The sequence below is a fragment of the Rhinoderma darwinii genome, chromosome 5 (assembly GCF_050947455.1).
Source record: "Rhinoderma darwinii isolate aRhiDar2 chromosome 5, aRhiDar2.hap1, whole genome shotgun sequence".
Classification (NCBI taxonomy): Eukaryota; Metazoa; Chordata; class Amphibia; order Anura; family Rhinodermatidae; genus Rhinoderma; species Rhinoderma darwinii.
The window spans coordinates 163,233,346-163,521,703 of record NC_134691.1 but is presented as its reverse complement, the minus strand read 5'-3'; the positions used below and the strand labels follow the sequence as shown (position 1 = coordinate 163,521,703).

The window sequence follows — 288,358 nt, the reverse complement described above, 5'->3', positions numbered from 1 at the left end:
CGGTGAATGGATTGTTCAGGACTGAACCGCTGAGACTTCAAGTCGGAATCCTTCATGCGGAACAAATTGTCCTCTTTGTCCTGCCTAAAGCCGTCAATCCTATTTTGCTGGGCCTGCCTTGGCATCATTTACATGCTCCGGTTTTCGGCTGGAGTTCTGGAGAGGTCATCCAATGGGGCTCCAAGTGTCTCCACCGCTGCTTACCACAGGTTCGTCCTATCCAGTCTTCTCTGCCTCAATCACTCTCTGGACTACCTTCACATTATGCTGAATTCACGAATGTCTTTAGCAAAAAAGAAGTTCTTCCCACTCACCGATCCTATGATTGCCCAATAGAACTGCTTCCAGACGCCTCACCTTCTCGTGGACAGGTATATCCTCTCTCCTTGCCAGAGACCCAGGCCATGTCGGCTTATATCAAGGAGAACGTTGAGAGGGGGTTTATTCGGAAGTCTACTTCTCTGGCCGGAGCCTGGTTGTTTTTTGTAAAGAAAAAAGACTGATCTTTGACCCTGTATCGATTACCGTGGTCTTAACCAGATCACAGTCAAGAACAAGTATCCCTTGCCGCTAATCTCAGAGCGCTGTGATCGCATAGGTGAAGCCGAGATTTTTACTAAACTGGTCTTACGTCGGGCTTGCAACCTGGTCCGGATTAGTCAGGGTGATGAGTGGAAGACCGCATGAAGAGGAATGATGATAGGCGAAGAAGAGAACCTCCTCAGTTTACCCCTGGAACTTCTGGTTATCTTCTAAAAACACCCGTTTAAAAATTCCTTGTTACAAATTTGCTCCCAGGTTCCTCTGACCTTTTGAATTCTTGCAACAAATAAACCCGGTGTCCTATAAACTTCGGCTGCCTCCTGCCCTCAGAATCCCCAACTCATTTTATGTATCACACCTGAAAGCCATGGTTCCGAGCTGCTACAGTCTTCCCATTCTGCAGTTGCTCCCAGCGGTTCTTCTAACATCTTGGAGGTGAAAGAGATTCTGGACTACAAGAGGGTAGCAGGAAAAACATTCTATCCGGTGGACTGCAAAGGGTTTGGTCCTGGGGAGAGGTCCTGGGAGCCGGAGGAGAACATCAATGCCCCAGCTCTCATCCAAAAGTTCCTCTTACGATCTGCACCTAAGAAGAGGGGGCGCAAGAGGGGGGGGGGGGTACTGTTACGCCCACGGTCGCTGACCATCGGCGTATATTCATATCAGCATCTCCCTCAGACGCCGACACACACGGCTGTAGTGCTCGTGTCCTGTAGGGTTCACGCGCTCACTCCCGGCCTTAAATGGTCAGTGCACACACCTGTCTAAAGTTTCCCAACCAACCCAGTGACACCCTGGACTTTAAAAAGAGCTCTGCCCTTCCTCTCCTTGCCGGAGCGTTGTTAGTCTTCCTGTGTTTGTCTATGCAAATAGTCTCTTAGTTGTATCCTGCTCCCAGTTTTCCCGTTTCCTGCATCCCGTAGCCTGTTGCTGTGTTTCGTTCCTGCTCCTAAGGCTATTGTTGAAGTCGTGTGTGCCTCATCTGCCATGTCTGGTATCATCTACCCCACCAAGCATCACCTCCCAGGTACTCTTGTCCGAGAGACCATCATTGACGGAGCTGCTTCTCCGCTGAGATGGAGCGGTCCACTTACCCCACAGTCGTCACAGTGAGTGACCAATACAAGTTTTAAGGTGCCATAGAATCATAACACTATGGCTGACCATCGGTCTCTCCAGTCTTTCAGTAAATTCCACATCAAGGTTGCAGACTACACTCTTCTTGCTGCAAAAAAATAACAGGAGAAAGAAAATAGGAAGGGTAATATGAAGAAAGCCATAGCAACAATATACACTCCTCAACATTGAAATTGCAACACCTAGAAGAGCAAGCCGTAAGGTCAGGGGCGTAACTAGGAAAGACTCGGCCCCATAGCAAACTTTTGACTGGGCCCCACCCGTCCCCTGGGTGCCACACAAACACCCTTCGTAGATAGTGTCTCCCTGTAGATTCTGCTACACAGTGCCCCCCGTAGACAGCACCATGCAGCCCCCTCTCTGTCAAGGGCGTAGCTAAAGGCTCATAGGCCCTCGATACAAAAGTCCTTCTTGGACCCCCCCAACTTCTCATGACCACCGGCCTGCAGCTTTCAGCTGCGTCGCTTAGACTCCTAAGTGACCCAACGATGCAGCACTAGCAGCCAGGTGCGTCACTAAGGTCTAAAACGTCAGGGGCATTAGCCCCAATACATATACCCAAAAAATGTGTGTGCGTGTATGTACGTGTGTATATATATATATATATATATATATATATATATATATATATATATATATATATAGTGGGCCATTTATATGGATACACCTAAATAAAATGGGAATGGTTGGTGATATTAACTGTGGCACATTAGTATATGGGAGGGGGGAAACTTTTCAAGCTGGGTGTTGATCATGGTGGCCATTTTGATGTCGGCCATTTTGTATCCAACTTTAGTTTTTTCAATGGGAAGAGGGTCATGTGACGCATCAAACTTATTGAGAATTTCACAAGAAAAACAATGGTGGCCTTGGTTTTAACGTTACTTTATTCTTTCATGAGTTATTTACAAGTTTCTGACCACTTATAAAATGTGTTCAAAGTGCTGCCCATTGTGTTGGATTCTCAATGCAACCCTCTTCTCCCACTCTTCACACACTGATAGCAACACCGCAGAAGAAATGCTAGCACAGGCTTCCAGTATCCGTAGTTTCAGTTGCTGCACATCTCGTATCTTCACAGCATAGACAATTGCCTTCAGATGACCCCAAAGATAAAAGTCTAAGGGGGTCAGATCGGGAGACCTAGGGGGCCATTCAACTGGCCCACGACGACCAATCCACTTTCCAGGAAACTGTTCATCTAGGAATGCTCGGACCTGACACCCATAATGTGGTGGTGCACCATCTTGCTGAAAAAACTCAGGGAACGTGCCAGCTTCAGTGCATAAAGAGGGAAACACATCATCATGTAGCAATTTCAGATATCCCGTGTCCTTGAGGTTTCCATTGATGAAGAATGGCCCCACTATCTTTGTACCCCATAAACAACACCATGCCATCAATTTTTGTGTTCCAACAGTCTTGGAGGGATCTATCCAATGTGGGTTAATGTCAGACCAATAGCGGTGGTTTTGTTTGTTAACTTCACCATTCACATAAAAGTTTGCCTCATCACTGAACAAAATATTCTGTGTAAACTGAGGGTCCTGTTCCAATTTTTGTTTTGCCCATTCTGCAAATTCAGTGTGCTGATCTGGGTCATCTTCGTTGAGATGCTGCAGCAGCTGGAGTTTGTAAGGGTGCCATTTGTGAGTAGCTAATATCCGCCAAAGGGATGTTCGACTGATGCCACTCTCCAGTGACATGCGGCGAGTGCTACGCTGTGGGCTCTTGCTGAATGAAGCTAGGACAGCCACTGATGTTTCTTCATTAGTGACAGTTTTCATGCGTCCACATTTGGGCAAATCCAACACTGAACGGAACCAGTTTCAAGAAATTTGGCAAGCAGTTTGCAAACTGTAGCATGGGAGATGGGTGGTCTCGTAGGGTGTCTTGCATTGAAATCTGCTGCAATGACCCGGGTACTGCGTTCACCAGACATCAACACAATTTCTATCCGCTCCTCACGTGTTAACCTCTGCGACATGTCAATGGCTGTAAACAAAGAGAAACTTGTAAATAACTCATGAAAGAATATAGTAACATTAAAACCAAGCACACCATTGTTTTTCTTGTGAAATTCTCGATAAGTTTGATGTGTCACATGACCCTCTTCACATTGAAAAAACTAAAGTTGGATACAAAATGGTAAAATTCAAAATGGCCGCCATGGTCAACACCCAGCTTGAAAAGTTTCCCCCCTCCCATATACTAATGTGCCACAAACAGGAAGTTAATATCACCAACCATTCCCATTTTATTTAGGTGTATCCATATAAACACTGTGTGTATATATATATATATATATATATATATATATATATATATATATATATATATAGGAGAGCGAATATCTATAGCACTACGACCCTATAGCTATGGATAGGATTAGATACAATGGCTCAGCAGACAGTATCACACATGATAGGATTAGACATAGGACTCCGCTCACTGACATTGCGTCTCCAGCGCTAGACCAGAAAATTTAAGATAATAATTGCTCTGCTTTTTAATGTGTTACTAATTTTTTTTGCCTTTTTTTTTTTACAGGTTCGGTTGTTGGACTACTTCAGATTCAAGTACTACGTCAATGACAGAGTGTTTTTTATTCTCAATAAAATGGTTAACAAGGGTTGCGTGGTGTTTTTTTTTATTTCAATAAAATATATTTTCTATGTACTTGTATTTTTTTAAACTTTATTACTACCACCTTACTAATGGCCGCTGGCTGCTTGACAACCTCCATTACTAAGGCAGGGCTTAATGTTAGCTGATGCAGAGGCTAACACTAACCCCCATTATCACCCATAACATTAGTAACACATGTGGTAGGCTTAGATACAGGGCCCCAGCAGACAGTAATGTTTTACTTACCCTTCTCTTCGGCACTGGGCGCAGCAAAGGTCCTGACTCCATCCAGCGCCGGGACGTTGTGCGCGGTGCACAGCGCACAACGACGTCAATATGCGAAAAAGATGTCAGGACCTAAGCTGCGCTTGGGAACGAGGAGGGTAAGTATATTGTTACTATACTAATAGGGGCCTGTGTTTATTACATAGGCCCCGGTTACTATAGTAATTTATAATAGACATGGCGCGATGGGCCACGGGCCCCCTGGCTTCGGGGCCAGGTCACAATTGCGACCCCTATAGCTACGACACAGTGCTGTATTATACAGCCGACACCTGCTGAGTATGGGGGGGAGCTCAGCCCGTTCCATACTTCCCCATGATGGCTGCTATACGTACATGTACGTGGCATGTCATTAGGGTGTTAAAGGGGTCCTCTGGACATTTCTTATCGATGGTCTATCTTTAGGATAGGTTATCAATATTAGATTGGTGGGGGTCCAACTCCCGGCACACCCGCCGATCAGCTTTTTTGAAGGGGCCGAAGTATTCGTCGCCTTGGCCTTTTCAGTGTTTACCAGGCACAACGCCGTACACATTGGTAGCAGCTGTGCCTGGGATTGCAGCTCAGTCCCGTTCACTTGAATGCAATCCCAGGCACAGTCGCCTCGTGTGTGTGTGCATGGTTTTGTGCTTGTTAACTGGGAAAAGTCCATGGTGACTAACACTACGGTCCCATCAATCACGGACCCCCACTGATCTGATATTGATGGTCTATCCTAAGGATGGGCCATCAATATAAAATGCCCAGAGGACCCCTTTAATGTAATATGTGTGAAGTTTAAAGTTATATAACGTGGCAGAGGGCAGGGCCAGGCAGGCTTTAGTATATGTGTTAGGCCTTATTCACACGAACGTGTGCGTTTTGTGCGTGCAAAAAATGCAGCGTTTTGCGCGTGTTGCAGTTCCGTGTGTCATCAGTGAATGGTGCGTGGCTGCGTGATTTTCACGCATATGCCATCCTTATGACACGCGGTTTTGAGGTTTAGAAAAAGAAATGAAGGAAGTGCTTTTTTTTTTCTTTCCTTCATTTCTTTATCTACAGTTGCGCGAATCACGCGTGACACACGGAAGTGATTCCGTGTGCCGTGCGTGATTTTCACGCACCCATTGACTTCAATGGGTGCGTGATGCACGAAAAACGGACAAGTATAGGATATGTCGTGAGTTTTACGCAGCGGACATACGCTGCGTGAAAATCACGGACTGTCTGAACGGCCCCATTGACTAACATGGGTCTGTGCACCGCGCATGATTTTCACGTGCGTATCACGGACGTTAAACTCGTTGGTGTGAATAAGGCCATAGGGTTTTTTGGCACGCTTTTTGACGCGGAAACCATGTCGGAAAATGAGTCAAAAAACAGACGAAAACGCCTGCTATTGCTTTCAATGGGAGGCGGAGGCATTTTTTTTTCCAGTGAGCGGTAAAAAACGCTCACGGAAAGAAGCGACTTGGGAGTTTACATCTCTGACCTCCCATTGACAATAGGAGGCAGAGAAATTTGCCCGCGGCGCTCCATGGCTGCGGACGAAAAACGCAGCAAAAAACACGGCAAACGGCAGGTGAAAATCTACCTCAAAATTCCAGACAGAATTTTGAGACAGATTTTTCCGCCTGCAAAAAAACTGTGTGAACAGGGCCTAAGACTTCAGTATATTCCTCAGGCAACCATTAATAACCTCATTGATAGCATGCCAAGGCGTGTAAGTGCGAGTATGTCTGCGGATGGCGCTCATACTCGATACTGAATAAATCAAGATGTTTGGAATATTTTGTTTTCATTTTTGTAATAATTTGCATATCATTAACATGTCTATTGATCCTGTGATTTCCACAATTCCAAAACTATTCCTTCTTGGTGTTGCAATTTCAATATTGAGGAGTGTATATTGCAAGAGATATGCTATACCTAAGAGTTAAGCCCCAATATATTTTACAGTCGACATAAGCTATTTAAAATAGCTGACATTAAGAAAAGACTAATATAAAGAGGTGAAAGTAAAGACAATTCAACAAACGTCAATATCCTTTTGTCAGCACTTTACAGTTTTCTAACATTAATTTACCTTTCAGCTTATGATTTAGCAGTCATGAGCAAATGTACATAGAGCGAATAGTAAGGAGTCTTCATTCTAGAGGTGAAATGCAGAAAACAAAAAATGTCCAAGGCTTTTATTGCATTTAACATCTTTTTTAAAGATTTGCCCTTTGCACATTTCGGTTTATCACACATAATAGGTAATTGTGCTGTTGTCCAAGATGCTTTCTGTATTTGTTCATTAAAAGACAGGGAAGAGGATTTCCACTTCTGTAACTAGCGATGTGAGAATGCAGGAGAGCTAGCTCCCGATCCACAGCCATTAATGTAATTATAGGAGATTGACCTGCGAGCCTGTGTCACACATTAAGCCTGCTGGATTGGGAGTTGGTACCTTCTCTGAAGCAGGAAGCTAAAAAGCTGGGAATGCCGCACACCTTTTTACAGCGGCTGCGGCCTTTCGGATATGGCACCTTCACAGACCTCACCTCTTCTCCACTCACTCGCGGGCCCGAGAGATTCCATACGCCTTCTCCAATTGCGGTTTCAATGCAGCTGAGCTGCTTCTGACTTCCCGCCTCTCTGAGTGCTGGCCTCTCCTTGTCCCTTTGCTGCAGCACCACGTGACAGGGCTGTGCAAACCGCCACCATTGCAGTCTAGTTGGAAAGAAAAGATGTCTCAATCCTGTGCCAGTCACTTCCTCCTCTCATAGCAAGGCATCGTAGGATCTGGGAGCTTCTGGCAAAGCTGGGGTGAGCGAGTCCTCTACATTCTCACAAATTGTACAACTTTATATAATGCAGATCACTGCTATTAGTAGTGACCTTCTGGCCTAATAAGGACTTACCTGAAAACCCTAAATTACAATAAGCGTTTCTGTTAGCACATGGATCGCAATCTTCTCGTAGACAAAAATCTGAAATGCAGCACGCTCTAAGTTACCCCAAGGGCTGTTCTGACCTAGAAATGGTGTCCCTCCCCACAGGAATCTCCATCAAACGAGATAACAGTCAAGGCCCTAGTGCACACTTCAATGTCGACAGCAGAACATAAAACATTTAACCCTTTGCTGGATTACAACCTACTGCCAATTGAACTGCCAAGCAGATCGCGCCAGATATCCAGAAAATTCTAGATAATACTATTCAAGTCCCACGGACGTGCATTTAAACAGAGCTACCACAAAACTGTCTGGAGATTTAAGGACAACGTGTATCATTGTTAGAAGATGAAAATGAAATGCAGACTCATTTGAGAAACGTTGCTTGGGAGAGAGGCATTCGTCCAAACGCAACAACCTGCACTTGGTGAGCCTGAGGAAATCCGTGGCAGCTGAAGAACTCCAGAGACTGTGCAAGAAAAAAAAAAGAAGACTTCCAGCAGCCTTATGTCTAAATTACGCTTGCAGAGTAGAAAGGGGCGCACCGTATAGGACCTGATCTAGGCCTCCGTGGCTTAACACAAGACAACAGAAATTTGAAACCTAGACAGACGATCATGACATTTCTTAACTCCAATGACAAGGTGGCTATACTAAAAGTGTACAGGAAGAAATCCCCTAAACCTCAAAGGGGCAAATGATCTTCTGTTTAAAAAGTACTCTGCAGAAGCTGCCAGAAAAAGTCAAACCTTCATTAAAGTCTGTACAGTGTTGTAACAAGCCAAACAGTGATTTAACCCGTTAGTGACTCCCAATATGCCTTTTCACGGTGGCCACTAACGGGCTTTATTATGATACATACGGCTTTTTACGGTGCTCGAGCGGGCGGATGGAAATCTGCCCGTTTAAGTCCTTTGATGCGGCGCTCAATAGCAAGTGCCGCATCTAAGTATTTTTTGAGGGGGAGGGGGCTCCCCCTCTCACCCCACTGGCACCCTGCATGCGATAGTTGGGTGTCGGTGCTTTCTATGGCAGCCGGGGGGCCTTAAAATGGTCCCTAGGTTTGCCTCTAGTTAATGCCTGCTAGGCCATGCCAGAGGCTGAACTGACGGATAGAGGTTTCAGCGTACTATACAGCTGCTGTGTATCCAGGATACAAAGCAGCTGTATCTGAAAAAGTAAAAATTATTTTTAATAAAAAGTAATTACACCAAATACACTGATGCACGGTTTTATTTAAAAAATAAAATAAAAATCCGCCGCAGCCCTTTTTCAGATTTTTATTTTCGTTTTTTCCTCCCCACCTTCCAAAAGCCATAACGTCTTTATTTTTCCGTCAATATAGTAAAATGAGGGCTTGATTTTTGCGGGGCGAGTTGTAGTTTTTCGTAGCACCATTTATTTTGCCATATAATGTACTAGGAGACGGGAAAAAAATTATTTGTGGGGTAGAAAATGAAAAAAACAGTGATTCCTCCATGGTTTTTTGCGCGCCGTTTTTACAGAATCCACTGCGCAATTAAAACAACATGTTAACTTTATTCTCTGGGTCAATACGACTACGGCGATACCAAATATATAAAGTTTTTTCGATATTTTACTACTTTTACAAGTAAAAACCTAAGTGTATAAAAGAAAATTTATTTTGTGTCGCCAAATTACGAGAGCCACAACTTTTTTATTTTTCCGTCGATTAAGTGGTATGAGGGCTTATTTTTTGCGGGATAATAATACCATTTTGGTGTAAATGCGACGGTTTGATCACTTTTTATTTCATTTTTTGTGGGAGATTAGGTGAAAATAACGCATGACACACGGACGCTCCTGCGTTGCATGCGCGAAAATCACGCAAGAGCTGTTATGTCCATGAAAAAGAGTCTATAAAGCTGGACAAAGCAAACCAAAACCAGGAAGTGCCTGCGTTTCCACTGCGAGGGGGCAAGCCTAGTGAGTGCCTGGAGACTGTGTGAAGGGATCTTCCTCTTGTGTGATTCATCTTCTGCCATGCCGCGCAGGATGGACGTAGAGCGCCTCATCCTCCTTGTCCAGGAACATCCTGCGATCTGGGACACGCGCTCGGAGGTGTACCACAACAGGACGGTCAAGGAGGACGCCTGGGAGGTGGTCGCCCAAAACCTTTTCGAGCAGGAGTGGGAGAGTGGCCGAACCCGGGACGGCAGTCGGTTGGGTGAGTACCAGGCATTTTCTGTCAATGCCTGTGATCCCTATAGAAGACCTGGGGCCCTGTATGTGTCTTCTGCGCATTAGCATGAGGAACTTTGCTGGAGCAGGTGCATCACCGTGTCCCACGTCATTGGCACTGCAGGGCCCATCATTTAGAAGTGAGAGGTGATAGTTCTGATGGCGTGTTATGTGTTTTTTTTAATCCAACAGTCCAAGATATCAAAACACGGTGGCGGAGCTGCCGTGACCAATTTCGTAGAGAAATGGGTGAAAGGGGACGCAGCGGGGATGGCGCATCTCGCAAGCGACCCTATATCTATACCAAGCAGCTGATGTTCTTGAAGGACATCATGGAGATGCGCATGTAAGAGTTTATGCCTTTGCATGTGTCTAATGTGTGTTTGCCCATGTCCTGTTTGCCAACGTGTTGGTGTGGGCATTGTTCAATATTCTGTTCTAACGTTATTTTCTCCTTCTAGAACCACCGACAATTTGGAGGACACCGCAGAGGAGACAGACGCCGGCGAGTCTCTGCCAGAACCTCCTGCTGCCAATGTCCTGCCGCCCAGCCCAGAGCCGACACCCCAGGAGCCCGCACCTGGCCAGTCTGCAGGGGCCGTCGCCTCTCCAGCAGAGGAGCGCCCCGTGCGTGCCCGCACTCGCCGTGCCCGTGCTCCACAGCCCTCCACAGCTGCCCAGGTAGATACTCGTGTCCTGGAGTATCTAAGGCGAGCCGCTGAAGAGGACGGGAACGACGCGTTTGGCCGAAGCATTTTTCCCCTCCTACGGCTGGTTCCCATGGACCGTATGGGCCGTCTGCAGGCGTCGATTGTAACATTGATCGACGCTTCCAGACCGCCCCACAATCCGAACGTGTGCTTCACGGCCATAGAACAGTGGCGCAGTTCAGCCATGCCGGCCACCACGCCCCAGGTGCCTGGGCCATTCCACCCAGCCCCCCAGATGCCACGCCCGCATCCGTACATGCGCCCTATGGCTCCCCACTTCCCTGGGCCAACATACCACCCCCAACATCAGCACCACTATGCTGGCGAGGAACAACCTACATCTCCAGGTCCAGCATAGTGGTGCTGAAATGCAGGTGTATTCCTCCCCGGGCCACCAGTACCAACACCTATGAGTGTGTTGGTGGCATGATTTTTGGACGCCACAGTTGTGTGTGGTGCAGGCCTGCCAACTTGCCGTTCTTTATAGTTTGTGGGATGTGTATTAATATACACCATGTTGGTGTTTTTGTTTTGATGCAAAATCTTTGTGTTGTGGCCAAACACAGTAGTAAAAAATTTCATGTTTAATGGTTGGATTTCGTTTTGTTATTCATTGATACCACACAACACAAGGTTTGGGACACATTTCCTTTGCCTAGACTCTCACACACTTCTGCCCTTTTGGTCCAATGCATACACACGTGATATGAGGTTTTAGTTAATCTCTCGGGGTTTGACATGGATTGCAAGAGGTGCGAACGTTTAGGTGCTGGCATGGGCCCCGAAGCAAACTAAGTACACTTGCAATTGGACTTTCATAACTTTATGCCGCACAACATTATATCTCCAGAAAGAAAGTTGCCAACTGTCAAAAGTCCTGCTCAAACCCCGACAGATGTAAGCTCGCAACCCGCGTCAAGGGTCCTCATGTTTTGCGAGTCCCTAACCCAACACGAACCCCCCCAAAAAAAAGAAAATTTTTTAAACGCAACAACGCTGCGTATACGCAGTGCATACGCAATACCAACGCGCGCAAAACGCACACGCTCGTGTAAATGAGGCCTAAAAGTACTAAAACATAAAAAAATCCATACAAATTTGGTATCGTTGCAATCGTAAGAACCCGCTGAATAAAGTTAGTGTTATTTATACCACACGGTAAACGGCGTAGATTTAGGACGCAAAAAAAGAGTGGCGAAATTTCTGTTTTTTATGTATTCCCCCCCAAAAAAAGTTAATAAAAGTTAATCAATAAATAATATGTACCCCAAAATGGTGCTATTAAAAAATACAACTTGTCCCGCAAAAAACAAGACCTTATACAGCTATGTTGACGCAAAAATTAAAAAGTTATAGCTCTTGGAATGCCACGATGGAAAAACTTAAAAAATACCTTGGTCATTAAGGTTTAAAATAGGCTGGTCATTAAGGGGTTAAGACACTTGAAACGCTTATGTCCAGATAAAGTGCTCTTAAAAGAGACTTATATAACTACTGTAGTGACTCCCGGCGTCCACTTACCTCCGGTCGGAGTCCTCCTTCTGCCCCACGCCGCTCCTCTGCTTCTATTTTAGAGTCTGTCAGCCGCATATGCCGGCGCTTTATGCCTTGTCCTAGTGCGTGCGCTCACTCTTGCTTTATTAAATGACCAGTGCACACCAACATTTTTGTCCCAGCTGTCCCTGGACTTTAAAAGACCTTCTCTCTCTGGAACTTATGACCAGAGCAATATGGTTCCCTAGTGTATCTTATCTCGTTGTTGGATTCCCCTGTATGGAGCTCTACTTTTTTTATTGACCATCTGTGCCTGCTGTCTGCCCTGACCATTTTCTACGTTACCCGTGACAAAACCACTGCCGCTTGGCATGACCATTTGCTATTTTTTCCGTGATGAACCTCCGCAGCCTTCCCTAACCTTTTGCTCACCAAACCACGCTACACCTGTATGTCAGCTGTCACCAGGGGAGACTACTATTGGTACAGCAACCTGTTGTTTCCCTGCAGCAAAGTCCAGATCCCTTAACAGGGGTTAAAGGGTGAAGACCAAGGGTTCCCTTAGCCTCCACTCCCCAGAGAAGCACCTAGTCAAATTAGAGACAAAGTGGGTTCACACCACCCCCTGCTGGCGTTCTAATTTTGATCTACATATTCTATGCCTTTAAGCTGATCTCAGAGTCAAACGATAATGAGGATAGACGCTTAAATGTTCCCAATGAACATGAAGCGGTGCAGATCAGCATCTATAATGTGCATGCACCTAATAGGGAAAAAAATGAATTTTTCCAAAACGTGTGGGATATAATTCATGAACACATTCTTATCACCAGGGGAGAATAGGAAGAGCGGTGTCCAAAAGGGATGCAGCCCAAGGGTTGGGACAGTGTTCTGCCATGTTCTTCAGAAATTACAGGGTTAGCAGATGCATGATATTTAACAAACCCTGATAGCCATAAATATTCACATTTCTCTTATGGCCATCAAGCTTTGTCCTCCATTGATTATTTAACAGTTGACATAGCGGGTCAGGGACTTCACAATCCATGATCTAGTGGTGTTGAAACACACACGCATCTCGGTTGACCTTCAGGCCTCATACCCTAAAGCGGTCAACTGGCAGACCGCGGACACTAGTTGTCCGGACCAGTGGTGACGCCAGGTGGATCCTCGGGCGACTGCCACATTCAATTGTATCTGCGTCCTCAGGACACAGATACAATTGAATACTATGGCGGAGCATGGAGCTATCAGCTCCCTGCTTCGCCATTTACTAGGCTACAGGCCACGTTAGGCCTGAAACCTATAATGACCAGCACATTTCTGACATAGTTCCAGGGATGGTAGATAGTGCGCAAGTGAATCATAAATGAGCGATGGAGAGATACGTACTTAAAACTGATGTACTCTTTATAGGATTTCAGCATTCTGCCTTTGCCAAACTTCGCTGATAGGATCCCAGTTTGTTCAAAAAGTCATACGCCTCTCACGAATCTGTGGCATGGTGTTCGGGACTGCAACTACCCCAGAAGGTTTTGGCAACGAATATCTAGCTATATAGGAACACACTGGCATCTCAAAATACTGCTAACCCCACAATCCATGCTTTTTCACCGATTTAGGCCCCCTGATTGCGAGACGTTAGGGAAAGCAAAGGTTTCACAAATGATCCATATAATTCTGGTGTTAGCCCATAGATGCCCGTTTGCTCAATGGTTAAACCAAGAAACTCCAGATGTAGAAATTATTATTTCCAAACTAAAGTTTTTATTGTGGCTAAAGCACATAAATAATGAGACGCCAGAAAAACCTCTCAACCAAGTTTTTCGAAGAAGGGAGAGTTTTTATTAAAGTTCATTATTTCAGTAAGAAAATAGAAGATCTGGTGAAACCAGACACAAAATGGAACAGGAGGGATAGGAGGTAATTTATTGAATTCGCAAATTCTGCTGTAAACAATGTTTTTTGTAACGGATAAAACATGTTACTGCCCCGCAAATCTCTAGGATTTCCAGCTAGAGAGATTACTATGTGCTGAAGATTTGGGTTGCTGATTCTCCTTACACATCTATGTACTTTCTAATATGTGGTGGAAAGGAAAAAAGGAAAATATAAAATCTTAAGAAAAAACAAAAACAGAGTATGTCCTATATCATGTGAAGTTTAACAGATGTATATTTTGCATGTTCTTGAGACATTCCATGGAAAATTTGCTCCTGATTTTCGGTTTTCTTTATTATTTATGTATTTGAAAAATCTAATAAAAATATGTTATAAGATATGTTATAAGAACAAAGGAAAAACCATTTAAATAAACAACAGCTATATGCAAAGTATAAGTAAAGTCTTTGGAGACATAATTACATGTGTTGAGGGTAAGCAATTTCCCCCAAATAATAAACGCAGACTGCGTGATCTGTACCACAACTAAATTCAGGTCATGCAGTATTGCTAGGCCATGCATATTACTAGGATATGCCATCCGACTGGAGGGATCAACAATTTAAAAGAACACAACTCATCTACACGACGGTCATTCATCAGCATGACAATGCCTGGCTCCCGCGGGCAAAATTAGCTGCAGTGGTTCTGTTCTGAAAGGGAATGTCTCAGGGGTGTAACTAGACAGTGCTAGGCCCCATACCAAGCTTTTAAATAGGCCCCCCCCCAAAGTAGTTCCACAAACATGGTCTGCAGGTTGTCATCGCTGCAGACCGTACAAGTGAATGCAATACTGAACTAACACTTAGGCAAAGTAGAATCATTAGTGATAATTCTGTATTCCAAAAACAAGCCTATGAGTTAGGTAGAAAACTCAAATTACAGGGTTACCCTGAGAATAGGATTAGGAATGCAATGGCTAAAGCAAGTAATGAAAACCGCATAGTCCTTTTAGGTAACAAAAGTAAAAATAAGCAAAATTAAGAAGAAATGGTTTGCATCATCATTCCAACTATAGCCCCATGAGTAATGTTACACGGTCAAGTATTAGGAAAAATTGGCACTTTATTGAAAATAATCCACCACTGTCAGGAATTGCATTAAGGAACGATAGTATCTTTCATAATACTGATTAAAGGACGATTTACATACACATAAAGCAAATTGGTGCAGTGTATTCATTTCAGACGTGGTCAATGCAGATTTTGAGAATACCTGACTTCCTTAACTCATTCCAGATGAACGATGTGATAATTTGTAAGACACAACTCATGGTATATGTTGTTACCTGCACTTGTGGTCACTTAAACATGGCAAAAATAGTTTTCCCAAAATAGAAGAGGTTTGGAGAACATGTGCATTCTCTGACCATGGGAAAATGCTGCCCGCGTATGATGCAACATATGCAGCATAAACATGATAACAGTCCTCGGAGCATGCGATATGAATGCATTCCCCAATGTAAAACAACCGATTTCTGGGGGGGGGGGGGGGATAGACATAGGGTGCTGCTCCAAAAAGAGACTGAATTGACTCTTAAAACAGAAACAATTAGTAAGGTGTGGGCACCCACCACTGGTATTACATACCCCTTACTGTGGCGCTACTTACTTCCAGCATCATATAGCCCCCTTATCCAGCGGCAATAGAATTTGTTAAAGGCCGTGTGTTTAGGCAGAATTATTGATATATTTATATTAATATATAATTAAGGATTATGCTACCTAAATATACTACTAGCAGTGGTGTAACTACCGCTGTAGCAACCGTAGTGGCTGCTAAGGGGCCCGCAGCATGAGGGGGGCTGTGCCGGCCGCCGACACGGCCCCCCCATGCCCGATGGCACCGCTAGCAGCTGTTATGGCTGCTACAGCGGTAGCGTTGCCACTACGGGGCCCACGCCGCCCGGCCCCTAATATTTATGGGCCCCCTCATGCCCGGTGGCGTCACTAGCACCGGAGAGGACCCCTGGTGCTAGCGACAGCCACATTCACTTGTATCTGCGTCCTCAGGACGCAGATACAATTGATCACTATAGTATACAGGCCACGTTAGGCCCGCAGCCTATAAGGCGTTGGGAAGGCTCCATGCACAGGCCGGCGTGATGACATCACTGCATCAGGCTGGCCTGCGCAAGGCTGTGCAGCGCTCCATCCATCGCGGGAACGGGGCAAGGTAAGTACAATAAATTTTAGTTGGGGGCGCAGGGTGGCACTATATACAAGGGAGGGGGGCTGTGTGGCACTATATACAAGGGGAGGGCTGTGTGGCACTATATACAAGGGGGAGCTGTGTGGCACTACTAAAGGGGGGGCTGGATGGCACAATCTACTAGGGGGGCTGTATGGCACTATTTACAAGGGGGGCAGGCTTTGTGGTGCAATCTACAAGGGGCTGTGTGGCGCTATCTATTAAGGGGGCTGTGTGGCACTATCAAGGGGGCTGTGTGGCACTATATACAAGGGAGGGGGCTGTGTTGCACAATATTCAAGGGAGGGAGGGCTGTGGGGCACTATATACAAGAGAGGACTGTGTGACACTATATACAGGGGGAGCTGTATGGCGCTATCTACAGGGGGGCTGTATGGCATTATCTATAAGGAGGAGGTGGGGCGTTATTTACAAGTGGGGTGTGACACGGTCTACAGGGGGGGCTGTATATCACCGTCCACAGGGGGGGCTGTATGGCACAATCTACAGGGCGCACTAGGGGAGGTGGGCTCCCATCAAAAGTTTGCTGTAGGGCCCAATCTTTCCTGGTTACGCCCCAGACTACTAGTTAATTGGTATTTGTTCCTTTTCATCAGCTTAGTGCCATTTTTCCTCTTATAGGTACCTCTATTTGTGGAAAATTTCTAGAGGTTTTTGTTGATCTTGGTTTTTTATTCCACGTGCCTATTGCCATACGAGCTACAGCCTTGACGACATAGTCACTCGATTATGCTGCACCTTCTACTCTGATTGTTCACTAGAACTGCTTTGAGAGGCATGGGACTTTTTGTGACCTGTGTTGAATTGTACATTTATACTTGTGATGACATTGTTTGCTTATTATGGCATTGCTTAACATAACTTCATGGTATTTGAGAGGTATCCGGGAATCTACCAAGCGTAATGCGGTTTTTCAATTTAACACTCCAACCTTCTATATTCTGTGTTTACACGAATCTCATTTGACCCCTCGAGTAGTTGGGCTGGACGCAAAGGGCGTGGATCTCTCACTCATATCACTCTGATTTATTCTTCTGATAGAGGAGTATCTATACTTGTGTAAAGATCCATTTCTTTTATCCTATATAACTCATACATTAATTCGGATGGTTAATTTATTGACTGCTAGTTGCAAACGTTACACTGTGTGTTGGTATCCCTGTACATACCCCCTCCCTTTTTACAAAATGTGTATTTTAGTGACCTCTTTAACGAGGACATTATGCATTGTTGGGGATCTTAACTGCAGTTTCAAGGGGTTATCTGGGTTGTTAAAAATTTTTACTAATGGATGCAAATGTCCGTGACTAAGAAAAAAAAACAATCATTACTGACCATTTCCTTTCCCATGGTGGTTCACCATTGATGCTCTGGCAGCCCTCCCGGTGATTGTTTACACTGCTCAGCAGTGACTAATCGTATTTCTCGCATTATGCCAGGAATACAACACATGACCGCTATGCTGCCTGCATGTAAACAATCCCCAGGAGGGCAGCTGAAGCGTCAGCACTGGATCACCGGAGGATAGGCGAGTACTGGTTGTTTTTCTTTAATTTTATTTCAGGACGTTTGCAGCCATTAGTAAAACAACTCTAATACCCATTTAAACCCGATTGGATAGATTCCCGGATGCCTCTCAGGGGATACCGCAAACTGAATACTTTGTAAGGCAATGGTTGACAACTTGCATAAGTTGATTTTGAGGGCATGGAATCCGTTAACACTGGAATATGTTGTTTCTCTAAATTACATTAGTTCCTGTCCCGCATTGACTTAGCGGTAGCAAAAAAAATCCTTGGTGTGCACCATGTGATGAAAGGGTTATCTGATCACTCACTTCTGGTTGTTACCTTAGAGTTGGGTCCAGTCAAGCAGAGGAGGCTGTAGGAGCTGAACCCCTTTTTGTTACCCCTTTTCCCTTCTCACCTAGATATGGTGACTTAATTTCAGGAATTTTTTTTATTTGAATGGGTGCTCCATTTCTACATCTGTATTTTGGGCCATTGATAAAGCCTTTATTAGAGGGTTATGCATATGGGAACCTTCTTATAGGCTGATATAATTTGCCCTGGATAATGGTATTTTGGGTAATCTCGAGAGGGGTTCCTTCTTAAAAGTCTATTGATCTAATCGTGCCCGACATGGAGCTATGGCAATCTTGTAGATTACCCAAAAAATTAGGGTACCCACAGGCAACATACGCACTATTTTGGTGCACGTAACACAGTAGGATTAATGCTGTGCGACCTCAACAATAGATGTAGACTTATTATACAGCTCCCCACAACAAGAAAAAGTTAAATAAAAAAATAAAGAAAGGTTTAATGTTAATTAGCATCAAACCTTATTTGGCCGATTTAACTTTTTTAATGTTGTGGGGTGCTGTGCAATCAAAGTCTACATGAAGGTTACCCCACTTTGGCATAACCTGCAGGGGTGTGAGATAATGCAGGTATTACCAAAGCTCACTCAGTTTTTAAAGATTATACTTTCAGAACCTTTGACTATCTGATGAGTTTTTCCATGTATAATAGACAATTCTATTAATATTTACAAGTTAAGCATGCTACTATGAAGCAAATGAAAAAGTCCTGTTTATTTCGGTCTGTGCCTCCCTTATTTGATTTTTTTTCTTAATCCAGTCGGACAACAAGCTTTGTTTATCACATTTATATGAGCGTTTACTTTTACAACATCTTAAAGGGAATGTGTTGCCAGCAAAACATGTTTTGTTTTTTTTAGTTAAACAATTAGTGTGTAGGTGATTAAACATTGTTCTAATTTTATTTTATTTTTTTCACGAGTCAGAAAATATTATAAATTGGATTCAATTGGTTTCTAATTTATAATATTTTCCATTGCTGGTCACTAGATGGAGCCATTCCCAAAATTGCAGCATTGCATGTGGTAAAGCAACCACATTGCTTTATGCTGCAAAATTGGGTAAAAATCCCTCGCTCTAGTGAGCTCTGAGAATCCCCCCCTCCTTTATCCTGGCTAGTGCCGGGATAAACGAGGGGATTGAACGGTCTAACCTCCTACACTGTGTGTCGCCATTTTTTGAGCTAACACACAGTGTAGTAGGTTAACATACAGTAGTAAACACACACTGAAACACAAACATACATAGAAATCCCTTACCTGCTCCAGTCGCCGCCGCTCCCTCCGGTCCATCCGCTCCGTCTGCTGCCGCTGCTCCATGTGCACAAGTCCGGAAGCCGCGACCGGAAGTAGTAATATTACTGTCCGGCCGCGACTTCCGGTCCACAGGAAAATGGCGCCGGACGGCGCGCATTTCAAATTGAACTGTGTGGGAGCGGTGCATGCGCCGTTCCCACACAGCGGCGTACATGATAGTGGATGGAACGGGCCCCGTTCGCAGTCCCTATGGGACTGGAGCTGCCGTATTCCATGTCTATATGTGTCGTTAATCGACACATACAGAAATAGAAAAAAAAATGGCAGCCCCCATAGGGAAGAAAAAGTGTAAAAATAAAAAAAAGTAACACACAAACACACAAATTAATCCAAACGTTTTTAATAAAGCACTAACATCTTTAACATATTAAAAAAAAAATTGTGGTGACACTGTTCCTTTAAGCGATGATCTTGGAGACATTATTGATACAGAATGGAATGCTACTCTACAAGCAGTGACTGGGGTGCCTTTTTAAATTCGAGCTTCTGTGGGCTCGATGGTTGGATATGCCAGGCTCTGGAGATCTTTTGCTAGCTTAGCAAAGAGTGTTGGGGCAGTTGACTATGCTTACGAAATATAATACAAGTCCAGGCTGGCCCAAAGTGGTTCTGGGCAAAAGAAGTTAGCATCAAAGTGTGTGTGTGGGGGGGGGGGGGGGTGCCATAATGAATAAGCAACTGGTCATCAAGCAACGGATCTCCTAAAGTGTATTGAAGAGGATCTAGCCAGTTATATGTTTTAAGTGTTTGCTATCAAAAATCATGTGGAGAAATAATTGGTACTGTAGTTTTAGATAAAATAACGTAAATGAAAGCAATTGCATAAGCTCCAAATGATCCGTGTAGTGTTATCATTAGTTGTGTAATTTACTTTTGCTCTTTGCTCAGAAAGAATTTGTGATTTGTGTATTTGACAATTTTGTAGGAGATTTGACCATCAACATTAACCGAATAATTTTATTTGGAATAATTCATTATTTGTTTTTATTCGGCAAACATTGTCATTTAACGCCAGGTTTTAGAAGAATTTGTAATATTTCTGGAGTCACATTTTTTACTCCTACTAGACTCAGGTTTTCACCTAGTCCATCATAAAACCTGTACTCACTGAATTTGGGGAATTCCTATTTTGGCAGTCTGAGAATAGTAGCCTAAAGTCAATTAACGCTTTGAAAACACGTTATACAAATTTGTAAAAAAAAGTGTCCATCTACCAACTTTGATGCCAGCTCTTGTGTGTGTTGGCAGTGTGAGATTAGTTGCCCAAAGATATTTTACCCTTTGAAAACACTGGTTACTTATTCAAAATCACCTTGGGTCTGGACTTGACTGAATTTAATGAGGAGCATCCTTATCTTTGTGTTTGTTGTGTAAGCTCAGTCACCTAAAGGTATTTTACCCTTTAAATTACTCTTGATTCCCACTTTAATGCCCATTTCTGTGCCAATTATTTCTGTTTTGAGGCTGCTTTAAACATTATTCTCCTCAAGAAACCTCAGTCAATGTAATTTATTCTTAAAAGAAGTTCTCCAAAGTTCTCAAATACAAAAATACATTCCTTGTAAATCTGGACGAATAAGAAACCAACTACAGCATTAATTCAATGGATACTTTGTTTTGCTTCTTTTCCCCTATGGTGATGCTGCAAGATTAACAAAACTCTTACTGAAGTAGGACACCTACAATCTGTTTATCAGCAGTAATCCAACAAAGTAATCTGGCATCCTTAAAAAAAACCACAAAAACAAAACACCAATTTCTATTTAGAAACTACATACTTAGGGTATGTTCACACGGCCTATTTTCGGGCCAAAAATGCCCGAAAAACGGCCGAAAAATCGTTTTTCGCTGTTTTTATTTACGCGTAAGAAAACGGCCGCGAAAAAGAAGAAGTGCAGGACACTTCATGGGATGTTTTTGGAACCGTTTTCCATAGACTATTGAAAAAACCTCCAAAAACGGCCGTGAAAAACGCAGCGAAAATCGCGAGTTGCACAAAAAAACATCTGAAAATCAGGAGCTGTTTTCTCTTGAAAACAGTTCCGTATTTTGAGACGTTTTTGACTCTGCGTGTGAACATACCCTTAGACAAGCAAGGAGGAATTTCAGGACTATGTCAGCTAATATATAAATCTCTCTCTCTCTGTATATCTCGTATGTATGTCTGTATACATATATAATAGAAATATATATATATGTGTACATTTTACACTTCCTGATCGTCCTACGGCAGCACACTTAAGGGACTTAAAAAGCAATGAGAATATGGGGGGGGGGGTTAAGCTTTGGATGCCCCTTCTAGTATTTTTTTGCCAAAGGCAGAACTTTCAGAAGAAAATAAGTCGAGCCTATAATGTTTAATGAAGGTCGAGGAAGAAGACCAAGCGACTGCTTTGCAGACTTGGTCTAAGGGGACATGGCATCTTTCTGCCCACGATGTAGATGTGGATCTGGTTGAGTGTGCCCGAATATCTCTGGGGGACTCTAGGCCTTCCAAGGAGTAGCAGTCCCGGATGATTTCTTTGAGCCATCTAGCTAGTGAAGCTTTGCTGGCTTTTTTCTCCTTATTTGGCCCCTGGAATTGGAGAAACAACCCTTCGGATTGTCTAAAAGGGGCCGTTATTTCCAGATACGCAAGTAGGGACCTCCATACGTCTAAGCATTGTAAATTAGTCGGGGCATTAGAGGCAGAGTCTAATGGTAAGACTGGCAAAACGATCACTTGATTCAAGTTGGAGCTGGATGGTACTTTTGGTAAGAACCCTGGCATTGTTCTAAGGATAACATACTTGGGTAAGATCCTAACATAAGGCTCTTTACAGGACAGAGCTTGCAACTCGCCAATCCGTCTTGCGGAGGTAATTGCTATCAAGCATAGGGTTTTATATGAGAGAAGCTTAAGGCTTATACTGTGAAGTGGTTCAAACGGGGCACGGCTGACGTGTTTCAAAACAATGGGCAACTCCCAAGAGGGCAGAGGATTGTGATAGTGTGGCTTTAATTTTTTAACCGCTTTCAAGAATCTGGTTAATCAGTGGATGGTTGGAGAACCTCCCCTCTGAATTGGCATTAAAGGCCGTCAAATGCACTTTTAACATATTGGGCTTGAGGCCTTTCTGGTATCCTTCCTGTAGAAACTGCAATACTGCGGACACTATCTGGTAACCTGTCATTGTCCTGACACCATTTAGAAAAAATAAGCTATATTCGAGAATATATTTTCATTGTTCTGGTTTTCCTGGAGGCTAATAAAGGTATTGACTACCTCATCGGAGAAGCTATTTTTTCCAGAGACTGTCATTCAGTTTCCATGCCGTTAACTGTAACCTGTCTAACGTGGGATAAAACCAACCCTCCTGTAGTAGGAGATCTGGATGTAATGGAAGTTTACAGAAGTTGCCGTTCGAGAGATTCAACATGAGCGGAAACCATGCCCTTCTGGGCCAATGAGGAATGCCATGGCCTTCACTTTCTCGACCCTTATTTTCCTCAATACCCGAGGAATGAGTGGAATGGGGGGAGAGACATAAATGAAGGTCTTTTCCCAACTCAATGATAGACTGTCCAAGGCATATGGGTGATCCAACCTGTTGAGGGAGCAGAACTTCCTTAATTTGGTATTGTTTGTGGTCGCCATGACGTCTAAAGATGGTTTGCCCATCTTCCTGGTGATTTGAAGGAAGACCTCCGGATTCAAGCTCCACTTTGCTGGGGGAATCAGATTCCCGCTCAGCCAATCCGCTTTCAGACTCAACACTCCTCGAATGTGGACTGCGGAGATCGATCTCAGATTGTGTTCTGCCCACCGCATGATCTGACTGCATTCCTTTTTGAGGGAATTGCTTCTGGTGCCCCCGTTTCTTTACATAAAAAACTGCGGGGCTCCTTTCACAGCGTTCTCAACAACTCCCCTCCTTCTGTGGGGCCTGGGAGAGAGAATTACATACTACATTTACTGACGCACAATGGAAGAGGTGTTTCTCCCTCTCACAAAAAGCCTCTATAGCCATTAGGGCCCAGGAAACTAGCTACAAAATTGTATCTAGATGGTATAGGGTCCCGGCTGCGCTTCACAAATGGTATCCGTCTGTGCCTGACAAATGTTGGCGCTGTGGTGCTGCGGGAGGATCCATGTCACATGTCTGGTGGAGTTGTCCCTTGTTGAGGAGTTTTTGGGATGCGGTACTTAAATTAATAGTGGAGGTTACTGGAGTATGTGTCCCCAACTCTCCGGAAGCAGCTCTTTTATTCATGTTCCCGATGCCAATACACGTTTATAAAAGCTCCCTAACTAGACATCTTCTTCAGGCGGCAAAATCAGTGATCCCGCGCAGGTGGAAAACGGCCATACCCCCAACATTAGATGAGTGGTTTCGGGAAGTTGCCTTGATACAGCGAATGGAACACTTGGTGGCTCACTCCCCGGCGGCTGTGGTAAAATACACGTCTACATGGTCTCCCTGGATAGTCTTTCTTTCTTCTCCTTCCTATCTCACGGCTGTCACCTGAGTCGGCTTATACCCCTGTGAAATGTACTATGGCTTTTGCTCGCTGCTGATTTTCATTCATAAAACGCCGGAACTGGAGTCCAGGATCCCCTTGTTCTCTCCCCTCCCTCCCTCCTATCCCTCCCTCTCTTGGGGCCTTTCTCTATACTTTCTCTTCCCCTGTCTAGGGTAATGTGCCTCTTCTTCTCTGTTTGAATTAAGTGGTCTAGTTGTACCTCCTGTTATGCCTCTAGGATTACTCATGCTACTGTTGTACACCGACCATTCTTTTGCATGTTGAGATGTGATGCACATTAGTGATTTTCCCTTTGGTGTTTTGTTTGTTTTTGCTTTGGTCCACTGACCTTGTTTGTTTTTTATTTAAGGTGTGGAGGTCTCCCCTCCACTATGTTTTGTAGCTTTTGTGTTCTGAAACTCAATAAAAATTTTGAATAAGAAAAAAAACTGCGGGGAGGCTGTCTGACTGAATTTGGACATCGTGACGATGGAGTATAGTCTAAAAGTGTAATAGGGCTAGTTTGATCGCCCTGAGTTCTTTCATGTTGGATAAAAGGCAGCTGTCCTGTTAGGGCCATTTATTTTGCACCCATGATGTTCCCACATGTGCACCCCAGCCTGAAGCATCCGTAGTGAGGAGCATCCAACGAACTGGTCTCAGAGACCTGCCTTGATCGAGATGGTAGGGTACCAGCCACCACTGGAGGTCTGGTCTCACATCCAAAGACATTGACATTAGGGTGTCGAGAGACACTATTTTCTTGTCCCAACTTTTCAGTATGTTGGATTGTAACATGCGCAGTTGGGCCCTTGCCCAGGGTACCGCCTCGATACCCGATGTTAGAAGGCCTAACACTCCTCGCCTGACGGATGGAGCAGTGACTCGGTGATATTAGTCGTTGAACTCCTTGACAGATAGAATATATCCGGTCGCTGGACAAGGTCAGCGACATTTCTTGTGTGTCTACCATGAAGCCCAAGTACTTCAAACTGGAGGTTTATGACGTGCGAGATGAGCATGTCTGGAGTGACTTTTAGGTGCTTTGTAGTGATGTCTTCTGACGGGGCTCTCACCAGCCAAGGACATACGAAGACCCCTTTCATGCGTAGTACTGCAGACAGTACCACCGCTACCTTCGTAAACACTCGGGGCGCTGATGTTATCCCAAAGGGCAGGCAGGTGAACTGAAGATGTAAAACTTGATGATGAAGAACTACTACCCGTAGAAATTTCCTGTTTTTCTTCAGGACCAGGATATGAAGGTATGCATCTTGCAGATCGATAGTGGCTAGAAAATATCCTTCTTGGATAATATTTATGACATTGTATAGATTCCATTTTGAACTTTTTCTTTACAAAGAATTTGTTCAGGTATGTCAAATATATCACTAAACCGCCACTTGTCTTCATTTTTTGGAACGGCAAAAGATAGGCGAGTACACACCCTGACCCCGCTGATGATACGGGACTTCTTCCAATGCTCCCTTCCTTATGAAGTCTTGAATGAGACTGAGAACCACCGGATTTCTTCCTCTGTTTATACAGAATTTGTTTTTTGGAATGGTGTTTAGTTCCAACGAGCAGCCATTCTGGATGGTGGATCTGACCCAGGCATCTGTGGACGTTTTTAGCCATAGGTGAACAAACTTTCCTAGCCTTCCACCTACTGGACACTTATTTCTCTTGGCGTCATAAGTTAAGATTTCTCTGAAAGGGGGATTTCTTCCTGAAAGGGGGGGGGGTTGTTACCCTCTTGCTTGCTTTTGAACCTACGCTGCCTGTCAAATATTTTTGACCTTTAGGGGACCTTTTGGAATGGGTTTGAAAGGTTTTGAATGGCGGCCTCTTTGGAGGGCGTGGGAAGGAAATCCCTCTTTCATCATTTATCAACTTAAGGATGTCTTCCAGCTGAGGTCCGAAGAGAGAAGAGGGATGAAATGGTAGGGAACAGAAATGATTCTTGGATGGCACGTCCCCTGTCTATTGCTTTATCCCAAGGGTTCTACGCGCCACATTAGAGAGAGCTAGGGATCTAAAAGAAAACATCAAGACATCCAGCGGTTCGTCACATAAACTCTGCAGCCGCTTTCATGAGAGGGATATTATGTAAGATCTTTTCTGTCGGTACGCCGTATTCTAGATCTTGTGAGAGCTGACTAAGCCATGTACGAAGGGCCCTGGCAACTGGTATGGAGGCTGACGCCACTTTACACGCCGCTACTGACGATGAGTAGGCATTTTTAGTATCAAATCCGCTCCGCAATCCATTGGATCCTTTAAGAGTGAGGATTCTTCTGAAGGAAACACAGATTTCTTTGATAATCTGGCGACAGCCAGACCAACCTTGGGCGGAACATCCCAGTTAGAACTAAACTAGGGATCCATTTTGTATGTGTGTTTAAACCTCGCCCCTTGAGCGATACGTTTCTCCGGCTTATCCCAATCTTTCTGGAACCAATCCGTGATAACAGGATGGGAGGGAAGGACTCGGTCTTTGTTGACCGGAAAATAATAAAGTTGTTCCTTTTTAGGTTTATGAGACATCTTTATCTGTCTCGACGGTCAATTTAACTGCTTTCAGCAAGTGCGGGACCTTGTCTTTGTCGAACAAATAAATATTATCTAAAGGTTCCCCATCAGAGTCCTCTGAATCTAGATCATCCTCCGATATATCATATTCGGAAGGGGAATGCGGAGAGGGCGTCGGCTTTCTACCTTTCGATTTTTTCGGCATAGGAGCCGACTTCATCTCCTAAAAGGGGTCCGTAAGCTGATCCTTCAACCAGGACAGAAACCCATTGGCTTCAGTATGGAGGAAATGTTGAGGAGGTCTGCAAGAGGAGCAGAAACTCTGGTCCCAATCCCCTGGCAACGGTTGTTGACAACCTTTACACATATTGTACTTGGATTTCCTCTTGCGTTTCCCTTGAGATGCAGAACTTGTCGTCATCTGGGGAAAGAGGCATGCAATTTATAATTTAACCTGTAAGTGGCCTCAAGGAAGAAAACCCCTCTAACATTAACACAATGAAAGTTAGGTACCTTAATTCTCCAGGGTCAAGCTGCTTAACCAGTGCCGTAGCCCTAGATTCGTGGTCCTTTCTTGAACTGCCGGGATCCCACGAGACTTCCATTCTCACGCATGCGCAGTACGCACCAAGACGGGAGAGCGTACGGCGCATGCGCCAGTGTACACCTTACTTTAACAGCCATCTTGGTACACCCGTCCGAAGGTGTATGGGATACACATCTAGGAGCCGAGGGACAGGTAAACCTGTATGCCGCTCCAGAATTGAAGCGTGGCTTCTATCCCAGGCAAGACTTAGAAGCCAGGCCGAGGGGCTGAGGAAACCCCCAGTATACAGCCCCCATGTCCTCATGGGTCGCAGCTTAGGGACAGAGAGAACCCCTGTATAAAACTGTCAGCATAGATGTCTTCACTATCCAGATAAAGTACCTTAACCCTTAAGTGTGCTCCTGTAGGGCGATCAGGAGATATATATATATGAATTTCTGTTTGTTGTTTGATGTCTGTTGCATGTTCTTTATCCACGGCCAAACGACTGAACCAATCTGCACCAAATTTGGCATATAAGTAAATAACGCGCTTCCAAAGGTTTAGACCGGGTTTCAGTTCTCTAGGACCTACCGTTCTCGACATATTCAGAAATATGACACCACTGGCTTCCACATCAAGGACCTTCATATCACATCAGATGACCTGTATTAGCCAATAGAAGCTCGCAGGTACTTCTCAGCAAACTCAGGCTCTCAGCAATAGATCAGACAGGTGGCTCTCAGAATCGCAGAGACACCTGCCCGAGCCCAGGCCAGTCAGCAAGCTGATAGAGCACATCATCATGTTCAGCATGCTAATGAGTGGCTTTCATGCACTTGAGGGTGTAGCTTTCAAAATGGGGTCACTTTTGGGGAGTTTCCACTGTTTTCGCACCACAAGACCTTTTCAGAACTCTGACATGGTGCCTAAAATATAATCTAAAAAAAAGCAGACCCCAAAATCCACTAGGTGCTTCTTTGCTTCTGAGGACTGTGTTTCAGTCCATTAGCACACTAGAGCCACATGTGGGATATTTCTAAAAACTGCAGAATCTGGGCAATAAATATTGAGTTGCGTTTCTCTGGTAAAACCTTCTGCGTTACAGAATTATTTTATTACATATGAATTTCGGCAAAAAATTTCCCCTCTACTTTGCTTTATTTCCTGTGAAACACAAAGGGTTAAGAAACTTTCTGAATGCTATTTTGAATACTTTGAGGGGTGCAGTTTTTAAAATGGGGTGATTTATTGGGGGATTCGAATATATAAAGCACTCAAAACCACTTCACAACTAAACTGGTAGCTGTAAAAATAGCCTTTTGAAATTTTCTTTAACCCCTTCCCACTCCTGGACGTACTATTAGGTCATGATAGCTGTATCGTTCGCGCTCCATGACCTAATAGTACGTCGCGGGAATAACGGCCATTTCGGCCGTCTTCCCGACACATGCAGGAGCTGTGACAGATGCTGTCTCGTACAGCAGTTGCCGCAGCTCCTATCGCTGTGTCCCCGCTGATTAACTCCTTAAAAGCCGCATTCAATACCGATCGCGGCTTTTTAGGGGTTAAGCTACCATCGCCGGCCTGCTACACGATAGCGGCCGGCGATGGTGACTATGGCAACCGGACACCTAACAATGGCGTCGGGCTATGCCATCGACTGAAGCCTAGTGGGTCCTGACTAAGTCAGCACCCACTATGCTTGCTGTCAGTGAGTAGCTGACAGCTCCAATACACTGCACTACGCATGTAGTGCAGTGTATTAGAATTGCGATCAGGACCTCCTGCCCTCAAGTCCCCTAGTGGGACAAAGTAATAAAGTAAAAAAAAAGATGTGTAAAAATAAGAAAATAAAAGTTTTAAAAGTGATAAGGGAAAAAGGGGGATTTTTACTTTTATCAGTCCTTTATTATTAATAAAAATATACAAACAAATAAACGATACATAATTGGTATCGCTGCGTCCGTAACGGCCTAAACTATAAAATTATTTCGTTATTTATCCCGCGCGGTGAACGCCGTAAAAGAAAATAAACCGTACCAGAATCACAATTGTTTGGTCACTTCACCTCCCAAACAATGGAATAAAAAGAGATCAAAAAGTCGCATGTACCTAAAAATGATAATGATCGAACCTACAGTTCGTTACGCAAAAAATAAGTCCTCGCACGGCTTTCTTGATGGAAAAATAAAAAAGTTCTGGCTCTTAGAATATGGTAACACAAAAAGTAAATGATTTTTTACAAAACGTATTTTATTGTGCAGACGCCATAAGACATAAAAAAACTATAAACATATGGTATCGCCGTAATCGAATCGCCCAGCAGAATAAAAGTGAATGTCATCTATAGCGCACAGTGAATGCTGTAAAAAAAAAAAAATAGAATAAAAAAACAATAGTAGAGTTTTTTAGTCACCACGCCACCTAAAAATAGAATAAAAACTGATCAAAGAGCCGCATGCACCCCATGAAAACTACGATGAATTCCTCAAGGGGTCTAGTTTCCAAAATGGGGTCACTTTTGGGGGTTTCCACTGTTTTGGCACCACAAGACCTCTTCAAACCGGACATGGTGCCTAATAAAAAGTTGGCCTCAAAATCCACTAGGTGCTCCTTTGCTTCGGAGGCCGGTGCTTCAGTCCCTTACCGCACTAGGGCCACATGTGGGATATTTCTCAAAACTGCAGAATCTGGGCAATAAGTATGGAGTTGCGTTTCTCTGATAAAACCTTTTGTGTTATAGAAAAAAATGGTATAAAAACGATTTTCTGACAAAAAAAAATTATGTAAATTTCACCTCTACTTTGCTCTAAATTCCCGTAAAACACCTAAAGGGTTCATACACTTTATAAATGCTGTTGTGAATACTTTGAGGGGTCTAGTTTCTAAAATGGGGTGTTTGATAGGGGTTTCTAATATATAGGTCCCTCAAAGCCAGAACTTCAGAACTGAACTGGAACCTAAAATAAATAAATAAATTAGGCAATACTTAGCTTCTTACATTATACTGATAATGAGCAGCGCCCACCCCTAGATGACCCCAGTTTTGACCGTTTGTATAAACGGAGACCCCTATTAGACCATTTCAGTGCCCGGTTTTCCCAAGCATACACCCCCGAGAAGTGTATTTCTGTTGAGTCCTTGGTAGATTTTAAAGGGAGGCTTCAATTCCGCCAGTACCTGCCGAGTAAGAGGGCAAGGTATGGCGTAAAGATGTATAAGCTGTGCGAGTGCATCAGGGTATACCTACAAATTTAGGATATATAAAGGGAAGGACACCAGTATTCAGCACCCAGAATGCCCCCCCTTACTGGGAGTTAATGCAAAAATTGTGTGGGATTTGGTGCACCCACTGCTGGACCATGGTTACCACCTCTACCTGGATAATTTTTATACCAGCGTCCCACTCTTCAAGTGCCTCGCTTCCAGAAGTCCTGCAGCACTGCTAGAAGAAATCTGAGAGGCCTCCCTAAGACTCTGCTTGGGCAAACACTCAGAAGGGGTGAGAGCAGGGCACAATCTAGCAGCAATATATTGTGTGTCAAGAACAAGAGAGATGTTACACCAGTACCCATGTACCTGTACGAGGTACCAGTACAGAAACCCCCAAACCAGGCTGCATCCTGGACTACAATAGGTACATGGGAGGGGTGGACTTGTCAGATCAAGTCCTGAAGCCCTACATCGCCATGCGGTGTGGTATAAGAAGCTGGCCGTGCACATCATTATCAAGAACCTAATCTTTAGGGACCAAGAAGGGGGCACCCAGTACTTCTGGAAGCGAGGCCACACGCATTGTACCAGGGCAACACTTTCCAGAAGAAGATCCCCGAACTGGCAAGAAGGGAAAAAGTCAAAAGAGGTGCAAAGTCTGCTATAAGAGGGGAATAAGGGAGGACACAATATATCAATGTGACACGTGTCCCGAGAAACCAGGGCTCTGTATGAAAGGGTTTTAAAATTTACCATACATCCCTTAGATTTTTAATCTACCCTGACGCACAGCTTATCCCCCTCATCTTTCCCTTCTGAGCCCTGCTGTGTGCCCAGGCAGCTGATAACAGCCACATGTAGGGTATTGCCGTACCCGGGAGAACCCACATTACAGTTTATCGGGTGTATGTCTCCAGTGGCACATGCTGGGCACAATATATTGGACACTGAAATGGCATAGATATATAGAAAATGGCAAATCTCACACTGCACCATCTGCTGCACATTACCTTTTACACAATACCTGTGGGGTCAAAATGCTCACTACACCTTTAGATGAATGTCTTAAGGGGTGTAGTTTTTTAAATGGGGTCACTTCTCGGGGGTTTCAATTGTACTGGTACCTCAGGGGCTTCTGCATACATGACTTAGCACCAGAAAAGCTCAAGTAGGCCAAATGGTGGTCCTTTCCTCCTGAGCTCTGCCATGGGCCCAAACGGCAGTTTATCACCACAAATTGGGTATTGCCGCACTTAGGACAAATTGGGCAACAAAATGGGGTATTTTGTTCCCTGTGAAAATAAGAAATTTGGATCAAAAATGACATCTTATTGGAAAAAATGACATTTTTTTTAAATTTCACAGCCCAATTCAAATACGTGCTGTGAAAAAACTGTGCGGTCAAAATGGTAACAACCACCATAAATCAATTCCTGGAGGGGTGTAGTTTCCAAAATGGGGTCACTTCTGGTGGGTTTCCATTGCTTTGATACCTCTGGGGCTCTGCAAATGAGACATGGCACCCGAAAACCAATCCAGCAAAATCTGGACTCCCAACAAACACATAGCGCTCCTTTCCTTCTGAGCCCTCTCATGGGCCCAAACGGCAGTTTATCACCACAAATGGGGTATTGCCGCACTTAGGACAAACTGGGCAACAAAATTGGGTATTTTATATCTTGTAAAAATAAGAAATTTTATCAAAAATGACATCTTATTGGAAAAAATGGCATTTTTTAAATTTCACAGCCCAATTCAAATACGTGCTGTGAAAAAACGGTGTGGTCAAAATGGTAACAACCATTATACATGAATTCCTTGAGGGGTGTAGTTTTCAAAATAGGGTCACTTTTGGGGGATTCCTACTTTTTTGGCACCTCAACACCTCTTCAAACCTGGCATGCTGCCTAAAATATATTCTAATAAAAAAAAAAAAGAGGCCCCAAAATGCACTAGGTGCTTCTTTGATTCTGGGGCTTGTGCTTTAGTCCACGAGCACACTAGAGCCACATGTGGGACATTTCTAAAAACTGCAGAATCTGGACAATGCCTATTTAGTAGTGTTTCCCTGGTAAAACCTTCTGTGTTACAGAAAAAAATGGAATAAAATTGAAATTCATTGAATTTGCAAATTTCACCTCCACTTTGCTTTAATTCCTGTGAAATTCCTAAAGGGTTAAAAATCTTTCTAAATGCGGTTTTGAATACTTTGAGGGGTCTAGTTTTTAAAATGGGGTGTTTTTGGGGGTTTTTAATACATAGGCCCCTCAAAGCCACTTCAGAAATGAACAGGTACCTTAAAAAAAAAAGGCTTTTTACATTTTCTTAAAAATATGAGAAATTGCTGGTTATGTTCTAAGTCTTGTAACGTCCAAGAATTTTATTTTTTTTTTAAAAACTATGCTAATCTAAAGTAGACATATGGGAAATGTGAACTAGTAACTATTTTGGGGGGTATAACCATCTGTTTTACAAGCAGATGCATTTAAATTCAGAAAAATGCTATTATTTCAAAATTTTCTCTAAATTTTGCAGTTTTTCACAAATAAACACTGAATATATCGAACACATTTTATCACTAACATAAAGCCCAATGTGTCACGAGAAAACAATCTCAGAATCGCTTGGATTGGTTTAAGCATTTCGAAGTTATTACCACATAAAATGAAATATGTCAGATTTAAAAAATGGGCTCTGAGCCTTAAGGCCAAAACAAGGCTGCGTCCTTAAGGGGTTAAAATGTGAGAAATTGCTGCTAAAGTTCTAAGCCTTGTAACGTCCTAGAAAAATAAAAGGACGTTCAAAAAACGATGCAAACATAAAGTACACATATGGGAAATGTTAACTAGTGATTATTTTGTGTGGTATTACTATCTGTTTTACAAGCAGATACATTTAAATTTAGAAAAATGCTAATTTTTGCAAATTTTCACTAAATTTTGGTGTTTTTCACTAATTATTAAATTTATTGACCAAATTTTTCCACTATTATAAAGTACAATATGTCACGAGAAAATCTCAGAATCCCTTGGATAGGTAAAAGCATTCCCAAGTTATTACCACATAAAGTGCCACGTCAGATTTGAAAAAATCGGCTGTGCCACAAGGCCAAAACAGGCTGCGTCCTAAAGGGGTTAATTAACAGGCTCGGTCACAATCTTATGACTCCATTTCCTACCAGTTTAGCGGTTAGGTATTTAGGAAGTTAAAATTGAAACACTGTGTAACTGCTGAGGTATATAGGGCTACTAGCGATTTCCCCGTAAACCAAGAAAATACGAGGGCATGGTTTTGCCTCCTGGGCACCCTTGGAATGAATCCAGTGGACACACAAACAGACAGACCGACAGGTTATACCCGGGCAGTGGCGAGTACTTTTTCTAGTACTACATATAAATCACGAAGCATAAGTCCATCATTCAACATAATTTTACAGTTTTGATTGATGCTATGTGTAAAGATGAGGAACTTTGTAAATATATTAGATCTTACCAGTAATTCAGTTTTTAGGAATCCTCCATTAAAGCACCACAGGGGGTTAACCCCATTTCTTAATAGAGACAGGAATCAGAGCAGTTAAAAGCCCCTCAGCATTCTAATTCCACCATTGTTTTTCCATCCCTATGGGGCATATCCGAGAAGTTACTGGTGAGGTCCTATGGCCGGTAATGAGGGTCTTGCCTTAATATTGTTTTTTATCCTTACCGGGCAACAGAGGTCAATCAGATCTTCCCTTCCTCCACTTTTTGCTGCTCCATTCATTGTCTTGCGCCTCTCAAAAGGGCTACGTTGGGTGGACTGCTAGGTGTGCCCCTGTCCTCCTTAGGGTCCCAGCTGCCTTCCCTGATGCGTGCCTGGCATCCAGTCTCCTCCTGTACTTACATGGGCTGTGTATGTCTGATGCTCTGCGGCCTATTTCCGGTGCACCGGCATCCACAGGCTGTGTCCGACGCGACAGAGGTTCTTGGTGTATACTTCCAATGTGCCGGGGTCTCCATTATACAATAGTACACACACACACACACACACACACACACACACACACACACACACACAATATACATTAGTACTATACCGACAACTTTGTGTCATCTGAAAAACAACAACCTATAGTGCTATTAATCCTATACTCTGCATCAAATAAGGGGTTATCCGGGTTTTTAAAATTGATGACCTAGCTTTAGGATAGGCCATCAATATAAGATCGGTGGGGGTAAGACTCTCGGCGCCGATCAGCTGTTTGAATAAAACAGTGATGCAGTGATTGCATGGCTGCCACAAACTTAACGGTGCTTGCATGTACAAACCAGGAGAAGAACCATGTAAACAATGAAGAAGCTGCGGCGCTCATACAAGCGCTGCGGCCCCTTCGAACAGTTAATGGGCAGGGGTCCTAAGAGTCAAACAACAAAAATGTGCAAAAGCATAAGAATGAAAAGTTAATGCACACAGACTGGACAGAATTAATAGTGGGCTATCTTGATGCCAAGTAAAAAAAATGCAACATTACTAATGCATATGCAAGGTACATACGGAAAAGTATCAATGTAAAAGCACTAACATACATGTATAAAGGGAACACATCCCTACAAGGAAGTAAATGGCAGTGATATACAGAAAGGTCTCATAAGTACAAAAGACACGACCCCCAGCTTGCAAGTGCAACAATATGCAATGGAGCATGTACAAATGGTAGAGGAAGCCTAGACAGTGTAAAAGGAGGACCCACCACACTAGACGAGAATGCTTCGTCTGGGGGTGCCAAAGCCCAAAAAAGCACATACATTTAGGCAAAACTGGACCACCGGTAAAGCAAGAAACACACTTTGCATATATGGAATAGTGAGCAAAGAGGTGGGAGGTAGACCCGGCGCCACACGTAGTCATGTGGATAGAATGGCCAATGGCGACACCCAAGTCGTATGTGTCCGGGTGTGCACATTGGCGCAAACCCTAGGACAGCACCACATATGCTTGTGACTTGATTCCTGAACACCGCCCCTTACAAGTGTTAAGTGTTTGTTTTTTGTGCTCACTGTTACCAAGGCTTTCACGAACAGTGAGGTTTCTAACAAGCTCTGCATAGTTAGAAATTACCAGAACAGAGAATCACTTACTGTTGGGTCTTCGACTAACAGGCCCATAAAGTTATACTGCAACAAGTTGAAGACTTTTCTCCCCTTTGCAACTGAAGCAGAGCCATCACATTATCACTACGATACCAGCCTGCGCTGCGCGCTCAATATATTTATGCAGCTGACCTTCCATCTCCTCAGTGATGTTGCAGAGTCTATAGATTACACCAAAATATGTTTTTTTACAGTGTTTATCTTCCATTATAATTCCAACCGCAAAGTTTGAACATCCTCATAATCTTCACCCACTATTGCCTCGTTCACACTCACCAATACCACTAAAAAAGCTCTATGGCTTAAAATGTGGTTGAGGGAATACGATCTCAAATACATTTGAAGGCAAATATGTGTTCAGACCTGCATTGGACAAGATACTTGAGAAAGTTTCAGACAAAGTATTGCCTACCTGAAATAAGGCCACTTAGTAGAGTTCCCTCCGTACTTTTTATTTTCAACTTTACAAGAATCCAGAAGGGCAAAGCAGGAAAAGGGTGTTATCCAAATGTAAGCAAGAGACGTGTCCAAATCAAGACATACCAGAACACCAAGGAGGGAGGAAAGTTCTCGAAATTTTACAAGGAATGATCAAAAATTACATCAGACTCTTGGATCGTGAAAACATAGGATACAAAATATAACTATTCCTACCCTCCAAGAATTCTAGCCACAGACCCTCAATCTCCTACTCTAACGAAGGAGCTGGAAATGGGTTATCAAAGCTCTAAATGTAAGTGATCGCCCGGTTCCCTTCGCAGAAAAGAGCTTAGGTCATTATTCTCACCTGCTTGAAGTAAAAAAAATAAAAATAAAAGGGCCTTTCAGGACTGTAATAAATGTAATACCCCTAAACAGGTTTATTACTTACCATCGATTCAAGATGGAGTCTTTCAAAACGACTATTCCATTGATAGTAAAGAATCATATGATGGCAACTATCGATCTACATGATGCATATTACCATGTCCCTATTCATTCACAAACATTTCTCAGAATTGCCATCAGCAGAGATCTAGAAATTCATTTTCAATTAATCTCGCTTCCCTTTGGAATCGCATTTCCACCCAGGATCCTTGCAAAACATGGCAGAAATAATAGCTTCTCTCAGGAAGAGATCAGCATAGTACCGTACTTGGAGAATTTGCTATTAGTGGCTCAGTTCGCATCTCTTCTGACTTTCCACCTGAAAAGAAGCCAATCCCTTGAAAGTCTGGGCTGGAGACTAAATCCTGAGAAATCGGACTATTATCCTTATATGCACAAGAATCTTCCAGACTCCCGGAAACCATCTTTTTTCTCTTCAGCTGGGATTCAGCTCTTTAGAAAAAATATATTCCTTTCAAAGACGAATGGATTGCCATATTGGTCCTAGGGGACGTGACTGCATGAATACAGGCAGTATTCTTGAGTCAGGCCCACACGAGATTTTTTTCAGTCTCTAATGCGATCAAGCGGAGATAGAAACGGTCTCTCCCAGATTATGCATATCAGAAATAGTCTCTAACAGGTCAAGTTATCCCTCTTCTAGTGGCTAAGTGGAAAGAATCTAAAGTAGGGAGTTCTTTGGCAACCGTTTCCAGGAATCTCGATCACCACTGATGCCAGAAAAAGAGGAAGAGAAGCCTGTGCTCCACAACAGTCCTTTCAGGGCTCCAACAATAGCACACTATCCCTCTAATTATCAGGAACGAAGCACTGTCTGGGAGGCCTTGAAATCACCAAGTCATCTCATTGCTGTGTCTCATGTTCGATTTTACTAAAACAACTTGAAAACTCAGGCCCATCTTTGACACCAGGGGGGCACAAGACAGAAAAATCTTTAGTTGCGGTCAACAAATATCTCTTTCTGGATAGAAATCCACCTTCTGTACATCTCTGCCATCTATCTAAAAGGGTCTTACAACCTACAAGCCAAGTACCGGAGCAGAATTTGTTTCGTGCTGGCTCCCATAGGAATGCATTGGGAGTCTGAGTTCCGGTTTTCTCAATTACACAGTGATTCCAGATGCTCAGAATGCGATCACGTGGGCGGAGCTGGACCCGAAAACGACGTGATGCACGGATCTGTAAGTATTTCTGCATACAGCATCCCACTGAAACACCAGTGTACAAATGGAGGGGGAAATAAAAAAAAGAGTGGAGTGCTTAAATAGCATTGTTGATGTAAACAATCCTCTGGCGCAGGTCCTGGAGAAGGTGGTGTCAATTAATGAATTCAATAACCCGTGCACAAACTATTACACGGTCTTCATTCTATTGAGAAATTAAGATGTCTCTCCACACACAGCTCTGATTAATACGTGTCTCTTGGCTGCAAGCGTATTCAGTGTGATATTCCTCATAAAAGACTATTTCAGGTCCAAATCACAAAGCATTCAAAATAAATAAACCCAATGTGGATGTATTAAATGGGGTTGTCAGCATTTTACAATTCCTTTTAGTTACAAGGGTTCCCTGAGAATAAGCAGATCACTGGGTGACCTGCTGTTGGGACCCCCAGTGATCAGCTATAATTTGTATGGTGCCCTGACAACAAGAGTTCAGTTTTTCTGCAGCACCACCTCAGAGAAAATAAAGCATTATCATATCCAAAAGTATGACCTCCAGAGAGAAACTCACTGTAGCCACTCTCCACTCCAACTAATTGACAGAGATCCCAAAGAAGGATCTCATCTGTATTAATTTCAGAATGCCCAAATAGGGTATTTACAAAAGGGTTTTCCCAAACTAGACAACCCCTTTAACCCCTTAAGGACACAGCCTAGTTTTGACCTTAAAGGAACAGTGTCATCACAAATTTTTTTTTCATATGTTCAAGATGTTAGTGCTTTATTAAAAACGTTTATATTTATTTGTGTGTTTGTGTTTTACTTTTTCTTATTTTTACACTTTTTCTTCCCTATGGGGGCTGCCATTTTTTGTTCCATTTCTGTGTGTGTCGATTAACGACACATACAGACATGGAATACGGCAGCCACAGTCCCATAGGGACTGCGAACGGCTCCCGTCCCATTCACTTGTGTGTACGGCGTCTGTGTGGGAACTGCGCATGCGCCGCTCCCACACAGTCCAATTTGAAATTGGCGCCGTCCGGCGCCATTTTCCTGTGGACCGGAAGTCGCGGCCGGACAGTAATATTACTACTTCCGGTCGCGGCTTCCGGACTTGTGCACTTGGACCAGCGGCAGCAGACGGAGCGGACGGGCCGGAGGGAGCCGCGGCGGCAGGAGCAGGTAAGAGATTTCAATGTATGTTCGTGTTTGTGTGTGTTTACTACTGTATGTAAACCTACTACACTGTGTGTTAGCTCAAAAAATGGCGACACACAGTGTAGGAGGTTACACCGTTCAAACCCCTCGTTTATCCCGGCACTAGCCAGGATAAAGGAGGGGGGGATGCTGAGAGCTCACTAGAGCGAGGGCTTTTTACCCAATTTTGCAGCAGAAAAGCTATGTGGTTGCTTTACCACATGCTTTTGGGAATGGCTCCATCTAGTGACCAGAAATGGTAAATACTATAAATTTGAATCCAATTGAATCCAATTTATAATATTTCCTGACTCGTGAAAAAAATAAAAAAAATTTGAACAATGTTTAATCACCCACACACTAAATGTTTAATTTAAAAAAAAACAACATGTTTTTCTGGCAACACATTGCCTTTAAGGCTCAGAGCCCATTTTTCAAATCTGACATATTTCAGTTTATGTGGTAATAACGTCGGAATGCTTAAACCTACCCAAGCGATTCTGAGACTGTTTTCTCGTGACACATTGGGCTTCATGTTCGTGGTAAAATTTGGTTGATATATTCAGTGTTTATTGGTGAAAAATTGAGAAAATGTTGAAAAAATTGCATTTTTCAGAATAGAAATGCATCTTCTTGTAAAACAGACGGCTATACCACCCAAAATAGTTACTAGTTCACATTTCCCATATGTCTACTTTAGATTGGCATCGTTTTTTGAACATTATTTTATTTTTCTTGGACGTTACAAGGCTTAAAACATAAACAGCAATTTCTCATATTTTTAAGAAAATTTCAATAGCCTTTCTTTTTAAGGTACCTCTTGAGTTCTGAAGTGGCTTTGTGGGGCCTATGTATTAGAAACCCTGATAAAACACCCCATTTTAAAAACTAGACCCCTCAAAGTGTTCAAAACAGCATTTAGAAAGTTATTTAACCCTTCAGGCATTTCACAGGAATTAAAGCAAAGTGGAGGTGAAATTTGCAAATTTCATTTTTCTTGCTGAATTTCAATTTTATTCATTTTTTTTTCTGTAACAAAGAAGGTTTTACCAGAGAAACACTACTAAATATGTATTGTCCAGATTCTGCAGTTTTTAGAAATGTCCCACATGTGGCCCTACTGCGCTCGTGGACTAAAACACAAGCCCTAAAAGCAAAGAAGCACCTAGTGCATTTTGAGGCCTCTTTTTTATTAGAATATATTTTAGGCAGCATGCCAGGTTTGAAGAGGTGTTGAGGTGCCAAAACAGTAGGAATCCCCCAATAGTGACCCCATTTTGGAAACGACACCCCTCAAGGAATTCATTTATGGTTGTTGTTACCATTTTGACCGCACAGTTTTTTCACAGCACATATTTGAATTGGGCTGTGAAATGAAAAAAATTTCATTTTTTCCAATAAAATGTCATTTGTGATCAAAATTTCTTATTTTCACAGGGAACAAAATACCCCATTTTGTTGCCCAATTTCTCCTGAGTGCAGCAATACCCCATTAGTGGCAATAAACTGCCGTTTGGGCCCATGGGAGGGCTCAGAAGGAAAGGAGCGCTGTGTGTTCTTTGGAGTCCAGATTTTGCTGGATTGGTTTTCGGGTGCCATGTCGCATTTGCAGAGCCCCAGAGGTATCAAAGCAATAGAAACCAACCACAAATGACCCCATTTTGGAAACTACACCCCTCAAGGAATTCATTTATGGGTGTTGTGACCATTTTGACCCCATAGTTTTTTCACAGAACTTATTTGAATTGGGCTGGGAATGAAAACAAAATTATTTTTTTCAAATAATATGTAGTTTTGGCTGAAAATTTCTTATTTTCACAAGAAACAAAATACCCCATTCTGTTGCGCAATTTGTTCTGAGTGCCGCAATACCCCATTTGTTGTGATAAACTGGCATTTGGGCCCATGGGAGGGCTCAGAAGGAAAGGACCACCATTTGACCTACTGGGGATTTTCTAGTGCGAAGTCATGTATGCAGAAGCACCTGAGGTACCAGTACAGTTGAAACCCGCAAGAAGTGACACCGTTTTAATAACTACACCCTTAAGGCATTCATCTAGAGGTGTAGTGAGCATTTTGACCAGAGACCTACACCCCATAAACTGTAATGTGGGTTCTCCCAGGTATGGCAATACCCTACATGTGGCTGTTATCAGCTGCCTGGACACACAGCAGGGCTCAGAGGGGCAAAACTAGGGGGGATAAGCTGTGCGGAGTGCATCAGGGTAAGTAAAATTGGGGTAAATTATAAACCAAGGGATGTATGATAAATTTTAAAACTGACTTTCATACAGAGCTCTGGTTATTCGGGACACATTGATCTATTGTGTCATCCCTTATCGCCCTCTTATAGCAGACTTTGGCCCTTCTTGCCAGTTTGGGGAACTTCTCCTGGAAAGTGTTGCCGCATTGGTACGATGCGTGTGGCCCCGCTTCCAGAAGTACTGGGTGCCCCCCCCTTCTTGGTCCCTAAAGATTAGGTTTTTGATAATCACCTCTTGAAATTCCAGGAAAGTTCCCGTCTGGCCTGCACATCGACGTAGCACGTATGCATTGTACAATGCCATCTGTATGATGTGCCCGGCCAGCTTCTTATACCACACCGCATGGCGCTGTAGGGCTTCAGGATTTGATCTTACAAGTCCATCCCTCCCATGTACCTATTGTAGTCCAGGATGCAGTCTGGTTTGGGGGTGGCCTTCCCTTTATATAGCCTAAACCTGTAGGTATACCCGGATGCACTCTCACATAGCTTATACATCTTCACGCCATACCTTGCCCTCTTACCCGGCAGGTACTCGCGGAATTGAACCCTCCCTTTAAAATGTACCAGGGACTCATCAATAGAAATACACTTCTCGGGAGTGAATGCTTGGGAAAACCGGGCACTGGAACGGTCTAATAGGGGTCTCCGTTTATACAAACGGTCAAAACTGGGGTCATCTCGGGGTGGGCACGGCTCATTATCAGTATAATGTAAGAAGCGAAGTACTGCCTCATTTATTTATTTTTTTAGGTTCTAGTTCAGTTCTAAAGTTGCTTTGAGGGGCCCATATATTAGAAACCCCTATCAAATACCCCATTTTAGAAACTAGACCCCTCAAAGTATTCACAACAGCATTTAGAACGTTTATGAACCCTTTAGGTGTCTCACAGAAATTTAGAGCAAAGTAGAGGTGAAATTTACATTTTTTTTTTGTCAGAAAATCCTCTTTATTCCATTTTTTTTTATAACACAAAAGGATTTATCAGAGAAACGCAACTTAATACGTATTGCCCAGATTCTGCAGTTTTGAGAAATATCCTACATGTGGCCCTAGTGCGGTAATGGACTGAAGCACCGGCCTCCGAAGCAAAGGAGCGCCTAGTGGATTTTGAGACCTTTTTTTTTATTAGGCACCATGTCCGGTTTGAAGAGGTCTTGTGGTGCCAAAACAGTAGAAACCCCCCCAAAAGTGACCCCATTTTGGAAACTAGACCCCTTGAGGAATCCATTGTAGTTTTCTTGGGGTGCATGCGGCTTTTTGATCAGTTTTTATTCTATTTTTAGGTGGCGTGGTGACTAATAAACAGCAATTCTACTATTGTTTTTTTATTCTTTTTTTTTTTACTGCGTGCACCATGCGCTATAAATGACATATTCACTTTATTCTGCGGGGCGATAAGATTACGTCGATACCAGATGTTTATAGTTTTTTTTTATGTCTTATGGCGTTTGCACAATAAAATACGTTTTGTAAACAATCATTTACTTTTTGTGTTGCCTTATTCTAAGAGCCATAACGCTTTTATTTTTCAATCAATAAAGCCGTGCGAGGACTTATTTTTTGCGTAACGAACTGTGGTTTCAATCAGTACAATTTTTCGGTACATGCAACTTTTTGATCTCTTTTTATTCCATTTTTTGGGAGGTGAAGTGACCAAACAATTGTGATTGTGGTTCGGTTAATTATTATTTTCTTTTACGGCGTTCACCGTGTGGGATAAATAACGAAATAATTTTGTAGTTCAGGGCGATACGGACGCGGCGATACCAATTATGTATAGTTTGTTTGTTTATATATTTTTATTAATAAGAAATGACTGATAAGGGAAAAAGGGGGATTTTTACTTTTAAAACTTTTATTTTCTTATTTTTACACATCTTTTTCCACTAGGGGACTTGAGGGCAGGAGGCCCTGATCGCAATTCTAATACACTGCACTACATGCGTAGTGCAGTGTATTAGAACTGTCAGCTACTCACTGACAGTAAGCATAGTGGGTCCTGACGTTGTCAGGACCCACTAGGCTTCCGTCTATGGCATAGCCGGACGCCATTGTTTGGTATCCGGTTGCCATAGTCACCATCGCCGGCCGCTATCGCGTAGCAGGCCGGCGATGGCAGCTTAACCCCTAAAAAGCCGCGATCTCTATAGAACGCGGCTTTTAAGGGGTTAATAAGCGGGGACACAGCGATCGGTCCCCGCTGTAGGAGCTGTGACAGCTGCTGAACAAGACAGTAGCTGTCACAGCTCCTGTATGTGTCGGGAGGACGGCCGAAACGGCCGTTACTCCCGAGACGTACTATTAGGCCATGGAGCGCGAACGATACAGCTGCCATGACCTAATAGTACGTCCAGGAGCGGGAAGGGGTTAAGGACGCAGCCTAGTTTTGGCCTTAAGGCTCAGAGCCCATTTTTCAAATCTGACATTTCAATTTATGTGGTAATAACGTCAGAATGCTTAAACCTATCCAAGCGATTTTGAGACTGTTTTCTCGTGACACATTGGGCTTCATGTTTGTGGTAAAATTTGGTCGATATATTCAGTGTTTATTGGTGAAAAATTGCAAAATTGAGAAAATTTTGAAAAAATAGCATTTTTCAGAATTTAAATGCATCTGCTTGTAAAACAGATGGTTATACCACCCAAAATAGTTACTAGTTCACATTTCCCATATGTCTACTTTAGATTGGCATCGTTTTTTGAACATTCTTTTATTTTTTTTGGACGTTACAAGGATTAGAACATAAACAGCAATTTCTCATATTTTTAAGAAAATGTCAAGCCTTTTTTTTAAGGTACCTGTTCAGTACTGAAGTGGATTTGAGGGGCCTATGTATTAGAAACCCCCATAAAACACCCCATTTTAAAAACTAGACCCCTCAACGTGTTCAAAACAGCATTTAGAAAGTTTTTTTTAACCCTTCAGGCATTTCACAGGAATTAAAACAAAATGGAGGTGAAATTTGCAAATTTCATTTTTCTTGCTGAATTTCAATTTTATTTCTGTAACACAGAAGGTTTTACCAGAGAAACACTACTAAATATGTATTGTCCAGATTCTGCAGTTTTTAGAAATGTCCCACATGTGGCTCTAGTGTGCTCGTGGACTAAAACAGAAGCCTCAGAAGCAAAAAAGCACCTAGTGCATTTTGAGGCCTCTTTTTTTATTATAATATATTTTAGGCACCATGGCAGGTTTGAAGAGGTGTTGAGGTGCCAAAACAGTAGGAATCCCCCAATAGTGACAGCATTTTGGAAAATACACCCCTCAAGGAATTCATTTATGGTTGTTGTTATCATTTTGACCGCACAGTTTTTTCACAGCACCTATTTGAATTGGGCGGTGAAATTAAAAAAAATGAAATTTTTTCCAATAAGATGTAATTTTTTATCAAAATGTCTTATTTTCACAGGGAACAAAATACCCCATTTTGTTGCCCAATTTCTCCTGAGTGCAGCAATACCCCATTTGTGGCGATAAACTGCCGTTTGGGCCCATGGGAGGCCTCAGAAGGGAAGGAGCGCTGTGTGTTCTTTGGAGTGCAGATTTTGCTGGTTTGGTTTTCGGGTGCCATGTCGCATTTGCAGAGCCCCAGAGGTATCAAAGCAATGGAAACCCACCAGAAGTGACCCCATTTTGGAAACTACACCCCTCAAGGAATTCATTTATGGGTAATGTGACCATTTAGACCCGATAGTTTCTTCACAGAACTTATTTGAATTGGGCTGGGAATTAAAAAATATATATATTTTTCCAATAATATGTAGTTATGGCTGAAAATTTCTTATTTTCACAAGAAATAAAATACCCCATTCTGTTGCCCAATTTGTCCCGAGTGCGGAAATACCACATTTGTGGTGATAAACTGCCGTTTGGGCCCATGGGAGGGCTCAGAAGGAAAGGACCACCACTTGGCCTACTGGGGATTTTCTGATGCGGTCATGTATGCAGAAGCCCCTGAGGTACCAGTACAGTTGAAACCCGCAAGAAGTGACCAGAAGTGACCCCGTTTTAAAAACGACACCCATAAGGCATTCATCTAGAGGCGTATTGGGCATTTTGACAGGAGACATACACCCCATAAACTGTAATGTGGGTTCTCACGGGTATGGCAATACCCTCAATGTGGCTGTTATCAGCTGCCTGGGCACACAGCAGGGCTCAGAAGGGAAAGACGAGGGGGGATAAGCTGTGCGGAGTGCATCAGGGTAAGTAAAACTTGGGTAAATGAAAAACCAAGGGATGTATGATAAATTTTAAAACACTCTTTCATACAGAGCTCTGGTTTTTCGGGACACGTCACATTGATATATTGTGTCCTTCCTTATCCCCCTCTTATAGCAGACATTGCACCTCTTTTGACTTTTTCCCTTCTTGCCAGTTTGGGGAACTTCTCCTGCCGTTGTGTGGCCTTGCTTCCAGAAGTACTGGGTGTCTCCCTTCTTGGTCCCTAAAGATTAGGTTCTTGATAATCACCTCTTGAAATTCCAGGAAAGTTCCCCGCTGGCCTGCACATCGACGTAGCACATACGCATTGTACAATGCCATCTGTATGATGTGCACGTCCAGCTTCTTATACCACACCGCATGGCACTGTAGGGCTTCAGGACTTGATCTGACAAGTCCACCCCTCCCATGTACCTATTGTAGTCCAGGATGCAGTCTAGTTTGGGGGTCTCTGTACTGGTACCTCGTACAGGTACATGGGTACTGGTGTAACATTTCTCTTGTTCTTGACACACAATATGTTGCTGCTAGATTGTGCCCTGCTCTCACCCCTTCTGAGTGTTTGCCCAAGCAGAGACTTAGGGAGGCCTCTCAGATTTCTTCTAGCAGTGCCGCACGACTTCTGGAAGCGAGGCACTTGAAAAGTGGGACGCTGGTATAAAAATAATCCAGGTAGAGGTGGTAACCCTGGTCCAGCAGTGGGTGCACCAAATCCCAAACAATTTTTGCATTAACTCCCAGTAAGGGGGTGGGGGCATTCTGGGGGCTGAATACTGGTGTCCTTCCCTTCATATATCCTAAATTTGTAGGTATACACTGATGCACTCTCGCAGAGCTTATACATCTTCACACCACACCTTGCCCTCTTACTCGGCAGGTACTGGCAGAATTGAAGCCTCCCTTTAAAATGTACCAAGGACTCATAAATAGAAATACACTTCTCGGGGGTGTATGCTTGGGAAAACCGGGCACTGAAATGGTCTAGTAGGGTCTCCGTTTATACAAACTGTCAAAACTGGGGTCATCTCGGGTATAATGTAAGAAGCTAAGTATTGCCTAATTTATTCAGTTTTTTAGGTTCCAGTTCAGATCTGAAGTTGCTTTGAGGGACCTATATATTAGTCACCCCTATGAAACACCCCATTCTAGAAACTAGACCCCCTCAAAGTATTCACAACAGCGTATAGAAAGTTTATGAACCCTTTAGGTGTTTCACAGGAATTTAGAGCAAAGTAGAGGTGAAATTGAAATTTATTTTTTTCAGAAAATCCTTTTTATACCATTTTTTTTTATAACACAAAAGGATTTATCAGAGAAACGCAACTTAATACTTATTGGCCAGATTCTGCAGTTTTCAGAAATATCCCACATGTGGCCCTCGGGCGGTAATGGCCTGAAGCACCGGCCTCCGAAGCAAACGAGCACCAAGAGGATTTTGAGGCCTCCTTTTTATTAGGCACCATATCTGGTTTGAAGAGGTCTTGTGGTGCCAAAACAGTAGAAACCCCCCCAAAAGTGACACCATTTTGGAAACTAGACCCTTCAGGAATTCATTGCAGTTTTCATGGGGTGCATGCGGCTTTTTGATCCGTTTTTATTCTATTTTTAGATGGCGTGGTGACTAAAAAAACAGCAATTCTACTATTGTTTATTGCATTTTTTTTACAGCGTTCACCGTGCGCTATAAATGACATATTCACTTTATTCTGCGGGGCGATACGATTACGGCGATACTAGATGTTTATAGTTTTTTTATGTCTTATGGCGTTTGCACAATAAAATACTTTTTGTAAAAAATCATTTACTTTTTGTGTTGCCTTATTCTAATCGCCAGAACTTTTTTATTTTTCCATCAAGAAAGCCGTGCGAGGACTTATTTTTTGTGTAACGAACTGCAGTTTAGATCAGTAAAATTTTTAGGTACATGCGACTTTTTGATCTCTTTTTATTCCATTTTTTGGGAGGTGAAGTGACCAAACAATTGTGATTCTAGTACGATTTATTATTATTTTCTTTTACGGCGTTCACCGTGCGGGATAAATAACAAAATAATTTTGTAGTTCAGGCCGTTACGGACGCGGCGATACCAATTATGTATAGTTTGTTTGTTTATATATTTTTATTAATAATAAAGGACTGATAAGGGAAAAAGGGGGATTTTTACTATTATTACTTTTATAAGTTTTATTTTCTTATTTTTACACATCTTTTTTGAACTTTTTTTTTTACTTTATTACTTTGTCCCACTAGGGGACCTGAGGGCAGGAGGCCCTGATCGCTATTCTAATACACTGCACTACATGCGTAGTGCAGTGTATTAGAGCTGTCAGCTACTCACTGACAGCAAGCGTAGTGGGTCCTGACTTTGTCAGGACCCACTAGGCTTCCGTCGATTGCATAGCCGGACGTCATTGTTAGGTGTCCGGTTGCCATAGTCACCATCGCCGGCCGCTATCGTGTAGCAGGCCGGCGATGGTAGCTTAACCCCTAAAAAGCAGCGATCTCTATTGAACGCGGCTTTTAAGGGGTTAATCAGTGGGGACACAGCGATCGGTCCCCGCTGTAGGAGCTGTGACAGCTGCTATACGAGACAGCAGCTGTCACAGCTCCTGCATGTGTCGGGAAGACGGCCGAAATGGCCGTTACTCCCGCGACGTACTATTTCGTCGCTGAGCGCGAACGTGTTGGTCAGCGTGATGGAATAGTACGTCGCTGGGCGCTAAGGGGTTAAACGGACGTTCCCAATTGGATTAACATATATTACAAAGTTGGTAGATTTAGTCAGTAGAATTAGTAATTAACTTTCTCTTACTGCTTACACTCACTTTCAGTGCAGAGTAGAAAATATTGCCACCTGGAAAATGACATAAAAGGCAGCTTGTTGACAATTTACAAATGAACACTTAAAGGGTATGTTCTCACACCGCAGATTGGTTGCAAAAATTTCTGCAAATGAAAAACCCATCCAATACCTCTGTGGGTATTTATGCAGTATGTGCATGGATTTCTGCAAGCCCCCATTCAGATGAATGGGATAGTCACAAAATATCTGCAGTAAGTAAATGTACCCTAATACATGCACTAGGTATTCATTTGTAATGAGCAAGTCCCAAGGGGTCTTTGGCCTCTGTGGACATGTCCATAGAAAGAAATAATTTCCAATAGATGCAGCACCTAGAATACCAGGAGATACAGGGGTAGTCACACAGACACGGACAAATGCAGAAGTGCAGTTGGTAACAAGAATAATGAGCTAGGCTTAGTTTTATTAAACTTATTTTATTATTTTTTTAAATATACAAAAATAGACTTTTATATCATATCCTGGATACAAATTAAAACTGAATGACATCTGGTAGTAGAGTGTTGTATTGTTAGCAAAAGGTATCACACAACTACAATTCGTGTCTCTTTGGACAGCTGGGTAGATTACAGATGCAAGATTTCCAGACAGTAAGCCTGAGGAAGAGACAAAAGCGGCCTTGAAAGCTCAACTCAGCCTTTACTCCGCTAACCAATAAAAACAAAATTGTTTCACAACAATATCGATTTGCTGGTAGACCGATTGGCAGCCAGACTAATTTGAGGGGCCTAGGCCAGGGGTCCTCAACTAGCGGATCACAGACGCCAGTGGTCTGACCTGTGGCTCTGCTAGCACCGGGCATCCGGGGCAAACTTCCTGGATTTTTCGCCCAGTGCTCCAGATCCCAGAGCGACTGTCCCATTCAACTGTACCGACGTCATAGGATGCCGATAGGCCTGCAACCGGTAAGACGCTGCGTCAGGCTCCAAGCGCAGGCCTGGCGTGATGCTGTCAGTGCACCCCGCTGGCCTACACAAGGGTCCCGTCTCGGCATCTCATAAGCTGCAGGCCTAACGTGGCTGAAGATGCATGCAGAGCAGTTCCGTTCGTCGTGGGAACAGAGTCAGGTGAGTAAAACTTTTTTTAATTTATTTTGGGGGCACTATCTACAAGAGGGGGCCTGGCGAACAATTAAACAAGACAGATATTGTGATATAAACATAGGGTTTTTTACCTCTAATCTATGAACCCAAACTCCATCTGTTCTCAAGTGGTCAGGGAATATTTGTGGAAATATAAAAAATACCCAGTTATAAACCGTTCAAGAATTTTATCTACACCACGTTCAGAAAGTGCACAAAAGGACAACATGCGTTATTTGTAAAGTTTGATGTTTATTATACCAAAAATTATGACATTTTCATTTGTGCATTCAGCATTGATATAACTCTTGGTAGGCTGAATCTAAGTGAGCTTTGTACAATCATGCTAGATTGTGGTTGCAGCAATACCGAACACAGTCTTGAAGAGGAGGGGTAACATGGTCCAGCGGATATTGTTTATTTTTCCTATAAAAATCACATTATTTGGAATCACAGCTACTAAAATGAACTGTGGGCTTGATTGATATAAAAAAAACACCTTCGATTTGTAGCAATTTTATGCTGGTTGTGTCTTCTCAAAGCTAAAAAATATATTAAATTTCCCCAGTAATGCACACATCAGCTGAGAAAGATACTCCTGGTGCGGATATCTAGCAAAAACAACCTTCTGATGGCTGCAGCACCACATGGTGTATCATACTGAATACTATACAATGCATATGCTATATACACTGACCCTTCAACTGCTAGGAGAAGCTGCCTTGTTTTACCCGACAGATTTTTCCAGCAGTGAAAGTCATAATTTCCTAATCAACTGTTCTCTCAGAGAAAATTAGTGAAACTCCGTGATTTAAGGTCACCGGAAAGAGTAAGCAACTCCTAAGAGTTAAAGTCATATTGATCTACAAATATCTAGCACTTCCCACAGTCCCTCTCATCCCCAACAGCAGTCCGTTCACATCCTCGCGTCATAAAAGGAATTTTGTGTTACAAGTCTTTACCGCCGCCTCACACGGTCTCGTTTTTGAAATAAACAAAACTACTTCTTTTATTAAAAAATATTACAAATCTGTATTTGTTTCTCTGCAATATATTAAACTTTTTTCATCAAAATCTTCTTCAAACTTTATTTCCTTAAGCACGATATGTTATGGAAAATGGTGATTAAAAGGATTGTTGTTAAAGCATTGGTAGAGAAAAGTTGGCGATTAGTTAATGAAAAAGTGTGTGCTGGAAGTAAGTGATGAAATAGTATAAGAGAAGTTCGTATTATTTAAAGAGAAGTAGAGCACAGATGTGTGGAGGAAAACAATTACCTAATATTCTGCTTTTCCCAGATCACCGGGAGAGCAAGGGAAGCTCAGGGAGTTCTATTAAAATGTATTCAATGAGGAATGAAAGTGTCATAGTGGCGTGTCATAGTAGTCTGGTAACTGGTCCATTTGATATTGCCTGTGCTGCTGAAGCTGCAGCTGTTGTTGTTGCTCCTGATGTTGCTTCATAATCTCCTTTACTTCCTCCTCAAGTTCAGGCGGTATAATAAACTGATCATCTGGATCTGGCTGGGCAGGTGCCGCAAAATAACCACCTGCTTTCCGCAATGGTGCATCTGCAGCAATTTCTATCAAGTTGTGACTCTTTTCAGAAGGCGCCACTGATCCATTTGCTCTTCTCTGACGAGTAAGAGTATTGGAGGAAAAGTCCTGCCTCTTACTTAACGTAGCAAGGTCATCTTCATTGGCGCTTATAACAATGCCCTCATCACTAGGTTCTTGCACAGGTATAGATGCAATCATTCCGCCATTCTTGGACTGTAAGCAGTGAATGTCCACTTCCACTTCAACTCTACTGCCATTAGAAAACACACCTTCAATGGGTTCCTCATCTTCACTGTCAAGACCATTGTCTGAGAAGGCACTGGAGAAAGTGGCACTGGACAGCTGACGTTGGAAGGAACTTGACAGGCAAACCGGATGCAGTGTACATCGCTGCTCACTGGAGCATCCTACAGTGCCCACTCCATTCTCATGAAGAGAAACGGCAGGAGGTTCATCTGAGGCTGTAGACCCAACTTCACTGCTCATTTCCGAGGTGGAGATCTCACTGCTAATTTCAGAGGCTAGGCCACTGCTAGAAGATGGCATGCCTAAACTTTCTGGAGCTCGGTCCTTAATTACAACATTGACAGAAGGTGTAAAGATGCCAGGACTGGGAGGAGGAATTCCACCATTAAGTTCACAACAGCAGAAGCAATCTTCAGTCACATTCAGTTGTACAACTACTGCGCACAAGCTCCCGCTGTATCCATAACTTTGAGCTAGACTACACAATTTCTTAGAAGCTGCTAGGGCATCTGGCACATTCCGCACTGTCTCAACAGCCTCTTCCTCTGAAATGCTATCCCATAAACCTTTGCTTCCAAGAATGAAGAATTCATCTTGAGGTGTTAGGGCTACAGAGTGTACATGCGGCCTCGGAGTAACACTAGGATGGAGAAAAGTATATCCCAAGATCCGTGTGCAGTCAGTCACCCCATTCACTTTTCCATCCTGCAAAAAAAAAAAAAAAAATGAAAAATACAATTATAGCATATTGCTTTCTTCGGCTATGTGCAGATCTGCGTTTGCACTTTGCATCAGGCATACATCGCTATTCTAGCCATAAGAAGTCCATGCTTTTTGTTGTATGACGTACCCAGCATTGGATCAGGGCTTTCATTAAAAATAGAAGCCATAGCACCGAGCCTAAGACAATGTGTACCAGCTCAGACTTCTGCCAGCTCTGAAATATCTGATCAATACTGCCATACATTTCCCATGTTAAACAGACATGCACTAGGTGGAAAGAGTTTCACCTTAAAATCCCTATAAACTGTATCAATACATTTCCCCGATTTCAGCACATCAAGTTTTTTTCTTTTTATTTCTTGAATATCTCTACATTTTTGAGATCACTAATCCTATTGAACGCAAGACAGCATAGGAAATGAAATGATATCCAGTGGTTTTCTCTACATTAGTCATTTCACCGGGCTCTGGCATGAAACGTCTTCAGCAATGTAAGGGTTAAAAGCCAGCATTAAAGCAAGTACTGGATGCCATTTTAGAAAGCGGCTTTATCCAGCCATCTGCAGTTCAGGGTTATTTATGCTCCAATTACTTTTTGCAAGGGACCGAGGGGGGAGATCTTTTTTTTTCACGATGGCAAGAGAGAGAGAGAGAAGAAAATAGCTTGACAAAGAGGGAATGAATGAGAAGAGTTCTGTGATGCTGGGACATGAGCACAGGATGAGCCACTTATTCACATAGTGCTCAATATCTCAGATCCCAGGCCTGCGACAACAAATCCCTACAGCTTTGACATTTCATTTACATCTCATGAAAACCTTCCTATTTCAAGGGTCATAGAAATGTCAGCGGAGCTCTCAGCTTACACCGCACACCGTGCTGGCAAATAACTGGGAAACGGTGTATTCTGCAGAGGAATAGAATGCAAAATGACATTTAAAAGAGAAGAGGTACAAATGGTTATTATGTAATGAGCCCTGAAACAAGCAAATACCGTACTTCAATGGTAATTTAGCAAATGTATAGGTTTGTCTATTCTAGGGGATTAATGGGTGTGGATTGTGTCTGTGAGAACACACACTAGATCAGAAAGTGCTTTTTTCCATGCACCTATGTTACGAATAGACATCCTAATGTCCGAGGGTTCATTATGAGTACATTGGGATAATTAAAAAGGTCATTCTACTGGGTTTCAGCTCTGTAATGTATATGTGTAAGCATTTAGATAGAGACGAACTTTAAACAGATTAACAATGTGGAAATTCTTGAACTAGTTTTAAATGGGACACTGTACAAGGTGAGTTCATGAGAGGGTACAAGTATGAATAAGTAAAAAAGTCTGGGTTAAAGGGATGTGTAATGCAATTTCCACAACTTGTTTATTTTATAGGGGCAGAATTTGCTTGATAAATAAAATAGAAAAACACTCCTGAAATATTAAAAAATCCAGTAAGGCTGTGTTCACATCAGCGTTGACTTTCCGTTGAGGGGTTCCATCTGAGATTTCCGTCGGGGGAACCCCTGAATAGAAAGGCAAACTGAAACCTTAGCTTGCTAATGGTTTCCGTTTATCACCGTTGTAACAGGGTTCCGTTGTTTGACGGAATCAATAGCGCAGTCGACTGCACTATTGATTCCGCCAAAAACGACGGAACCGTTGCATCACCATTGAGATCAATGGTGATGCAAACGGAGGCGAAGGTTTCCGTTGAGGGGTCCCCCCTACAGAAACCTCAGACGGAACCCCTCAACGGAAAGTCAACGCTGATGTGAACAGGCCCTAAGCCTCAATTTATGATAGGACATCATTATTGTATAGAATACATACTGCCAGAATTTTGGCCATGTACACAGATAGTGGAAAAAGTTTGTTGCGCAAATAGCCTTTAACTCATTTAAATTTCAAATGAATGTTCTTGTTAGCCTGGAAATCCAAGATGGAGGATGTCAGTAACTTGACTACCTTTGAACGGCATTGTTGGCTCCCTAGAACTAGGCGTAAGATATCTACTATTTATTCCGATCTGGTTACTCCTGTGGGTAAACTTCCTTACATGACCCGTTGGGAGAGGGATTTGGTTTCTGAGATTGACCTGGAACAGTGGAGAGAGATGGCGTGTCTGACATCGAAATTATCGATTAATACATCCTTGGTTGGGGCGGGATATAAGGTTTTGAGGAGATGGTATATGGTTCCGACTCGTATAGCTCGATTCTATTCTTCTGCTGATTCCCATTGCTTCTGGCAGTGTGGTTCCGAAGGCACTATGCTGCATATTCTATGGGAATGTCCAATAGTCGTCAATTTTTGGCGTCCGGTATACCAGCTTATTCTAAATGTTATCCAGGTTGGACCTCCCAATAATGTTACTACGGCACTGTTATGTGGCCCCATCCCATCAGTTTGAGCATACACGCGTAAATTTATCCATTATGTATTTTTGGCAGCTAAAATTACCATTGCTAGGGCTTGGCGCTCATCTGCATTGTCTATGGAGATATTGATCTCTAAGATCTCGTGAATAATGGTCAATGACCGCCTATCACATATATGATCTGGTACTTTGGACAAATTTGACAGCGTATGGAATCCCTGGAGGAACCGTGCGCTTCCGTGAATACATAGAGATGGTGATTACCCCATTCTACCCTATACCTTTCCTCCCTCCCACCTCTTTGTTATTGTGTGTTTTTCCTTTCTACTGAGGGCAGTTAGTGCTCCTTTATTAGACAGGTGATGTCAACAATAGTTACCCATGTTTGATATGATTGAATATACAGGTTTTATATTTTGCAGGATATTTGAGATCATTGATCTCATGTAATGTGAGTTTGAATAAGGGCTATGTTGGCCTAACTCCTTATATACCTGTACTGTTGAATTTCAATCTATGAGACTCTGTGAGTCAGTATTATTGTTACTTTATCAAACAACAAAAAAAGAAATTTAAACAAAAATGTTAAATAAAGATCTATTGACACTAAATTTCAAATGAATGACAGATAGAGCATGCTGTGGTTTAGAAAATCTGCAGATACTGAACAGATACTGCAGGGGATTTCTCCATAAACATGCTCTGCTTGACAATGCGAGTATCAGGAAATTGTATAATGACTATTTTATAAGAATTATTTCGGGTAGAAGGCTATTTTAAGGTCATGGATCTCATAATGAGATTTGCTTACCTCTGTGATAATTGCCTTATGCTGCTTCACGCGCTTCAGTTCTTCATCACAGCTAACAGTGTAAACCTTGGACAGGTTGAGTGGCTTCCCATCTCTGCAAAGCACGGTTTGGCATTTGCCCACATTGGCAGAGGTTAGTATAAAACAACCGCCTGGGTCCATAGGATCATGCTTTATGTGGCATAGAACAGCAGAGCCGCCAAGCTTTTGACCAGCAGTACCCAGCTTCCTACAATAAAATGTTAAGGGTACACTTTTACACATTGTATAAGTAGTAAGAATGCTATTCCTAAGCAGGAGTAAAACATTGTGGACGGACCCTGAGAATATATACACTATGAACATTATACTAGAAAGAACAAAATAAAACATACAGATAAGGCCCAGTTCACACAGTTTTTTGGTGTGGATTTTGATGCGCAAACGCTGTCAGAATCGGTGCCAAAAAACATCCGAAACCGGCTCCCATTGATTTCAATGGGAGACTGAAGCGTTCTTTTCCCGAGCGGCTTTTAGCTGCTCAAAGGGAAAAAAAAAAAAAAAGCGGCATGTACTCCTGGTTCCATTTCTGACCTCCCATTGAAATCAATGGGAGGCAGAAAAAGCGTTTTTCATGGCGTTTTTTGCCTGCTGCGCTTAATGGCCGTGGGCTAAAAACTTGGCAAATAAGGGCAGTCAGGTCAAATTCCTGAAGGACTTTTGAGGCAGATTTTTTTCTGCCGGCAAAACACTCTGTGTGAACAGGACCTAAAGAAGGACTGCGAAATACAACACACATAATTTTGCTAAACAGAACATATAGACAGACACAAACTTCATACACCTATATTAATAGGGACATTAGATATTGCTTTGAAAAAAGATTCAAAGCTTGACAAACATTAGACAGCGATAAGCAGAGCTTTATTTAATCAATAACAGACCCCAAAATTCTCTAATAAGCTATAGATTCAGCTAAGCCAAACACGTTATTTAAAGAGGTCCTGACGTCTCTACGGACGTGTCTGTTTTAGTAAATACTTGTAATCCCCATGTCATAACCATTCTGGAGCATCTTTCCTAAGAACTGCGTTTTATGAAGTTCCTCGGTTATTCCTCCTAGAAATGGATAAATAATTTGACAACTGGGTGTTACCAGTATGGGTTGTGTCACATGCTTTTAATATGGCAAATGGTAACAACCATTTGTCATTTTATTCATAAATTTCTAGTAGGACAAACAGAGGAACGGCACAATGCAGAGGTCTAAGAAAAGATAGCACAAAATTATCATTTCATGAGGTAGACAAGTATTTACTAAAACAGACACGTCAGGAGAGCTGAAAGGTCCGCTTTAAAACAGGGAAATAGGAAAAATCTGCTATCCGATACACCTGGCAGTGCTTATCTCTGGGGGACAACAAAGTATGCAGTAGGTAAAAATCCAACACGTTGGATCCCTTCTAGCAGTCTCCATATATATTGGATTGTCTGTGGATCCTGATGAATCTAGACTGAAAATGAAAGTCTATGGCTATCATGGCACCGATCCGACTAGCATTCCAATATTTTTTGCTATCGCTGCATAAACACGAGTGGGTGTTTGAACATATAACCAACTTACTATGGTAGATTAGGATGTATAAACAGATAATTGTCCAAGCAAAGGGGACGATTATTTTGTTAAATTTGGTTTATTCAAATATGAATTATTGTAAGAACGATAAAAATAAAAGAAAAATGACAATTACGTATTGAAGCACTTACATTTATGGTTATATTTCTATTAAATTTACCTTTGCATTACAAGGAAGGTGTTCCCCATGTATTCCTCCTCACTCTTGGCTTTTTGCAACTCATCGGCTAAGATATCACACATGGTGCACTGAAGCAAACTGGGCACTTCTACATTGCGTTCCCCATCGAAAACACCATATACCGCTTCACGGTTATCACAGAAGTTATTGACCAGGAGGGAAGCTACACACAGCCTGGAAAACAGGGAAGATAATGCGAATACATTTTATGTCTTGGCATAGATCTAGTATAACCAATTAAAGAGGGAGGCTGGCTTATGCTAAAGCCATATCCTTCTAGAGAATGTATTCACTTTAAATGAAGGAGAAATGATAAGAGTTTTTTAAAAGTTGCATGCTTCTTTAAAAAGTTGCATCGATGGGTCCTGTGGGAAAAGAACGGTGTCAAAGTCTTAAGCAGGTGGCAGACAAGCAGTTAACATTCCTCATAGATGACATCAGTCTAAGCAGACACTTGAAAGCAAAACCTTTCAGCCACCAATGAATGCAGATGAGACGTGGGACTCTACTTGCAGAAGTTGTGTTCAATGCTCGGCTGTTAAGGCGACCTGCATCACTTACAGAGGTCTCATAGCAACCACAAACAACAAAGGCGAAGGGTAAAGGACAGGATTCAGTGTGACGTGGCGGCCGGGTCTGCTTTTAAAGTCCTCAACTCAAGTTTCACATGAGAAACTATTTCTGACATTCACAGTGAATGACCAAGTTTCTCATTTCACTTAACAAGCGAAATCTCCCCCCAGACTCCATGTGATAGACACATCTATCTACGTTTATTTTAATAAATCTAGGACATACTTATTCTTCATTCCGGAGGCCTCTGTGTATCCATGACTCCATACAGCAGGTGCTCCCGAGGCTTCACTGGCAGAGAATCCACACGATGGCTGGTCCACTTTAAAACATCGTATGTTACTGCTAAAAGAAAAAAAACATAATTGAGATTGTTATGACATTTTTTACATTCTGCTCAAAGCCTTACCGACGGGTTTACAGAACAAGAATCACTCCTTTGCTTGGATTAATACTGCAGTAACACGGTTACTCAAACTTACATACAATATGGAGGCACAAAGTACCCCGATTTGCATAAAGCATTTTAAGTATGTGTTGGTTACAGGTTTTCTTGGATTCGCCTCCCGCTACTCTCCCTGTGAGAAATGAACACGGTCGCAGGAATAGGGTCTGGGGCTATGGAAAAGCGATGCCTGCTGTCGCATATTAAGATATCTCAAGACTTATTATAAGGGCATGTTCAGAGATGACAGATTTGTTAATGCAGTACAAAGCTTTAGAATAGGAATTTACAAAACCCCATTTACATATTGCGGTAAATAAAAAATTGTATTATATTTACATCTGAAAATGTCATAAGGGTGTGTTCACACGTAGCGGAGTTTCCTGCAAATCCATGACAAAATCTGTATGTGTTATATGCGACGTTTCAGCGGATTTCCCTTATGCAATTCATAGGGTGAAATCCGCTCTGAAAATCCATGGCATTTCCGCAAACAAATAAGCCTGCTGCAGATTGTAACCCTTTCCCGCAAATGGGCATTACTGTACGTCCTTTTTAGTGGTGCATTCCCACAGGAGCTGTGAGTGCTTAATCTTCAGCGGGTGTCGGTTGTAATATATAGCGGACATCCCACTGCAACGGCGGCGATCACAGTTATCTCCGATCGCCGCTGTTTAACCACTTAAATGCTGCGGTCAATAGCGACAGCGGCATTTAAGTGATTGACACAGAGGGAGGGGGCTCCCTCTGTACCCCGTTGGCCCCCAGTGAAAAATCGGGTGCTGATGGTTGCTATGGCAAACAGGAGGCCTGGCAATGGCTTTCTGGTTGCCAGGTAGGGAAGCCTATTAGGTCCTGCCCAAGGCAGGACGTAATCGGCCTGTCAGTTGTAAAATGACAGTTACAATACACTGCACTACATAAGTACATACATAAGTCGTGAAGTGTATTGTACAGGGGATCAGAAGATCAGGTCCTCAAGTCCCCTAGTATGTGTAAAATAAAAAATAAAAAAGTTAAAAACGTTTTACATAAATAAATGTTTTACGTAATAAAAACAATAATCGCCTTGTTTCCCTGGTAAAGATCTTTTTTTTTTTAATTATAAACATGGAAAAATATAAAAGACTATGCATAATAGGTATTGCCACGTTCGTATCGGCCTGACCTAGAAAAATATATTATTTATTCCACACGGTGAACACCATAAAAAAATAAAATAAAAACCAACGGCAGACTTTCCTTTGGAATAAAAAGTGATCAAATGGTCGCAAGTACCCCAAAATGGTACCAACAAAAACTAGTTTGTCATGCAAAAAACAAGCCCCAACACTGCTCCGTCGACAATAAAAATCAAAAAGTTATGGCTCTCAGAATATGGCGACATTTTAAAATTATTTTATTTAGAAAAAATGGTTTTTATTGTGTAAAAGTAGTAAAACATAAAAACTATATAAATTTGGTATTGCCATAACCGTATCGAGCCGCAGAATAAAGTAAACATGTGGTTTATACTGCACAGAGAACACAGTTAAAAATGTATAAAAAAAAAAGTCTGAGAATTTCTGTTTCTTGGTCTCCACTCCCAAAAATTGAATAAAACTGATCAAAAACAAAAATCGCTTGTACCCCAAAATTATACTAATAAAAACTACAGCTCGTCCCATGAAAATCAAGCACTCACAAAGCAAGTCAACGGAAAGATAAAAAGTTATGACTCTTGGAACACAACAATGCAAAACGACGGCCCAGATTAATTTACATGTGCAGCGATTCTTTACCTAAAACCCCACGTCATCGTTTGCAGCCCCCACTGGTAGACCATGTAACTGCAGCGGAAACTATGACATTTTGGGGATTGTGCTACATATGGGGCTAGTGAAGAAGTCAAAGATTAGGCAATACTGGAGTGCGGATGTTTTGCACAATGCCACGGACACCCTTTAGAAGTGCGACTCCTGCACCCAAAAATCTGGCCTGTGCATAAAGGATTGGTTCAAAGCGTACGTCACTATTCATGGATAATGAACTTTATTATTCATTCACCCCATTACTACATCACCGTATTATGCCCTGATGCACTCGGCCCTGCTGACATATACCCTGATGTACTCCACACAGCTTACATATACCCTGATGTACACCGCACAGCTTACATACAGTGAAGGAAATAAGTATTTGATCCCTTGCTGATTTTGTAAGTTTGCCCACTGTCAAAGACATGAACAGTCTAGAATTTTTAGGCTAGGTTAATTTTACCAGTGAGCGTTAGATTTTATATATAAAAAAAAAAAAAAAAAAAAGAAAATCACATAGTCAAAATTATATATATTTATTTGCATTGTGCACAGAGAAATAAGGATTTGATCCCCTACCAACCATTAAGCGTTCAGCCTCCTCCAGACCAGTTACACGCTCCAAATCAACGTGGTGCCTGCATTAAAGACAGCTGTCTTAAATGGTCACCTGTATAAAAGACTCCTGTCCACAGACTCAATTAATCAGTCTGACTCTAACCTCTACAACATGGGCAAGACCAAAGAGCTTTCTAAGGATGTCAGGGACAAGATCATAGACCTGCACAAGGCTGGAATGGGCTACAAAACCATAAGTAAGACGCTGGGTGAGAAGGAGACAACTGTTGGTGCAATAGTAAGAAAATAGAAGACATACAAAATGACTGTCAATCGACATCGATCCGGTGCTCCATGCAAAATCTCACCTCGTGGGGTATCCTTGATCCTGAGGAAGGTGAGAGCTCAGCCAAAAACTACATGGGCGGAACTTGTTAATGATCTCAAGGCAGCTGGGACCACAGTCACCAAGAAAACCATTGGTAACACATTACGCCGTAATGGATTAAAATCCTGCAGTGCCCGCAAGGTCCCCCTGCTCAAGAAGGCACATGTACAGGCCCGTCTGAAGTTTGCAAATGAACATCTGGATGATTCTGAGAGTGATTGGGAGAAGGTGCTGTGGTGAGATGAGACTAAAATTGAGCTCTTTGGCATTAACTCAACTCGCCGTGTTTGGAGGAAGAGAAATGCTGCCTATGACCCAAAGAACACCGTCCTCACTGTCAAGCATGGAGGTGGAAACATTATGTTTTGGGGGTGTTTCTCTGCTAAGGGCACAGGACTACTTCACCGCATCAATGGGAGAATGGATGGAGCCATGTACTGTCAAATCCTGAGTGACAACCTTCTTCCCTCCACCAGGACATTAAAAATGACTCGTGGCTGGGTCTTCCAGCACGACAATGACCCGAAACATACAGCCAAGGCAACAAAGGAGTGGCTCAAAAAGAAGCACATTAAGGTCATGGAGTGGCAAAGCCAGTCTACAGACCTTAATCCCATCGAAAACTTATGGAGGGAGCTGAAGATCCGAGTTGCCAAGGGACAGCCTCGAAATCTTAATGATTTACAGATGATCTGCAAAGAGGAGTGGGCCAAAATTCCATCTAACATGTGTGCAAACCTCATCATCAACTACAAAAAACGTCTGACTGCTGTGCTTGCCAACAAGGGTTTTGCCACCAAGTATTAAGTATTGTTTGCCAAAGGGATCAAATACTTATTTCTCTGTGCACAATGCAAATAAATATATATAAATTTTGACAATGTGATTGTTTTTTTTTTATATATATATATATATATATATATATATATATATATATATATATATATATATATAATCTCTCACTGGTAAAATTAACCTAGCCTAAAAATTCTAGACTGTTCATGTCTTTGACAGTGGGCAAACTTACAAAATCAACAAGGGATCAAATACTTATTTCCTTCACTGTATATATATTTATTTTTTTAATTTATTTAAACGATGATATCTTTGAAACCGCTTTGATTAACACAACTATTTTTACTTTATTTTTAACTTATGAGGCTTTCATTTTCTAGATTAGTTTATTAGTAAATTATGCTGTTTTCTAAAATACACTTATTAGAAATTCTTACCTTTTTTTATAGTGTATGAGGCCCGTTACAGTAGAATGGTATAGTCCACAGATTAGTCCTGTGTAATACATCCACAGGCTACTAAGAATGACTAAACATGGCATCAGTCATGTGACGACCACCACACACACAATGTGTCACCTAACATTAAGTTAGCAATAGAGTTACATGAAATACATGTGTGGAGGAAACACAGGACACATCCATTGGCTAAGTGAATAGGACTAATGGAATAATGATGAACAACTGTCTCACTGTGCGTGTATTTACTAGAGCAAAACTTACTATTCAAAATGCACCAGAATTCTGGTGAACACATTTATTAATGGTTTTAGACACTTTTGGACACACTCAGCAAGGGGGCAGGGTTTAGTAACTAGTATAAGGGTGTGGCTTAAGATGCGAAAACCTTGCGCCAAAAAATGTGCCAAAATTTTGGCACAAAAAAACTGGCGTAAACTGAGCCAAACTAGTAGTTGGTATAAGGAAAATAAAAATGTCTAGTTAGAGGAGGCAAACTTACTATACAGCATGAACTACTTTGCCTACTGTCTAACAGTATTATAAATCTGCCCCATTGTCTCTGGATGATTAATAAAATGGTCGCATAGGAGATGTTGTTTAAAAAAAAAGTCTGTTGAAAAAATACCCCCCCCCCCCCAAAAAAAGAAAAAAACTACACACACACACACACACACACACACACACACACACACACACACACACACACACACACACACACACACACACACACACACACACACACGAGAAAGGGAGAAGAATATAACAGCTGCTCATACACAGTGACTGACAGACATGACGTTATAAAGTAAAAATACTTCTGCTGCTCAATAACCTATTAAATACCTGCTGGGTACTTAATGCCAGGGGTCACATGATATGTGGGTGGTGGGTCACATGACTAATGCGTTCAGTTATCCTATGGATGCATTAATATGGACTAATCTTTGGGCTATACCATTTTTTTTTTTTTTATTAGACAGAGGCAACTGCACCGATATAAAAAAAGTATGCGAGCAGCATTTCTATTACATGTATAGTCCTGGCCAAAAGTTAAGACTAACGCAAATTTTGGTTTTTATACACACCTTTTTTGCTATTTTAGAATTTTTATTCATAAAGTTTGAAAATAATAGTAAAAAAATAAGCTATTTTATGTTTCAGCTATTATCTTTTGGTAAGAACATAGTTTTACCCTAAAATAGACCTTTTATTTGTGATCGTCATTGTCTACCGTAATTTTAATATATTACATGTCTATATTAGGGTGATTGGATCAGCGCTAGAACAAGGATTGGCGGGGGGGGGGGGAACATTTTTTTTGGGCGTGGGTATTTTATGTGTATTTATTATTTAATTTTTTTTTTTGCACTTTACTATTTTTTTATTACTATGGTCTGTTCCTCAAAGGTCAAAAAAGACCTTTGGGGAACTTTATATATTTTTTTTCTTTCTTTTACACCATGTTTTTCCACTGTAACTGTAGCTGCACAGCAGCCCCAGTTACAGGGGAAATAAGCCCTCTCATAGTGACGCCGCTGCTGCTGTCTCTATTCCTATACACAGCGTTCATTAAACGCTGTGTAAAAAGACATCGGAGAAGACAGAAGCAGCGAAAGCTGCTTCTATCCTCTCCTCAGGATCCCCGGCAGTCACTGACAGCCGGAGACCCGACATTAAGCTAAAACCCGAGCCGTAAAAAGTCTATGGCTCGGGTTTTAAGGACCTTGACCGCTGGCCGTAAAAATACAGCCAGTGGTCGGGAACCAGTTAAAAAGGGAGATGGTGCTTGAAATGATTGTCTTCTTCTGTTAACCATGGTTACTTTCAAGGAAACATGTGCCATCATCGTTGCTTTGCACCAAAAGGTCTTTGCAGGCAAGGACATTGCTGCTTGTAAGATTACCCCTAAACCAACCATTTATCAGACCATCAAGAATTTCAAGGAGAGAGGTTCAATTGCTGTGAAGAAGGCTTCAGGGTGCCCAAAAAAGTCCAGCAAGTGCCAGGACCATCTCCTAAAGAGGAATCAGCTACGGGATTGGTTCAATACCAGTGCAGAGCTTGCTCAAAAATGGCAACAGACAGGTGTCCGTGCATCTGCACACGCAGGGAGGCGAAGACTTTTGGAGGTTGGCCTGGGGTCAAGAAGGGCAGCAAAAAAGCCACTTCTCTCCAAGAAAAACATCAAGGACAGACGGCCAATCTGCAGGAAGTACAGGGATTGGACTGCGGTAAAGTTATTTTCTCTGATGAAGCCCCCTTCAGACTGAGACATCTGGAAGAATGATTGTCCGGAGAAGAAAAAGTGAGCGCTACCACGAGTCTTGTGTCATGCCAGCAGTAAAGCATCCTGAGACCACTCGTGTGGGGTTGTTTTTCATCCAAGGGAGTGGGGCTCACTAACAATTTTGCCTAAGAACACTTCCATGAATAAGGAATGGTATTTAAACATCCTTCAAGAGCAACTTCTCCCAACAATCCAGGAGCAATTTGGTGATGAACAAGGCTTTTTTCAGCATGATGGAGCACCATGTCACAAGGCAAAAGTGCTAACTAAGAGGCTCGGTGAACAAAACATTGACATTTTGGGTCCATGGTCAGGAAACTCCCCAAATCTCAATCCTATTTAGAACCTGTGGTCCATCCTCAAAGAGCAGGTGGACAAAACAAAAACACAGAAATTGTGATAAACTCCAAGGACTGATTAGGCAAGAATGCGTTGCCATCAGTCGGAATTTGGCCCAGAAGCTGATATCCAGCATGCCAGGGCGAATTGCAGAAGACATAAAAAAAAGAAGGGTCAACACTGTAGATATTAAGTCTTTGCATAAACTTGATTTGTCAATAAAAGTTTAAAAACTTATGAAATGCTTATAATTGTACTTCAGTATACCACAGAAACATCTGACTAGAAGATCTAGAAACGGAAGCAGCAAACTTTAAAATTTGTGTCAGTCTCAAAACTTTTGGCTAGGACTGAAAATTAGAAAATTGCATGATTTCCTATTCTATAAATAAATTCATTAAAAAAAAAAGTGGACAACCCACTCAAATACTATGACCGATAATTCCTGTGACAGTGTACATTCCATAAAGCTGACCTTTAATGTTTCCAAAGCATCTTGCTATAAGCTAGTGTGTGCCTGGCTGCTGCAGCACTTATATTATCATACATGTTATCACCATTTCGCAACACTTTCACATATGAAAAAGCTAAAAACAGGAAAATCACCAAAAACAAGTAAACTGGAAAATTCTCCACACAAGGCCTCTCAACCAAGAGATCACCTCAGCTTTGGCATACTGTTTTTAAATAGGCTCTGTCACCACATTATAAGGGCCATATCTCCTACATAAGGAGATCGGCGCTATAATGAGGTGACAGTGATGCTTTTTATTTAGAAAAACGATCTAATTTTAAACCACTTTATTAGCGATTTTTAGCTTTATGCTAATGAGTTTCTCAATGCCCAAGTGGGCGTGTTTTTACTTTCGACCAAGTGGGCGTTGTACAGAGGAGTGTATGATGCTGACCAATCAGCACCATGCACTCCTCTCCATTCATTTTCATTAACACAGCAGCATCACATACACAGACATTAACGTTAATCAGGTGTCCTGATAATGAATATACATTACTTCCAGCCTGGACGTCATGTGTATTCAGAATCCTGAAACGTCTGAATCTTTTCTGTGAGATTCCAGCAAGCTACGCGTAATCTCGCGAGATTACGATGTAAACGAGATTTCGTTTCCCTTGCTGGAAATCTCACAGAAAAGATTCAGAAGTGTCAGGATTCTGAATACACATGACGTCCAGGCTGGAGGTCATGTATATTCATTATCAGGACACTTGATTAACGTCAATGTGTGTGTATGTGGCTGCACATCGTGTTCTAGTAAGAACGCAATGCTGCTGTGTAAATGAATGGAGAGGAGTGTATGACGCTGGCTGGTCACTGATTGGTCAGCGTCATACACTCCTCTGTACAACGCCCACTTGGTCGAAAGTAAAAAAACACGCCCAGTAGGGCATTAAGAAACTCATTAGCATAAAGCTAAAAATCGCTCATAAAGTGGTTTAAAATAGATAGTTTTCTAAATAAAAAGCACTGCTGTCACCTACATTATAGCGCCGATCTCCTTATATAGGAGATAGGGCACTTATAATGTGGTGACAGAGCCTCTTTAATTAAAAATAACATTGTAGGTTACAGTTAAGGTCAGTTCACAAGGCGGATTTTGCTTGGCGGGTCCCGCTGCAAAATCTGCTGCGGAATTATTCCTGCCGTCGGCAGGAAGATTCCTCCTCCCAATGACTTCAATTGGAGGCGCGGGCACAATACCGCTGAAGATCAGGCAGGACGCTTCTTTTTCCCACTAGCTGGAAAAATCACGTGATGTGAATGGTGACCATCTCTGTACAGCGCTGTGGAATATGTTTGCGCTCCATAAGTAACAGGAAGTAAAATGTTAAAACCTCATGATTCTTCACATAGCTGTACTTTCATTTCTCAGCTATCACTGCTTCTGTATAGTGTTAAAGACAGGCTGGTGATGTAGAAGATGCATGCCTTTAGGTGCACTGTACTTGGATCGTGACCCATTTTACATGAAATCAGATCAACAGCTCGCCTGTAAAGTAAGGTGCTCCATCTACATGATACATTAATTGCTACTCTGGCGCAATATCAAGTGAAAAATCACATGACACTCACTTGAGTAGTTCCAGGGTTTTGTGGTCCAGCAGTAGCCGTGCGTTGCCAGTCAGGTCCAGTTCTTGCAACTTTGGAGGGAGATTCTCAGGTAAAGTAATTTCATTCAGTTCATTGCAACTCAAGTCTACACACTGTGGGAAGAGAGGAGATGACTAAAGTGAAACATGTTACAACATAAAACTTGTAGCATTGTCAGGGCTTTATGGAATCATGTGATTTGGGAGTTCGTTCTTCAATAGCAGAAACGCCTTGGTCCTAAACTATGCAATTTAAGTAGTCTACCAAATTATCTGATAGTCTGGGCAAGTGACCAATTTCTCATCATACACCCAGTAATTTAGTACAATAATATTCTGGATATATGAAGATATGCAAGGACCCAAATTAATGGGTTAACTAAAATCACAATTCAGCATTTGAATTACATTTAACGTCTACTTTCAATACTGAGGATTCACTGGTGTAATATATGAGTAAAATATAACATTTATTTATAACTCTCTAAAAACAGGGGTACAATCACCACTGTGAAAAAGCCCCACCGTGTGTATAAAAACGTATTAAATAATAAACTCTGAGTTCTAATTCAATTGTGAACCTCCTATAGCTCAGTGTTCAACAAGAATATCAATACGGAATCAGCATTTGAAAAATGGGCATAACAATAGTCTTGACCCTAATTCACACTAGAGTCCGTGATAACCGCACCGGAAGCTCCTAGTGTTGAGGTATACAAACAATGCTAGTGTTCCCAATGCTAAAAAATTCCTATTCACAACCGACCCTACGCGTTTCAATACTCATCATCAGGGGTCTGTAGCTTGGTCACTCTGGCCGGGATGCCAGCGATATTTAGTTCAGCAGCAGGTATTCTGCTGTACTCCACGGAAGCATGCTCGCATAGACATCTGGCATCGGTTGTGAATAGGAATTTTTTAGCATTGGGAACACTAGCATTGTTTGTATACCTCAACACTAGGAGCTTCCGGTGCGGTTATCACGGACTCTAGTGTGAATTAGGGTCAAGACTATTGTTATGCCCATTTTTCAAATGCTGATTCCGTATTGATATTCTTGTTGAACACTGAGCTATAGTAGGTTCACAATTGAATTAGAACTCAGTGTTTATTATTTTATACGTTTTTATACACACGGTGGGGCTTTTTCACAGTGGTGATTGTACCCCTGTTTTTAGAGCGTTATAAATAAATGTTATATTTTACTCATATATTACACCAGTGAATCCTTTAAAATTGTTATGTTGTGGGAGCACAATTGAATACATCTTTGAAATACAGTGAATTCTACTTTCAATACTGACCAACTAATTGACTACTGACTAAGGCCCCATGCAGACGACCGTGCCCGTAATCACGGTCCGTAATTACAGGCACGGCCGGCCGCGAACAGTCGTCCGCATTTGCGGGCCGTTCTCCCGTTATATAAAGCATGGGAGCACGGTTCGTAAAAAGCAAAAGATAGGACATGCCCTATCTTTTGCGGAAGGTCTCTACGGCACGGACACCTTCCCGTAAATATGTTGGCGTAATTACGGTCCAAAATTACAAACGATTTTTACGATCGTGTGAATGGGGCCTAACTAATATTAAAGCGATCCTCCAGTACAAATGATATAGGTCACTATATATTGCAAATGTATAGTCAACATATTTGGTGCCCTCCTCCTGAATGATCCTGCATCTGTTCTGGTCCCCAATTTTCCTCTCTCCAAAATGACCATCAGTGTCTCAGATTTCCCTATGAAAACCGTTCTTTGGATGTCAGAGACACTCCCCAGCCCCCTCCACTGGCCTCTGACACCATCAGCACTGGTCCAAAGCAGGGCAGTGGAGGGGTGGACTGGAGGGTCGCTTTAACTAACTTTGCAAATACTTTCTTTTAGGTATCTTGTACTGAGTTTGAGTGGCATTGTGTTTTTCTCTTCAGTCTTGTCTGAAGTAAAGTTCTGCTGGTTTCCGGTTACTAGAGAGCAGTGCATTGTGGGAACTCAGACAAGAGTTATATCGCTTGAGCCAAGCTGTTAGTAAACATATCTAACAGTGGAGTAGAGATTACAGTAGTCCGTTTCCAAGGGAAACCAGCAGAAATTTGAAAGTGACGGAAATAGTGAACACAGGAAAAAAATACTTTGTAAAATATTAGTATTTGCAAAGCTACTTACTTTTGTATAAATAATTCTGCATAGCTATATTCCCTAATGCAGTTATGGATGACCCTGTATAAAATGCTGCATCCTGGGAAGACTAACCTGTTAAATGTTTTGCGGTATCGGTAAACTTCTAATTCCTCTGTTTTCTGGTTATTTTGACAATGGATGGATCTGAGAAAAGTGGAGTTGTATTTTTGCCTAATTCAAAACTTTGGGGAAATGGCAGAGCCAGAATAATAAAATATTTAACAGGATAAAGCTTTTTATCTTCAATTTTCTAGCTGTTTTTGGTTTTCAACTTCAACCAAGAAAATCCACCCACATTAGAGAAATATAAAAAGAGCTTTATTTCGACATAATGTAAAAGTCCATAAGACACAGGTTGTTCGAAACGCGTTAGCGGTAACACATCCCACCTGTGTCTTATAGACTTTTACATTATGTCGAAATAAAGCTCTCTTTTTATGTTTTTCTAATGTGGATGTGCTGAGGTTTTTTTTCTACATTTCTTCATTCCACTGGATCCTTGCCTGCCTGCAAGCCCCCTTTTCCGACTGCACTCCAATTGAGGAACTACAGATCCCAGGACAGTCCATTGGCTGAGCACACCTGCAGCTTCCTTAGCTGCCATTCCTTTTTTGTTCGCAAGAAAATCCATATTTGGTTTCTTTTAAATCTACCATTCCTCAATTTGATAGATTCACTGCGGCTCTCTATACCCAGCTAGAAAAGGAAATGTGACTCCAACCTTGTAAATAATTATGCCCACCCTTGGTACACACAAGAATAGCAATTATATTTTTTACGTAAAACAGTGGTGAATTTTCAGGCTGATACAGGAGCGACGACTCTTTACAAAACCCCTGCAGGTTTCCTATTTGGCAAAAATGAGACTTAACAGAAGTCCCTTTTCTTCTAAGTAGAAGCAGCAAATGGGCACATTAAAGTCTGCTGTTCAGAATTATAACTGCAGAGACCTTTAGCCTGCAGCTGTTGCTTACATTATGTGAAAGGAAACAACCATGAGGAAAGCAGCTTTGATGACGGACCTTGGTCAAAATAAAAGCGTACTGGTCTCAGGTAGGTTGTGTTCACATCTGCGTTGGAGGCTCCATTAGGAACCTTTAACCCCTTCCCGTCATGCGCCGTACATGTACGGCGCTGTCGGGAGGTGCTTCCCGCAAAGCGCCGTATATGTACGGCGCAGTGATGGTGCGGGCTCAGAAGCAGAGCCGGCACCATCACCGCGGGGTGACAGCTGTATTATACAGCTGGCACCCTCCTGTAACTGTCAGGACCGGAGCTACTCTCCGATCCGGCAGATTAACCCCTCAGATGCTGCGCTCAATAGCAATCGCTGGGTTGCTGTGGCAATCGGACGCCAGAAAATGGCGTCCGAGTCTGCCTTGTACAGGAGCCCATGAGGACCCGCCTGCGGCGTGTCCACATAGGCTTGCTGTCAGTGAATAACTGACAGCGCTAATACACTGCACTACGTATGTAGTGCAGTGTATTAGAGTAGCGATCGGGGCATCAGGCCCTCATGTCCCCCTAGTGGGACAAGTCAGAAAAGATAATAAAAATGTGGTAAAACAATAAAAAACACACACATTTCAAATAAAAATAAAGCTAAACTGACTTTTTTCCCATAGTAAGTCTTTTATTATGGGAAAACCGTAAAAATTAAAAAAAAACTATACATAATTGGTATCGCCTCGTCCATAACGACCCAAACTACAAAACTATTATGTCATTTATCCCGCACGGTGAACGCCGTAAAAAAAAAAAAACATGAAAAACAACGCCAGAATCTTTGTTTTTAGGTCACATCTCATTCCAAAAAATGCTATAAAAAGTGATCAAAAAGTCACATTTACGCCAAAATAGTACTAATAAAAAACGACAATCCGTGCCGCAAAAAATAATCCCTGACACCGCTTTGTGCATGCAAAAATAATAAAGTTATGGGTCTTACAATATGTCGACACAGAAAACAAATGATTTTATAAAAAAAGTGATTTTATTGTGCAAAAGCTGCAATACATAAAAAAAAAAACTATATAAATTTGGTATCGCCGTAATCGTATCGACCCGCAGAATAAAGCTAACATGTAATTTAGGGCGCACTGTGGATGCCGATAAAAAAAACCAATAAAAAACTATTCCAGAATTGCTTGTTTTTGGTAATTTCCTTTACCAAAAAATGAATTAAAAAGTGATCAAAAAGTCGTATGTGTTCTAAAATGGTACCAATAAAAATCTACAGCCCGTCTCGCAAAAAACAAGCCCGCACACCACTCAATCAAGTGAAAAACAAAAAAGTTACGGCACTAGTAATGCGGTGATGAAAAACATCTCAATGCGCAGGCCGGAGGGGAACATTCCTTCAGTTTCAGGGCCCTAGTATTTAGGAACTAGGAAAGGGAATGGACATAGCACATCCGCTGGAAGCGAGGGCGCCCGTATTATACCAGCGCAAAACTTTCCCAGTAATATTTCCCAAACTACGAAGGAGAAAAAGTCCCCAAAAGGTGCAGAGCGTTACAGAAGGGGAGTGAGAAAGAAATCCGTTTATCAGTGTGACACCGGCCTGTGCATAACGGGTCGCTTCACAGCGTAACACACATCTATGGAGAATTGTATTATTTACCCCATTAGTATACCCTCTTATTATGCCCTGATGTACTCCGCACAGATTACATATGCCACCACATTATAAACGGAAATACCAGCAAAACTCAAACAAAACTACCAAGCAAAACCCATGCTCAAAATGGCGGTCTATTCCTTCTTAGCCCTACAGTGTGCCCAAACAGCAATTTAAGCCACAAGTAAGGCATTACCATAACCAGGAGAACCCGCTTAACAATTTATGGGGTAAGATTCTCTAGGGGCACAACATATTGTGCGATGAATAGGCAGATCAGTGGAAAAATTGCAATTTTCACTTTGCACAATCCACTGCGTATTCATTTCTGAAAAACACCTGTGGAGTCTAAATTCTCACTACACCCCTTGATAAATGCCTTTAGGGGTGTAGTTTCTAAAACGGGGTCACTTTTGTTTGGTACATAAGGGGTTTTGCAAATGCAACATGGCGTCCGCAAACCATTCCAGCAAAATCTACGCTCCAAAAGATAAATACCGCTCCTTTTCTTCTGAATGCTCCCATATACGTAAACAGCTGATTATAACCACATATGGGGTGTTACCGTACTCGGGAGAAATTACTTTACAAATGTTGGGGTGCTTTTTCTTCTCTATTCCTTGTAAAAATGAAAAATGTTGATCTAAAACTACATCTTGTTGGGAAAAAAAATAATTATTTCATTTTCATGGCTTAATTCTAATTAATTCAGCAAAAAACATTTGGGATCAAAATTTTCACTAAACCCCTAGATGATTCCTCAGGGGGTGCAGTTTCCCAAATGCAGTCAATTTTGGGGTGTTTCCACTGTACTAGTACTACAGGGGCTCAACAAATGTGACATGGCGCCCAGAAACCATTCCAAAATCCAAATGTTGCTAGTTCCATTCTGAGCCCTACCGTGTGTCCAAACAGATGTTTGTGACCACATGTGGGGTATTGTTTTACTCGGGAGAAGTTGCTTTACTAATTTTATGGTGCTTTTTCTCCTTTAGTCCTTGTGGAAATGAAAAAAAAATACCTAAACCTACATTTTATTTGAAAAAATGTAGATTTTCATTTTTACGGCCTATTTCCAATAAGTTCTGTAAAACACCTGTGGGGTCAAACTGCTCACTGTACCCCTAGATAATTTCCTCATGGGGTGTAGTTTCCAAAATGGGGTCACTTGTTGGGGGTTTACACTGTTTTGTCCCCTCAGGAGCTTTGCAAATGCGACATGGCCTCCGCAAACCATTCCTGCTAAATTTGAGTTCCAAAAGCCAAAACGGCGCTCTTTCCCTTCTCAGCCTCGCCGTGTCTCCAAACAGCCGTTTATTACTACATGTGGGGTATTGTTTTACTCGGGAGAAATTTCTTTACAACTTTTATGGCGCTTTTTCTCCTTTAGAAATGAAAAAAAATTAGCTAAACCTACATTTTATTTGAAAAAATGTAGATTTTCATTTTTATGGCCTAGTTCCAAAAATGTTTGCAAAAAAACTGGCCGGTCAAAATGCTTGCTACACCCCTAGATAAATTCCTCGAGGGGTATAGTTTCCAAAATGGGGTCACTTGTTGGGGGTTTCCACTGTTTTGTCCCCTAGGGGGCTTTGCAAATGCGACATGGCCTCCGCAAACCATTCCTGCTAAATTTGAGCTCCAAGAGCCAAATGGCGCTCTTTCCATTCTAAGCCCTGCCGTGTGTCCAAATAACCGTTTATTACCACATGTGGGGTATTGTTTTACTCGGGAGAAATTGCTCTACAAATGTTGTGGTGCTTTTTCTACTTTAGTTCTTTTGGAAATGAAAAAAAATTAGCTAAACCTACATTTTATTTGAAAAAATGTAGATTTTCATTTTCATGGCCTAGTTCCAAAAATTTTTGCAAAAAAACTGGCCGGTCAAAATGCTTGCTACACCCCTAGATAAATTCCTCGAGGGGTGTAGTTTCCCAAATGGGGTCCTTTTTGGGCAGTTTCCACTGTTTTAGTTCCACAAGACCTGTTTAAAGCCGACAAGGTGCCTAAAATATATTCTAATAAAAAGGAGACCCAAAATCCACTAGGTGCTCCTTTGCTTCGGAGGCCGGTGCTTCAGTCCAGTAGCGCACTAGAGCCACATGTGGGATATTTCCTAAAACTGCAGAACCTGGGCAATAAATATTGAGTTGCATTTCTTGGTTAAAACTTTCTGTGGTACAAAAAAAAATGGATTCAAAATGAATTTCTGGGAAAAAATAATGAACTTTGTAAATTTCACCTCTACTTTGCCTTAATTCCTGCGCAATGTCTAAAGGGTTAAGAAACTTTCTAAATGCTGTTTTGAATACTTTGAGGGGTACAGTTTTTAAAATGGGGTGACTTATTGGGGGTTTCTAATATCTAAGGACCTCAAAGCCACTTCACAACTGAACTGGCCCCTGTAAAAATAGCATTTTGAAATTTTCTTGAAAATGTGAGAAATTGCTGCTAAAGTTCTAAGCCTTGTTACGTCCTAGAAAAATAAAATGATGTTCAAAAAACGATGCCAATCTAAAGTAGACATATGGGTGATGTTAATTAGCCACAATTTTGTGTGGTATAACTGCCTGTCTTACAAGCAGATACATTTAAATTGAGAAAAATGCTAATTTTTGCAATTTTTCGCTAAATTTTGGTGTTTTTCACAATTAAATACTGAATGTATCGGGCAAATTTTGCCAGTAACAAAGTCCAATGTGTCACGAGAAAACAATCTCAGAATCACTTGGATAGGTAAAAGCATTCCAGAGTTATTACCACATAAAGTGAAACATGTCAGATTTGAAAAATGAGGCTCTGTCAGGAAGGTCAAAAGCGGCCAAAGAGGGAAGGGGTTAAAGGCAGATTCCCACAAAAATGGCAGACAAAATAGTGCAGCATTGGTAAACCCTAGGCTAATAACCAGCACAGAAAATTCTAAGCCCATATTTCTCAGCAGATCCATTAGTTGACTACAGATTGCAATTTAAAACAGAGCATGCGTTTGCCGTGCAGTTGCCTTCACAGACCAAGCAAATTGGGCGAGAGGCACTGGATGACAACATCTAGGACTCCTTAGACACAAACTCTTTGCATGTGGTCACATGGTGCATCCCAGACTAACTTACAGAGTGTAAGCTTTAACTCTTTCATGATTCGGGGTGTTTTGAAAGAGTAAAATGTCACCTTTAGGAATGCTATGACGAATTAAATATTTTTTGTGTCTACCTCTAAATTTGTTTCTTTTATTGTTTCAGGACACATAGGTCTTTCTTATAATTTCAAATTAATCAATTGTTTTTTTTCTTTTTAGGGAAAAATGGTCAGAAATAGGGAAAAAATAAATAAATACAGTTTTCCTTATTTTTTTTCATGCTGTTTTAAAGTGTAGCTAAACGTTCGACAAACTTCTGACATGTCACAGTGACCTGTTAGAAGTTTGGATTGGTGGGGGTCCGAGCAATGAGACCCCCACCAATCACTAGAACGAAGCAGCTGAAGTGCTCGTGTGAGTGCTTAGCCGCTTCGTGTCTGTTTGGCTTTTTCAAGAAATAAATGTATCGGTGTACAGACTCATTAGAAAGTCTTTGAGCCCGTACTCCGATACATCGGCTTTCCGGAAAAAGCTGAAAAGACACGAAGCGGCTGAGCGCTCGCATGAGCACTTCAGCTGCTTCGTTCTAGTGATTGGTGGGGGTCTCAGTACTGAGACCCCCACCAATCCAAACTTCTGACATGTCACTATGACATGTCAGAAGCTTGTCAAACGTTTAGCTACACTTTAAAGGTAGTTTCCTCTAATTTTTCTCCACATAGCGATGTCAAATATTGCTACATTGTATAACACATGACATGGCTATAGTACAGAGAAGAAAACCCCTTTAAATGTATCTCCTTCCCTTAGCTTTAGACACAACCTCCGTGCATAGATTATAATCTAAGTACAGACATTTTTTTAGTAAAGGCGCAAAAGTAGATAGGGCGAAGGTAGAAGACTAAAATCGGTAGCTAGGAATAATTGTTTTATGTTTAACGTCATTTATATTCTGCCTGACAGGAAATTGTTAGTGTGAGCACCTGACGTTCATACGAAACAGGCTTGTGTTGCGCAGAATGTCTAAAATTGGTCCGTGTGTATTAATTATAGTAATTTCGCTTTACAAAAAGGGGCACAGGTGAGAAGGTAACACATTATCTATGTGTTCTCTGCTGTCCCCATATGCAGATCACTGATAACAGGGATATAATGGTAAAAGCCCATTAGATCATGGTTAGCCATGATCTGTATAGACAAACATGCAGAGAAGACCAAGATTGCATCTTCTCTACATTTCTCCAAGACTCCTCTGCACAGGGAATCCCACTAACGTCATTACGGACGGCTTGGTGTTCCCTAGCAACTGCCCGAATGCAGAAGCAGCGGCTTCTGCATTCGGGAACACAACGCTCAATACATGAATTTTTATTGGTGATGAGGAATGGATTATTTCAGATCCCTGTCACAGTATGCAGGAGCGTGCAGTGCCATCAAATTTAGAATATCAATCAACGGGCTGAGGGCACAAGGACCAGTCCTTTACACCGATAATTTACATGGTGTGGGTGGAAAGGGGGTTAAACAGACGGCCTAAACAAATGTCCAGGTATTAGATCACTAGTAAAAAAATAACGGTGCGTGTTGTATGAATGCTGTGAACAGCACACCTAGAAAAGCGAAGTCATCAAGTACCAACTTGGTAATGCATTCACAAACATCACTGACCTTGATCTCCGAGAGTTGCATAACTTCAGGGAAGACTTCCAAGCAATTGGAGTGGGCAATGACAGTATGCATACGTCGGCAGTTCATGATTGTGGTTGGTATGGCTTTCAGCTTGTTCCCACTGATATCTATCTCTTCCAGCTCCTCCAGTTTGGCCATTTTACTGTACAATAATAATAGTAAATACATGACACAGAAACCCGGATCTAATTTGTAACCAGCTACAGTAAAACAGAAAACTGTTTTTTTTAGTGATGCTGCCTAACTGATGTGGTTTTTAATGCGAATATTTTGGCCAAGTATAATATCTGGAATCAAATCTTTATCTACCACCATCATTTAAAAAATAAAAAAAATGTCTCCCAAAACAGGAAAAAAAAACTAAACATAACAAAAACTATAATAGACAAAAAGTTTGCAAACCCAAAAGTAATAGACAGCACAAAGGTGCAGCATTGTATTTAAAAACTAGCAAGAAAAAACCCAAAAACGTTTAGTACTATAATGCTCAATACATAAAAATCAGCATTGCGGCCCATTTTATAACGGAGCAGAAAAGAAGAACTTCAATTAATGTACACAATAACATGTTTGGTCTTTGGCAACACTAGTAGTCCAGTTGTTGTCAATGCAGTGAGCACCGATCCGAGTCATGAGCTGTACGTAGACCAACAAATATAGAGTTTTTGATCAAATGTGCTAGGTTTCACTAGTGGGACACATACCTTGCTGGGAAGGTCTGTAGATGATTGAAGGCCATGTGCAGTATCTTCAGGTGGGGATGTCCCGTTAACAGAGGCACACATTTATCAGTAAGGTTATTATGGGTCACGTATAACTCTTGCAGCGAGCTCTGTGATTCCTCAGACAGACAAGCAGCGGGAAGCACTTCAAGATTGTTGGCCGAAGCATTCAGGCATCGTAAACTGCTCAAGGAGCATAAAAATGTTGAATGTTAAGGACATAGCTTTGAGCTAAGGAAGAGACAAAGAAATATTTAAATAACTACTATTACAAAACAGGCGATAACAGCTTGACTGAGAATAGGAAGGCCGCCATTGTTATGCATGTTGGTAAAAAGTGAGAAACAGACAGTGGAAGCAGTAACTGTTCAGTTAGTAGAAGAATGTAGAACACCCAGAGATCTACGGCACCTTTTAGAAGTGTAGCTACTGTATTTTTTTAAAGCACATTAATGAAAAATGCATTGGCGTCGTGGGTAAGCTATTCCGCAAAGAAAGAGTTAAAGATGTAAAGCAATTATTTTTCAGCAGGACTTCTCGGCAGCTTGTTGGAACTTGCCGTATACAATAAGAATCACGTGGGGCTCTGCACAGCGAAGTCAATGAGTGCACTGAGAGCAGATAACTAGGCTGGCCAGTTTGCACAAGCAAGTACTGGAGTTTTCCAAAAGAGGAGGACTGGTGCCAAGCAATTATGGTTAACTGCAGCTATCGTGAAGGGGGGTGAGCGAGCTGAAGCCAGGTTGTATGTCCCTCAATGGTCTGTACAGGAATAACCTCAATACCAGAACCTGAACTCCTGCACACAGGAACATCTAATTATCAAATCTACAAAGTAACACTGTTCCTTTACCCTGTTTGAGGCAATTAAATGTTCAGAGTGTCCTGAAGGCTTAAAATGTGAGTGTATGCAAAAAAAAAAAAAGAAAGAAAAACCCATACAAAAAAAAACAACGGACATCCCCATACCCAATACTAAACGCAATAGGACTTCAAGATAAAATTAATTATTTGTCAAAAACTTAATTTGCAGTGCAGCACCATAGTACAAAGTTAGGCCTGGACTATGCCACTACAAATTTCTAGGATGGTGCATACCAATGCTGGAGCTTTTGTGCACTAGGGAGGAAAAGTACTTCGTATGACATGGTCAGATGTCAATAATGATATGATCCGGGTAGACAGCACCTTAGAGCAATCACAACATAGGGGCTATGTTACAAACACAAGATCTAAAGACTATTTTTCTAGCAAAAAAGCAACAGAATGTGAAACCCAACAGAAAGTATAGAAAATATTTTTTAAAGTTTTTCCATTGTTGCATTCAAAGATCTAGAACTTTTTTATTTTTGTATCGACATAGCTGTATAAGGTCTTGTTTTTTGCGGGACAAGTTGTATTTTTTAATAGCACCATTTTGAGGTACATATTATTTATTGATTAACTTTTATTAACTTCTTTTTGGGGGGCGGGGAGGGGGGGGGGGGGGAATAGAAAAAAACCCTGAAATTTCGCCACTCTTTTTCACATCCTAAATCTACGGCGTTTACTGTGTGGTATAAATAACACAATAACTTTATTCAGCGGGTTGTTGCGTTTGCAACGATACCAAATTTGTATAGTTTTTGTATGTTTTACTACTATTGCACAGTGAAAACGCATTTTTTCAAAAATTTTTGTTTTTGTGTCTCCATATTTGAAGAGCCATAACTTTTTTATTGTTCTGCCGATGCAGTTGTATGAGGGCTTTTTATTTGCGGGACGCCTTGTAGTTTTTATTGGTACCAGTTTGGAGTAGGTTCGACTTTTTGATCACTTTTTTTTAAAGTCAGGATTTACAGAAAACAGCAATTTTTCCATCGTTTTTTTATTTAATTTTGTACGGCGTTCACTGTGCGGGTTAAATAATTTAATAGATTTATAGTCGGGGTTGTTACGGACGCGGCGATACCAAATATGCGTTACTTTTTTACTTTATTTTGGTTTATTAACAATAAAGCATTTTGTAAAGGAAAAAAGTGGGGTTTTAATTTTTTTCCAATTTTTTTAAATGAACTTTATTCAACTTTTTTTATTACTTTTTTACTAGTCCCACTAGGGGACTTTAATATGAAATTCTCCGATCGCTATTATAATACACTGCAATACTTTTGTATTGCAGTGTATTACGGCCTGTCCGTTTAAAACGGACAGGCATCTGCTAGGTCATGCCAGAGGCATGATCTAGCAGGCATTCACGACATGCAGATCTGGGGGCCTTTATTAAGCCCCCGCTGCAATTGGAGACACAAACACTCCACTCGGCGATATTATTGCCGGGTGTCGGTGGGAGAGAGAGGGAGCTCCCTCCCTCTCTCCAAAACCACTCAGATGCGGTGCACGCTATTGAGCACCGCATCTGAAGGGTTAAACGGGTGAGATCGATACTTATATCGATCTCACACGTTCGAGCAGGGACGCTGCCAGCCCTCAGCTGCCTCTGGCAGCTGAGAGCGGGGAGATTTGAGAGCTCCCTGCTCTGTTTATTTATCCTGATTCAGCGCTGTAAAAAGGCTTATGCATCAGAATAAAGCCCGTTAGTGGCCGCCGTGAAAAGGCGTATTAGCGGCCACTAACGGGTTAATAGACAACTGGGCGTGTTTTTACTTGTTACCAACTGGGCGTTGTGAAGAGAAGTGTATGACGCTGACCAATCAGCGTCATACACTTCTCATTGTTCCAGCCCAGTTTCTTTCACTGCACAATGTGATTGTACACAGCGTGATTGTGCAGTGAAAGAAGCTTGGCTGGAACAATGAGAAGTGTATGACGCTGATTGGTCAGCGTCATCCACTTCTCTTCTGTACAACGCCCAGTTGGTAAAAAGTAAAAATACTCCCAGTTGTCTATTAAGAAACTAATTAGCATAAATTGTTTATAACTTGCTAAAAAAATGATCGTTTTTCAAAATAAAAACCACTGCTGTTATCTACATTACAGCGCCAATCAGATTATGTAGGAGATAGGGCATTTATAATCTGGTGACAGAGCCTCTTTAAAATGTCTTATAGGGGTTGATCGATTTGAAGCTTCCTTTCTTCCAAAGGTTTGCTGACAACTGGCTAATCATAAGAGTTCCCCACAGTTGGGTACCACCACGATCAGATCGTATTAGTGAATATTGTGCTCTACGTCTGTTTCCCTCTCAACAATGAACTACAGTATACCTTTCAGAACTGGAGCTGCTTTTGCAGCTACGCCCCAGAACAACAACTCCTCCCACATGGTGATCAGTACGCTTTCCAATGTATGCAATGATACATTCTCCACACCCACAGCAAAACTAGTCAGAATTGCTTTTCAAAACTCTAGGAAAAGTGGATAAAAATGGATGTGGAAGCGGTTATTATGGCCCTAATTGTTGTCAATCTGGTTTCCACAGAAAAATGATAACTAAAGCTGGCCATGGACAAATATTAAGAGATAATATGCCAAGCATGCCGTTTATTTTTTGCTTTTAAAACTGACCGCTCGTTGGTGGAGGCAAGCATTATACTAAAGTCCCCCCCCATGTATTCTTAATTAGGAAATCTTTAACTAAACGCTGAAGTTGGTACGATGAGAAGTGTTCTGACCAATAGTTAGTGGCTTAGCATTAGGGGTTCACAACTGCTACTGGGCTTCGAAGCCAGAGTGCCCATGGACCCCCCCGCACTACACGTGTGACATGATTTACGTGAAGCTGTTGTACAAGCAGCATGCACGCAGAAAAGAAAAGGAAGCAGAAACTCTGTGCAGAAGAGAAAGCCTGCCCACCAGTCAGGGCCTTCTACTAAGCCAACTGGCTATTTTATAATACTTCCTTTTCCCTCCCCACCAACAGGCTCCTGAGCGATCCCCGCTTTCCTGCAACCTCGTATTTGCTCCACCTTCATCCTACTTCCCAGCACAAGACCGATGAATATCTGTCCCGAAATTTTTTATTTTTTTTGCATTAGGGCCCATATGCCTTTGAACACTACATATTTCCATTGGTTACCTATAAACTTAACAATTTCTGTTAATGATCATAATATTGGGCATAAGAAATGGATGAAAGGTATTTCTAACAACTTAGGGAGGGGAATACAACTCAAGGAGATAAATATCATTCCTCCCCTAAAACGAAAAGTTAAAAACATTTTGGGTTTCACTGCAAAGCTTGGGGTATTATAAACATTACGTATTTTAGACAATTTATTCATAGGAAAAGGCATTTTCTTCCATAAATACGCACAGATTAAAAAACACATGCATTGCCCTGCATAGAAGATTTTTGACAAATTACTGTTATGTGCGGAGATTATATATACCAATAAAGTTACTAATCTGCCAAGAAAAACAATTTTAAAGCATGTCTGATACGCTTTCCAACAGAAAGAATAGATTCTCATCAGTCAGAATGATCATGTTGTTACCAAAGACAAAGATTATCGTCTTGAATGCTCATATCAAATCAAATAATCTGTCTCTACCATACGCTTCAAGCATGTTGAAAACTCTGAACATCATTTTATAGTTTCCATAAAATCGACTTAAAAACGTAACTGTAAATATAGTTATTGACTATTCTTGCACTGGTCCTGAGTTACAGCCTATATTATAGCTCACAGCTGCATTCACAATTTCGATAGTTGTTATTTGACACAGTCAACAGCTTCTTATTAGACCTACCCCTAAGGCTATATGTTCACGTATCGTGATTTGTTGCAGATTTAGCGGAATCAAAAGCTACCCTATCTCAGAAAATAACTTAATGGTTTTCCTAATGTGGGTACATTAATGTTCCAAATATACTTGTTGCTTTGAAAATGCCACCCATAACCACCCACTGCTTCCATGTTGATAGTCTAAGTTTACAATGCCAGGTAGTGAAGTGACATCCACGCGGTGTGGTTATCCACCGAGGTCACGTGATGTCACTTCCCTGCGTAAACACACTGGTGGCGCAGGAGCAGTGGCCAATAGGAGAAGACAATTCAAAGTATATTTAGACCATAGTTGTTTTCCTAATGTGAGCCCAGTAAAGGAGGAGATCAAATTGAATCATGGAAAACCCTGTTAAGATCCACCAAGACCCAGTTTAGGCTGCTAATTGTCCCTTATACAATATATAGAAGATCCAAACATAGGAGCAGCACTGAAAATGCTTCCATGGAGGAAGTGAAACGTTGCTGTGTTGGGTGAATAAATTCACATTTTTTTTACTGAGTGCTGCTTCCAGTCTCTTTTTCTTGTCCCTTATACAAGGTGCAACTTAGGAATATAGCCCAGACACGCAACAGTATGCCATACAGTTGCATACGTCGGTCATAAACTCCCATAGTATACTTTGTTTTAAAAAAATGTATGGGATGCCTTTGTATTGGAAAGCGTAGTCAACTAAGCTTTCTAAACACAGTTGTGGACAAGTTATGCCAGTGCATTTCAGCCAGATGTAGGCCAAACAGAACACGATTGGCTATGGATATGTTTGGCAATTATACCAGGAGTATTTCCCGCAATAGACGTCAACATACGTACCTACACTGTGAACGCGAGTAAACATAACCTCATGATTTCTCCAAAAAGTGACCGAGGCAGTAGTTATTGTAAGCTTGAAAACGTCAGTGAGTATAACAGAAACAGATAAATGTTATGGTAACAAAAACTAAGGCACCCCAGTGCAATACATATATCCATAACCTATAGTGGGCTGGACGTATATGGCAAGAATATACAGGGGAAAAAAAACAACAAAAAATGACAAGCAGCACCCGTAGTGCAGTACAATGGGAAACAAATGATCTGCTCACCTTTTTCGGTTGTGCATAGATTGACATAACACGATAGAAGCGTTTTAAAGGAATATCAGACTGTGTTGCTACTGAACCTCAGGCTACTGGAGGGTCTTTTCTTCTGAATCCTTCCAGTGATTATGTGCAGAATGAAGTATAGGGATCCATATTTTTATCAGCACTGAATTTAAACCAGATTACTCTGCGTCAAATTCAAAATCGAAGCGCGTTGTCCGATTAGTAAAATAAGGTATTCAGTACATTGAACTGCAAAGAATCAACCTCTCCTTGTTTCTTGACACACAGAAGTCTATTCTGAAGAAGTCAGTGCAGATAAAAACAATCATCCCTCTAACTTAGCACGCAAAGTGTCCTTTTGGTATAAGTCTGGCCGGAATGCATTGGTATAATTTTTTTACAACTATATTGGAAAAATTCATTGACTATACTTATATTAGCATTTATGGTTGTTAGACATCATGAATGGACAGTGTGTGTCCTGGTGAAAGACTCCCTTTAAAATGCACTAAAAGTTTTATGTTTATTGTGGTGATAGAACGCTCGTTGGCAATAATTGCCCTGTAAACAGGGCAGCGATCAGCAGATGAATGAGCAAACGCTCGATCATCTGCTGGTCGTATAGTTTTAAAAGCGTAAAATATTATTGTAGTCGGCAGCACATCTGCCTGTGTAAACATGGAGACACACTGCCGACATGATAAAGTATGGGGACGAGCGATCGGAGTAACGACCGCTCGTCCCCATCCATAGCTTCGTGTGACAGGAGCAAACGAGCGCCGATCAACGATGTCTCATTGAGCAGCGCTCGCTGCACCGGTTGAATTTCGGCAGGTGTAAAAGGGCCTCTAAGACCTTTTACTTTGCAGAGTGGAAAAAGTCATAAAAGTTCTAATCCTGCGGTCTGCTTAAAAATAAACGTAAGATTACAATTATACTAGGAATGAATGGAGACATTGATAGATATAATCATAGATTGCAGGCATATCCTAGCAGCTCCTGACAAGGACAAGCAAAGTAGCATAGATCACATGCTTCTCTAGTCATGAAGTTCACAGGAATAAACAGCAAACATTCTGCAGCAATGATAAGATTTAAAGATCACCTGATCATTTTTCCTCCTGAAAATAGAATGGGACTGGGCTACCTGCATGCGATAAAGAAGCTTACACAAGATTGTACAAATTAAAGAACGAGGGAAACTTTCTGTACAGGTAGTTAGCAGAATATCAAGTAAAAGACACGGATCCATAAATTATTGCATATATTTAGATATTAATAAATTTACGCTACATGCACATTTCTAGATATTGTTACCTGTCTGACTTCAAAAGTAAGTTTGTCGGGAGCTCTAGGAGCCGATTATGCTGAACATCAAGTATCTCAAGTTGGGTATGTTCAATACACTCAGGAAGACGATTAAGTCCATTATACCCAGCAAGCAACTTCCGCAGACCTCTGGCACAGAATAACCTGTAGGCCAAGTAAACAAAAAGTTAACAAGTGTTCACGATCTTGGGGCAGACAGGAGGGTATTGAGCCTTCGTACGGTTAGGCTGAATTTACACTGCATTTGCAATGTCTGCTTGGCATATAAGTCAACGTATCCATAGCTCACGATTCAGTGTACCTTTTATTCAACGGTTTGGAATAGCGCAGTATGCCACGCTATTCCATACAGAGGCAGCCAGCATAAAAAAACATACTGTACGTGCCTATAGGCAATGGATGTCACTATATGCCTATGCAGTGGCATCTGTCTAAGGCACCCGTCGGGAAATACCCCTGCCGTACCTCCAATGTACAGTGCAAATGCAGAGACACCCAATGTCTCCAGCAGTAATTTTACACTTTTTTTTCTTTTAATAATAATAATAATTATTATTATATGGTAAGCAGAAGTAGAATGTTGCTTCAATTTTGTGTCCTTTCATCCCTAGGTCTATATCATAATGTAGTAATATACTGAAATTTAAAACAATATATATAATGCATACACACTTCTAAGCCTAAGATTTCACAAATAATAATTACAAATGTTCATTTTACTGTACATCTAATGATGAGACATCATTCGACTTAAATCCTGATTACAGAAGACTGTAAAGTAGTGTCTATTGGGGGCGTGAGGAGCATGTTTCTATCAGTAGCCGCAAATTATTTCAGATCTAGATATAAATTTTATATGTGTGTGTGCGGCCCACAATCGTTACAACCCTAATGATGGACATTTAGAACCGTAATGACGACTCCTTTTAATGATACTTTTATTGAAAACTTACGAATCAAAATCATAATTGGTAGACAAATAGGCCTTTACAGAGACTGATTAGAATTATATTGTTGTCTGTGATTATGGGCACAGCCGGCCGCGGACAGTCATCCGCATTTGCGGGCCGTTCTCACATTATAAATTATTTGCACACGGTCCGTAAAATTAAAAAAATAGGACGTCCTATTTTTGCGAATGTTTTCTACGGCACGGGCACCTTCCTGTAAATATACGGGAAAATGTCCGTCGGCCATAGAAATGAAGGAGTCTGTAATTTTGGACCGTAATTATCTACCGTCGTGTGCATGGGGCCTAATAGTGTAAATATATATACATATAAGACCAATACATACATACAATAAATATGGACACATTTATTGTATGTATATATTGGTCTTATATTCATATTTTTTTACACCATCATGTATTTATTACTATGTAAATGATGTTAATTGATTTATTGTAATCAGGGGGTATTTATACCCAACTTTGTATGTCACACATTGCTTGAGAAAGATACCATTGGGTAGGATTGAAACGTTGCTGGGGTGAATAACCACTTCCTTTGTTGCCTCTCTAATTTTTGTTCTCTATATCTATGGACTATTAGCCCGAGTCCTGGAGGATTTTTTTGCACCCACTATCTGGAGATGTGCTGCTTTCTTTTTGTTTCATCTACACACATAGATACACTGCTCAAATCTGTTCATCACTTCATGGCCACAAACAAGCTTGACATGTCCAAGCCAAGAGCAATGTCAAGGGTTGGTGACCGTTGCATAAAGCACACTATGATTGGAGAAGTAGTGGTCTGGGGATGTATTCAATGTTTTCATTTTCCAGTGTAAGGAAATTTTATTGCTGCGCAGCATAGAAAACTCTAGAAAATCGTGTGCTTTCGCCATTCCGTTGGTGATTTGAGGAAGGTAATTTCCTGTTTCAATAGAACAATGCCCCCTTGCAAAAAGTGATGTCCAAAACAGTTTGATCAGTTTGGAAAGGAAGAACTTGACCGCACTATAAGGGTATGTGCACACACACTAATTACGTCCGTAACTGACGGACGTATTTCGGCCGCAAGTACCGGACCGAACACAGTGCAGGGAGCCAAGCTCCTAGCATCATACTTATGTACGATGCTAGGAGTCCCTGCCTCTCCGTGGAACTACTGTCCCGTGCTGAAAACATGATTACAGTACGGGACAGTTATCCTGCAGAGAGGCAGGGACTCCTAGCATCGTACATAACTATGATGCTAGGAGCCCGGCTCACTGCACTGTGCTCGGTCCGGGACTTGCGGCCGAAATACGTCCGTCAATTACGGACGTAATTAGTGTGTGTGCACATACACTAATACTGAAAAGGGTGTCAGCTATCAGATGACCATACCTCGCAATCTTGGGAAAATAAAAAGGGGACGACATGCAGTAATTAAAACACTTTTACAGCACAGACGTATAATGTATCATCTAAGCCTGGAAAATGGCAATAATAATGGCTTGTTATCCAAGCCTGCAAGTCATGAAGAACACTCACCGGGCAGGAAGGCCAGTCAGGTGATTATGACTGACATCCAGGACCTCGAGGCTTTTGCTCTCACAAACCCAATCAGGCAGGCAATCCAGGAAATTCCTGTAGAAAACATTAAGGCAATTGGAAACCGTAAAAAAAAAATAAATTTGTAAATATACCTTACTGGTAGAAAAGCAAACAGAACAGAAATTAATGTTTGTTAAGCATTTCAGTTCCATTGAAAGAAAAATAAAGCAGCACCCAAAAGTCAGTGATGAAACAGACAATAAAATGCTCAGTACAGTATACTCCGTAGCATAATGCCGTATGCTTCATCAGAGAGTTTTTGATTACAATAGGTTATGTTCTCTCAATATATGTACAATGAACATAGGTTCCATATGCCCGTCATAGAAAGGCCCCCCCCCCTCTCTATGAGCCGGAGTGGAAAGACGATAACAAGGAGGCCATTCATCTGAATGGCTGTCATGTAGGCCTGGAATCTCACACCGTTTTTGATGCAGTTTTTTTGAGCCACACACAGGAGGGGAAAGAAAAGAGACATCAGTTTTTTCATGAATACTTTTTCTTTTATTTGGCTGTCCATCCCTGTGCTTGTCTTAAAAAAACTGCACGTGTGATTGCAGCCGAATGCTACATTAGCCTTGCAGTGAAAAACGTCTGATTGGCCATGGCTTCCCCAACAAAATCAGCTGTGTGCCCTAGGTGTAAAGCCAGATCAACAGCTATCAGCTGACCGCTGTGGCGGCTCCCATATTAAAGGGGTTGTCTGTGGTCAGACAACCCCTTTAACCAAGGAGACTAAAAACTATTGACTGTCTATAGCAGCTCTGGGGTTCTTCCTTGTTTTGAAAAACATTTTTCTGGAACAATTAATATGGTTTGTTTCTTGTTCTAGAAAGTAATCCAAAAAGATGAATTCGGGAACTTGGGGAAATTTTGAATACTGTATGTACAAAACAAAGGAACACTACAACAGCTCATTTATCGCTACGATCATTCCATTCACATCACACACTTATGGAATAGGTCAGTTATAAAAGCACACAAACACTCCTAACACAAGGATAACAGTTTGCTAAATGGCTCTTAGCCTTTATACACATGAAGTTATTGTTCCAAGCTAAAGATTAAGATACTGTAATCAAATTTCACAGAATACATACAAAAATAAAAAAATCTAACAAACTTGGTTTTCCACCGATGCAGTCTAGCGCTAATCTTACATAATGCACTTAGAACTTGACTTTTACTGCCAGTGAGGCAATACATTCTATGTTCTGCAAGTTTAATAAATACTGTTAACTTCCTTCTGAAAATTGGCATGTAAATCCTCTTATACCCCAAGGTGTGCTAATAAGCTAACCAAATCACTTCACCACATGGGTTTCAGCAGTTTCCATAACCCTTATATCAGCGCTATGTAGTCATAAGCAATAGACAGGAATGTTGTTTAAAAAGGGTTGTCCCAAGATTAACATTTATCATCTATCCACAGGATAGGTGATGAATGTCTGATCGCTGCAAGCCTCCCCACTGCGACCCCCCCGTCCCCCCTCACTCGACGATCGCAGTGAGGAGGCGCTATACGAGCATGCGCCCTGTCGCTCAGGTTAATGTCTAAGGGGCTGACAGAAGCAGCCGAGCACTGGTCTCTGTCAGCGCATGCCTATCCGCCACTCCATTCAAGCACCTCCTCACTGTGATTTTACAGTAAGGACGAATGGAGGAGGGTCCAGTTACACCACTTCATCATATTTCATAAAAGATTACCGAGAACAAGCACAAATTCTACTTAATTTGAGCAATCATCAAAAAATGATAATTATTTCTGGTGGCCTTACCTGGAAATATCCATAAATACTAGGTTACAAGGGTCTGGATACACATCTAGACGAGTAAGTGCTAGAAAAACCAAAAGAAATCGGGTGAGATACTGTAGTTTTGACAATATAAAAAAAAGACCATTTTGGGAATACTGAGGGGCTATTAATAAACTAAAAGACTACTTACCACTGCATTTAAACAGGTCCCTTAAATACCTAATTTTTCCCCAATTTTTTTTTACTCTATTGGAGGGAAAACTTTATATATTTTTTTCTTTCTTTAAACACGGGGGACTATTATGCCACTTACCATTTGATGACGCGTAGAGAGTCTTTAGATAATAACCACTAATTTTAAGGGAGGTCAGAAGGTTCCTCTCACAGTGCAGAACTTCTAGGTTGCTTAGAGAAGTCACATCCAGATCAGTCATCTTGTTATCTCGAAGATCCAGCTGAGTTACATTTAGCAAAAAGTCAACTTCATCTACCAACAAGCTTTTGATTTCATTCAACCTGACCACAAGGGGGAAGAAAAAAAAGTCAAATTGGAAATACTTCTTGCGTAGAGATCGTAACACACAAGCAAACAGTGAGAAGTGTCACCAACCCCTACAGCTGGTGAGGAATTCTCATCCTCAGGCTCCTAGGTGCAGTGAGGTTCTGACATTTGAATTTTCTATAGCAGAGACACTGATCTGTCATAAGGAAATTTTTCCAACATGTTGGAGAATCTCCTTATGCAAGTATGTACTTCTGATTGTTACACTGAAAGGTAAAAGTATATACAGGGATTCCCTGGGTGTTATATAGAGATTAATCATGTAGAATTACAATTTATTTAACTGTTCTAATACACTTTGCTTCTTTTTCTCAACAGTTTTAAGACCTCCACTTGCTGTCAATGGATGAAAACATTTGTTGAACCTTCACAGGCTGAAAAACGGTCCTGATTATATTCTGCTCAGACAGATGGAGGACAGTATCAGAGCTCTCTCTTGTAATGAACCGTCCAGTCAGTTGGACACGATTGAATTGGTTTTCAGACTGTGGATGTAAACAAAAATCTTTCCATTCACAAATGGAAGTAGCAATCTTTAAAATGGTGTGGAATTGAAATATGGAATATGTAGAACTTGCCATACTCTTCATACAACAATTATGTTTTATCACAATAAAACTGGAAAACCCATTCCATTTTAAAATCGGGACGAGTAAGGAAATACTTTCCTTGGCCATAATTGATCATATTAATGAAAATCACTATTGGAAACTAAAATGTATACATTCTTCTATTTAACACAACTGGCTTCCAAGATTTTATAATAGAAATCTGTATCAGATCACAAGCCAGGTACAAGCAAGAGAGGATGGCACAATGTAAACACATTAAAAGTCCTATGGCAATAGTGAGAAAAATGAAAAAAAATTCCAATTCTGTACAGCAAAAAAGGCAAGCACTTTCAGAATAATACCCATAGGTTTGGAGACTGGTGGTGGTGGTGGGGGGGGGGGGGGGGGGGGTACAAATCTTAATTAAATCTTCATATTATGCAATGTTATAACCTGAGAAAATATTCCTGTCTGTGTATTTGAGAATAGCAAACTATTGAATTTCCCAAGAGTCACACACACAATGCAACACTGCTAGCCGGTGGAAAACCTAATCCAGGAGAGTGAGGAAGATTAGCATTTTCTACACTCTGCCCATACTGTGGAGGCTGCAGACAGGCACTTAAACTGGTCTTTCCAGTTGCAGGTGTTTGCCATTTATTCCAATGGACTTCAATGGGATAAAACAGAAAAAAATGAACCTAAAACATTTTACACATGCACAAGAGCACTTTTTCCATTTTCAAACAATGGACCACATTTACCAAGACTAGCGCATCTTACCTCAGTCTTCGTAAAGGAGATAGTTGCCTTCAATTGTGCCAAATTTAGAAAAAGGCGCACGCCATCAGAGTCAATGGCACAAATGTACACCTGCTATGTGCAACATTTTCACAGTTATCAGGCTGTCTAGTTCATAGATTTGATGAAGTGAAACGAAAAAATGCGCAAATTTGTTTAATGTTTTGATTTGTATAATAAATGTGGTCCAATTTGTTTCTGCTGTAAATTTTACACCATGTTCGCCAAGTGCGTGTGTTAATGTGTATGTTTTTTTAGTGTAAACAATAGCAATACATGTTTCTACATAAAAAAATTGTAATATACTATAATATATATATATATATATATATATATAAATCCTTAACATGTTGGACAAAAGCGTATATGACAAAATGATGCTTTACAGTATGTTACAGTCTGCCATTATACACATAGATACACAATTTTATTTATTTTTAACAAAATTTCAAAAGCAGGCGTTCAAGGGGCCTTAGTTGTGCTATTCTGAACTGCGCCACAAATGCCGCAGATAAACTAGGTAGGAAAAAAAAAAAAGCCTTAAAAAGGGGTTGTCCAGTCGTAAGAAATTGATGGCCTATCATCAGGATCAGCTATCAAATCTGAGTGGTGCGGTTCCGACTCTTGGTACCCCCGCCGAGCAGCTGTTTTAAAGGGGCTGCGACACTCGTATGAGCGCTGCTTCCCCTTCATTCCTTATCTGCTTGTACTGTGAATCGCCGACACACTTGTAGAGGCAGTTCACAGTATTACAGACTTCTCCCATTTAAATGATGTGAGATGGCGGTTATACAGTGAACCACCGCTACAAGTGTGCCGATCCATAGTACGAGCAGTGACCGTAATAAATGGGAAGCAGCACTCAAATAAGTGCCACGTCCCCTTCAAAACCACCGATTGGCGGGAATGCCAGGAGTCAAACACCCACCGATCAGATATTGATGGCCTATCCGGAGGATAGGCCATTTATGACTGGACAACCCCTTTAATGTGTTATCTGTGATTACAACACACGGTTGTGATAATAATGCGGAAATCAAAACAAAGATCCAGTTTTGAAATTCAAGTATGTAGTAGTTTTACAGCAGAGATGCACAAACCCACAAGCAATAAAACTATCAAGCTTCTTTAACTGGAATTCATATATTTTTTTATACCTCAGATCCACATGCTTGACTTGAGGCATTCTTCTGAGAGACTTCAAATTTAACACATGCAGACAATTTCCTGGCATGCACAGCTTGTCCATGGCAGCCATTTTCTCCAATACTTCAGGGATTTCTGTGAACTCGTTGAAGGAGAGACCCAAGTAGCTGAGTTGGCTTAAGTTCCCCAGTTCAGGTGGTAGCGTTTGGAGGCAGTTACCATCCAGAAGAAAGGTTTGCAGGCTTAAAAAAATAAAATATATTTATTAGCGTGGACTTGTCATCACAATTAACCATGTAAACTGGTTGAGGCCTACCAAGAAGCAGGGTTAGGTATAGCACATTGTCCATTTAGATTTTAAAAAACACATGTACATATTACTATAGGAGTACTAATACATACTTATTCATCTCTCCCACTGCTGGGGATATGACCCAAAGACCATTGCAGGAAAGGTTTAGTTCCATCAGTGTGGGAATGCCACACACAGCCAGAGGAAAGTCTCCTAAATTATTATTAGAAAGATTGAGGCTCTTCAACTTTGAAAATCTAAAAGAAAACAATATGTGAAATCAATATTTGGTTTCATTTTTATATCTATCTAAGAAAGACCATTAAAAAGGAAAAAATAATAAGCTGTCAATGTAACAAAATCTTTAGCTCCTACTGGTTCATACATAAGACTAAATGTGACTGGTTAGCTACAATATGTTCGTCCCAACGGAGCCCCACAAGAAACAAGTCCACAGGAATCCCAATAATTAAAAATATACATCTCAGAGGCTACCTTGGGATAAGGATAAAACAAACACGATGGCTAGGGCTAAAACCGATCGACGGGCCATGTTTTTATTGTTAGAAGTGCAAAAATCTTTTATCCTGGTCAGTATATAAAATAAATTGATTTTATATATCTATCTATGTGTGTGTTGGTTGTCCTGCACTATGTTTTTCTTTTATCTTGATATAGGTAATTATGCAAAGTGTCATCTAAAGCCTGAATATGATGACTGGTGCAGTGTGGTTGCGTGGTGTATAGGAACAGAAGGTATTATAGCTCTGAACAACAAGATTCAATTTTCCCCTGTACCTGAAGGGGGGCGAATAATTCTTACTGGAAGAGGCTGGTTTTGTCCTTATCCCGATGTACATATAACTACTGGATTATACAATTTCATAACTGGGAGGCTTTGTCTATACTCCATTATGGAATACGTTCACAAGAAGTCAAAGAAAAATTAGATCTTGAAAAACTATGTGACACCAATACCAGGGCATGATAATTCACTATTAAGCAATAATTATAGTGGTCCCATAATTATAAATTGACAATTCACGGAGTGTGACTAGGGAGTAAAACATATTTTATTGGTATCTCACTAAAATCAGGCGTATTATCACCACCGCGAAAAAAGCCCAATGTGTTCAAACTAAACTCATAAAGAACAAGAGTAATTCATCAGCTGATTCTATTGTAAATCCTATTGGACAAAACACACTTCGGCCCCATGCACACGAACGTGCTTTTGCGGCCGCAATTCCCCCGAAAATCCACGGGAGAATTGCAGCCCCATTCATTTCTATGGGGCCATGCACACGACCATAGTTTTTACAGTTCATGCATGGCCTGGGAGCCCGCACCGCAGAGAGAACGGACATGCCTTATTACGCCGTCTTCTGCGGTCCGGGCTCATTGACATGCCTTATTACGCCGTCTTCTGCAGCCGGTCGACCCGAAAATCACGGCCGTGCACATGGCTACGGTCGTGTGCATGAGGCCTATACAGATTTTTGTACATGGGGTAGCGGGTTTCATTATTGGTGTCACAACAGATTGCCTCCAGCAAGTCATAGGACACACTGCATGTCTTGTGTGCAACCGGACAGAAGCTGTTCAATCTAAATAAGCGGTCACCTATGCTCATTCCCCCTCTATTCTGACCCTACGTGTTCCCATACAAGAATTTAATCAGGGGTCAGTTGCGGTTTAACTGGCTATCATGCCAGTGATGGATTAGAATATCAGTTCATTGTTTGCATATACACAGAAGCGTTCTTGCATTTGATATAGGGATGCACGATGCATTGAAACTTCGATACGGTTTCGATACCGTGCACTGGTTCAATACCATTATTTAATGTATTTCGATATGAAGCTGTGCAGTTGTGTGGTCAGCATGATGTGGCCAGCGCTGTACTAATGAGCAATAGCACTCAGTGTAGCGCCGGCCGCATCACCTAATGCTGACCGCACGCGCACTTAGGAGCAGGGCAATGGCTGTATTACACAACCTAAGTCCCGCTCTAACGGCGGAGTACAGAGAAAGCTCTCATCTCCGCCGCTATTCCCCTGAATGCTGCGATCAAAGCGGACCGCAGCATTCAAGGGGTAAATGAGAAGGGGGATGCCCTTTGGATCGCGTCATGGGGAATCCCTGACACGCGATCAAGGGACATACTATATATGGGCAAACAGCTAAGGGTCTATTGAAGAACCCCAGGGCTCTCTGACCATATTTCCTGATAGGATATACCTAAGTATTCCCTAACAACTGTCTGTGTACTGTCATTACACAGGCTAATATGCTGGCATCTAGAAATATGTCAGTACATTAATGTTTAAAAAGAAAAAAAGAAATAAAAAAATAGGTAATACACAGAGTTTTTTTTACGAGTTTTTTTGACGCGGAAACCGTGCAGCAAAACACGCCCGGGAATGCCTCCCATTGATTTCAATGGGAGGCGGAGGTGTTTTTTTTACTGCGAGTGGAAAAAACGGCTCGCGGGAAAAAGAAGGGACATGCCCTATCTTCGGGCGTTTACGCCTCTGACCTCCCATTGACATCAATGGGAGGCGGAGAAAGCGTATTTTGTGGCGTTTTATGCCCGTGGGCGAAAAACGCCGCGAAAATCGGCGTGCAGGCAGAGGAAAATCTGCCTCAAAATTCCAAACAGAATTTTGAGGCAGATTTTCCTCCTGCAAAAAACTCAGTGTGAACGGAGCCTTAAAGAGGCTCTGTCACCACATTATAAGTGTCCTATCTCCTACATAAGGAGATCGGCGCTGTAATGTAGGTGACAGCAGTGCTTTTTATTAAAAAATCTCAATAGACAACTGGGCGTGTTTTACTATTGACCAAGTGGGCGTTGTACAGGAGTGTATGACGCTGACCAATCAGCGTCATGCACTTCTCTCCATTCATTTAGTCAGCGCATAGGGATCCTTTTAGATCAGTATCCCGTGGAATGTCTATTCACTGTCTAAACACTTCAGTATTGTTAATGTGTTAGTATAAGACAGCACATAAGGATCTAAAAGGATCAATTTAGTGGAAAAAATGCTGATATTAATTTTTACAGCCTAATTCCAATAAATTCTGCAAAAGACCTGTGTGGGTCTAAATGCGCACAGGTGTAGTTTCCAAAATGGGGTCACATTTGGGGGGTTCCTACTGTTTTGGCCCCGCAGGGGGTTTTATTGGAAAAAAAAATTAATTTTCATATTCACTGCCCATTCCAAATTCCTTGAGAGGTGTAGTTTGCCAAATGGTGTATTTTTGGGGGGTGTTTCCACTGTTTTGGCCCCACAAGACCTCTTCAAACCGGACATGAGGCCTAAAATATATTCTAATAAAAAGGAGCCCCCAAAATCCTCTAGGTGCTCCTTTGCTTCTGAGGCCAGTGTTTCAGTCCATTACTACACTAGGGCCACATGTGGGATATTTCTACAAACTACAGATTCTGGGCAATAAATATTCAGTTGTTTCTCTCTGGTAAAATCTTGTGTGTTAAAAAAAAAACAAATAAACAAAAACGGATTAAAACACATTTTCTGCACACAAAGAAATGAGATTTGTAAATTTCACCTCCACTTTGCTGTAAGTCCTGTGAAACGCCTAAAGGATTTAGAAGCTTTCTAAATGCGGTTTTGAATATTTTGAGGGGTGCAGTTTGAATGTGAGAAATTGCTGTTAGAGTTGTAAGCCTTGTGATGTCCTAGTAAAATAAAAGTATGTTCAAAAAATGATGCAAACAAAGTAGCCATATGGAAAATGTTAACTAGTAACTATTTTGTGTGGTATTACTATCTGTCTTACAAGCAGAAACATTTACATTTAAAAAAATGCTAATTTTTGCAAATTCTTTCAAAATTTTGGTGTTTTTCCACAAATAAACACTGAATGTATTGACCAAATTTTACCACTAACTTAAAGTACAATGTGCCACGAGAAAATCTCAGTATCGCTTGGCTAGGTGAAAGCATTCCAAAGTTATTACCACATAAAGTGACATGTCAGATTTGAAAAATGGGGCTGCGTCCTGAACATGCCAACTAGTCCACGTCCTTAAGGGGGTAAGCACAAATCCACTTAGTAATTTGTCCATATCAACAAAGGTTTTTATGGAATGAAAGGTGCTTTTTAATATTTGGCATGGTATACAGCACTTCAGGCGGTTTCATTTCTTTTTAAATTGAAAACACACTGTACACTATCTATAGTGAAAATAAAAGAATGTTATAAACTTACACAAAACGCTTTAAAGATGCTGTCCTAAAGAAAACCTCTTGAAATTGTAGCAACGGATATTAATTTAAGGTACATCCTCTGGACAGACATTGGGTGCCCTGCATTTTGTGCAAATTATCAACAGAACAGGAATGCAGAGCCACCCTACTTCTTAGTGCTCAGAAGCCGAGTCTTAAGACTTCTGAACACAGATGAAGTAAATAGGCTTTACTTCAGAGATTATCAAAACATCAAGACAATCCAAGAGGAAGCAAATGAAAAGACAGCGGATAAGAGTCCCTTTAATGTGCATGTGTAGCCAGCTCATTCGCTGTTGCCTAACAACAAGAAGGAATAGTAAAGAGAAGGGGGCTAAGGAGGAAGGTGCTGTCTGGAAGCCACATGAGTACAATGAATGGAGAGCTGACATTTCATGAAAGGATTCTTTGTCACCCTCAGATGGATGGAAGGAAACGGTCTTTGAAAGAACAAGTTTATTTCAAACTGCTCATGATTTATCCCAGTTAAAAAACACGGAACCTAAACGGCAAATTGCCTAATATACAGAACCATTTATGTATAAGCTGTTGTGAACAAGTTGCGTTAAGCAGATAGCTAATGGACAGACAATTATCGCTTCAGACTCCTTTAAGTGAGGCTTTACCTTTGGAGCAAGAGGATTTTGACTCAAAATACAAAATATATTGGTAAATTGTAAGTTAGAGCAGCAGCCAAAGTTTGATAATTCTATTTCTTTTGCAGAAAAATATATTGGCATTTTCCATTTAGTTGTCACATCCATTTTTGTTTCTTTTGCAAATGTGACAAAAGAAAGTGTAGAAATATTGGTTGTAACCTTTGAATTAGATTTAATAGAATGCGCTTAAAAATTGACAAGCAGGCAATCGAATTGAAAAGGGACAACCAATATGGCTGTACTTCCTGTTTTCATATTTACAAAAATGTCCGCCTCCACAAAAGAGATATTTTTCAATGTTTATATAGTAACAACATATTGTGTGATGCATTAAAAGGGGTTGTCAAGTCCTAAGAAATTGATGGCCTATCCTCAGGATAGGCCATCAACAACTCATCGGTTGGGGTCCGACTCCCGGTACTCCCGCCGAACAGTTGTTTTGAAGGCGCCGCAGCGCTCATACGAGCTGCTTCCCCTTCATTTCCTTTACTGCTCACACTGTGAATTGCTGACACACCTGTAGCGGCAGCACACAGTATTACAGCCTTCTCCCATTCAAGTGAATTGAAGACGGCTGTAATACTGTGAACCACCGCTACAAGTGTGCCGACGATTCAGTATGAGCAGTAAAGGAAATGAAGGGGAAGCAGCGCTCGTACGAGAGCTGCGGCCCCTTCACAACAACTGATCGGCGGGGATGCCAGGAGTCGGACCACGACCTATGAGATATTGATGGCCTATCCTGATAGGCCATCAATTTCATAGGACTGAACAACCCCTTTAAGGGTGTGTTCACATGAGTGTTCGGTTTCCGTTGATGGGTTCCGTCAGACCTTTCCGTCGGAGGAACCCATCAACGGAAAGGCAAACTGAAACCATAGCTTCCGTTTGCATTACCATTGATTTCAATGGTAATGCTTCCGTTGCGAATGGTTTCCGCTTATCTCCGTTCCGCTCGTTTTCAGTTTTTTTGACCGAATCAATAGCGCAGTCGACTAAGCTATTGATTTCGTCCAAAAAACTGAAATCTTACGGAACGGAGACAAACGGAAACCAATGGTAATGCAAATGGAAGCTACGGTTTCCGATGGCCTTTCCGTTGATGGGTTCCCCTGACAGAAAGGTCTGACAGAACCCATCATCGGAAACCGAATGCTGATGTGACACACCGGAACTACAATTTCCTAACATATTGTTGCTATTAATTAGGAATAGTAATTGTTCCTATTACAAGAGAGTAATTCTGAAATCACTTCACTTTACATGAAAATTCTAAATATCCCCATGACCCTACAACTGCTATGAACATAATACAGGAGCTATTTATGGCAACTGTATTCTGTAATGCAGTGATCACTCTAGTCGATGTGTTGCATCAGATTGTATAAGTATCGAATTAACGGCTTTAAATGGTGCATTTATTCTAATAATGGTAAAATAGGGCCCTATAAAGTTGCAAGATTACTACTTATTGGAATCCATCACAAGAGGAATTTGTACTTGACAGAACATAATCATTATAATCAGCGGCTCGAAGGCCAGTTTAACACGAGGTTAAATCCTGGCCCAAGTGTATCAAATAAACGCAAACTAAAGTCGGCAAAGATCACTATAATGAGGTTAGTTCAAGTAATTAGACTCGTAGTCAGAATGTGCAGACTTAATACGGATGCCCATTTTACGCTTGTGTAAACCCGGCCTAAAGAGGCAGACATCGCGAGTAGGTTTGTACAGACTACGGCCAGAGAACAACAGGGCACACGCACACACAGGCACACACACACGGGCGCACACACACACACACACACGGGCGCACACACACACACACACACGGGCGCACACACACACACACACGGGCGCGCACACACACTTGACCAGCCACCTGCTTGGATCTTCACATAAAATTTTCTCTTGAAACTACTACATTCGGTATAAAACAATGCACATAAATGAGAAAAAACATCTTTGGACTTTTCCACATTTACGCTTTCAAAATACATGTAAAAAGTTGGTTTTGGAATCATTGATGCACAAGTTATTTTATTAATCACTTGTAAAAGGTTCCTCCACTTATTTTTAGCCTTTATCCTGAGGCAGGTATTAAACATGACCTAGATGTGAAATAACGACAAAGCCAATGCCTGCAAAGTGGTCACCATTGTGATTAGGTTACGAAATTTGACATGACAAGTAAAATCAAACGGGGGTCATGAACAAGCGGGTCACAACAAACGGGTATTCGGCTATGCCCATTGTACTGCTGCTACATCTAAACCAATGTTATTATAAAATCCCTTCCTTCCAGGTCACTGGCTGATCTGTACCCCACCCCCCCAATTCACAAGTACCTACTGGTGGGGGTTTCCACAAATGTTTCTCCAATTATGTTTTGTTTTTTTTAAATTATCAGTATAATTCATCTTAGAAACTGACTGCAGGGACCTTTTGATACAACCAGAACAATGCTTCTATGGATCATAAATGTGAAGATTTAATCGTATACTCCCAGAATATTGGCACAAACCTGATTTATCAAGAGGCCAGATAATGGCGGAATCCATTTAACCTTGTTGGATGAGTAGCGGGGTTTGCCATTTTGTATTGAAAACCGACGTCAAGGCTTATTTACGCTTGATATTTCCAGCCACCGACGAACGATTGGTGGTTTGAGAAATCAGTTCGAGCATCAGACGGTTATTTCCATCAGTACTATCATTACACTTATGCGGGCAATTTAGAATGCACATTAGATTGTAGCAGTAGATGTATTGTAAAAGTCAGACATGCAATATTTACTGACACTGCCAACAGTTACAATTGTTTTTATGCATGCACGATTAATTTTGTTTAATCATAAAAAATTATTTTTATTACCATTATTTTATATCTCTAATTTTATCGTTGATCTTTTCTTGCTTTTAGGCTATGTTCACACGGGGTATTTTGCCGAGTTTTTTGACGCGGAAACCGCGTTGCAAAACTCGGCAGAAACTGCCCGAGAACGCCTCCCATTGATTTCAATGGGAGGCATCGGCGTCTTTTTCCCGCAAGCAGTAAAACTGCCTCGCGGGAAAAAGAAGCGACATGCCCTATCTTCGGGCGCTTCCGCCTCCGACCTCCCATTGACTTCAATGGGAGGCAGGAGAAAGCGTATTTCTCGCTGTTTTATGCCCGCGGCGCTCAATGGCCGCGGGCGAAAAACGGCGCGATAATTGCCGCGAAAATCGGCGTGCAGGGAGAGGAATATCTGCCTCAAAGTTCCAAACGGAATTTTGAGGCAGATATTCCTCCCCCAAAATACTCCGTGTGAACATAGCCTTAGGCTGGTTTCACACATCAGTATTTTGCTTCAGTATTTGTGAGCCAAAACCAGAAATGGGTCCAAAACACAGAAGCGGTACAAATCTTCCATGATACTTTTCCTATGTTTAACCCATTCCCTCCGCAGCCATTTTTCGGATTTTCACTTTTGTTTTTTCCTCCCCACCTTGCAAAAGCCATAACTTTTTTTAGTTTTTCATCAATATTGCCGTATGAAGGCTTGTTTTTTGCGGGACGAGTTGTAGATTTTCGCAGCACCATTTTTTGTACCATATAATGTAGTGGGAAACGAGAAAAAAAATATGTGGGGTGGAATAGGAAAAAAAACAGTGATTCCTCAATCTTTTGGGTGGTTTTGTTTTTTACAGCGTTCACTGTGCGGTAAAAACTGCATGTTAACTTTATTCTGCGGGTCAATACGTTTCAGCGATACCAAATTTATATAGTTTTCTTTATGTTTTACTACTTTTACAGGGAAAAAACGGATTGTTTAAAATAAAATGTGCGTTTTGACGCCACATTCTGAGAGCCATAACTTTTTTTATTTGTCCGTAGATTTAGCGGTATGAGGGCTTATTTTTTTCGAAGCGAGCTGTAGTTTATATTGGTACCATTTTGGGGTACACTTTTTATTGCATTTTTTGTGGGAGATGAAGTGACAAAAACACAGCAATTCTGATGTTTTTAATTTTTTACGGCGTTCACAGTGCGGACTAAATAATGATATACTGTAACAGTTCAGACTTTTACGGGCGCGTCGATACCAGTTATGTTAACTTTTTATTTACATTGTGCTTGAGGGAAAATGGGAAAAGGGAAAACTTTTACTGTTTTTTTACTTGTCCCCCTAGGGGACTTTAACCAGCAATCTTTAGATCAATACTACTGTAGTGCAGTATATCGTGATTCTGACAGTCTACCGTAAAGCCCTGCCGGAGTCAGGGTTTTATAGGAGTACAAAGATGGCGGACCTGGGGGCCTTCAGGCTGCCATGCCAACCAATGGCACCGCCTGATCTCGCCGCAGGGGGGGGGCATTGGAACGTTACAGTTTTTAGTCATTTAAAAGCCGCGGTCGCTATTGACCACGGCATTTAACGGGATAAACAAGCGGGATCGCGCTCGAGTGGGATCCCGCTTGTTACTCGGAAGTGTTACAGCCGACACACTCGCTCTATGGAGCGGGCTCAGCCCGTGAGCCCGCTCCATACTCCCCCACCCGGCGTGCGCCGTATATATATATGGCGGATGTCGGGAAGGGGGTTAAGGTCCACTTCATGTTTTGGATTCCAAAATACTGAACAAAATACAGCTGGGTGAAAGCAGCCTTAGGGCCTGTTAAACATCAGCGTTGGCTTTCCGTTGAGGGGTTCCGTTGGACGTTTCCATCGGTCAACATTCCGGCAGGTTTCCGTTTTTGTCAATGGAATCAATAGCGCAGTCGAATGTGGAATTGGGCAAAACCTGCCGGAATGGTGACAAACAGAAACTATTCGCAATGTTTCCGTCACCATGGTTATCAATGGGGATGCAAACGAAAGCTAAGGTTTCGGTTTGACTTTCCGTTGAGGAGTTCACCCAACGGAAACCTCCGACGGAACCCTTCAACAGAAAGCCAACGCTGATGTGAACAGGCCCTTGTGGCCTGTTCACATCAGCACTGGCCTCTGTTCATCTGTTCCTTTGAACCTATCCATCAGAGGAACCGATGAACGGAAAGCCAAACGGAAACTATCGCCTCTCTTTGCATTACCATTGATTTCAATGGTATTTTTTTTTTCAGTTGGTGACAGTTTGCCTCCGTTCCGCAAGGTTTCCGTTTTTTTCACTGAAACAATAGCGTAGTCGACTACGCTATTGTTTCCATGAAACAAAACGTAATGGAGGCAAACTGACACTAACTGAAAGAAAAAAATACCATTGAAATCAATGGTAATGCAAAGAGAGGCGATAGTTTACGTTTGGCTTTCCGTTCATCGGTTCCTCTGACGGAAAGGTTGAACGGATGCCAGCGCTGATGTGTACTGGCCCTTAGACTGGGCACAGTCTAAACAGTTGTTACAAGAGTATAGAAACTAATGAATTGTAACAATTATTGTTACACGTTAACGGATCTTTACAATGTAATACTAAATAAATCTAACAGAAGTGAGCTCATGGATTTATGTGACCATTTCAAAAGGAAAAAATAAGGTACCATAAGGGCCTATTCACATCTGCGTTGGAGGCTCCATTAGTGGCCTCCGCCGCAGATCCGGCAGAGATTACCGGAAACAATAAAGAATGCTGCGCTATTGTTTCCGGTAAAACCACAGACACCTCGAAGGAACCCATCAAAGTCACTTGGTTCAATCTTCCGCCGATGGTGCAACTGAACCGTTGCTACTGATACTCCCTTTTTCTGCTCCTGTGACAGAAGAACAGAATGGCCCGACACAGATGTGAACAGGGCCTAAGTTGTAAGCCACATGCCGGGATATTAACTTCCCAGTTTTCTAAATTCAATTACACACTAGGACTAAAAGTATCTAGTCAACATCAATCAGCATCACTTTTACTTTTTATATATTGACCCCTAAATCTCTCACGACATATAGCCGGGTCAATTTAGAAGGATATATTAACAGGAGTGTTCCCCTGAGAGACTTTCATGACATATAGAAGATATTGTTGGTGGTCCCAGCTCCTGTAGATCAAGAGATATTTCCATATCCCTCAAGAATTTCAATGTAGTGTAACTCCGCATGGGCAGCTACCAATCCCATGAACAGGAACTCATAGTTCTTGAGAAAAAAAATGCACATTTTTGCTATATCTGATTGCCACGTTGTAAAAGTACTCTGGTGGATAACCCACAAGGGAGTATAATGTAACCCACAAGTCTTACCTGTGAAGGTCATCTAGCGTCCCTTCAATGGTAGGGTCAGGATTAAGCCGAAGAGCATTCTGCTTCAGGTTCAGATGTGTGAGATCTTGACTGTAGAAAAGATTTCCAGGGAGGTGTTCCAAGTTACAACAGGACAGGTCTACCGAGCTGATACGCTGAGATGCAATCTGTGGATGCAAAACAACAATGTTGTTAACATAATCAACTTGGTTAACCTTGTACATGTAAAATGTCTCATCTGCCCTCCAACAAAAATTGCTCAATAACATTTTCGCACTTTGCCTGTAATATTTTTTTTTAAGGAGACATTTGAATTTACAGTACAGGACTACCACAGGCTAGGTGAGAAGTTTATGACTGCTGGGGGCCCCACTGATCATAAGAACGGGGATTTTGTGTCCCCGTTACTCCCCAGTGCGAGACGACAGTGAGGAAAACTTCGAATGGAATGACACGTCACATGCTATATCCAAAGTCTATGGGACTGATGGAGACAGCCAAGTAGACATTGAATGGAGCGGCAGGGCGCATGCTCGTCTTCTACTCCATTCAAACTTCTCACTGTGGGAAATGCAGCGAGGAGGAATAGGAGGCTCATGATCCCCATTCTGGTGATCAGTAGGGTCTCCAGCAATAAGACACTTATTACCAATCCCGGGGATAGGTGATAAATGTTGATTCTGGGATAAGGGGACCTCGGTTTAGGACCCTAATAATTGGCCATAGTAAAGAGCAGTTACAAAGAGCATCACTGGCTCTGGAGGACCTATCATGTCCTGCATTACAGAGACAGAACATGGATTTGAATGGGCAGTTTGTAATGCTTATTTTCCTCCTCAAGTGGCACTACAGGCATGTTGAACACTTTTATTTCCAGGTTTCCCCACAGATTACAGCCAAACGCTGGAGGTCCCAGCAAGGCGACACTTTGTGATTAGCTTATTTTAACCCCTTAGCGACCGCTAATGAGCCTTTTCATGGCGGCCGTTATGGGTACTTATGCCAGAGCGCCACCTTTTCACGGCGCTCTGACATAAGCCCGGGACGGGTGTCGGGCGGTCTAAAGACAGCCGGACACCTGCTCTAATGGGTGGGATCGATTTCAACAGAGATCTCACCTGTTTAACCCCTTAGATGAGGCGCTCAATAGCGAGCGCCACATCCAAGTGGTTTTGGAGGGAAGGTGTTCCCTTTCTCACCCCATCGGAATGCTGCAATCGTAGGGTGCCAATGGCTTCTATGGCAGCCGGGGGCCTAACAAAGGACCCCAGGTCTGCCTGTAGTGGACCCCTTGAGAAAGCTGACGGCGAAACGCGCGTCGGGGGCGGTCAGTGTGGAGTGATCCTGAATGGTCATGCAATCCATGGGTTTGTGCAATATCCTTTACTTATAAAGCATGGTCTTTGTTTTGGGTGCAACTTGTAGCTCTAGCTGTATATTCTTACATGTATGCACAATTGTGTGCTCTTTAGTCAGGTGCATAATATATCTATTTGCTTCTGTTGTTTAAATATTGATCTATATGACTACCTTTTCTATAGATCTCTGCACTTGTTACCACATCACAGGATGTTTATAGTATGGTAGCATATATATTGGATTATTCACGCAGCTCCTCCATACTCTCCTTTTTAACTGTGTGGTATATTGTTTTTATATTCTGATGGCCAATGTGTTATGTATATTTCAATAAAGTTTATTTTATATGGTCATGGTACATGACTTGTGCTATGTGCGTTTCATTTTCTGGATATACTAGTAGTCTTCACAGTCTGGTATAGGTATTGATATTTGCTTTATGATTCGTGTGGACGCATTATTGTTTGGCGTATGCCAATGGTCTATACTTGTATAGGTATTCATCTGCCTGTAGTGGATGCCTGCCAAGCCATTCATGAGGCATGACCTAGCAGGTGCCTGTCAGTTTTACACTGACAGGCAATAATACGCTGCAATACAGAAGTATTGCAGTTATTATAAAAGCGATCAGAAGATCGCATAGTGAAGTCCCCTAGTGGGACTAAAAATAAGTTATCATGAAGTTTAATAAAAAAACACACACTTTTTCCCTTATATAATACTTTAATATGGAAAACTTTTTTTTAATTTTTTTTAAAACATTACACATATTTGGTATCACCGCGTCTGTAACGACCCCACCTATAAAGCGATTATGTTATTTAACCCCCATGACGAACGCCGTAAAAAATAAAATAAAAAACAATGGCAGTATTGCGGTTTTCTGTTCATCCTCCCTTCAAAAAAATCTGATAAAAAGTGATCAAAAAGTCACATGTACTCCAAAATGGTACCAATAAAAACTAGAAGTCGTCCCGCAAAAAACAAGCTTCATTGGCGTATTAATAAAACAATTATTGCTCTTAAAACATGGCGACAATAACAAATAATTTAAAAAAAAAAAAAAAGTGTTTTTACGGTGTAAAAGTAGTAAAACATAAAAAATCTATATCAATTTGGTATCGCCACAATCGTAATGACCCACAGAATGAAGTTATTGTGTTATTTAGATCACGCAGTCAACGGGGTAAATCTAAGACACAAAAAAGAGTGGCAAAATAAAAAAATTTAATTACCCCTCAAAAAAAGTTAAGAAAAGTTAATCAATAAATTATATGGAACACAAAACAGTGCTATTACAAAATACTTGTCCCACAAAAAACAAGACCTTATACAGCTATGTCGACACAAAAATAAAAAAGTTATAGTTCTTGGAATGAGACTATGGAAAAAACGCAAAAAAAAAATATTGGTCATTAAGGTTTAAAATAGGCTGATCATTAAGGGGTTAAAGGAACATTTCTAACCAATAGTGGTTGTCTAAAGCACATAACCCCTTTAGGAACTATATAACCACTTTAAGGGGCTAGGGAATTGTTGGAGGGGGTCTTAAAGCAACCTTTTTGATTTAAATACTTTGACAACAGTGTTTAACCCCTTCCCGCGATTGGGCGTAACTGTACGTCCGAAATCAAAGTGATTTCCCGCATACACCTAATACACTGTCAAATGAAGAATGACAGTTACGATACACTGCACTACATAAGTAGTGCAGTGCATCGTACCGGTGATCAGAAGACCAGATCTTCAAGTCCCCAGGTCAGTGTAAAAGAATAAGTAAAAAATGTAAAAAAAAATGTGAAAGAAAAATAAATAAATAAAAGTTAATAAATAATAAAAAAAACACTTGCCCTGTTTCCCTGATCAACTCCTTTATTATTAGAAAAAAAATTAAAATATGAAAAAAAAACTATACATAATAGGTATCGCCGCGTTCGGAACGGCCTGATCTATAAAAATATCACATTATTTTTACCGCACGGTGAACACAGTAAATTTTTTTTATAAAAAACAATGACCGCATTTTATTTTTGGGTAATCTTGTCTCAAAAAAAATTTAATAAAAAGTGATCAAAAAGTTGCAGGTAACGTAAAATGGTACCAATAGAAACTACAGTTCGCCACGCATAAAACAAGTCCTCCCGCAGCGATATCAACGAAAAAATAAAAAAGTTACGGCTGTCAGAAAATGGCGACACTAAAACATGATTTTTTTTAGAAGAGTATTTTTATTGCAGGAACGCAGTGAAACGTAAAAAACGATATCAATTTGGTGTCGCTGTAATCGTATCGCCCGCAGAATAAAGTTAATGTTGTTTATACTGCACGGTGAACACTGTCAAAAAAAACAAAAAAGAAAAGTGCTGGAATGGCTGTTTTTTGGTTTCCTCATCTCCCAAAAAATGGAATAAATTGTGATAAAAAAAAATCGCATGTACCCCAAAATGAAACCAATAAAAATTACATCTCGTTACACAAAAAACGCGCCCTCACACAGCTCCGTCACCGGAAAAATAACACGTTATGACTCTCAAAACGCAATGATCCAAAATGATGCTAAATGACGGCCCAGACTCATTTTTAGGTCCAGTAGAATTTCACTAAATACCCGACATCGTCATTTGCTGGACCCCACAGGTCGACCCTGTAGATGCAGCGGAGATGAGGAAACTTTAGGGCCTTGCGCGGCTTATAGGGCTAGTGAAGAAGTCAAATATAAGGCAACGCTGGAGCGCAGATATTCTGTATAATACCCAATAATCCCGGCCTGTGTATAAAGGATTGGTTCCAAGCGTACCACACCAATCCATGGATTCTTCATTCACCCCATTTATTACATCATCCTATTATGACCTGTTGCACTCCGCCCCACTTACATATACCCTGTTGCACTCCGCCCAGCTTACATATACCCTGATGCACTCCGCCCAGCTTACATATACCCTGATGCACTCCTCACAGCTTACATATACCCTGATGTACTCCTCACAGCTTACATATACCCTGATGTACTCCGCACAGCTTACACATACCCTGATGTACTCTGCCCAGCTTACATATACCCTGATGCACTCCGCCCAGCTTACATATACCCTGATGCACTCCTCACAGCTTACATATACCCTGATGTACTCCTCACAGCTTACATATACCCTGATGTACTCCGCACAGCTTACATATAGCCTGATGTACCCGCACATAATACATATACCCGGATGTACTCCACAGTTTACATAAACCCTGATGCACTCCGCCGAGATTACATATATCCTGATGTACTCCGCGCATATTACATATACCCTGATGTACTCCGCCCAGTTTACATATACCCTGATGTACTCCGCCCAGTTTACATATACCCTGATGTACTCCGCCCAGCTTACATATACCCTAATGTACCCCGCCCAGCTTACATATACCCTGATGTACTCCGCCCAGCTTACGTATACCCTGATGTACTCCGCCCAGCTTACGTATACCCTGATGTACTCCGCCCAGCTTACATATACCCTGATGTACTCCGCCCAGCTTACATATACCCTGATGTACTCCGTACAGCTCACATATGCCCCCACATTATAAGCTGAAATACCACTAATACACCAAGCAAAATCTGCGCTTCAAAAGCCAAAGGGTGGTCCAACTGAGCCTGGCAGTGTACCCAAACGGCAATTTATGACCACATATGGGGTATTACTGTATTATGGAGAACCCGCTTAACAATTTATGGCATGTGTGTCTACGGTGGTGCAAGCTGGGCACAACACATTGGGCACTGAAATGGCATATTAGTGGAAAACAGCAATTTTCAATCTGCAACATCTATTGTTTACTCATTTTTGCAAAACACTTGTGCGGTCAAAATGCTCACTACACCCCTAGATCAATTCTTTGAGGGATCTAGTTTCCAAAATGGGGTAATTTTTTGGGGGGTACCACTGTACTGGTACTATAGCTCAATGCAACATGGTGTCAAAAAACGAATCTTATAAAATCTCCACTCCAAATACTAAATGGCGCTCCTTCCCTTTAGAGCCTTGCTGTGTGTCCAAATAGCAGTTTATGACCACGTGTGGGGTATTTCCCTACTCTGAAGAAGTTGCTTTACAAATGTTACAGTGCTTTTTCTCCTTTATTTGTTGAGAAAATGAAATTTTTTTAACTAATGCTGCGTCTTATTGGAAAATAATGTCATTTTTCATTTTCACTGCCCATTTCTAATAAAATATATGACACACCTGTGGGGTCAAAATGCTCACTACACCCCTAGATGAATTCCTCAATGGGTGTAGTTTGCCAAATGGAGTCACTTTTGGGTAGTTTCCACTGTACTGCTACCTAAGGGGCTTTGCAAAAGCGACATGGTGCAGAAAAACCAATCCAGCAAAATCTGCTCTCCAAAAGCCAAATGGCGCTCCTTCCCTTCTGAGCCCGGATGTGTATTCATACAGTACTTTATTACCACATATGGGGTATTTCCGTACTCTGGAGAAGTTGCTTTACAAATGTTACGGTGATTTTTCTCCTTTATTTGATGAGAAAATTAAACATTTTTACCTAAAGCTACGTCTTAGTGGGAAAAAAATGAAATTTTTCATGTTTACTGCCCAATTCTAATGAAATCTATGAAACACCTGGGGGGTCAAAATGCTCACTACACCCCTAGATTAATTCCTCTAGGGGTGTAGTTTCCCAAATGGAGTCACTTTTGGGGGGTTTTCACTGTACTGGTACCTCAGGGGCTTTACAAATGCGACATGGTGCAGAGAAATGACTCCAGCAAAATCATCGCTCCAAAAGCTAAATGGCGTGCCTTCCCTTCTGAGTCCTGCCGCTTGCCCAAACAACAGTTTATGACCACATGTTTGGTATTTCCGTACTCTGGAGAAGTTGCTTTACAAATGTTGGGGTGCTTTTCCTCATTTATTTGTTGAAAAAATTAAACATTTTGAGGTAAAAATACATGGTATTAGAAAATAATGTCATTTTTCATTTTCACTGCCCAATTCTAATGAAATCTATGAAACACCTGTGAGGTCAAAATGCTCACTACACCCCTAGATGAATTCCTCAAGGAGTTTAGTTTCCAAAATGGGTTATTTTTTGGGGTGTTTCCTTTGTTTAGGCACCACAAGACCTCTTCTAACCTGACATGGTGCCTGAAATATAATCTAAGAAAAGGAAGGCCCTAAAAGGCTCTAGGTGCTCTGAGGCCGGTATTTCAGTCCAGTAGCGCACTAGGGCCACATGTGGGATATTTCTAAAAACTGCAGAATCAGGGCAATAAATATTCAGTTGTGCTTCTCCGGTAAAAACCTTCAGTATTACAGGAAAAATGGATTAAAATGGAATTTCTGCCAAAAAAATGAAATTTGTAGATTTCCCCGCTACATTGCTTTAATTCCTGTGAAACGCCTAAAGGGTTAAAAAACTTTCTGAATGCTGTTTTGAATACTTTGAGTGGTGAAGGTTTTAAAGTGGGGTGATTTGTGGGGGTTTCTAATATATAAGGCCCTCAAAGCCACTTAACAACTGAACTGTTCCCTAAAAAAAAAATGGGCTTTTGAAATTTTCTTGAAAATGTGAGAAATTGCTGCTAAACTTATAAGCCTTGTAACATCCTAGAAAAATAAAAGGATGTTCAAAAAATGATGGCAATCTAAAGTAGACATATGGGAAATGTTAGCTAGTAACTATTTTGTGTGGTATAACCATCTGTCTTACAAGCAGATACATTTGAATTTAGAAAATGTACATTTTTTGCAAATTCTCTCCAAATTTTGGTGTTTTTCACACAAAAATATTGAATATATCGACCAAATTTTTTCACTAACTTAAAGTACAATATGTCACGAGAAAACAATCTCAGAATCGCTTGGATAGGTAAAAGCATTCCAGAGTTATTACCACATAAAGTAACACGTCAGATTTAAAAAATGAGGCTCTGTCATTTGGTCCAAAAGTGGATCAGTCCTGAAGGGGTTAAATCTAATGTAAGTGAGCAGCGAAAATGTTTTTCTTACACTGAACATACTGCAGCTGGCGCAGCTTACACATGGTGTGTTAAAAGTACAGGACTTCCATGTTGAAAGAAAATACCATAGTGAACCCCAAGACAACCTGCTATGTTTCAGATGCAATCACAATAGTGAAGTGTAGATTAGCAGTAGTGTACTCCGTGTGCTTTTAAGATCAAACGATGAGTCCCATTTTCTACAATTCTGACAAGGATTTGACAGGGAGAACACGGTCAACAAATACGGTAAGCGGACCTTGGCCAGAAACTAATCGACCAGGGCATTTTCTCAAAAACAAACAAGCAGTGGAGTAAAGGTCCATTTTCTGCACTCCTGCCTCTACAGAAAGCCCACTCACTGGGAGGAGGGTCCCCAAGGAGAAACAAATGTTATTACGGTTCATTACAAAACATGGATCCTCCCCTACACAAAAGCTTGAGAAGCCCAACTCTACCCTGGGCATTCATCCTTAAAGGACGCCTTGTAAATTCTTTGGATTTCGACAGTATTTTCTTGCTTTTATGGACAAACTATAGATAATCATAACAAAAATAAGATTGCCAAACATACAAAAGAGCGATCAAATAATACACAACAGTTCAGCACCGCTGCTAACAAAGGGCCTTTAACAAGATTACTGGAAGGAATTTAATAGTGCTAGTCTGTGCCAAAGGAATATAAGATTAATTCAGAACGATCACAGACAACTTTTTATTTATTTAGCTTGACATGTTTTGTAGCACAGAAAAACCATGTTCTGGTAAATTTAGAGGCAAATGGGATGATCTTTTGTTTAGATTTTTATTACGGAAACCATCATGTTTATGTCATGGTAATTCTAGAGACACATATTGGGCAAATCATTTACAACCAGGAAAATCTGCTTTATTGGTTCAGAAGTTCCAAGGTTTTCATCTAGGTGATTTTTGTAATGTCCAAAAAGATATCTAAAGAAATTGTTAAAATCTTAAAAGAATCTTCGCATGTACGTGGTCATTCGTCTCAAGTTTTAAACAGGGGTTATCTGGGTTGTTCATTTTCTTTTACAAATGGCTAAAATTGTCCCGAAATTAAAAAACAAAACAAAAAAAACAGTACCCACCTATCCTCTGGCGATCCAGCGGTGGCGCCCCAGCGGCCCTCCCGGTGATTGTTTACTTGTGGGCAGCATGTTACCTTCTGCAGCCAGCAAATCAAAGGGCTCAGCAGCGATAAACCGTATTCCTGGCATCATGCCATGACCGCTGAGCCCTCTGACTCGCTGCAGCGGTCACATTCTCTTATTTTAGAACATTTGCAGCTATTTGTAAAAAATTCTATTACTTCCTATATACATTCCAAGAGAACATTGGTCCCGATAATATAGTATTCGAGGGCTTACCCTTACTACAATGCATTGTCATACCAAACCTGTTGAAGGCTGCATTCATGTGGCCGTATGAACGGTATGTGTGAGAGCCAAACCAAAAAAACGCATGCAAAAATGACAGCCTTTATTAAATGTAACATGCATTTTTAGTAACGTTTTTGTTTAGTGTTAATGTTTACATTCATTTTTAGAGAAAAACGCCGGGAAAATATAAAACAAAAAACAAAACCTGTCCTATCTAGGGCATGATCCATTTAAAAAAACAAAAACACCACCGACCCCAAAAATGCGACAAACTAGGGCTGGGCGATTAATCCAATTCGATTGATTCACCCTCAAGGACTCTCACGATTCTGTTTAAGAGAATCGTTGAACAGATTCTTGAGTGGTGCAGTCGTGCTGTGCTGTAGGAGGAAGCTCCTGCCCGCCGCCTCGTCACTGCCTGGTCCGCCCCGTCCTGTCCTTGCTTCCCCACGGAACTGCTGTTCTGTACTGAACAAAACAATACAGTACGCAAGAGCAGTTCTGCGGGGAAGCAGGGACTCCTCGTATATAGCGATACCACCCAGCTGTAGATAACGCCTCCCCTGCAGATTGAACCACCACCATCAGGGCCCCCCCTTGCCGATCGCATCACAAGCCCCCTTGTAGATCGCATCACCACCCCCCTTCCAGATCGCATTACAGTAGCTTCTACTAGGGCCTGAATCCCGGGCCAAAGTGTCGGCAACCTCTGGTCGGGGATTCAGCTTCTAGTGGCAGCTACAGTCGCGATATCTACAAGGAAGAAGGGGACGTGTGATCTACATGTGGTGGTGCGATCTACAAGGCAGTGGGGGTTGTGCTGCGGTCCACAAGGGGGGTGAGACCTACATGTGGGGTTGCTATCTACAAGGGAGGAGGAGTGCTGCGATCTACATGGGAGGTGGGGATGCTATCTGCAAGGGTGTGTGGCACGATCTACATGGGCACTGCTGTTTTCAGGGGATAAATACAAAAAACCCTTAAAGAGGCTCTGTCACCAGATTATAAGTGCCCTATCTCCTACATAATCTGATCGGCGCTGGAATGTAGATAACAGCAGTGGTTTTTATTTTGAAAAACGATCATTTTTGAGCAAGTTATGAGCAATTTTAGATTTAGTTTCTTAATGCCCAACTGGGTGTGTTTTTACTTTTGACCAAGTGGGTGTTGTAAAGAAGTGTATGAGGCTGACCAATCAGTGACCAATCAGTGATATACACTTCTCGTTGTGACAGAGCCTCTTTAATGTCATTTATTAAAACCCCATTGTGGGGCCGGTACTGCACAGGGTCCTGCTCACACTTCAACCACTATATGTAATCTTGTCCCAGAGTGCCCGCTCGGCATTAAAGAGGCTCTGTCACCAGATTTTGCAACCCCTATCTGCTATTGCAGCAGATAGGCGTTGCAATGTAGATTACAGTAACGTTTTTATTTTAAAAAAACAACCATTTTTGGCCAAGTTATGACCATTTTTGTATTTATGCAAATGAGGCTTGCAAAAGTCCAAGTGGGCGTGTTTAAAGTAAAAGTCCAACTAGCCGTGTATTATGTGCGTACATCGGGGCGTTTTTACTACTTTTACTAGCTGGGCATTCTGACGAGAAGTATCATCCACTTCTCTTCAGAACGCCCAGCTTCTGGCAGTGCAGACACACAGCGTGTTCTCAAGAGATCACGCTGTGACGTCACTCACTTCCTGCCCCAGGTCGCTTTCCAAGAGCCGTAATTTTTTTATTTTTCCATCAATGTAGTGATTTTTTGGGCTTGTTTTCTGCGGGACAAGACGTAGTTTTGAATGGTACTGTTTTGGGGTGCATGGGACTTATTGATTCATTTTTATTAGGACTTTTTTGGGGGGCAATGGAAAAAAATTGCAATTTCGCCATGGTTTTTTGCGTTTTTTTTTTACGGTGTTCACTTTGCGGTTTAAATTACATATTAACTTTATTAATGGAGTCATTACGGTGGCGGTGATACCACATATGTGTACTTTTTTTTTTTTTTTACACTTTTACTAAATAAAACCACTTTTTATGGAAAAAAATGGATTTATTTTTTTACTGTACTTTTTATTAATAATCTTTATTTCACTTTGATGACTTATTTTATTAGTCCCACTAGGGGACTTTACTGTGCTATATTCCGATCGCTGCTATAATGCTCTGGTATACTTCGTATACCAGAGCATTATTGCCTGTCAGTGTAAATCTGACAGGCAATCTGTTAGGACGTGCCTCCGGCGCGTCCTAACAGGCATATGTCCAGGGCAGACCTGGGGGCTTTTATCAAGTCCCCGGCTGCCATGACACCCCATCGGAGACCCGCGATTGCATTCGCGGGCCGCCGATGGGTGACCGAGGGAGCGCACTCCCTCTGTAAACAAAGTTAAATGCCGCGGTCGCTATTGACGGCGGCATTTAACGGGTTAAACGGCCGCGATCGAAGTAAACTTCGATCGCGGGCGTTGGAGCAGGAGCTCAGCTGTCATCAGACAGCAGAGCCCCGGCTCCTGCCTGCACGGGAGACCCGTGCAGGACTTAGACTAGGCTGACGTGAAAAGGCGTCAGCCTAGCCTAAAGCCCATTAGTGACCGACGTAAAAAGGCGTATTAGTGGTCACTAAGGGGTTAACTGCCTGGCCCTGCAGCAATTTACACTGCTCTCGGCTGCAATGTTGGAGACAGGCTGAGGTGGTGATGGGCAGAGGGGGATGTTCGTGCACTCAGTGCATCATTGATCATAGATTGTTAACCTGTTCCCTGCCGGGGAACACAGAAGTTATAATCAATTAGATTTTTCAAATTGTATTTCTGCTAAAAAAGTATTTGCAGAGGTTAAAAGTTATGAAGTTACGAACAATTATAATAGGAATATCTGTTAAGTTAATTATATAAAAAAAATAAGAAAAATCTGAGATTCAAAATCGAAAATAGCCCAAAGTGTTGAAAAAAAAAAATCTCGATTTTATTTTTGGGCAAAATCAGCCAAGCCCTACTACAAACGAAAACGCTGTATATGTAGGCTCTCAAACGTTACCATAGACTTTCTGGTAACATCTGGATATAGCCACTGAATTTGACTGCAGAATGGCACTCTACACAACTCTACCCATAAGCTAGATTAAATAGGTCTTTAAAATTCTACAATAATTGTAAAGATCTATATGAATCACACTTTTCGTTGAAGGACAATTTGGGAAGTGGAATTACTGTATGGAGCGGGTTTAGGAGCTATAACTCATATTCCGATTGTTTAACCATTTAGGCCTAATTCACACGAGCGTGTTCGGTCCGTGTTATACAGTCCGTATGTCGGCCGCATTTCCCAGACCGAACACACTGCAGGGAGCCGGGCTCCTAGCATCATAATTATCTATGACACTAAGTGTTACTGCCTCGCTACGGGAAAACTGTCCCGTACTGTTATCATGTTTTCAGTACGGGACAGTAGATCCGCGGAGAGGCAGGGACACCTAGCGTTATAGATAACCATGATGCTAGGAGCCCGGCTCCCTGCAGTGTGTTCGGTCTGGGAAATGCGGCCGACATACGGACCGTATATCACGGACGGAACACGCTCGTGTGAATTAGGCCTTAGGGTGCGATGGCTTGTCATGACAGCCAGTGGCCTATTGAAGGCCCCCCAAGGTCTGCCATCTTACTTCTCCTAATAAGTCCTGCCAGAGGCCGGTGTATTGTACCAGTGACCCAATGAACGCATGTTTAGTCCCCTAATGGGGCTTAAAAAAAGGAAACGTCAAAATAAATGCAATAAATGTTTTGAACAAAAAGAAAAATCATAAATAGGTCAAACCCCAACCTTTCACCATTTTTAAAAATAAAATGTAAACAATAGAAAAATAAACATACTTGGCATCAGAATGTCCATAAAAGTCCAAACTATAATGTTATTCACCCTGCACAATGAGCATTAAAAAAAAATAAAAAAATTAGTACTATTTTTTTTAAATAGTACTAAATAAAAAAAAAACAAACAAAAAAAAAAAACAGCTCACCCAGTAAAAAAACACATCCTTAGGCCCCATGCACACGACCGCTAAAAACCTCAGTTTTTGCGGACCGCAAAAACGGACCCATTCACTTTCATTGAACGCAGACACCTTTCCGTAGCACTACGGAAGGGTGTCCGTGCCGTGGAAATGTTCGGGAAATTATGGAACATGTCCGTTCTTTTGCATTTTGCGGGCCGTGCTCTCATACTTAGTATGGGAGCACGGCCCGAAAATGCGGGTGGCAGTCGGCGGCCGGCCGTGCCCGCCATTGCGGGCACGGTCGTGTGCATGGGGCCTTACCCTTACAGTTTTCAGACTATGAAGCGGTGTATGTTCACACTGAGTTTTTTGGTGCTGTTTTGATGCAGAAACCGCTCAAAAAAACGGCAGAAAAATGCCTCCCATTGATTTCAATGGGAGGCGGAGGCATTTTTTTTCCCGCGAGCGGAAAAAAGAAGCGTCATGCTCTTTCATCAGGTGTTTCCGTCTCCAACCTCTTATTGACATCAATGGGAGGCAGAGAGCGGTTTTCGCTGCAATTTTTCCCTGCGGCTTTCACTGGCTGCGGCTGAAAACCGCTGCAAAAAACATGGCAAAGGGTGCAGGGAGGTCAAAACCTGCCTCAAAATTCCTGAAAAAAATTTTAAGCAGATCCTACTACATGCAAAAACTCAGTGTGAACTAAGCCTAAAAGTTATGGGAATCTTTTTTTCAAAAATTTTTTATTTTGTAAGAGTGGCAAAATACACACACTATATATATATATATATATATATATATATATATATATATATATATATATATATATATATATATAGAAGAAGAAAATTTGCAGCACTCCAACATGAAAAAAGTGGTGGTTTATTCAATCCAAAACAACAGCAACGTTTCAATCCTACAATAGGATCTTTATCAAGCCTTGATAAAGATCCTATTGTAGGATTGAAACGTTGCTGTTGTTTTGGATTGAATAAACCACCACTTTTTTCATGTTGGAGTGCTGCAAATTTTCTTCTTCTATATTATTACACGTCCGAGGATCGGGACGTTTTGCTGGGCACCTGGTCGATCATTCTTATGTGAGTGCTGCTGCCTTCTTGTTTGATATATATATATATATATATATATAAAAATAAAAAACACCATAAATTTGGCAGTCATATTTGTATTGACTCGCAGAATTAAGTTATGTCATTTGTACCGCACTGTGATTGCCGTAGAAAACTAAACCCAAAACACAATAGTGGAATTGCTGTTTTTTTTGTTTTTTTACCATTCCACCATAAAATATTTTTAAGATTCTCAGTACAATATAGAGTACATTAAATTATGCCATTAAAAACTACAACTGCATATAAAAACTAAAAATGAAAAAGAAAAATGGCTGCGACGAGAAGGGGTTAATATTGTCAATTTGGTGAATTGGCAGAAATAAAGCACATTCGTACTGTGCATAAAAACTACAATATCTGCCAAAATCCGACAGCAAGAAGGAGGAAAGTGCCAGTATTTATGCGTTTATCTGATAACCTCTGGCGGTTTTAATCCAATAATGGAGCACAACTGGCAGTGTGAAGCACTCTCGTAATCACCACTTTACCATGGCATCTTCTATTATTCAGGCTTCATTAGCATAATTGGAATTACATTTCCAAATGATAATATGGCAGCGTAGCACACATGCTCTCCTTAGATGAGCTGCCGATAGGGAAAAATACAGTATCCCTGCAGTGCTGAATAGGCTGGCAAATTAGTGCAATTGAGATACCCGCTATACGATCTTAATCATATGGTGAAATCTAGTGCCTATCTGAGCAACAAGAAAAACCATCTCTTTCGAAAAAAAAACCTGCACTCATAGCACGGACTAGGGAGTCCCAAGCTACTAATGCTGAAAAACGCATTCTCCGTAGGTACAGCTTGGAATATTGAGCTATAAATAACCGAAATCACTGTATAACTCAGCAGGAGAAACATTAGCAGTGACGACAGAACACTTTCAGTCTGAAAGGCAAAGCATAAATGCATTACTAAAACGTCACACAATCACCCACAGCGTGCCAGTCTTCTGTATACCAAGCCATTGCTTCACTACAAAAAGCATATTTTAAACAGAAAATAAGATATGACTTGTCACTAGGGGTGGGATTCTACTCTTTGCTCTAGTACAGGGTACGTTCAGCCCTGAGCCCGATTTGCACTAGAATTTGCAATGCTCGCTCCTGGGAAGACCTTTCACACATGCGAGAGAGCCATGCAGGAATTAGATTTACTCTGTTTTGCAGAGACATTACAAGCACTATTCTCTAAAAGATTTTTGGTCTAGCCCCAATACATGTTCTATATTCCCATAAACTGCAATCACATCTATTTTTAGGTGTTTGTCAATGGTGCACCATAGTGGAAACCCAGACAGCTGCTACGAGGCTCATGAGAAAACTGGTGCCAGCTCATACTGGGCCGTGTAAACATGCACAGAGCTTCCCTAATCAAGAATTACAGCAAAGTTTGTAAATATATATTTTTTGTTGGTTGTGGGGGCGGATGGAGTATTACGGCCAGAGGGTGGTGCTGCCCTATTCTCCTACAAGGGATAGGAACAGGCACAGTCGGACTGCCCAGGCACCGAGCTGCTTTTCTCCGTAGTCTCCCTGCCCCGCCACTAAGGCCTACTAGAGGACATCGGCGTCCCGATGCAAGAGACGTGATGACGTCACTGCGCCAGGTCAAAATCAGCATGCAGGGGACCTATCCAGTCGTCGCAAAAACTGGGTCAAATAATTTTTTTTTTCTGTGTTTTTTTTTTTTTCATTGGGGCAAATGGGATCCCAACTTTATGGTGGTGCGAAGGGGGCCTAACAACTATATGGGGCACAAAGGGAGCCTAACTAATATATATGGGGGCCTAACTAATATATATGGGCACAAAGGGGGCCTAACTACTATATGGGGGGCACAAAGGGGGCCTAACTACTATATGGGGCACAAAGGGGGCCTAACTAATATATATGGGGGCCTAACTAATATATATGGGGGCCTAACTAATATATATGGGCACAAAGGGGGCCTAACTACTATATGGGGTGGAACAAAGGGGGCCTTTTCCCATTTTTCCTCTAAAGTAATGTAAAAAATAAAAAATGTAAACAAAATTGGTATTTCTGCATCCGTAAAAGTCTGAACTATTACAATATAGCGTTAACTTGCACTGTGAACGCCGTAAAAAATAAAAATGGTAAACTGCCAAAATCTCAGTTTTATGGTCACCTTAGCTCCCAAAAAAAAAATGCAATAAAAAGTGATCAAAAAGTCATATGTACCAACAAATGGTGCCAATAAAAACCACAGCTTGTCCCACAAAAAATAAGCCCTCACACCACTCAATGCACGGAAAAATAAAAAAGTTATGGCTCACAGAATGTGGTGAAACAAAACTATTTTTTTTTTTTAACAAAAAGTTTAGTTTTTTAAAGTAGTAAAATATAAAAAAAATCTATATAGATTTGATATCATCGTAATCGTATTGAGTCACAGAATAATGTTAAAGTTGTTGTTTTTACGGCACGGTGAAAGACGTAAAAACGGAACCCAAAAAATAATGGAGGAATCGCAGTTTTTTCAATTTCAGCCCGCAAATAATTTTTTTTCTGCTTCCGAGTACATTTTATGGTACTTTAAATGCTACCAATAGAAACGAAAACTCCTCCCACAAAATATAAGCTCTCACAGCGCTCTATTGACGGAAAAATAAAGACATTATGGCTCTTGGAAGGCGGGAAGTGAAAAACGAAAAATCAAAAAATGGCTCGGACCTTAAGGGGATAATAAACTGGCCAATTTATACATTCACATTTCTGTGAATAATGTCACCGGCTTGACACTTTTTTGGTAAACGTACATGCTGGCAAAGTGTTGTCAAGTATCATCTGAACTAATTATTAAATATCAGCATTGTGAGAAACTAGAAAAAGATGGGGACGTATGAAAGAAATCTATATGGGGTGCTGCAGTAACACGCAAAAAATATGCATACTAGGAGAGAGGAAAAGGCACATGTACAAAATTACGCACAAACAAAATAATAACAAAGGGATACGAAAAAACGGGAATGAAAAGACCAAACTTTATTATACACTACATACAAAATATAAAACCATTTAAAAAACAGAAAGAATCAGCAAACCTGTAAAAATGAAGCAGGAAGCAAACCACAGACAGGAATCTCAAGTAGGGTTCCAAATGGGACAATATGAGCCAATATCAAAAGAATATATATAGCCGTATAAATGTATTATGTGCAACTAGTAAACCTGGAGGGTAACCACGTGCTGAACCACACAAGAACATAAAGTGCAAGATAATATCCATACCCCAATGAGGGGAAACTGTAGCCACATAAATATGAAAAAAAAATAAAAAATAAAAAAAAAAGATTATAATATATATATATATACACATACTTGGTGAACCGATCTGCAATAGCACAAAAAGCGGACGCTATTGGATCTAAAGAGAAGTGACCAGGATAGAGAAAATTGATACATGACCCAAATAGGCTGTGGAATATGGTCAGATGGCCCCACGCATATCGCTGCCTCTAGGTCAGGAAAGCAATCCCCCTGCAGGATCGGTGCTGCTCTGGCAGTGGCCACCATGTGGTGCTGCCACCGTTAGAGTAGGGACCCACTGTGAAAGAGGTCGCGGTGAAGTGGCAAGTGGGCTTATACAGTTTGATCAAAATGTTAACAAAGAACCTCATGTTCATGTTTCTAAATTATGCCTAGTGACTATAGATCTAAGTATATATTGTGGATGTGCGGTCCATGTCTAGTCTCACAATGCTGAAATTATTAAATATCTTACTGCAGTGGAGAGATAGAAAGATCAGACTGGATTATTATGGACCACCTACACTTCTAGCCTTTCGCTGTAATCTAACACTTTTGGTGGGATTGTAGTAATAATGACCATGTGTGAACTAGGTGTAAAAAAGTTTAGTAGGACCAGTAATTCTACTATTGTATAAAATATCTAACTTTTCTTCCAAAACCAGATTAAATAGGATTTTACAAGTAACGAGGCATGTGATGACAATTTAGGCATGTTCTGCCAACTTCTCCGGACATGCTGGCGTAACAATCTCACTGACCATACATAAAACGGTTAACCTGGTAGCCAGGGGATTCATTAGAAAAGTGCCAGAATGGCTAATAGAAGTGCTGAATAAGGTGTTACCAGTGATTTCCTGGAAAAGGAAAATGTATGAACCTACCGAGAAAACTTTCTACTACTTGCTGGAGAGGTCTTGGCTGCTCTGTATACCATGTTACGTGTATGGCTCTTATGCTTGGTTTTGAGATAATAAAGGGTTTATTATGGATGCAGTCATTTTAAGACACATAGGTCACATTATGAAAGCGGCAAAAAAGGAATAATGGCAGCATCATTTCTATGCGCAACTCAAACAAGAACTTTTGTAGAATTTTTTTTTTAACTTCTCTTACCTTGGACCCTTGTCGCAACCACCTCAAGTAGTCTGTGAATGTATCAAAACAAACATAGTATGTCTGACTCTGAGGTCCAGATGAACTGAATGCCAAGCAGTGCTGATGTTTTTTAACTTCTTCAACCTAGGAACCAAAATACATTGAAGTTACAAACATGCTAAAAGACTGCTGATGCAAGACAATTTTTGTTAAGTGACCAATATATATATATATATATATATATATATATATATATATATATACACACACACACACACACACACACACACACACACACACACACACCTCACAACTTTTGAACGGCTCGAGGTAGAGTGTTGAAATTTGTTGTGATTTAATGGGGTCATAAAATTACCAGTTAACGCCACAAAAAAACAACCCACCCCCTTGGGGGAAGTGGGGTGGGCAGGGGCAGCAAAATCTTAAATGGCACGGTGGGGGTGGGGTCGAGTGGGGCTCATTTGAAAGCGCTTTTCAATGCGAAAACAATGCCGCAATCTGGGTTTTTTTTTCCACGTTAAATCCCACCAAGTTTCAACCCCCTACCTCGAGCCGTTCAAAAGCTATGAGGGTGTTCCAGAACTTTTGGTGGGCACTGTATATAAATAAATATATATATATATATATATATATATATATATATATATATATATATATATATAGTAAGCATGCAAAAGAAAAATATATAGTCACAACTTCTGTCTAGGCATATATTTTGGGGTTAGATGTGAAAACGTATACACGTTTCCAGTTTAACTCCTTAACACCGAAGGACGGATATATCCGTCCTCAGCAGCTGCTAGTTCGCGCAGGAGGACGGATATATCCGTCCTGTGATGGCGCGGGTACTGCCAGTGTACCCACGCGATCAGCGGCAGGAGCACGGCTGTTATACACAGCCTGGCTCCTGCTGCAACTGCCGGAATCGAAGCGCGCGCCGATTCCGGCAGTTTAACCCATTAAATGCCGCTGTCAATAGTGACAGCGGCATTTAATGTGTTTGACAGAGGGGGGAGCTCCCTCTGTCACCCGATCGGCGCCCCCGCAAACAAATCGCGGGTCGCCGTCGGGTTTCCATGACAGCCGGGGGTCTAACAAAGACCCCCAGGTCTGCCTTCAGCATCTGCCTGTTAGGCGATGCCGGAGGCATGACCTAACAGGTTGCCTGTCAGTTTTACACTGACAGGCAATAATGCTTTGGTATACGAAGTATACCAAAGCATTATATATGCGATCGGCACATCGCATAGTGAAGTCCCCTGGTGGGACTTTAAAAAAAAATGTAAAACAGTTAAATAAAGTTTGTGAAAAAAATAAATAAATAATTACAGTCAAAGTCAAATAAAACTACTTTTTTGGCCCAAAAAGGGGTTTTATTTAGTAAAAGTGTCAAAACAAATAACACATACACATATATGGTATCCCCGCGATCATAACAACTTGACCAATAAAATGAACATATTAATTAAACCGCCGGATGAACGGCGTCCAAAGAAAACGCAAAAAACAACGTCAAAATTCTCTTTTCTCCCATTACCCCCATAAAAAATAAAATAAAAGTTAATCTATAAGTCCTATGTACCCCAAAATAGTACTAATAAAAACTACACATTGTCCCGCAAAAATCAAGCCCACATACGGCCACATCGACGGAAAAATAAAAACGTTACGCCTCTTGGAACGCGGCGATGCAAAAACAAGTAATTTTTTTCTAAAAGGCTTTTTATTGTGCAAACGTAGGAAAAACATATAAAACCTTTACATATTTGGTATCCCCGTAATCGTGCCGACCCATAGAATAAAGTTAACATGTTATTTACGCTGCATAGTAAACGGCGTAAATTTATAACGTGAAAATTAATGCTGGAATAGCTGCTTATTTTCAATTCTCTCCTAAAATAAAGTTAATAAAAGTTAATCAATATATTATAAGCATCTAAAAATGGTACAAATACAAAATACAACTCGTCCCGCAAAAAACAAGCCCTTATACGGCTATGTCGACGGAATAAAAAAAGTGTTACGACTCTTGGAATGCGACCGTGAAAAAACAAAAAATAATCCTTGGTAATTAACGTGCAAAATGGCCCGGTCATTAAGGGGTTAAAGGACCTCTAAACGTGTTGTGCAAAAACCTGTAAAAGGAAAACAAAGATACGAATATTATTTAGGCCCTGGTCACATCTGCGTTGGAGGCTCCATTAAAGGCCTCTGTCGCAGATCCGGACAAGATCATCGGAAACGACACCCTGACAGAAAGCCGGCAGATCCAGTTAAAGTCAATAGGTTCCGTCGGCTGCCGGTAATGTCTGTGGTGCAATGGAACAATTGCTTCCAGTTTTCCTTTGTTCTGCTCCTCTAACTGAGCAGAACAACGGAAAGACCCGATCATTGCCTTAATACTATATACATAAAAAATGGACTTCCTACCAGTGAACCAATTTGAAACATTTTCACACTAGATATGGTGGTCTTAAAATGGTCTCAATGGCAACCCCTGTCCACGTGCCCTATTATATTATATGAACGTCAGAAGGGGTCCCCCATTCGGGACACTATGAGCCAGAAAGATGATTTATTTGAATGGCAGCGACGTAATACTACATTTTCCCTGCAGAAGCCATTGCAGGGGATGTTTCTGGCATCCACCGGTAAAAATCAGGTGACGGCTGCAGCTGCTTCAATCTATAGGGGGTCATTTCTGATGAAACGACCCCTATAATAAAATGTTCAAGTTGATAAAGCTGCTCCCCCATATAAGTAGGACTGCCTTAGGCTGGCCATACACTAGTAATTTCAGACACTTCTTTAACTGACTAAGGCCCAGTTCACACAGTTTTATTGGCACTGATTTTGATGCAGAAACAGCGTCGGAATCAGCGCCAAAAAACAGCCTGCCATTGATTTTAATGGGAGGCAGAGGCGTTTTTTTCAGCAGTGGCTTTTAGCCGCACGCGGGGGAAAAAAGAGCCATGTTCTTTCTTGCTGCGGTTCCGCCTCTGACCTCCCATTGAGATCAATGGGAGGAAGAAGCGTTATCCGAAACATTTTTTTTTCTGCCTGCAAAATCCTCCATGTGAACAGAGCCTAACCATGAACAACAAATAAATGTAAAAAAAACTTGGTCTTCTAGAACAAAAACGAAGTTAAAATGACAAAAATCGACAATCAACCTCTGCCTTGATCTGTGGTCTGATCTGGACTTCTACTGATGCAGTACACGTGTCATTTGGCATTTGCGACTTCCCAAATATTGCAATAGAACACGCTCCCGACAATGACCAAAGTAATCCAACACGGAAGATCAACTTTTATACAGATATCTGCCTTTGGTCAGTGTCTGCCACACTCACTCATATCAAGAACAGGTGGCAGAAAATAGATGGTTGAAAATGCCAAATCAGACCAAGTATCTATAGTTTTTGGCTTGCTTAAAGGGTTCTCTGATAATTTAGGAAATAAAATAGGTTGCTGGACATGCGGTAAAATAAAACAAAAACAATAAATCCCCTGCTGCTCTAGCACCAATGCTTTGTTTACTTGTCATGCAGTGATGACGTGCTGTACATCCACATGACCGCTGCAGCCAATCACCGGCCTCAGCATAGGGTTACCAAATATAGTTTACAATCTCACTACGCGCTAGGCAGGGGCTTTAAATATATATATATATACATACTTTTCCACCTATCAGAGGGAGAACGTGCATCTTTCCAGTCTGGCTTTCCTTGACCGATGACACGATCAGACAGGTGCCGCAAAGGATAACTTGCCGTCTTGTCCATCTGTTTACAGGTAAGTGCATCTTTCCTTTCCGTACATTGTATGTTCCAGAGAGCTGAGTCCTATCAGACATGCCAGTTCCATTAGGCTTTCCTGAAACAGAATTGACAGGAGTCATTTTTCCCAGTTCCCTTGAGTATTACCACAACACATTTACAATTTACTGAAACAAAACAAAAAAAAAAAAAAAAGTCCATGAATTAGTTTTTGGCATTTTCACGACTATCCAATTTAAGATTGATTAATAACCCTGTCTATTTCTTGAGTTTACCTGGTCTTTACTAATTCTTACGATATTACCAAAACAATAATTCTAGCTTCATCTGTCCCCCCAGTTTCTCTAGAATTAGCCTCTCTGGTCCTCTCAATTCTCCCACTGTTCCGTCACTATTTTGCCTCTCCACTGTGTTCCCAATACATGGTTTATCTGATTTATTGCATCAGTAATGTCAGGCACGTTATCAGTTTACATACAACTTGTTCAATGTTAATGGTCCAATTTAATAGTTTTAAAAAAAAAAGTTAACTACAAACTAATTTGGACAAGTCCAGCAACCAGTGAACGTGGAGGAATTGCAGCTATAACAATTGAATTTACGTTATGAAAACCAGTGACAAATGTTCAATATTCCTCCTAGTTGTACCTAATGTTACTTTTTTTGTATTTTAGAAGGAGTCTCTTGAGACACACACACACACGCACACACACACACACACACACACACACACACACACACACACACACACACACACACACCTTCTAAGGAAGAACTGTTGTAATTCTGAAACACATGGAGGTTTAGAAAGGGCAGCAGTTCTGAGCGGATGTTGGGTGACCTTGTGATCAGAACAACGTCACACTACTGTGAATAATGATAAATGAAAGACTGTTTAAAGTTGGGGACTGTCAGTCACTTAGGAGCTGCACGTTTGTCAGCTAATTTGTAGATACACACGCAAGTAGCAGCGTGAGAAAAATAAAAAGGAGTTAATCAGCTACTATTTGATGTTCAGCAAATGCGCGCGTGCGTGATGGTACTAGGACAAATGCTCACTGATCAGGGATAGCCAGGAAATAGAAAAAAAAACACTAAAAAAAACAACATGTAGAACTTTATACGTCTTACATTACCAAAAAAAACAAACAAAAAAAAAAACAAAAAATAAAAAGACAGACAGACATCACCTGGTTTATGCTGAAACTTCCATGCAGAAAGGTTAGGGCTGTGTATGAAACATTTAAACAAGTATTTGAATGCAAATTTCATGCGCCAACGAAGGATCAGCATGCCTGATCCTTCTTTTCCCAGACATCGGAGTCAGGACATTCCCAACAGGAGCACACAGTAGGCTAGTCTTGCCAAAATTGGCAAGTTTGGCCTAACTTTCCTGGATATATTGATCACCTTCTACTAGAAACTTAGAGACTAATGTTCATTGGTTTTTAGGCAAACATTCAAGATTCGGACAAAAAAAGAACCCACAAATAAATAAAAAAAAATTCTTTAAAAAAAAAAAAAAAGTCTACTTTAAAGGCTGTGTCCAGTATTGCCTTTCCTCAGAGCAAAACTGAAATACTACCCACAGCTAATGGACAAGGGTGCTGCATCTGCGAAGTCGGAGAAAAATAAATCTGAAATAGCCCTACCTTAAATGCCTAAAATAAAGCTCATCACAAACTGCACAAATAAAACATACATGCCTAAGCACCAATTTGTGATTTCTAGATACATGGAGGCCAGAAGTATAAAGACTATACAAAATAAAAAAATGTAAAAAAAAAAAAAAAAAAAAAAAAGGGACATGAATTCTACATCACTGGCAATACCCATGATTTTAATTATCCCATCTGTAATCTGATATTTCGCGAGGGTAACTGTATTACATCTGCAGTGAGTATTCTCTAAAAAAAAATACAAAATCTTTTACACTAGCTAGAAAATAATTTGCATCGTGCCAAATAAGACCGTCATAAAACAAACCACAACAATATAACTTGTGCTCACCAACAATTATCCGAACAATAATTTGTGGTCAGGGCATAAGCAAATCATGAGTTATGCAAAGTAATAATGCTGTAAAAAACAACACTGAAGAAAGAAATTCCCATGCAGTTATTTACACAGTTGGAAAACGAAAACGCTAGAGAAAAGCCTATCTGATGAAGACGTGTGTTCTACAAGGCAGCCTCAAGAGGGAGGTGTTACAGAACACAACACCAATGACCTGTAGATGGGCACCGAGACGGGTCAGCTGGCACCAATACAGCTCACTGCTTTTCCTCTTATCGAATTTAGTTAACCTTGTCAATATACATAGAGTCCACCAAATGCCTACACTGTATCTTTAAGAAGATACAAACATTTATAAAAAGGGAAGAAAAAAAAAAAATAAAAATATTTAAAAAAAAAAAAAAAAAAAAAAAAGGTAAAATACAAAAAAAAAAAAATATTTTTTATATAAATACATACAAAACGATTTAAATACAATTTTCCACCCTTTTCTGGATAATCAAACGTGGCACAGAAAAAGTTTCTACTAGTATCGCAGTAAAAGCCCTTTAATCCGGAACCTATTGGTCAATCAATCTCTGCAACTGCCCCATTCACCTGAGTATACTGCAGAAATCCGTGCACATGCTGAAACAAAGCCATTCAAACGTATGGAATAGATTTCGCAGTCACAGGAATGTCTGCAAAGAATCTGCCGCATGTGAATATGCCATTAGGCTGGGTTCCCACCGTAAACACGACAGAATCTTTGCAACGGATATCTGTGCGTAAATTCTGCAGAATTTACAGTAGCTGAAAAGTGAACGAGATTTTTCAAAATCTCACTCACATTCTGCGTAAATTAAAATAGTCATGAGGAAAGTGTTCTGCGGTATGACTTTCAAATCTACAGCACGTCAATTTATGCTGCGTATTCTGTGCGGAGCTGCTGCGTATTTGGCACGAAGACTTCAGTGGGGAGCATAAATTCTGCACTAAAAAATGGCAGGTTGAGCCGTTTCGCGGTTAGTACAGTGACTCCGCTGTGGAATCGCAGTAAACACAGAAAATTCACTGGTGCACATGAAGTTTGCTATAATCAATGCTTCAAACTAAATCCACAGGAAAAACCGCTGCGGATTTCCGCAGCAACATATGCAGCAAAAATAAATTATTGGCTGCAGATTTCTATGACTGATGTACTTACGTTTTTTTTTGAGATTCTGATACAGATTTTCTTTTAAGGTAAATCTGCAGTATCTCCTGCCTGTGGGAACAAACGCTAAGGGTAAATTCACACGTAGCGTAAATACTGTGGATTTTCCGTAACGGATTTAGTTGCGTAAAATCCGCAGCATAATGCAGTAGCAGCAAAGTGGATGAGATTTGAACAAATGCGCAGAAATTGACCTGTGGTGCGTTTTTTAAAAAAAATCTGCTGCACGTCAATGGTCTTTGCATAATCGCTGCTTTTTTGTTGCAGGTTTTCCACACTGAATTCAATGGGGAGGTAAAACCCACAACCAGTAGCAGATGTTGCGATTTTTGCGGTGCAAAAGCTGCGATTCCGCCGCAAAAATCGCAACTCAGAGATAAAATACAAAACTTACTTAACCAGAATGCTGTGCTTCTTCGTCCAGGCCGGCGTCCTAGGACGATGTTTTATCCCATGTGACCGCTGCAGCCAAATACAGGCTGCAGCAGTCATATGGGATGAAACATCATCCGAGGAGGCCGGCCTGCAGAACGGCAGAGGGACACGTCTCCATGGCTACGTAAGTATGAAACTTTTTCCGCAGCTGACATTCCGCCCGAAAAACTGCACCACAATTTGGTGCAGTTTTTCAGCCGGAATGCTCTGTGCTGCCTAAAGGAAGAAAAGCGGTGTGCTTTTACACAGCGTATCCGCCGTGCGAACATAGCCTAAGGAAGAATTCACACTCTGCAGCCCACAGAACGCATATGAATTGGGTTTTAACATCCTGGAAAAGGTTGTGCTAGTAAAGGTGGCAAGCACATCACTTGACAGTGTATTAACCCAAGCCACAGTTACGTCATGGCGGTTGCGCGCGTACAGGAGCAGTGCCCAAGTGATCACTGCGGGAGTCTGGCGTTGACTGACAGCTGAACTCCCATCTGTAATGGTAAGGATCGGAGAGGACTTAAATTCCGGCTATTTAAACCACTTAAATATCGCGGTTAATAGCAGCCACGACATTTTGGTGGTTTGACAAAGGGAAGGGGCTCCCTCTGTCATACATTGGCAGCCACCCGCAAATGAGGGCCACCAATGGGTTGCCGAGGCCCAACAAAGACCCCAGGCCTGCCATGACTGTATGCCAGAGGCACGCTCTAATAAACGGCCTGTCATTTTTAGGGCTTATTTAAACGAACGTGATATACGTCCGTGCAATGCGCGTGGTTTTCACGCGCCTCGCACAGACATATGTTAGTCTATGAGACCATGCAGACAGTCAATGATTTTTACACAGCGTGTGTCCGCTACGGAAAATTCACGCCATGTCCTATATTTGTGCGTTTCTCGTGCATCACGCACCCATTGAAGTCAATGGGTGCGTGAAAATCACGCGCACCACACGGAAGCACTTCCGTGTGATGCGCGTGATTCGCGCAAGAGCAGTAAAAAATGTGTATGAAAACAGAAAAGCACCACATGCTTTTCTGTTTACAAACATACAAATAGAGTGTCATAATGATGGCGGCTGCGCGAAAATCACGCAGCCACGCATCATAGGCTGCTGACATACGGAGCTTTTAAGTACCTTTTGCGCGCGCAAAACGCACACGCTTGTGTAAATCCAGCCTTACACTGACAGGCTGTAGTGCTTTAGTATACTATGAATACCAAAGCATTAGGGTATGTGCACACACACTAATTACGTCCGTAATTGACGGACGTATTTCGGCCGCAAGTCCCGGACCGAACACAGTGCAGGGAGTCGGGTTTCTAGCATCATAGTTATGTACGATGCTAGGAGTCCCTGCCTCTCTGCAGGACAACTGTCCCGTACTGTAATCATGTTTTCAGTACGGGACAGTAGTTCCACGGAGAGGCAGGGACTCCTAGCGTCGTACATAACTATGATGCTAGGAGCCCGGCTCCCTGCACTGTGTTCGGTCCGGTACTTGCGGCCGAAATACGTCCGTCAATTACGGACGTAAATAGTGTGTGTGCACATACCCTTATAGACGCAATCAGCAAATCGCTTTGTAAAGTTCCCTACTGGAACTAAAAGTATATATTTTAACCCCTTCCCTCTTTAGCCACTTTTGACCTTCCTGACAGAGCCTCATTTTTCAAATCTGACATGTGTCACTTTATGTGGTAATAACTCTGGAACACTTTTACCTATCCAAGCGATTCTGAGATTGTTTTCTCGTGACACATTGGACTTTAAGATAGTGGTAAAATTTGTTCGATACATTCAGTATTTAATTTTTGAAAAACACGAAAATATAGTGAAAAATTTCAAAAATTAGCATTTTTCTCAATTTAAATGTATCTGCTTGTAAGACAGGCAGTTATACCACACAAAATTGTTGCTAATTAACATCCCCCATATGTCTACTTTAGATTGGCATCGTTTTTTGAACATTCTTTTATTTTTCTATGACCTCACAAGGCTTAGAACTTTAGCAGCAATTTCTCACATTTTCAAGAAAATTTCAAAAGGCTATTTTTACAGGGGCCAGTTCAGTTGTGAAGTGGTTTTGAGGGCCTTATATATTAGAAACCCCCAAAAAGTCACCCCATTTTAAAAACTTCACCCCTCAAAGTATTCAAAACAGCATTTAGAAAATGTCTTAACCCTTTACACATTTCACAGGAATTAAAGCAATGTAGAGGTGAAATTTACAAATTTCATATTTTTTTGCAGAAATAAATTTTTAATACAATTTTTTTTATAACACAGAAGGTTTTACCAGAGAAATGCAACTCAATATTTGTTGCCCAGTTTCTGCAGTTTTAGGAAATATCCCACATGTGGCCGTAGCGTGCTACTGGACTGAAGCACCGGCCTCAGAAGCAAAGTAGCACCTAGTGGATTTTGGGGCCTTATTTTTGTTAGAATATATTTTAGGCACCATGTCCGGTTTGAAGGGCTCTTGCGGTGCCAAAACAGTAAAAATCCCCCAAAAGTGACCCCATCTGGGAAACTAGACACCTCAAGGAAATTATCTAGGGGTGTAGTGAGCATTTTGACCGCACAGGTTTTTTACAGAAATTATTGGAAGTAGGCCGTGAAAATTAAAATCAACATTTCTTCAAAGAAAATGTAGGTTTAGCGATTTTATTTCTCATTTCCACAAGGACTAAAGGAGAAAAAGCATCGCAAAATTTGTAAAGCAATTTCTCCCGAGTAAAACAATACCCCACATGTGGTAATAAACGGCTGTTTGGACACACGGCAGGGCTTAGAAGGGAAAGAGCACTATTTGGCTTTTTGAGATCACATTTAGCAGGAATGATTTGCGGAGGCCAGGTCACATTTGCAAAGCCCCTGAGGGGACAAAACAATGAAAACGCCCAAAAAGGGACTCCATTTAGGAAACTACACCTCTTGAGGAATTCATCTAGGGGTGTAGTAAGCATTTTGACCCCACAGATGTTTCATAGAATTTATTAGAATTAGGCAGTGAAAATAAAAACAGTCCTTTTTCTTCAATAAGACGTAGCTTTAGCGCAAATTTTTTCATTTTCTCAACAAATAAAGGAAAAAAAGAACCCAAAATTTGTAAAGCAATTTCTCCTGAGTACGGCAATACCCCATATGTGGTCATAAACTGCTGTTTGGGCAAACGGCAGGGCTCAGAAGGAAAGGACTGCCATTTGAGCGCTGCACTTAAGGGGTTAATGGCGGGGATCGAAGCTAATTTCGGTCCCCGCCGTTACAGTCAGATGTCAGCTGTAAGATACAGCTGAGATCCGGTGATGATGGCACCGACTCAGTTTCTGAGCCGGTGCCAAACATTTGACGTACATGTACGGCATTTTGCGGGAAGTCAATGCTTTCCATGACGTACATGTACGGCAAATGTCGGGAAGGGGTTAAGAAAGAAATAAAGTTTCTAAAAAGTGGTTTTATTTTGTACAGGTGAAAAAAAAGAATACACATATAGTAGGGCCGCAATCGTAATGACTCAAACAATAAAGCTAAAACATTTCAACCGCAGGAAGAACGCCATACAAAAAACAATGGTATCTCTCCTCCGAAAAAAAAATAAAAATCTAAACTTAATCAATAAATTCTATGCATCTCAAAACTACATCTCGTCCTGCATAAAACAAGGCCACATATGGCTAAATCAACGGGGAAATAAAAACATAAAAAAAACTCTATACATATCACAATAATCGTAGCGACCCATACAATGAAGATAACATGTTATTTACCCTGCACAGTGAACGGCGTCAATTTAAAATGCAAAAAACTAAATTGCTGTTATTTTTCCTCACAGAATGTGGATAAAAGCTACCCAGTAAGTCATATGCACCCCAAAATGGTGTCATTGAAAAATATGTCGACAGAAAAGTTTAAAACAAACGATGGTACTCTGAATGCGGCGACTCATAAACGCCAAAATTCCTGCAGGCCTTAAGGCCAAAACAGGCTTGGAACGCAGTAACCGATTCTTTTTTTTAAAGCTCAACATATACAGACAGGTTCACTAAACGCTTCCAATTCCAAAAATCCTTTTCTGCTTCCCATCATTGTGATAAAAAACAACATCATCTCCCCCTCCCTTTGTCCGTGCAGGACAATCTAACCACTTGTTCATCTGCAGTGAAGCCAATGGAATAGCCGTACAAAGAGTGTTGTTTTTGACTAGGAAATTTACTCAAGCATCCTCGAACAAGCTATTCAGGAGTTCAATACTACGTGTCTGAATGGATTAGTCAAGTTAGCAAAAGAGCCTAGGCTGCTGCAAAGCCGGCTTCTTTGTGATGGGCATCATTAGCCGGAGATCAGATGAAAACAAGGCACTTCAGCATGGAAGCAGAAATAAAAGGTGGGGGGGGCTTTGCTTCTTGGGGCTTTGTTTACGTGAAGTTCATGTAAGCAACGTAACAGTGCTCGAGGTGCTACGATAATTAGGTGAACCCTAAAAGCACCCATGGCCATGGTACAAGTTAACTAGTAGGCACCAGTCAGGGGATGGATTAAAGAAAATTTCCAAAGGACTAATTGTCTTGCGGAGAAGTCAATCCTTAAAATTTTTAAAGAATATAAGTCTGCTTAGAGCAGGCCATAGTATAAAACGGAGTGAACATTTAAGGTAGGGAACAACAGACCTATGAAAAGTTTACTTGTAGCAACTTTTTGGGGAAGTGGAAGCAGCTGTTCAGCTATAGGTCGAGAATACTCTACACAAAAAAGTTCTATAAAAGTGATGACATACCAATAGAAGATTGGTGGGAGTCCAACTGCCGGGACCCCACAATTCTCAGAATAAAGGAGCAGCAACACTGGTTAAGTATTGCTGCTACTTAAGAGAGTTGACCAGCACAGCAATTCGTTCTCGTGATTGGGGAGGGTCCCGGAGGTCCCCTCGATTATAATGTTATGGAATATGCTAGTGATATGCCATAACGCTATTAGATGGGAATTCCCCTTTAAAAACAGCTAGGGGGTATCGACATGCGGTTTATTTTAGATTTTATTTTTTGCTGCTGCAGCAAGATCCTAAACGGTTTGGGATGTATTTAAATCCCACTCACGCAGCACAGATGAAAACCATGGAGTTTTCAAGTTATGCTGTGGTTTTCGGAAAATCACACCATTCCCAATTCGTTGTGATCCCCCCCCCCCCCTGACTTTGATTACTCACTTTGCTGTTTCAGAATCTCAAGAAAGTAGCATATTTTTCGTACCATAAGAGGCACCCAGGTTTTAGTCAACAGAAAATAGGAAAAATACTTTTACAAAAAAAAAAAAAGAACTATTTGTTAAAAAAAAAAAACGTGTTCCACCACATTCTGACAGCCATAACTTTTAGATTTTTTTTTTTATCCATGGAGCGGTGTGAAAGCTCATATTTTTTGCGGAGACAAGCCGTAGTTTTTATTGCCACCATTTTTTGATCCCTTTTTATTTTTTTAGCGCTAAGGTGACCAAAAAACAACAATTTTGATGTTTGAATTTTTAGGCTTTTTTTACACCATTCACTGTGAGTTAAGTAATGGTATATTGTAACAGTTCGGACTTCTACAGACGCAGCGATCACATTTATTTATTTTTTTACATTGTGTTTGGGGAAAAATGGCAAAAGGTTTTTTTTTTTTAACTTTTAATATCTATTAGCTCCCCTAGGGGACTTGAACCAGTGATCGTTAGATCTCTGGTACAATACACAGCAATACAGATGTATTGCAGTAAATTTTCATTTTTACAGGCTTCTGCTAAGCCCTGCCGGAGGTATTACTTGATCATGTAATCATTAAGTGGCTGGGAGAGCACAAAAAGCTAGAACGGGGTTTAGGTGGCCCCGTTCTAGAGATAGGTGCGGTTCCCATTGGTTGGACCTACATCTATATGACTTTTATGACATATCCTGTGGATATGAGCTAAATGTCCTTCGTGGTAAAACCCCAATAAATGCAGCGGTCGATATTGACCGCGGAATTTAACTAGACGGACAGGAAAAGCGTGATCGATGTTACTGGCCATTAGAGCAGCGTGTCCGCTGTAAAACACAGCTGACACCTGCAGTGTATGGAGCGGGCTCTGCGCGTTAGTTCGTTCCAAACATCACCCCCAAGCTCCATGATGTGCCGGCACGTCATGGGTCAGGAAGGGGTTAATTAGGGAAGCAGTCAGGGGCTCTGGCGTAGCTGGGTTCCTTGATTGCCGACTATAAGACACAGCGAGTTTTTAGTTAGATTTATTCTTGCTAAAAACGGTGTCTTATAGGCCGAAAAATACGATAATCGTTTACACCCATACAATTCTCAGCCAGTCTTTGGATCGGTTTTGGTCCCAGTAGTCGTTCCCCTACTGATCTAAAATGTATAAGATGTCAAATTGATATGGGGAAGATTTGCACTTTACACTTTATAGGGATTCGTTTTTATTTTGACAAACAAATGTCTAAGGCTACATTCACATGAGCGTATCAGATTCACGCGTGTGTGAATCTGGTCCGTGTGTTGCGTTATGTCTCAGTGTGCTTTGGGAGTGGCATGCGTTATTCACATACTCGCAAAGCACCTCTTTTTAAAAAAATTTTTTATTTTCAATGGAATTGATGCGCAAATCATGCACCGCACACGGGTTTGCATCCGTGTGGTTTTCACGCACCCATTGACTTCAATGGGCGCGTAGATGCGGGAAAACGGACCAATATAGGACATGCAGCGAGGTTCACGCAGCGGACTCACGCATGTGTGAACAGCCCCATATAAGTCAATGGGTCCGTGTGGTGCTCGTGATTTCCATGCGCAGCACACGGACGTTATTCACGTTCGTGTGAATGGGCCCTAACAGAGTGAAAAAAAGCCTAATTAAATCTCTGAAATTGTAATTCCATGATGCTCCACAGGAATCGTCCAAAACGCAAAAAACACTTGTTGTAGGATTTGTTTCCCTGTAATTAGACTCAACTAAATATGAAACAAGGAGCAAACTAAACTTGTAAGATAGCTTGAGGCAACAGAAATAAAAAACACTGCATAATACTTAACAGCCCAAAAAAAAACTTGGAACTTAAGAGGTACAAGTAAAATAATTAATATTACATATTGTGGTAGGCAACTTCTGTACATTAGAAAAGTGACAAACATTTGTAAAAGGTAAAAAAAAACAAACAAACAAAAAAAAAACAAAAAAACATCCATAACCTGCAAATTACAATAAACTTCTAAATCGGTGTACTTTTCTTATAAACAGTATTAAATAGGATAGAGTTCGGTCACTCAAGCTGCTATGACATGCTGTACCAACTGAAGACAGTAAACCGAGATCCACCAAAGTGTAGAACTTTCCTATGGGAAGGGAAGATGCTTCTACATTCACAAACAGCATGAATAACAGAAAGAGAAAAGAAACGTTCAAACTTTACAGGAGAGGACGCTACTTTTTAATGAATTTATTGAAGCGCACATTCAGGAAAAACGAACCATAAAGTAATGATGGGCTACAAAACGGCTAGTGGTAAAGATAATCAAGTGCTAAATAGTGTCATCTCAAGGCTCCTTTGCGGAATTGTGCCCATGGTGTCATTATTCAGGTCAGTGATAGAAGTTGCTATGAAATGTTATATATTTTACACTTTTAACAATTTGATAATGTAATCATTTGGGTTGGTACTGACAATGGAGAGCAGTGCTTGACTGCCCTAATGGGGAGAGGCACAGTATATAAAGGGAAGTGCCCTCTTACAGTCAGAGGCCTGAAAATGGGAAAATATAGCTGTAGGCAGGGTTAGAATAAATCACCAAGTGATGAAACGGCTCATATTTTGGACAGTATGCCTAGCTTATACACTTGCTTTTAATAATCAAAATTAATTCAACAGGCAACATTGCTGTATAGCAGAAACCTATTAGATGTAAGCATATATCACAAATCGCAACAGTCCTGGGCTCCAACGCTCAGGAACGACTGTTCTCACAAAAACTATTTTTAATTGGAAATTTTGCAACAAAAATACTTCATAAAGAAAAACAAACATTTAGAACACCACAAAAAGGTGGTATCCGGATCATATCACATGGAAAAATTCATATGTAAAATATAATATGGGAAGAGATAACCCTGGGTATGCTGGTCTGTATAGCCACTTTATCTGTGGTTTCTCGTCATTTATTCTTCTGCATTTGCATGTTAGATGCATTTCTGGGATGCAAAACTTGGTACCCGGTAGACCATAGGCCACTTTCACACGGCATGAAGAAGCCAGGCGTGAAACAAACAGAGAAGAGTATAATGGCAAGAATTGGACCTCTCTCCATATTTTTGACCCACTCTTGGTTTTGGCCTTCAAATATTGATACAAAATACTGACAAATACTGCCACTCATTACGAGCATTTGTTCGTACATTGGCTGATCGTTGCCCTGTTTACACAGCGCAATGATTGGAAATGAGCGTTCGTATGAACTCTCGTTTGCCCAATCATTGCCCTGTGCAAAAGGGCATTAACTCTTTACAGTACTCTCAAACAATAGTTTATTTGAGCTTTTAATTTGTGTAGGTGCTACAATAGATCATATCGATTTTTTCTCCGGCTCATAGCTCTAATTATGGGGACTGTCAATATTCCTGAACACAATATTTACCTATGTTGCATCTGGATACAATATTAACACAGATCATTGATGAGGGCTGCAGATATGTGGCCGAAAGGGGAAAGACTTTGGGTGATACTTTTTCACCTAGTTTTTTTTTTCCTCGAATACCACTAATAAAATTTGACTGTCCCAGAAAGGATTTTTTAAATGTGGAGGCAGCAGTTGCAATGTATGTAAAAATAATATTAAAACGAAGGAGTTCTAAAAAGTTCCCTGAATTTGAGCGTAATACTCTAATAGGATGCCGTTGCAACAATTCAGTTTGTGAAATTTCTTCCACGATGAACGGAGTTGTATTATTGCAAAGTCGAAGAGTTTAGAAACCACAGCAACCCAGACACAACGTGGCAGACCATGTAAGGTTTCAGAGTGGGATCGCTGAGTGCTGAGGAGCATGGTGCCTAAGGGTATGTGCACACAGTGAGAGACTTTTACGGCTGAAATGACACTGTTTTCAGGAGAAAACAGCTGCCTCGTTTCAGCCGTAAAAGCTCCTCCTCGTATTATGCGAGGCGTCTGAGACACTCGTAAATCTTGAGCTGCTCTTCATTGAGTTCAATGAAGAACAGCTCAAATTACGTTGCAAAGAAGTGTCCTGCACTTCTTTACCGAGGCAGTCAATTTACGCGTCGTCGTTTGACAGCTGTCAAACGACGACGCGTAAATTACAGGTCGTCTGCACAGTACGTCGGCAAATGCATTCAAATGAATGGGCAGATGTTTGCCGACGTATTGTAGCCCTATTTTCAGGCGTAAAACGAGGCATAATACGCCTCGTTTACGTCTGAAAATAGGTCGTGTGAACCCAGCCTTAGAGTCGCCAACGCTCTGTTGACTCAATAACTGTAGAGCTCCAAACCTACTCTGGCATTAACATCCGCATAAAAACTGCCCCGGGAGCTTCATGCCATGGGTTTATATGGCAGAGCAGCTGCATGCAAATATTACATCCCCAAGCACAATGCCAAGCGTCAGATGGAGTGGTGTAAAACACTGGACTCTGGAGCAGTGGAAACATTTTCTGGGGAGTGACGAATCACGCTTCTCTATCTGGTCGTCAGATGAAGGAGTCTGGCATTTTGGAATACCAGGAGAACGTTACCTGTCTGACTGAACTTTGCCAACTATAAAGTTTGGTGGATAATGCTGTAGGTGTTTTTTCTGGGAATTGCCTTTGTAAAGGGGAATCTTAATGCTTCATCATATCAAGACATTTAGGACAATTATGTGCTTTCAACTTTGTGGGAACAGTTTGGGGAAGGCCCTTTCTATTCCAGCATGACTGTGTCCCAGTGCACAAAGCAAGGTCCATAAAAGGCATGGTTGGGTAAGTTTGGTGTGGAAGAACTTGACTGGCCCACACAATGTCCTGACCTCCACCCCATCGAAAACCTTTGGGATGAATTAGAACAGAGATTGTGAGCCAGACCCTCTCGTCCAACATCCGTGTCCGACCTCACAAATGTTGTTCTGGATGAAAATCCCCACAGACACTCCAAAATCTTGCAGAAAGCCTTCCCAGTAGAGTGGAAGCCATTGTAGCTGCAAAGGGGGGGGGGGGGGGACGGACGGACGACCAACTCCATATTAATACCTGTGGATTTAGAATGGGATGTCATAAAAGCTCCTGTAGATGTAATGTTTAGGCGTCCCAATACTTTTGTCCACAATGTATATGGGCTTTTGTCTCAATTGCATAACTGGTCATGCACCAGGTTTCGCATCATCAGGTTACTAAAAAGAAATAGAATGTAAACAATTATTTAATACCACTCTTAAGTATGCGGTCTTTGATCTCTCTGTTTTATCTACATTTATGTGTTTTATTTTTCTTTTTATTATTTACACAGCTGTTTCAACTAATGAATGAGAGTGAATGGGACATTTTGTGGTAGTAACGATGTTATGATTCAAGATCTTGTTTGATCTGAACCGTGTTACAAAACAACAACAGAAACAGCAGGCCTGCAATCTCCCTTTATGAGGTTTACTTTACGACCAATATTTTATTGGTTTGCTTAATATGGTGTATCAAACATTACCTACTTTTCTACTTGTTTGCTTCTAGATACTCTATCCTAATAATCTAACTTGGAGTATATGTGCATTTATGGGGCTTCACATCCGCTCCAATACTAAATCAACGGATTGTATTAAACAGACTTAGGCTGGGTTCACACGACCACGTTACGTCCGTAGTGTATGGAACGTATTTCGGCCGGAAGACCCGGACCGAACACACTGCAGGGGGCCGGGCTCCTAGCATCATAGTGATGTACGACGCTAGGAGTCCCTGCCTCTGCGTGGAACTACTGTCCCGTACTGTAATCATGAACCCAGCCTTATTCCCACGAGCGTGTCAGTTTTGCGCGCATTGCAGTTCTGTGTACGTGCGCATCTGTGTTTTTTACACCCGTATGTCACACGTTTTTTACGTCAGCAAAAAAAAAAAACTGGAGGCGTTTTTTCTTTTTCTCATCAGCAACTGTTGCATGAATCACGGGCAGCACACGGATGACCTCCGTATTGCCTGTATGGGGGCAATATACTGTATGGGACAGCTGAGGGGCTAAATTATACAGTATGAGGGAATTTGTATGAGCATTATAGTGCATGGGGGAATCTGTATGGGGGAAGCTATTTGGCATTATACTGTGTGGGGGCACTATGGGAGCATGATACGGTGTCAGCTGAACAGGGTTTGTATGGACGGGTACTGGGCGGGGTTAGAGGTGACAAATTTGCCGCGATTTGAACGCCGCATCAGTTGTCCCTTTGCAATATTTAAAAGTTGGGATATATATATATATATATATATATATATATATATATATATATATTTATTAATTTTTTTCCCCCGTAGGCTTTGCAGTTGCCTTCTGAACACCATCTTTGATATAGAAGCAGATGGCCAACATCAGTTATATCAAAGCATTCATGGGCAGCATTACGTTACTGACTTACATAGTCATAGCCCCATCCCCCCTTCACAATAAAGGATTTCTTTAATTTCTTAAAACGCAGACTTGTGTATTCTTAGTACAGAAAGCTCTTCTAGCCAAAGTAACACTTGCTGAAGTCAGAGATGCTACGACTGAAGGCTCAATTGCCAACATTTGTCAGTTTCTGCTGCAGCTGCTGTCATCTCCTCCTGAGCTTTGAGAAGGCGCCAATGCACATTTGTTTGGCACTTCTCTCACTGAGAATACATATAGCCTGGTGCATTGGAAGAGGAATTCACAGGATTCAGATTGCATAATTTATTTAAAATTAGAAACCAGTGTCTATGAAGTAGAAATGTGCTGCATGCAACTATCACTGCATTGGTTATTGGGCTAAATTGAAAATCATGCTAGTCATACACGTATACAGACTTATAAAACGTAGTTTCAGCAGAGAGAATATACAGGAATGACCAAGAATGGTGACATGCAAGACTAAGCATCAAGCTCCAAAACCCACCTGATGGGAGGTGAGACGGTCCCCAGAAAAACTCCCTTCCAGCATAGCGGCGCGGCGAAATGTCTCTCAAATGCTCAAACAGAAACCACCTAAAGAGCCCCGAGGACCAAATTAAGATAATTAGGCTTAATGGAATGTCTGAAAGGAGGGACTGTATGAGCCACTTCTTGCAAAAACAGTCTTTACCCAAGAACGAAAAGCCAAAGTTCTCTGAAAAAGAATGGACAGAGCAGAGACCTGACCCCTCAGGGTAGATATGAACAGCAGAGACAAGCTTCGGTAGAAAAAAACGGAACAGGTGGAAATATGCCTTCCACATACGATGGTACACCTTGGCTGACTGAGGTTTTCTGGCCTTCAACATCGTCTGGATGACTGGCTCAGAGTAATTATGGGCCCTCAAAAGCCATGGCGTTAAACGGATCTGAAGTAAAGTAGGGTAGAATAGAGGACCTTAGTTTGGAAAAGAGGTCTGGTAGGAGCGGAAGACGCAAAGGCGCGTCTGTGAGCAAGCTTGTCGGGGCATGTCTGGAGCCACAAAAATGGCAAAATGGGTTCAAATCATTAATGTACGGTCACTGTACTGAGCCACTGCATGGTTGAAGAAAAACAGATTGAAGAAAAACTTGACAGTGTCCTCCTTACACTTTCAAAAGGATCATTTTTAAACAAATATAAATACTACATGGCGGTTATTCCTCGCAACTTAGACAGCATGAGGCAAAAACGTTTGCTTGCCATTGAGCCTTGTACGAAGAAGAATATTAATAAAGATCAAGCACGGAAAAGCATATATTAAAGTTGGTTGCAGCATATAGTACTGAACATTACACTTGGCTTTAAGTGATGCTCGAGAAATATATAAAAATCCAAGGTAAAGTGGTTGACAAAAGAAATCACCAACTCCAAGACTATAAATAAAAAATTAGCTGGTGCAAGATGCCACACATTTAGGCCCCATGCACACGACCGTAAAAAAGCCCGTAATTACGGCCCCATAGACTTCTATTGGCCACGGGTACCTTCCAGTTTGCTTACGGGCAGGTGCCCGGACTGTTGAAAAATATAGAACATGTCCTATTTCAGGCCGTAATTATGGCACGGGCAGGCCCACAGAAGTCTATGGGGCTCCCGTAATTACGGGTGGCTACGTGTGTGCACCCGTAATTACTAGAGCGCTGCTAAGCGACGTCATGGGATTCCTCTGTCTGCAGGCTCATGCCTCATTTGAATTTTTGAATAAAGAGAAGCAGAGAAAACGGGTCCGTAAATACGGGTGGAATATGGGTGACAACAAACCCGTATTTACGGGCACGGGTCCGTAAATACGGGTTACAAAACGTGTGACAAAGGACCCGTATTACACCAGTATTTACAGGAGGGAAAAAATATGGTCGTGTGCATGGGGCCTTATTAATGAGTCACTTCTTCCAGCTGGCTGTGTGACAACGACCACACCCCTTTTTCCAATAGTGCCACGGGAGGCTTAAAAAGTCGCTATTGTCATGCAACTTTTTTACGCCAGAAAACTGGCATAGAAAGGTTGATATATTCTGGTAAAATTAGAAAAAAGGTACGGAGGGTCATCAGGAGAACTCAAGTAATTGATGTTGCTTTGTGCTGACAAATTAGCTCGGGATTGGATCTCACTACAAAGAATGGTACCTGATCTGATGTGGTTGTGGGAATGTAATGTTCCCTAGTGGTTACACATTTTCACAATGTAGTGTGTAATGTTTAACTGTAACATAGACCTAGCTTTTCCAGATATACAGAGGCAATAGGATGAGGGTCCTGGATCACAACAAATGTGTCAGATTCAAATCTTCCCATGCATAGCCATATGTACATAACGGACCTTCCTTTTATTGCACCTATAACTAATGCCCAGTTTCATCTTTGCCTTAGGCTGGGTTCACACTGAGTTTTTTGCAGGCACAAAATCTGCCTCAAAATTCAGTTTGGAATTTAGAGGCAGATTTTGCTCTGCCTGCACGGCGATTTTTGCGGTGTTTTTCACCCGCGGTCATGGAGCACCGGTGGCAAAAAAATGCCGCAAAATACGCTTTCTCTGCCTCCCATTGATCTCAATGGGAGGTCAGAGACGTAAACGGCCAAAGATAGGGCATATCGCTTCTTTTTCCTGCGAGATGGTTTTTCCGCCAGCGGGAAAAAACACCTCTGCCTCCCATTGAAATTTGCGTCAAATAACTCAGTGTGAAATGACCCTTATGGTTACTTGTATTCTTATAAATTGCTGAATTTTTGAAGAAAACAGTTATTGCACATACCCATTACACATATTTAGTTTACAAACCATCTGTACCAGCAAAGGTATAAGGCTTTTGTTTTGGTGAATTGTATACATTTTGAAGCGTGTAAGCTCAAACTTTATCAAAAACACTTCAATCTTGGAGACAAAAGTCCTGCAGTACGGCAGCATGGGCCGCAATACAGTGTATGTAGCCATCTGCTTCAGACACTGCAGAACTTCCGATGCCCAGTGTCAGCCGGAACAGCTGGTCGGTGCGGGATCCCGGTGATTGCTGCATGCGCAGTGCTATATTAACAGCCGTAATTTATCCTGAAAGTATTTGCAGGATCTACCTTAACCCCTTCCCGACATTCTCCGAATATTACAGCTTACACGCTCCGTAACAGTCGGTAACGAAGCTTGCTCCAATACCGCCCTTTAACCGCTTAGATGCTGCAGTGAATAGCCAGACAACTCTAGTCTTCATTTCAGGTACAGCTCGGCCTTACATTGATTTGGTCAATTTCTCCAAATTGTCCCAGAAGTTTTTCAAAAGGACAACGCCAGGCCGCATGTTGCTCATGCTACTGTGCACAGCCTGCGTGGCCTAAACGTGCTACCATGGCCTGCAGCGTCTCCAGAATAGTCTCCCATCGAGCACATCTGGGACGTCATTGGTTGGCAAATGCAAAGGGTTGATGATTTGCATGCCCTAGTGCATTCAGCGTGACATAACATTCCTCAGTCAACCATTAATAACCTAATTAATCTCATGCCAAGCCGTGTAAGTGCGTGTATTTATGCGCGTGGCGCTCATACTCGATACTGAATGAATCAAGATGTTTGGAATATTTTGTTTCCATTTTTTTTATCATTTGCATATCATTAACATGTCTATCGATCTTGTGATTCCCACAATTCCAAAACTATTCCTTCTTGGCGTAACAATTTAAATGTTGAGTAGTGTACATTGCAAAAAAAAAAAAAATTGTTTTTTTTTAATTTTTTTTTTTTTTTTTTTTTTTTTTACAAAAATAAAAAATAAGCATTTCAAGTTGAAAATTATTTTTTTTTCCATAGGAAGTTCTTTATTATTGGAATATATGAAAATTAAAAGAAAAAAAACTATACATAATAATTGGTCCCTAGATATATTAGGTTTTTAAAGTTGTCCTGAAAACGTGATAAATTGCTGCTAAACTTTTAAGCCCTCCGGATTTAAAAAAATAAAAATAAAAAATAATTATGCCAACATAAAGTAGACAAATGGGAAATATGTTAATTAACAATTTTGTGTGGTATAACTAACTGTCTTACAAGCAGATAAATTAAGATTTTAAAACTTGCAAATTGTCACGAAAAAACAATCACAATAATTATTTACATTACTTATATAGCGCCACCATATTCCGCAGCGCTGTACATAGGTTGCCCTCACTCATTGTCCCCATTGGGGTTTACAATCTAAATTCTCTATCTGTATGGCTTTTGGGTTGTGAGAGAAACTGGAGTACCCGAAGGAAACCACGCAAATACAGATGTGGTTCTTGGTTGAATTTGAATCCAGGACCCCAGCACGCAAAGCAAAATCAGGCTCTGTCAGAAAGGTCGCAACTCGCTGCAATGGTAAGGGTATGTTCACACGGCGGGGGTCCGTAACGGCTGAAATTACGGGGATGTTTCAGCCTGAAAACATCCCCGTAATTTCAGCCGTACCGGCATGTGCAGGCGCTTGAACGCCGCGTCAATTACGGCCGTAATTAGCGCTGCTATTCATTGGAGTCAATGAATAGCGGCTCCAATTACGGCCAAAGAAGTGACAGGTCATTTCTTCTACGCGGGCGTCTATTTACGCGCCGTCATTTGACAGCGGCGCGTAAATATACGCCTCGTGTGAACAGACAAACGTCTGCCCATTGCTTTCAATGGGCAGATGTTTGTCAGCGCTATTGAGGCGCTATTTTCAGACGTAATTCGGGGCAAAAACGCCCGACTTACGTCCGTAAATAGGCCGTGTGAACATACCCTAAGAGGTTATAAGATATCTGCTGAAAGGGTAAGATTTGGTTTAAGGCCGGGTTCACATGTAGCGTATTTAGTTGCGTAAAATCTGCAGCATGACACAGTAGCAGCAGAGTGGTTGAGATTTGAACAAATCTCATCTACATGCTGCGTAAATGCTGAGCGGAAAAAACCCTCCGAAATTGACCTGCGGTGCAATTTTTTAATCCACAGCAATTGTATTTGTGTAATCGCTGCTTTTTTTTTTGTGGGTTTTCCTCATAAAATTCAATTGGGAGGTAAAACCTGCAAAAAATAGCAGATAAAAAAAAAAAAAAAAAGTGCAGAAAATAATAAAATCTTATACTTACACCAAATTCTGTCCTTCTTCAACCAGGTCGGCCTCCTGGGATGACGTTGCCATGGTTATGGGTAAGGGTATGTTCACATGCCCTATTTTCAGCCATTTTTCGGGCCATAAAGGCCCGAAAAATCAGAAGCAGAACGCCTCCAAACATCTGCCCATTGATTTTAATGGGAAAACAGCATTCTGTTTCGACGGAGCGTTTTTTTGCGGCATTTACGTGTAAAAAAAACGGCCGCGAAAAAGAAGTGCAGGTCACTTCTTGGGACGTTTCTGGAGCAGTTTTTCATTGACTCTAGCGGAAAAAGATCCAAAAACGTGCGTAAAAATCGTAGCGAAAAACGCAGCGAAAATCGCGAGTGGCTTAAAAAACGTCTGAAAATCAGGAGCCGTTTTCCCTTGAAAACCGCTCCGTATTTTGAGATGTTTTTGCTTACTGCGTGTGAACATACCCTAGGTATGAAAGTTTTTCTTTTATGTGAAGCTTTCGGCAGTAGACATTCCGGCCAAAAAACGGCACCACGATTTGGTGCGGTTTTTATGCCTGAATTACCTGCGGTGACCATGGCGGATACGCTGTGTGCTTTTAAGCAGCGTATCCGCCCTGTGTGAACATACACTTATAGGGTCAAAATGGGCAGCTATTTTGGTCAGAAATCCGGCAATATTTGCCAGAACTAGCTAGGTCTGTTACACACGTTTCTTCCTTTCACAACCTCATATCTGGCACACATGTAAAGTAATAATTTGCAGTAATTATGCACATTTTTAGCATATTATAAAACTACCCCGTCAGCCTCATCTATCTCTTTGCTCCTTTTAAAACGCCCAAAGCAGGATAACAGCGGTAACACAACTCATTTGTCACAAATAGATATGTACTGTATAACATGTAAAGGGACTGTCTCACCAACTGCAGTCACATAATATTAGATGTGCAGGGTCTGTCTCACCAGCGGCAGTTCCGTTATTAGGGGTGAAGTATATATCTTCTAACACAGATAAAACTATTAGGCCGGATTCACACGAGCGTGTGCGTATTGCGCGTGCAAAAAAACAGTGTTTTGCACGCGCAAAAGATCCATAAAAGGTCAGTGTGTCAGCAGCGTATGATGCGTGGCTGCGTGATTTTCTCGCAGCCGCCATCATTATGACACACTGTTTTTAGGTTTGTAAACAGACAAGCATGTGGTGCTTTTCTGTTGTCATTCATAGTTTTGACTACTGTTGCGCGAATCCCGCTGTTCGCACGGAAGTGCTTCCGTGTGCGGTTTTCACGCACCCATTGACTTTAATGGGTGCGTGATGCGCGAAAAACGGGCAAATATGGGACATGTCGTGAGTTTTACGCAGCGGAAATACGTTGCGTGAAAATCACGGACAGTCTGAACGGCCCCATTGACCAACATAGGTCCGTGCGACGCGCGTGAAAATCACGCGCATCCCACGGACGTATTATACGTTTGTCTGAATAAGCCCTAAGAGTATGTGCACACGATAACAGCAAATAAGTCTGAAATTACGGAGCGGTATTCTCCTGAAAACAGACGTTTTTACAAGTGCACGCGTTTTTCGCGGCGCTTTTTACAGACGTAATTGGAGCTGGTTTTCATTGGAGTCAATGAAAAACGGCTCCAATTACGTCCCAAGAAGTGTCCTGCACTTCTTTGACGCGGCCGTAATTTTACGCGCCGTCTTTTGATAGCGCCGCGTAAAATTACACCTCGCAGGCAATGGGCAGATATTTGCAGACGTATTGGAGCCGTCTTTTCAGGCGTAATTCGAGGCGTAAAATGCCTCCATTACGTCTGAAGATGGGTCGTGTGCACATACCCTAATGCGTTGAGCCACTTTTCAGAGGGCATTTAGGACGCCAGCCGCTTGTACCCATCAGCTATTGCTAGGTGGCCGTCTCCCGAAGACTAAATGCAAAAGTGCTTGTAATGACAAATATATCCAAGTCTTTTGACGTACCTACACATAGTACAGCAGCAACATTTACAGCCATCGGCTCAGATATTGGTATCATATAAAAGATAACATCTGGGTTTTAGACTGTAAAGACATCAAGCACAAACTTCTTGCCAGTGAGATGGAAAATTACCCTTTGGCACAGCATGTGGCTTGATGCCAAGGAAAATGACAGCAGGAAATGGAAGGAAAAGGGAGGTGTAAGGCAACATATTTATAAACACAGCAACATAAGGAAGACGAGTTCGGAAGGGCTGATTCAAACGAAAGAAATCTTGAGGAAATAGGAGGTCAATTAAAGGAAAAGATGTCCGTCCGTTTAAACGCTTTATGGCAGACTTACAAAAGGACTAAAAAAAATACTAATACTAAACTGTGCACTGACTGGCATACTCCACAAATGTCATTTCAGCAGCGAACAACGCCGCTGGGTTTTAAAACACACGGGTATACAGCGGAAATACAACATGCATCTCACATTACAGAACAATTGAGCGACAAAAAAATCAAAATCCGCATTCTCCAATCATGATTATCACTTAGCTTGTGTGGACGGCGATTGCAATTCTAGGGTTAATTTTGTGACAATTAGAACAATCTATTTTGTGACAATTAGAACAATCTATTTTGTGAATGTCCCATCCTAGCAAAATATCCATGAGCAGAAATATTAACAATTATTATTAAATATTGAATCAGGCGGCATGTGTAAACACCCAGCCGATACGGACCTAAAAATTATTCGTTTATTATTCGGATTATCAATAAGGCCCTGTTCACATCTGCATCAGAGGCACCATTTAGGATCAATGCACACGATACGTATCACATGCGGTTTTGCCGCGCGTATTTGCGCAGCGTAATACAGTACCAGCATAGTCAATGAGACTCCAGGAAATCTCATCTACACTGTGCCGATTTTTTCTGCGCGGAAATCGACCAGCGGTGTGTATTTTAAAATCTGCAGCATGTCAATTTACCCTGCGTTTCCACTTGCGAATTGTATCTGACTAGTATTGCAGATAAACGCACCAAATTCTGCAACATAAAACCGCACATATCCCCCCAGCCCCGAAAATGTAAATAATGCACCTAAAAACGGACCATTAAATGCAGTTTTAGCTGCATAATTATGTGTGAATTTAGCCTTAGAGGCATAGTCGTAGATTTAATTTGACAGACAACATAGCACTGCATACTGCGCTATTTTGCACACAAAAAACTGCGGAACCCATTAAAGTCAATGGGTTTCGTTGATTTGTAAGGTAGAACAACAGAATTTGGACCGCACATGTGAACAGAGCCTAAGCATTTGCAGTAATCTACATGCAGATTTGTCATCATACTATGCTGTCCCCTTAGTGATCACCAATATGCCTTTTTAAAGTCGGCCTAGTCTAAGTACTGCACAGGTGTCCCAGGAGAGCTGCAGCGCGTGCTTGTCTGTCTTCTGACAGCCAGGCTCCTAATCAAATGGTCACGATCAAACTTTCCTTCGATGGCGACCGTTTAACTCCTTAGATACCGCGGTCAATAGCGACCGCAGCATCTAAGTGGTTTACAGATTGAGGGGGCTCCCTGTCACCCATAGGCGGCCCACAAATGTGATCGCAGGCCGCCGATGGGTTGCAACGGCAGCAGAGTGGGTCTGACAAAGTTAACAGAGGGGGCACGAACGATAAAAGTGAACATGTTATTTAAACCGCAAGGTGAATGTGGTAAAAAAAAGTTTGCCTTTTTTTCTATTGCCCCCCAAAAAAATTCTAATAAAAGTAAAATCAATAAATCCCATGTACCGTATTTTCCGGACTATAAGGCGCACCGGATTATAAGGCGCACTTTCTATGAGCGCCTTGTAAGCAATCATGTTTCATATATAAGGCGCACTGGATTATAAGGCGCAGCACATTACCGTTAAATAAACCATTGCTCAGACTGCAAGTCAAAATTTATTACACTTTTTAACAATAACCTGCAACTGGTTCAGCTGTAATTGCAAATCAAAACGTTAAGGGTATGTGCACACACACTAATTACGTCCGTAATTGACGGACGTATTTCGGCCGCAAGTCCCGGACCGAACAGTGCAAGGAGCCGGGCTCCTAGCATCATACTTATGTACGACGCTAGGAGTCCCTGCCTCGCTGCAGGACAACTGTCCCGTACTGTAAACATGATTATACTACGGGACAGTTGTCCTGCAGCAAGGCAGGGACTCCTAGCGTCGTACATAAGTATGATGCTAGGAGCCCGGCTCCTTGCACTGTGTTCGGTCCGGGACTTGCGGCCGAAATACGTCCGTCAATTACGGACGTAATTAGTGTGTGTGCACATACCCTTACCGTACTTTTTCAGTTCATTCCTCCACCAGAAATCCATCAAATCCGTCATCTTCAGTGTCGGAGTTGAACAGTTGGGCGATTTCGGCATCAAGCATGGGGTCCTCCTCTTCATTATCCGAGTCGGTTTCGTTGCTGCTGCTAGGCTCTTCAGTGGTGATTCCAGCCTTCCTGAAAGCTCGGATGACACTGGAGACTGATACATTCTTCCAGGCATCCACGATCCACTGGCACATAGTGGCATAACTCGCACGGCGTTGCCTCCCTGTTTTGGTGAATGTGTGGTCACCTTCTGTCATCCAATGCTCCCATGCAGCTCGCAATTTAACTTTAAATGACCTGTTGATGCTGATATCTAGCGGCTGGAGCTCTTTGGTTAATCCACCAGGGATGACAGCAAGCTCCGAATTAGTTTTCTTCACTTGGGCTTTGACAGTATCGGTCAAGTGGGCGCGCATCGAGTCACAGACCAATAGGGATGGGGATTTGTGAAAAAAGCCACCCGGTCTCTTGACGTAGACCTCCCTCAGCCACTCACTCATCTTCTCCTCATCCATCCAGCCCTTTGGGTTAGCCTTAATGATGACACCAGCAGGAAAATTTTCTTTAGGCAAAGTCTTCCTCTTGAAAATTACCATGGGTGGTAGTTTCTGGCCATTAGCCTGACAAGCGAGAACTACAGTGAAAGAGGACTTCTCATTTCCTGTGGTACGTATAGATATCGTACTGGTCCCTGTTTTCTCAACAGTACGGTTTACGGGGATATCGAAAGTGAGGGGAACCTCATCCATGTTAATAATGTGTTCTGGCTGGATATTCTTTTCATTTATCTTGGTTATGCAGTAGGTGCGGAAAATGGCCAGCTTCTCTTCATAATCCTTTGGTAATTGCTGGCACACAGTAGTTCTGGTGCGAATGGAGAGATGACGCCTTTGCATGAAACGAAAGCACCATGAAGGACCTCCTCGAAAGTCCTTGATCTCCATGTCACGTGCTAAAGCAGTGGCTTTGAGTCTAATAGAGACAGTGGAGACGCTTCTACATGCGTTTCTCTGTTCCATAACCCACTGTTCTATTTTGTCCTCCAACTGTGGCCACCTTGCTTTGTTTCCTCGGAAACTCAGTTTGGTCTTCTTTACTTGGCGGAGGTCATCTTCTTGTTTTCTCCACTTACGCACCATGGATTCATTAATGTTGAATTCTCTTGCAGCTGCCCTATTTCCATGCTCTACTGCATAACTTATAGCTTTAAGCTTGAAACCTGCATCATAAGCATGTCTCTTAACAGGAGGCATTTTTTGGGGTAGTGGGTATAGTTAACGCTAAAGCAAAGATATATTGCAAGGATCCTACAGAGCTGTAAGTATCACTCAGTGTGGCTCCTGATTACGGTGGCCGTAATGCTCAATCCATTTATGGATACTGTAAAAACCCAAGTGAAGAATAAATTCATAGGCGCACGGGGGGGAGGAGCATGGTGTGTGCTGTGGTATGCCGCCGCCGACCCCTGCCGCCCACGATAGAGGTAAAGGATCCTGTATGAACCCCTCTCTTTACTGTCGGGTTCATATATAAGGCGCACCGGATTATAAGGCGCACTTTCTATTTCTGAGAAATTCTCAACATTTTATGTGCGCCTTATAGTCCGGAAAATACGGTACTCCAAAATGATACCAATGAAAAGTACAAGTCCTTGCACAGCTATGCCGAATGAAAAAGAAAGAAGTTATAGCTCTTCGAGTGCGGGGATGGAAAAAAAAAAAAGAAGAAAACTGCTTGTTCACTAATGGGTTAAGGGCAGCATTTAATGGAGACAAGTCCACTGCACGAATAGCGCGAAGAGGTATTCCGGTTAGAACAAGTTCCCCCCTATCTTCAGGCGTTTACGCCTCTGACCTCCCATTGACACCAATGTAGGCAGAGAAAGCGTATTTCGCAGCGTTTTATGGCAGCAGCGCTCAATGGCCACGGACGAAAAACGCAGCTAAAAAATTATGCGTGCAGGCAGAGGAAAATCCCCTTTTTCTCTCCAAGTTGCCCTCGATTATTCGCTGTACAAGTGGGAGATTTCATGGAAAAGTTTCTCTAAGGCCACGTACTGTAAACGCTGCGGAATTTCTGCAACAAAATTCTGTGCAGAAATTCCGCAGCGTTTACAGTAGCAGCATAGTGGATGAGATTTAGAAAATATCGTGCCCACGCGGCAAAAACAAAAACGCAGTGTAAACGTTAGTAACTTGACCTGCGGTGCGGAACGTAAAGAGGCTCTGTCACCACATTATAAATGCCCTATCTTGTACATGATGTGATCGGCGCTGTAATGTAGATTACAGCAGTGTTTTTTATTTAGAAAAATGATCATTTTTGACGGAGTTATGATCTATTTTAGCTTTATGCTAATGAGTTTCTTAATGGACAACTGGGCGTGTTTTACTTTTTGGCCAAGTGGGAGTTGTGGAGAGACGTGTATGATGCTGACCAATCAGTGACTAATCAGCGTCATACACTTCTCTCCATTCATTTACACTGCAGATAGCGATATAGCTATATCACTATGTGCAGCCTCATACACACACTAGAACGTTACTCCAGTGTCCTGACAGTGAATAGCATGTCAATTTATGCAGCGTTTTTATTCATTTCCCGTTGCAGGTTTTCCCCATTGAATTCACTGGGGATGCAAAACCAGCAACAGAAAGCCAAGCGTTGTATTTTTTTGCGGCATAATCACAGCGTTTACGATGCAAAAATCGCAATGAAGAAAAAAAAATTAACATACTTACCCAGAACGCCCTCCTCCTTCATGCAGTTCGGTCTCCTGGAATGACGTTGCGTTCCATGTTACTGCTGCAGCCAATCACAGGCTGCAGCGTCACATGGCCTAAAAAGTCATCCAGGGAGGCCAGAGCGGACGTCAGAGGAGGGAGGGGTAAAAGTATGAACGTCTTTCCTCCGCAGCGGAATTTCCATTTGAAAATGTTTTCGGACGGACTGTCCTACGGGTTCCGGGTCGGACACTGTGTGATTTTAACACAGCGTATCCATCCCGTGAGAATCCGGCCTAAAAAGTACCACCATCAAAGGTATGAAACTGCTGGCAGTAAAATTCCATGACCATAAGGTTGTGCTCATATGACGTACCCTCCATTCACAGACACCACAGTGGCAGTAAAAGCATAACTGACGCCGAGAAGAACTGTCATTTTATCACAATATTTGGTTTTGAACGGCTTTTCTCGGAAAGCCGAGAAATTGGTGTACGGGCTCAATAGAAAGTCTGAGCCCAGACACCAATTGCTCGGCTTTCTGAGAAGAGCGGATCAGAAACAAAGAGTGCTTCTGCTGCTTCGTTTTAGTGACCGGTGGGGGTCTCACACCCGCAGCGATCAAAACTTGACACGTCACAAATTTTTGGGAAAGTTTAGTTACCCTTTAAATATACAACCATAGCTGCTACTAGCCATGCCACGTGTAAATAAATACTGCCTTGCCCTGTGGCTGAACTCTGCTGATACAGCCTCCATCATTTCAGCACCAGGGCACTAAAGTCTTTGTGTGCCAACACAAAACAAGAAACGCTACTCCTTGCACTCAAATACTCATGACCTAGTTTGACACAACAGTCTGAAGTGAAAACACGCTAAACAAAATCTGTCAAGCGGAAAGCTTGCATATCAACGCTTAACGGTTTTAAAAACAGAAAAATATATATAGGAATTTAGTAAATGAACCTACGTTGCCACTTTAATTCATGACAGCCCCTTTCAGATATGGTAACAAAATATTTAGAATGTGCAATTTTAGAATTGGATCACCCAACATAGGTTAATACTTTTTTCTATTCCAATTATACCACCTTTGAATAAGCAAAATGAAAGTGTATGTCCACCTTTTAACACCATTTTACAGTTTATAGGTATAATCTACATAAAAAGTTGTGTAACTTTGTAAATACATTGCATTATATTGCAATGATCCTGGGTTACAGCTAAGGGCCTGTTCACATCAGCGTTGTGTTTCCGTTGAGGGGTTCCGTCTGAGGTTTCCGTCGGGTTAACTCCTCAACGGAAAGGGAAACAGAAACCTTAGGTTCCGTTTGCATCACCATTGATGTGGTTTGTCAAAACGGAACCCTGTCACAACGTTGACAAATGGAAACCTTTAGCAATGTTTCCGTCACCATTGACATCAATGGTGATGCAAATGGAATCTAAGGTTTCCATTCACCTTTCTGTTGAGGGGGTTAACCCGACGGAAACCTCAGATGGAACCCCTCAACGGAAGGGCAACACTAATGTGAACACAGCCTTACATAATAGTTCAGAACTACATTGACAGTTCTGTTGGTCGTCAGAGGAAACCGATAACAAGCATGTCATCGTTAGATAGACACCTCCCCCATTGAGGAGCTGGTCGTTCAGGGGTCCTCAAGAGAGCTGCTCTTTGCAGCCCCTCTCCGCCTAGCTAATAGAGAGGGGGTCTCGAACAGGGAACTTCCTTTAGAAAATCCATGCGCTTATTAGGCAGATGGTTAGGGGTTTTCTAAAGCGGAGTTCACATGTCTGCCATTAACGAGCGCCAATCAACAATATAATAAGTCGATCGGCGCTCATTTACAGGTCGTTTTTACATGGACTGATGCTTTACAGTATGGGGACGAACACTTACTACATAATACCACTTTTTTTTACTGTAATCTTTATTACAGATTACTTATTTGTTCTGTCCCACTAGAGGACTTCACTGTGCGATCTTTTGATCGCGGCTATAATGCTTTGGTATACCAGAGCATTATTGCCTGTCAGTGTAAAACTGACAGGCAATCTATAAGGATGTGCCTAATAGGCAAATACCCAGGGCAGACGTGGGGGCCTTTATCAGGCCCCCGGATGCCATGGCACCCCATCGGAGGCCATGGCAACCCATCGGAGGCCCGCGATAGCAATTTCTGGCCGCTGATAGGGGAGATAAAGAGCTCCCTCCCTCTGCAAATTATTTAAATGCCGCGCTCGCTGTTGACCACAGCATTTCATGTGTTAAACGGCCGCGATCTAAGTAAACTCTGATCGCGGCCGTTGGAGCAGCAGCCCTACTGTCATCAGAAAACCGAGCACCCGCTCCAGTCTGTGCGGGACACCTGTGCAGGACTTAGACTGGGCCACTGTGAAAAGGCGACGGCCTAGCCCAAGGCCCCTTCGTGACCACCGTGAAAAGGCGTATTGGTGGTCACTAAGAGGTTAAAGAGGCTCTGTCACCAGATTTTGCAACCCCTATCTGCTATTGCAGCAGATCGGCGCTGCAATGTAGATTACAGTAACGTTTTTATTTTTAAAAAACGAGCATTTTTGGCCAAGTTATGACCATTTTTGTATTTATGAAAATGAGGTTTGCAAAAGTACAACTGGGCGTGTTTGAAGTAAAAGTCCAAGTGGGCGTGTATTATGTGCGTACATCGGGTCGTGTTTACTACTTTTACTAGCTGGGCGCTCTGATGAGAAGCATCATCCACTTCTCTTCACAACGCCCAGCTTCTGGCAGTGCAGACACAGAGCGTGTTCTCGAGAGATCACGCGGTGTCGTCACTCACAGGTCCTGCATCGTGTCGGACGAGCGAGGACACATCGGCACCAGAGGCTACAGATGATTCTGCAGCAGCATCGGCGTTTGCAGGTAAGTCGATGTAGCTACTTACCTGCAAACGCTGATGCTGCTGCAGAATCAACTGTAGCCTCTGGTGCCGATGTGGCCGACACGATGCAGGACCTGGGGCAAGAAGTGAGTGACGTCACAGCGTGATCTCTCGAGAACACGCTGTGTCTGCACTGCCAGAAGCTGGGCGTTCTGAAGAGAAGTGGATGATACTTCTCGTCAGAACGCCCAGCTAGTAAAAGAAGTAAAAACGCCCCGATGTACGCACATAATACACGCCCACTTGGACTTTTACTTTTAAACACACCCACTTGGACTTTTGCAAGCCTCATTTGCATAAATACAAAAATGGTCATAACTTGGCCAAAAATGCTCGTTTTTTAAAAATAAAAACGTTACTGTAATCTACATTGCAGCGCCGATCTGCTGCAATAGCAGATAGGGGTTGCAAAATCTGGTGACAGAGCCTCTTTAAGACAATCATTCGTTCCCCATAAGTTTGCATCATTGTTGGCAGCACATCCCATGTTTACAGAGATGTGCTGCTGACAAGGATTTTCAGAGCAGCATAAAATATATCAGCCAATGAACAAGCATTTGCTCGTTTGTCAGCTAATTGCTGCCCTGTTCACACAAGCCAATAAGAACGCTCGTTCGGCCGATATTGGTCCATGTAAATGGGCCTTAACTCAGAAAATCTCTTAAGGGATATGTACACCTTAGAAGCCTTTTTTTTTTTTTTACTAAAACGAGAGATAGAACCTGCATCCTGCGCTGAAACCTGAATCCGTCAGTGGGACTGATGACTTGTGACAGCGGGTCCTGTGACCGGTTATCGATAATACATATAATTTATAAAACTTAGATCTGATCGATAACAGCTGGATCCTGCGTGTTAAGGGGGTTTTACCCAGGACGATTATCGGGCAGATGAGAGTTAATATAACGCTTGTTGCTGATAATTGCCCCCTGTAAACAGGGGAATGATCAGCAGATAATCTAGCAAACGCTCGATTATCTGGTCGTATCATTTTAAAAAAGTAAAACATTATCGTTGTCGGCAGCACATCTCCCATGCTTGAGTTATTACTTTGTGTTATTTTAAAATACATTAATGTAGTTGAATTGGTTTTCACACTGCCCTACGTACAGCACTTGTCCATAATAAGTGTCCCACAGCAAATAAGTGATAACTATGGAAGGTACAATAGGATATTGGTCAGTATTTGCCTTATACACACACACACACACACACACACACACACCTACACACACCTACCTATTAAATGGGTTGTCCCATGAGCACAACTCCTTTCCAAATGCCCTGTAAGGGATATGGAGGCCATAGAGAGGGGACCACTCCCCCCTTTATTAGTCAGAGCAACTGTTGCCCATTCATTTGAGTGAGATCCTTGTAACACAACATTTCCCCTACAGTGTTGTGATGCAATTTTCTCTAGAAAATAGTCTAGTAAAATTTTCTTAGAACAGTTTTTTTTCTAATACGACGACCACTTGAAAAAACAATACGGTGCGATTTAATATAATAAGTACCTAAGCATTGATGTCCAAACTGCAATGTTGTATTTTAATGCAACGTCTGTGTAATTATTTATTTTAATAGGAGAATGTGTCAATAAGTAGCAAATATTTTATGAATAGGTTTTACTTAATTGCTGATTATTCTGTGTACTTCATTACTGCCCGCAGAGGTAGAACAGAGCCAGATAATAGGGAGGGCACGTGCCCTTTGGCTACTAACACGGAGCCCATAGATTTGTGTGGCTCCCTTTTAAAGTCTAACGGGGGTTTTACACTGGACGATTATCGGGCAGACAAGCTTTCATAGAACGCTCGTTGCGGATAATTTCCCTTTGTCGACAGGGGAACGATCAGAAGATGAACGAGCAACGGCTCGATCATCTGCTGGTTGTATCGTTTTAAAATAGTTCGATATTATCGTTGCCGACATGATAATGTATGGGCATGAGTGATAGAAATAACGACCGCTCGTCCCCCTCCATAATTCCGTGTGACGGCCGGCAGGTGCAAAAGGGTCTTTAGACACGCAGGACCCACTATCACCAAAACCATCAGTCCCACTGACGGATTCAAGTTTCAGCGCAGGATACAGCTTCTATGTATCCAACACACATAAAAGCTGTATCTCAAAAAGTAAAATCAAGATAACAAAAAGTTGCACAAAACACTAATGCACTGTTTTAGTAAAAAAAAAAAAAAAAAAAAAAAAAGTCTTCAAAAGGTGTAAATATCCTTGGACATCTTAATTGAGCTGTTGCACTGAAGTTAGTTTTTCATACATCAGATTACTCTACATTGCTATGTGCACATTGCAGATAGTAAGCTATTGAAGGCTGGGAAATTATGGCTCTGAAGCCAGCAGAAGAGTGAATGCAGCTTTAGAATACGATACAGACTGTAAACCAGGATCAATACAATAGGGGTGGACACTATATTACAGATTTTAGGAACAAGCTGAACTATTCCAGGCATCAATTTACCATTTTTAAATCAGCCAGGCAATTAGAACCTGCAAAACCTCAACAGAAAAATAAATAAAATAAAAAAAAGGCATCAGTTGCAAGTTTCTAGAAGCACTGGCCACCTGGCTCCTGGGATGTGTCATGCACCGCAATACATGCATTCACAAAGTCACTAAAGTGTTTTGGAAAACGAATGTATAGCGTTAGGCCCGATGCACACGACCATGCCTGTAATCCCGGTCCGGGATTACGGGCACGGCCAGCCGCAGACAGTCATCCGCATTTGCGTGCCATGATCCCATTATAAAGTATGGGAGCATGGTCCGTAAAATCAAGAAATAGGACATGTCCAATTTTTTACGGAAGCTTTCTACGGACGGACACCTTCCTGGAAATATTTTTTCCATAGGCATACATTGTAAAGTTTCCTGCAGAATATGTTTACACTGCGGAAGTACAATTTACACTTTTGGAAATACAAGGTCCAGTCCCTGGTGAGTAAGGGTATGTGCACACACACTAATTACGTCCGTAATTGACGGACGTATTTCGGCTGCAAGTCCCGGACCGAACACAGTGCAGGGAGCCGGGCTCCTAGCATCATACTTATGTACGATGCTAGGAGTCCCTGCCTCGCTGGAGAACAACTGTCCCGTACTGTAATCATGTTTTCAGTACGGGACAGTAGTTCTACGGAGAGGCAGGGACTCCTAGCATCGTACATAAGTATGATGCTAGGAGCCCGGCTCCCTGCACTGTGTTCGGTCCACTACTTGCGGCCGAAATACGTCCGTCAATTACGGACGTAATTAGTGTGTGTGCACATACCCTAAGGCTTTACACTGCACCTGCAGAGGTTAATACTAGGTGCATGGTGAGGTGGGCTGTGAGTACAATGTCGATCACAAGGATGTGTCGTCGTCCCCCCCACTGAAGGGAGGGAGACAGCCGCCATGTCAAGCACTACAGTAAATTAAACAGATATAAATCCTGCTGTTCTAGTTTCTAAACTACAGTCTATCTCTGAACAATTCATCTATTTTGGTTATTGAAACATGTAATTGCAAAGGGCCATACAATGTCACACTATATTTAATATATTTAGTCAAATAACGTTTCATAATACAAAAAATAAAAAACCACAAAGTGAAGCAGAATGACCTGTGCTGGTTGTACTAATCTCAGTCATCCAGTCACTTGGTGACATTCCAGTAAGCGGAAGGAGACAATCGCAACTGTGTTTGTCCAGCTGTAACGCTGCTCTAAGTACATTCTTGGTCCCCGGACATACCACATACTAAACACTAATAGCGAGGAGCACAAAAAGACAGATGAACCCGTTTTTGTAATACACCTTCCACACCAGGTCGGTCATGCGGTACATGGGAATTTTGGATAAAAGTAGGTCAGTACTAACGCACTGTACCATATAGATTTGGGCTCTGTGCACATCATGTTTTTGTCCTATGTTTAACGCTTACGCCTAGAAAAGCTACCGAAGTATGCGTTAAATAAACATAGGCAGTGACTGATGCCGTAAAAGTGGCATCCGTCACCATGGAGTTTAACATTTTACGTTGAACTGTCATGACCCTGTGTGACCCATTACAGTCGATGGGTCACGAATGCCACTATTAGGCGTTTGTTTAATGCACACACTGCCTATAGACTATAATAGAATCTGTTTAATGTATACGTCTTGAAAGGCTATTGAAAAGCCCATGACGTATACGTTTAATTTATAGCGGTGTTATATGCCATACGTTTCTTTGCGGGATCCCTCGAGATGCAAAAGTATAGTCTACTACGCTATTGCATCCTCCGAAAAAAACGTATAAAGCCCAACAGAGGCCAAAAGGACACTCTTAAAGGCTATGTACACCTTTGAAATCGTTTTTTTTTCTAAATAAAAAGGTCTATCAGTGTGATTGGTGCAACTTTCCAAACACTTATTAAAATATTTTTTTATATATATATATATATATATATATATATATACACATACACACGCACACACACACACACACACACACACTACCGTTCAAAAGTTTAGGGTCACTTAGAAATGTCCTTATTTTTGAAAGAAAAGCACAGTTTTTTTCAATGAAGATAACATTAAATTAATCAGAAATACACTCTATACATTGTTAATGTGCTAAATGACTATTCTAGCTGCAAACGTCTGGCTTTTAATGCAATATCTACATGGGTGTATAGAGGCCCATTTCCAGCAACCATCACTCCAGAGTTCTAATGGTACATTGGGTTTGCTAACTGTGTTAGAAGGCTAATGGATGATTAGAAAACACTTGAAAACCCTTGTGCAATTATGTTAGCACCGCTGTAAACAGTTTTGCTGTTTAGAGGAGCTATAAAACCGACCTTCCTTTGAGCTAGTTGAGAATCTGGAGCATTACATTTGTGAGTTCAATTAAACTCTCAAAATGGCTAGAAAAAGAGAGCTTTCATGTGAAACTCGACAGTCTATTCTTGTTCTTAGAAATGAAGGCTATTCCATGCGAGAAATTGCCAAGAAACTGAAGATTTCCTACAATGGTGTGTACTACTCCCTTCAGAGGACAGCACACACAGGCTCTAACCAGAGTAGAAAGAGAAGTGGGAGGCCCCGCTGCACAACTGAGCAACAAGACAAGTACATTAGAGTCTATAGTTTGAGAAATAGACGCCTCACAGGTCCTCAACTGGCAGCTTCATTAAATAGTACCCGCAAAACGCCAGTGTCAACGTCTACAGTGAAGAGGCGACTCCGGGATGCTGGCCTTCAGGGCAGAGTGGCAAAGAAAAAGCCATATCTGAGACTGGCTAATAAAAGGAAAAGATTAATATGGGCAAAAGCACAGACATTGGACAGAGGAAGATTGGAAAAAAGTGTTATGGACAGACGAATCGAAGTTTGAGGTGTTTGGATCACACAGAAGAACATTTGTGAGACGCAGAACAACTGAAAAGATGCTGGAAGCGTGCCTGATGCCATCTGTCAAGCATGGTGGAGGTAATGTGATGGTCTGGAGTTGCTTTGGTGCTGGTAAAGTGGGAGATTTGTACACGGTAAAAGGGATTTTGAATAAGGAAGGCTATCACTCCATTTTGCAACGCCATGCCATACCCTGTGGACAGCGCTTGATTGGAGCCAATTTCATCCTACAACAGGACAATGACCCAAAGCACACCTCCAAATTATGCAAGAACTATTTAGGGAAGAAGCAGGCAGCTGGTATTCTATCTGTAATGGAGTGGCCAGCGCAGTCACCAGATCTCAACCCCATAGAGCTGTTGTGGGAGCAGCTTGACCGTATGGTACGCAAGAAGTGCCCATCAAGCCAATCCAACTTGTGGGAGGGGCTTCTGGAAGCATGGGGTGAAATTTCTCCCGATTACCTCAGCAAATTAACAGCTTTTTAATGATTTTCAAAATAAAAAGAAACAAATGTACAACAAAACGTTTGACAGTACAGTGAAACAGTCAGAAATGGCAATACAAGATCTTGCAAACTATACAGAATAATATGATATGGATCCATGACCAAATTTGCCTATTCAATTTAACAAAAAAACCCTCCCCCCGCCCCATGACATCCAGATAATGCAATATCAAGGTTATAGAAAAACCGTAGGTACATAAAAGCGAAGCAGACTCAAAATAACCACCAGGATAACGCTACCAGCAAGTACTGCATGAATTAACCCTTCAGAGCTCCCAGCGTACCCGCCACATCCCTCGTTAAAATATATTTTTACTTTGGAGATACAGCTTCTTGGTAATCCTGTATCCAGAGCAGCTGTCTAGTGCGCTAAGCCCTGTATCCGTCTGGTCCGCAGGACTGACTGGTTCAGTGAAAGCGGGTACTGCATGTCTCTGACTCGTAGGATCCACCTGTAATCTAATACATCTAAGTTATTAATTTAGATGTGATCAATAGCTGTTCAATCCTACGTGTCAGACATGCAGAACCCGCAGGCACTGAACCAGTCAGTCCTGCGGACCTGACAGATAGAGGTTTCGGCGGTAGATACAAATGCTACAGGATACAAAGCAGCTGTATCTCAAAAGGTTCAAATAATTTTCAATAAAAAGTTTTTGAAAGCTGCACCAATCACACTGGAACACTGACATTTTTATATATATTTTAAAAAATAAAAATGAAGATTTCTAAAGATGTACAAAATGTACATGGCCTTTAATCCCTGTTGGTCTAATGGAACCCTATTGACACTATTAGGCATTATGCACTCGACCACTTCTGTATTGCGGACCACAAAACACGGATCCCAGTGGTTTCCGTTAGCTGTCCTGAGTCGGACCGCAAATACGGACAAGAATAGGACATATTCTATAATTATGCAGAATGGACACACGGATTGGTAAAAAACAAAAAAAAACCGGATGTGTGCATGGCCACATGAAAATGTGGTTCAGTTTGAAAAAAATTTAAAAAAATTAAAAACAAACAAACAAATGGTCGGGTTCATGAAACCTTAGCGTGTACGTCGGGAGCACTCCCGATGCACACACTATGTAGGGCCAAAACGTGATGTGCACAAAGCCTTGTCATAGGCAAAACATAATTGTGTGGAACAGGGGGACAAAGTCTTCCTTTAACCCCTTCCCGACATTTGCCGTACATGTACGTCATGGAAAGTACTGACTTCCCGCATCTTGCCGTACATGTACGCCAAATGTTTGGGACCGGCTCAGAAGCTGAGCCGGTCCCATCATCACCGGATCTCAGCTGTATCTTACAGCTGACATCCGGCTGTAACGGCGGGGACCGAAATTAGCTTCGATCCCCGCCATTAACCCCTTAAGTGCAGCGCTCAAACGCGATCGCTGCACTTAAGGTGTTTGCAGCTCATCGGAACCCCAGTAATGAAATTGCCGGGGTTCCGGTGGCTGCAATGGCAACCGGAGGCCTAATACTGGCCTCCCGGTCTGCCTAGCACCGAAGCCGGTCAAGATCCGCCCGGCGGCGGAGCCTGATCGGCTTCCGTAGCTGTCGGCAAGATGGCGCCGGGTCAGGAGCTGATCCGGCGTCATCAGCGGTGGAAGTCAGCTGTACTGTACAGCTGACATCCACCTGTAACGGCAGGAACCGGAGCTAGCTCCGATCCCTGCCATTAACCCCTTCGATGCAGCAATCGAAAGCGATTGCTGCATCGTAGCGGTTACTAGCAGATCGCCAGCCCTGAAAGGCAATCGGGACTGGCGACTGCTGTTATGGCAACAGGAGACACAATGGTCTCCTGCTCTGCCATTACGGAAGCCGATTTAGGCCCCGCCGGGAGGCGAAGCCTAATCGGCTTGCTGTCAGTGAATGACTGACAGATCTAATACATTGCACTACATAGGTAGTGCAATGTATTAGAAAAAAAAAAATCTGACCGTTGGAACTTCAAGTCCCCTAGTGGGACTTGAGAAAAAGTGTAAAAAAAAGTATAAAAAAGTGTAAAAAAAAGTGCACAAAATAAAAGTTTGAAAACAGTAAAAGTTTCAAGTAATCAAATAAAACACAATCCCCCTTTTACTCTTATCAAGTCCTTTATTATTGAAAAATAATAATAAACCATATGTATTTGGTATCGCCATGACCGTAACGACCGGAGGTATCAAAATATTATATTATTTATTGCACGCGGTGAACAGCGTAAAAAAAAACGTAAAAAACGTTACCAGAGTTTCTGTTTTTTGGTCACTTTGCCCTACAAATATTAGAATAAAAAGTGATCAAAAAGTCGCACGTATCCAAAAATGGTACCTATAAAAACTATAGCTCGTCCCGCAAAAAACAAGCCCTCATACACCTCCGTCGACAAAAAAATTAAAAAGTTATGGTTCTCACAACTTGGCGACAGAAAAAATACATTCTTTTTACAAAAGTAATTTTATTGTGCAAAAAGTTGTAAAACATGAAAAAGTTCTATAAATTCGGTATCGCCGGAATCGTACTGACCCGCAGAATAAAGTTAACATGTAGTTTATAACGCATGGTGAACGCTGTATAAAAAAAAACGAAAAAAGCTGTGCCAGAATTGCGTTTTTTTGTTTACCTGGCATCCCAAAAAATAGGATAAAAGGTGATCAAAAAGTCGCATGTACCCCAAAATGGTACCAATAATCGCTACAGCTCGTCCCGCAACAAACCAGCCCTCATACCGCTACGTCTATGAAAAATAAAATTAGTTATGGCTCCAATAAGTCAGGAAATAAAAAAATATGCAGTTGTGCCCGAGGGGAACATTTCTTCTGTTTGAAGAGGCGATTTTTCAAGGACCTAAAATTAGGGAACCAGGAAAGGGAGGGCCCAAACATATCCGCTGGAAGCGACGGTGCCCGTATTATACCAGGACAACACTTCACAGCAAAATTCCCCAAACTACAAAGGCGCGGAGTGTGGACCAAAAGGGGGATAAGAAATGACACCATTTATCAGTGCGACACCGGCCTGTGCGGAAAGGATTGCCTCACAGCGTAACACACATCTATGGATTATTTTATTGGTTTTTTTTACCCCGTTATTATACCACCTGACTATGCCCCTTATATACTCCGCCCGGCTTACATATGCCCTACATTATAAACGGAAACACCAGTAAGACTCCAAACAAAACTACTACCAAGCAAAATCCACGCTCCAAAAGCCAAATGGCATTTCCTCCCATCTGAACCCTACAGCGTGCCCAAACAGCAGTTTCCTTCCACATATATGGCATCGTCATACCCGGGAGAACCATTTTAGCAATTTTTGGGGTGTGTGTCTCCAGTGGCATAAGCTGGGCACGACATATTTGCCACTGAATGGCATATCTAGGGAAAAATATAAATTTTTAATTTGCACCATCCACAGCGCATTCATTTATGGAAAAGATCTGTGGGGTGAAAATGCTCACTACACCCCTTAATAAATGCCTTGAGGGGTGCAGTTTCCATAATGGGGTCACTTCCCAGGGGTTTATTTTTATTATTTCACATCTGAGCCTCTGCAGTTGTGAACCAATACTTTGTAAATCGCCAAATTAGGCCTCAATTTTACATGGTACCCTTTCACTCCTGAGCCTGGTCGACTGTCCAGGCAAGAGATTAGGGCCACATGTAGGGTGTTTCTAAAACCAGGAAACCCAGCATAATAATTAGAGAGCTGTCTCGTTATGGTGGCACAAGCTGGGCACCACATATTGTCCACATATCTGTGGAAAAAATCCCATTTTCACTCTGCAACATCGAGTTCACACTAATTTCTACAAAACACCTGCAGGGTTAACATGCTCACTACACCCGTAGGTAAAAGCATTGAGGGGTGTAGTTTCCAAAATGGGGTCACTTCTGGGGGGTTTCCACTGTTTTGGGCCCACAGGCGCCCAGAAACCAATCCAGAAACATCTGCACTCCAAATGGCGGTCCTTCCCTTCTGAGCCCTGCCGTGTGCCCAAACAGCAGTTTATGACCACATATGGGGTATTGCCGTACTCGGTAGAAATTGCTTTACAAATGTTGGGTTCTTTTTTTTCCTTTATTTGTTGCGAAAATGAAAAAATTTGCGCTAAAGCTACGTCTTATTGAAGAAAAAGGATTGTTTTTATTTTCACTGCCCAATTCTAATAAATTCTATGAAACATCTGTGGGGTCAAAATGCTCACTACACCCCTAGATGAATTCCTCAAGAGGTGTAGTTTCCTAAATGGTATCACTTTTTGGGCGTTTTCATTGTTTTTTCCCCTCAGGGGCTTTGCAAATGTGACATGGCCGCCGCAAACCATTCCTGCTCAATGTGATCTCCAAAAGCCAAATAGCGCTCTTTCCCTTCTAAGCCAAGCCGTGTCTCCAAACAGCCGTTTATTACCACATGTGGGGCATTGTTTTACTCGGGAGAAATTGCTTTACAAATTTTGTGGTGCTTTTTCTCCTTCAGTCCTTGTGGAAATGAGTAAAAATAAGCTAAACCTACATTTTCTTTGAAAAAATGTTGATTTTTATTTTCAGGGCCTACTTCCAATAATTTCTGCAAAAAACCTGTGGGGTCAAAGAGCTCACTATACCCCTAGATAATTTCCTCAATGGGTGTAGTCTCCAAAATGGGGTCACTTGTGGGGGGTTTCCACTGTTTTATCCCCTCAGGGACTTCGTAAATGTGACCTGGCCTCCGCAAACCATTCCTGCTAAACTTGAGCTCCAAAAGCCAAATAGCGCTCTTTCCCTTCTCAGCCCTGCCGTGTCTCCAAACAACCGTTTATTACCACATGTGGGGCATTGTTTTACTCGGGAGAGATTGGTTTACAAATTTTACGGTGCTTTTTCTCCTTCAGTCCTTGTGGAAATGAGAAAATTAGCTAAACCTACATTTTCTTTGAAAAAATTTAGATTGTCATTTTCAGGGCCTAATTCCAATAATTTATGCAAAAAACCTGTTGGGTCAAAACGCTCACTATACCCCTAGATAATTTCCTCAATGGGCGTAGTTTCCGAAATGGGGTCACTTGTGGGGGGTTTCCACTGTTTTGTCCCCTCAGGGGCTTTGTAAATGTGACATGGCCTCCACAAACCATTCCTGCTAAACTTGAGCTCCAAAAGCCAAATAGCGCTCTTTCCCTTCTCAGCCTCGCCGTGTCTCCAAACAACCGGTTATTACCACATGTGGGGTATTGTTTTACTCGGGAGAAATTGCTTTACAAATTTTACGGTGCTTTTTCTCCTTTAGTCTTTGTGAAAATGAGAAAAAAAATCGCTAAACCTACATTTTCTTTGAAGAAATGTTGATTTTAATTTTCACGGCCTACTTCTAATAATTTCTGTAAAAAAGCTGTGCGGTCAAAATGCTCACTACACCCCTAGATAATTTCCTTGAGGTGTGTAGTTTCCCAGATGGGGTCACTTTTGGGGGATTTTGACTGTTTTGGCACCGCAAGAGCCCTTCAAACCTGACATGGTGCCTAAAATTTATTCTAACAAAAATAAGGCCCCAAAATCCACTACGTGTTCCTTTGCTTCTGAGGCCGGTGCTTCAGTCCAGTAGCACGCTACGGCCACGTGTGGGATATTTCCTAAAACTGCAGAAACTGGGCAACAAATATTGAGTTGCATTTCTCTGGTAAAACCTTCTGTGTTATAAAAAAAATTGTACTAAAAATTTATTTCTGCAAAAAAATATGAAATTTGTAAAATTCACCTCTACATTGCTTTAATTCCTGTGACATGTGTAAAGGGTTAAGACATTTTCTAAATGCTGTTTTGAATACTTTGAGGGGTGAAGTTTTTAAAATGGGGTGACTTTTTGGGGGTTTCTAATATATAAGGCCCTCAAAGCCACTTCACAACTGAACTGGCCCCTGAAAAAATGGCCTTTTGAAATTTTCTTGAAAATGTGAGAAATTGCTGCTAAAGTTCTAAGCCTTGTGAGGTCATAGAAAAATAAAAGGATGTTCAAAAAACGATGCCAATCTAAAGTAGACATATGGGTGATGTTAATTAGAAACAATTTTGGGTGGTATAACTGCCTGTCTTACAAGCAGATACATTTAAATTGAGAAAAATGCTAATTTTTGCAATTTTTCGCTAAATTTTGGTGTTTTTCACAATTAAATACTGAACATATCGAGCAAATTTTGCCAGTAACATAAAGTCCAATGTGTCACGAGAAAACAATCTCAGAATCGCTTGGATAGGTGAAAGCACTCCGGAGTTATTACCACATAAAGTGACACATGTCAGATTTGAAAAATGAGGCTCGGTCAGGAAGGTCAAAAGTGGCTAAAGAGGGAAGGGGTTAAAGCAGTCATCCATTAGTAAGATCTAGCTCGACTGGTTTCTTAACAGAACATAAGGGCCCTATGTCAAGGAGATCCATTGTTTTTGCGTATGCAAACCAGCCTTGAACAGATCAGTGCAGAAGCGTCATACAGGTCACTGGCGTGAAGTGACACTTTATCATCCCCTATTTATACAAGGTCATGTAAACAGAAATGAAGTATAGCAGCATTGGTTCCTTTCTGGATTAGGAAACAAAATATTCCCACGCTGTCTATGTGAAAGAATTCCAAAATTATTTGTACAGCGCTCAAACCTTATATACTTCAGCCATTCTTTACAATGACATTTCCATACGCACAGTCATACCAGCAAACTAATCAAGTCATCATAGATCGGTCGTTCTCTACGTAAACCTACATATATCTTCACCAAACATTTCGGGGACAAAAAAAAAAAGTTATTTTGGAACGGATTTTTATTCACAAAATGCCTTTTTTCTGCCGTTAGCATCTGGATTTTAACTAGATTAGTCAATGGCTAATAGCTTCAACCTTCAATACTGTTATTAAGGGAATCACTCCCATTAGCCAAGGAATCATTCCTTAAATACAACAGGACTGTTTATAGAGAATATGAAATTCACTACCACGTCCACTGTCTATCAGCAGGCTATAGCCCATCAGTCTGTAGTCTGCCGAGACATAATAAGGGCAACCACAGGTAGTTTGAAAAACCCTACTGTATTTTTAGATTTCTCCGACAGCAGGACCTATAATAGTGTAGTAGGGAACTGCCATTGAAGAATTTCATAAAAATATTCTGAGAACAAGTTATTGAACAGTCAACCTTTTGAGAATAGAAAAGAAAATCATACGCTGTAGTCGTTTCATTGCAGAATCTGCCCCCATTACAATAAGATGGGGGCAGAACTTTGCCTACAAAGGAAATCAGCACAGGAAAGGCCAATTCTGAAAGGGATCTATGCCCTGCCTTAAAGAGGCTGTCACCACATTATAAGTGGCATATATTGAACATGATGTGATCGGCGCTGTAATGTAGATTACAGCAGTGTTTTTTTTATTTAGAAAAACGATAATGTTTGACGAAGTTATGACCTATATTAGATTTATGCTAATGAGTTTCTTAATAGACAACTGGGCGTGTTTTTACTTTTGACCAAGTGGGCATTGTGGAGAGAAGTGTATGACGCTGACCAATCAGCGTCATACACTTCTCTCCAATCATTTACTCTGCACATAGTGATCCTGCGTTGTTCACTATGTGCAGTCACATACTCACACATTAACAGAATGACATGACACAGTATTAAAGCGTTCAAGGAATATCATATTTTTCTATTTTCCAATAAAGAAAATTCTGAATAATGAAAATTATTTTGTCCCAATAGCAGTTCTAACTTTTCCAAATATAAGAGGGAATAGCACAGATCGCCACCTTCTTCAGGACTGCCTAACACACTCGACATCAACCTTTGGCGGTCTACCCAGCAAAAAAAGATTTCATATTAACGCTAAGCAGTCTCTTGAGACGCATGCTAATTGAGTTCTGAGAAGTGTAATGAAAAGTAAAATCAATTAAACTTACAGTTCATCTAAAACGATGGGCGCTTTGTGGCAGGAAACTGTATACAGTATATGGTTTCTTCTCGTCTTGTCCTAGAGCCTTGTCTTGTGGGTTTTTTCAAGTGCTACTCTATTCAGTTTGTAGAACGATACTATGAAGTATGGGGCTCATGTACACACATTATAGAGGATAGTTCAAATCACTACAACAAACAACGTACATGAGATCTACCTAAAATCTGTTATCTTTGAAAATCCACTAACATGATGTAGAGGTAAAAACTTATTTACTGAAACATTTTGCGGAAAGAGATCGCATCAGCTTTTGTGAACGACTATTTACAGACTACAGGCTGCCGCACACGACACCTATAATCTGCTGAAGGCACCTGTACAGCAGTGGCCGGAAATCTAAACAATACGGTTTCATCCCATTTGTACAGTGAGTGATTAAAATAACATTATATTTTGAAAAATGCAAAAATCCCCAAATCGAATAGATAAATTGACGCCAAAGGTTTGTTTGTTTTTTTTAAACATTGTTTATTGGATTTTTTGTAGTCAAACAAAGTATACGAATTAGTCAGCCACAAAGAAAGAAAGCATTTGTGAAGGGAAAGAAATGTGAAAATGACAATTGTAGAAAAGAAAAGGTGCACCGCAAAAATCGCCCAAAAACGGTTGTTAAACATCAATATAAAATCATGTACATATAACCTTAAAGCTAAATCATTCACCTAATATTACATAAACAGTTATCCATATAGCAAGAACGCAGATGTAGGCCCCTTTCAAAAGTAAAACAAAAATACTTCTCCGCTAACCCCTTACCGCATCGGTACGTCCTGTATTGCAGTGCTTTAAAGAGGCTCTGTCACCAGATTTTGCAACCCCTATCTGCTATTGCAGCAGATAGGCGCTGCAATGTAGATTACAGTAACGTTTTTATTTTTAAAAAACGAGCATTTTTGGCCAAGTTATGACCATTTTTGTAAATATGCAAATGAGGCTTGCAAAAGTCCAAGTGGGTGTGTTTAAAAGTAAAAGTCCAAGTGGGCGTGTATTAGGTGCGTACATCGGGGCGTTTTTAATACTTTTACTAGCTGGGCGCTGTGAAGAGAAGTAACATCCTCTTCTCTTCAGAACGCCCAGCTTCTGACAGTGCAGATCTGTGACGTCACTCACAGGTCCTGCATCGTGACGGCCACATCAGCAGCAGAGGCTACAGTTGATTCTGCAGCAGCATCAGCGTTTGCAGGTAAGATCGACTTACCTGCAAACGCTGATGCTGCTGCAGAATCAACTGTAGCCTCTGGTGCCGATGTGGCCGTCACGATGCAGGACCTGTGAGTGACGTCACAGATCTGCACTGTCACAAGCTGGGCGTTCTGAAGAGAAGAGGATGTTACTTCTCATCAGAGCGCCCAGCTAGTGAAAGTATTAAAAACGCCCCGATGTACGCACATAATACACACCCACTTGGACTTTTACTTTTAAACACACCCACTTGGACTTGTGCAAGCCTCATTTGCATAACTACAAAAATGGTCATAACTTGGCCAAAAATGCTCGTTTTTTTAAAATAAAATCGTTACTGTAATCTACATTGCAGCGCCTATCTGCTGCAATAGCAGATAGGGGTTGCAAAATCTGGTGACAGAGCCTCTTTAAGGCACCGAGACGTACCGATGCGTTCTGGCTAAAAACTGTCACCCTGTCAGAGGACAGGGTGACAGAACAGTGCCGTCAACTGTTTATGACAGTTGATCGGCACAGTAAGACCGGCCGGCGATTGCGGTGATTGGTCAGTCACAGCAGACTGACAAATCACAGCTCCATGAGAGTGTGTATGTGAGGGCGCTGGCTCAAAAGCTGTGCCAGCACCATCACCGCCGGGTATCGGCTGTCCGACACCCCGCTGTAATGGCCAGGACCGGAGCTAGGCTCCAATCCGGCTGATTAGCTCCTTAGATGCAGCGATCAAAGTGATCGCAGCATCTGAGAGGCTTCTAGCCTATCGGCAACCATGATGGTTGCCATGGGCGCGGGAGTCCGCCGTTTGTTACAGCAGACATCCTGCTCTAACGGCCAGGACCGGAGCTAGGATTCGATCCAGCCGATTAACCCCTTCGATGCAGCTATCGCTGCATCTAGGTGGTTAGATCGCACCCTATGGTTGCTAGTGGCAACAATCGGAACCCGCGGGGGTGCCGATGGTTGCTATGGCAACCATAGCCTAACAATGGCTTCCTAGTACGGAAGCCTAGTATGCCCCGCCGGGAGGCGAAGCCTAATACGCTTGCTTTCAGTGAATATCTGATAGGTCTAATACACTGCACTATGTAGTGCAGTGTATTAGAATAGCGATCAGGGCTTCATGCCTGTCCCCTAGTGGGACAAAAAAAAAAAAGTTTAAAAAAAAATGAACGTTTTGCATTAAAAAAAAACACTAGAACAGCCTTATCCCCACATAAGAAGTCTTTTACTACAGGAAAACACGAGAGAAAAAAAAAGTACACATGTGATATCACCGCGTTAAACGTTATGGCTCTCAGAATATGGCGACACAAAAGATAAATTTTAAACAAAAGCGATTTTATCGTGCAGACGCTGCAAAACATAAAAACTATATACATATGGTATTACCGTAATCGTACCAACTCGCAGTATAAAGTAAAATGGTCATTCATAGCGCATGGCAAACACCGTAAAAAAAAAAAAAAAAAAAGAAGAAGAAGCGTAAAAAACATCAGAATTGCAGGTTTTTGGTCACATTGCTTGCTAAAAAAAATGAAATAAAAAGTGATCAGAATGGTACCAATGAAATCTACAGATTGTCCCGCAACAAATAAGCCCTCACACAGCTCCGGTGGCCCTCAGAATATGGCGATGCAAAATGTGCAGATCGTTCCAAAAGCGGATAACATTGGGCACCATTTATCAGTGTGACACTGGCCACATATCTATGATTTATTTACCCCATTATTATACCCGGATGTACCCCGCACAGCTTATATATGCCCCCACATTATAAAACTGAAATACCAGTAAAACCCCAAACAAAACTACCACTAAGCAAAATCTGCACTCCAAAAGCCAAATGGCGCTCCCTCCCTTCTGAGCCCTGCAGCGTGCTCAAACTGCAGTTTACGTCCACATATATGGCATCGCCATACCCGGGAGAACCCGCTTAACAGTTTGAGGTATTTGTCCAAGTGGCACGAACTGGGCACAACATATTGTGCACTAAAATGGCATATAAGTGGAAAATTGCAATTTTCACTTTGCACCATCCACTGAGCATTTAATTCTTAAAAAAAAAAAAACAACAACCTGTGGGGTCAAAATGCTCACTACACCCCTTAAAAAAATGCCTTGAGGGATGCAGTTTCCAAAATGGGGGGGGTCACTACTTGGGGGTTTGTTTTACTATATGACCCCAGAGCCTTGCCATTGTGGGCTAATGCTGCGAAAATCACCAAAATAGGCCTCACATGCGCCTTTCACTGTAGATAGGTATAGATCAGCAGCACAGGATAAATTTTTCAAGAGGGTGCACGTCTCCTGGGTCACAGTCCGAAGTGACCCCTCAGTCAAGACAAAAAAGAAATGGAGACAGCACTACCGAATTTTCAAAGTGAAGATCCTTTTATTCCACGGTGCAACGTTTCAGCTCAATACGAGCCTTTCTCAAGCATAATGCTTGAGAAAGGCTCGTATTGAGCTGAAACGTTGCACCGTGGAATAAAAGGATCTTCACTTTGAAAATTCGGTAGTGCTGTCTCCATTTCTTCTTTTTTTTTCTTCTTTTTTGCCTTTCACTGTATATGTCCAGGCAATGAAACACCTGTGGGATCAAAATGCTCACTACACCCCTAGATGAATGCCCTGAGGGGTATAGTTCCCAAAATGGACTCACTTCTAAGGGGTTTCTACTGTACTGGTACCTCAGGTGCTCTGCAAATGAGACATGGCACCCAAAAACCAATCAAGCAAAATCTGCATGCCAAGTAGCGCTCCTGCCATTCTGAGCCCTGCCGTGTGTCCAAACAGCAGTTTATGACCACATGAGGGGTATTGTCGTACTCAAGAGAAATTGCTTCACAATTATTCAGGCGCTTTTTCTCCTTTATTCCTTGTGACAATTAAAAAAAATTCAACATATTAGTTGAAAGAATGTAGATTTTCATTTTCATGGCCTAATTCCAATAAATTCAGAAAAAAACAAAAAACAGTTGTGTCAAAATGCTCACTATACCACTAGATAAGTTCCACGAGGGGTGTAGTTTCCCAAATGGGGTCACTTTTGCGGGGTTTGCACTATTTTGGCCGCTCGGTGGCTTTGCAAATGTGACATGGTGCCGCAAACCATTCCAGCAAAACTTAAAGAGGCTCTGTCACCAGATTTTGCAACCCCTATCTGCTATTGCAGCAGATAGGCGCTGCAAATGTAGATTACAGTAACGTTTTTATTTTTAAAAAACGAGCATTTTTGGCCAAGTTATGACCATTTTTGTATTTATGCAAATGAGGCTTGCAAAAGTCCAAGTGGGCGTGTTTAAAGTAAAAGTCCAACTGGGTGTGTATTATGTGCGTACATCGGGGCGTTTTTAATACTTTTACTAGCTGGGCGTTCTGACGAGAAGTATCATCCACTTCTCTTCAGAACGCCCAGCTTCTGGCAGAGCAGACACACAGCGTGTTCTCGAGAGATCACGCTGTGACGTCACTCACTTCCTGCCCCAGGTCCTGCATCGTGTCGGCCACATCGGCACCAGAGGCTACAGTTGATTCTGCAGCAGCATCAGCGTTTGCAGGTAAGTAGCTACATCGACTTACCTGGAAACGCCGATGCTGCTGCAGAATCAACTGTAGCCTCTGGTGCCGATGTGTCCTCGCTCGTCCGACACGATGCAGGACCTGTGAGTGACGACACAGCGTGAGCTCTCGAGAACACGCTGTCTGCACTGCCAGAAGCTGGGCGTTCTGAAGAGAAGTGGATGATACTTCTCGTCAGAACGCCCAGCTAGTAAAAACGCCCCGATGTACGCACATAATACACGCCCAGTTGGACTTTTACTTTAAACACGCCCACTTGGCTTTTGCAAGCATCATTTGCATAAATACAAAAATGGTCATAACTTGGCCAAAAATGCTCGTTTTTTAAAAATAAAACCGTTACTGTAATCTACATTGCAGCGCCGATCTGCTGCAATAGCAGATAGGGGCTGCAAAATCTGGTGACAGAGCCTCTTTAAGCTCCCAAAGTCAAATGGCTCTCTGTCCTTTCTCCATCCTGCTGTGTGTATTGCGGTGCTCAGAGTTTGCTTTACAAATGTTGGGGTGCTTTTTCTCCTTTATCTATTGTAAAAATGAGCTAAAACTACATTATAAAAAAAAATATTTGATTTTTCAATTTCACTGCATAATTCCCATAAATTCTGCAAAACCGTGTGGGGTCAAAATGCTAACTATACACCTAGATACATTTCTTGAGGGGTGTAGTTTCCAAAATGGGGTCACTTTTGGGGGGTTTCCACTGTTTTGGCCCCACAAGACCTCTTCAAACCTGACATGGTGCCTAAAATATATTCTAAAAAAAAGGCAGCCCCAAAATCCTGTAGGTGCTCCTTTGCTTCTGAGGCCGGTGCTTCAATCCATTAGCACACTAGTGCCACATGTGGGATATTTCTAAAAACTGCAGAATCTGGGCAATAAATATTGAGTTGCATTTCTCTGGTAAAACTTTCTGCGTTAAAGAAAAAAAATGTACTACCAATGAAATTTGTAAAAAAAAAAATAAAATTGTAAAACTTCCCCTCTACATTGCTTTAATTCCTGTGAAACGCCTAAAGGGTTAAGAAACTTTCTGAATGCCGTTTTGAATACTTTGAGGGGTGCAGTTTTCAAAATGGGGTGATTTATGGGGACTTCCTAATATATAAGGCCCTCAAAGCCACTTCACAACTGAACTGAACTGGTCCCTGAAAAAAAAATAGCCTTTTGAAATTTTCTTGAAAACGTGAAAAATTGCTGCTAAAGTTCTAAGCCTTGTAACGTCCTAGAAAAATAAAAAAAGGACGTGAAAAGAAAACTATGCAAACAAAGTAGACATACGGGAAATGTTAACTAGTAACTATTTTGTGTGGTATTACTATCGGTTTTACAAGCGGATACATTTAAATTTATAAAAATGCTAAAATTTTGCAAAATTTGACCTTTTTCACGAATATTGAATTTATCGACCAAATTTTTTCACTACCATAAATTACAATATGTCGCGAAAAAACAATCTTAAAATCGCTTGGATAGGTTAAAGCATTCCAAAGTTATTACCAAATAAAGCACGTCAGATGTGGAAAAAATCATGTGACCACAAGGCCAAAACAGGCTGGGTCCTGAAGGGGTTAAACTAGGGTTAAAGGGAATTTGTTAGGCTTTGCCCAGTCTCCTTTGCAGCCAGGCAGTGGAGTAAGCCTAGCTGTGCCCCTAGCTTGTTTTACATACACCTGCAGTGAAGGGAAGGAGGTCAATATAAAACAGATGCCTTCTAAGATTTAGCAGTATGATGCAAGTAAGATATAATACGAAGTGTTGCTAGTATTTTATATTTATCTTGAGTTTTGTAAACCAGGGACTCTCAAGACTATGATACAGGGCAAGAGTGGGATTTATCAGGGTTACGAGGCAAGAGCAAAAACGCAGAGTACCACATTATGCAGCCAAGCGCCATGGTGAACACAGTCGGACATGGAAGAGGAACCTTTGTATTCTAATGACACCTCACTGATAATCAATGTCAATAAGAGATTATAATAACCGCGGTACCTAAGGAAGTTCAACATCGAGTTCATTTTATAACAACTTCAAGCATGATTGCTTCAGTTATCCGTGCTCACAGAGTAGATGATCTCGATCACTTCCTGTACCAGAAAAACAAACACTGAATACCAGGGAAAAGTGCAGTTCAACAGGTTTTCAATGGAAAACATGCCAGCAGTGACAGGACTGTGCTGTGTCGTATTCCTTCCTCCAAGTCTAAACTGAACTGTACAAACGTTCTGTCAGAGGGCGGTAAAGAAACAACAAATACCTTTAGGTCAATCGAAAGGATCAGATTAGAACTTCAAGGAGAGTTCTCATTGGAAATTCCCCAGACCGTTCTCAAAAATACAGGAGAAAACAGTGTGACGGGTTTTTCAAAAATTTTAGAAAATTAAACTAATTGCAGTAAATGTTATAGATTAAAAAAAAGTTTTTAATCTGTTAAATCCCTTGTTGCTCTAGCGCCGATGCTCTGGTGGTGCCTACAAGTCCTTGTTTACTTGTCCTGCAGTGATGACCTGCCCTACATTTCCGTGACGGCTGCAGCCAAACACTGATTGGCTGCAGCGGTCACGTGGATATACGGCATGGCATCACTGCAGGACAAGTCAAGAAAGACTGCCAGGGACTGCAGGAGCATCGGCGATAAAGCGGCGGAGGATTTAACAGGTGAGTAACCTTTGCTTTTTTTTTTTTTACTGCAGTTAAATTTGTAAAACGCTCAGACAACCCCTTTAATCTATGTTTATTTCAGCACAGTACGCTTCGTTCCAAGTGAGGTCGCTGCGGGACAATCCCTCTTTTCAATGAGCGCTCGTATTTTTGTAATGTCTCGTAACCAATGTATCGACTTTTTACAAATTATAAAAAAAAGCTACAAAGCAAGGTTACCATATAATTTCAATTCAAAGCAAGAAAAAAATAAAAAATAAATACAAAAGTAGGCGAGAGGAGTCAGAATCCATAAATAGTGTCTAGTTATCTTAAAGAGGCTCTATCTCCTACATCAGTTTATCGGCGCTGGAATGTAGTTACTAGCAATGTTTTTTAACAAAGTTATGGCGTTTAGAACATTTATGCAAATGAGGTCCTTAATGCCCAACTGGGCGTTTTTTAATTTTCAACCAAGTGGGCGTATGACAAAGAGGTGTATGACGCTGGCCAATCCGCATCATACACCTCTCTGTCTTACACCCAAGCTAGATTCACTGAGCAGCGTGATCTCGCGAGACAGCGCTGTGACGTCACTTCCGCCCACAGGTCCTTCATCCCTGCGTCTGAAGACAACATCTTTCGTCTCCCTCCAGGCTGCTGCTGCTGCTACTACCGATCCGACGACTGGGACTTCTCATCGGCCTGGAGGGAGACGAAAGATGTTGTCTTCAGACGCAGGGATGAAGGACCTGTGGGCGGAAGTGACGTCACAGCGCTGTCTCACGAGATCACGCTGCTCAGTGAATCTAGCTTGGGTGTAAGACAGAGAGGTGTATGATGCGGATTGGCCAGCGTCATACACCTCTTTGTCATACGCCCACTTGGTTGAAAATTAAAAAACGCCCAGTTGGGCATTAAGGACCTAATTTGCATAAATGTTCTAAACGCCATAACTTTGTTAAAAAACATCGCTTTTAAAATAAAAACACATTGCTAGTAACTACATTCCAGCGCCGATAAACTGATGTAGGAGATAGAGCATTTTTATTCTGGTGACAGAGCCTCTTTAACAATAAAACCAATAGATCATTAAATATATGTGTAATTACAATGAGATTATATAGGACCGTGAAAGTTTGAGTGCACAAAATTTGTGATGCAACAGTACATATTTATACAGGTCATAAGCTGTAAGCACTGAGGTAATTTAACTTAAGAGTGCCATCACACAAATGTTTTATAGAAAAACGCCACTTTATGACAATCTTTGCTGCGTGTTTTTCTTTTTCCCCCGGGAAAAAAATGCTGCGGCCATATGTTACCTAGAAGTTAATGGTTCAATATTTCATGCAAAGTGGCACTTTTTTTTTCTTTTGCCTTGCATTTTTTGGCTCTGGCGTTTCTTGGCACAATTGTGGGCAAAATTAAGTCCAAGGCGGAGTTCATACATAGCGTAAAAATTGCAGGATCTTTGTACGGAACTTTCGTGTGGAAATTCCAAAGCATTTTCACAAGAAAAAAATGACATTCTGCAGATTGAGATTTGTTCAAATCTCATTTACTTAGCGGCTACTGTAATACGATGTGAAGTTTACGCGGTATTTACACGACATGTTACTGGAGTGAGGATGACACTTTCTAACCTTACCCAAAAGGGCCCATATTTATCAAAAGTGCTGTCATATTAGCCAACATCTACGTTAATGCTAGACTGTATTATTGACAAGTGTTGTGAAAACTTTATGACTGAATCTGCCCCTTTAAGCAATTTGGCACAACACATCACTACATGACAGAATTTTTTATATGCCACATGGCAACTCATTTGTGTTGTATTTTACAACTTTTTAAAATAGCAATGTCAGAAATGTTTCTAAATCCCGGCCAAGTCGTAAGCAATGCCCATTTTTACACCAGTTTTACAATCTGCATGGCGCAAATGGCTCTAAATTCTGAGGCAAACGATTAATATTCCATCTAGCAGACTAGACCGAGTAAAATGTGCAAAAAAAAAAAAAGGGCGCAAATTTATAAATGTGGGCCAATGACTCACTGCGCCTCAAATAAAGATCACAGGGACAGTGCCCTGAGACTCTGTCACCACCTTATAAGTGTCCTGTCTCCTACATAAAGAGATGGGCGCTATAATGTAGGTGACAGCAGTGCTTTTTATTTAAAAAAAACGATCTATTTTTACCACTTTATTATGCTAATGAGTCGCTTAATGCCCAAGTGGGCGTGTTTTTACTTTAGACCAAGTGGGCGTTGTACAGGGGAGTGTATGACGCTGACCAATCAGCATCATGCACTCCTCTTCATTCATTTACACAGCGCATAGGGATCCTGTTAGATCCTTATGTGCTGTTTTATACTTACACATTAACAATACTGAAGTGTTTAGACAGTGAATAGACATTCCACGGGATGTCTATTCACAATCTCTGCACTTCGTTACTGTTTCTATAGTAGTTACAGCCGAGGAAGCGTGATCTCGTTGTAACCTGTCATTTACCGCGTAATCTCGCGAGATTACCTGTCCTCTGCTGTAACTACCACAGACAGAGTAACGAAGTGCAGATTGTGAATCGACATTCCGTGGAATGTCTATTCACTGTCTAAACACTTCAGTATTGTTAATGTGTAAGTATAAGACAGCACATAGCGATCTAAAAGGATCCCTATGCGCTGCCTAAATGAATGGAGAGGAGTGCATGACGCTGATTGGTCAGTGTCATACACTCCACTGTACAACGCCCACTTGTTCTAAAGTGAACACACGCCCACTTGGGCATTAAGCAACTCATTAGCATAAATCTAAAAACGCTAATAAAGTGGTAAAAATAGATCGTTTTATTAAATAAAAAGCACTGCTGTCATCTACATTATAGCGCCGATCTCCTTATGTAGGAGACAAGACACTTATAATGTGGTGACAGCCTCTTTAAAGGAGAAGTACAGAGTTTTTTTTGTTTTTTTTAATATGGAAATAGAAAGACTTGTAAACCGCATAACATTTAAAAATACAATGATCAATGAAGAGTGCTAAGATCTGACAGACAATACTACATGGTCAAAAGTTTGTGAACACTCATGCAACTATTCCCAGCCCATGCATATCTACTTGTTGGACATTTTGTTTCAGGCCATTCATATGGAGTTGCCCCCACTTTGCTGCTGTAAAATACTTTTTATTCGATTTTGGAACATGGCTGCAGGGATTCAGCTTTATTCAGTCACAAGGACATTTAAAAGGCGTCCAGGTTTTTAAATTTGATGGCCTGTCCTTAAAATAAGCCACCAATATTAGATCGGTGGAGGTCACACTCTAGTCACCCCCGCCATCAGCTGTTTGAAGGGGCTGTGGCACTCATACGAGTGCCGCAGCCTCTACGTTGCTTACATGGTTCCCATTATCGTTAATACTTTGCATGTGCTGTCACTTTTGTAGCGGTTGTGCAAAAATACTAGTTTCCTCATGACGGCAGGCAGGGAACCAATCGTCCGCCGCTCCACACAGTGTACACCCCAGAGATACCTCTCAAGGCCATAGCGGTCACACAGGTCTCCACCAGGGTAAAACTCGACACTTACCCCACCTTACTCTGAACTTTCTCTTCTAGTCCTCCCCTCTTTCCTTGGTGCTCTATGCCCACTATCTCTGTGGCGCTGCCTTGCTGCATAACCCATCAATAGGTGGAGTTCAGTGGGCGTGTTAGACTGCTGGCCTAGGAATTGCACATTCTTAGTGCCAGCCCCTTGCTGTCACAGACAGAAACCGGATAGGGAGGCAGCCCCCAGTCATGTGGAGCAGTGTTGACACATCACCAAGACCGGGTAAAATATACAGCTTCCAGGAACACGTGACTGGGTTTTGATCGAGCTATTCCGTGCAGAATTGAAAGTAAACTATATTAGTAGTTGCTTTCTTATTATATTAGGAAATCAATGCTCAGTAATTTTTCGCCTCCAGATTACCCCCTTAAAGAGGCTCTGTCACCAGATTATAATTTCCCTATCTCCTACATAATCTGATCGGCGCTGTAATGTAGATAAGTGGTTTTTATTTTGAAAAACTATCATTTTTGAGCAAGTTATGAACAATTTTAGTTTTATGCTAATTAGTTTCTTAATGCCCAACTGGGCCTTTTTTAACTTTTGACCAAGTGGGTGTTGTAAAGACATGTGTATGACGCCGACCAATCAGCGTCACACACTTCTGTTCATTCCAGCCCAGCTTCTTTCACTGCACAGCGTGATCTCACGAGATCACGCTGTGCAGTCACATACTCCCACACTAACTTTACCGAAGTGCCTTGAGAGTGACTAGACATCGCCACCAGCCAGGAAGCGATGTCTATTCACACTCCCGACACTTTGGTAAAGTGTCTGTGGGACTCACTCACATAGCACGATCTCGCGAGATCATGGATGACAGCACAGCGTGATTTCTCACGAGATCACGCTGTGCTGTGTAAGTCCCCCAGAAACGTTACCAAATTGTCGGGAGTGTGAATACACATTGAATCCTGGCTGGAGGCAATGTCTATTCACTCTCAAGACACGGTAAAGTTAATGTGTGAGTGACAGCACAGCGTGATCTCGCGAGATCACGCTGTGCAGTGAAAGAAGCTGGCCACGAATGGAGAAGTATATGACGCTGATTGGTCAGCGTCATACACTTGTTTTTACAACGCCCAGTTGGGCATTAAGTAACTAATTAGCATAAATCTAAAATTGTTCAGAACTTGCTCAAAAATAATAATTTTTCTAAATAAAAAAACACTGCTGTTATCTACATTACAGCACCGATCAGATTATGCAGGAGATAGGGCACTTCTAATCTGGTGACAGAGCCTCTTTAAGCTGCATTTACAAGGCACAATTTACCAAACCACAAGAAAAGATCTGGGGTTTGAAAAACTGCTAATAGCAATGGATCGATGCTTACATCAATACAATTATTGTACATACGCTTCAACCCTCCATTGCAAATTTAACCGTGGACGAAGTATACTGTACTTTAATAGGAAAAGTCGGACAATGAACATGTACAACAACTTCACAAACAACACTTAATTTTTAATTTTAATGAATAAAAAAATGTCCTTTTTACAGTGGGCAAATATTACGGTCGCTGAAAGTGATACAAATAAAATGATAAATTATGTGTGACATTGGTTTAAAAATTTGTTCCGGGGGCATTCGGTGACTATTTGATTTTTAGGAGGAAAAGCTACCCCAGAATGCAAAATGTTTCTGACTTTGCTTTCGTTCATTCTCCAGCATGCTTAATCCGTCAATAAATGTTATATAATTTAAATATCATTTAACAGCAAAATTTTCCTGGTACATCCGTGCTCGTTGTCCTCTGAAATGTGGCAGATCCCAGGAATTTAGGCTACAGAAAAAAAAAGTACAAAGAGAAAAAAACAGCAATACAAACACTGCACTGTTTCCTGCACCTCTCAATGAATTCAGAAAGTTTCCCGCGTTCACAGGAGATGAATAGAATTGGCAATGAGTCAGATTTCATGCAAGCCTGTGAATGAACGCAATTCAGCCTTCCTGCCAGCTAGATATCAAAGCAACTAAAAGACCCCCAGAAGAGCACGGCTATCCTTGTGCCTCGGATTCTTGTATTTGAACTAAATTGGTTACACGGTATATGAAACACCGCGTCAGAAACAAAACATTGCAAGGATTTTTTTTATTTCAATGAGTCGAACGCCAACTCCTATCCATCAATAAATGATAACTAAAGTGTAAAAAACACCATTCAGATAAACAACGGTGAATAAACACTATGACTTTAAAAAGGCTAAGATTGTAAAGGTTAAGGTTGTGCAAGAGGCTGTACAGCAACAGCACATGGATTCACCCACGGACTCTCTGCGCAGCCATGTAGGGGGAGAATGCCTCCATATTACAGCGCCCAATGTAACATGTCATTATTGCATGAAATCAGACAGCAAAAAACCACTGTATAAAACTGGACGCATCCAGAGTTACAGTAGGGCCCCACAGCAGTTGTTTGGCGCCCTATTACGGATCCATACAATTCTGAGGTTTTATGGAGTGTAAAACACTGCTGCATGCATAAGGTTTAAGTATTTTTCATCAGTTTTTCATAAGGATGACCTATCTACAGGATAGGTCATCATTATATGATCGGTGGGGGTCCAACACCCGGAACCCTCACCGATCAGCTGATCTGGCTGCCTCCGGACCGAAAGTTATGCAGTGGTCAGTGCCAGAAGCAGATGTGGCTACGACCACTGTGTAGCGGCCGTGCTGCAGAACTGCAACGCTGCTCCAATTCAAAGTGAATAGTAGCAAAGCTGTAGTAGCCCGGCACGGGTGCTTAACAGTGTATGGAGCCATCTACTTCCGGCACCATCCACTGCATAACTTCCGATGCACGGAGGCAGCCGAAACAGCTGATCAGTGTGGGGTCCGGGTGTCGGACGCCCACCGATCATATACGGATGACCTATCCTGTGGATTGTTTATGAGTATGAAAAACGGTCCTGTGCCTGGGCAACCCCTTTATAATTGTCCTAACTGGATCAAATCACTGAATAAACAAACAATAAATTAAAAAAACAAAAAACAGCAGTGTGCCCATCATCACTTGATCACGTATTAAAAACACATTTTGCCAGCAATGCATTGGAAAAAAGTCAGACAGGTGTACCTGGCACAAGGATGCAGCTTTACAACTTGACACAATGGATTATTTATGACTAAACACAGCAGAGAAACCTGTATAAAACTATACTGTTATTATATAAACCTGGTACATCAGGAACCAGTGCCACTGCTGACGCAGGTCTCAAATCAAGGTCAATATAAGTGGGTGGAGCACAAAGCCCTGGACTACCAAAATTGGGAGACATGTCTCTGCATACAGGTGTATTAAAAAACACAAAGGTTCATTTACATACAGCGGACACACACAGAAAGAACATTCCATTTTGGTCTGAAGGGGCACTATTGGTAATATTGCTATAGCAAATTGTCTTTCATGAATGGCGTTCTCAGAGAGGCTGGTGGAATGATTTTTAGATTTTTCTGTAAGATGAATGCATGTCTGGAAAAATGATATGACATACATTAAAGTCTGATCTATATGTCCTTATTTCAGCAAATTAGCTAAAATACAAAAGGGTCGATCACTAGTTCTACTCCAGTTTTCTGGCGTAGAAAAGTAGCCTACCGCACAAAAAGTCGCAGTCGTTAATCGACACATACAGAGATGGAAAAAAAAATGGCAGCCCCCATAGAGAAGTAAAAGAAAGAAGAAAAAAAGTACACAAAAACACAAATAAATAAAAATTTATTTTAATGACCTACTAAAAGCAATAACATATAAAAAAAAAATGTTTTCGCGACACCTTCCCTTTAAGAAGTGTGCGCCTTTTAATCAATTAGACGCCTCTACTCCAGCCTTTACTCCCCTCATTGAGTACTTTGGAACAATATTATATATATTTATATAGGTCATATAAGAATGCTTTGCCCACATACAGAGAGTCAATAGAGAATATTGATCAATGGAATTGCACCAATTTTTGGCCAAAATTGCATTGAAAAGAATAGCATTTAAGATAAACGACTTATTTATCAAGCCCCACAGAACGGTTTCTGATTCAAAAGGGTCAGGTAAAAGGGAAAGAGAATTGCAAGTAGTATTCTGTACGACTAAAGAGGCTCTGACACCACATTATAAGTGGCCTATCTTGTACATGATGTGATCGGCGCTGTAATGTAGATTACAGCAGTTTTTTATTTAGAAAAATTATAATTTTTGACTGAGTTATGACCTATATTAGCTTTATGCTAATGAGTTTCTCAAATGGACAACTGGGCGTTTTACTATATGGCCAAGTGGGCTTTGTGGAGAGAAGTGTATGACGCTGATTGGTCAGCGTCATACACTTCTCTCCATTCATTTACACTGCAGATAGCGATATAGCTATATCGCTATGTGCAGCCACATTAACACACTGTGTCATGACAATGAATATACATTACCTCCAGCCAGGATGTGATGTGTATTCAGAATCCTGACCACTTCTCTGCGATTTACAGCAGAGCACAGCGAGATCTCGCTGTGAATGCCAGTTTACAGGGTAATCTCGCGAGACTACGCCTGCTGTGCTGTAAATCACAAAGACGCTACAGAAGTGGTCAGGAGAATGAATACACATCACGTCCTGCTGGAGGTAATGTGTATTCATTGTCAGGACACATGAGTAGCATTATAGTGTTTATGTGACTGCAAATAGCGATATAGCTATATTGCTAGTGCTGTGTAAATGAATGGAGAGAAGTGTATGACGCTGATTTGTCACTGATAGGTTCAGCGTCATACACTTCTCTCCACAACGCCCACTTGGCCATATAGTAAAACATGCCCAGTTGTCCATTGAGAAACTCATTAGCATAAAGCTAATATAGGTCATAACTTATAAATTATCGTTTTTCTAAATAAAAAACACTGCTGTAATCTACATTACAGCGCCGATCACATCATGTACAAGATAGGCCACTTATAATGTGGTGACAGAGCCTCTTAAGGCTTCGTTCTCATCTACGTTGGGGTCCCGTTCTCACGTTCCGTCTGAGCTACCGTCAGAACGGGACCCTGAGCAGACACAAACTGACACCAACGGAAACCAGAGGTCATCTAAGAGTGCTTTGCACACATACAGAGAGTCAATAGAGCATATTTATCAATGGAATTGCACCAATTTTTGGCCAAAATTGCAAAGAATACCAGAGGTTTCCGTTTCCATCACTATCGATTTCAATGGTGACGGATCCAAATTTATTATAATTTACACCAGGAAACTGGTGGAAATTATAGTGGAAATCCAGTTTTCACTCTGTGGGGCTTAGCAAGGTAGAGGCCCATGTCCAGGTTGATACACTGTCATGGTGACATACCAACCCACAAAGAACAGGCATAACACAAGCGTTCATTATTATTTTTTGGCAACGGTCAGAAACCTGAAAATGCATGTCGTACGGCACCAAAAAAAGATCCCTTTATGAAAGGTGACATCTGACAAATAGAAATGCGATTGCTACATAATGCACCTGTCTGTGGAAAGACACGGAAAGCAAAAGAAGCAGCAAACAAGAATACTTCAAGTCATTCCTCTACCTCAACTTACAGGAACTAAGACTGAACTCTGCAACGGGTCTGGAAAATTACAGGTGTCAAGAACTAGAATGCTGCTCAAACCACTCTGTTGCCCTGAACTTGTGAGGAGTGCTGTGGTGCACCAAGACCTTCAGCAAGGCACGAAATCACAAGAACTGGCGGAGCAAAACCAGAATGACCAGCAGCGTTTAGCAATGGGGGCTTCTTGATAGAAAGGTGCTGTGCGTAAGTTACTTGTATTCGGTCTGCTTTACTTTTTTATTGCGTTATTGCGGTATAAACGAGTTATTCCACTTTCTATTTTAATGATGGTACATGCCCGGCTTCACCTACAGTTGAGCACTGTCCACCGCGTTCAGGTTCTAGTAGTTTCCAGTTATAGCTCATGCTTACTTTTGATCACCCCATTGACTAAATTAACACTTAAAGGGAATGTGTTGCGAGTTTTTTTTGTTTTTTTTTAAATTGAACAGTTAGTGTAAAAATGATTAAACAGCGTTCTAATTTTTTACTTTTTTTCACTAGTCAGGAAATATTATAAATTAGATTCTAATTTATAATATTTCCCAGTGCTGGTCACTAGATGGAGCAATTCCCAAAATTGCAGCATTGCATGTGGTAAAGCAACCACATTGCTTTATGCTGCAAAATTTGGGAAAACTCACTCGCTCTAGTGAGCTCACAGAATCCCCCCTCCTTTATCCTGGCTAGTGCCGGGAGAAACGAGGGGATTGAACGGTCAAACCTCCTACACTGTGTGTCGCCATTTTTTGAGCTAACACACAGTGTAGTAGGTTTACATACAGTAGTAAACACACAGTAAAACACGAACATACATAGAAATAACTTACCTGCTCCTGCCGCCGCGGCTCCCTCCGGTCCATCGGCTCCGTCTGCTGCCGCTGCTCCATGTCCACAAGTCCAGAAGCCGCGACTGGAAATAGTAATCTTACTGTCCGGCCGCGACTTCCGGTCCACAGGAAAATGGCGCCGGACGTCGCACAGTTCAACTTGGACTGTGTGGGAGCGGCGCATGCGCCGTTCCCACACAGACGGCATACAGCATAGTGAATGGAACGGGCCCCGTTCGCATTCACTATGGGACTGTAGCTGCCGTATTCCATGTCTGTATGTGTCGTTAATCGACACATACAGAAATGGAGAAAAAAAAATGGCAGCCCCCATAGGGTAGAAAAAGTGTAAAAATAAAAAAAAAGTAAAACACAAACACACAAATAAATATAAAAGTTTTTAAATAAAAACACTAAAACCAAACTGATGTAAAAAAAATTTGTTTCGTGACACTGTTCCTTTAAACAGGTACAAAAACTCAAGCACACAGCCATGCAATCTTCGTAGACAAACATTAGCAGCAGTGTTGCACGGAAGAGCTCATTGACTTAACATGGCACGGTCATAGGATGCCATCTGTGCCATTAGTCATTTTGTAAAACGATCTTCCTGAGCTGCACTGGTGAAGGAGTAGCTCAGCCACGATGCAGTAGAACTTGCAAACTCAGAGCAGGGTCGCCAGATTATGAACACGGAGTGTAAAAATCGCCTATCCCTGGTTGCGTCACTCGCTACAGGAGTACCAAACTGCCTGTGGAAGTGACATCAGCACAAGAACGGAGCGTTGGAAGCTTCATGAAATGGGTTTCCATGGTCGAGCAGCTGCACACAAGCCTAAGATCACCATGCGCAATGCCAAGCGTCGGCTGGAGTGGTGTAAAGCACGCCAACACTGGTCTCTGGAGCAATGTCCTGTGGAGTGATGAATCATGTTTTACAATCTGGCAGTCTAATGGATAAGTATGGGTTTTGCGGATACCAGGAGAACGATACCCACCGGAACGTGTAGCGTCCACTGAAAAGGAAAGATAATGGTCTGGGGCTGTTTTTCAGGGTTTGGGCTAGGTCCCTTATATCTAGTGAAGGGTAATGTTAATGCTACAGCATACAGATATTTTAGACAATTGTATGCTTCCAACTTTGTGGGAACGGTTTGTCGCAGCATAAAGACATGGTTGGGTAAGTTTGGTGTGGAAGAACTTGACTGGCGTGCACAGTGCACTGACCTCAAACCCATAGAACACCTTTGGGATGAACTAGAATGGAGATTGCGAGCCAGACAGACCCTTTCGTCCAACATCAGTGTTTGACCTCACAAATGCTCTTCTGGATGAATGGGCAAAAATTCCCACAGACCAGCTCCAAAATCCTGTAGAAAATAGGTTATAGCTGCACATAAGGGCCTAATGCCACATTAGCGCTTATGGTTTTAGAGAGGGATGTCCAATAAGCTCATATAGGTGAGATGGTCAAGAGTCCATATACATTTGGCCAAAACAATGTCTTTGAAGCAATCACTATAGAATTGTATGATGCATGTGCTCCCCATTGTAGGACTATGATTTTATTCCAGTAACTTAAGGGGGTTTTACACTGGCAGATTATCGTGCAGACGAGCGTTCATACAACGCTCGTTGCCGATAATTGTCCTGTGTAAACAGGGCAGCGATCAGCAGATTAACAAGCAAACACTCGATCCTCTGCTGATCTATCAAAAAAGTTAAATATCGTTGTCGGCAGCACATCTCCCCGTGTAAACAGGGAGACACGCTGCCGATATGATAATAATGTATGGGGACGAGCGATCTGAGTAAACGACAGCTCGTCCCCATCCATAGCTCCGTGTGACAGGAGCAAACGAGCGCCGATAAACGATGTTTCGCTGCACCAGCAAAGTTTCGGCCAGTGTAAAAAGCCCTTTACACTGCAGCTGTCCTGAATTTTATCTATGCATCTTAACACAATGGCTGCTAATGAATATTCATTAGGGGCTCCGACCTGGTTTAGCCCTCGGTTCACACGGTGCGTTTTTGTTGCGCTTTTAGAAAACTTATTTTGCTTTTGTGGAGGAGTTGTGTGAGTTTGACTACCAAAATAAAATTGAAAAAAAAAAATAACACATTTAAAAAAACACAACAAAAACGCACAATGTGAACCCAGCCTGGTTGATCACGTCACCTGACATACTCTGCAGTGTCTGATTGGTCAGGGAAATCACCGCAGCTCCAGCCTCATTCATTTCAAATTGAAAGTTACTTAAAAATTACACAAACAGTAAAAGATATCATGTAACTGAATGTCCACAAGTGAATACACCAAACTAAAGCCTTATTCAGACGAGCGTAAAACTCGTCCGCGTGCTGTGCGTGGAAATCACTAATAGCACACGGACCCATCGATTTCAATGGGGCTGTTCACACATGCATGAGTTTTCACGCAGTGAGAGTCCGTTGCGTGAAACCCACTTCATGTCCTATATTGGTGCATTTTCACACGCCTACTCGACCATTGAAGTCAATGGGTGCGTGAAAACCACGGACAGCACATCCATGTGCAGTTCGTGTTTTACACATCAATTACATAAAAATAAAAATAAACTGCTTTGCGAGTGCGTGGAAAAAAAAACAAAAAACACATGCCACTCACAACACACACTGATGCAATAACGCATCGCACATGAACAGATTCACCCACATTTTTTACGTGCGTAAATATGTCACGTTCGTGTGAATCTAGCCTAATGCTGATTAAAAAGCAGTGGGATGAATGACGACTAACGTCATTTATTGCATTCATTCAGAAATTAGCACGACAATTTCCTTAAGGATTAAAGTTTCCTTAAAAAATACACCCCCATAAAAAGGGGGGTGGTGGGGTATAAGAGAGGGGAAAGTGATTCCCTGGAAGGAAGAATGAGAGAAAGTCAGTCATCATAAAGACATTATGAATCACCTCTGCTGAGATTTTTTACAAAAGCAGTAAATGGGGTCATGTGGGCGCACACACACGAACAGGTATCAGCTGATAATTCTAAGGTCTCAGCTCATTACTGCTGTACGCTGCTCTAGCTGGTGACCAGAGAAAGGGCCGGGTGCTGCAGCTGCTGCGGCACTCCTTCACAATCAACATGCCACCAACACAGGCGGTTTGGGCAACAAACAAAGCTGCCAGCTTAACCGAAGAGGTTTTGTCATGGGTACAAGACACACACGTATGCGACAGGGCATTACGAGACATACATTATAAGGCTGGGTTCACACGACCTATTTTCAGATGTAAACGAGGCGTATTATGCCTCGTTTTACGTCTGAAATTAGGGGTACAATACGTCGGCAATCATCTGCCCATTCATTTGAATGGGTTTGCCGACGACCTGTAATTTACGCGTCGTCGTTTGACAGCTGTCAAACGACGACGCGTAAATTGACTGCCTCGGCAAAGAAGTGCAGGACACTTCTTTGCAACGTAACTTGAGCCGTTCTTCATTGAACTCAATGAAGAGCAGCTCAAGATTTACGAGCGTGACAGACGGCTCGCAAAATGCGAGGAGGAGCATTTACGGCTGAAACGACGCAGCTGTTTTCTCTTGAAAACAGGCTGTCATTTCAGCCGTAAAAGCCAGCTAGCGTGTGAACATACCCTAAAGCAAAAACCTTGCCCAAATCTATGCGGTATTCAAACATTCCTTACTTGTAACATAGCGTTTTATTTCTGAACTTACGGAAGAAATCCAGTGTAGTTTTTATGACAGCTGGCACAATGTCTGGATCCAAGTCCAACTCCGTAACATAATCTCACAAAATCAAAAGACAAACTCCATTAACATACATGTAAAAAAAATATGTCTGTGCATTCCAAAGGTGGAGGGGGGGGGGGGGTCACGTAGCATTCCCCAAATAATGTCATCCTGTCAGTAAGCGATTCTATCCACTACTACTGAATCATTATTCTGATCCAGATTTAGAATGAAGCAAGTAAGAGATATCGGTCCAGGATTATATTTACATTCCTATGACATAAGCAGCATTAACCGTCATAAAAGTGCAAATATAACCTGCGGCATTTAACAATTTTTCGATTTCCACAGGTAAATACGCTTCTAGCTAGATCACATGACAATACACGAAGCATTGTAAACTCCACTGACAGGGATGAGGTGAATAATCCGAGCGCAATTGGCAATCTTCTGACGCGCAACACGAGTGAATTTTTGTTATAACACTAGAGTCATGAAAAGAGAGTAGGCATTAATGCCACTGCTTATTCATTTCCTTTGCGGGGTCCAGCGTTGGCACGTCATGATTTTTAGGTCTATAGCGGAGAGTGTGGTTAGACACAGAGCTGTGGTTTAGTAATGGAAACATCTCATCACACTTCATGCTCGCAGGAAATAAGTGAAACTTTAATATTTGAATAAAACGACAGCTTCACAGGTAGCACAAGATACTTAAAAGATAACAAAAATTCTGATGAACACAATTATTTTTTCTATCTACAATCAAACCAGTGCAACACGCAATGAAGGAGGTTTACAAAAGCTTTCCAAATTATTTTAGCGCTCTACTGGATAACATTTCCCACTGTCCCCCATCCATGAGGCTGTGAGAGGTTAAAATCGTATAGTAGACCAAAGGGAGTAATATAATAAATCAAATATTTTTATATTAGCAGGATTCCATTAAAAGGAGTATTCCCAAGTGGACAACTTTTTTAAATACGGATGGTCTGCTACGACCAGCCAGCAACGGTTACCGTCAGGGGAAGCTGCACATTTTCCCTTCAATAATCGCTAAATAAACGGTTGACTATGTAATACCTGATCGTACTGAGCCTGATAAAGCAGGGGCCCCTTACTGCTCTGGCTAAGAGAGGGAGGGGGGGTCTCGGCCCCCTCTAAGGCCCAGTTCACACACCGTATTTTGGCACTGATTTTGATACGAAGAATGTCCGAGACCGCCTCCCATTGAGTTCAATGAGAGTTGGAGGAGTTTTTTCTCCAGAGCGGCTTTTAGCCGCTCGCGGGAAGAACAGCATGACATGTCTGCCTCTGACCTCCCATTGAAATCAACAGAGGCAGAAAAAGCGTTTTTGCTGCATTTTTTTGGCTAAGAAAAACGCGGCAAGAAAGTGCAGGCAGGTCAAAATTTGCCTCAAAATTCATGAAGGCATTTTCAGGCAGATATTTTCTGCCCGTAAAAGACTTCCCTGTGAGCAGGGCCGAAATAAGGACCTCATATGTCCGAATAGGTGCACCAATTTCTCTGGTGCACTGGTTGCCTGGGATTTGTCAGCACCAAGAACACACTTCACAGCCTTCACTTACTAGAAAGAGCAATGGAAGAACGCTCCGTAACATCACGCTAGGTTATGCAAAATCATTTCACTGGTTTACATAGTTGCAGTGTGTAGAAGCCAAAAGTTACTGAATGATAAACCAAGACAGCAGAATTTCTAGGTCAAGGCATCCAAACACCACAAGTACTTCACCAAGTCCTATTACAATATAAGTAGCCACCAGAAACTACGCTAAACTCTCACGCTGAAGCTCTTGCGCGTTTTTTTTTTTTCGTGGTTACCATGAAATTGCAGCAAAATGCTGCAATTTTGCAAAAACATTACATTTTCCGCAATTTCGTGGTAATTGCAACAAAAAAAAAAAAAAAAAAGAAGAAAGCCGCAGCGTGAGAACCCAGTCTTATGCTTTTACTTGGGAAAGCTGCGCACAAGCAAGTCGGATGTGAGCTATAGTTAAAATGAACAAACATTGTGTAACATATGCACCACGGCTGCTCAGTTTCTCCAAGCCAAAGAAACGCAGAGCACACGGGAGCGGAATAAGAAGGTGCCAGGCACGTATAATATAAGTATTGTCTGCAACATGAGACGCTTTCATATTTTCATAGATTGGACCAATCACAGTAATACGGTTCCGTATGTTTGAGTAATATGTGTACGTTATCATTTGGTCATTCCCCCCGTTTACACTAGTCATGTTAGGTTTCATTGCTTTTATTTGATTCTTACCAATAAACAATGAGCAAATAATTGTACTTAATGGTCTTATGGCTTATGATACTAGACCCGTATTGGCGTGGACATTAGAACTTCTTTAAATGACACGTGCAGCTCTCCTAGGCCTATTTGCCTTAGGCCGTATGTTCCATAATGCACTTTAGAGATAGAGACAGCACGCACTGATTTTGTTTTTCAAGAACACACGTGATTCATTTCAACAGCCTTCCATTTACATAGCAATGTTTCGGGCAATTACATGCCCTTCCTCAGGCATTTGCGGTGGTGAAAGAGTTTGGCTGCCCTCATAAGCACAGTGCATTGTTGAAAAGAGTTGTGTTTCAATAATCAGCCCAATGTCCTAGTATCTATGAGAAATCCAATACTGATCAGTTTTATGGACCACTGACCACATGAACCAAAACTATTTCCACTGTATTATTTTATGAATGGCATACTACAACCTAAAGGGGTTTTTGTCAATAGGCCCCTCTCAAGATTTTATGTATTTTGTATACAGAGCACAACGGGTGAGAATTATAAAAAAAACTGTCTACTAAAAAATGGCTGTTGCCCATAACAACCAATCACACTACATCTTTCATTTCTTATAGTGCTCTAGAAAAATGAAAGCAGTGCTGTGATTGGTTGCCAAGGGTAACAGAATTTTTCTTTTAGACAGATTTTAGGAATCTCCCCCAATTTTTTGGCCAGAAGTCATGGGGCCTATTATAATGCACTATATACATTACAAAGCAAATACAATACGGAAAGGGATCCGCTTTAATATAAGAGTTTACACATAACTTACATCTTCTGCGCTCCATGTGTAAACACAAATGACTCATACTTTATTAGGATTTCTAGCTCACAGGGAAATTAAAGGAGTGGAGTTAATTTCAGTTACTTTATGAGCATTATGAACAAGTACCACGGCTAATTCCCTACAACCTGCTACAAATTATCATCTCAAGTCACCAGTGACAACATAATGTACAAGGCAGGCAAGAACATTATGACCAAATTAAAGGGAACCTGTCCTATCATGTATACTCTAATAACTCCAAGCTAGAGAATGCAATGGGGCGCCAAAGTTAGAAACAAAACAAACACATGATGGCTCCTCCCATCAGTGAGCTCAAAGAATACTAGTCAAGAGGGCTCATAGGGCATTGTTCCCAAACACATCGATTGACTTTAAAGAGGCTCTGTCACCACATTATAAGTGCCCTATCTCTTACATAATGTGATCGGCGCTGTAACGTAGATTACAGCAGTGTTTTTTTATTTAGAAAAACAATCAATTTTGACGAAGGCATGAACCAATTTTAAATTTATGCTAATGAGTTTCTTAAAATCGACAACTGGGCGTTTTTTAGCTTTTAACCAAGTGGGCGTTGTGAAGAGAAGTGTATGACGCTGACCAATCAGCATCATACACTTCTCTCCATTCATGTATTCAGCACATCGTGATCTTGCTAGATCATGATGTGCTGTCACTTAGGACACGCAGGACGCGATGTCTATTCACAATCCCGACATTTCGGTGAGGTTTGTGTGGGACTTAATGACAGTAAGTGTGATCTCGCATGACCACGCCATAAGCTGTCATTTACAGCGTGATCTCGAGAGATCATGCTTGCTGTCATTAACTCCCACACAAATGTTACCGAAGGGGGGCGTGGCCAGCAGTCGATGGCGCCGGACGCATAATCTGAGAGCTCCGCGCCCTGCCACACATATCCAGCAGCCTACAGCGGGGAAAGGGGCCTCATATGGGGAAAAAAAGACCCCAAGGGTCTAGACTCACTCCTGCAGCACAGCACCAGGTCGCCACCGCTCCACCAACGTTAGACGGCTACTTTCTTCGGCGGCAAGCAACGCCGCTCCCTCAGCCGCGGCCATCTTGGACAGCCTCGTGTCGGAAGGAAGGGGAGATGTCCGAGCAAGGAGAGGAGAAAGCGCCCCACGTACAGGGTAAGCTGAATAGCCGGATGGCTAAAGTTCACCCTCCCAGCCCCCCTATGCTGCCCTCCACCTCGTCCTGTGAACAGCAGGGAGGGGGATCCCCTATCCCAGGAGCAATGGAGGCCAGGCCACGAGGAGCATCAGCTCAGTCAGAGGCCCCAGTACACCTGCTTGAACCACCAATGTCACAGCCCTCAGCACAAATGGCCCTGCAGGTTTGGCCTGCACCTAAACCTCAACGGCTCACGATCCAGCAGCCGGGGAGGGGAGACGATCTGGGGGATACACCATCTTTGACCCCCTATGGCCAGGCCCCTGTATATGCCTCAGATTCTGACCTGGAGGATTCTGCCTCACTATCCTCAGATGTGCCCCCTATGTGGAGTGAATGTTTCTCACAGTTGCCCACTAAAGAGGACTTTAAGAGTATGATACAAGAAGTGAAGGCAGCTTTTCGCTCAGAATTGGCGGGGGTGTCACAGCATATACAGCAGATTGCTACGAGGGTGGAGGCCCTAGAAGATGACCACGACGCCACTAGGCGCCGTGTCTCTGTGATACAGTCTTCAGTGTCCTCCCAGCTGGCGTCCATTAGAGATATGCAACTGCACCTGGAGGATTTGGATAACAGAGGTTGCCGTCATAATATAAGGATAAGGGGTATACCGGAGCCCTCGGGGTCTGAAGACCTTCCCATCGTGTTAGAGACTATCTTTAACGACCTTTTGGGTGCACCCCCGTCTAATCGGATACCGCTTGACAGAGCACATAGAGCACTGAAACCAAAATCCATTACATCTCAGCCCAGAGATATCATCTGCTGTGTCCAGGACTTCCGCACTAAGGAGGACATTATGCTTAAAGCCCGTCAGCGTAAAGATCTGGAGTATGCCGGTGTGCCGATTCAGTTATTCCCGGATCTCTCCTGGATTACGTTACAGAAAAGACGTCTGCTTCGTCCGCTACTCGCAGCCCTGCGGGACCACAATATTATTTATCGATGGGGGTTTCCGTTCTCCCTCACAGCCCGAAGAGATGGTGTTTCTGCAACCCTGAGGTACCCAGGGGATTTGCCTCATTTCTGTGACTCCCTTGGTATACCAACGCCCAAGATGCAGAATTGGGAGACTCCTTTGCCGCCTTAGTCTCCACCTCCAGTCTGGCAGTCGGACCGAAATAAGCGGAGGACCTCTCCAAGACGACAGTCTAACCGAAGTTCACCGAGACCTGATTTGAATTGATGGACGCTGCGCTGATACATGGCACCTCCGTAATATATGTGAAGGAGCCTGGTCACCCATTCCAGCTGCTCCCTTCGCCAGTTGCACTATTCTAGGCTAAAAATGCACTTAGGATTATATTTCTGATTTTATGTTGCTTCTCTTTAATTCGTTAACGTAAATTGTGGCAGGGCGCGATTGGCCGGGATACACTTGGCTCTTTCACCCCCTTTTTGTTTTTTCGGCCTGTACGTATTTATACTTACTTTTGTACTAGGTTCCTCGACTGTTGAGACCCGACCTCCTTTTTTGATAGGGGTAATTTGTTTTGCAGTTCTCCCTCTGTTTTTAGAGAGAGTTGCAAAGGGTAATATTGTATTACCAGTTTTCTTTTGCTTTAATATCACCCGCCCCAGGGTATAGTATTCTCCCTGGTAGTACTTTCTGAGTTTGTTTGAAATTCATTGATCTCATGCATTTCTCTTTGTTCTCACTGCAGATATGTGTATTGTCTCCCTGGTACATCTTTACCCCAGTGTCTCTCCCTTCCCTCCTACTTTCATCCAAAATAACACCTGAGACGACAGTGAATCCTCTAAGAACTTCCAAGGTAGAAGGACGCCATAGAACACTGCTTGCTTTGAGACCGACATGGGACTGGCCCCGACATAACTGTGAGCTGTATACATCCGCACTTTCCACATCCTTCTTTGCTCTTTCATACATCTTTGACCATGGTTAAATTTGTCACACTTAATGTCAAGGGTCTCAACTCCAATGTGAAGAGACGCTTGCTTCTCAGGGAGTTGAAATCGCTTGGAGCGGAAGTCGCTTTTCTGCAGGAAACACACTTAGATTCATCCGGAACTTTCCAATTTGCCCGAGGGGCGTATCCTGCTGTGTACTCTGCCTCGTCAGGTCGCAAAAGGGAGGGGGTGGCCATTTTGATAGCAGCTTCCTGCCCCATACAAGTTCACACCTCACATCTAGACCCGAAAGGCAGATATAATAGAGGGGACTTTGTTTGGACAGCCCATTGTTTTATGTAACGTTTACTCCCCTAATACCACACAGATTCCATTCCTACGTAGACTCCTCTCTAAACTCCAGAAGCTTCCTAGGGGGGCATGGCTGGTGGGAGGAGATTTTAATGTCCCGTTCTCCACGTCCGTGGACAGGGTCTCTCTTACACACGCTACTCCGACGCCCACCCTTACAGGACTTTCTACACGTTTTAGACAACTAATTAGAGAGCACCAGCTCTATGATTTGTGACGAGTGGATCACCCAGGTGATAGGTCCTATACCTTCTTCTCCCATACGCACAGCACTCACACGCGCTTAGATTACTTCTTTGGTAATGTCCCTGCCCTCCGTGCGCTCCAGGGGGCGAATATAGACCCCATCTCTTGGTCAGATCATGCACCAGTTTGTGTCCCTGCAAATAGGGAAACCAAATACGAGAGTATGTCATTGGCGCTTAAACGAAACTTTGATTAAGTCCCCTGCTCTTAGGGACAGCCTGGCTGGACATATGCGGGAATTTTATGCACTTAATGAGGGATCGGTTCCTTCTGTATCCACTCTTTGGGAGGCGCATAAGGCGGTGATGAGGGGGCAATGCATAGTAATGGGATCCAGATTGAAAAGAGACTCTAGGGCCAAGCGGTTGGCTCTCCATCGGACAATTGCTAAGTTGGAGAGAGAAATGGGGATTAAACTGGCGGTCCCGACGCTATGGAAATTGATAGAGGCTAGAGCACAACTCAAGGACTTAGCTATGAAGGGGGTAGAAAAGTCATTACTATACACGAAAAGGAAATATTACGACAAAGGTAATAAGGCGCACTCGCTTCTGGCCAGACTATTGCGGGATCAGGCGACTGTTCGTACCCCACAGGCAGTTCGGGATAAGGCGGGCATACTCCGGCATCACCCAGACACGATAGCCACACTTTTTCATGACTATTATAGATCCTTATACCACCTGCCGAATACCTTACCACCTGATCCGGCTCCCTGCAAGCCTATCTCTCTTCCTGTGCTCTCCCTAGACTGAGAGATGAGGAGCTTTCATCCCTGAATGCCCCGATCTCTGCGGAGGAATTGTTTGATATATTGAAGGACCTCCCTAGTGGTAAGGCCCCTGGACCAGATGGCTTTACATATGGGTATTATAAGACCTTTGCGGAGATCTTGGTTCCACGGATGGCTTCGTTATTTAATGAATTCCTACAGGGTTCTCCCATCCCTCAAACATTCCTGCATTCTCACATCACGCTGATCCCTAAACCGGGTAAAGACCACGCAGAGTGCTCCAATTACAGACCCATAGCCCTTCTGAATTCGGATCTAAAAATTTTCACCCGTCTGTTAGCTAATAGACTCAATGTTTGGCTCCCTTCTTTGATTCACAAAGACCAAGTGGGCTTTGTGCCTCTTAGGCAAGGAGGAGACAACACACGAAGGACTCTTGATCTCATTGATGCCCTCCAAAAGCAAAAGGAATCGGCGATCCTTCTTAGCCTAGATGCAGAGAAGGCGTTTGACCGCTTGGGATGGCCATTTGTGTTTGAAACTCTAAATTCATTTGGGATTTCGGGCCCTTATTTGACAGCGCTGCGTGGTCTCTACTCCAAACCGACAGCGGCAATTAAACTCCCACACTCCACCTCCCCTCCGTTTCAAATCTGGAATGGTACACGTCAGGGGTGTCCCCTATCCCCACTTTTATTTGTGCTATGCATCGAACCCTTAGCAGCTCAAATACGGAAATCCAGTGATATAGCGGGGGTCCAGATACAAGATAAAGAGTTTAAGGTTTCCCTGTTTGCAGATGACGTCCTCTTGACTATCACTAAACCTCATACCTCCCTTCCTAACCTTACTACAGTCCTCCGTAGGTATGGGAGGCTGTCAGGGTATAAAACTAATACATCTAAAACGGAAGCGCTCCCTCTTAATGTCCCACACCAGGAGCTCCAGCTACTCAAACACAACTACACCTACAACTGGAAGGAAACCTCCTTGACCTACTTAGGAGTTCAACTCACTCCCTCCTATACGTCGGTTTACAAGGCTAATTTCCCCTCTTTGTTTGTAGAACTACGTCAGCTAATGGCCAGGTGGGATCCTCTTCCCATGTCATTTTTTGAGCGCATAGCAGCGGTCAAACTGACCTTGCTCCCTAAATTACTGTACTACTTTGAGACTTTGCGGGTAGCAGTACCTATGAAGGAATTGCGGGCCATGCAGTCTTCTATCCTCAGGTTCATATGGCACTCCGGCAGACATCGAATTCCGAAATCAGTTTTATTATCGGGTCGATCTGCGGGTGGGCTATCGGTCCCTGATGTGGTGAAGTACTACTGGGCGGCACACCTCCGTCGCATACCCAGCTGGGTGTCTTTAAGGGCGTACAATAAATGGACCGAAATAGAGAAGCTATGGATGGCCCCGGTTCACCCAAACTCCTTGTTATGGGGCGACCCATTGGTAATGCCGACTGCATCTTTATTGGGTCCCATGAGATTTCAAAGGGAGGTGTGGGAAACCTGTAAAAAACGCTTTCATTTGGCATCTGGTTGCCCGCCCCTGACTTCGATACTCTACACTCCCACTATTCCGGGGGGCACTACCTCCCGAATAGTCCGATTGTGGACGGGAATTGAGGTATTTCGCCTGGCTGATATGGTTGATCCCCACACGCAAGAGCTTCACCCGTTTTCATACTTTCAAAAACATCATAATATTCCCTCCTCTGCATTCTTTCACTATCTTCAGGTCAGACATTACATGCAGCAAACTTTCAGATCCACGCGGGTCACTGCACCTACAAGCTTCGAAAGGTTATGTCGGTATGCTACCACTACTAGGGGGCTTATCTCAGCCATTTATGCAATTTTGCTATCCCCGGAGGGTTCCCCTCCGCCTGGGCATAGATACATGTTAAAGTGGGAGGCCCTACTGAATAAATCCCTCTTTCATTATGGCAGATTATTTGGTCGCAAGCAGCTAAAACCTCCATCTGCACTGCATATAAGGAAAACCAATATAAAATCCTTATGTTTTGGTACCACACCCCTGCCTTTCTGCATAGCTTCAATCCGGGTATTCCGTCGGATTGCTGGCGTTGTAGAAGTCAGAGAGGAGATCTGTTCCATATTTTCTGGAGCTGCTCACTGGTACAACAGTATTGGTTGGAAGTTAAGAACTTGGCATTGGCGGTGTTGCAGCAGGATATTCCCTTAGATCCTCTTCATTACCTCCTGAATGTTCCCCCTAGGTCTTTGGGGAAATCACCAGCTCGACTCTTTCGACACTTTCTCACTGCCGCTAAGACGTTGATAGCTTGGAAATGGAGACAGACAACCCCTCCCTCTCACATCGACTTAGTAACTAGAATTATGGAAATACGTACAATGGAACATATGACGGCCTCTATTGACAATGAACTGGACAGGTTCAAAGTGGTGTGGGACCCGTGGGACAAGTATTGGATACAGGGATCTCTAGATTAGGTTGTAGGTGGAGCTCTGACTACCCCCCCCCCTCACCCCCTTAACCCCATGTCTTTTCCCAGATGTCTTGTTTGTCTATTGAAAGTTACTGTCTTACCATGTGAATTGCATGGCCCTCCATGCTGCTCTAAGCTATATGTATATTTTGAAAATTTTTCAATAAAAACACAGTTGAAACCAAATGTTACCGAAGTGTCGGGATTGTGAATGGACATCGCGCCCTGGCTGGAAGCGATGTCTATTCATTCTCAAGACACGTAGAGTAACGTTAATGTGTGAGTAAGTGACAGCAAGCGTGATCTCGCAAAATCACTATGTGCTGAGTACATGAATGGAGAGAAGTGTATGACACTGATTGGTCAGCGTCCTACACTTCTCTTTACAATGCCCACTTCGTCAAAAGCTAAAAAACGCCCAGTTGGGCATTAAGAAAGTCATTAGCATAAATCTAAAATAGGTCATAACTCCGTCAAAATGATCGTTTTTCTAAATAAAAAAACACTGCTGTAATCTACATTACAGCGCCGATCACATCATGTACAAGATAGGCCACTTATAATGTGGTGACAGAGCCTCTTTCAGCAGAAAGTTTCAAAGTAGTCCAGGAACTGCTTTGGCACTGCTAACAGGTAAAAGCAGTTCACATGGCAGCAGATAATATTTTTAAATAAACTGAACTGGGATTACTGTAGCATAAAGTACGATATAAATTCAATAAAAACAAGTTAAAAAATGAGTGGACTGGACAATCCCTTTTTATTAGAAGGCTCCCTTGACAATAAGGCTCTGCTTAGACGTATCAGATTTCCACAGCAAATCACCAAATTGGGCGTATTGTTGTGCGGATTTCCATGTGGCAACTGTCTTTAAAAAAAAAACACAACCAACACACCATACCCAACTCGGACAAACAGAATATGTTATTCCTTCTGCACTCTTCTCAGATTGCCAGACCGGAGCAAGAAAGAGGGTGAAATCCTTAACACCCAATAATACACAAAAAAAAGATAGATTTTACAGATCAGACAGTTCTTAGGCTGGGTTCACACGACCTATTTTCAGACGTAAACGAGGCGTATTATGCCTCGTTTTACGTCTGAAAATAGGTCTCCAATACGTCGGCAAACATCTGCCCATTCATTTGAATGGGTTTGCCGACGTACTGTGCAGACAACCTGTCATTTACGCGTCATCGTTTGACAGCTGTCAAACGACGACGCGTAAAAATACAGCCTCGGCAAAAGAAGTGCAGGACACTTCTTTCAGACGTAATTTGAGCCGTTCTTCATTGAACTCAATGAAGCACAACTCAAAATTTACGGCTGTCAGACAAGCCTCGCAAAATGCGAGGAGGAGCATTTACGTCTGAAACGAGGCAGCTGTTTTCTCCTGAAAACAGTCTGTCTTTTCAGACGTAAATGCCTGCTATCGTGTGCACATACCCTTAAGAGTCAGTACAAATGACTTTTCAGAGGGTAAGGACTTTCCCAGCCCGTATGCAATAGACAATGAGCGGTCCCACACGAGTACACTCGGCTCTCCTGGATCCTTTAGCTCCACAGAAGGAAGATTGCTCTCTCGGATTCTCTGGACAGAATAGGAGCCTATATCTTAAGGCCTCGTTTACACGTGCGTGATATACGTGCGTGCGACGCGCGTCGTACGCACCTATATTAGTCTATGGGGGCATGCAGACAGTCCGTGAGTTTTGCTCAGCGTGAGTGCGCTGAAAAAAACTCACGACATGTCCTTTCTTTGTGCGCTGTTCGCTCATCACGCACCCATTGAAGTCAATGGGTGCGTGAAAATCACGCATGCCGCACGGAAGCACTTCCGTGCGAACTGCGTGGTTCGCGAAACAGCTGTCAAACTCTGAATGTAAACAGAAAAGCACCACGTGCTTTTCTGTTTACAAACATCCAAACGGAGTGTCATAATGATGGCGGCTGCGCGAAAATCACGCAGCCGCGTATCATACACTGATGACACACGCAGCTGTTAAGTGCCTTTTGCGCACGCAAAATGCAGCGTTTTTTGCGTGCGCAAAACGCACACGCTTGTGTATACCAGGCCTAAAGATGTAGAAAAAATATGGTACAACACTTTTGGGATAGGTTTAACTCCACGCTATTTTTATCATTCCATACTCACAGGATATAAAAGAATTCAAGCATATTAAATTGAAAAGCATGCGGCACGCCAAAATTCCCGCCCGACCCTGGGTTTCGCCAGAGAACGATTTATTCCCTCTGTGGAACTACAGGATCCAGGATAGCCGAGTGTACACATGTGGGATCGCTGATGGTCTATTGCATACGAGCTGGTGATGTGCTTACCCTCCAAAAAGTCATTTGGACTAACGCTAAGAACCGCCTGAGCCGTAAAACATCTCTGACTATACTCCCCTCCCCTGGTAGTCCCTTGGCAACTGGTCCCTGCTGGTCTCTGTACACTCAGCCTCGATGACCTCTCATCACATATGACCGCTGCAGCACCATCACTGGACAGAGATCAGCTGGTATCAGAGAAGCATTGCCACAGGAACGCCAGGAGAGGTAAGAAGTGTTTTTTTATTTTAAACTTTTGTTTAAACCATCTGGACTTGTGGATTTTGCTGCGGATCCGCTGGTAATCCGCAGCAACATTCCCAACAAATATGATTCGCTTGCAGATTTCTTCTCTCCCATTGAATTCTGCAACAAACCCACTTCGTGTTAATGAGCCCAACGGATTACAGGGTGTTCTGGGTCGCCAAGTGATCAGTCGCAATCTATAGGGGAACCTGAATCCAAATGTTCAGTTTCCCTGCAGCACCACCACAGGGGAAATGAAGTATTACACAGTTCCCATTAAAATAAATGTGCTGGATTCGCCAGAGCAAGAAACATACTTTACAGCTGCTCTCTGCTTTGGTTATTAGAGGAGGCTCATGAAAACCCCTCTATTAACTTAGAATGACCTAATGGAGTATTTGAAAATGGGTTTTCTAAATCAAACATCCCCTTTAATAGTAGGATTGTTCATTCTGGATAGTTTCCCTTTAGAATGAAGCAGGCACTGTGAGAATTTTCCCAATTGTCTAAATTCTTCTGCCGTCCAGGCAAGCAACATGGTACAAAGGAAAATACCTAAAAACAAACATGGTCCTACTGCTACTTATTGGAGGTTCAAACAAGTGATCCTATCAGGATAAATTAGCTTTGCCTGCATCGTGTGTAAATCTGGCCATACACATAGATAGCTTTTGGTCGACAGCTATTCCTCCGACCCCCAATGCACATGCACACTCGGCCGAGCGTGCACGTCCTCTCAATAGGAAAAAAGGAACAACACCAATACACATTAGATGGTCGGCCGGTCCCAGCGGGTTCGGACGACATTCATCTTATGTGTATGGCCACCTTAAGTCCAGGGATAGACAGAATATTGCGGAATTTGAGAGCCAGTTAGACCACTCCAGGAGCAAGTTTGACTTCTTTAAGCGTACCAGCAACTTGAAAGTATTAGGCCGGATTCCCACGAGCGTGTGCGTTTTGCGCGCGCAAAAAACGCTGCATTTTGCACGCGCAAAAGGTCCATAACAGCTCCGTTTGTCAGCAGCATATGATGCGTGGCTGCGTGATTTTCGCGCAGCCGCCATCATTATGACACTCTGTATGTTTGTAAGCAGAAAAGCACGTGGTGCTTTTCTGTTTTCATTCACAGTTTTTACTGCTGTTGCGCGAATCGCGCGCGTCCCACGGAAGTGCTTTCGTGTGCTGCGCGTGATTTTCACACACCCATTGACTTTAATGGGTGCGTGATGCGCGAAAAACGCACAAATATAGGACGTTGTGAGTTTTACGCAGCGGACACCCGCTGCGTGAAAATCACGGACTGTCTGAACGGCCCCATTGACTAACATAGGTCCGTGCGAGACGCGTGAAAATCACGCGCGTTGCACGGATGTATTATACGTTCGTCTGAATAAGCCCTTAGGCAAAAAAAAAAACCACAAAACTCAAAAAGTCAGTTGCCAATAGCAAATTTCTAGGTGCACTTGCTGCCTGGGATTTATCGATCAGTGGTTTACATGAAGACTCCAGAGCTCGAAGTACATAAAAGTGGCTATATTCCTATGCCATCATCCACAGTGTGCCCAGGTATTGAAGGTGACAGGCATATTACACAAGGCCAAAACACATGCAAATATTTGTATATGTATTAATGATTAAATCCACATCAGAGGAATTTGCTGTTAACCAGTAATCGGGCACAACTTTTCCTCGGATTCCTGCAACCCTGGCTAAAATGACAAGCGCTGACAGTCAGGAATACCAACTAGTCATCAAGGGAATAAATAGGAACACACCTTATCTTCTTGTAAACACGTCCACCGGAGCAGCGCAGACTCCCCATCACCACTAATGTACAATGTGGTACTGACATTTACTACCAAGGCACTACTGTATCCATCACCAAGACCCATCCACTACTGTGTTCACCTGGTTGTAAGCGAAGATCAGTAACTCATTCATGTTATGTGCCAAACTTGTAATGTAGAGCAGTCCCATTCTTTCTTTATGCCACTCATTACAAGCCACTGCGTTACCCCATTTCCAGACTGCAGGATAGTCAATAGGAGTACCAACCTCCTTCTCTAGACTGTAGAAACACTACATGCCACTCAGTAAGTAATCCCCATGTCACTACATGCCAGTCACTAGAAGGTGCCCATCCCCTTCTCCAGACTGTAGGCCCCCTTACACTGGCAACTCATACCATGTCACGAAGAAATCTCCTTCTCTAGATTGTAGAAGCCATGTCTATGCCACTTCATGCCAGTTACTAGGAGTTGCCAATACCCTTCTTTAAATTGTATGCCATCACCGTAAGTAATCCCAGTCCATATATTTTAGGAGCCATGTTTTATGCCACTTCATGCAGTAACCTTTTCTAGATAATTGAACTGTCAAAATCCCAGAAGTTGTCTTTGCCAGTCATGAGGACGCTCTTCTCTAGATTGTAAGACCACTCCAGCTGATGCCAGTCAATGAGTAATAATCTTCTCTAGGCTATGTGTGTTTAGTTTATGCCACGCTCTATGCAAACATGTAATAGTTTACAGTGACTGGAATGTAGAAATACCCCATCCTGACTATGCCACTCCAAGGCAAACCCGATCTCCAGATAGTAGAATCCCTGTCTATGCCAGTCACTGCCCATAGTCCGTGCCCATCCACTGCCCGCACCTTTACAACTAGCTCAAGCAGTCCCCGGTGTCATCACTGACAGCTATGGGTCCAGTATGGTAAAAAGTAGCCCCATCTGATGCCAATTGATCCGAAGCAGAGCTACCCCCGCCCCCTGACACCGTACCTGCATAGAAGCGGATGAGGCAGCCGATCTCGGGCTCCATGCCCTCCTCCTGCACCCGGCACAAGTCCCGAAAGCCCAGCTGGAAGAGGTAGTCGTTCTGCACCAGCAGCGGTTTCTCGTGCGGTTCCAGCCTCCGGCTGCTCTCCCCGTGGAGCTGCACATACAGGGAGCCCTGGTGCTGGACATGGCTCAGCGGCCGGGCAGGGACGGTCACAGCCACCGCAGGTGGCGGCTCGGAGCTCAGTTCTTCCACAGAGGAGGAGGATGAAGACGCGGCCCCGCAGTGAAACAACTCCAGTCCCTGGCACACAGCGGGGCTCAGGGGATCCGCGTCCTCCGGGTGGAGACCATTCACCTCCTCAGTGTCCCAGCAGTCTGTGACCGGGCGGCTCAGCTTATGAGGAGTGCCCATCCAGGTGCCAGAGCCCGAGAACACCTCAGCGTCAGCCCGCCCGTCGCTGGTGCCCGTATAAGGGGCCTGGCCCAGCACCCTCAGCACCCCAGATGAGCCACCTCCCGGCCGTAGCAGCCGTGCAGCCACCTCGCCGGCAGTTGTATCCAGGGTGCAGAGCAGCGGCCTGAGGCCGGGGGACGAGTGCCTCTCGTAGATTTGTAGGCAGCCTCTCCGCAGCTCTCCGCGCACCCACTCTCTCTCCTGCGGCTGCAGCTGGACCCACTGCCTGTACTTCAGCAAGGTCTTCCTGTCCAGGCTGCGGGTGCCGGGCCCCAGGGTGGAGGAAGAGGGGGCGGCGGCCGTACCTAGTGGGTTCGCTGACAGATTCCTCTTGAGCCGCCGTCTCCTCCTCAGCAGCAGTACGGAGTTTGCAGTGGAGCTCTGGCAGTTCCCAGCCGGGGGCAGCAGAAGTGTCGCGCCTTCCTCCATCCCCGGCCGCTTCTTCTCCCCTAGCAGTATGATCCCATCTTCTGCCGCCGCCTGCTCCATGGACTGTGACGCGGAACCTTCCAGAGCGAGCATTGGTTTCTACGGTCGAATCCCAATCATTCCACGGGGGCCACGACTAAGCAGCCCCTGCTCTAGAGTGCGCCATCATGGAGATGATGTTGATGATCGAGCGCTCCGACGTTAATTGCTGGAGATAGGCAGCCCCGCCACTCCATACACTGAGGGGTGTGACCTGCCTGCCAGCCTCATGCATATTAAGCAGCAGCACCATCAGAAGGACGCGGCCTGTCACTGGGCCAGCACCCAGTCAAGAGAACGCCAGGCCTGTCACTCTGACGTCCGCTACGTCATCAGCCGCGCTAGGCAGCTCGGGACCTGTAGTCCGCAGGGAATGTGCGGGGTGTGGCCCCGTGCGATAGTCTCACAAGTGGCTCACAGCAGTGAACTTTCTGACACTGTGGCCCCTCGTGTGATAATGGGCGAGTCCTTTTCATGCAGCTGCTCCTAACGTCCATTGTTTAAGGGAATGTGTCGATAGAAAAATATATATATTTTTTTAGTTAAACTGTTCGTATATAAATGATTACACATTGTTCTAAATTAGTCAGGAAATATTATAAATTAGGTTCTAATTTATAACATTTCCATGTGCTGGTCACTAGAGGGAGCAATTCCCAAAATTGCAGCATTGGCATGTGGTAAAGCAACCTCATTGCTTTATGCTGCAAAATTGGAAAAGACACACTCGCTCTAGTGTGCTCAAACAATCCCCCCTCCTTTATCCTGGCTAGTGCCAGGAGAAAGGAGGGGTTGAATGTTCAAACCTCCTACACTGTGTGGCGCCATTTTTTGAACGAATACACCGTGTAGGAGGATTAGATAAAGTGGTAATCACACAGTATTAGGGCAGATACAGACGGACGTTGCGTTTTTGCGCGCGCAAACAACGCTGCGTTTTGCGCGCGCAAAAACCATTTGACAGCTGCGTGTGTCATCCGTGTCTGATGCGCGGCTGCGTGATTTTCGCGCAGCCGCCATCATAGAGATGAGGCTAGTCGACGGCCGTCACTGTCCAAGGTGCTGAAAGAGCTAACTCTTTCAGCACCCTCGACAGTGAATGCCGAACACATCCTATCGAAAAACCTGTTGAAAAAGTTCGTACTTACCGAGAACTTCCCGGCCGTTGCCTTGGTGACGCGTCCTTTGTGACGCGCCTCTCGACATCGGGACCCACCTCCCTGGATGACGCGCCAGTCCATGTGACCGCTCCAGCCTGTGTTTGGCCTGTGATTGGCTGGAGCTGTCACTTGGACTGAATTGTCATCCCGGGAGGTCAGACTGGAGGAAGAAGCCGGGAGTTAGCGGTAAGTCAGAACTTCGTTTTTTTTTCTACAGGTTCATGTATATTGGGATCGGAAGTCACTGTCCATGGTGCTGAAACAGTTTAACTCTTTCAGCACCATGGACAGTGACTATCTCCTGACGTCGCGTACCGATAATTTTTTTGCCGGGTTCGGCCAAAACGAGTTCGGCCGAACTCGGTGAAGTTCGGTGCGCTTGTCCGGCTTCGCTCATCGCAAAGACACTCCGTTTGGATGGTCGGAAACAGAAAAGCACGTGGTGCTTTTCTGTTTACATTCATCCTTTTGACAGCTGGTGCGCTGTTTCAGTCGGTTCGCACGGAAGTGCTTCCGTGCAACCTGCGTGGTTTTCACGCACCCATTGACTTCAATGGGTGCGTGATGCGCGAAATACGCAGAGTTATTGAAACTGTCGCGCTTTTTGCGCAGCAGACAAACGCTGCGCAAAAAGCACGGACTGTCTGTACTGCCCCATAGACTTGTATTGGTCCATGCGTGCCGCGTGAAAACCACGCGGCCCGCACGGACCGAATACACGCTCGTGTGAATCCCCCCTAACACAAACATACACACATCACATACACAAACATAACTTACCTGCTCCTGCCGCTGTCGCCACCGCTGCTCCTAGTCCTTGCTTCTGAACATATGGACGGAAGCCGCGACCGGAAGTAGTCATCTTACTGTCCGGCCGCGGCTTCCGGTCCACATGAAAATGGCGCCGGATGTTGCTGGGCCGAAGACCTTCCTTTTGGACTGTGTGGGAGCGGCGCATGCGCCGTTCCCACACAGACGGCGTACGCTATAGTGAATGGAACGGCTCCCGTTCGCATTCTCTATGGGAATGTATGTGCCGTATTCCATCTTTGTATGTGTCTTAAGCGACACATACAGAGAAGAAAAAAAAATGGCAGCCCCCACAGAGAAGTAAAAGAAAGGAAAAAGTACAACACAAAATCACAAATAAATAAAATTTATTTTAATGACACACTAAAATCAATAACATATAAAAAAAAAAATTGATGGATTGAGCTAGTGGCACCATTCCACTCCACCGCCAGGAGATAATCGGGAAGCAAGTCCCGTTTATTAACGTCCCAGTCCATCCCTCTGTAAGCGCTTTCCTGCAGTCGGCATCACTGAGAAGTAAAACTGGCCATAGACGTTCGATATTTGCCTGAAACAAACTTTTCCGACTGCTGCAGCATGGCATAGCGGTGGAATAAATGTCTTCCGCGTTCGGCAGTTTTCGGCTATTAAACCGCCACATTTTTTTTGTAAATGTCCAATAACCAGCGATCTGTTACGTTCTTGATCCGTTAGATATTTTGGATTTGTGGCTGGTACAGGAGTTATTTGCAGTCTGGAATTTTGTGGTACAATTCGTTATGGCTAATTAGTGGTCATTCAGACTTTATAATTTAGCATCCTCTTATCACTTGGTGATCTGCCGCCAGGGGTCAAATGTATATATATATATATATATATATATATATATATATATATATTTATTTTTTTTAAACCCTGTATCAGACAATGTTAGTACATTGCTAAGTTATGTTCACATTACAGTTGGAGCCCTTTGTTGCAGATACTGTCAAGTTTGGAAAGAAAGCAATATTTTTTCCCGTCCCGGACAGACAGAAAGTAAAGACTGATATCTCTTTTACCCCCTTTCCTGTATTTGTCTCAAGAAACTTGTAAAAAATTAAAAATAAAAAAAAAAGCTTGTAAAACGCTTCAAGAGTTGATATCTTTTTTTTTTTTTTTCTTATGAAGTGTAATTTTACAAGGCCTTTTTTTAAGCAGCGTAAAACTACGCCTCTTATGAACTAAACATCATATTTTCCAATGAAATCAATGGGTAGCTGTTTTCAGACGTATTTCAAGTGTATTTCGGAGCATAATACGAGTGTTTTATGCTCTGAAGTAAGCCGTATGAACATATGGACACCTTTTGACATGGAAAAAAATATTTTTACATATGTTAGTGGTTGCCTGGAGAACAAAAAAGTTGCGCTACGTTTCAGGCTGCAAACTTAATTCCTTCATTCATTTTAAGACCCCCGATTGCAGTTTGCGACCTTCTCCTAGTGTCAAACTTTTCTCATGTGGACATGTCCCTCCCAGTTATACATGCTGGATGTGTGGTTTGTGTGTTCAGGATGATACAGCCTTCACCAGGTCTTATGAACTAGCACAGCTTCATTCCTGTACGGTTTTCCCCTTCTGTAGATACCAATACAGCCCCTGTATTGTCTCTTCTCAGGGTATGTTCACACGTCTTATTTTCATCCGTTTTCGGGCCGTAAACAGCTGAAAAATCGGTAGCAGAACACCTCCAAACATCTGCCCATTAATTTCAATGGGAAAAACGGTGTTCTGTTCCGACAGGCTGCTTTTTACAAAGCCGTTTTTCAAAACGGCCTTGAAAAATAAGTGCATGCCACTTCTTGGGGCGTTTTTGGAGCCGTTTTTTATAGACTCTATAGAAAAACAGCTCCAAAAACGGCTGTTAAAAACGCAGCGAAAATCGCGAGTTTGATTAAAAAAATGTCTGAAAATCAGGAGCTGTTTTTACTTGAAAACAGCTCCGTATTTTCAGACATTTTTTGTTTTGTGTGTGCACATACTCTTAGGCCCCATGCACACGAACGTGCTTTTGCGGCCGCAATTCCCCCGAAAAACCACGGGAGAATTGCGGCCCCATTCATTCCTATGTGGCCATGCACACGACCGTGGGGACATGCACACGACGGTCAATGCATGGCCCTGGAGCGAGCATGTCTTATTACGCCCGTGTTCTGCGGGCCGGGCTCATTGAAAATAATGGCCGCAGCCATGTGCACAGCCCGCGATTTGCGTTCGGCTTGCGGCTGAAATGTTCAGCCTGGTGCTGTCCCTTACATTGCCGAGTCTGCACAGTTTGGCTCTGGTTTTCTTGTCTGATCAGTGCTTTCCCTTGCTTGGCGTATTCGCAGGCTGTATACTTAGGTCTCGTCCACACGTGGCAGAATTGCTGCGTTTTTTCCATCCTGAATTGCGGACGGAAAAAACGCAGCAGAATACAGTAACCGCAAAGTAGGTGAGAGTTTAATAAATCTCATCCACACGCTGCATAAATATTCAGAGCAGAAATTAACCGGTGCCTATTTTCCAGACGGAGCATGTCAATAACTGCTGCGGAAAGTGGACTGAATTGCTGCGTTTTTCATAGGCGATGTCACCATCAACCGCAATTGTAAAAAAACGCCACAAAATACGCGCCATTTTCTGCGAAAATGCAGGAAATGGTGCATTTTTGCCGCAGCGGAAAGTCTGCTATTTTCAACGGAATTGCTGCAGAAATTAAGCTCTTAGGCCCCATGCACATGGCCGTGCCCGCAATCACGGCCTGCGATTGTGGGAACAGCCGGCCGCCGACTGCCACCCACATTTTCGAGCTGTGCTCCCAAACAAAGTATGGGAGCACGGCCCGCAAAATGCAAAAGAACGGACATGTTCCATAATTTTCGGAAAAATTTCTACAGCACGGTCACCCATCCGTAGCGATACGGAAAGGTGTCCGCGTTCAATGGAAGTGAATGGGTCCGTTTTTGCGGTCTTAGGCCCCATGCACATGACCGTAAAAAACCTCAGTTTTTGCAGACCGCAATTGCGGTCCGCAATAACGGAGCCATTCACTTTAATTGAACACTGACACCTTTCCGTAGCACTACGGAAGGGTGTCCATGCCGTGGAAATGTTCCGGGAATTATGGAACATGTCCGTTCTTTCGCATTTTGCGGGCCGTGCTCCCATACTTTGTATGGGAGCACGGCCCGAAAATGCGGCTGTCAGTCAGCGGCCGGCCGTGCCCGCAATCGCGGGCCGTGATTGCGGGCACGGTCGTGTGCATGGGGCCTCAGGCCCCATGCACACGACCGTATCCGCAAATACTGACCGTAAATACGGTTCCGTATTGCTTTATAGTCATCAGCAAATCATCAGCAACGTACCCATTTCTGCTCAATGATATCCGCAAATACGGTCCGTAGTGCATCCGTATTACATCCGTATATACGATATCCGCAAAAAAAAAAGAGGTCTGGTTGATGGGAAATCCCTTATGTGTCGCTTAGAAACACTTGCGGTCCGCAAAAATTGAGGTTTTTTACGGTCATGTGCATGGGGTCTTAGGCCCCATGCACACGACCGTGCCCGCAATCATGGCCCGGCCGGCGACTGATAGCCGCATTTTCGGGCCGTGCTCCCATACAAAGTATGGGAGCACGGCCCGCAAAAGGCAAAAGAACTGACATGTTCCATAATTTTCGGAACATTTCCACGGCACGGACACCCCTACGTAGCGCTACGGAAAGGTGTCTGCGTTCAATGAAAGTGAATGGGTCCGTTTTTGCGGTCCGCAAAAACGGAGGTTTTTTACGGTCGTGTGCATGGGGCCTTAATCAGTCACGAGATTTGCCTTTCTTCTTGGTCAGCCATGTCCATAGACTTCTATGGGCTTTATTGACTTTAATAGTGCCCATAAACAGCAATATTTAACCTAGTATGGCGCAGTAACCGCCTTTACTGTGCAGGATAGGCACTGCAGCTTGCACAGATGTTGGGGCATTGTGGATTACGTCAGGTCACGTCAGGAAAAACACAGCCCACAAAAAGCGTTAAAGTGCGAAGCCTGGAAGTACATGGCATCCTTCGGGAAACTGAAAGTAGGGAACAGTAGGACTTTTTTTTTTACAAAAATAGACGCCCATTTGTATTGATATGTATCATGCATGTGGACCCAGCTATAACTAAGTGAATTTTGTTTGTGGGAAAGGGGTTTTCCCACAAAGAAAATTCACTTTATGACTAGAGACCAGCCTAAAGCTGGTCATACAAAATCGCTAGCTGTCAGCCAAATGCTCGTTCAGTGGACAGCTAGCTTCCCTAAGGCCTTATTCACACGAACGTGTTATACGTCCGTGCTACGTGCGTGATTTTCACGTGCGTCGCACTGACCTATGTTAGAGAATGGGGCCGTTCAGATTGTCAGTGAATTTCACGCAGCGTATGTGCACTGCGTGAAACTCATGACATGTCCTAAATTTGGCCATGTTTCGCGCTGCATGCACCCATTGAAGTGAATGAGTGCGTGCAAATCGCGCTCGGCACACGGAAGCACATCCGGGTGCCGCGCGTGATTTGTGTAACAGTAGTACAAACAATGAATTAAAACAGAAAAGCACCACGTGCTTTTCTGTTTGTAAACATAAAACCAGAGTGTCATCATGATGACGGCTGTGCGCAAATCACGCAGCCGTGCACCATATGCTGATGCCACACGGAGCTTTTGCGCGTGCAAAACGCGGCGTTTTTTGCGTGCGCAAAACGGACACGTCCGTGTGAATAAGGCCTAACTCGTATACATGCATGATTAGATCGGCTGAGCGGAAGGTTTACTTTACGGAGAGGAGGAGAAGCTGCTGGCAAGACACCAGTGGCGGATTAAGTAGACCATAGGCCCTGGGCTGTTACCCATAGTTGGGCCCCACTTCTCCACCGCCGCCCTGTAACTATTGTTAACACTTCCTTTTTGTCCAAACATTAACAAATGTAGCCTTTACTACTCCCCTTGTCAAAAGGCTGTGTCCCCACATACTTACAGTCTCCAACCATCGCTGACAGTATCGCACCGTGTAGGGACACATTCTCCTGACAAGGGGAATAGTAACACTTATTTGTCTATCAGCCCTGGACTGCACAAAGACTTTGTGAAATACAAGGATTTCCTATAATAAACATGTCAGTAGAGATGACAGATTGTCTATAAATCTAGTGACTCACAGGTGACGACGTAGTTTTTTTCCTCTTCTCCATCCAGTCCAGACTTCATGACCCATTTCTGTAGAATTTGCCACTCAGATGTCTTTGGCTCCTCACTTTTCCAACATTTCCACACCTATAAACAAAGATAATATTATCATGGTGCCACACACTGTGCCCCTAAATATAATAGCACCAAACACTGCGCCCCTGAATAAAATAATACAAACACTGTGCCCCTAAATATTATAGCACCATAGACTGCGCCCTTGAATATAATTGTGTCAAACACTGTAGATCGCACCACACACAGCCCCCTGTAAATAGCGCCACATAGCCTTCCCCCTCTTGTATATAGTGCTACACAGCAATCCCCCATAGATATAGTGATACACAGCGCTCTCTTCTATATAGTGCTATACAACAATCCCCCCTTGTATATTGTGCTACACAGCGTCTCCCCCCTTGGACCTGCAGCTCTTGTAATTGCTCAGTATAATGTCCCCCGTAGCTGCCCCCACAGTATATTGCCACCCATAGCTGCCCCCACAGTATAATGCCCTTCATAGCTGCCTCTACACAGTATAATGCCCCCATAGCTGTGACACAGTATAATGCCTCCATAGCTGTGACACAGTATAATGCCTCCATAGCTGTGACACAGTATAATGCCCCATAGCTGTGACACAGTATACTGCCCCATAGATGTGACACAGTATAATGCCTCCATAGCTGTGACACAGTATAATGCCTCCATAGCTGTGACACAGTATAATGCCCCATAGCTGTGACACAGTATAATGCCCCATAGATGTGACACAGTATAATGCCCCCATAGCTGCGACACAGTATAATGCCTCCATAGCTGCCTCCACACAGAATAATGCCTCCATAGCCGCAACACAGTATAATGCCTCCATAGCTGTGACACAGTATAATGCCCCCATAGCTGCGACACAGTATAATGCCTCCATAGCTGCCTCCACAATGTATAATGCCTCCATAGCTGCTACACAGTATAATGCCTCCATAGCTGCTACACAGTATAATGCATCCATAGCTGTGACGCAGTATAAGGGTATGTTCACACGTAGTCAACCAAAACGTCTGAAAATCCAGAGCTGTTTTCAAGGGAAAACAGACCCTGCTTTTCAGACGTTTTTTTTACCAACTCGCATTTTTCGCGGCGTTTTTTACGTCCGTTTTTTGAGCTGTTTTCATTGGAGTCTATGAGAAAACAGCTCCAAAATCGTCTGAAAGAAGTGTCCTGCACTTCTTTTGACGAGGCTGTATTTTTACGAGTCGTCGTTTGACAGCTGTCAAACGACGACGCATAAATAACAGGTCGTCTGCACAGTACGTCGGCAAACCCATTCAAATGAATGGGCAGATGTTTGCCGACGTATTGGAGCCGTATTTTCAGACGTAAAACGAGGCATAATACGCCTCGTATACGTCTGAAATTTGGCCGTGTGAACATACCCTAATGCCTCCATAGCTGCGACACAGTATAATGCCCCATAGCTGTGACACAGTATAATGCCCCATAGCTGCGACACAGTATAATGCCCCATAGATGTGACACAGTATAATGCCCCATAGCTGCGACACAGTATAATGCCTCCATAGATGTGACACAGTATAATGCCCCATAGCTGCGACACAGTATAATGCCCCATAGATGTGACACAGTATAATGCCCCATAGCTGTGACAGTATAATGCCCCATAGATGTGACACAGTATAATGCCCCATATGTACGTACCTAATAAATAAAAAAAACATAATTACTTACCTATCCCGGTTCCCACGACGGTGGGGGATGCTTCTCCTCCTCTGCACTGTACCGTGAGTGACTCCGTGCAGACAGGCGCGATGACGTCACTACATCGCGCCTGCCTGCACCGAGCCGCTCACGGCAGAGTGAATGCTGGAGCGAGGCTCCAGCATTCAACCCAACTGAATCTGCATCCTGCGGATGCAGATTCAGTTGGAAGCGGGCAGCGCTGCATAGTTTTTTAAGATTGTGTGCGGTTCGGGCGATGGGCCCCCTGGCAGCCTCGGGCCCCGGGCGGCCGCCCGAACCGCCCATATTATAATCCGCCATTGCAAGACACTACTGACAATTTTTTAATAGGAATAATACAAAAAAATTATTCCTGTGTATAAATATTATGGTGACATAGTTGTTTGTGTGGATTTACAGGCAACAAATTCTAGGAATTTCTGCGATTGAAAATCAGTTCCATTCATCTGAATGAGGTTGTTTCTGCAGAAATCACATGGATTTCTGCAAGTTTCTTTCTGATGAATGGAGCTGATTTTCAGTCGCAGAAATTCCTACAACAAAATCTGCTGCGCATGAATCCGCCCTTATGGCGCCCCCTGGTGTTCTTTTAATTCCCTCTCAGAACGTCCACAGTGCTGGAGACAAAGCTGCTTCTAGTGCACAGATTCTAATTGGCTGGCCTGCACAGTAGCAGGAATTCCTCCATCACCCTTGTACAAGAGAATCCTGGCGTTAGAACTGCGTTACTGGGGATGTATGTCCACCAACGCTAAACACATTAGTTGGACGTTCCTGGAGAGAATAAAAATACACCAGTGGAGCTATAACAAGTATATAACAAGAGCTATATTTTTTTTAAATGATGTCGTTCGAAAGATTGTTATGGCTTGCGTGATCTAACAGAGAAATTTAAGATGACTTCGTGGGATAACCACTTTAAAGAGGTTTTCTGGGGGTAAAAAATTAATGCGCTATCCTTAGGATAGGCAAATATTGTTTGACCAGTAGGCGACCGACCATGTAATGACCAGCGGGTTGTGAACCCACTGTGCTGCTCAAACGCTTTGACTTAGGGCCACCTCTAAGGCCTCAAGCACACATTCGTGGCCATTTATATGTCTGCAAATCACGGATCCACAAAACACCGACAGCACACAGATGGCTTCCGTGTGCGTTCTGTAGTTTTAACGGACCAATGAATAGAATGGCCAAAACTGATCTTCAAAAACAGACCGGAATTGGACCTATTCTATTTTTTGCGGAACGGCCACTCAACGGAAGTGTGTGCGGCCCCTCAGAAATGAATGGGTCAGTGTGCTATTCATTAAAAAAATGGATAGCACACTGAAGCGTTTTCCTGAAGTGTGCTTGAGGCCTAAGCGCGTTGTCTAAGTAGTCTCCCCGGTTTACACCCTTTAACCCCCATACGGGTATCTGTACTTTGCGGCGGGGAGGCTACCAGGTCTCTACCTCCTTGAGGTGGTCCTGGTGTGAGTAGCAGCTGGCTCAGCGGTCCAGGAGACAATGGTCTAGTACACCAAGGGTACAGGCACTGGCAAATGATACCTTGGCAGACGGGTGCACATCTGAAGTCACAGTTTATAACAGGTAGTGGATCTTCAGGCTTGCAGCAGGACACCGGTTTGCCAACGGTTCATAGAACTCGTTTCTGGTATCCGAATACAGACTGGTAGCGGGTATCCAGATACAGAGTAGCAGTAGGTTGACACAATGAAAAACAGCTCCAAAAACGGCTCAAGTAGTGACTTGCTCCTTTTTATGCAGCGGTTTTTTTCACGCGCCCTTTTTTAAAACAACGGCGCACAGAAACGCAACGTCTGAACGAATCAACGTTTTTACCATTGAACTCAAAGGCGTTTAGCTACAGATGTTTCAGGCGCATTTCGGGGGGTTTACGCCCCGAAAAACGCCTGAAATCACAGTATTTGAACATACCCTTAAAGGGTCACCAGCATTTCACCTATAAAGCAGCAATACCTGGTGGAAGTGTGTGAAAAATGATTTTTCGTTAACCTGTAATTATCTTCTAAGTAGGCTCTGTACCTTTAGTATTCCATTTTTTAGTGTTCCTGTGCCATATGCTAATGTGCATAAAAGAGTCATATATTAGTTTGAAAAGAGTCATATGTTCATTTCGCAAGCCTTTCCGAATTAACCCCGCATCCTTACTTTTGATTGACAGCCCCTCGCCTCCCCCAACACACACGAAATCCTGCGCTTGCGCATTCATGTTCTGGTGCATTCACACAATAGGACACCATAGCGGCGCATGCGTAGTAACTAGATTTGAGACCAGGACGAAGCAGGGAAGGGTGTCGGGCCATACATGACAGGCGCTTTCACTTTATCTCAGATGAGATTTCGGCACTCGACGGGCTATTTTTTGGCCATGGGTGGGCATAAGAAGAGGAACTAACTAAACTGCGGGATTATCTCCATAAAAAGCACAAAATGTTTGAAAAAGTCGTTATTTATGGTCGGAGGAGGAGTTTAGGAGAGGGGATAACGGCAATGAACGTTTGACAGCAGCGGTAAGCGAGGGGTGAGTAGGTGAAATGCTGCTAACAGGTTCCCCTTAAGCCTGGAGCAACAGGGATTGGTTGGGGAGCTAAAGGCTCTGTTTCAAAAGTCCTTCTTGGGGGCCCCCCCCAACTTCTTATCATATGCTGTCTCATATATATATATATATATATATATATATATATATATATATATATATATATATATTATTCATTGAATGAATGAATTAGAATATCATCAAAAAGTTAATTTATTTCGGTAATTCAATTCAAAAAGTGCACATGCGGCCGTCCTTTGCTGCAGTGACCACTAGGGTGCGTGCTCGAGCTCATTCCCGTCCTTAATGGGCCAGAACACACACATGTTTTATATTGACTGATTGCTCCCAGATCACCCTGGACTATAAGAAAGGCCCTGCCCCTTCCTGCATTGCCTGAGCGTTGTTGTGTTTACCCATGTTAGTCTTTGCAAATGGTCCCTTAGTGTTTTCCAGTTCCCAATGTTCCCGTTCCTGCTACCTGCATCCCGTATCCCGTGCTACCTTGTTCCTGTGCCGTAGAGAGTTGGAGTCGTGTTGTGTCGTATACTACGCCTGCTGTATTTCACCGCGCCTGGTCAAGGTCCCTTCCGAGCCTGCCATCGCTACTGTCTGTATTGCCACAGGTACCCTTATTCGAACTATTGACTTTGCCTTGGTATCCTGTTTGGCCAGCTGCTATCCCGCTACGTCGGTACGGCCCAGTGGGTCCACACACCCATCGTGACAATTATATAGATTCATTACACACAGAGTGATCTATTTCCAGCATTTTTTTTCTTTTAATGTTGAAGATTATGGCTAACAGTTAATGAAATCTCAAAATTTAGGGTCTCAAAAAATTAGAATATTATATAAGCCCAATTTGAAAAATTATTTTTAATACTGAAATAGTGGCCTACTGAAAAGTATGTACAGTATATGCCCTCAATACTTGGTCGTGGCTCCTTTTGCATGAATTACTGCATCAATGCGGCGTGGCATGGGGCGATCAGCCTGTGGCACTGCTGAGGTGTTGTGGAAGCCCAGATTGCTTTGATAGCTGCCTTCAGCTCGTCTGCATTGTTGGGTCTGGTGTCTCTCATCTTCCTCTTGACAATACCCCAAAGATTCTCTATTGAGTTTAGGTCGACCTGTCTGGTCCTGAAACGCGTAGTGTTTTGACAATAAAATATCAATATTATAACCATATACGTCTATTGAATACTTACCTGCCAGGCGCGGTGTCCCGAATGCTGCACTTTTTCTTACTATTTCTTGTTTCCTTCTCCCCGGGCAAAGTGGTTTTCACTCGTGGGACAGCAGCGGATGGCAGCCGGCACCTAAAGAAAGATCATCATCGTCATCTATGCAAAGCAGTAGTGTTGTGCCTATACCTCCACAACGAAACTAGGTGAGTAACCCAGCTCACTTTCTACTACTCTTGATTCATATATGGACAGTGATGTCAGGGGCTTGCCCAGAGCTGGAGTCCTGGAGCAGAGCCGCTTCTAGCACTCTGCCTGGGATTCCAGCTCTGCTCCTGACATCACTGTCCAAATCTGCACAGTGATGTCAGGGGCAACCCCAGAGACGAAGTCCCGGGCAGGGCGCTACTAGCGCTCTGCCCTGTACTCCGGCTCTGGGGAAGCCCCAAACATCGCTGTCCACATGTGGAAATCGATGTCAGGGGATTCCACAGAGTCCCGGAGCAGAGCCTACACTATCGCTCTGCCCAGGACTATGGCTCTGGGGAAGCCCCAGACATTGCTGTCCATATATGTCCGATGTCTTCTATGGCAGCCGGGGGCCTAATAAATGTTGTCTGCCTGTAGTAAATGTCTGCTAGGCCATGCCAGAGGCATAGCCTAGCAGATGCCTGTCAGTTTTACACGGACAGGCATAATACACTGCAATACAAAAGTATTGCAGTGTATTATAAATGCAATCGGAGGATCGCATAGTGAAGTCCCCTAGTAGGACTAGTAAAAAAAAAAGTTTAATAAAAAGTAAAAAAAAAATAAAAAATACAAAAAAAGTGAAGAAAAAATAGAAAACACACTTTTTCCCCTTACAAACTGCTTTATTATTAAAAAAACAAAATAAAGTAAAAAAGTTACACATATTTGGTATCGCCACGTCCATAACTACCCCAACTATAAAGTTATTACATCATTTAACCCGCACAGTGAACGTCGTAAAAAATATAATTAAAAAAAGTGCAAAAATTGCTGTTTTCTTTGAATCCTGCCTTAAAAAAAATGTGATAAAAAGTGATCAAAAAGTCACATCTACTCCAAAATGGTACCAATAAAAACTACAAGTCGTCCCGCAAAAATAAAAACCCTCATACCACTGAATCGGCGAAAAAATAAACAGTTATGGCTCTTCAAATACGGAGACACAAAAGCAAATAATTTTGAAAAAAAAAAGTGTTTTTACTGTGTAAAAGTAGTAAAACATACAAAATCTATACAAATTTGGTATCGTTGCAATCGCAACAACCCGCTGAAAAAAGTTATTGTGTTAGTTATACCACATGGTAAACAGCGTAAATTTAGGATGCAAAAAAGTGTGGTGAAATTGCAGTTTTTTTTCTTTTCCCCCCAAAAATAAGTTAATAAAAGTTGACCAATAAATTCTATGTACCCCAAAATGGTACTATTAAAAAAAATCCAAAACGTTATAGCTGTTTGAATGAGACTATGAGAAAACGTAAAAAATATCTTGGTCATTAAAGAGGCTCTGTCACCAGATTTTGCAACCCCTATCTGCTATTGCAGCAGATAGGCGCTGCAATGTAGATTACAGTAGCGTTTTTATTTTTAAAAAACGAGCATTTTTGGCCAAGTTATGGCCATTTTTGTATTTATGCAAATGAGGCTTGCAAAAGTACAACTGGGCGTGTTGAAAAGTAAAAGTACAACTGGGCGTGTATTATGTGCGTACATCGGGGCGTGTTTACTACTTTTACTAGCTGGGCGTTCTGATGAGAAGTATCATCCACTTCTCTTCAGAACGCCCAGCTTCTGGCAGTGCAGATCTGTGACGTCACTCACAGGTCCTGCATCGTGTCGGCCACATCGGCACCAGAGGCTACAGTTGATTCTGCAGCAGCATCAGCGTTTGCAGGTAAGTAGCTACATCGACTTACCTGCAAACGCTGATGCTGCTGCAGAATCATCTGTAGCCTCTGGTGCCGATGTGTCCTCGCTCGTCTGACACGATACAGGACCTGGGGAAGTGACGTCACAGCGTGATCTCTCGAGAACACGGCTGTGTCTGCACTGCCAGAAGCTGGGCGTTCTGAAGAGAAGTGGATGATACTTCTCGTCAGAACGCCCAGCTAGTAAAAGTAGTAAACACGCCCCGATGTACGCACATAATACACGCCCAGTTGTACTTTTACTTTTCAACACGCCCAGTTGTACTTTTGCAAGCCTCATTTGCATAAATACAAAAATGGTCATAACTTGGCCAAAAATGCTTGTTTTTTAAAAATAAAAACGTTACTGTAATCTACATTGCAGCGCCGATCTGCTGCAATCGCAGATAGGGGTTGCAAAATCTGGTGACAGAGCCTCTTTAAGGTCTAAAATAGGCTGGTCTCTAAGGGGTTAAACTTTACTACTACTACTTTAGTAATGGCCGCTGGCTGATTGACAGCGTCCATAACTAAGGCGGGGATTAATGTTAACCAGTGAAAAGGCTAGCACTAACCCCCATTATTAACCCGGTACCGACCGCCACCAGTCTGTACTCCACATAGTTTTTTCAAATGTATTTATTTCTTTAGAAATGACGTGGGGTCGCCACAATTTTTCATAACCAGCCAGACAACATAGAAGCAGCAGGCTAGCATTACTAGGGTGGGAAGGCCCACGGTTACTGACCTTCCCCAGCCTAATAATAACACCCTACAGCCGCCCCAGTGCCAGACCATCACTACAGATCTTCGGGTACTGGATCGCACCCGGCTCTTCCCGATACCTCTGGTGGCGGTGCATACCGGGGTAATCATGGGGATTAGTGTTAGTCTCTGCACCAGCTAACACTAAGCCCGCCTTAGTAATGGATGCTGTCAATGAGCCAGCGGCCATTACTAAGGTGGTAGTAATAAAGTTTCAAAAACTACAAAGACATAGAATAAATATTTAATTGAAATAAAAATCCCACACAATCCTACTTAACCCTTTTATTGAAAATAGTCCTCAAATTTGCATGTATGCATAGTTGCCAACGGTTTTAAATTTAAATTTTTTACAGGGACCCCTTTGTGGGTGTGTCTTATGGGGCTTGGTTTATCTGGTGGGTGTGGCTAGTGGGCGTGGCTTCCCAAAATTTCTGCATACAAAAAAAAAATAAAAAAAATTTCTGCACTAGTTTGGCTGACAACTACTATGGTGGCCGGTTTGTCTCTGGTTATCTGGTTGTTTACAGGCAGGTGATGTCTCACTTTATCGCTAGGGCTAGGCGATATGTGCTGACCACTACTGGTAACGTAAAAACCAGCATAGATAGTGCCGCACTCAGTGACCCTTGTAGACTGTGCTCCACACTGCCCCCAGTAGATATTGTCACATACTGTTCCATGTAGATAATGATGCCACATGGCTCCCCTGTAGATAGTGCCACATACTCCCCCCTGTAGATAGTGCCACATACTCCCCCCTGTAGATAGTGCCACATACTCCCCCTGTAGATACCCTCTCCCCTAGATAGAGCCATTATGGCTCACTCTATGAGCGTAATCCCCGGCCAGGCGTCGGCAATGCTCTGGACGGGAATTGCGCTGCAGGAGGTGCCCCTGACGTCACTGCCTTTATATGGACAGTGAAGTCATGGGCTACTCCTGGAGCGCCAGAATCCGGGGCCAAAGTATTACTGACGCCCTTGCCGGGAATCCTGCTCATAGAGAGAGCCCTTACTTCACTGTTCATATAAGGACAGTGACGTCAGTGGCACCTCCTGTAGCGGAATCCCCGGCCAGGCCTCGGTAATTCTCTGGCCGTTGATTCCGCTGCTTGAGGTGCCCCTGACGTCATTGCCCTTACATGGACAGTGAAGATATGGGCTACTCCTGGAGCCCCGGAAACCCCGGGCAAAGCGTTGGTGACGCCTTGGCCGGGAATTCTGCTCATAGAGACAGCCCTGACTTCACTGTCCATGTAAGGTCAGTGATCTCAGTGGCACCTTCTGCTGTGGAATCCCCGGCAGGGCGTTGGCAACGTTTTGGCCGGGGGTTTCGCTCCAGGAGGAGTGAATGGCAGAGCAGGAAGCGGAAAGTTTACTGCTCTACCATAGTATTCAATTGTATCTGTGTTCTGAGGACGCAGATACAATTGAATGTAGCAGTTGCCGGGACAAGTCCCGGGACAGTAATTTGCTGGGACTGTCTGTAAATTCGGGACAGTCCCGGTAAATTTGGAACAGTTGGCGAATATGTGTATGCATTTATTAATGTGGCATGCACTTAACTTGGAACAAAGCCACACAGTAAATATATGTCAGAATGCTTTGTATTGGCAAACAATAAGGTGAATAAGGTTTTATCCTAGACATAAGATCCCTTGTACCATTCACTGAGAACAAATAAACAAGACATATAATTTTCATTTAAATTCTATACTATTAAGCAAGGATATGTCATGATAGCAGCAATGACATTCTTGTATCTGAATTTACAATAAAAAAGTGGAATGCCTTATCTATATTTGCTGTACAAATGTATGCAATCTATTGTTGTCTGTAAGAATGGCTTATCTGATGATAAACCATGTGAACAGAATGTCAAACTGCTTGCCTTTATCCCCAGGTTCAGAATATGATCATGCATTCTTGTTGAAATGCCCCTGTAAGGTGACAAAAGCTGCTTATAAGTTTTAAAAACTCCCATGTTTTTGACTATTTTATTATGCTGTACATTTTAGTAATATTTTATTCAATATGATTTTTGCTCATGTGAAAGAATTGTGACTAGTTCAGACCCCCTCAAGCACTGAAAGTGTTAACGGGGACCTGTCCACTCTTCTGACATGCACTCTCCTGACATGTCTGTTTTGTTTGTTTTTTTAAACATAATTTTTATTAACATTTTTCACATTTTTTACAAACATTTCACAGAAAAATTGCGTCACAATTTGAATATCGCGTACTTGCGAATATAACTAAAACAAAATAGAATAACATAACATACTCATGGCATATCTCTTTGCATCTGCTTAGCAACTAAAAAGCTAAAAACATGACTTCCCCTATCCCTGAACATGACTTAGGCCATCAGATAATATCTCCGTCCCATCCATTCCCCTTCTATTATCTAGACTCCAGTTGTAAGCCTCCTAATGTGCCCGCCAGAAATTGCGTATGATACCATGCTGTGTGTCTAAAGGGCGTAACAATTTCCACCACCTCATTCGCTGTGCATTGCGTTTCTATAAATATTTGCCATTTAGCAAATAACTTCTTGGTTCCCGTTTCTTTCCTTCTTTCTACCTCCACCCGTTCGAGAGCTAGTAATTGTTTCAAGCGAGGCACGACCATGTCGAGACCCGGTGTATCAGCTTCCAGCCATTTACATAGAAGGCACCTCAAGGCCACCAGCAAAATTGTGTGCACCAAGGGGGGAGGAGATCTCATTCCTCGAGCCCACTCTTCCTCTGGTGGTCGCGCCTGATGGAACAGAAGCGCTTGAGGCGTCATCGGAAGTTTCGCCTTCCAATGATCCAAAATATATCTGTGTACCATCTCCCAGTATCGTTCAGTATGAGCACAGCTCCATACTCCGTGCCACAAATTCGTCAGGGGGGTGTTGCATTTGGGACAGCTCGTAATGCGATCGGGGAAGGACTGCGAAGATAAAATATTAAAGCCATATATGGCCGAATGTATTAGTTTAAAATAGGTTTCCCTCCAGCTCTCGTTCACTATCACCTTCCGTACCGTCTCCCAACCCTCCAATATGGTCTCTCCTATCGCCGGATCTTGCGTCCATCGTTCCCTTATTTTGAACATAGCTCGTGGGCGCGGGCGGACAAAATAATCCCCGAGTGCACTATACAACCTCGAGATAGTCGCCCGAAGAACCGTTGGGCCTATGACCTCATCCAGAGTATGAGTGGTGGCTTCCTTATTCAAATCTCTGAGCCTAGAAGTACAGAATGACCGCACCTGGAAAACTTGTAGAAAATCTACATTAACATTGCCCTCTAAGGAATTGAGTTTAGCTCTGATTTCCGACCCTGTTAACCATCTCCTTTCCTCTTTATGCATAAGATCCCCTGCGTTACTAATACCTGCTTCCCCCCAAGAGGCAAATCTATTCCTCCTGTCTACTCCCGGCAGGAATTTTGGGTGTCCCCACAGCGGCATGTGCTTGGAGAGCAGGTGAGGCAAGTCAAAACATTTACGAACCGCTTTTCAGGCTAGGACTGTATCTCTCAGGACAATGGAGGTTTTGAGACGGCACGGAAGGGAGGCCACTCTACAATGCAATAACGCTTTTAAGTTCCAGGGTGAGGCATTCTCCCCTTCCAGCTCTAAGTTGGAATAATGGCTCGTTTCATGAAGCCAATCCACTGCATGATGAAAGAGACATACCACATTGTATCCCCTAATATTGGGAAACTTCAGTCCCCCCTCATGCTTGCCCATCATGAGTTTAGTAAGTGCAATACGAGGCCTCTTTCCTGCCCATACAAATTTTGTAAATGCGGAGTTCAGTTTGGAGACATCCCCATGTTTCAGCAAGAGCGGGAGTGTTTGAAAGGGATATAACAGTCTGGGGAAACTATCCATCTTAATTAGGTGACATCTCCCCAGAAGGGATAGAGGTAACTGGCACCATCTGGTGAGTTCCGCCTGTATTTTTTTAAACTGCGGTGGATAATTCAGGCCATACAGGGTTTCAGGCCCCTTCCCTATCTTAATGCCTAGATAAGTTATGCATTGTTTCACCGGGGATATCCCGCATCCCAAGGACTGCCAGAAGGCCCCGGGTAACGGTTTGCCCAACTCCAGCAGTTCGCTTTTAGCCATATTGACTTTGTATCCCGAGCATTGCCCAAAGTCCTGCAAAAAATGAAAGACCGGCATTAAGTGTTCTTGGGGATTTGACATAAATAGTATAACATCGTCAGCAAACAAGGCTAACTTAACTGCCCGAGACCCCACCTGAATACCTTTGAATACTGCGGACTCTTCCAGAAATCTAGCCATAGGTTCCAGTGCTAGATTAAATAAAAGTGACGATAGTGGGCATCCCTGCCGGGTTCCTTTATGCAATTGGAAGGGAGCCGATAAAAACCCTGAGGAGTAGACGTGCGCTTGGGGATTATTATAGACCCCTTTCAAGAAGATCCGAAAGGCTCCCTGGACATTCATCTTATCCAGCACCATCCCCAGCCATTCCCATTGTATGTTATCAAAAGCTTTCTCTGCGTCTAGCGCCAAGAGTGCCGGTCGGGCACCTGGCTGGGGATCGTGCCTTACTGTTTCTAGGACCGTCAACACCTTACGCAGATTAGTCACTGCCGCCCTACCCTTTACAAACCCCACTTGAGATTTCCCCACCAGTGTAGGCAAATATATGGCCAAGCGGTTAGCTAAGATTTTTGTGAGTAGTTTCTGGTCTTGATCTATCAATGAGATCGGGCGATACGACCCCGGGTCAAGAGGATCCTTCCCCTTCTTGGGCAGCACCTTTATATGCGCTATTTTGGCCTCCGCTGGGAAAGTACGGGTCTTTAGTAAAATATTATAATACTCCACTAAAATGGGGCTGACTTCCTCTCTTAGTGACTTATAAAATTCTCCCGTGAACCCATCCGGCCCCGGGGTCTTTCCGTTATGTAAGGTCCTAATTGTACTCGTGAGTTCCTCCACCGTGATTTCTGCGCTCAGCAAATCGTTCTGCTCCTGCGTGAGCCCAGGTAACTTTACCTTCTCCAAGAATTCCCTACCTTTTTGGGGGTCAATGTGGGTTTCTGAATAAAGGGCTTGATAATACGTACGCAGAATAGCGTTAATTTTTTCCGGATCCACTGTAGGGATTCCGTCGGTGTCTCTAAGGGATACAATGTGCGACGGTGCATACCTCCCCTTCGCCAGGCGTGCTAATAATTTGCCCGCTTTGTTGCCAAAGCGCATAAGGTCAGCATCAAATTGAGACCGATAGATGCTTTCTCTTTTATCTAGCCATTGATCAAACTGTCGCTTGGCTTCACTCCATGCCTCCCCCAGAGACGCCGACGGATGTTGTAAAAATGCCGTATATGCGCACCTTAATCGCTCGCTTGCCGTCTTGTACCCCTCAGTGGTCTTACGTTTCAGATTGGCCATAAATTGTATAATTTTCCCGCGAATTACCGCTTTGGCTGTACGCCAATACAACGACGGGTCCGTACGATGTGACGCATTATCCTCGTCAAATTCCATCCACCATCCCCTTAGTTTTTGTAAAAAGTCCTCATCCGTCGCCAGAAAGGAGGGAAACTTCCATATAAAATCCATTCCCTTAGCTACTGTGTCGGCCAGAGTAATGGTAATCGGAGAGTGATCAGAGATTACAAGATCTTCTATCGTCGCGTCGCGTAATCTGCGGGAAAAAGCTTTGTTCACCAGTAAGTAATCAATACGCGACCACGATTGATGCACGTGCGAAAAGTGAGTATACTCCCTAGCATCAGGATGTAAACTCCTCCAAGCATCTGCAAGGGCAGTGTGTCTCAAAAAGTCTGGCAAGATCCTATCCCTCTGTTTATGCGAAGCGGCCCCTACACTTCTATCTTCCCTAGAGGACCTTACAGTATTAAGGTCTCCCCCTAGTATCAATAACTTAGTGCGATCCTGCTGGAGTTGGGCTTCCAATTGGTCAAAAAAACCTGTGTTGGCCGCATTTGGCCCATAGACATTATGGATACTAATAGTTTCCCCTGCATGTTCCACCACTAGATGGACCCAACGACCCTCATCATCACGTTCCTGGGACACCAATGTGAAAACAAAATTTTTATGTATCAATATTATAACTCCCGCCTTACCATCTCTTGCCGGCGAGCCAAAAACGTGGCCCACCCAGAATTTTTGTAAATATTTAAATTCTAACTCGGTAAGGTGAGTTTCCTGTAACAGGGCTACATCTGGATGCAATCTCTTCATATGTCGCAAGAGTTTGGTCCGTTTCTGTGGGGATCTAAGCCCCTTGACGTTCCATGAGACTATTTTCATGTTATTGGACTATGTCTAAGATGAGCTAAGGTGTCGAAAAGCCGTGATCGGTTCGGGGAGTCGGATCCATCTTTCCCTAATCGCCATGTATAAACATAGAAAACATGGCCAAAACACGGCCTAGCAAACAAAGCTAAACTCCAACTCAAAGCCAACAGACCTTGTTGAAAAGGAATATAAAAAAACGCCTGTGACAAGGGCAGTCAACCCCCTAGTACACATTGGCATAGGAGACTTCACTTTTTTCTGTTGTGCACTAACCCGTCCCTCCCTCCCCCTCCCTCCCAGACCTGCGTAGCCGAGATTACAAATCACTTATCGTGACAAAGCTACACCAGCCCTTCACCGACCACCCATCTCTTGCAGCCGATACCCGGTCTTCTATCAAAGGGTCAAACCCTTCAGCTGCCGCTCAGATTACCACGTATCATATCGACCTGAACACTGCTTCATTTCAAAGTTGCCCCGAACAGCGACCCAAATAAACTCCTTCAGGAGAAAACCGGCCTTGTGAAACTCTCAGAGTAGCCCACAAGTGAGCGTACTTAGAACTTAGAACAGGCCCTAACTCTGATTCAAACCCCCTGCAATGTACATACAGCATTATATCAGAATGCATACATTTTGATCTGAGGACATTTGACGACAGACTAAAATGCTGTAGTAAAAGACAGACATATGCAATCATCAAGCATTATCTGCAATAACTGGCAACTTATCTGCTAAAAATCGGATCGGAACCTGCGAGTGGTCTACAGCGTCCACAGAACCCTCTCTCTAAGACATAAAGGTCCTGAAAACTTCGCTCTTCAATCTTCAATCAGGAGACGTGGACCTGGTGCGGTCCCGTGGCCGTCTCTGCGGCTTCGGAGAATCCCCTCTGTTCCTGGATCTTCCTCCGCGTTCTCTTCCGGGTGTGGGTAGTAAAGCTTCTGCCCAAGTTCGCTCCATATCCAAGCGACTCCTTCCGACTTCTCTTGGCTTGCGACGTGGGCTGTGTTCTGGATTGCGTTGCTCTTCGTGCGGGGAGCGGCTTCCACATAGCTCTGCCCGTGCGTCCTCCGCCTCCTTCGCTGTGGTGAATGTCGTGGTCCGGCCATTCGCTTGAAACACCCGCAAAATGGCTGGATATTGCAGGTTAAAATGTACTTTCGCTTGGAACAGCTCGGTACAAATCTTGCTGAAGGAGCGCCTGCGCTTCGCGACATCCGTAGAGTAGTCCTCGAAAAGTATCACTTTCATGCCCATTATCTCCAAGGGTCGAGATCTGCTGCGATATGCCTTCATCAGTGCCACCTTGTCATTGTAATCTAACAGTTTAAAGATGACTTGTCTGGGGCGATACGAGCTGCTGCTGTTGTCCGCTGCTGGAAGATTTCTAGGGTCTGGCCCCACCCTGTGCGCCCTTTCCACCCGACATGGACGCTGGAGGCCCAATGCTGCTGGCAATGATCTCTCACATAGACGCTGCAACTCAGAAGGGACCACCGCTTCTTTCAGACCCACAATTCGCAGGTTGCTCCTCCTGGAGCGATTTTCCAGATCCTCCACCTTGTCTCCCAACTGCGTGGTATTAGACAACACCGTTTTAAGTTTGGATTGCAGGCGTTCATTTTCATCCTCTAGCAGCGTTACCCGTTGCTCTAATTCATTAGTCTTGGACGTTACTTGTGCCAGATCTGCATGCATGCGGGTAAGAGACGCTTGCACCGTTTTTTCCAGCGCTTTTTGCAGGTCAGGAGCTATCCGCTTAGCCACTTCATGGGCCAGTGCTATATAATCCACAGGTGCTGGTTGCAAAGAGGCTATGGGCTCTGCCTGGCTTGAAATCGGGGACAGGAGCTGGGGCTGCAGCAGTTCCTCATCCTGTGAATACAGCGGGGGAGCAGTGGCGGGAAGCGCCGCCATCTTACCTCCCCTGTTCACGCCCGCGGCTCGATCCTCCATGGCTGGCTTGTGTGCACTCTGGAGGAGGTATCGTTCCATATACCCCCGGGTACGTTCCTGTGTGCAGGGCCGGTGTCACTGAGCTGTTTTTCGCCACCGAAGTGGCTTTTGCAGGTGAGCAGGCTAGTCGGGAGCGGGAGCTCAGTCACACGCGTCCTGCATCGCCAGCGCCGGAACCGGAAGTCTCAACATGTCTGTTTTAGTAAATACTTACATTCTTCATAAAATTACAATTCTGCATTGTGACATTCCTCTGTGTTTCCTCCTGGAAATATATGAATAAATTGACAACTGGGTGTTACTATTCCACTTTTCGATGTGGATATTCCTTGACACTGTCCAATCACTGGTAATAACAGATTATAAGAAGATATGCTCCCGTATTATTATTTCATGGGATATAGAAGTAGTTAGCTAAAATAGACATGTCAGGAAAGGTGACCAGTCCTCGTGGAAAGACAGATAATTTTCATTTTCCAGCGTTGCATTTCAAGAGTCATATCTTTTTCATTTTTCCGTAGCTGTATTAAAGCTGTATTAGAGCTTGTTTTTTCGTGGGATGAGTAATGGTACCATATAATGTCCTGGAAAACTCTGAAGAAACTCTTTCTTGGGTGGAATGGGGGAAAACAACAGCAGTTCTCCCATGGTGTTATGTTTTTGTAAAAACGATATGTTAACTTTATTCCGTGGATCAATACGATTATGGCAATACCAATTTTATGTATTTATTTTTTTATGATGTACTACTTTTACAAAGAAAAAACTATTTATTAAAAAATAATTTGTTTTGTGTCACCATATTCTGAGACCCATACATTTATTTATTTTTTTGGATGTGGTGATACCAACTATGTTAAATATTGGTTTTTTTACATTACTTTGGGGGAAAAATGGGAAAAGCTGGAATTTTTTGAACTTTTTGTACATTAAAAACAGTTTCTTACCTTTATTTGTATTAGTCCCCCTAGGAGATTTGAACAAGTGATAGTTGGATCACTTGCACAATATACTGCAATACTTAAAGAGGCTCTGTCACCACATTATAAGTGCCCTATCTTGTACATGATGTGATCGGCGCTGTAATGTAGATTACAGCAGTGTTTTTTTATTTAGAAAAACGATCATTTTTGACGGCGTTATGACCTATATTAGCTTTATGCTAATGAGTTTCTTAATGAACAACTGGGCGTGTTTTACTTTTTGGCCAAGTGGGCGTTGTGGAGAGCAGTGTATGACGCTGACCAATCAGTGACCAATCAGCATCATACACTTCTCCCCATTCATTTACACTGCAGATAGCGATATAGCTATATTGCTATGTGCAGCCACATAAACACACTATAACGTTACTGCATTGTCCTGACAATGAATATACATTACCTCCAGCCAGGACGTGATATGTATTCAGAATCCCCATAGCTGCCTCCACAGAGAATAATGCCCCTAGCTGCCCTCACATAGTTTAATGTCCCTATAGCTCCCCCACACAGAATAATGCCCCCACAGCTGCTCCACATAGTATATTGCCCCCACAGCTACCCCCACACAGTATATCGCCCCATAGTGGCCCCCCCATACCCAGTATATTGCTTCCATAGCTGCCCCCAAATAATATAATCTCCCCATAGTGCCTAATAAAAAAATAATAAAATACTTAATCACCTATGCCCGTTCCCGCAAAGAGTGGAGGAAATCCTTCTGCTCCTCCAGTCTGTGCAGTGTGTGGCTCGGTACAGACATGCGCAATGACGTCACTACATCGTGCCTGTCTGCTCCGAGCTGCTCACGGGTTACCGCAGAGTGAATGCTGGAGAAAGGAGCCGTCAGCTCCTTGTTCCAGCATTTTTTTCAACTGTATCTGTGTCCTGAGGACGTAGATACAGTTAAAACAGGGACATCGGTAAGTGGCTCGTGACTCTCGGAGGTCTTCACGCGATTCCCCAGGGGGTCGCGACCCACAGTTTGGGAGACACTGACTTAAAGGGAACCTGACAGCAGTTTTGAGGCCTCAAAATTGCTGATAGAGTGATATAGTGGAGGGCATTTTTAACTTACCTTTTTTAAAGTTGCATGACCGAGAAACTGACATCTCATTCCACTGGCGTGGCGGACTGCTCTGAGTGATGGATCTAGCAGCCAATCAGGAGACCACTAGAGCTGTCACTCAGAGCAGAGGAGTGCTTGCAGTGCAGTGCAGAACCACTTGCACATCAAGTGACACTTGCGCTCGGTGCCTGGTTGAATTAAACATAATTTTCTCGAAAAAAAAAAGGGAAGTTTAAAATTCCCTTACCCTCTCCTATATCGCTCTGTCAGCATTTTTATGACCTCAATACTGGTGACAGGTTCCCTTTAAATGAAGATGTTTTGCACGTCCCTGTACCGCAGATGACTGGGAGTACTGCTGTGCTGAAGAATTGCTGAAGAGACATTTGTCCATCAGTTTAGGGAGTAGTGGGGGTCCCATTGATTGGACCTCACCGATCAGATTATTATGGCATATTTTAACGATATGCCATAACATTATAACATGCCCAGCATGTTTTGCTGCCACTGCCCAGCATGTTTTGCTACCAGGTAGTAATCTGCGGAGCTATCATTGCCTATAGATCTATATGATATTTGTGGTGTTTTATATGCTTGCATCAAAATAAGAATCTGCAAAATCTTACTACTGTAGTGGTTAGCAGGCGGTAGTATATGTAAGCTACATCAAGAATGGGATAAAGTACACATATTTGGTTATACTGTACAAAACAGAATTAAATAATTATTTTATGAGGTAAAAATTAATTGCTTTCACCACCTGCATTAGCCCATTTTGCACCCGCATGTAGACTATTGAATGCGTCTGACATTTGCAAACATTTTAAAATACAAGATCACAATTTAGGCGCAGGTTGACTGAGAAAGAACGATGTTTATGAAGTGAGTCATAGAATAACACCAGTCGTAGAAATTAGGGAAATTCTATATAGTTCTTCGCTCATTTGAAGTTCTACTGCCATCCTCTGGCAGAATATGATATTGTTACTTTGCTGTACAAAATTATAGAAGTTTCAATTCAATGCAGGACCATTACCAAATTGATTGCAGAGAAGCACCAAGGAGGCTAGGCTGGACATAAACCATGCACTTATCTTTCGCTTACTGCCATATTAATCACACCTGTGGATGGGCACAGCTCTTTCACTTTATATATAACAACTTCAGGCGTAAAGCCGGAGTCGAAGAGGAGGTTAAGTATAATATTACTGTCTGTTGGGGCCCTGTATCTAAGCCTACCACAAGGTAGGCTTAGATACAGGGCCCTGGTGTGATCCTCTCTGCTGGGCCCTGTATCTAAGCCTACCACATGGTCAATCAGCCAGTGGCCATTACTAAGGCGGTAGTAATAAAGTTTTAAAAAAATACAAGGACATAGAAAAAATATTTTATTGAAATAAAAAAAAAAACACACAACCCTCATTAACCATTTTATTGAGAATAATATAAATGCTTCCATCGAAGTAGTCCTCGAATCCGACGTGGTCCAACGACCGAACCTGTAAAAAAACACAAACAAACTTAAGAAATTAGTAACAAATAAAAAGCAAAGCAATTCTTATACTTACCTTTCCTGGATCCAGCGCTGGAGCCGCAATGTCAGCTAGCTGGGCCCTATATCTAAACCTATCATGTGTGATAAAGTCTGCTGAGCCACTGTTTCTAATCCAATCATGTGTGATACTGTCTTCGGAGCCACTGTGTCTAAGCCTATCATATGTGATACAGTACGCTGAGCTATTGGATCTAATCCTATCATGTGTGATACTGTCTCCCGAGCCACTGCATCCAATCCTATCATGTGTGATACTCTCTGCTGAGCCGCTGTATCTAAGCATATCATATGTGCTACAGTCTGCTGAGCCACTGTATCTAATCTGATTATGTGTGATACTGTCTTCTGAGCCGCTGTATCTACGCCTATCATATGTAATAAAGGCTGCTGAACTACTGTATCTACTCCTATCTATAGCTATAGGGTCTTAGTGCAATAGCTATGCTGTTTTATATATATATATATATATATATATATATATATATATACACTACTGTTCAAAAGTTTGGGGTCACCCAGACAATTTTGTGTTTTCCATGAAAACTCACACTTATATTTATCAAATGAGTTGCAAAATGACTAGAAAATATAGTCAAGACATTGACAAGGTTAGAAATAATGATTTTTAGTTCAAATAATAATTTTCTCCTTCAAACTTTGCTTTCGTCAAAGAATGCTCCATTTGCAGCAATTACAGCATTGCAGACTTTTGGCATTCTAGCTGTTAATTTGCTGAGGTAATCGGGAGAAATTTCACCCCATGCTTCCAGAAGGCCCTCCCACAAGTTGGATTGGCTTGATGGGCACTTCTTGCGTACCATGGCCACTCCATTACAGATAGAATACCAGCTGCCTGCTTCTTCCCTAAATAGTTCTTGCATAATTTGTAGGTCTGCTTTGGGTCATTGTCCTGTTGTAGGATGAAATTGGCTCCAATCAAGCGCTGTCCACAGGGTATGGCATGGCGTTGCAAAATGGAGTGATAGCCTTCCTTATTCAAAATCCCTTTTACCTTGTACAAATCTCCCACTTTACCAGCACCAAAGAAAACCCAGACCATCACATTACCTCCACCCAGTGGCGTAACTACCGCTGTAGCAGCCGTAGCGGCTGCTACGGGGCCCGCGGCATGAGGGGGCCCGTGTCGCCCGCCGGCACGGGCCCCCACCATGGACGGAGGCTCCGCTAGCAGCCGCCACTTAACACTACGGCAGAGCAGGGAGGTATCTCCCCGCTCTGCCATTAAAGGGATTGTTCCTACAAAAGACATGTATCCCCTATCCACAGGATAGGGGATACATGTGTGATCGCTGGCAGTGATAGGGAGAACGGGGGACTGAAAGTCCCCTGAAGTTCTCCATCACAAACCTCGGACTTCCGGGGTCTGTGTCGGCAGCTCCATAGAAATGAATGGAGCACCGGTCGCGCTTGTGCGCATGCGTATGCGTGACCAGCGCTCCTTTAATTTTTATTGAGCTGCGCAGACTCTGGAAGTCCGAGGTTTGTCATGGAGAACTTCGGGGGACTTTCGGTCCCCCGTTCTCCTTATCAGTGCCAGCGATCACACATGTATCCCCAATCCTGTGGATAGGGGATACATGTCTTTTGTAGGACACACTATAGGTCTGATTTTTTTGGGGGGTTGGGGCTGTACGGCGTTACCTACAGGGGGGGCTGTATAGCGTTACCTACAGGGGACGCTGTATGGCGTTACCTACAGGGGGGCTGTATGGCGTTACCTACAGGGGCTGTATAGCGTTACCTACAGGGGAGGCTGTATAGCGTTACCTACAGGGGGCTGTATGGCGTTATCTACAGGGGGGCTGTATGGCGTTACCTATGGGGGGGCTGTATGGTGTTACCTACGGGGGGCTGTATAGCTTGACCTACAGGGGGGGCTGCATGGCGTTACATACAGGGGTGTCTGCATGGCGTTACCTACAGGGGGGCTGTATGGCGTGACCTACAGGGGGGTTCTGTATGGCGTTACCTACAGGGGGGGCTGTATGGCGTTACCTACAGAGGGGTCTGTATGGTGCTATCTACAGGGGGGATGTATGGCGTTCTCTACAGAGGGGGCTGTATGGCGTGCTCTACAGGGGGGCTGTATAGCGTTACCTACAGAGGGGGCTGTATGGCGTTACCTACAGAGGAGGCTGTATGGCGTTACCTACAGAGGGGCTGTATGGTGTTATCTACAGAGGGGGCTGTATTGCGCTATCTACAGAGGGGGTGTATGGCGTTATCTACAGAGGGGGTGTATGGCGTTATCTACAGAGGGGGCTGTATGGCGTTATCTACAGATGGGGTGTATTGCGTTATCTACAGAGGGGGCTGTATGGCGTTATCTACAGAGGGGGTGTATGGCGTTATCTACAGAGGGGGTGTATGGCGTTATCTACAGAGGGGGGTGTATGGCGTTATCTACAGAGGGGGTGTATGGCGTTATCTACAGAGGGGGTGTATGACGTTATCTACAGAGGGGGCTGTATGGCGTTATCTACAGGGGGCTGTATGGCGTTATCTACAGGGGGCTGTATGGCGTTCTCTACAGGGGGGGCTGTGTGGCGTTATCTACAGGTGGGGCTGTAAAAAAGGCACTATCTACAAGGGGGGTTGTGTGACACCCAGTGGAGGGGGGGGGCCCCAGTCAAAAGTTTGCTAAAGGGCCCAGTCTCGATGCCTGGTATCCCCTTTCGACGATGCCGCCTACCGCCCCTTCTGGTGCATCTCCCACCGGTGTGGTCATCCCCGGAGTCCCACCTAAAAAAGATATGTCTCCAGTGGATCTCATATAGCCAGGGTTCCTTGTGTTGTCAGAATGTCCCTTTTTCTTTCTAGTATCTTTAGCCGCTGTACCCAATCCTTTCAGATCATCTTGTTGCCAATTGTAGACTCGTCCGCGACTATAATCGTCTGCGTCACGATACCATTTTTTTCTTTTTACATCTTCAAGGTCAGATTTTAATTTGGCCAAATATGTATTGATGCCAGTGTTGATGTTGTCAAATTCTTGACTAGAGACAATAGATTTCAATCTGTCAATCGGCAGAATGTGGACAGAACTAGCAGAGCGTGGGCAAAGTTCATGAATACTCTTGACGGTAGGCGACATCGTCGAAAGGGGATACCAGGCATCGAGCAATCGACCCCCAGTAACACGGGGAATGAACCTCAAGAAACAGACTTAGTGGTAAATATTTCTAGTAAAACATTGTCTGTAACACAATTGGGGGTATTAAGTAAAGTTCTCTCTTTCTGTCCGAATGAAAAAAACGATTGGTTTCAGGTTGAAGCTGACCTCTATAATTTTTTAGGAGTGTTAAACTCAAAATGTGGTTTACCAATAATGTACCCATTCCTAAGACCAAGCTTACTGAATTAGAGCTCAAAAATTTCGGTCATATACAATAAGAGTGCTTTTGTTCCATCTTTCACTGAGTCTGGGGTTGATGCTTTTATTAATGTTGTGAAAAGAGATATATGCAATTTGAAATCTACATACACGCTAGACATAGGGCATAAACGTGATGTGAAGGGGACCTACATTTTCTTACTTTATAATAGTCTGTCTACCAGTCATCTCAATCTCTGTGTCTATTGGCTCGTAGGATCTCCATTTTTATTCATTTATTCTTTTTAACTAGTCAACTAGACAGCCAAAAGCACACACACAATAAAATGTAAATTGTAATCATATTTCACTTTCCTGTGGCCTATGCAGGTACAAGCAATAAAGTAAGTACATGTGAAACTTGGAACAAGGTTTATTGTTTGAATAGTCAAAAAAAAAACACACAAAGCACTTCTACACACTTCAATGTTTTATTGTAAAATAAAAAACTCAAAGGATGTCACATAAGCAAAATAGGAATAATCTTCAAAATGTTTCCACGTGGACTAATATTAAACATATCCTGGAAAAAATTAAAGCAAAGCATTTTTTAAATAATTTTTTTATTGAAATTTCTGAACATTGCAATAGCATCCAAATGTTTGGTAAATGATTAATGATTAATATAAGAATTTTTAATAATGAATAATGGTATACACTAATAAAATAGCCAAAATATGAATGCAAAAGTTTAAAGGGGTTGCCATTAAACAAAAAAGAGGCATTACTCACCCAACAGATCCCCCTGCATTCCAGCGCAGCTGCTCCGATCTGCCCCGCCGCTGTTTGTTGACATGGCTGCTGCGATAATGTCAACAAAAGGCTTGGAGCTCCTACGCTAGAATGCCGGGGGTATCTGTCAGGTTAGTAATGTCTCTTTGTTTTTTGCTTTCCCCCCTTGGCCACTCTTTTTTTTTTTATTAACTTGGAAAAACCCTTTAATTGACTCCTAGGATAACTGCATTAAACTAGCAGTGATAAGCTGAGGTAGTTCCTCTCCACCAAGAAGTGGAGTTAATATTTGGTGGATCCAGCAGTATTTAAGCCATCCCCGAAGGTCCAGAACGGGCATTCTAAGGTATTATTGCAAATTAAGAGCTCCATTAATTCCATAGCCCCTTGCAGCTTAGCGAGCAGAGGTTTTAGTGCTGAGCGCATTAATAATGTATGTCAGGGCAGGCCTTGGAACAGGGAGGTGGATACTGCATTACATAAAATGATTTGGGTAATTCTGGCCTTCATCAGTAGTTCTTTCTATAAAGAATGATCATGTGAAATGCAAGCAATGTCCTGGGGTCTAAAGTGGCCCAAATTCTGCAATAATGCAGAAGGTTGCTTCAAAAGAGATCGTTTGAGGTGAGAAAGGACCTGAAATTTTTGTAATAAAGATTTTTTTTACCTCTTTTGTGCTTTGGACCCACTCCTGGTTTTAGCTTACAAATACTGATGCAAAATACTGCCCAAATTCACCTGTGTGAAAGTGTCCATACTCTGAGTGGGTATGCAAAGATTATAAATTTAAAAAAAAAAAAAGTCAGCTAGGAAAGTGGAACTCTGCGAAGCACATCTTACTTTTGCAAGTTAGGCAATGCCCCGTGAATTAGAGCATTTTTAATTCGATTGTACCAGATCTCTCCCACACTTCTTGAGATTTCTGCTAAGTTTGTTCACAACTTGACAAATTGTATAATTAAAATCTCAATATTTATGGGTACAATAAAGATAGTAATGGCACTTACTTTTTTTTGTAAATACTGATTTATACGATGGTATTGCTAACCATTTACTTGTGACACTGAAGTCAAAGACCTTCTATTCTAATATAACGGGCAAATATAGGTCTATCTTTTTAAACGCAAAAGAACCAAAGACAGTGGGTGGTAGACTACTCACTTGTGAGAAATAGATTGTAGTCATCCAAAAATAATACATTCATGATCAGTTAATTTATAATATCCGTTTTCCAGGAAATGTTCCTAGTGCCTTCATGCCTGTAGACTACGTGGTAATAGGTTCTGAACAGAATGACTTGTGCCACTACTGCAAACCCCTGTTATTAAAGTTTGCAGGTCAAAAGTGTTCTACATAATAAACCCTATAAAGTTTTACTGCATCCAGTTACATTTCATTAAGTGTGATCTCCAACAGACCTCCATTCTGCTAACTGCAAAGTTACTGAAGGAAATCCTGAAATTGGAACAATAATCACAAACCGTCAAGACCAGACCTTTGCAGTTTTGATGCGGTTTTTAATTAAATATTTATTTATTGATAATATCAAAGCAGGTACTAAAGATCTTTTTATACCATCTTTTTCACTCTATTCAGTCTACAGAAAGCTTAAAGGGAATGTGTCGTGAATTAAACTTTTTTTTTTTTAAAGTAAGTTGCTTATTTCTATTATATTTTTTAAGTTTTTTGCTGTATTTTTTTTTCTTCCACATGGTGGAAAGTTTTAAAAATTAAATAATAATTTGACATGTTTTCCTATGTTGGCCACTAGAGGGAGCACTTCCCAGAATTACAGCAAGGTTAATAAGGCAAAGCAGCCTGACTCACAGCTGCAGTAAATGTGGGAGGGAGGGAATCTCACCCCACCCCCCTCTTACAAGCCAGGAAAAGGTGTCTTCAGATTGCTAATCAGTGTCCGGCTGCCATTTTGGGAGTGATTGCAAAAATGGCAGCTGGCAGAAGCTATAGGACACACCAAAAGGCTAAGGGTATGTTCACACGCTTACTAAACAGGGAAAACAGCTCCTGATTTGCAGCAATTTTTTAATCAAGCTCGCGTTTTTAGCCGTATTTGGAGCTGTTTTTCTATAGAGTCAATGAAAAACGGCTCCAAAAACGTTCCAAGAAGTGACATGCACTTCTTTTTGGCAGGCGTCTTTTTACGTGCCATTATAGAAAACGGCCATGTAAAAAACGCCCCGTCGGAACATAGCGCCGTATTTCCCATTGAAACCAATGGGCAGATGTTTGTAGGCGTTCTGCTTCTGACTACGTGTGAACATACCCTTAGATTGGTGAAAGTGAAGTGAATGACTTTTCATTTGACATGTTCACATGGCATGTATTTGACACGTTTTTTTTGTGCCAAAAACCGCATAAAAAAAACGCTTGATTGCGCTCTTTATTTACATAATTGGTAAAGTGCTCTGTTAGTACATACAATGCGCTTTTTTACACACGCATTTTTTGAGTCAATGCCTTTCCTCACACACTCAGCTCTACTACACACAGACACACATACACAACTCTGCTACACACAGACACACATACATAACTCTGCTACACACAGACACACACACACTCAGCTCTGCTACACACAGACACACATACCCAACCCTGCTAAACACAGACCCACACACAACTCTGCGAAAAAGATGCTTTTCTACACTTGCATGCTCGGTGTTTGAAAAATCTGTCCTTTAATTGAAGCATTTGTGAAAAAATTTAAAATGTTCTTTTTCACGCCAGATATCCACAAGATTCTGCAAAAAACTTTGGGGTTAAAAAAGTGATCACACCCCTAGAAAAAATTCCTTGAGGGGTGCAGTTTCCAAAATGGGGTCACTTTTTGGGGGTTTCCACTGTTTTGGTCCCTCCAGTGCATTGCAAACGCGACATGGCACTGAAAACTATTCCAGCAAAATCCGCGCTCCAAAATCCAAATGACGCTCCTTCTCTTCTGAGCCCTACTGTGGGTCCAAACAACAGTGTATTACCACATATGGGGTATTGCCGTAATCGGGAGAAATTGCTTTACAAATGTAGCAGTGCTTTTTCTCCTTTATTCCTTGTAAAAATTAAAAATTTCTATGTTTTTTCAGAAAAAAAGTAGATTTTCATCTTCACACACGAATTCAAATGAATTTAGCAAAATAACTGTGGGGTCAAAATGCGAACTATAGCCTTAGAAAGATTCCTTGTGGGGTGCAGTTTCCAAAATGGGGTCACTTTTTGGGGGTTTCCACTGTTTTGGTCCCTCCAGTGCATTACAAACGCGACATGGCACTGAAAACTATTCCAGCAAAATCCGCGCTCCAAAATCCAAATGACGCTCCTTCTCTTCTGAGCCCTGCTGTGGGTCCAAACAGCAGTGTATTACCACATATGGGGTATTGCCGTAATTGGGAGAAATTGCTTTACAAATGTAGTGGTGCTGTTTCTCCTTTATTCCTTGTAAAAATTAACAATTTCTAAGTTTTTTCAGAAAAAAAAGTAGATTTTCATCTTTACACACTAATTCAATAAATTTGGCAAACAAACTGTGGGATCAAAATGCTAACTATACCCCTAGAAAGATTCCTTGAGGGGTGCAGTTTCCAAAATGGGATCACTTTTGCGGGGTTTTTACTGTTTCGGCAGCACAAGAATTCTTCAAACCTGACATGGTGCCTAAAATATATTCAAAAAAAAGGAGGCCCCAAAATCCACTAGGTGCTCCTTTGCTTCTGAGGCCTGTGCTTCAGTCCGTTAGCGCACTAGGGCCACATGTGGGATATTTCTAAAAAGTGCAGAATCTGGGCAATAAATATTGAGTTGCATTTATTGGGAAAAACCTTCTGCGTTACAGAAATAAAATTATTACATATGAATTTTGGCAAAAAAAATGAAATTTGTAAATTTCACCTCTAGTTTGCTTTAATTCCTCTGAAACACCTAAAGGGTTAAAACACTTTCTGAAGGCTGTTTTGAATACTCTGAGGGGGGCAGTTTTCAAAATAGGGTGATTTATGGGGACTTTCTAATATATAAGACCCTCAAAGCCACTTCAGAACTGAACTGGTCCCTGAAAAAATAGGCTTTTGAAATTTTCTTGAAAATATGAGAAATTGGTGCTAAAGTTCTAAGCCTTGTAATGTCATAGAAAAATAAAAGGATGTTCAAAAAATGATGCAAATATAAAGCATACATATGGGATATGTGAAATAGTACCTATTTTGTGTGGTATTACTATCTGTCTTCCAAGCAGATACATTTAAATTTTGAAAAATGGTAATTTTTGCAAATTTTCTCTAAATTTTGATGTTTTTCACAAATAAATATTGAATTTATCGACCAAATTTGTTCACTAACATAAAGTACAATATGTCATGAGAAAACAATCTCAGAATCGCTTGGTTAGGTAAAAGCATTCCGAAGTTATTACCACATAAAGTAACACGTCAGATTTGAAAAAATCGGCCTCATCCTTAAGGCCAAAACAGGCTCAGTCCTGAAGGGGTTAAATAAAAACACAAATTAATAAAAAAAAAAAAATCATGACACTGTCTTAGAACATTTATGTGCAAATGAAAAAAGCTTATATCCCATATAACATTGCACCTATAAGTCAGGGGATACAATGGAAACATTGCACATTTTTTGAAACAAGCCTTCTTCTAGATACGAAATGTCTGAGATATACCATTGTGAACTATCTAAGGTTTTATTGGGCTAAATTATCTTTCACCCTTGTGTGAAGACTTCCAGGGGGTCACGAGCCACTGACTGATGTCCCGGTTTCAACTGTATCTGCGTCCTCAGGACGTAGATACAGTTGAAATCAATGCTGGAGCAAGAAGCTGACTGATCCTTGCTCCAGCATTCACTTTGCCATGAGCGCTGAGCCATGAGCTGCTCGGAGTAGACGGCGCGATGTAGTGACGTCATCGCGCCGGTCTGCTCTGAGCCACACACTGCACAGCTTGAAGGAGCAGAAGGATCTCTTCCACCCATCGTGGGAACGGGCATAGGTGAGTATGTGTTTTATTATTTTTAATAGGTACTATAGGGGCTGTGTGGATTCAGCTATGAGGGCATAATACTTTGTGAGGGCAGCTGTGGGGAATTATACTGTGAAGTGGCGGCTATGGGGGCATTATACTGCGTGGGTGCAGCTGTGGGGCATTATACTGTGAGGTGGCAGCTGTGGGGCATTATACAGCGTGGGGGCAGCTGTGGGGCATTATACTGTGAGGTGGCAGTTATGGGGATATTATACTGTGCGGAAACATCTATGGGGCATTTTACTGTCTGAAGGAAGCTATGGGGCATTATACTGTGGGGAGGGCAGCTATGGGAGCATTATACTGTGTGGGGGCAGCTATAGGGGCATTATCCTGTGGGGAGAAGCTATGGGGTCAATATACTGTGTGGGGGCACTAAGGGGTCATTATACTGTGTGGGGGAAGCTATAGGCTCATTATGCTGTGTGAGGGCAGCTATAGGGCATTATACTGTGTGGGGGCAACTATGGGGGCATTATACTGTGCTGGGGCAGCTTTACGGGCATTATATGGTGTAGGGAGGCACTATAGGGGCATTATACTGTGTGGGGACAGCTATAAGGGCATTATACTCCGTGGGGGCACTTAGTGGTTATTATACTGTGTAGGGGGAGTTATTGGGGCATTATACGGTGTGGGCAGCTATGGGGACATTATACTCTGAGGAGGCACAATACGGGCATTATACTGTGTGGGGGTAGCTACAGGGGAATTATACTATGTGGGGGCCACTAAGGGGTCATTATACTGTGTGGGACATCTACTGGGTTGGGGCCCACTCAGATGTGTTTCACCCCCCTGTTCTAAACCCCTAGCTACACCTCTGTTGTCCACTAATGGATAGGTCCGGTCACATCACCCACCATCAGCAGCCATAGTTGGGCCTCAGCGATGCCCAGCAGCAGGATACCTTGAGCCCGCCCAATAGTCGCTGTTTTCGATGTTGCAGGGACTTATTTTCCTAATGGAGCGGAGTACCGGCATCTAACTACAAATGATGTTGACATACATCAGTCAAAATGGGAAAACTATACATCGTTAAGTGATAAGACCACTTGTAAATTATTAAACCCTTCATAAGATCAAATATCAGAATTAACAATAATATAACAGTAAATATACAATAATGATTCACATAAAAGTATTGCATACCAAGTAGCACCTACAAGATGACCAATAATGTGACATGCAAATAACAAAAAAAGTTAACCCCAGCACAACGACCAGGATAAAAAAAAAATTGAAAAAGTATATAAAGCGTTCCCACGTGCATTGCTGGGAAACAACCGGCTTCCGCAGGTCATCTTATAGGTGCTACTTTCTATTAGATACTTTTATGTGAATCATTATTTCTTGGACATTTGCGGTTATTTTATCGTTAATAAAGGGGTTATCCGGGGACCAAAAATTGCATTGAATTAATAGTTTTATGTAAAAAGAAGTCACTTACTAATATACTTTAAGTAAAAATTCGGTACTAAATGGTGCCATTCAATCCCAGTGAACTGTTCCCGAAGTCCTGGAGCTTTTCTAATATTGACGCGCCGACACGGCCCCACGTGACTGAGGGCTATGCTGTTTGTGTCGGCGTGTTATCAATGGCATGACCGCAAGGGGCTGTCACACTGCCTATTGCTGGAGTCCCCGAGCAGAGCATCAGCTAGCGCTTTGCTCGGGACTCCAGCACTGCTCCCGACATTTGGTCAGTGACTTCAGGGGTTTCCCATCACTGGAGTTCCCGAGCAGAGCATCAAATGATGCTCTGCTCGGGGACTCCAGTACTGCTGCCGACGTCACTGTCCATATATGGACAGTGACTTCAGGGGTTTCCTATAGCTAGAGTTCCGAAGCAGAACATCGGCTGATGATATATGGGCAGTGACGTCGGCAGCAGTATTGGAGTCCCCGAGAGGAGCATCAGCTGCGGACGTCAATGTCCATATGTGGACAGTGACATTGGCAGCAATGCTGGAGTCCCCGGGCAGAGCATCAGCTGATGCTCTGCTCGGGACGCCAGTACTGCTGCTGACGTTACTGTCCATATATGGACAGTGACGTCAGTGGCTCCTCTGAAGCGGAATCCCTGTTGCTGACACTATGGCAGGGGATTCCGCTCCAGGGCAGTAACATCAGGGGATACTCCTGGAGCAGAATCCCCTGTCATAGCATCGGCAACGGGGATTCCGGTTCAGAGGAGCCACTGACATCACTACTCCTGGAGCAGTATCCCCTGCCATAGCGTCGGCAACAGGGATTCCGCTTCAGAGGAGCCACGGTTTGTTTGCAGCAATTAGTAAAGAGTCATAAAGCACACATTGTAGCATATGTTAGGATGTAGTCTTTAGTCCTCAGTTCAGAGCTTAAAGGCTATGTACTTTTTGAGATACAGCTGCTGTATGTCAAGTCCGCGGGACTGACGGGTTCAGTGTCAGCAGGTCCTGCATGTCTCTAACACTCGAATTCAGGTTTTAGGCCTTATGCCCTCTTCAGTTATTTTCTTCATTGTGCTATCCGTTTTTTTTTAACGTATAGCACACTGACACATTCATTTCTATGGGGCCATGCACACGTCCATTGTTTTATCGGTTCCGTGCATCCATTCCACCAAAAGTAGAACATGTCCTACTTCTGTCCGTTGTTCAGTGTCCGTCTCGCCCATTGAAGCCTATTGGTCTGTCAAAACAACGGACGGCACAAGGGAGGTATGCGTGTGCCGTCCATTTTTCACGGATCCGTTGCCTAGCAATGGCGGGGCGTGCCAAAGTTCCCTGCATTCAACACACAAGATGGATTTTATCAAACCGATTAAAACGGAAGATAAACAGAAGCACAATGTCCGTTGAAAAGGGAACAATAGAACGGATGAGGAGTGACAACGAAAACCACACGGACACTGTCACAACGGACACACTGATCCGTTTTAAATGGATGTGAAAACGGTGAAGGATGTGTGCATGAGGCCTTAGCGCACGAATGTATACAGTATACAAAGCAGCTGTATCTCAAAAAGTAAAAATAATTTTTAATACAAAGAATTTTGAATGTTGCACCAAACACTGGTAGACATTTTTATAAAAAAATACAAAAACACTACAATTTCAAAAGGTGTACATAGCCTTTAAAAATAATCAGTCATAGTAATAGCAAAACAAAAAAGAGACAAGTTTTTATTTTCAAATCAATGTACACAACAGTACAAACAATTAAAAAAACGGTACAACTTAAAATTATATATACAGGAGATAGAATAATGTGCATAAGTACGTTTATCAAGGAATAGCTACAATAGTTCTAACAGATGTTCTTTGCAATATTTTATTTGCTACAAATGTAAGAATTTATTCTTGCAGAATTTATCTCCCACTGCTTCGGTAGCACTTTCTTATAATCTTTAGATGTTTCTGTTGGGTTAATTATTCAGGATCTAATTTAAATGGTGCGTCGGACATTTATGTACTTCAAAGGAAATAATAGGGAATGGCTATTAATGCTGTTATGAATGGAATGTTATGTTACAGAATCACGCCTGTTAGCATGAGCAATCTGAACGTAGAGCTGAGGGAATTTTAGTTTCTTTGTAGTTATCCTTACTATTGACCTCCATGCACAGCAGACTGGTAGTGGAATATAAAATTCTCCCCTGGCTGCCCTTTATGTTGCATCACTCTCGCTCCTACTAGGTGCATGCCCATTATTAACGATGTATTGGGGAATTCTAATATGTTATGTATGCCTTACAAACAGAGGTACACTTTAAGGTACCACAATGTATTCTCAAGAAGCATCATTAAAAAAAAAAAATCCCTGTTATGGCTTATGTACATAGCTGTATTATGTATATTTAGTACAAAGGACAGGACAGTATCCTGTCCTAAGATATCAGAAAAGCCATTTCTCTAAGAAGCATTTTTGATAATACAGATGATAAAAATTGCAACTGTAAAATTTATTTTATTCATTATAGTAAATTCATTTTATTTTCTTTGTGACATTTGGTTACCATCGTCCTCTTTTATAAAAAAAAAAATTAAATCTCAAATATTAAACCTAGAAGAAATATGAGTAAATCAAACGTAACCACTTACCGTATTTTCCGGACTATAAGGCGCACATAAAATGCTGAGAATTTCTCAGAAATAGAAAGTGCGCCTTATAATCCGGTGCGCCTTATATATGAACCCGACAGTAAAGAGAGGGGTTCATACAGGATCCTTTACCTCTATCGTGGGCGGCAGGGCTCGGCGGCGGCATACCACAGCACACACCATGCTCCTCCCCCCCGTGCGCCTAGGAATGAACTGAAAAAGTACGGTAAGGGTATGTGCACACACACTAATTACGTCCGTAATTGACGGACGTATATTTCGGCCGCAAGTCCCGGACCGAACAGTGCAAGGAGCCGGGCTCCTAGCATCATACTTATGTACGATGCTAGAAGTCCCTGCCTCGCTGCAGGACAACTGTCCCGTACTGTAAACATGATTATACTACGGGACAGTTGTCCTGCAGCAAGGCAGGGACTCCTAGCGTCGTACATAAGTATGATGCTAGGAGCCCGGCTCCTTGCACTGTGTTCGGTCCGGGACTTGCGGCCGAAATACGTCCGTCAATTACGGACGTAATTAGTGTGTGTGCACATACCCTAAACGTTTTGATTTGCAATTACAGCTGAACCAGTTGCAAGTTATTGTTAAAAAGTGTAATAAATTTTGACTTGCAGTCTGAGCAATGGTTTATTTAACGGTAATGTGCTGCGCCTTATAATCCAGTGCGCCTTATATATGAAACATGATTGCTTATAAGGCGCTCATAGAAAGTGCGCCTTATAATCCGGTGCGCCTTATAGTCCGGAAAATACGGTAAATCAGACTTGGCAGAGCTCACATGTTGCAGTATATAGGTATCATTTTAAAGCCTAACTCCTGGGCTTGCTCCTCAGCTCTGGTGAGTCCAGTGCCGAGTTGTCCAGTTAATACATTTTCATGTATGAGCGATATATACTGTACGAGGAAAGTTATTAAACACAGTGTGTGGGCAAGTCCTGGTGCGAGGATTTAAAAGAGTGTTTAAAGGTTTATATTATACTAGTTGTAATAAATGACATCTATCTTATCAGTGGTGCATATAGATCACATGCTGCCTTTAAATACATTATTGACAAAAACGTAACACATCAAGGGTAGTTGTACCTTCCCCAGATAATTCATATTGTTTCAATGCTTTAATTTTTGTTATGTGTTTATTATATGGTTTATGAAGATACGCCCCCCCCCCCCCCAAAAAAAAAAGAAAAACTGGCTATTGAGCCAATAGTCGCAATATTACAAGAAAGTAGGTAAATAATAGAGATGAGGGATGCCACTGTATACGTACTGTAAGTGACAATGAAAGCAACACTTTTATCTCAGTCCTTGTCCATGTCTACACTAGTGTACTAGGAAGAAAGTTAAAGTCCTCATGGTTCATCTCTCTGGATTTGTGCGATGTTTGTTGGTTGTCATTGTATGATGTAGGAGTATATTCATGAGACAGGTAGTTCTTCCTGAAGTCACGTACAGTTCTGATATACAGTCCACACAAGATGGCGCTTGGAAGATAAACACATGCAGCAACAAGGCCAAATATAGCCACAGCGGCGTCTCCACCTTGTACTTCACAGTTCATCCAGGTGTAACCACGGCCCGCATATAGGCGCTCCCTAGTTTTACAAGTGTCGGTAGCATTGACTTTCTTGATAAAGTGCAGATATAATCCAACTGCAACAATGTAACCCAAACAAGCCACAACGTCAAATATCAGCTCTGCAAAAAGTAATTTAATAGATACCCTGTGTATGGGTTTAGCCCCCAGAATCAGGAAGACTATTGTTAAGGCACAGAATGACAAGCTGAAGGCAACTCCTCCATACACTCCTGGAGCTCTCAGTTGACTGTACTGCAGGTCCACATCTCTCACTTGCTGCAGTTCTGTACCTTCAAATGGAGTGTATGCTGAATCAATGCTGAAGGAGCCAAAACCAGCAGCAGATGTATAGCCACTCAGAACGGCATAGGATGCAACCACGCAGATCAGTACCAAGATACCCACTGCCGTTTCCACAAACTGCAGGACTCCTTTCAAAAGAAAATACAGAAAAACATTAGTGTTGAACATAAGACAAAATTGAAGTATCATTAATAGCTTTATATTTAGTGATCATAATGAATTGCTATATCCTAATACCTTATAACCTTTGTATAGAGTCTCAAGAACCAAGTGAATGGCCAATTCAGTACCAATATGGGCTTAGTCAAGCAGCTCATTTGGATTGGTTCAGATAATCGGCTTTTTGACTGAATTAACAGGATCACATGGAGGCTTGTAAAAAGATAAACCTTGGACATACTATCAATATTTGGGCTACAATTGTTGCCATACAGAAATCTAGTCAATACTGCCACCAACAGTAATGTATGTAGCTGTCAGATCAGAGTTCTTAATGGTAGCACCACCAGTGTAGTGTACCATCATAAAGCAAAATCATCAAGGACAGTAAAAGACCAGCTCTTCTGTATGATGCATAAACCCCAGAATCCGAAAAATAGTTTGGCATGACACGATTAAAGACATTTGACTATTGAGTATCCAGTCATCCAAGATAGTAAACAAAGTCTTGCATACAATGGTCCAATGGAGTTGCTTCAGATCTACATTTTCCTAAAGCTTTTGGACTGCAGAAAAATGATTATGCCATGTATATCATTTACAAAAGAATTAAAGCGTAGCTAAACGTTTGACAAACTTCTGACATGTCATAGTGACACATCAGAAGTTTGGATTGGTGGGGGTCCGAGCGCTGAGGCCCCCACCAATCTCTAGAACGATGCAGCTGAAGTGCTCGTGTGAGCGCTCAGCTGCTTCGTGACTGTTCGGCTATTTCCGGAAATAAATGTATCTGTGTACGAACTCAATAGAAAGTCTATGAGCCCGTACTCTGATACATCAGCTTTCCGGAAAAAGCCGAAGACACGAAGCAGCTGAGCGCTCACACGAGCACTTCAGCTTCTTCGTTCTAGCGATCGGTGGGGTCTCAGTGCTCGGACCCCCACCAATCACAACTTCTGACATGTCTCTATGACATGTCAGAAGTTTGTCAAACGTTTAGCTACACTTTAAGAATATGGGTTTATGTGAACTGTGATAGTATAGGAGCAAATGTGTGCAAGGGCCCCAGATTACATAATAGTCGTCAGCATGCAGCAATAGCACTAGATACAAATATTTACCACCACAAAAGATTACTGTCTATTTATGGTTTATTGATTGATTGATTGATTGATTGATTGATTTAATGAACGGTTAATGGTCCTCTCTTCTCTTATAACATTCTTTGTTGACATTCATTTGTTTTCATTATGTGTCATTTTGTATATTTAAAAGCCCATGACGCACCAGGACGTAGCGGTACGTCATGCATTGCAATACTTTAATGCACCGGGACGTACTCGTGCGTCATGGATGTAAACTGTCACCCTATCAAAGGACAAGGTGACAGAACTGTGCCATCAACTGTTTATGACAGTTGATGGCACGGGACCATTCACAGCGGTCCCCTGCCGGCGATCGCTGTGATTGGTCAGTCACAGCAGACTGACCATTTACAGCTCCTTGACAACAAAACTGGCTGTAAATATTGTTACAGCGTCTGATCTCCATGTAACAGTGTGCCCACTTACCCGCAATATCATGTACAGTTACCTGATGGGCGCTAGTGTGTTAGCGCCTTCTCTTGTAACTGTACTTGATGGTGATGGAGTGGCTCAGAAGCTGAGCCAGCGCCCTCACCGCCGGGTTTCAGCTGTATATTACATCTAACATCCCGCTGCAACGGCCAGGACCGGAATTAGCCTCCGATCCGGCCAAGTAACCCCTTAGATGCAGCAATCAAAAGTGATCGCTGCATCTAGGTGGTTAGATCGCACCCGATGCTTGCTAACGGCAATGATCGGCACCCGAAAAAGGGTGCCGATGGTTGCTATGGCAACCAGAGGTCTAACAATCGCCTCCTAGTACGGGAGCCTATTAGGCCGCGGTGGGAGGCGACGAGTAATAGGCTCCCTGTCAGTGAATAGTGGACAGCTCTAATACATAGCATTACATTTTCCCCCATAAGAAGTATTTTATTATAGGAAAAAATGGAAAACATAAAAAAAGTACACATAATTGGTATCACAGTGTCCGTAACCACCCGAACTATAAAAATATCACACTATTTTACCCGCACTGTGAAGACCAAAAAATATAAAATATAAAACAATTCCAGAATCAATGTTTTTTGTTCAGCACCCCTCTCAAAACAAAATAATAATTAAAAAAAAAAGTGATCAAAATGTTGCATGCACCCCAAAATTGAACCATTAAAAATTACAGCCTGTCCCGCAATAAACAAGCCCTCCCACAGATTTTTTTTGATGAAAAAATAAAAGTTATGGCTCTCAGAATATGGCGACACAAAAAATAAATTTGAAACATTGTACAAATGCTGCAAAACATAAAAAAACAATATACATATGGTATCGCCGTAATGGTAGACCCGCAGAATAAAGTAAAATTGTCATTTATGGCGCACAGTGAACACTGTAAAAAAAAAAAAAAAAGAATAAAAAACATCAGAATTGCTGGTTTTTGGTCACCTTGCTTGCCAAAAAATGAAATAAATAGTGATTAAAAAAAAATAAAAAAATCGCATGTACCGCAAAATGGTAGCATTGAAATCTACAGATTGTCCCGCAACAAATAAGCCCTCACACAGCTCTGGTGGAGAAAAAATAAAAAAGTTCTGGCTTTAAGACTATGGCGATGCAAAATGAGCAAAGCTTTCCAAAAGCGGATAAGACTGGGCACTATTTATCAGTGCGACACCGGCCTGTGGATTATTATTTATTTACCGCATTATTATACCCTTCTATTATGCCCTGATGTACTCCGCACAGATTACATATGCCCCCACATTATAAACTGAAATACCAGCAAAACCCCCAAACAGAACAACCACCAAGCAAAATCTGTGCTCCAAAAGCCAAATGGCGCTCCCTCCCTTCTGACCCCTACAGCGTGTCCAAACAGCAGTTTACGTCCACATATATGGCATCGCCTTACCCAGGACAACCTGCTTAACAGTTTAGGAGGTATTTCTCTTCAGTGGCACAAACTGGGCACAACATATTGTGCACTAAAATGGCATATCAGTGGAAAATTAAAATTTTCACTTTGCACCATCCACTGACAACAAACAAAACAACAGCAACCTGTGGGGTCGAAATGCTCACTATACCCCTTAAAAAATGCCTTGAGTGCAGTTTCCAAAATTGGGGTAACAACTTGGGTGTTTGTTTTACAATTTGATCCCAGAGCCCTGATATTGTGGGCCAATGCTGCGAAAATCAACAAAATAGGCCTCACATGCACATTGTGCTCTTTTACTCCTAAGCCATGTCATATGTCCAGGCAAATGATAAATGCTTTGAGGGGTGTAGTTTACAAAACGGGGTCACTTCTTAGGGTTTTACACTCTACTCTGGTACCTAAGGGATCTCTGCAAATGCGACATTGGGCCCGTACACCAGTCCAGCAAAATCTGCACTCTAAAAGACAAATGGCACTCCTTACATTTTGAGCTCTGCCATGTGTCCAAACAGCAGTTTAGGGCCACACATGAGATATTGCCATACTCGGGAGAAATTTTTCTCCTATTACCCCTTGTGAAAATAAACAATTGGGAGCAAAAACTACATATTTTTGGAAAAAATGTAATTTAATTTTCACTGCCTAAGGCCTAATTCACATGAGCGTGTTAAACGTTCGTGGGACAGCCGTTGAAACAGCGGCCGTCCCACGGACCTATGTAATTGAATGTGGCCGTTCACACAGCCGTTGTTTCAACGGACCGTGTGAAGGGTCCGTGGGAAATTGGGACATGTCCTATCTTTTCACGCATCACACATCCCTGCATAGACTCATCTATGGGGGATGTGAGACATCGCGTCCCGCAGCGCCGAGCACGGATGCACCTCGGCCATGAAAAACTGTTGTTTTTCAAGTCCGAGGTGCGCAACACTCGTGTAAAGAAGGCCTAATTCTAATAAAATCTATGAAACACCTGTGGGATCAAAATGCTCACTACACCCCTAGATGAATGCCTTGAGGGTTATAGTTTCCAAAATGGAGTCACCTCTCAGGGGTTTCTACTGTACTGGTACCTGAGGAGCTCTGCAAATGTGACATGGTGCCCAAAAATCAATCAAGCAAAATCTGCATGCCAAGTAGCACTCCTGCCATTCTGAGCCCTGCCGTGTGTTCAAACAGCAGTTTATGACCACATATGGGGTATTGCCATACTTGTGAGGAATTGCTTTACAAATGTTGGGGAGCTTCTCCTTTATTCCTTGTGAATATGACAAAAATTCAAACATTTTAGTGGAAAAATGTAGATTTTCATTTTCACTGCCTAATTCCAATAAATTCAGCAACAAAAAAAGTGGGGTCAAAATGCTCACTACACCACTAGATAAATTCCGTTAGGGGTGTATTTTCCCAAATGGGGTCACTTTTGCAGGTTTTGCACTGTTTTGGCCCCTTGGGGGCTTTGCAAATGTGAAATGGCGCCGCAAACCATTCCAGCAAAACTTCAGCTCCAAAGGTTAAATGGTGCTCCTTCCGTTCTATGCTCTGCTGTGTGTCCAAACAGCAGTTTATTACCACATATTTGGTATTGCTGTACTTGAGAGAAATTGCTTTACAAATGTTGGGGTGCGTTTCCTCCTTTACTCATTTGTAAAAATGAAAAAATCTGAGCTAAATCTACATTTTATTAGAAAAAATATTTAGATTTTCAATTCCAATAAATTCTGCCAAAAACTGCAGGGTCAAAGTGCTAACCCCTAGACAAATTCCTTGGGGGTGTAGTTTCCAAAATGGGGTCACTTTTGGGTTTGCACTGTTTTGGTCCCACCAGGGCGTTGCAAAACACGACATGGCACTGAAAACCATTCCAGTAAAATCTGCGCTCCAAAATCCAAATGGCGCTCCTTCCTTTCTGAGCGCTGCCATGAGTCCATACAGCAGTTTATTACCACATATGGGGTATTACCGTAATTGGGAGAAATTGCTTTACAAATGTTTGGGGTTCTTTTTCTCCTTTATTCCTTGTAGAAATTAAAAATTTCGGGAAAAAAAATTCAGAAAAAAAAGTCGATTTTCAGTTTTACAGACGAATTCTAATAAGTTTAGTAAAAAACCTGCGGGGTCAAAATGCTAACTATACCCCTAGATACATTTCTTGAGGGGTGTAGTTTCCAAAATGGGGTCACTTTTGGGGGGTTTCCATGGTTTTGGCATCACAAGACCTCTTCATACCTGACATGGTGCCTAAAACATATTCTAAAAAAAGAAGGCCCTAAAATCCACTAGGTGCTCCTTTGTTTCTGAGGCCTATGTTTCAGTCCATTAGCACACTAGGGCTACATGTGGGATATTTCCAAAAACTGCAGAATCTGGGCAATAAATATAGAGTGGTGTTTTACTGGTAAATCCTTCTGTGTTACAGATTTTTTTTTATTACAAATAAAGATTGTAAATTTCACCTCTTTGCTTTAATTCCTGTGAAACACCTAAGGGGTTAAGAAACTTTCTGAATCCTGTTTTAAATACTTTGAGGGGTGCAGTTTTTAAAATGGGGTGATTTATGGGGACTTTCTAATATATAAGGCCCTGAAAGCCACTTCAGAACTGAACTGGTCTCTGAAAAAATAGCCTTTTGAAATTTTCTTGAAAACGTGAGAAATTGCTGCTAAAGTTTAAATAAATATGAATGTATAAATAAAATGTATTGCGTCTCCACATTAAAAGTTGATTTATTTTGCTTGCGCATTCAAAGCAATAAATCAACTTTGCAGGCGCAATACATTTTATTTTTTACTGCGCATGCGTGATTCATAAAAAAAAGTGAAACGCGCAGGCGCAAGTTCACGAAGACGTCGATCGGAAGAGCCCACGACAATGGACGTCACAGATGACGCACCGTTCGAGCAGAGGACCGGTAGAGGAGCTCGTCCTGAAGTACAGAATGAAGAAGATCAGACAGTGGAAGAGAAGGTTTACGATGCTGGCAGAGTCACGTGACACAACTCTGTAGTAGAAGACCTCTTACACCTTTGAAACGGTAAGTATATTACAAAGATACTTCATTATATATGTATTACACAATTGTTTTTCAAAGGTGGACAACCCATTTAACTTTCTATTAAATTTTAATTAAGAAGTGATTAAGAACTGAAAAGTTTGAAACGCGTAAGCGTTCTCTCCCGGGATTTTTTAATTTCTTGTTTTAATTTTGATTTAAATAAAAACAGTTTTGTATTTTTTTCACATTATATTGTGTGCTGGACCTCTAACTTTGTCCCAGAGATATACTGTGCCATACATGTTCCCCAGAGATATACTGTGTTGCCATATGTGCAGTGTGATTTTATAATTGTGAAATTAACATATATCGGAAATTCACTGTAGTTCCGTTCCTACCTGTGGTGCTAGTGCCCAAGTGAGCAGAGGAGCCTATGGGCTCCCTGGTGCTTTTTGTGATGGCTACCTATGCAACTCCTATAGCCAAACCTTGACTAGAAATCCTTCTTTATGGCACCATTTAAAAACCTGTAAATGATAATACACAGTGCTGCCTTTATTGAAACATTGATATCATTAAGACATCTTTTACGGGGGGGGGGGCCTTTCTCCCCCTTTTTTTTTTTTATTGTTTGTTGATGTTCAGGTTTTTTTCATTATTTGTCATTTGGGAGTATGGTGTCGCTATATAAATAAAAGTGTCATTATCATCGTAATTTTTATTCTTTGCTACCTTTTGCACAGATTTCATTTACAGGACTATTTACCAAGATTAGTCTATATTCAAACTTGCCTTGCTGAATCCAGTCTGTGTTTGTGTCTTTTTTGATGATGCAGCAGTATTCTTGCCATCAAAAAAGAGGAAACCCCTGCAGAACCTCGATGGATCCTATTAAAAGTTAACGGGGTCTGTCGGTGACTACTTGGATCAGTCGGCCGTTATAAACGGTAGCCTTTAAAATATGAAAACCAAAAATTCGAAAAACACTTTTTTTTTTTTACTTAACACTCATTGTCCAGCAATGCTTTATTGTCACCTTTTCATTTTTATATATTTTAGTACAAAATTAAACCCCCTCCAGCAATCCTGATAATGGTAAAATACAAAATATTGCACTAAAAATTCTGTGCATTTTACCAAGAAAGACATCTGGCTCAGCAGAAAGAAAAAAAAAAATACTATCCAGTGGCTGCTTAGTCAAATTATGATTTTAATGCAAGAAGTACTGAAGAATTTATAAAACTGAAAACCTTCAGGCTTTGTTCACAAAGTGTAATTTTTAAAGTAGTGAATATAAAAATATTAAGACTTATAAGGCTCTGTTCATGCTTGTATTTCATGCGTTTTATCAGGAGTTCCAGTATTTTTTAAAAGCAAGAATAGCAGTAACTGGTTGTAAAACGAGTTATAAATGGATAAGTCAATGGGATTTCTCAGGATCCTTTTACAAATGACCCTACTAGTGGCAGAGAGTTTAAGTACTAAGAGGTAGAGGTCCAAAAGGATTAGACATATATTATGGAAGCAAATACTTATAATACAGAAAGAAGCCAGAATTTGTCGAATATACAGCAGAAAAATAAATATTTAAGCTTGCTAAACCGGTTTGGTTTACGTTTTGAATAAGTGATTATTTTATTTGTTCTGTAATCAAAGATCTACAAAATAATAGTATCAATGACACAAACCCTTTAAAGCAAGAGCAAGATGATATTGTGGAGATTACAAAAGAAAATCTTCATCTAAGCATATGTCCATCTTTAAACATCATTTTACAATTTACATAAATAAACAATCTACTTTTCAAATGTATTACATCACTTTTTTTTTTTCAATGATCCCAAGTAACAGCCCAGGGGCAAACGCAGGACTCTTAAATGAGAGTTTCCAAGTGCATTGGTGCCCGCAACAGATATTGCAAGACTCCCCCGAATATGCTCACTCTGCCAACTTTCTACATAAATGACATAACACATTTATACAAAGTGTGGTTTTTGGGTTATTGATAGTGAAGTCATACTCCTGATGGTCTAGTGGTTTCACTGGTGGTGTAGGGTGATGAATGGGTTACTATTGATATACATAATATATGGCAGTCTAGGGTGGTTATAAGTAATTGTGAAATATCCCTTGAGGTATAAGGTGGTTTAGTGGTTAACCCTTATTATTATTATATAGTATAATTACAGTATGTGGTTATTACTCACATAGCCACAGAGTACAATGATACATTTCTTTCTTCCTGCAGCTACCTGGAGAGGGAGATCACGGCATAGGGTTTTATGACCACCTCAATAATAAATTAATATGCAGTGAATTTCCCCGAGTAGGGCATAAAGAAGTTTAGTATTTAACGGGACATTTTTTCCTGCACCCCCGAAGTGCGCCCCAAAACCGGTATAATATCCCAGAGCTACACTCACAATTCTGTTGCCTCATTTAAATGGCCACCATTTAATGCCACAAAAGGGTTGACCAGCTGTGGCTTCTCCAAGTGATATCTACTGATAGCCAGGGGTCTTCATGTGAAAACACCTTTAGTATTAATTTTTTTGTTTGTTTTTTAATCACTACTGCTATCAACCTCATTGGCAACTTTGGGATGTGTAGTGAATCAAATAGGACTTGACTTTCATTGATACATTTATAGAAATGCGGAATTGGGAACAAGTACAGTTTGAAAGAAATAAAAAAACATTAGGTTACAAATTGCAAAAAGGAAAAAAATAAAAAAATAAAAAATAAATATATATATATATATATATATATATATACATACATATATACACACACACATTGGCTACAGTACAGCACAATGAAGCAATTTACACACTTAAGAGGTAGTAATTACATTAAAAATACAAAGTGAAAATATTAAAGTAAGGTAAAAACACTTGAGCTGAGGTATAGTAAATACAAATCTACCTAAAAGAGATGATCAGTAGCCATCCGTGACTAGATGATTCATCTGGGTGACTTTTTACTCAGTTTCTGTTAGAACAAATAAACACATAAAATGTGTTGGAATAGAATAAATGTCACATTGTGATATGCGTCATTACATACTCTGGGAGCAAAGTACGTAGAGAATCCATAGGACAACACCGCAGACAACACAGCTTTATAGTATTTGCTCTGCTCTACACCTGGTGCTTTCTGGCTTTTTACTGGCATTGAAGTTCAAAATGTTGTTTATGGGCAGGACGATGGTATGAATTACCACACTGGGCTCCCCCCTCCTATTCCCATGTGCAAACTGATGTACTTAGCCATAACTTTTTTCTTAACTTATCATTTATTTTATAGCCAATAATATTATGTAAGTAAAGTTATGGTTTTTATACATCTACGCTACATACACTATCTGGCCAAAAATATGTGGACACCTAGCCATCACACCTATTTGAGTTTGTTGGACATTTTATTTCAAAACCATTGGTGATAATATGGAGTTGGTCCCCATTTGTGGCTATTTCAGCCTCCACTCTACTGGCAAGGCTTTCCAGAACATTTTGGAGTGCATCTGTGGGAATTTGTGCCCCATCAGCCAAAAGAGTATTTGTGAAGTCAGATATTAATGTTGGATGAGAAGGTCTGGCTCGCAATTGTCATTCAAATTCATCCAAAAAATGTTCAATGGGGTTGAGATTGGAGCACCATGCAGGCACTCAAGCTACATCAAACTTGTCAAATCATGTATTTATGGACTTTACTTTGTGTCCAGGGATATGCTGTGGATAGGCAATAAATGTTTTTTGTGTGTGCCAATCCCTTTAAAAACAGTCACAGACCGTTATCCCTCCACTACCAAATTTTAAAGTAGGCACTATGCATTCTCCTGGCATCTGCCAAACCCAGATTAGTTTATCAGACTGCCAGATAGTAAAACAGGATTCATAACTCCAGGGAACACGTTTCCAGTGCTCCCGAGTACAGTTTTGACGTGCTTTACACCACTCCAACTGACACTTGGCATTGTGCATGGTGATCTTAGGCTTGAGTGCAGTTGCTCGACCATGAAAACCATTTCAGGAAGAGTCTGATTCACAATTCTTGTGCGGATATCACTCCCAGAGGCAGCCTGAACCTCTGTAGTGAGTGATGCAATAGAAGATATGTTTTGTTTTTTCTTACATGCCATGCGCCTCAGCACTTGGCAGCCCTACTCTCTGCGTTTTTCTTAGTCTACCTCTTTTTGACTGAAGTTTTGTTACACATATATAAAATAGCACTTACAGTTAACCAGGGCAGATCTAGCAGATCAGAAATTTTACTAACGGACTTGTGACAAAGGTGGCATCCTATGATAGAGCTACGTTTAAAGTCACTAAGCTCAGTACTACCCATACCACTACTAATGTTTGTCTATGGAGATTACATGACTATATGCATCTGTTTGCAATGTGTGTTGCTGAAACACCCTAACTCAATAATTAGGAGGTATGTCCACTTTCTTTTGGCCATATAGTGTTTCTATGACAGTTTTGTGTATACTTAGGTCACATAACGGATTTAAAAGCTCTAAGAAGTTGCAGTGGATATCATCCACGATTTGTAACTTTGAGGCATTCACTGCATTCACTGCAGTAAGAATTAAAGTAAGAAATAAGACTACACGGTAAGTCCGGTAGAGATGTTCTCTATCATTTTACTATCGCTCTCACTTGTAAGATTTAGCATCTTGAATTCTTTTTGTGGTCTAGTGTATTTGATGGCCTCTGGGTCTAGGGTATTGGTATTCATTTTAATTTCTCTCAACATTAAACCAACAAACACAGCACTAGTAATATACAGCACACTTAGTATCACAGCAAATACACATACAGCCATCTCTGTACCCATGATGTCACAGGTCACAGAGTTATAGCCACGGCGATTGTAGAGAGACTCTCGTTGCTTACACACCTCTGTAGCATTGATCCATTTGATAAAGTAAATATATAACGCAATACATATAATATATGTGACAGCAAACAATACATTAGACACTTCTTCAACCAGCAAAAGCTTTCTGTTTTGGGCAGTGCCAGACATGCAACTGGCTGCCAGGAATGATAATGTTAGAGTCAGTAGAAGAAGACTGATGGCAACAGCAGCATAAATAGTAGGAAGCTTCATTCGATTGTACTGCACATCCAACTGTGCCACCTGATCCACTTCATCCCCCAGAAATCCACTCATGCTATAACCCATGCTGTAATAATAAGAACTGCCAAATCCCCCAAGGCTCGAAAAGCCGGCTGATGCACTTTCAGTGGCTGACGCACATATCAAGATCAGTAGGTTTATGAGAATCTCCACCAGCTGCAAAAGACCTGTGAAAAGCCGAAGCAATGGAACCAATTAAAGCTCGAATTTGCAGGTTATATATTGTAAAAATCAATGAAATTCAAAATTGCGTTGCCCTACATGACTGCATGTAATTTCTTTTTTCTTAGTTCCCTTTTTTTCTATATACCCTTCACTTTTCCTTCATTGTGGATTTTATGGAAAATTAATAAAATACAGTTTACATTTTTTTTACGATTCATGTGAAATAGCTATAGTGATGTGTATGTGGTAAATGATCAAAGTATGTTAACTTAAAACATAACCTACAAAATCATGTAAAGTCATACAAATACAAGTATTTGTAATATTATTGAAAAATACTAAATCTAGTCCGGAGGTGCAGTAATAGACAAGTGTCTCCGAAATCCTTCACATACCTGTTTATTTATATCACTAATATCCTGGCTTGTGTAAGCCACACAGTTTTCCCTTTCTATCTTTATTTGGTCCGTGATTTAGTTGCTTCTTTGATGGTGGGCCCTCTACTCAACACAAAAGTCAATCTATATGTTTTTATTAGCAGATACACCTGAATTACGGGTCTGACTGACGCTAAAGCATACCGCATAAATACTGCAATACTAAAATATTCAATACATGATATCTGGTCTTGGAGGGTCTTGTAACACTAGAATCCCAAACATGTTTAACAACTCTATCATACGATTTACATCAAAGGAGTTGTAGATGAAAAGCTTTTCTCAAGTATAATTAACGTGAATAAATAGGAAATATCCTTCTCACTTGTCTTACTATAATGAATTTCTGCAAACGCTTTACATGCATATTTGTTGATGTGGAACACCTTTACTCTACAATATAAAGCTCTCCATCTGCTTCCAGCAGTTCCATGTGCCAGTTCTTCAAAAATATTCTAAGCCAAGGACTTAATATGTTCAATTCTATGATATTGTCCTTTGATTAAAGCAACCAGCAGAATAAAACAATGGAACCACTTATGTGGTGTATTACAGATTAAAACCACTGCGGCTAAATATAAGGGAAGCATGATTTTGTAGGAAATTGCCTATGAATAGGCTCATTTAGAATTGCTATCAACACAAATATTTTTGCATACAACTAAATCATTTTATTTTCCTTTGTCTTTGTTTTTGCCAATAACTACATTTTGGTTTATGTATACTTTTTATTTTTTTATTTAAAAGTATGCAAAATAGTAAGCTAAATAACTGTAGACTTCATCAGTATTACACACATTTAACCCCTTGGCAACAAGTCACGTGTGACAGAGTAAAGATGGCTGCTGTCCCTGACATCACCCCCCCCCCCCCCCGCATCGGCGATCGTGTTTTTATTCAGCATAAATCAGTAATATCATGGTGATTGGTGCAGTCTAGGACAGCTCCAATCCCTGCCTTGTATTCGTGGGGCGGTGGTGCCACCTCCCAGATCGCTATGATTGGTCAGTCTGCATAGGCCGACCATTCACAGTAATGGCGGGCGTTTCAAACACTTCAAACACCCTGCCTCATTCCGGTTAGGAACGGTGAGCAGAGCTGGTGCATAACTGCCTCTGACCATTACTGTGAGCTGTATTGCTGGCGATAGTCTGCATCTTCATCTTGCATCCTTCTGTGAGTGAGTGATCGTGCTGCTGCTATATATACAGTATATATATATATATATATATATATATATATATTTTTTTTTTTTTCATATAGCAACAGCACTGCTCTGTCCCTAAATTTCCCTGTCTCAGTCCTTGACTGTCACTTTATTTTTTCTACCTGCGCCAATTTTGTGTGTGCATTCTGCGGCCGCCGAGCACTGATCAGTGACCACCATCACTGATCATCATTTTGTGCAAATTTTTGGGCGCAGGTGTTTTGCTTTTTGGTTGATAATTAAAGCTTTCTGTGTGTTGAGTCTATAATCAGCCTAAGTGTTAATTTGTTGACGCAGGTTTTCTTTTGGCTTTTTTAAAAATGTAAAAATATATATATATTTAGGTGTAGCTACTACCTGCTTAGGTAGGGCGTTAGTGTATATGTACTGTAGTATATTTTTATACTACAGTTTGTTTGCGTCAGTTACGGATACCGTAACTTTACAGTTTGTCTAAATTTACTGTAGCAATTTTTTATACTACAGTTTTTTAGTACTAATAAATAGCGTTACAGTATTATGGTCACTTACTGATAGACGTTCAGTTTGGTTTTCACTGAAGTTCGTTAACTAAATTTTACATAGCGTAGCTTTATAGTTTTAGTCTAAATTTACGGTAGTATAATTTTTATACTACAGTTAGGGATAGCGTTAGGGATAATTTGTTAGGGTGAGGAAGTCAGAACTTTTTTTGCAGTTTTATATTGCCATAATTCTTTTTTACTGAAGTTTGTTCAGTACACTTTATTCTCAACATTTTTTTTATTTTGTACATTTATACACATGTAAAAGCACAACACACACAAGCCTCTGTGTAAAAATAAATTCAGTATTACACATGTTCAAGCACTACACACCCCCTAATAAAAATGTCCCAATCAATCATCCAAATTGCGCCCTCCTGGTCTCTGACATTGATTCGGCCATTGAGGGAGAAGAGGAATTTGGCCCATCTTGTTCTCAGCATCCTCCTCCAGTGACGAGGAACCCCCGCGACGGCGCCCTAGAACATCAGCTTAGGAAACCCCCAAATTAGTGAGCTCACGTGGAACCCACCCCTGAAAACTATGAGCCCCAGATTCCTGGTTTCATGGGCAACTCAGGAATTAATTTTGAGACTGCAGGTCTAACAGAAAAAAAAAATTTCAGTGAGGAATTTGTGAATTTAATGGTGGCCCAGACCAATTTAAACTCCTAGAAATTTATTGCCCAGAACCCCACAACATCATATGCTAGACACCTCAGGTGGTGCCCCGTAGATGCGGTTGAGATGACATTTTGGGGCCTTGTGCTGCATATGGGGCTAGTAAAGTAGCAAGAGATTTGGCAATACTGGAGTACAGATATTTTGTACAACACCCCAATTTACCGCACGGCCATGACCTGGAATCGCTTTCAAGCGATTTCAAAGTTTTTGCATTATAATGATAATGCGCAGTACCCACCCTGTGATGACCTCACATATGACCGCCTATTTAAAATCAGACCAGTCATTGAGCATTTTAGCACCAAATTTAGCCAAGCATACAAAAAAAGAACATTACATTAGAAGAGCCCTTGTACATTTTGAAGGGAGGCTAAAACTTCGCCAATACCTTCCAAGTAAGAGGGGATAAAAATATACAAGCAGTGTGAGAGTAGCTCAGAGTACATCCACAGGTTTCGGGTTTATAAAGGGAAGGACTCCAGGATTGAACCCCCAGAATGCCCCCCCTGTCCTGGGAGTTAGTGGGAAAATAGTGTGGGATTTGATGCATTCACTGCAGGACCAGGGTTATCGCACTTACGTGGATAACTTCTACACCAGCATCCCACTATTTAAGTGCCTCTCCACCAGAAATACTGCAGCATGCATCACCATTCACAAAAACAAGAGAGGCCTCCCTAAAACACAGCTTGGCCAGAGTGTCAGACGGGGTGAGAGCAGAGCAGCGAGAACACGTTTTTCAATCAAGTATCTTGACAACAATACATGGGGACGACAACACCTCTGTCCCTGTACAAGGTTCCAGTACAGTGACCCCCAAGCCAGATTGGGATATCATCGGATAGAATATATGCATGGGAGGGGTTGATCTCTCAGATCAAGTGCTGAAGCCGTATAGTGCCATGTGGAAGACAAGGGTGTGGTACAAAAAAATTGCTGAGAACACTGTACAGATGCCATTGCTTACGCGTTATCCCGATGTCCAGGCCGTACAGGGACATTTCTTCAGTTTCAATAGGTGGTTATCAAAGCACTTCTATTTGGAAACCAGGATGGGGAGGGCACAAGCACATCTACTGGAAGCGAAGGCAGCCATATTGTGCCAGGGCTGCACTTTCCCAGCAATGTTCCCCAAACTGCATTGAGGGGAAGGTCCCAAAAAAGGTCCAGAGTATGTTCCAAAAGGGAGATAAGAAAGGACACCACTTATCAGTGCTACACTGGCCCAGAAAAACCTGGCCTGTGCATAAAGGAGTGTTTCAAAGTATACCACACATCAAAGCTTGAGCTCCACAAGCCAAAAAACACTCATTCCCTTCTAAGCCCTGCCGTGTGGCCGAACAGCAATTTATGACCACATATGGGGGAATTGCCGTACTCAGGAGAACGTGCTTTATAAATGTTGGGGTGCTTTCTCTCGTTTAGCCCTTGTGAAAATTAAAAAAATCTAAGCTTTAGATATATTCAATTCTGCAAAAAACCTGTGGAGTCAAAATGCTCACTATAGCCCTAGATAAATTTCATAAGGGGTGTAGTTTCCAAAATGGGGTAACTTTTTTTTGGGGGGGGGGTTCCACTATTTTGATCCCTCAGGGGCTGTGCAAATACGACATGGTCCCACAAAGCATTTCAGCAAAGTTTGAGCTTTAAAATAAAAAAAACGCTCTTTCCCTTCTATGCCCTGCCGTGTGTCCGAACAGCAATTTATTACCACATATGGGGTAATACCATAATCGAGAGAAATTGCTTTACAAATGTCGGAGTGTTTTTTCTCCTTTTTTTCCTTGTAAAAAATAAAACATTGTATGTTTTATTGGAAAAAAATATAGATTTTAATTTTCATGGCTTAATTCAAAGAAATTTAGCAAAAAAACTGTGAAGTCAAAATGCTCACTATTCCCCTAGATGAATTCCTTGGGGAGTGTAGTTTCCAAAATGGTGGCTTTTTGTGGGTGTTTCCAATGTTTTGGCACCACAAGACCTTTTCAAACCCGACATATTGCCTAAAATATTTTCTAATAGAAAGGAGGACTGAAAATCCTCTAGGTGCTCCTCCAGGAGTCTGGTGTTTGAGTCCATTACCACACTAGGCCAAATGTGGGAGGTTTCTAAAATCTGCAGAATCTGGGCAATAAATATTGAGTTGTGTTTCTGTGGTAAAACCTTCTGTGTTACAGAAAAAAAATGCATTAAAACTGAATATCTGCATAAAAAATGAAATTGTATATTTCACCTCCACTTTGCTTTAAATCCTGTGAAACGTCTAAAGATTTTTTTTAAAAAACTTTCTAAATGCGGTTTTGAATATTTTGAGGGGTGCAGTTTTTAAAATGGGGTGATTTATGGGGGTTTCTAACGTATATGTCCCTCAAAGCCACTTTAGAACAGAACTGGTCCCTAAAATAATAGGCATTTGAATTTTTTGGGGGAAATGTTAGAAATTTCTGTTAAAGTTCTAAGACTTGTAACATCCTAGAAAAATAAAAGGACATTAAAAAAAATGATGCGGACATAAAGTAGACATATGGAAAATGTTAACTAGTAACTATGTTGAGTGGTATTACTATCTGTCTTACAAGCAGATACGATTAAAATGTAGAAAAATGTTAATTTTTGGAAATGTTCTCTAAATTTCGGTGTTTTTCCATAAATAAACGCTAAATGTATCTACCAAATTTTAACACTAACAAAGTACAATGTGTCCTGAGAGAACAATGTCAGAGGCGCTTGGATAAGTAAAAGCATTTCAAAGTTATTACCACATAAAGTGACATGTCAGATTTAAAAAAAATAGGCTGTGTCCACAAGGCCAAAACTGCCTGTGTCTCCAAGAGGTTAAAGAGAAGAGGCTCTTTATTGAAATGATGAGTAGGTGACTGAAGAAGAATTCTGACCTTAAATATATTGGGCTGCATTAAAAACACATATAAAGATACAGTTTTATAAAGTTGAATGCTTTTTTCTGGAAATTTTCAACTTATGTCTTATACATGTGATTTTTTTGTGTGACTTGTAAGGCTCTGTGATCGCATTGTGGTTTCCGTTACTCGGTTCTGTCATAGGAACAGAAAAACGGGGAAAGATGTTTCAGCAATAGTACCCATTGATTTCAATGTTTTTTTTAGGCTGCTGATCTATTTTTTTCTGTTGAAATTGATCAAAACTTGGCAGAAAGAAGTTTTCCATTTTTTATTTTTTTTTACATTGAAGTCAATGTTTGTATATATATTTGTAAATATTTGTAAATATAGTTTGTATATTTATTTCGTTTAAGAAATCAATTTTTCCTACTGTGCATGCACATCACTTCCTACATCCAAAAATTTCTGGCTGCGCAAATTATGGTCATCCTTAAGCCCAAAAAGGACTATCTCCTGCCCTCTAACTATAGACCGATATCAGTATTAACCCCTTAGTGACCAGCCTATTTTAGGCCCTAATGACCAAGCTATTTTATTCGTTTTTCTATAGTCGCATTCAAAGAGCTATAGCTTTTTTATTTTTCCGTCTACATAGCTGTATGAGGACTTGTTTTTTGCGGGATTAGTTGTGCTTTTTAATGGCACCATTTTTGGGTACGTATAATTTTTATATTAACTTTTATTAACCTTTTTGGGGGGGATTATAAAAAAAAACTGAAATTCCGCCATTGTTCTATGCGTTTTTAAATTGACGCCGTTCACTATGCGACGTAAATAACATGTTACTTTTATTCTATGGGTCGGTACGATTACGGCGATACCACATATGTGGAGGTTTTTTTTATGTTTTACGACTTTTGCACAATAAAAACACTTTTGAACTAAAATTATTTGTTTTTGCATCGTCGCTTTCCAAGAGCCGTAATTTTTTTATTTTTCCATCAATGTAGTGATTATTTGGGCTTGTTTTTTGCGGGACGAGACGTACTGTTTTGGGGTGCATGGGACTTATTGATTCATTTTTATGATGACTTTTTTGGGGGGCAATGGAAAAAAATTGCAATTTCGCCATGCTTTTTTGCGTTTTTTTTTTACGGTGTTCACTTTGCGGTTTAAATTACCTATTAACTTTATTAATGAAGTCATTACGGTCGCGGCGATACCACATATGTGTACTTTTGTTTTTTTTTTACACTTTTACTAAATAAAACCACTCTTTATGGAAAAAAATGGATTTTTTTTTTTACTGTACTTTTTATTAATAATATTTATTTCACTTTGATGACTGATTTTATTAGTCCCACTAGGGGATTTTACTGTGCGATGTTCCGATCGCTGCTATAATGCTCTGGTATACTTCGTATGCCAGAGCATTATTGCCTGTCAGTGTAAATCTGACAGGCAATCTGTTAGGACGTGCCTCCGGCGCGTCCTAACAGGAATATGTCCAGGGCAGACCTGGGGGCTTTTATCAAGCCCCCGGCTGCCATGACACCCCATCGGAGACCCGCGATTTCATTCGCGGGCCGCCGATGGGTGACAGAGGGAGCGCACTCGCTCTGTAAACAAAGTTAAATGCCGCGGTCGCTATTGACGGCGGCATTTAACGGGTTAAATGGCCGCGATCGAAGTAAACTTCGATCGCGGGCGTTGGAGCAGGAGCTCAGCTGTCATCAGACAGCAGAGCCCCGACTCCTGCCTGCACGGGAGACCCGTGCAGGACTTAGGCTGACGTGAAAAGGCGTCAGCCTAGCCTAAAGCCCATTAGTGAATCACGTAAAAAGGCGTATTGGTGGTCACTAAGGGGTTAAATTTGGATTATAAACTACTCACCTCCATCCTTGCCTCGTGTCTCAATAGATTGCTCTCCTCTCTGATACATAAGGATCAGGTGGGATTCATTCCTTTCCACCAAGCCCCTGATAATATCAGAAAGACTTTGAATATTATTCACTATTCTAATCAAAATAAGACGGATTCTGGCCTTAGCCTATCAAAGGCATTTTAATATCTATTTTGATTACCTGTTTGAGGTGTTGGATATCATGGGATTTGTAGGTCCCTTTATATCTTCTTTGAGATTATATGTAGAAGGTTATTTTAAAGGATTACAATATAAGGATCCGATCAACATTCAAACGGGGAGCGAGGCAATCTCAACCCGATATCTCAAGTTTATCCATGGCCCCAGGGGCGTAGCTAAAGGCTCAGGGCCCTGGTGCAAAAGTTCAGTTTGGGCCCCCCATCCACCCGTAATATTCAGCGGCACTGCTGGGTCTCTTAAGTGACCCATTAATGAAGCCCAAGTAGCCAGGGGCGTTGCTGGGGTCTAAAAAGCTCATGGGCCCAAACCCCAAGACATATGTTTTGTACCACCCCCCCCCATACCTCTAAATAATGCAGCCCCCAATAATGGTAACCATTCTACACAGTGAAAAGTGAGCACAGTACAGTTTCAGCCAATGACTTACAGGTGACGTCTTTTCTTTCCCTTCTTGACTTCTTCCAAGTTCCAGCCATGACTTGTATTTGTACACAAACGTCCTACCCCCAGTGCCCCTACAGAGTAATAGTACACTCCTTTGTGCAACACTACAGTAATAGTGCCCCAAAGTAATAATCCCCTCTGAGCCTCCTAAATTAATAATACCTCCTGCAGTCTGCCAAAACATACTGTGGGGTCCGCATGACTGTGGATTGTCTCATGGCAAGTCTTCATGGACAATATGTCTATAGTGCTAATATATCTAAATGTAAAGTTTTGTGTTTTGTTTTTTTTTAAATTACTTACACTGACCCTTTATGACTTTATCCCTCCAGTTCCTTGTACATTTCCATTTGGTTGGCGGACAGTCACCCTTTTCTCCCTACAGCAGAATTTGTAGGTCAGCACAGCAAACACAGCTTGTGCTTCTACACCAGCTGGACTGGCACTATTTTACAAAATCCTGAAAGGCTTTGTAAACCTTTGAAAGCGATTTTTCGTTTTTTCTAATAAAAAGGTCAGAGTGTTTTGACCAACTTTATAATTAGTCTTCATTAAAAATTATTTTTACTTTTTGAGATACAACTGCTTTGTATTCTGTATATAGAGCTGTATCTTACGCTGAATCCTGTACCCGTCAGGTCAGCGGAACGGACAGGTTCAGTGACAGCAGGTCCTGCATGTCCTTGACACGCAGGATCCACCTGTTATTCATCACATCTAAGTTCATAACTTAGATGTGATCGATTACAGGTGGATCCTGCGTGTCTCCCGCTGTCACTGAACCCGTCAGTCCCGCTGACTTAACAGGTTCAGGTCTTTCATCTCTTGCACACGACCGCGACTGGGCCATGAAAAACTGTCCGTGTGTGGGCCGGATTTCCCAGCCCAACCATGGTACATGTGAATGGGTCTCTTGGCATCATAGACATTTATGTAAACCTTCGAAAGCCATTTAAAAAAAAAAAAAAGTTTTACATAGGCTTTAAATTATTCCTCATTACCACCCATACCATATATTTGTATCTTTCATGGACAGTGAACCATGAAGTGGTACAGTATAGTTAGCATGCACTAAGATATACAAAGCAGCACACATTTTAAATAGGGATGGAAATATCTCTGCACTGTTCAGAAGAATGAAATAAGAGGTTTTCTTTTCTCTCTTTCCTTGGCAAGTGCAGAGAAGACAAGACGGGACGGCAGGGTGCTTGCCGACATAACAGTCCTAGTCTTATCTAAAGTTATTCTAAAGTTATTCGGCAGCTCAGCTCTCAGGTTAAAGCGTACTGAAAGTCTTTTGCAGGCGGGAAGGAGGAGAATAACCCAGGCACAGAGACCAATGTGCACAGCAAATTCATCCTTATGACGGGGAAGTAAGGGCACAGCAGCGCATGCACGTCCACCACTGCTGCCTGATACATCGCGGAGTGCGGCAGTGTGATTATCCGGACTCCTCCACCTTAGTACAGCACAGTCAACGTTAGCGTTAGTTTGGTGAGAGGGGCCTGCGGGCCCCCTGGCTTAGGGGCCCGACCACTGCAACCCCTATAGCTATGCCACAGCATAGGCCCCAAGAAATATAAGCTCAATCTCTTTGCAAATGTTTTATTGCTCAATCTGACAAAACCATTGCGGTCTCTTCCTAATTTGATAACACGGTTAGAGAAATTTGCCCTGTTATCTGGACTGAAAAAGAATTATAATAATTTAGAATTTTTACCTTGCCAAATCCCCTAGCAGGAGTCAAATTTGATGAGACTTAATTTTAACTTTCAGCTTCACGCCCAGGCTATTCCTTACCGGGTAGTTAAATTGACTCCTAATATCGACAAAATTATCCACCTTTGTTACATAAATTAGCCACAGATCTCTTAGAATGGAACTCTCCACTTTTATCATGGATAGGTCGTATAAATGCGAAAATAATGGTCACATTGCCGTGCATATTCTCTTCTGCTGTCTCCCCATTCTATTGCCCAAAAATTATGTAGTTAATTTAAAAAAAATATTAACAGTTTGTTGGACTATAATCGTGCCCAGATCTAGAAAAAAAATGTATGTACTATCATAAGCGATTAGGATGCCTCGCAGTGCTCCATCTACTTCAATCTTACAATGGCTCTGTAATTGATCAATTAATGATGGTTAGCCCCCCCAGCTCAGGCTCCCTCTGGGTTCAGATTGAAAATGATTTGTTACCGTTTAACTCCCTGGCAGCTCTTATGTGGAATACCAGACCCCTTGTTACTGAATTTAAAATCACTCTCACCAATTAGCCACCACTCGCTCATTCTATGGCAGAGTTTTTGCTTTAAATTTTAATTACAGGATAGCCCTTCTTCCCTTGCCCCTAATCTTTAAAAACCCAGCCTGGTATGTCCCTTGGTCCCTTTCAATGGTGGATTAGACAGAACTTGACTGTTCTCTGTAAATCTGCTTTCTATTCTAAAATTGATGGGCAGCAATCACTTCCAGGACAAGTTTGTTCCACCCCCTGCGGAGAGTTTCTGTATGGGTCAAATTTTTCACTTTCTCCCCTCTCTGCTGCCTCAGTAGATGTACAGTTGGAACTCATATGCCGTAATTATCCATTCCAACCTGGGACTATATCTCCGTTATATTCTATGTGTCTCGCTCCTCCCCATAATACTAAACTGCAGTTTAGGCTTTGCTGGAAACAAGATTTAGGGGTGACCCTATCTTTCCCTCGGTGGCATGATTGTTGCACAACTGTATCTAAGGGCAGTCATTAAGTTAGCTTGGCCGAGACTTCTTTAAAAGTTATTCACAGTACATACTTCATTCCTTCCCGAATTCATCAGATATACCCATATTCTTCCTTGTTTTGTTTCTGGGGTTGCCAAGAGATAGGTTCACACCTACATGTTTGGTGGTCACGCCAGATTTTCTCTACTTTCTGGTCTGGTGTGGTTTGTGAACTTATTAGCACTACGATGGGGTAGCTTTTCCCTAAATCCCCGGCTGCTTGGCTCCTGGGAGATGGACCCTGGGTTTCAATAAACAGCAACACATGTTTTCCCAGTTCACATGCATGGTAGCTAGGATTCCGTTTGCAGCAAGCTGAAAATCACAACGTTTGTCTTTCAATTTAGTTATGGAGAAAATTAACAAATTGATGGTTTGTGAAAAAAAAAATTATACTCCAGGAACTGACAGTACGGAATTATGCCTGGTCACTTGGCAGCCCTGGAAAGATCAGAGCAACTCACCAGGTTTACAACATTTAGCTCACTCGTGAGAGGCCTCCCTTGTTTAAGTACTCTATTACTTTTTGTTTTTCAGATAATCTAGGTGTGGATGTCCCTGCTTGCTCACCCATCTGACTGCTTGTATTTTCTATTGTACTAGTCCGCTCTGTTTGAGGAAGTTTTATTTGACTATTGCAAATCTCTTGCGTGGAGTTTCTTTGTAGTAAATTGTGTTACTTCTCTTAGGACAAAAACCCAATTAAAGTTATTTTGAAACAAAAGAAAGGAAAAAAATAAAATATTTAAATACAGAAAAAGAAGGATTTATTAAAATCGAAGCATAACGGATGCCAAACTGAAACAAACAGAAGGTAAAGATTCAGTTTTTGAGTTTGTTTCAGTTTGGTATCTTTGAGTAATTTTTTGCTGAAGGCTATGTACACCTTTGACATCATTTTTTTTAATAAAATTGTAAATCAGTATGATTTGGTGTAATTTCCTAAAATACATTTTATTAAAAACTATTTTTACTTTTTGGGATACAACGGCTTTGTATTCTGTATACCCAGCAGCCATATCTTGCACTGAATCCTGTATCTGTCAGGTCCACGGGACTGACTGGTTCAGTGTAAGCGGGTCGGATCGAGTGATTACCAATGACAATTTCCAGAAATGGAAAATGAGGCAGCACAACCAATTCAGTGAAAAATAGTGATCCTGTTTATTCCACAAGCAACGTTTCAACTCAGTATGAGCCTTTATCAAGCATACTAATATTGCTGCTAAAAATGCACCTGAAGTCTGTATGTTAATCTAGCCTTACAAACTTTTTTTTATCTACAGGGTTCTGTGTTCTTTGAAGGGGTTTTCCCGGTTTCATGCTGTTTTCAAGGGGGTTCTATTGTGCTCAATTAAAATGTTGACATTATAACGGTATGGTTATTAGAACGAGGGTTCTGTCAAGTTTGGGGAATTTATGATTTCAAGAATAGTGCTTCAGACTAATGGAACCCCTGACTAAATTTTTTAAATGCAAGTGTGAACAGAGCCTAAACAAACATACTGCCTCTATATAGTTAGGGTTCTTGATTTGGTAACCTTCTCAGCATACAGTGTAAATTACCAAGTTTCAGAACATAAACCGCATATGTGAGATAGTTTAAGGTTATATTGGGTAAGGAAAAGTTAAATTTTTACAAGAATTGCTCATTTTGATTTACGAATATCAAAGGGGTTTTCATGGGGAATTCGAATACATAATTCTGACATATTGCAGATAAGCACCTCTTCCAAGCAATCTTCGAGAGGAAAAGGAATGTTGCACAATGTGCTGGTAATTATGTGTCAAAGATTTTTGCGGTTGTCTTCTAAATAAATCTCTTCTTCAAGCCTCCCAATTAAAACACTGGGTGAAGACCACCTTTCACCTTTTTGTTCATATCAATTCAAAAACTACTTTATAAATGCCATATCTGGAACTCATTGTTCCAGAAGTACCTAGTTATCCCAATAGAGGGATTTAAAGTTCTCCTTAATGTTATTTTGTTTCTATGAAGTAAAAATAAAATCAATGAACTTTACCATAACAATAGAAAGCATAGTTAATGGTTAAGACTTAAGGAACAAAGGAGACTGAAATTTACGAGCGAGGATAAAGGACGTGTATGTGTTTTATTAAAATTGATAAAACCTCTCATTTTATCACCACTGGTATAGAATTCTGTCTCTATAGTTTTCAATATTGACCGCAATTATAGAGGGAAACAAACTAAATTTTAGCCTCATTGTTTTGTAAAGTGGCAAATAACTTGTAAAATGTGTGGTCCCATATTGCAGTCATAAGCTACATGTGTTTTGCATTGTTTACACAATGGTCTGGATTCAGTTTTTTTCAGTGGATTCTCTGTGGTGTGTGTACAACTCTAACATAACTCCAAATTGTGTTTTTTGTTTTTTTACTTGCAACTGTACATTTTCCATTTAGGACGAAACGTAAGGAATTCCAGAATAAAAGGACACGAGACTGGTAGATAGTTCAATCTTCCTTAGCGGTCTACACTTCTTCTTTGTAGGTATACACAGATCATGCTGGTTAGTATACACCGAGTATATTAATCTGCATATGTTGGAAATCAATAAGATTCTTTTTGTATGCATTCTAGTAGTAACCCTCCACAATTTTTACATTTATTTGTCCGAATTTGTCTTCCATTATATCATTCTAAACAACCTTTCCATAGTCATAAGATGATTGTCAGATGACAGTTATCAGTCCAGACCCCCATCCCCCTAACATTCACATTTGGCTTAGTTGAACATGTGTATTTGTTATAGATTTTAAGCTGGTATGGTCACGGCCCTTACCTAACATACTTTGGTAACACGGTTTCATCACCTGTCTGTTCCAAACTGTGTTTTGTATATGTTACACTATAAAAACCCAAATAATTTTCTACAGATGTTGATGGTGCTTTATAAATAAAAAAAAAATATTTTCAGTAGAACAGTGGGATGAGCAGCCATTAGACTTCTCTGGCCCCACTTATCTGCAAAGAATACAAAATCATCAAATGGAAGAAATTCAATCTTTTAGATTGAATTATCCTCATACCAGACAGGTAGGGTCAATTAAAAGAAGGGATATATGAAGGGTGAGCTTTCCCTTTCTACAGTATACACCATCCCCCTTCCTGTATTTCTCTGCTTGTTTATCAAGTGTTTATTTTGGGTGACCCGGCTGTACAAGCCGCCTTTTATATGTATTTTTCTAATTAAAGGTTACGTTTTAAATTGATAGGTCTTCCTGTAACTACTCCCCATACCAGAAAGATTGTCTGCGAGACTCCAAAGACATTAGCTTGTTCTTGTGGATGTAATAAAACCATGCCATTCATGCATATAAAGGTACAGGTGTGTTAATGGTCTAGAAAAATCTATACATTGAAACAACTCAATAGTCAACTCAAGACCTATATAGAGGGAGAATAATACCCATACAGCTGACATGTCGAACAGGTACAATATATGTTCTTCTTTTGAAAGCTCATCAGATACCATAACATATATATGGCATAATGTAACGTCTATGGCCACGGTCCGTAGTTCGGTCGTTAGCCTCGACGGCCGTGGCCATGGACAGCTTACCTCGTTGCAGCGTTGTCCTCCTGTCAGGCGCCGACACTCACTTCCGGACCCCGAGTGTCTCCGGCGGGTGCGCGCGCCCGCGCGTTCACGGCCTTAAAGGGCCAGTGCACGTATTTTTGCAGGAACTCTGCATTTTAGCCCAGGATGCCCTGGGCTATATAAAGGGCTCTGCCCCCTTGCTCTTTGCCAGAGCGTTGTTCGTTACCCATTGTTTGTCGTGCTTATGGTCTCCCAGTGTCTTCCAGTTTCCCAGTGTACCTTGCTCCTGTATCCGTGCTACCTAGTGCTATTGCCGTGCTGTGCTATTGCCGTGCTGCGCTACAGTCTACACTTGATCTGCTGCGCCTCACCCAGTTGGTCCACACCCCGCATCGTGACACATAATATGAGAAAATTCTAAAAATATAAAAAAATATAGACAATTATTTCCCAACAAATGTCATATACATTTTGTGGCCAATTTATTCTGACTACCCACTTAGGCTAGATTCACACGAGCGTGGGGAAACTCGGATGTGAAAAACGTGACGTTTTTCACGTCCAAGGTGCCCCTGTGTGGGTCCTGTTTTCACGAATCCCCAAAGACTTGAGCCTATGGAGGGAACCGTGAAAACGGAAGATAACAGGACAGGTTCTATTTTTCAACGGACACTTCACATGGTCCGTTGAAAAAATGGCCGTGTGGATGGCCCCATTGAAATACATGCGTCCATATGATGGCCGTTAAAACAAACGACCATCACATGGACGCATGTATTTCAATGGGGCCATCCACATGGCCATTTTTTCAACGGACCATGTGAAGTGTCCATTGAAAAATAGAACCTGTCCTGTTATCTTCCGTTTTCGCGGTTCCCTCCATAGGCTCAAGTCTTTGGGGGTATTCAATGCTCGTGTGAATAAGGCCTTATTCCTTTTTTGGGCCACCTGTTGCTCATACCGTTGTGTTGTATTGTTTGTAATTGTACCATACATATGGAGGCGGAGATAGGATTTGGTCCATGCTTTAAATTATCTGCTATACGATGCACTGTTGCAAGTTTATTTGTATGTACAAGTCTACCCAAACCCCAACTCAGATATAGCATCAAATAGCTGTTAACCAGAAGCATTGGAAAAAAAATTAGAGGTCCAGCGCACGATACGATGTGAAAAAAGACAAAACTGTTTATCAGAGTCCAGATAAACTGCTACATCTGTATATTAATGAAGTCATTAAAATGTTTATTTAAGTCCTGGGAGAGAACCCCTACGCGTTTCGAACTTTTCAGTTCTTGATCATAGCTATGATTAAGAACTGAAAAGTTCGAAATGCGTAGGCGCTCTCTCCCGGGATTTTTTAATTTCTTGTTTTAATTTTGACTTAAATAAACAGTTTTGTCTTTTTTCACATCATATCGTGTGCTGGACCCCTAACTTTTTTCATTGGATTTCTACCTACTCCCGACGTAGCTCTTGCCCGTGCACCGAATAATCATGGAATGTGGGGTCTTTACTTCGAATGAGTGGTGAGCGGACCAATTTTTCTTGTATATTTTTTACTAACCAGAAGCATTTCTTTAGGCCCTATGCACACGACTGTAAAATCACCCATAATTACGGACCCATTAATTTATATGGCCAACGGACACCTTCCCGTATATTTACGGGAAGTTGTCCATGTTGTAGAAACTTTCCATAAAAAATAGGACCGTCCTCCCATACTTTATAATGGGAGCATGGCATATAAATGCGGCCGGCTGTCCCTGGCCATCCACGCCCGTAATTACGGGCACAGTTGTGTGCATGGGGCCTTAGTCCCAGTTTTTTGTCGAATCCTCCACTCGCTAAGAACTGTAACTGCTGCCCTTGAACACTTGACACCAATAATTCACATACTTTCAAGGTATTTGAGATCAAATCATTCACCCATTATGTTCTGTACCACCCAGTGATCTGACAACATAAAAGTACTTGAGTAATAACCACTTTACAAATGTGCTACTGGTCATAATAAACAGGCCACGAAGTCTATATTTATATGCAATGGCATACAGACTTAAGTTTTCAAAAATAATTAATAAAGCTCAAGGAGGTGAATTCACCATGTTTGAGTAGCAAATAGCCTGATTTAACCCCTTAATGACCGGGCCTGAAAAGACCTTAATGACCAGCTAAATTTTTCTGTTTTTGCCTCTCTGCGTTTCAGCAGCCATAAAGTTTTTATGTTTTCATTGACGTGGCTGTATGAGGCCTTGTTTTATGCGAGAGAAATAGTATTTTTTTTCCCCCACAGTTTGGGGGTAAAAAAAATATTTTTTACGGCGTGAATATAGGAAAAAGTGATTCTCGGAATCGTTTTTTTTGTTTATTTTTTTATCCCGTTCACGTTTCACGCTAAATAACCCATTAGATTAATTCTTCAGGTTATTACGGTCGTGTAGATACCTAATATGCATAGGTTTTTTGTTTTTATTTAGTGTAGGGGCAATAAAATGTATTTAATGCAAAATAAAGACTCTTTTTGGGACTTTTTTTATTTATTTATTTGTTTTGTTACTTTTTTTTTTTTTTAATCCCATCAGGGGATAACTTTATTTGTAACTTTATTTTTTACTTGTAATGTATTAGCATACTTCTGTACGCTAATACATTACACTGTGTCACTATGACACAGGCTGCTGATCGGGCAGCACATAGTGTGCCCGAACAGCAGGCACATGGAACAGACAGCCCTGGGGTCCTTTGTAGGTCCCCAGGGCTGACTGCAGAGGGATTCCCCATTGTTTGATTGCATCACTGGAATCCCGGTGATGCGATCAAAGAGGGTAATTCCCTTTGATCTTGCCGCGGTCACGGACCGCAGTAATCAAAGGGTTAAACAGCTGGGGTCCGAATGTGTGCCGACCCCAGCTGTGTTCAGGAGGCTGCTCTAAGATCAGGAGCTGTTAGTAACAGCTCCTGCTTAGAGGATGAGTGCTCTCACGAGCGCTCATCAGCCTAATCTACAGCGACGCCAAAAGACGTCTCTGTAGACTAAGCACCCGCACCGCCTGACGTCAAAAGACAGTGGGCGGTCGGGAAGGTGTTAATTGAAAACTGTAGTCAACAGTGCAAGGAAATCATAGGATTGTATTTAGCCAGTAACCAATACTTTACTATTGCTACCATAGCAAAATGGAGCATTTCAATTAAGAACTGAGGACCAAATGACCTCTCCACAGAAGGGTGTCCCTGAGTAAACTAATACCCATGTCATATCCTAAGACACTTAAGGCCTTTTTACACGGGCAATTGATCAGGCAAACTAGCATTCAAATGAACGCTCGTTCCCAATCATTGCCCTGTATAAATGATCAGCCGATGAACGTGAAAACGCTTGTTCATCGGCTGACCGATTCTTTAATGCAGCTAAAAAAAATTAGCGCTAGTTGGCAGTACACTTCCCTGTGTAAACAGGGAGATGTGCTGCCGACATGATACAAATGCATGGGGACGAGCGATCGTAATAATGATCGTTCGCCCCAAATACTGAACGATTATTGCTCGGTTTGATGGGAGCAACGAGTGCCGTCAGTAAGCTGTATTGTCTATCGGCACTCGTTTTAAAAGTGGTAAAACCACCTTTACAGGATAAGCCATTTAATGACTTCATTAATATACAGATGTAGCAGTTTATCTGGACTCTGATAACTTTTGGGGATATTGGTGGACAGTACATTTACCTTTAGCAACCAGTGCCAGATATCTGCTGCCAAGGCACATAAAATCATGGGATGCATCAAAAGAGGTATAGATACTCGTGACAAGAACAAAGTTTTGCCTCTATACAAATCACTAGTCAGACCACATATGAAATATTGTGTACAATTTTGGGCACCTGTGTATAAGAAGGACAAAGCTGAACTACAAAAGGTGCAAAGAACGGCAACCAAGGTAGTTAAAGGAATGGGCAGATTTCAGTACCAGGAAAGGTTATTAAACTTGGGGCTATTCAGTTTAGAAAAAAAAAAAAGACGGCTTAGGGGCGATCTTTCTAATGATCTTTTTACACCTAGGCCTGTAACAAGGACAAGGGAAATTCTCTACGTCTAGAGGAGAAAAGGTTTCACCACTGTCACAGAAGGGGATTCTTTACTGTAAGAGCAGTGAGACTATGGAACTCTCTGCCACAGGTTGTTGTGATGGTTGATTCTTTGAACAAGTTTAAGAAGGGCTTTGATGCCTTTCTTGAAAATCATAATATTACAGGTTATGAGCACTAGATTCTGGATATGGGATGCTGATCCAGGGATTTATTCTGATTGCCAGATTTGGAGTCCGGGAGGAATTTTTACCCTAATGAAGCAATTGGCATCAACCTTATGGGGGCTTTGCCTTCCTCTGGATTAGCACGGTAGGATTATATGGTGGACTTGATGGACCTTTGTCTTTTTTCAACCTAATCAACTATGTAACTTGCTGCAGAGTGATATCACAAAACAAAAGCCATTAATTTATTTTTTTTAAAAGTCAAGCTAAAGTTTCTTTCCACCGTGTATTTAATGCTCAATAATGCTTTAAAAACTCTGCACCCCCCAAAAAGAAATGTACAGGCCATACAGATGTAGCCAAGTTTATCTTGACTGATAACTTGCTGCAGCATGATATCACACAACAAAAGCCATTGAAAAGCCATTAAAAGGCAAGTTAAAGTTTAAGATACTGTGTATTTAATGTATTAAAAGTCAAGATAAAATGGCTACATCTGTATGTCTACTCCTCACTAGTAAAGTAGCATAATAGTATTAATAATTACAATTTACTAATGTGAACTACACTGTATCACTGAAATATACTGTCTATATCACAAAGATTCACCCCAAAATCTATTCTGTACAAAGATGTTCACATGAAAAACAATAGGGAGAACTGCACACCGTTTGACTTCATCAGATCAAGTTGGTAACCTGTCTGATCACCCATATTGACATGATTGAGAGAATTACAAAATGTTAAAGTGAATCCTCACTTTTCAATATTGCTGGCAAGGGTAGATTTGTTCAAAAGTAAAAAAATAAATAAAACTAAAATAGTTTACCTCAAGAACTGTCTTCTTTGGGCACCTGCCAAAGCACAGTTGCATTATTACTGATTTTGTTGTTTGCTTATTAGCAGGCACTATATGCAGTGGCGGATCATCATTAGGGCGGTTTGGGCCGAACCGCACATGACCGCACGGGCCCCCTCATGCCCGTCTAGCACCTGAGGGGGCCCCGCTGCTAGCGGCAGCCACATTCATTTGTATCTGAGTCCTCAGATACAAATGAACATTATAGGCTGCAGGTGACGTTAGCCTATAAGGCGCTGGCAAGACTCCCTGCGCAGGCCGGCGTGATGAGGTACTGCATCACGCCTATCTGCGCATGCGTCTAGACGGGAGGATTCACATGCGTCCAGCTGGAGCATCCGCCACGGGGCAAGGTAAGTAAAATATATATTTTTTTAGGTGGGGGTAGCGCTGTGTATATATTCAAGGAGGGGGGGGGGGAGTGCTCCGTTACACTATATACAAGGGGGAGTGCTGGGTGGCCCTATATACAAGGGGGAGGGTAGCACTGTGTGGGCCTATATACAAGGGGGAGGGGAGCACTGTGTGACACTATATACAAAGGGGGGAGTGCTCTGTGGCCCTATATACAAAGGGGGAGCGCTGTGTGCACTATATACAAAGGGGGAGCGCTGTATGCACTATATACAAAGGGGGAGCGCTGTGTGCACTATATAGAAATGGGGAGCGCTGTGTGCACTATATACAAAGGGGGAGCAATGTGTGCACTATATACAAAGGGGGAGCAAAGTGTGCACTATATACAAAGGGGGAGCTCTTTTTGCACTATATACAAAGGGGGACCGCTGTGTGCACTATATACAAAGGGGGAGCGCTGTGTGCACTATATACAAAGGGGGAGCGCTGTGTGCACTATATACAAAGGGGGAGTGCTGTGTGCACTATATACACAGGGGGAGCGCTGTGTGCACTATATACAAAGGGGGAGCGCTATGTCGCCCTACATACAAGCAGGGAAGCGCTGTGTGGCCCTATATACAAGGGAGGAGGGGAGCACTGTGTTGCACTATATACAAACGGAGGAGCGCTGTGTGCACTATATACAAGGGGGAGCACTATGTGGCCCTATATACAAGGGGGGGGAAGCGCTGTGTAGCCCTATATACAAGGGGGGAGTGCTGTGACCCTATATACAAGGGAGAGAGGAGCACTGTGTGACACTATATACAAGGGGGGAGGGCTGTGTAACACTATATACAAGGGGGGAGGGCTGTGTGGTGCTATCCACAGCGGTATGTGTGTGGCGCTCTTTACAGGGGGCTCTGTGGTGCTATTTACAAGAGGGGGAGGGCTGTGTGGCACTCTACAGGGGGGCTGTATGCCGCTCCCTACAGGGGGGCTGTATGGCGCTATCTATAGGGGGCTACGTGTAACGCTCTCTACATGGGTGATGTGTGTGGCTTTAGCTATAAGGGGCGGATGTGTGATATCTACAGGGGCTGTGTGTATGTGGTGTTTTACAGTGTATGGTATTATTATATTCAGGCGCACAGTGTTTGGTGCGATTATATTTAGGGGCACAGTATGTGGCATCATGATAATTTTATTTTCGTTTATAGGTGTGGAAATGTTGGAAAAGTGAGGAGCCGAAGACATCTGACATTCTGCAAATTCTGCAGAAATGGGTCATGGCCGGTAGTAGTCGTCATGAGCTCTGAACCGCGTGGAGAAGAAAAGAGGAAAAAAACGACTAGAATCTGAGACGTCGTCACCTGTGAGTCACTAGATTTATAGAGAATCTGTCACCTCTCCTGACATCTTTATTATAGGAAATCCTTGTATTTCACAAAAAGTCTTTCTGCAGTCCAGGACTGATAGACAATTCCCCTTGTCAGGAGGATGTGTCCCTACACAGTGTGATACTGTCAGTATGTAGGGACACAGCCCTGTGACCAGGGGAAATCGTACCACCCATTTGTTAATGCTTGCCCAAATAGGCAGTTACGGCGCGGCAGGGCGGAACGGGGGCCCAAGTTTGGGTAACAGCCCAGGGCCTATGGTCTACTTAATCCGCCACTGACTATATGCAATATCTATATGCCCCAGGGCAGTTATTGTATACCTTTCTACATGCTATCGGAGCATTATTCTCATTGGCAGACATGTGGAGCTCATTTATGTCACCTCCTGGTGTGCCTGTTTACTATGGAACCATGCTGTCACTAGATGACACTCCAGAGAGAGAACAACAACTGTTCATAAAGATTACTGATCTCTCATTTACTGAAAAATAATAGGTTTAAATTTCTATCTAAAATTATTATATATGATGTATGATTAGCTAGTTTGCATATATGTTCAAAATAATTACGTACCTCGTCTTGAACATAGGTTGGAGCACTTTTCAGAGAAGGTCTGCTTCTCTGTGTGGTGCCTATGAGTGGAAGGTCTGTGCTGTAGAAAAGATGCTTTACTGTGTCTTGAATGATGTTCCGATATGATGGTTGGTGGTCGTGAATACTGACCTCTTACTGGGGCCTGTGAAGACAATCTGCAGAAAACAAAGAATTATAGAATATATATTTTCAATTGGAGATCATCAGAAGTTCTTCCATAGTTAAAGGCATAGAATTACCATTATTCATCAATAAATTTCTACTGCTATAGCAAAATCTACTTAAAGAGAACCTTTCACCTGTCCATACATGTGCAGCATGTAATAGGCACTGCTGCACAAACACTGTCTCACTAGAAAAAAAAATCCTATCTTTTTCCGTTATTTAGATATCGGTGCCATTATATTTGGTGCCCGATATTTAAATAACCCCCTGAACTGTCAATGGTGCTTGTAATTGGCAAGGGGGTGTGTAACATCGTTGTGACACTGTCCAATCAGTTACAGACAGTGCCACAGCAAGAGCTGGAGAGAGGAGAGCGAGGGGAGAGCGAGAGCGTGTGCGCACGCACACGCAGCTCCGCCGCCACCACGGAACTGAAGAGAAGAGGAATGTAAATTCTTCTTCTGTTCCATGGCGGTGGGAGTATCATCGGCAGCAGCATCAGAGATGTGCACGCCAGCGTGCGGGCGCGTGCGCACGCTCTCACTCACTCTTCGGCTCTCGGCAGAGTTCACACACATCTCACGAGAACAGTCTTGTTGTCCTTGTCTGCTGAGAGCTGAAAAGTGCGCGTGCATGCTCGCACAGCTCTGAGCTGCGCGTGCACAAGCTCACCTCTCTCCAGCTCTTGCTGTGACACTGTCTGTTGCTGATTGCACAGTGTCACAGCGATGTTACACGCCCCCTTGACAATTCAGGGGGTTATTTAAATAAAAAATTTATAGTGAGACAGGGTTTGTGCAGCAGTGCCTATTACATGCTGCACATGTATAGGCAGGTGAAAGGTTCTCTTTAATAAATTTCACAACCCCTGTAACTGCTCTCAAGTCAAACCAAAGGACAGGACTAAGTACACATTAGCATAGCTAAAGCAAGTAAGATATAAGGGAATTGTAGCGCCCATTACTCACCCCCGACCTCCGCAGCCATGGATCAGTGAGCGCTGGGCCACATCTCCTCCCCAGTTGACGCCAGCGCTCACTTCCGCTCCATTCGGCTGTGTCCCTTAGGGTGCGCGTGCACGCTCGTGCCCGGCCTTGAAGGGCCAGTGCGCGCACATGAAAATAATTACCAATTAACCCATGACCACCCTGTTCTATAAGAAGGGCCCTGCCCCTTCACTCATTGCCTGAGCGTTATTGTGTTTACCCGTGTTAGTCTTGCAATTGGTCCTTTAGTGTTATTCTGTTCCCAGTGTTCACATACCTACTACCTGTATCCTGTATCCCATGCTACCGTTGTTTCTGTGCCTTAGAAGTTGGAGTTATGTTGTGCCTCTGGTCACGCCTGCTGTGTTAGGCTGGATTCACACGAGCACATTACGTCCGTAATAGACGGAACGTATTTCGGCCGCAAGTCCCGGACCGAACACCGTGTAGGGAGCCGGGCTCCTAGCATCATACTTATGTACGATGCTAGGAGTCTCTGCCTCACTGCAGGACAACTGTCCCGTACTAAAAACATGATTACAGTATGGGACAGTTGTCCGGCAGCGAGGCAGGGACTCCTAGCATCGTACATAAGTATGATGCTAGGAGCCCGGCTCCCTCCACTGTGTTCGGTCCGGGACTTACGGCCGAAATATGTTCCGTCCATTACGGACGTAATGTGCTTGCGTGAATCCAGCCTTACACCACGCCTGGTGTCATTTGCAACGCTTTGCATCATCTGCTGTCTGAAGTACCATCTGTGCCTAGCCACTGTGACTATCTGGACTATTCAGCTACCCTTGTGCTGGACTTTGTATTATTGGGTACTCTGTTTGGCCAGCTGTCTCCCCGCTATGGTGGTGCGGCCTCGTGGGTCCTCATACCCACAGATTGTGACAGGAATGAGGGACAGGGACACATGTAGGGTAGGGGTAAAGAAGACCATCGCATATGATGTCTCTGTCAGTCTATGGTGGGCAGTAACACATTGTGCCGCTAGGCCCACTTTGTTTTCATCTGCACCCAGCAGGATGTATAATTACTCTTCCGTTTTCTCTTAAAGAGGCTCTGTCAGCACATTATAAGTGGCCTATCTCCTACATAATCTGATCGGCGCTGTAATGTAGTTAACAGTGGTTTTTATTTTGACAAACTATCATCTTTGAACAAGTTATGACCTATTTTAGATTTATGCTAATTCGTTTCTTAATAGATAACTGGGCATGTTCTTACTTTTGACCAACTGGGCGTTGTGAAGAGAAGTGTATGACGCTGACCAATCAGTGACCAATCAGCGTCATACACTTCTCATTGTTCCAGTCCAGCTTCTTTCCAGCATAATCACACTGTAACAATGGGCTGGAACGATGAGAAGTGTATGACGCTTATTGGTCAGCATCATACACTTCTCTTCACAGCGCCCAGTTGGTCAAAAGTAAAAACACGCCCAGTTGTCTATTAAGAAACGAATTAGCATAAATCAAAAATTGTTTATAACTTGCTAAAAAATTGTTTTTCAAAATCAAAACCACTGCTGTTATCTACATTACAACGCCGATCAGATTATGTAGGAGATAGGGCACTTATAATCTGGTGACAGAGTCTCTTTAAAGGGAATGTGTCGCTAGAAAAAGTTTTTTTTTTTGTTAAACAGTTATTATATACATGATTAGACATTGTTCTAATTTTTTTAATTTTTTCACAAGTCAGGAAATATTATAAATTAGATTCTAATTTATAACATTTCCCTGTGCTGATCACTAGAGGGAGCAATTCCCAAAATTGCAGCATTGGCATGTGGTAAAGCAACCATTGAGAAATTTGAGAAGACACACTCACTCTAGCGTCCTCAAACAATCCCCCTTCCTTTATCCTGGCTAGTGCCAGGAGAAAGGAGGGGATTGAATGTTCAAACCTCCTACACTGTGTACTGCCATTTTTTGAGCGAACACACAGTGTAGTAGGCTTACATACAGTGTTAATCACACACTAAAACATGTACATACACAGAAATAACTTACCTGCTCCTGCCGCCGCCGCTGCCGCCGCTCCCTCCGCTCCTAGTCCTTGCTTGTAATCACATGTCCGGAAGCCGCGACCGCGGCTTCCGGTCCAAAAGAAAATGGCGCCAGATGTCGCTCGGCCGAAGACCTTCCATTTGGACTGTGTGGGAGCGGCGCATGCGCCGTTCCCACACAGACGTCGTACACCATAGTGAATGGAACGGCTCCCGTTCGCATTCTCTATGGGGATGTATGTGCCGTATTCCATCTCTGTATATGTCGTTAATCGACACATACAGAGATGAAAAAAAAAATGTCAGCCCCCATAGTGAAGAAAAAGTTAGAAAAAAATAAAAACACAAAACACACAAATAAATAACATTTCTTTTTAATAAAACACTAAAAGCAAATTAATATAAAAAAAAATTTTTTCGCGACACCCTTCCTTTAAGACTATTATATGGCAATTTACAGTCTATAAAAGGTAGGCTGACTACAGACTACTCTAAATATGGCCATTCTGTAGTTATGAGTTTTCAAATTTAGTGGCACCGAGGCAGGGTTATGTTGTTCTGTTTTTTCCATAGAGTATTGTCGGGACGTCAGTAAACAGTTTTTTTTTTTAAATTGTCGCTTACGGGGGCTTTCCCACTAGTGGCATTTATGGCATTATTGATAAAAACTTCTATAAATGTCTGATCACTGGGGTTGTGACTGCTGGTAAGCCCATTATTACTAAGGGCAGGGAGGGGGCATGACGTGGACATGCATGCACAGTCAGTCTGAAGTCTACAGGAGATCGCCTTAGGCTTCGTTCACATCTGTGTCAGGGCTCCGTTCCGATGTTCCGTCTGAGCTTTTCGTCGGAACAGAGATCTGACTGACACAAACTGAAACCAAATGTTTCCGTTTCCATCACCATTGATTTCAATGGTGAGGGATCCGGTGCCAATGGTTTCAGTTTGTCTCCGATGTGAAAGGGTTCCGTCGTTTTGACGGGATGAATACCGTAGTCTACTACCTTGTACAAGGGTAAACCATAAGAAATGGGGGAGAGAATCATCTTCCAGTCTGCATGCTATCATGGGATTCACCACTGACTATCTGCTGTCAATACAACATTGGTATTCATGCAAAACAGACATGAGCGACCGTATGCTTTCTTATGCACAAATGCAAGGTAGAAGGAATTTACTGGCTCCACAGTCAAGCCAGCTCTGCTGGAGCTTTATCCACCCTAGGTACTGTATAGACATGCATGTCTGTATGAGTCTGTATAGTGTGTGTGTATATATATATATATTATCCTCTTAGTCCCCTGTTTTTCCTTTCTTTATATGTTCTCACAAATTCTCACCCATTTTCCACAGAGGGTTTAACCGTGCTGCCTTGCCCCTTTCCTCATCCCATACCCTTAAGTATGCTCATATTTGCACATATATCGGGTCCCCCTTTACCCTCGTTGTTATTATACATTTTATATAGGTATTTACGAGGGTTACACACCATTTGATTATTTCTTCTTCGTCATTTAAATATTCAATAAACATTGAATTGGAAAAATTATTGATTCAAAGAAATATTGCAGACCAATTTACCCCAACTTTTTGAAAGTTATTACCTTACTGATCCCAAATCTCCTTTACCTTTTGTATTAGAAATAGTAGATTTGTGAGGGCTACTACAGAGCTCAAATATATATTATTTGCAATACAGACTGCAGATCAACATTTAGTACATGATTTATACAGTGGTTTTTTTAGAACGGATATCCCAAACTTTGTTAGAATAATATTTGGTCTCTATTGAGAAAAATTAAAGAGATCTAAAAAGTTCCATTAATATCACCCTTCATTTAGTATACATCCCATTAGTACAATGACTCTGAATTATGTACCTGTCATGTGATCTTTGGTCTCTTCTTTCTCCATTTGGTTGTCTATTGGGGCTGGATCTTTCCCTTCTTGGTCTGTCATTGTATGATCTTTGGGAAGGTGGGTTCCTGTCACTGATTACACTTCTTTGAGAACGAGACATTGTAGTTCATGGGAATGCACGAGACTAGCACACAGAACAGCAGTCACAATCCCTTCAGTGCCGAGTTGAGAATGACATGCCTTATGAGATACATCTGCCATCTGCTGCACAATAACAATTAGCAAAAATACAACATATTAATACCATATGTATGGATTCAGTTCACATCACGTGGTGCATGTAATATATTGTTTTTTTTCTGCAATAGTTCCATCCACATAGCTATACAAAAAAAATTGCACATCATTTTCTTAAAGGCGATCTGCCCGAAAGCATCTAACATTTTCAAAAAGTAAGCAACTATGGTAATAGTCTGGATTAAAAATGTAATTTTATTTTGTGTATTCAGCCCTTGTGCAAAGCTATAAGTCTCCTTGGTTACAGACTACATACAAACCCTAAGGCTGGGTTTACACGACCATGTTACGTCTGAAATGGACGGAACGTATTTCGGCCGCAAGTCCCGGACCGAACACAGCGCAGGGAGCCGGGCTCCTAACATCATAGTTATGTACGACGCTAGGAGTCCCTGCCTCTCCGTGGAACTACTGTTCCGTACTGAAAACATGATTACAGTATGGGACAGTTGTCCTGCAGAGAGCCAGGGACTCCTAGCATCGTACATAACTATGATGCTAGGAGCCCGGCTCCCTGCGCTGTGTTCGGTCCGGGACTTGCGGCCGAAATACGTTCCGTCCATTACGGACGTAACATGGTCGTGTGAACCCAGCCTAAGGGTATGTGCACACGACCTCTTTTCAGACGTAATGGAGGCGTTTTACGCCTCGAATTACTCCTGAAAAGACGGCTCCAATACGTTGCCAAACATCTGCCCATTGCTTGCAATGGGTCTTACGATGTTCTGTGCGGACGAGCTGTCATTTTACGCGTCGCTGTCAAAAGACGGCGCGTAAAATTACGCCCGCGGCAAAGAAGTGCAGGACACTTCTTGGGATGTAATTGGAGCCGTTTTTCATTGACTCCAATGAAAACCAGCTTCAATTACGTCTGTAATAGACGGCGCAAAAAACGCGTGCACTTGTAAAAATGTCTGAAATTCAGGAGCTGTGTTCTCCTGAAAACAGCTCCATAATTTCAGATGTATTTGGCGTTGTCGTGTGCACA

At 42.2% G+C, this 288,358-nt stretch overlaps 3 protein-coding genes across 4 annotated transcripts; all 3 read right to left on the bottom strand.

Moving 5' to 3' along the window:
* Positions 1 to 49,096: 49,096 nt before the first annotated feature.
* On the bottom strand, positions 49,097 to 206,409 carry PHLPP1 (PH domain and leucine rich repeat protein phosphatase 1). 2 transcript variants are annotated; one of them, XM_075826716.1, is made up of 17 exons: positions 205,167 to 206,409; positions 124,295 to 124,491; positions 120,613 to 120,738; positions 102,326 to 102,492; positions 91,316 to 91,462; positions 90,925 to 91,155; positions 88,167 to 88,369; positions 87,875 to 87,935; positions 86,034 to 86,129; positions 83,543 to 83,698; positions 76,395 to 76,595; positions 75,670 to 75,832; positions 66,109 to 66,239; positions 57,173 to 57,289; positions 56,354 to 56,548; positions 54,579 to 54,807; positions 49,097 to 51,374 (listed from the first exon to the last, which is right to left on the bottom strand). In XM_075826716.1, the coding sequence occupies exons 1-17, from the start codon at positions 206,140 to 206,142 to the stop codon at positions 50,229 to 50,231; spliced, it is 4,542 nt and encodes a 1,513-aa protein (XP_075682831.1). In that variant the 5' UTR covers positions 206,143 to 206,409; the 3' UTR covers positions 49,097 to 50,228. The 2 variants fall into 2 exon arrangements, with proteins under 2 accessions (XP_075682831.1, XP_075682830.1); XM_075826715.1 differs by having other exon boundaries at positions 57,173 to 57,292; positions 205,167 to 206,408.
* A 41,496-nt stretch (positions 206,410 to 247,905) lies between these two features.
* On the bottom strand, positions 247,906 to 248,705 carry LOC142652520 (MARVEL domain-containing protein 3-like). Its single transcript, XM_075828170.1, has one exon. It carries the CDS (start codon positions 248,703 to 248,705, stop codon positions 247,953 to 247,955), a length of 753 nt encoding a protein of 250 aa, XP_075684285.1. The 3' UTR covers positions 247,906 to 247,952.
* Positions 248,706 to 259,117: 10,412 nt separating this feature from the next.
* On the bottom strand, positions 259,118 to 287,307 carry LOC142652519 (MARVEL domain-containing protein 3-like). The gene is made up of 4 exons (XM_075828169.1): positions 287,094 to 287,307; positions 282,022 to 282,197; positions 259,356 to 260,006; positions 259,118 to 259,272 (listed from the first exon to the last, which is right to left on the bottom strand). The coding sequence occupies exons 1-4, from the start codon at positions 287,231 to 287,233 to the stop codon at positions 259,118 to 259,120; spliced, it is 1,122 nt and encodes a 373-aa protein (XP_075684284.1). The 5' UTR covers positions 287,234 to 287,307.
* Positions 287,308 to 288,358: the final 1,051 nt, after the last annotated feature.

Bases quoted from the DNA above. Each gene is read 5' to 3' on its own strand.
- LOC142652520 (XM_075828170.1), bottom strand. From the start codon at position 248,705: ATGATACTTCAATTTTGTCTTATGTTCAACACTAATGTTTTTCTGTAT.
- LOC142652519 (XM_075828169.1), bottom strand. From the start codon at position 287,233: ATGTCTCGTTCTCAAAGAAGTGTAATCAGTGACAGGAACCCACCTTCC. The intron at 282,198-287,093 runs GTACATAATTCA...TGTTTTCTGCAG, and splicing joins GACCAAAGATCACATGACAG to ATTGTCTTCACAGGCCCCAG. The intron at 260,007-282,021 runs GTACGTAATTAT...GGCTTTTCACAG, and splicing joins CAACCTATGTTCAAGACGAG to GTCTTTTGCAGCTGGTGGAG.
- PHLPP1 (XM_075826715.1), bottom strand. From the start codon at position 206,142: ATGCTCGCTCTGGAAGGTTCCGCGTCACAGTCCATGGAGCAGGCGGCG. The intron at 75,833-76,394 runs GTATGTGTCCCA...ATTATTGTACAG, and splicing joins CTACAGACCTTCCCAGCAAG to TAAAATGGCCAAACTGGAGG. The intron at 56,549-57,172 runs GTATGTCCTAGA...CCTGTTTTCCAG, and splicing joins GCCTCCGGAATGAAGAATAA to GCTGTGTGTAGCTTCCCTCC.